This window comes from Lutra lutra, chromosome 18 (genome assembly GCF_902655055.1).
Source record: "Lutra lutra chromosome 18, mLutLut1.2, whole genome shotgun sequence".
NCBI classification, from domain to species: Eukaryota; Metazoa; Chordata; class Mammalia; order Carnivora; family Mustelidae; genus Lutra; species Lutra lutra.
Genome location: NC_062295.1, coordinates 35279570 through 35562129, shown reverse-complemented (window position 1 = coordinate 35562129; position 282560 = coordinate 35279570). Strand labels below are relative to the sequence as shown.

At 45.3% G+C, this 282560-nt stretch overlaps 9 protein-coding genes and 1 long non-coding RNA gene across 29 annotated transcripts in view; 4 read left to right on the top strand and 6 right to left on the bottom strand.

Moving 5' to 3' along the window:
• The window catches only part of CYTH3 (cytohesin 3), a 26657-nt gene extending 4107 nt beyond the window's left edge, over positions 1-22550 (top strand). Inside the window, exons 4-13 of one of the 2 annotated variants that reach the window (XM_047712781.1) lie at positions 6992-7110; positions 12887-12967; positions 13338-13450; positions 13535-13683; positions 13805-13916; positions 18907-18983; positions 19094-19165; positions 19241-19395; positions 19680-19772; positions 20702-22550. In XM_047712781.1, the coding sequence (XP_047568737.1) occupies positions 6992-7110; positions 12887-12967; positions 13338-13450; positions 13535-13683; positions 13805-13916; positions 18907-18983; positions 19094-19165; positions 19241-19395; positions 19680-19752 (951 nt within the window). In that variant the 3' untranslated portion in view covers positions 19753-19772; positions 20702-22550. Of the gene's footprint in view, positions 1-6991; positions 7111-12886; positions 12968-13337; positions 13451-13534; positions 13684-13804; positions 13917-15749; positions 16402-18906; positions 18984-19093; positions 19166-19240; positions 19396-19679 lie in introns of those variants that run through there. The other variant, XM_047712782.1, reaches the window with a different exon arrangement.
• A 216-nt stretch (positions 22551-22766) lies between these two features.
• On the bottom strand, positions 22767-96700 carry USP42 (ubiquitin specific peptidase 42). Of its 4 annotated transcripts, none has more exons than XM_047712779.1 (18): positions 96589-96700; positions 96345-96423; positions 70544-70793; positions 67226-67426; positions 43916-44026; positions 41022-41124; positions 40078-40145; positions 39327-39397; positions 38369-38451; positions 37171-37282; positions 36238-36378; positions 35735-35835; positions 34547-34700; positions 32058-32774; positions 31822-31916; positions 28523-30016; positions 27208-27509; positions 22767-23778 (listed from the first exon to the last, which is right to left on the bottom strand). In XM_047712779.1, the coding sequence occupies exons 3-18, from the start codon at positions 70782-70784 to the stop codon at positions 23738-23740; spliced, it is 4035 nt and encodes a 1344-aa protein (XP_047568735.1). In that variant the 5' UTR covers positions 70785-70793; positions 96345-96423; positions 96589-96700; the 3' UTR covers positions 22767-23737. The 4 variants fall into 4 exon arrangements, with proteins under 4 accessions (XP_047568735.1, XP_047568736.1, XP_047568733.1 ...); XM_047712780.1 differs by lacking the exons at positions 96345-96423; positions 96589-96700 and adding exons at positions 24943-24986; positions 75144-75292; XM_047712777.1 differs by lacking the exons at positions 96345-96423; positions 96589-96700 and adding an exon at positions 75144-75292.
• A 16787-nt stretch (positions 96701-113487) lies between these two features.
• Positions 113488-140446, top strand: EIF2AK1 (eukaryotic translation initiation factor 2 alpha kinase 1). 6 transcript variants are annotated; one of them, XM_047712965.1, is made up of 15 exons: positions 113488-113702; positions 119030-119188; positions 120325-120458; positions 121847-121884; positions 123256-123355; positions 123871-123951; positions 124628-124727; positions 125205-125262; positions 125545-125866; positions 127059-127197; positions 130682-130782; positions 136418-136532; positions 136816-136898; positions 137980-138213; positions 140167-140446. In XM_047712965.1, the coding sequence occupies exons 1-15, from the start codon at positions 113585-113587 to the stop codon at positions 140302-140304; spliced, it is 1920 nt and encodes a 639-aa protein (XP_047568921.1). In that variant the 5' UTR covers positions 113488-113584; the 3' UTR covers positions 140305-140446. The 6 variants fall into 6 exon arrangements, with proteins under 6 accessions (XP_047568921.1, XP_047568920.1, XP_047568923.1 ...); XM_047712964.1 differs by having other exon boundaries at positions 125202-125262; XM_047712967.1 differs by having other exon boundaries at positions 113489-113702; positions 127086-127197.
• Positions 131400-135435, bottom strand: ANKRD61 (ankyrin repeat domain 61). Of its 2 annotated transcripts, none has more exons than XM_047712971.1 (3): positions 134992-135435; positions 133746-133840; positions 131400-132595 (listed from the first exon to the last, which is right to left on the bottom strand). In XM_047712971.1, exons 1-3 carry the CDS (start codon positions 135205-135207, stop codon positions 131650-131652), a joined length of 1257 nt encoding a protein of 418 aa, XP_047568927.1. In that variant the 5' UTR covers positions 135208-135435; the 3' UTR covers positions 131400-131649. The 2 variants fall into 2 exon arrangements, with proteins under 2 accessions (XP_047568927.1, XP_047568926.1); XM_047712970.1 differs by having other exon boundaries at positions 131401-132595; positions 133746-133843; positions 134992-135431.
• Positions 140447-141064: 618 nt separating the features above from the next.
• Positions 141065-147783, bottom strand: AIMP2 (aminoacyl tRNA synthetase complex interacting multifunctional protein 2). Of its 3 annotated transcripts, none has more exons than XM_047712973.1 (4): positions 147631-147783; positions 143934-144140; positions 142084-142315; positions 141065-141583 (listed from the first exon to the last, which is right to left on the bottom strand). In XM_047712973.1, the coding sequence occupies exons 1-4, from the start codon at positions 147643-147645 to the stop codon at positions 141195-141197; spliced, it is 843 nt and encodes a 280-aa protein (XP_047568929.1). In that variant the 5' UTR covers positions 147646-147783; the 3' UTR covers positions 141065-141194. The 3 variants fall into 3 exon arrangements, with proteins under 3 accessions (XP_047568929.1, XP_047568928.1, XP_047568930.1); XM_047712972.1 differs by having other exon boundaries at positions 147511-147774; XM_047712974.1 differs by lacking the exon at positions 147631-147783 and adding an exon at positions 147272-147401.
• A 15-nt stretch (positions 147784-147798) lies between these two features.
• Positions 147799-175783, top strand: PMS2 (PMS1 homolog 2, mismatch repair system component). 3 transcript variants are annotated; one of them, XM_047712961.1, is made up of 15 exons: positions 147799-148011; positions 149877-150016; positions 151039-151125; positions 151311-151413; positions 152543-152726; positions 155264-155431; positions 156241-156338; positions 157778-157877; positions 159259-159343; positions 161515-161670; positions 164285-165110; positions 169641-169808; positions 172169-172269; positions 172474-172643; positions 175050-175783. In XM_047712961.1, the coding sequence occupies exons 1-15, from the start codon at positions 147989-147991 to the stop codon at positions 175191-175193; spliced, it is 2553 nt and encodes an 850-aa protein (XP_047568917.1). In that variant the 5' UTR covers positions 147799-147988; the 3' UTR covers positions 175194-175783. The 3 variants fall into 3 exon arrangements, with proteins under 3 accessions (XP_047568917.1, XP_047568919.1, XP_047568918.1); XM_047712963.1 differs by having other exon boundaries at positions 174976-175087; XM_047712962.1 differs by lacking the exon at positions 147799-148011 and adding an exon at positions 148553-148586 and having other exon boundaries at positions 149882-150016.
• Positions 175784-176728: 945 nt separating this feature from the next.
• LOC125090607 (radial spoke head 10 homolog B-like) lies at positions 176729-231672 on the top strand. Of its 3 annotated transcripts, none has more exons than XM_047713425.1 (20): positions 176729-176895; positions 178414-178727; positions 184982-185057; positions 188116-188184; positions 189679-189852; positions 191358-191443; positions 193140-193260; positions 200088-200264; positions 201322-201481; positions 201824-201945; positions 205401-205590; positions 207455-207569; positions 208776-208855; positions 208959-209107; positions 211416-211523; positions 214659-214799; positions 216754-216876; positions 217625-217718; positions 230136-230334; positions 231405-231672. In XM_047713425.1, the coding sequence occupies exons 2-20, from the start codon at positions 178474-178476 to the stop codon at positions 231577-231579; spliced, it is 2613 nt and encodes an 870-aa protein (XP_047569381.1). In that variant the 5' UTR covers positions 176729-176895; positions 178414-178473; the 3' UTR covers positions 231580-231672. The 3 variants fall into 3 exon arrangements, with proteins under 3 accessions (XP_047569381.1, XP_047569382.1, XP_047569383.1); XM_047713426.1 differs by having other exon boundaries at positions 176729-176911; XM_047713427.1 differs by lacking the exon at positions 176729-176895 and adding an exon at positions 177112-177141.
• Positions 224282-229845, bottom strand: LOC125090609 (uncharacterized). Its single transcript, XR_007124401.1, has 3 exons — positions 229529-229845; positions 229109-229283; positions 224282-226148 (listed from the first exon to the last, which is right to left on the bottom strand). It is a non-coding gene; the product is annotated as an uncharacterized LOC125090609 (long non-coding RNA).
• Positions 231673-231686: 14 nt separating the features above from the next.
• On the bottom strand, positions 231687-264240 carry CCZ1 (CCZ1 homolog, vacuolar protein trafficking and biogenesis associated). Of its 4 annotated transcripts, XM_047713428.1 has the most exons (17): positions 264036-264240; positions 262934-263031; positions 262741-262834; positions 262401-262478; positions 261983-262030; positions 260954-261037; positions 259641-259816; positions 251693-251774; positions 249604-249665; positions 249192-249303; positions 243545-243578; positions 242799-242916; positions 235767-235925; positions 235368-235495; positions 234325-234329; positions 232041-232104; positions 231687-231751 (listed from the first exon to the last, which is right to left on the bottom strand). In XM_047713428.1, exons 1-17 carry the CDS (start codon positions 264147-264149, stop codon positions 231708-231710), a joined length of 1500 nt encoding a protein of 499 aa, XP_047569384.1. In that variant the 5' UTR covers positions 264150-264240; the 3' UTR covers positions 231687-231707. The 4 variants fall into 4 exon arrangements, with proteins under 4 accessions (XP_047569384.1, XP_047569388.1, XP_047569387.1 ...); XM_047713432.1 differs by lacking the exons at positions 231687-231751; positions 232041-232104 and adding an exon at positions 233108-233150 and having other exon boundaries at positions 264036-264239; XM_047713431.1 differs by lacking the exons at positions 231687-231751; positions 232041-232104 and adding an exon at positions 233725-233763.
• Positions 264241-273134: 8894 nt separating this feature from the next.
• Positions 273135-277340, bottom strand: LOC125091037 (oncomodulin-like). The gene is given in 6 exon segments (XM_047714435.1): positions 273135-273390; positions 274826-274879; positions 274882-274934; positions 275616-275748; positions 276557-276624; positions 277249-277340. Coding segments are annotated over 5 exon segments (327 nt in total). The 5' UTR covers positions 276618-276624; positions 277249-277340; the 3' UTR covers positions 273135-273364.
• Between the last annotated feature and the right edge of the window lie 5220 nt (positions 277341-282560).

The following is a 282560-nucleotide window of genomic DNA, read 5'->3' as shown; positions in this document are numbered from 1 at the left end:
ATTGGTTCTACCCAACACTTTATTGGTAATTATTTACAAATTTAGCCTGCACATGGCCCTTTGCTGGGGAAAAATAATGAGAATTCCCTCGTCTTCTAGATGATGATGACACTTTGGCCGCTGTAACAAAATACCATAGACTGGTGGCTTAAGCACTAGACATTGACTTTTCGATCGTTCTGGAGGCTGGAAGTCCAAGCTCAGGCTGCCAGCATGGCTGGGTCCTGGGGAGCGCTCTCTTTCCAACTTACGGCCTCCTCCTCACAGAGTCCCCAACTGGCAGAGAAGAGGCAGGAGAGCGCCCCCTGGTGTCTCTTTTTAAAAGGGCCCTGGTTCCATGAGATCGCGGCCCCGCCCAAATGGCCCCGTCTGACCCTAACTGCCTCCCAGGGCCCAGCTTCTAACACCGTCACACTGGGGGTTAGAGCTTCAAGATAGAGATCTTTGGGAGACACATTCAGTCCAAAACAGCACGGGGCGTTCTCACGTGCGGTGTGAAACGGGCTCGCATCAGAGACTTTCAGGCCAGCAGGAAATATTTGAAGTCACAGAGTGGTGACATTCTGGGCGGGAGCTTCTGTTTCTGTAGGTACATGAGATACACAGGCAGCACTTGGGGGTATAAATGAGGAAGAGGAAAGGTTGATTCAGGGAAGCTGGAAACATCCTACAGCCTCTCTCTTTCATTCCCAGTTTCCTAGAAATGCCTTAAATATACGAATTTGTAACAAGCAGGACTTCACCCAGTTGACTAGAAATTGAGGGAACCCTGGAAGAGAAAAGATGAATGGTGGCCCAAAGGACACTCAGGAAAGATTTACTCTGGAAGGGACAGCCACGTCAGGGGCTCCGCTCCCTCGGGCAGCACGTGTGGGGCGTGGGACCGCAGAGGGGACATCCAGACTGTTTACCCTTGGCTGAGCTTGTGCCGAGCAGCTGTGTGTGCCCCCAGGTGGGAGACGCAGGTGTCTCTTCTCTGCTGGCCTCACTGAGGAGGAGGAAGAGAAACACCCGCTCCCAGAGACCGGCTTCTGAGCACCCCAGCTGGCCGCACCACCTGCTCCAGAAGCAAATGGGGTTCAGTTGGGCTACCAGAGAATCGGAAATACAAAGGTAATCACCCATCCAGGAATCACCAAATGTTTGAGCTGCTTGACCCTGTGAAAGAGACATGAAATGCCACAGAGCTAACACAGGAGGAATCATTGAAGGTATGTTTTGTATATTATAAAGCTCATCAGAGATGATGGGGTGGAGGCTTATCCTTGGTGCAGGGAAGGGGAGTTGTGGAAAAGACCCTCGGAAGCGAAGAGCCAGCTCCCTGTGAAAACCCACCGCACCAGCCTGGGATGGGCACACAGGGCAGGCTCTCCTGTTCTCCGTTGCTCTGCGGAGAACCATGAGACGGCGCACGGCAGGTCTGGCCACTGAGTTCATCGAACAAAAGCCCAGGAAGAGCGAATAGAAGACAGAGTGGAGGGTGAAATCCTGGAGTATTTCAGAGCTAGATGAAGACAAAATCCTCAAAATCAAAGGGTTCACCAAATGCCAACCAGGATAAAATTTTCAGACACTGATCCATAGAAATATCCAGGAAAATACCAGAAAACTTACGGATAAAGAGAAATTCACTGACTTTCCAGGGAGGAAAGAGAGATTACCTAAGAAGAAACCAGGATCACAACAGGAACACTGGATCAAAGACAAAGGGAACTGTTTTCCAAGGTCTCAGGAAACGTGATTTAAAACCTAGAGTTCTGGAGGGGCGCCTGGGTGGCTCAGTTGGTTAAGCAACTGCCTTCGGCTCAGGTCATGATCCCGGAGTCCTGGGATCGAGTCCCACATCGGGCTCCCAGCTCCATGGGGAGTCTGCTTCTCCCTCTGACTTCCCCTCTCATGCTCTCTCTCTGTCTCTCAAATAAATAAATTAAAAAAAAAAACAACCTAGAGTTCTGGAGAGGCTGGTGTAGATGTGCAAAAAACCAAATAAAATAATAAAAGCCAGCATTCTGAATCACAGCTGTCACCCGTGTGAGGAGGCAAGTGAGGACATTACAGATGTGCAGGGACTCACAGAAGGAGCTGCTGACAGGTTCCCTGAGCTCTAGAAATCGTGTTTGGAGCAGGGCATCTGTAAACAGGACAGGAATCCAGGATGTGGGATTAAACCACTGGAACGACGGTCAAGTCTAAAGGAGAGCTTGATTGTTGAAAGAATGTTTTAGAAATTAAAGTCCCAGAGGTGCCTGGGTGGCTCAGTCAGTTAAGCATCTGCCTTCGGCTCCCATCATGATCCTGAAGTGCCAAGATCAAGTCCGGCATCAGGCTCCCTGCGGAGCGTCTCCCTCTGGCCCTCCCCCTTCTTGTGTTGTCATTCTCTCTCAAATAAATAAATAAGATCTTTAAAAAAAATTAAAGTCCCAGATTACCTCAGTGCAGTTGACCCTGGAGCAGCGCTGGGTTTGAGCTGGAAGAGTCCACTTACCCATGGAATTTTTTTTTTTTTTCAGTACATACAGTACAGCACTGGAAATGTATTTTCTCTTCCTTAAATTTTCTTAGTAACGTTTTCTTTTCTCCAGCTGACTGTTGTAAGAATGTTACTGTAATATTGTGATACTATTATAAGAATACAGTATATAACATATGAAATGTGTTAATTGACTGCTCACGTAATGTGTCAGACTTCCGGTCAGTAGTGGGCTATTAGGTTTTGGGGGAGTCAAAAGTTAAATGCAGATTTTCGACGGGGGGCGGGTATGAGGACCTGTACCCCCATACCCCCTGCGTTGTTCAAGGGTCAGCTGTTTGTACGTAGCAAGGGATAAGGGAAGCAGGTAAAGGTTGGCTAAGGTTTTGTAGATATTCTTGGAAGAGTGTAACTTTAAATATTAAAATTTTATTTATTTTTTTAAAGACTTATTTATTTGTCAGAGAGAAAGTGAGCACAAGCAAGGGAACGATAAGCAGAGGGAGAAGCAGGCTCCCAGCTGAGCAGGGAGCTCAATGCAGGGCTCAGCCCCAGGACTCCGGGATCATGACCTGAGCCGAAGGCAGAGGCTTAACTGACCGAGCCGCCCAGGCGCCCCTAAGTGTTAAAATTTCATGAGCAACCACTAAAAATAGGGATAAGATAGGATTTCTAAATTACTAGGAAAAATTGCATAAAGAAAACTTAATTCGACAGAAGGCTGAAAAGACATGAGAAATACCTAGCATATGTGAAGGCTCGGAAAAGGAGTGGCGACAAACCGGTAATCGCCGTCAACTTGATTGGGCTCAGTTACCTTTTTTTTTTTTTTTTAAGATTTTATTTATTTATCTGACAGACAGAGATCACAGGCAGGCAGAGAGAGGAAGGGAAGCAGGCTCCCTGCTGAGCAGAGAGCCCGATGCGGGGCTCGATCCCAGGACCCTGGGATCATGACCTGAGCCGAAGGCAGAGGCTTTTTAACCCACTGAGCCACCCAGGCACCCCGGGCTCAGTTACCTTTTCAAAGCACCTTCATGTTAGGTTGAGAAAGCAGCGGTGAAATGTGGTTGTCTTCTGACTGAGACACACACACGGAACAGCCACGGAGCTTGAGAACAAGGAAGTAGGAAAAGATATACGAGGTGTAATGGGTTGAATGGTGCCCCCCTCCAGTAGATTCTACGTTTGCTTTTCTAAATGATATATTTTCAAAAGACTTTATTTATTTGAGAGAGTGAGCACAAGCAGGGAGAGCGGCAGAGGGAGAGGGAGAAGCAGACTCTGCCGAGCAGGGAGCCCGATGCAGGACTCGATCCAGGAGCCCGAGATCATGACCTGAGCCAAGGCAGATGCTTAACCGACTGAGCCACCCAGGCGCCCCCTCCAAGCGATATTTTAAAACGTGGACATTGTCTAATGATACTGGAACATTTCCTTTGTTTAATTAGCATTTAGCTAGCGTACTCGGGTCCCTGGGCTGCTGTAGTAAATGACCACACTCAGTGGCCTGAAACAACAGAGGTGTGTTGTCTCACAGGCCCCGGGGCCGGAAGCTCTGGCGGAGTGTGCTCCGGGCCTTCCTCCCAGCTGGCCATAGCCGCTGGCCATCCCTGGTGTTCCCCGGCCTGTGGACCCACCGTTCTGCTCGCAGCCTGTGCGTCACATGGATGGGGACGCACATCAGCGGCTTCCATGTCCTCCTCTGCTTCTGCCTCTTTGTCTTTCCTTCCCGACACAGTCCCATTCTCCTTCGTAACTGCTCTCTTTGACTCTGGCTTCTGGCTCCGTGTTCTCTTCCAGTCCCTGGCCTGGGCTCCCCCCACCGTGTTTTCTGGTACCTGTCGGAAAGGAAGCTGGAGCTTGACTTAGGGCTCCTCTGGCTGCATTCTGTAACCTTGAAGCACGGAAGAGGTGACCTTGGGCTAGGCCTACTTGGTCTTCTCAAATCCTGGTTTCTCAGGCTGTTGCATAACTTCCCCGGGGAGCTCCCGAGTGTTTGAATTTTAGAGCAGGTCGTGAGCAGCTCGGGAGAGCCTCATCCCCAGGCTCGTTCAGTTCCGGGCTGGACCTAGGCTGTCGGAGTGCCTGGGACCTTGTGACTGTGGAAATTGCCAGGCCTTGGGACTCTGGGGACCGCTGGGGAGGCTGGAAAGAGCACAGGGCAGGATGGATGCAAGCCTCTGTCAAAGCCCCCTACGCTGCCCCCCCCCCCCCCCGACCGTACACAGCAAAGTCCCATCAGCAGGCAGGAGGAGGCACCGGGGACTTGACCGCGGGACAGCCTGCTGCTGGGGTTCTCCACTGCTCGGCATTCCCCCGCCCCCTGCCGGCCAGTATGAGCCTAGGTGGGCGTGAAGGAACAGGCCGGGGAGATCACCCCAGTTGTCAGCCAGCCACCCATCCCCCAGGGAGCACCTGCTTCCACTGGGCCCTTGGCCCCAGGACCTTGGGCTGCTTTGGATGCTCTCTCTCCTGTCCTTTGCAGTTTGGTGGGGAGGGGTGGACAGCAGGGTCTACCGGTTCCACCTGCAACCGTTCTGTGAGTCCTTGGGATTCGGAGTCGAGAGAGGCAGACCAGGGCTGCTTTGGCCTCTGATCTCTTGGCCAGGGATGTTAGGTGAGACTGTAACTGTCTGCCCCCTGCCCAGAGCTCCCCTCCCGCACAGAGCCCTGCCTCACTCACCCTGAGAGCTGGGTGCCCACAGCACCTTGTTTCTGGGGCCTTGCTGGACAGGCGTGTCCTTGGGGTCGGAGTGCTTCCTTACAGTGCGTGCATGTCCTCTCACGAACAAGACGATCCCCGGGAGGCCCGGACTCACGTGCGCTCCCACCAGAAATAGAGAGTTAATTTAGGATCATCAGACATACTGATTTTTTTGGTAAACTTTTTGAAGAACAGCATATGGTGCGCAAACTTTGAATGCACAGCCTGACGAATTTTTACACATTAAAGTCCTTGCGTAACCCAGAGCAAGATGCGGTGTCGGCATCAGGAGTGTCTTTCTGGTGTCTCCACCTGGCGAACAGGTTCCACGCTGTCAGCATAGAGCAGTGTGGAATTGAGGTGCATTCCGTGCGGTCCTTCACGCCATGTCACGTCTGTCGGACGCGTCGATGTGCTGGTGCATTTATCCTCTCTCGTTGCTGCGTCGTGTTCCCTCGAGTGGAATCTGCTGGAATAGATTTCTCTCTTTTGTTGGTCAGATGTTGTTGGGTTGTTTTCCTGTTTGGGGAAATTCTAAATAAGGCTGCTGTGGACATTCACGTGTTTGAAAAAAAATAGCAAGGACTCTCGGAGGGACCCTGTGGTGTGAGGGAGCCCAGGTCCTGGGCACAGAGCGTGGTGGCTGGACAGTCTTCTCCGGAATTGGTAGAAACAGAGGCAGATGGAGGGCGGAACCCCCTTCCAGCTTTGCAGCCTGTGTTCGGAAGCCAGCTCACAGGCTGGGTCAGAGGTCCACGGTCGCCCTTCTTAGGGCTTCTCAGGAGAGGAGCACAGCTGATTCCGGCCAGGGAGGCGCCTCTGCAGCCTTTCATTTCGAAGTTGTCACCTGAGCCCTTGAGGGCCTTCGTGGGTGTGGATTTGCACGGCTTCAGCTCCGTGGCACAGACCCGTTACCATGCTCAGCCACAGCCCACAGATCTCATCAGTGCCGCTTCACAACGGACTATCTCCTCACACAGCAGACGTGGCCACAGGGTGTCCAGTGGCTCCCACGTGACAGGACCCTCCTCCCCTGTGCCCCCCCAGCCCTGTGTTCATCCGGGCCTTTCCCTCATCGACTGGCCGTGAGGGTTCCGGTCGTCATGTCTGCATTCCAGGCAGGAAGGAGGGAGAGGGAGCTGCTCACGAGTCCCTTTTGATCAAGAAAGTAATAGCTTCCCCGGGTCCTCTGTCCGGACTTCTTTCCGACCAGGAACATGATTATTTAGCAAGGAATGGCAAGGAAAAAGGGGAGTTTGGGAAGGGCGTGGTTGGCCAACCATATACAACATGTTCCTCTCACACACAAAGCAGATCATTCTCCCGAACTTGGGAAATCCGATATCATGAGTACCTCTGCCTTTATAATCTCTAATATCTTCTTTGTGATTTTTTTTTATAAGATTTTATTTGACAGATGCAGCAAGAGAGAGGGAACACAAGCAGGGGGAGGGGCAGAGGGAGAAGCAGGCTTCCTGCCAAGTAGGGAGCCCAGTGCAGGGCTCGATACCAAGACCCTGGGATCATTCCCTGAACTGAAGGCAGACGCTTAACAACTGAGCCACCCAGGCACCCCCTTTTGATGCTTTGTTCCGTAACCCCTTTGTCTTTTAGCCCATTGAATTGCCAGGAAGGAGTGAATGTGCTTTTCTCTGATGGACAAAATGTAGTCTGGGGTGTGAGAATGAGATTGTCCTGGTATTTTTGCCGTGTCCCAGCCAGTGAGATCATTACTCTAGATGTACTTGTGTCTTTGAAAGATGAGTCTGGGCGACCCTCCTAACCAGAGCTTCCTTTCTTATGTCCCTCTTCAGGGAATTCAGTTTCTAATAGAAAATGACCTGCTGCAGAACTCCCCAGAAGACGTAGCCCAGTTCCTGTATAAAGGAGAAGGCCTAAATAAGACCGTCATTGGGGACTATCTGGGAGAAAGGTAAGTTGAAGGAGAACCAGCAGCCCAACCAGTGCCCGCCCTCCACGTCAGGGTCTGTCAGTTACCTGTGGGCATTGGGGCGCACGTGCTGCTCCCCACTACTGCACTGGCCCAGTGCCGTCACAGCCTCTCCCTGCCTTTGTGGGGAGAGAGGTACGGGTGCTCTGGGGCCAGGCGGGGGCTGTGATCTCTGGAAGCCCTTACTCAGGGAACCATGGCAGCACTGAAACTGGGCTGCCCCTTCTCTATACCTCAGAAAGCGTCTTTTTTTTTTTTTTTTTTAAAGATTATTTGAGAGAGAGCATGAACATGTGTGTGTGAGCATGTGTGGGGGGCAGGGGGGGCAGAGGAAGTGAGACTCCCAAGCAGACTCCACCGAGCACAGAGCCTGACGCAGGGCTCGATCCCATGACTCCGTGATCATGACCTGAGCTGAAATTGAGTTGGATGCTCAACTAACTGAGCCCCCCCAGACACCCCCTCAGAAAGCATCTTAATCTTCTTTTATGATTTGCTCAGAAATAGACCAGATCTCTCTCATCTTAATCTTTTATGATTTGCTCAGAAATAGACCAGATTTGCTCAGAAATAGACCAGGGGTTTTCTTCCCCCTGTTGCTTGGGGTAGGAGTGAAGGTGTGAAGCTATTAATTTTTTAAATGGAGAGCTGCTGGTTGGGTTTATAGCCCCGGCCTTCTTTAATTAAGGGTCCATTGGCTGTGTGTAGCAGAGGTGGGGCGGGCATCTAAGGCAGCGCATCCCTGAGTCAAAAACCAAACAAAAGTGTTTTTAAACAGGAGCCCAAAAGTTGCTTACCTAGAGTGGTTTCTGTTTCTAGCTTTTTATTAAAAATAGTTGATCAAGGTGGAAAGCAGAACACTTCCTATCTCATTCTGCGTGGCCAGTAGTACTAGGGACCAAAACCAGAAATAGCACAAAAAAAAAACAAAAAAACAAAATGAAAGCCCTACAGAGCAGTATCTCTTATGACTACTGAAGCAAAACCCGTCCACTAACTCTCAGTAAATCTAGCAGTACAGACAAGTGGTTATACACCAATACGTTCATCGCATGCATGCCTTCGTTACCCCAGGAATGCAAGGTTGATTCAGCATACGCAAGTCAAGGTAATATTACAGGATCAGTAGACTAGAGAGCAAACCCACATGACCATCGCAATAGATGCTGGAGAGGCTTTTGGCAACATTCACTGCTTTAAGACAAAGGTGTTCAACAAACCAGGAAAAGAAGGGAACTTCCTCAGTATGATGCAGGCCCCTGTGAAACCCACAGGCTGACTTCATGCTTTCTCCTAAGAATGAGAACAAGATATGGTTGACTGCCCTTGCCACTTCTCTTCAATGTGGTACTGGCAATTCTAGTTAAGCAAGAAAATGAAATTAAAAGCATCTGGTTTGGAAAGGAAGAAATAAAACGTTGTTTACAGAAGACAGAACTGTGTCTGTAGAAAATCCTGAGGAATCATTAAAAGCATTAGAACTAAGAAACAAGTTTAGTAAGGCTGCAGGATACAAGATCAATATGTAAAATCCAGTTATAGTTCTAAATGGTAGCAATGAGCAAGCCTGGAAAAGATATTAAGAAAAACGGCTCCATTTTATAATAGCATTTTATAATAGCATTAAGAGAAATAAAATACTTGGGAATAAATTTAACAAAAGAGGTACAAAATATTTAGTCTAGAAAAAATATTTAGTACTAGAAAACTTTAAAAAAAAATGAAGACCTACGTAAATAGAAAGATATCCCATGTTCATGGATTGGAAATTTGAGCTAGAGATTTTACTCATTTCCTATTAAAATCCCAGCTAACTTCTTTGTAGAAGTTGACTTACTCATCTAAAATTAATGTAGAACCTCATGGAATTGCCACAACCTTGGAAAAGAAGAACAAAGTTGCAGAACTTAACATTTTCTGATTATAAGACAGACTAAAGCTACGGTAATGAAGATGGTGTGGTACTGGTATAAGGATACACTCCTAGGTCATGGAATAGAATTGAGAATTTAGAAATAAACCCTTAAATTTTTTTGTCACGTGATTTTTGACAAGGGTGTCAGGACAGTTCCATGGTGGAAAGAACAGTGTTTCAGCGAATGGTCTGGGACACCTGGATATCCACATGCAGAAGAGTACCATTGGACCGTTCAGGTTATGCAAAAATTAAACTGAATCAAAGAACTACATGTGAGAAGGAAAACGATAAAACACTTAGAAGAAAACATAGGGGTAGGTCTTTGTGACCTTGGATTAGGCACGAGTTTCTTTTTTTTTTTTTTTTTTTTAAAAGATTTTATTTATTTATTTGACAGAGATCACAATTAGGCAGAGAGGCAGGCAGAGAGAGAGAGAGAGAGAGAGAGGAGGAAGCAGGCTCCCTGCTGAGCAGAGAGCCCGATATGGGGCTCGATCCTAGGACCCCGGGATCACGACCTAAGCTGAAGGCAGAGGCTTTAACCCACTGAGCCACCCAGGTGCCCCTAGGCACGAGTTTCTTAGATGTGACACCAAAAACATAAATAGCAAAAGAAAAATGGGGGTAAATGGGACATCATCAAAATTGAAAATTTTTGTGTTGGAAAGGACATCATCGAGAAGGTGGAGAGGCAACCTACAGAATAGGAGAAATTTTTATAAGCCACGTATAAATCTGATAAGGACTTCTTTTTTTTAAAAGATTTTATTTATGTATTTATTTGAGAGAGAAAGAGAGCATGAAAGGGGAGAGGTCAGAGGAAGAAGCAGACTCCCCACTGAGCAGGGAGCCCGAGGTGGGACTTGATCCCAGGACTTCAGGATCATGACCTGGGCCAAAGGCAGTTGCTTAACCAACTGAGCCACCCAGGCGCCCCCTGATAAGGACTTCTATCTAGAATACATGAAGAACTCCTATGACTCAATAATATGGCAGCTTAATTATAAAATGAGCAAAGCATCTGAATGGACATGTCTCCAAAGAAGATACGTGACTACGTGATAAGGCCAGTCAGCACATGGCGGCATGTTCAGCATCCTCAGCCCCATCAGGGAGCTACCACTTCCCACCCACGAGGATGTCTGTAATAATAAGACACGCACCGCCTAGGATGTGGGAAAACCTGAGCCCTCACACGCTGCTGGTCCCATTCCCAGGGCCATGGGAAGCGGTTGGCGGTTCTTCAAAATACTCCCGTCTCCGTGTGACCTGCTCGTTCTGCTCCCAGGTGTTCAACCAAGAGAAGCAGAAACGTCCATCTGCCCAAACACGCACGAGTGCTTGTGGCTGTGTGGCTCTTGGTCAGCAGAAGCAGGAAGCGGTTCCGATGTCCATGAGCTCGGGTGTCCCTCGGCTGGTGGGTGGACGAGATGTGGCTCATCCGGGTGGTGGGCTGCTGCTGGGCAGCAGGGAGAGCAGCAGGGAGAGCAGCAGAGTGCGGGTGCTTGCTGCTGCGGGCCTGCGATTCCCTTTATGCAGAGCGCTCGGGGCAGGCGAACTTAGGGAGGGAGACAGCAGACTCGTGTTCGCCTGGGCCTGGCAGATGGGGCGATGGGCTTTTCTTTTAGGGGCAGCGAAACTGTTCAGAAATCGATCGTGGTGACAGTCGCACAGATCTGTAAATATATTAAAAGCCATTGAATGGTACGCTTGAAATAGGACAGTTGTATGGAATGTGGATTATGTTTGAACAAAGCTAAAAAAAAAAAAGAAAGAAAGAAAGAAAGAAAGAAAACCCACAAGAAACCCTGAGCAGCGGCCCAGGGCTGCAGCACCTACTCGTCTGTGCCACGAGGGCCAGCGTCTGAGGTCGCCATCACTGTGGCAGGTGCCTGAGACGAACGAGGACGGTTGTGGGATACGCTGGCTGGTGGCTCCTGCTGTTGGCGGGTAGTGCGTGCCTGCAGGTTTTGAGTTCCAGAAAATGCCAAGTTCTGAATCTGTGCCAGGCTCTATTTTAGGCACATGGGTTGTGTTGTTTTTTGGGAAAAAAAAAAAAAAGACGGACTCATCCACTTGTGAGCAATCTTCTGCTAGGACGATACAGGTGAAAAACACTTCTCCCGTCTGCTAGAAGGTGGTGGGGCCAAGGAGGAGCAGAAGCACCTAAGGGCATCGGGTGGGCTGCGGTTGGCAGTTAGGCCGGCTGGTCAGGCTTGTCCTGTTGAGAAGGTGACGTTTGTGCCAGGCCGTGAAGGGGACGGGGGGGTGTACTGCAGGCAGGTGTTGGGGGAGAGCAGGACAGGCAGAGGGTCAGCGTTCGGGGCCGTGTGGCTAGAGCAGAGGGAGAGGGAGGGTGGCAGAGGTTCTCAGGGTGATGACGGCCCCCTCTGCCCCTTGCTTGGGGTGGGGGGAGGTTCCCAGTCCAGGAAGGACGTGGTCTGATTCACAGCTCAAAGCTGTGGGGAATTAGGGGGGTGCATCCCGGTGTGTAGGTTCAGAGAAGGGCCCGGCAGGCAGGAACCCCAGAGTGGGAGGCTCGCAGGTACTGTTCGCTTCGCGGGGAGTGTGGCAATAAAGGACCCATGGACTGAGGACCGAGCCTCAGAGGCCACCCTCGAGGGAGGACCTGCTACAGCAAGAGTGGGGGCGCAGCCGCCCCTCAGATCACTTGGCCTCCCAGGTCCCGCCTTGGGGTCTTCACACCAGCCTGTGCACCTGAGCCCAAGGGGGGGCCAGCTCCTCCCCCAGGGACGTGCGGTCCCCCAGCTCTGTACCCCGCACTCAGCAGCGCTGGAGCTGGGACGGTGGGCACTCGCCTTCAACACCGACCCCCATGGCTCTGACTTGGTGGGCGCTGCCCTGCGTGGGCGCTCAGCCCAGTGGGGGCCCGCTCCCCGGTCTTCGCTGCTGCCTGCCTATGATGGGCAGGTGCTCGCTGCCCCCGGGGCCGGTCCCCCCCAGCAACCCCAAGGCCTCAGACAGCCGCTTGCCCCAGAGAAAGGAGGGGAACGTTGCCGCATGTGCTGTGCCGGGGCCCCTTCCTGAGGCCGTGGTCATCCTTGCAGCCCCACGGGCAGCTGGTCGGCGTCCCTTTGCAGGTGCCCCTGGGCCATGGCCATTTCTCACGGTTGACAGTGGTGGGCATGTGCCTGTGGGGCAGCAGCACCCTTGCCTTCAGCAAGGTCTGGTCTGCTCTGTGGTCCAGGGAAGACCGAGGGACCGCCGTTGCCTAGGGGAAGGGGAACTTTTGCGTCCTGGCCCGTACCTGTGGTGACAGCAGCGTTTCGCTGTCTCGGGCTGTCCTTACTGTCCCTTGTGGCCAGGACCTGGGGAAAGAGCATGGAGTGAAACCCCAGTGAAGCATGTTGTCCTCTTTCACGTGATGTAGAAGTCGAGGCCTTTGATGGTCTTCTCCTGTGTAGTTTGGTTTTAAAACTCTTGTGCGCTGCCGGGTTCTGCCCAGCACTGGGCTCCCGAGTCCCGCCTGCGAAGGGGGAGCGCTGTCAGTGGCCGCTGGTTGGGAGAGTGGAGGGAGAGCGTGCGCCCGGCGCTCAGGACCCTGTGGGACTGCGTGGCTCGTGCCCAGCCATGGTGGCCATCTGGAAGCTTCCGATGGCCCCTGTACCCTGATGGGCACCAACCGTGAAGTAAATTCCTAACATCCTACCGAGTCTCCTTTGTCCTAAGCCTGAAAACGAGCGTGCAGCGCAGTAGATCTTAATTTCTAGTTGTGCAAGACGAGAAACCAGACCCTTGGTCTACGTAGTAAAGGTATTTCTTTTGAAATGACGGCTGTTCTGCGCAGTGGCCTTGGACCGCACTTGCTTTCTTTTCCAGGGATGACTTTAATATTAAAGTTCTTCAAGCATTTGTCGAACTCCATGAGTTTGCTGATCTGAACCTCGTGCAAGCCTTAAGGTAAGTGTCGGAGCCCGGGCTGGCCACGGGAAGTGTGGGAGCAGGAGACAGGCCCTTCCCCCTCTGGGGTCCCCGGGCCGCCATCCCCTGGAGCTGCAGACAGGCCCAGAGAGGCGTTCGTGGACCGTGGGGCATATGTTGTTTCCCACCCAGGACTTGGCCCTTGGGTCTGGGCTGTCCTCCCGCTTCCGAGGCTGAGCCCCTCTCCCCTGCCTCTGGCCGCAGACGCCCCGGCGTGGGCCAGTGGACATGGGCACAGCCCACAGGCAGAGTCTGTCCCTGAGTCCCTGCCTTGTCCGGGGAAAGCCCGGTGTCCCCGCGCCCCGGGCCCCAGGGCCGCCCTCGCCCCCCGGTGCTCGTCTCTCCACAGGCAGTTCTTATGGAGCTTCCGGCTCCCCGGGGAGGCGCAGAAGATCGACCGCATGATGGAGGCGTTCGCGTCCCGCTACTGCCTGTGCAACCCCGGCGTCTTCCAGTCCACAGGTGGGAGAGGGCGGGGTGCTGAGAGCCTCTGCGCAGGCTGGCGGGCGGGTGGCTGACGGCCCCACACCCGCTGGCCTCCCGCAGACACCTGCTACGTGCTGTCCTTCGCCATCATCATGCTCAACACCAGCCTCCACAACCACAACGTGCGGGACAAGCCCACGGCCGAGCGCTTCGTCACCATGAACCGCGGCATCAACGAGGGGGGGGACCTCCCGGAAGAACTGCTGCGGGTGAGCCTCCCGGCCTTGGGGCCCGCCAGGCAGCTGCGGGGGCCCTCGGGGACGCGGAGCGGACGGGCCCTGTGGCCCCCGGCCGGGTCCCTGAGCACGCTGTCGCCTGTGCTGCTCGCAGAACCTGTATGAGAGCATCAAGAACGAGCCGTTCAAGATCCCCGAGGACGACGGCAACGACCTGACGCACACGTTCTTCAACCCCGACCGCGAGGGCTGGCTCCTGAAGCTGGGTGAGTGGCGGCCAGCGGGCGGGCCCCGCGCTCGGAGCCCCCAGCCCTCGGCAGCCAAGGCCCCCGACCAGAGGCAGAACCGCTAGAAGCGAAGGCCGTTGGGCCGCGTCTGCCCGCGGTAGCCGGCCGCACGCCCCCGACTTGATGGCTGCTGCTTTGAGCCCTGCCCTGTGCAAGCGAGGCCGTCCCGTCCGTGTCCACCGCAGAGAAGGACGCCCGGGCTGCACGAGCGTCCCAGAAAACTGCTCAGTTAGCGTCCTGATAGACCCAAGGCAGTTTTCTGTACCGGAGGCAGGTGCATTTACTGCGAGAACCTGCGTGCCTTTCTCTTGGTTTGGTGTGGCTGATTTTTGATGAGTGGTTTAAATGTGCCTTCTTGTTGTTTTCCTTCTGCCTGTGGCTCCCACCTTTCTGTTCTGTGACGGGCTGTCCCTGCTTGTTCTGCGTTAGGAGGTACGTACCCAGTGGCTTCCTGCCTCTCCCCCAGCTGCTCGTTCCTCTCTCGGTTTCTCTCCCCCGTTGGTCTGTGTGAAGCTCTGATTTGTGGCTGCCATTCATCCGACCCATGTGGCTTTGGACTTGCCGGGTTAGCTTCATGTAGGGCACAGTGAACGGGACACCCGCTCCCGCGGGGCCGGGCGAGGCGTGGCCGGGACGCCAGCCTCTCTGAGCCCAGAGCGCATGGGAATGCCATGTGGGAACGAGCTTGCCCTCCGTGTCCTCGGGCCCGAGCAGCCTTGGGACTGCTGGTCGCCTGCTCCATCCCCGTACATCACCGGTTGCCTCTCATACTAACCCAACAGCGCATGTCTGCTCCCCCGGACGGAGCGCGGGAACGTTCAGCGGGCTTCCTAACCACGGACAAGTGGAGTAGCGTTGGTATTTTTTGGGCAATTACAAGAATTGATAGGGTGTTTTTTTTTGTTTTGTTGTTTTTTTTTGTCTTATTGTGATCTGGGGGGCGGGGGATTTCTGCATTCCTGGGACATGAGAGCCTGTGAAATGGGACCATGTGTTCCAACCAGGTGTGGTCACTGTAGAACACACTGTAAGACACCGGGCCTGAGTGAGTCCCTACGGCTCTGTGTTCTTAATCAGGGGGAAGGTAAGAGGCAGGTGTGAAGACGTGTGCCAGGACTCAGCCGTTCTGATTTGGGGTCTTCCTCTGTTTTTTTTCTGGCTTAGCTGAGGTTTGGGAATGTTTTAGATCTTTGTCTAGAAACCCAGAGCCATAGCCGTGGAATTGGAGATGCATCTCTCAGGTCATCTCAGACCTGTGGCCCTGGGGTCAGGGCAGAGGGTGGACGTGTCTGACACTCCAGAAGCAGTACCTGGGCCCCTCCTGTCCTTGCATTGCCAAGGAGGGCACCTCGTGTGACAATGACTGTGTAGGCCTGCCTGTCAGCCGGTGTGGCCTTGGCTCCAGCTGGAGACACACCTTTTTTTTTTTTTTTTTTAAAGATTTTATTTAGTTATTTGACAGAGATCACAAGTAGACGGAGAGGCAGGCAGAGAGAGAGGAAGGGAAGCAGGTTCCCCGCTGAGCAGAGAGCCCGATGCAGGGCTCGATCCCAGGACCCTGAAACCATGACCCGAGCCGAAGGCAGAGGCTTAACCCACTGAGCCACCCAGGCGCCGACACACCTGCTTCTAAAGCGGGAATGAGATGAGGGAGACAAATGCCGAGTGGGCCTTGTGTTCCTCCACATGTAAGCCGTGCCCAGAGCACCCCGAGGAGTTACAGAGCTGGTGGGGTGCTGAGTGGGTGCCTGAGGGCCCCCAGCAGTCAGTCATGGCCTCAGCACAGTGGGCGGCCCAGGGTCAGCTCCTTCCATGCTCCGCTGCCACATGTACGGGTGTGAGAGGGCAAGTCGCCGTGCTGGCATTCCTGGTAGCTGTCACAAAGCTAGTGGTGATGGTGCCATTCAGACCTTGGGCCCACCAGCCAGCCAGGTGACTGCCCAGGCCGCCTCCGTACCTTCTCTGCACACAGCTGTGGCCATCCAGAGAGTGGGTTTCCAGCAGGCAGGTCCGCTCTCCACAGCTGCGGGCCTGGACACAGTCCTGCCCACAGGCAGCCTCCCAGGAGTCTTGACGCTGGCCTGGCCCCTAGGGACAGCTGGTTGGCGTCGGGCTCCGAGGGCCAAGAAGGCAGTAAATCTACTGGAAGCTGAAGCTAGAGATGTGTTAGCTTGGCCTGGGTTAGCTCCGGGCCCTTCTCTAGCACAGGGCAGACACAGGCCTGCACACGGAAGTGCTTGGCCAGGGGCCTACAACACAAGCGTAGGAGATGACGTGTGTTTTGCGCATGCACTTAAACAACGGAGGTCACCATGTGACCTTGCTTCCTCATGTTTCATCGTAAACTTAGTCTCGGGCCAGGTGGTGCTTCCAGAAGGCCTGGGTGCTTTGCGAGAGCACAGGAGTGTTCTGTTGCTTCGGGATCATCAAGAAGTGCCTTACAGCTGTTGCGCTTTGAGAGTGGGTCAGTTGTGCTAAGAACAGGCAGGCCCGTGGGTCAGAGTCGAGCTGTCCTGCAGGAGGAGGAGGGTGTCGCAGGGTGTGCGGGCACGGTGTGCCTGGGAGCAGCCATGGAACTAGCAGCAGGTTCAGAGTGGAGAAGCCAGGCTGCTTTCCACAGGCGTGAGTGCTGTGTGTGTGTGTGTCCGTATCTGTCCGTGTGTCCCTCCCTGGCTCATGAGGCTCAGCCAGGAGCCTGTGTAGGCAGAGCCCATCTGTTCCCCTGCAGCGAGACCTGTGGTGGCTCCAACACCAAAGGTGGGACCCCTGCTCCCCCCTTCTCCCCTGCTGGGCCTGGCCCCAAAGCTGGAAGGGTACCTCGGGCTGGGCTGGGAGGCCTTTGGCCATGACTACCAGCCCGGGGATTAGACTCCCCAAGATGCGCCACTGAACTCAGGAGCCCCCAGGGGCTAAACGCTGTGAAGCCTTCCTGGCTAACCCGCTTCTGGTGCGGGGCGGGGGCAGGGTCGGTGATGGGGCTGCGGGTGAGCAGAGCCTAGACTGTGGCCTCGCGACCCCGTGCGGGCTGCAGCCAGTGCGCGTGTGGGCTCCCGGGACGATTCTCTGAGAACCTGCCTGCGGGGCTGAGGGGGAGGGAAGGTGCTGGCAGGAGGGTCAACGCTCAGGCAGCGTGGTGGCAAGAAGGAAGGGCCAGGGCCGTGAGGGGAGCCCTGGGAAGGCCCTGGAGGCCACTGAGGGGTTGGGTCCTCGGCTGACGGTGTGAGCCTTTGCAAGCTTCGGGCATGGAGAGCCGGGATGAACTTACCTCTTCGAGGCTTGCCTGTGGCTGCTGTTCAGAGGAGAGTCGGGGGCAGGGAGGCTGGCATGGGGGGGGTGGTTGGCGGCCCAGCCCAGCACCAGTGCATCCTGAGATAGACCTGGTGGAGGGCGGTAGAGTGAACTGGCCATGAGGATGTACCTGGAGAGAATCTGTCTGTCCCATCACTGGAGGACTTGGGGACAAGGGTCTCCTGGGTCCCCTCCCCGTGAACGTGGGCTTCACCAGGATGCTGCAGCGGAGGTCCGGGCATGAGCAGGGCTCCTGATGCTCGGCCCTGTGCCGGGTCTTCCAAGGAACCAGTGAGGCCCTGTCCAGAGGGAGCGGACAGTTCCAGCGGGGGAGGCTGCATGGGGGTGGGGAGAGATGGGGGAGGGGGGGATGCCGCTCTGGGCCCAAAGACCCTGGGGGACGGATGTGTGGTCTGCGGGCCGCAGAGAGGGCAGCAGGAATCGGGGAGGCACACGGTCAGACCCCTAGGACAGGGACCAGAAGTGAGGTGCGTGGAGCCGGGGGTGTCTGTCAGGGAGGAGGGAGACGTAGCTGGACCTTCCTTCTCCGCACAGCTGAGGCCCCCTTCTTAGTGCCCGGCGTGCCTGCACACCAGCCTCTCCAGTAGCGTTGGGCTGGCCCAAGGCCACCCGAAGGGGGTCCGATGTGTGATCAGTGAGGCAGGGGTGAGGGGTCCCAGCGGGGTCTCCTGAGGACCTGGCCGGTGGCTCCGAATCCCAGTGGTCGTAACTCTCCCCCGGAAGTGGGATGTCTTCCTTGCCTGGATTTCTGCAGACTCCTGCTGGGTGGCCCTCTTACCTCAGTCCCAGGGGGGCATGGGACGCCGGCGAGCGTGCCTTTCTGTCCCTACGTGATCCCTGCCCCCCACGTGACCCCCACGACCTATCCTCCCACACCCTGGTCCCTCCGTGTCTTAGAGCCAGGCGGGTGAGCTCCGCCCAGAATGTCACGTCGGGGAGTGACAGAGCAGGGCCAGCTGCTGCTTGTGGCCACGGATTGCTTGATTCTGTTTTTTTTTTTTTTTAAACTTCACATCAGAAGCAAAGGCGGGAAGTTGAAGCCCGTTTGTGCTGAATAGCTAAGGGTAAAAGATTTCCTTTTCTGTAGTGAAAGGAGACGCAGATGAGCTGTGTGTGTGCATGTGTGTGTTTACATGTGTGTCCCTGATCTTATTAAGAGATTAATTCAATCGAGTAATTCCCGGACCCAGGAGTGATTGATGGTGACGGATCGCAGGGCCATGCGGAGCCCTGCGGTGACAGGATTAGGTGGCGGACAGGCCGGGGATCAGCACTGACTTCATCCTGTGGTCATTTCCATGGTGGGGGGGATTAAGTCCATTCATCACAACTAACATTTCCAGAAAGGTGGAATTCAGTAGGTGGCCTAGGTGGCCATGGCGGGGGCGCCGGTGCTGGCCCGGGTGGGGGTGCATGGGGGGGCCCCCTGGTAGCACCCTACGCCTGCTCGGGGCCAGGCGCCAGGCCCCAGGGCTCGGCGGGGACTTGGCTCAGCGTGGGCAGAATGTCCCACCTTTCCACGAGGAAGGGAGCTTAAGACTGAGCTTGGCTCCCAGTGACATTTCTGAAAATAGTCATTTCTGTCGGTCCCGGCCCCCCCTTCCGGGCCGCGGGTTCCCAGCGCATGCGGGCGCGGACTCATGAGCTCTTCTGCTTCCAGGAGGGCGGGTGAAGACCTGGAAGCGCCGCTGGTTCATCCTCACCGACAACTGCCTCTACTACTTCGAGTACACGACAGTAAGGGCCACGGGGCTGTGGGGGGCGCAGGGCCCCTGGGGGTTGGCGGGGGTGGGGGGGCCGGGGACTTTGGGCCCCAGCCCGGCTGGCCGTGCACTCCTCTCTCGCAGGACAAGGAGCCCAGGGGGATCATCCCCTTGGAGAACCTGAGCATCAGGGAGGTGGAGGACCCACGCAAACCGGTAAGCTGGCCCCTTCTCTCCGCCCCTGCCCTCCGGCGGCCGCTGCGCCCGGTGACAGCCGTCTGTCTCCGCCAGAACTGTTTCGAGCTTTATAACCCGAGCCACAAGGGCCAGGTCATCAAGGCCTGCAAAACAGAGGCGGACGGCCGGGTGGTGGAGGGGAACCACGTGGTGTACCGCATCTCCGCCCCGAGCCCCGAGGAGAAGGAGGAATGGATGAAGTCCATCAGGTGCGCCCCAGCCCCGGCTCGGAGCCCTGAGGGCCCCGGGGCCTCCCTGTGCGCGCGCGTGGGAGTGGGTGCCCCTGCGGGACTGCGTGCCCCTGCGGGAGGGCACATGCATGCGAGCGCGCACACCTGCATGTGGGGGAACGCGTGCACCCGACAGCACCTGAGCGCAGGCGCACTTCTGCGTGCGGGACCCGCCCCTGGCTGCGGAGACAGGCAGGCCCTAAGCTCTCTGCTTGGGGGCAATGCAGGTGCCGCCGGACCTCAGCCTTCTCCTCTCTCCGCAGAGCGAGCATCAGTAGGGATCCTTTCTATGACATGCTGGCCACGAGGAAGAGGAGGATTGCCAATAAGAAATAGATCTCTCCCGGCCTCAACAGGTGACAGTAGAAACCAAAACCCCACAGCAGAAAGTGACTGGGAGCCTCCCCGACACCCCGGGTCCCGCCTCGCTCTCCCGCCGCCTCCCCGAAGGAGGCAGTGCCTGCCCCGCCCTGGCCGCTTGGCGCCTTTGGGGGGTGGTCGCCGAGGCTCCGCCGCTGGTGTCCCAATGCCCTCTTCCCGGCTCGGGCCCGGCTGCACCTGCTGCCGTGGCCAAGGGGACCTCGGGCTCGTCATGCCACACGTGCTCACCAGGGGCTGCGTTCACCGTCCTAGAAACCGCTGTTTTCTATCAGAATGAGGAAGGAAAAGCTACCACTTTTTTATTCAGAGTTTTTTCTCATATATAGGATTATAGCTTTTATATGCCTTTTTATATTCTGAAATTATAATGAAAGATACTTTCTAACAGTAGTATTTTTAGAATGGCAGCTATAAATAACTCCCGGACACAAGTCTCTACTGTGCACTGAAGAAAAATTCTGTCTACAAGACACGCGCAGCACCAAATGGGGGCCGTGGGCGGCGCCAGTGGCAGGGGGTGCGGGTGTGCCGCAGAGTCCCCTGCTTCCCTGGGCAGGGCCGGGCTCCATGTGGCCAGGTCCCCTAGGGCTCCTCTTCAGCTCAGATAACTTTCTAAAAAGGCAGATTGTTAAAATACAAGCAACAGTTCTGGGTGTTTCTCTTGTACCTGTGGTCCTGGCACCGTCTGGGTGTGGAGCCCCATGAAACGGCTGCTGTTGGCCTGTGCGGACCCCAAGCGGCAGTTCCATGTGGTTCAGCGGAACCAGGCTTCCGACCAGTCCTCGCTCTTTCAAACCTGTTGGAAAACTAGTGTTTCTTTTGCTGACCTGATGGTAGTTGGACCCAATCTCTTGACGTAACGCATAGACCAGTAACTAGAACAAATCTCGTTCCATGTTTTCAGAGACTTACTCTCTCGCCGTGAGCAGGGAGCGCGCGCGCTGTGGGATGGAGGCGCCGGGCACTTAGGGTTTCCTGTAAATAGTGTAAAGCCCCGGATACGTGCAGGTGGTGGACCCTGAGACGATCCCCCACCGGGCGGCTGTCAGGTTGCTGTTGATCTAATAGTAGGTGCTCAGGACGTCTGCCGGAGGGAGGATGGCTCTCAGGGCAGCACAGGGCTGCCGCGGGCCGAGGCTGGGGTGCTGTGTGCTGGGTCGTTGCTGCTGGTTCTTCAGGATGGGCCCCGGGAACAGAGGCTGCCGGGACGGACCCCCTCTCCCACACTGCGTGGGCGCGCCCTGCCTCTGCGGCCTTTGTCGGTCATGGACTGCCCCCTGCAAGAGGAAAGTCCCAGAAAGCAGGCTTCAGAGCGTCGGCACCTGTGTGAAGATGTTGAGTACAAGTGACTGACAGTTCCTGTGAGTTGCCTTGGTGCTGGAACTGACCGGCTGCGGGCCCCTGGCCTCAGCACCGCTGACCTTGACGTAGCTTTAAGTCACGCTAGATGCAAAGGGGTCTGAGCCCAGGGCTCTCTACCTTGCATCAAACTGAGTTTTTGTTTCATTCCCGAGCTTTTAGGCTTTGTTACTGTACTGATACCTCAAAATCAAAACTTTAAGTTTTTGAGAAAGGCAAGTCGGCATTTGCCAAATGCCCGGCTGGTATATATGCAACTCTGGCCTTCAGTCTTCCACGAGCAGAGGGCGCCCAGAGTCCGCAGCCCAGCACTGCGCCCGAGCACCCCCGCAGCACCCGCCACGTCCGTGTCGCACACGGGGGGACCTTCTCTCTCCTTTGTCTGCCCCAGGTAGGCCCCTGGGGAGACGGGGCTTTTGGTCGTTGGGGTTTGGCCTCAGTGGGGTCGGGAGAAGCGAGCTTAGGGCAGGCCCCGCAGGAGTGGTTTCTGTGGGCGAAGGCGCCTCCCGTGCTGGCTATTTCCCTGGAGCGAGGCAGAGGCCGCGGTGCTTAGACTCTGTAACCTGCTGTCCGTGTTCTGTGAGATCCTCTAATTCCAGGTTTTGTTGTGACAGTATTAACACGACGGGCGCACGCGCTGTCCGTCACCCCCGCTCCACCTCAGGCCGGCCTGTCCGGGAGGCCCAGCCCCAGCAGGGGCTGTGAGGCCTGGCCCCCCCGCCTGGACCTCAACACGGCCATGTTCCTCCTCCCCCGACCCCCCGCCGCCCCATCTGCACTCAGTGTTTGAATTTAGTCCCAACTCTGGCCAAAGACAAGCTTTCCTCCGGAGGCCAACGGCAGGAGGCAACGGGAGGGCTGCATTGGGCGGGCGGCCCCGGCCCTGCCAGCCTCACTTAACACTTGAGGTTTAATTGGACGACCCTGGACCCAGGCAGGCAACAGTGTCTTCAGGATCACGGAGCAACTTTCAACAGCTTAATGTGGTACCAAACTGAATCAAGATAGGAGCTATTTATAGATGAAGCAGCATTTAATGCTTCATATAAAGCAATGCATATTTTTAAAAGTTAAAATGCATATTATCTACATAGATGTGCTTTGCTGAGAAGTTAGGTCTGTTGTAGACCCGAAACCACACGTGTGATTTCACATTTTCTTATTTTTTTCTTAGACATTTCTATTTACAGCAAATATAGTTAATATGTAAATAATGTACAAAGAGATTTCTGGAGTGTTTGTTATTCACTGTATATACTCCCATGAGCTGCATGAAGAAATACCCTATTATCTATTGATATTTTGTTAAAATGAATAGCAAAATTGGAAGGTGTATGGCCATCAAATTGCAAATAACTGTGTTCACAAAATAAAAAAATGCATTGTTCAAAGAAGATTGTCTAGGACTTGGTTCTTTAAAATAGATTGTTGTGTGCAGGAACTTGCTCCCTGTCCCTCCCCGGTCCCAGGATCAACCTCCGGGCCAAAGGGGAGCCTGTGGCTTGGGCTTCCGCAGATTCTAAGACGGTGAAGGCAGCAGGAGGAAGTTGGTGAGAAAGGTCTGGTAAGCAAAGGGGGAAAACCAGCAGTAAAGAATAAGACACAAAACATTTAATTTGCTGCCATTTATATACTATATAAATTTTACATGCTGTATATTTACAGTGGGGCAAGTGCTTTTTTAATCTTTAAAAAAACAAAGATCAAACTTTAGACATCTCTGAACAACACAAACTGTATAAACCATACAGATTATTCAGATACAAACTGTATTAAATACAGTTTTCCCCACTCCATCTCCTGATGCAGGACCAGTGAATTATAAGTGTATCACAGTTTGATAGCATATCCATATTAAAAATAAAATCACAGTATGATTTTGTCTGTAACTAGAAACTTTAAGGGACCAAGCTGACAACTCAGACTCCAATATCATAGTCAAGACAAGAGACACTGTATAAAAAAGTGTTAAGTAATAAAAACATACTGTAGGCTTTACAAATAATGTTTGGATTATACATTCATAATGTAAATACTCATCATAACTGGTAAATTGATTGGAATAGTTCCACAAAGTTCAAAAACAGAACTTGTCTATAAAATACATTTTCAAATCTTGAATACAACTAAAATATGAAGCAAATTAGTTTCTAGTATCAGACATTACAGAAAACAGACTGCTCTCAAGTCTAGTTGAGAGCTCGTGAATCTTTAAATAAGTCTTTAAATTAAATTATACATACTGTCAGTTTGTTTGTACTTTTAATAATTCCATGGTTTCCCGGCTGGTCTTGCACCGGATGTCTGCCGTGGAGGAGCTTCCCATGGAATGCGAGCGGTCCACCTGAGTCTGATTAAGCAGCATTTGAGATGTTCCAGTCCAGGGCGTCACTGTCCGTGGGATTTATATACACGGTGTTTTACAATGGTCAGCAGTTGTAGAAAGTGTTCGTCCATTTGGAATAAGGGTAATTAAGAAAAGGTAAAAACTAAAAAAAGGTTCTCCATGGTAAAATCTGTACAGTATTTACTAAAGAAGCACCACGCAGATTTGAACAAAGTTATTTTCTATATTTATAATTTAAGCTGGGTTGGGGATGGCTTCTGGTGAACACGGTGAATCTGAAAGACAAGAGGCAGCAAAGCAGCAGGCATTAGTACCTCCCGAGGCAGGCAAGTGGGCGCCGCTGGGCTGGGGGGCCCCAGGCGGGGCCTGGCCGTCCCTAACACCGACAAATCAGTCGTGGACTTCCTTCCGACACGGTTCCACCCGATCTCTGGGGGCAGCTCTTCTTCCTTCCAAAGGTCCCTTTGCGATGGCTCTGCCTTCCGGAAGGGCAGGAAAGGAAGGGGCTACTTGCTCCGCCAGGCGGGCCGCGTGTGCGGAGGGAGCCACCTGCTGGGCGCGGGCCGCCAGCTCAGCCGCCGCTGCTAATCGGCTCAATCCTTTAATTCCCCTTCGCTAGAGAATCTAAGTCCTTACTTAGGCTTAGGAGTTTTCCTTAAGACACACCGAGAAAGGTACGTTAGCTGCACGTTAATCTTCCGTAGACGATTCGGGGAAATCCATTTCAAATCCCCCCGGCTGCCTACAAGTCACACACTGGAACTGGACACAGGTCCCTTCAAGACCACGACGGCACACTCTCCTGTCCACCTCGGCAAACGCGGGCCCCAAACGTGAGGCACCAGCTCCAGGGCCAGGGGAGCAAATGCCAGCAGTAAGTCACCAGACTCCGTCAAAGTCGGGATCTGTCCTAAGGCACCCACACCTTATTCCAGGAAGGCCAAGTCCTTTCTGTCAGAAGTAGAAGTCGATGTGTTCTCTAGGGCTGCACAGGGACCCGGGGCTCCCGGCCTGGCCGCCGGGCCTGCAGGTGCGCCGGTCAGGCCTGGGCCACGTGAACCCCTTGTTCTCCCAGCGTGGGGACCCATGGCTGTGTGTGGGAATGGGGCTGCCGGGGGCTCCTCTCCTAGGCCAGTTGGGTAGGTCTGGGTGGAGGAAAGGGGCTTTTCCTTCTGTGCGAGTCCTGGCCTGCAGCTTTCCCTCCCCTTCTTATAAGGGGAGGAGAGGGGAGGAGGGAGCAGGGTGGCGGCGCCTGAAGTAAGGGCCACCATGTGCCCAAGCCAGAACGGAGGAGGCAGTCTGCCACCCTTGCCGGGGAGCCTCCCGCACCTGCTCCCCGCAGCACCGCCTGTCTCCCTGAGGCCCCAAACTCCTTCATCTGGGTCCCCTCGGTGCCTCTATGGACGAGTATGAAACATACAGATAGGAAAACTGCTTACCATAACTAGTGAATTTTTTGTTTTGAGGCCAAGTTTTCAATCACCTAGAAAGCAAACAATCAGGAAAGAAATTTTAATGATAGTTTTGCAGCATTTTTCATGCCTGTGCTGTGCATGGGCATCGCGTGATTACACTTTGGACCCGTTCTTGGCCGGATGCTCGCGGCCTGAAACCCGTCCCGCACAGACTGGGCACATGTAACCTGTCGCACGGCGATCGCTCCCAGCGTCTGACTGAAAACAAAACTTTATGCAATGCCTGCGACACAGCGAAAAGCCATAGCCTGCGGGAACAGTTCGCTCCTAGCCCATCAAACCGATCAGCATTTTAACAGCAGGACAGAAGAGAACTCAAGCCAAAGACACTGACGTGAGGGTTTCATGCAGCCGGAGGACAGGAGTCTCAGAGGTGAGTGGTCAAGGCGTCAGAAATAGGGGACATGTGGCAGGAAGGCAAAGGGGTCTGGCATCCTTAGCCAGAAGATAGGGGTGCTTAGCATGGAAGCCCAAGCAGGTGGCCCCTTGTCCTTGAGGACAGGAGGGTACAGACACACGGGTTCCTCAACCTGCTCCCGTCGGCAACGCCGGCTGCACACCGCTCCTCGAGCGCAATCGGACAGGACAGACAACGGCCACCGCTTGACCCAAAGCCTGACTGCGGCCCTTAGAGGCACGTGTCTGGGCCCCCACAGGCCAACTACCGAGGGTCACGGCAGCCTGCTTTCCCTCCAGAGCCGTGTTTGTGGGGGAGCTGCCCTCCACTGTGCTCTGGCGGCCTCCGAGGGTGCTCCTTATGGGACTGCAGCCGGGCGGGGAACATTCTAGCAACAGAGCAGAATCCCCTCAGACGCTGCCCACTGCTTCCTCCCAAGCACAAAGCAGAGGGAGAAGGGACTCGATCCGCACCAAGCCAAGCCCTTCCCTAAATCACCAAAATGCTCGTGGGAAACAGACCAAAGATTCACATGATTAATCTAAAAAACCCAGAGCAGACAACAGCCAATGTCACTTTCCAGCTGGTCACGGCCACCCTCGTCCTCTACCGTGTGCCACCCGGGCTCCCCAGAACACGTCACGCTGCACAGCCCCACCCGCTGGGACAGCGCCTCCCTCACAGCGTCTGCTCCTCTAATGCCTGCGCTCCGGGCCCGTCCGGCCCTCCTCCGTCCACAGCCGCGCTGACAGCGGGCCACGGGGCAGACTGGCCTGCCCCCAAGACACGTGCGTCTCCCCCAAGTTCACGACACAAAGGGCCTGTGGGCAACCAAGATGCCGTATCAAAGTCACAAAAGCGCCCCTCGGGCATCTAGGGCAGGGCTCAGCAAGTGCCTCGTACGAAAGGCCAGAGGACCACCCTGTCCCTCTCTGGGGCCATGCGGGCTCTCGGCACCGACTCGCCAGGGCAGCGCGGCGCCATGCAAGTGGGAAGGCTGGGCTCGCCCCGTGCACGGCTCTAGACATGGGCGAGTCTCATGGGCCGCAACATCTCCTTCGGGCTCCACCAGCCATTTGAAACCCACGAAGGCCTTGGCCTTCTTCACCGGCAGGCCCCGTGGAGACGGGCGACACCCGCGGGCTGCAGCAGGCTGACCCCACCGGGCAGAGAGGCCCCCGAGCTGGCCACCCCACTCCAGGCCCGCACTCTGCGACCTGGGCGAAGAGCAGACGGCGCCAAGGGGCTGCTTCAAGTGCAGTCAGAGCAGAAAGGGCTAAAAGGTGACATCGGAAGACAGTGGTGCCAAGTGAGTAAGAATCCAAGCCCCCCACGCCCCCAGCCTGGAGGGGTTCGCTCAGCGGGAGCCAAGGCCCCACAACACAGGTGCCCGCAAGGCCTCGGCCCGGCCAGGGGCTGACAGGGGACATCCCTCCCATGGAGCTTCAGCTTCCACTCAGAATGCCAGAGAACGACTCCGGAGGGAAAGCACACGCTGTGTAACTACTTCAATCAGAAATGGCTTAAGCATAAAAGCCCCCGTCCTTCAGGAGACTCACACACAGCCAGGGCCCCAGACCACAGGTCTCGCCACGGAGGCTCTGCCGAGCCCAGGTCCGAGTCCCTGCGGTTTCACACACGTGCTACGGGGTCGGCCTGCAGCGCCCCACCGGGCAGCTGAAGCCCGCGCCACACCTGGGAGCCGAGGCTGGAGCTGACGGGGCGCACGGGCTCCCGCGAACACGCACCCCCTTCGACGCCAAGTGAGGGTTTCTTCCCCGGTGTTAACAAGAATCATTTCTATAGTCTTAATTCCAAGTGTCTCCTCTTACCCTGGCCACACTCAGACAGAGGACCCCTGTCATCCCTGCTTCCCATCCTTAAGTGTTTTCTCTTCTCACGGAAAGGCCCAGCACCTTCCAGAGGCAGGCCGTCGGTGAGGGGGAAAGCGCCGTCCGTTCTCCGGAAACGGTCAACAGTCTCATGGCTGACGGCCTTGGGCAGGTGCGGCTCTGAGTCTTTAACAAAGTCCTCGGACTTCCTGGAGTGCCTCTTCTTTTTCTTCTTCTTTTTTTTGTGTCTGTGGAGATCAGCATCAGAGCATGCTACTGAAAGATCGGAGTCCTGCTGATGCCTGCGGAGAAGAAGCCAGAACTCAAACCACCAACAAACCAAACTCGCCTCCGAGCGGCCTGGTCCTCGGCTTCCACCCCCTGGCAGACACTCAGCTCGCACGCGCCGGAGAAGGCCCCACCTGGGCGCCAGTGCGCGTGCTCGCCAGAGGAGGTGCCTGGGTCCAGGGTGTGAGGTCACCCACTTGGACCCCCCCCCACCCCACTCCAGAGCTCGGGAGCGAAGACTGCTGGCCCCACGTCCAAAAGAAGGAAAACGAGGGGCTGAGGGACAGAATGCTTTCGCCAGGAGACTCAGGAACACGGGAGGGAAGGAGGTTCCCCCTCGGGTAACCGTGTCTGTGTCCCTTCGGCTTTTGTAACCATTCCCCAGGGTTTCCATCTCAAGACATGTCAGATGTCAGGCACCTCATCGTGGAGAAGTCATTTTCAAGATAATCGATTTCTGCCCAATTTAGCTTTTTAGAAATACAAAAACAAACTTCCCCACTAGATCTCAAACTGGGAAATGGAGCCAGAGGAACAGACAAGGCTGAGGCAACCCGTGGTCGTCTCGGACCCGCGCCACCAGCGGGCCGGCCAGCAGCACAGGGACGGCGGCCTCCCCGTGCCCGCGCGCCAGCGGGCCCTGAGGTGCGAGAAAACACAAACAGGCACGAAAACATAACCACATCTGACGAGCGAGAGGAAGAACACCAGTTCCACAGTCCAGAACTCCAGTCCTCAGTACGGGCCGTGGCACACGCGCTCCCAGAGATCCCGCAGCACGGGCCGCAGCGGCATCACCGTCCTGCAGCGCGGGGTCCTGCGGCGGCGCTCGCCGCTCTGCGGCACCGTGAAGAGCGCCGGAGCGGCGGCTCGGAGCTGCGGTTCGGAAATCGACCGCAGCGGCAGCTCACGCACCGCAGAGCGGGCCGCGAGAATCCAGCCGTCAGCGCCGCGGCCAGCCCCGCGCTGGGGTGGGGGTCCAGGCCCGGCTCCCGGGCACGGAACCGGAACTGGGCCTCACCCTCACCTGGAATCTCGGCCTCGGTGTTTGTCTTTGGATTTCTTTTTCTTCTTTGATTTTTTGTGCTTCTTCACTTTAGGCTCTTCCAAGAGATCCTTCTGGAAGCCCCTCCAGGCCTTTCTCTCGACGTGACCGTCACTGTTCTCCATGCTGCCGTATCTCCGTTTCCGGGACTTGGCGTTCTCGTGTTCGTGGAAGCGATCGGCGAGGTTACAATTGGTGTCTTCGGCTACAAGTGCAATTTTCTCGTGGGGGTACTTGTCGGGGTACGGGAGGAGGGCGTGCGGCGGGCCTGCCCGGGGGCTGCCGAAGCGGTGCCGGTCCTTCCCCTTGGCGAGCAGCTCGTGGCCCTTCCGCCCCCTGTAGTAGTCCTTGTAGGGCCGGCCGCTGGACGGGCCCGCCTTGGCGTACTCGCGGGCGCCGGGGAAGGGCCTCCACTCGCGCACCTCCCGGGCCGCGTACAGGGCGTACCTGTCGTGGTAATGCCTGCACTTGTCCCACCTCAGTCTGTCGGGGTAGTACTTCTCCCGGGCCCAGGAGTGCTCGCTTTCGGGGTGGTGGTACCTGCTCCACTCCTGGTCCGAGCCGCCTCTGCCGCGGGAGTGGTGGTGGCCGTACCTGCCCAGGGAGCGGTGCTCGCTGGGGCTGAGTCTCTCGCCGTGACAGGGGTGGTGCTGGCCCCCGCTGCTGTGCTCCATCCTGTAGCGGTCCTGCTTGGGGCCTCGCTCCCGCACAGACGAGTGCCGCTTTTTGTGGTAGCGCTCCTCGGTTTTGCTCCTGCTCTCCCGCGCACGCTCTCCGCTGGAGGAACGATCTCTTCGGTTACGATAATGTCCTCGATCAACTTTTCTGAGGATACTGATTTTTTCCTTAACTGGAGAATGATCTGGAACTTTTTGTCCAACCATGTTTTCTTCACATTTCTCCCCGCTACTTTGTTCGGGGCCTCCTTCTGAATGATTTTCTGTGATCTTGTCTGCTTGAGGAGAGGGCACGCCCTCGGCCACTGTGCCTGCGCTCCGAGGAGGGTCCTCCGAGTCCGAGCACGTGTCTCGACTGATGTAGACTAAGAGTTCGTGCTCACAGGCACCCTCGGAGTGTACCGGGGCACTCGGGCTGGAGCTCCCCACAGCCTCCACTGCGGCCGAGGCCCGGGGGCTCTCTAGTAACGCCCCCGATACGGCCTGGGGTGGTCTGCTCTGGTCATCTGTTAAGTCCCCGGGGCTACACAGTTTAGGGAGTGGATCATCGCCCACGGTATTCTTAGTGCTGCTGCAAAGGGTGTTGGCACTGGGCAAAGACTCCTCGGGTTTTGCTAAAATGTTTTCGGAGACTTCTTTGGTAGATATGACGCTGGGGTCTAAGGGTGGCAAAGCCTTCTTTAACTTGCTGCTAAGGCTCATGAGGGTCTCCGGTTTCTCATGGGACTCGGGAGAGGGACTGCCGGCCTCCAGCTCCGTGCCAGGATCCTCTGCAGGACCTTCCTCTGTTCCAGGAGCACTGCAGCCCCATCAAAACAAAGAAATCAATAAATCAGTCAGTGGCTTGATCGCATTATGGCTCACAAGGACAAAAACTTCAAAACATTCCTTTACTTTAAATAATCTGTGCCTTTAACATTTCTGGGTGGAGCTGAATACTGGGTTTATCATTTTTGGAAACTCTAACATTCTCTTTCCCTCATTAAACAAAAACATGAAATTCTCTATCAGGCTTAGTATCTACTATCCCATTTTCCAGCTACAATAATCCCGCAGTCATAGGCTCTTTCTGTTTTCAGATATACTTCTAATTCTTAATAACTGCGAATGATCAGAAAGGTCAGATTGGCGACCAGAGGTTCTAACTTTTCCTCCACGTTTCTCCCGAGCCTCCAACAGAATCACTGCCTCCAAACCCAGCCAACGGCCCCTCGGAATGTAGGAACCGGGAGGCTCTAGTAGGAACAGTGAGGCTTTAAAAAACCTTCCTGGAGGACATGAACTCTGCCCTTATCTGCTACAGGGTCCCCGAGGTCTGCTTGAGGTTAATGAAAACTGCCAGCCAACATTAACAACCCTCCAGGGGCCCCACTTTTTAGTGGGAAAATCCCTGGGGGAGAGAGCACAGATGAGATCAGTACAGACAAATCACCTCGGGCACGGCCGTGAGTCTCATGCCAGCATGTGAGAGCAACACCCACTGGGTCACGACACATGCGTGGTTCTGTCTACATAACCATCTATGGTCATCCTCACACATGTGACATGTGAGGATAAACTAAGCTAGACTGGGGAAGGGATAAAAGAAAGCCATTAAAAAGTGACTGGGGAGTCATGCCACCCCCTCTTGAAGGTAATCTGAAGGGAGTGTTCTTCACCTACAGATTGGCTCCACTCCATTTTAATAATTAAACCTTCCAGACCACTGTTCAATAAGGGCAGACCCCCTGTCAGGGGCCACTCTGAAATGTGGGGTGCATTCTGGTTGTCACAGAGATGGGGGAGCCCAGGGACAAGGCAGGCAGTGGCATGCAGGGAGTAAGGAAGGGTCCCACGTCCCACAAGCCAACGTCCATGTGGGTGAACACCCCGGCTATGAGATTATTGGCAATCTTCATGGACGTGACATTTTCCAGGGACACAACTACTGTGTAAACCCAGAGACAACCAGAATGTCACCAAAAGTTGTCCCTTATGAGGACATCACACCCCTGATGGTGAAATGTGCGCGTGGGACTGCGCTCAGGACACCAGGCCACGTCCCACATGGCAAGGCTCACAGCAAACCCACTTGGGGCGTCGTCGCGCACTCGTGGGCAAACCAAAACGCCACCAGCTGGTATATTCCTCCTGTCTTTCACTCCTGTTAAATTACACTCAGGAATTGTACTGATTTAAAAAAGCAAACAAAGCATTCAATGTGGAGATAGACTGTCTTATCTATGAATGAAATTTCAGGATTCTAGAAGGAGCAGAATATCTGTAACTTGATGGGAGTTGAGAAGCCCTGCCCTACAACCTTATCGAGTCTTCACGTTTGTCACTGGAAGGCTAGGTGTCAGACCCGGAAGCAGGCCGTAGGGTCCCTAAGCAAGAGACACGGGGCTAGGCTGAACAAAGCGTTAGCTCAAGGACATCGTTTTCACAGAAAAATGGCAATTCGTCCGATAAGTTTTTTCTTTCCTTTTCTAAGAGGCACAACAACTTCTCTAGCTCACGAATAGATTCACGGGACTCAAGAGGTTCACGATGAGACGTGCGCCGCTGACAGCGGCGCACGGCACACGGACACCATCGCGGTCTCCTCACTCGTCATCATCTTACCTGGTTTCTTCTGTTGAACCTTTCACCTTGTTGCTGAGTTTGAAGGTCTCTAAGATTTTGTCTTCTGGGAGAGGCGGCAGAGGAGCCGGCGTCAACTACGATAAAAAACAAAGCTCTTTCAACCCTTACTGCCACCGGCGCCTCCCGATCTCTGACCCGCAGCCAGTGAGTGGCTGGACGTGAGAATCGAAGCAAAGCCCCCCGCCCTACCCCACGGGTCACCCCAAGACGCTCACCTTTCCCGGCAAACCATTCGCCTTAGAGAAGGGATTTTCTGAGTGTAGAGTAGGCGGGACTTGGCAACTGGCACCATCACAAGGCAGACCGTTTTCCTTCAGGTCGCTGTCCATACTGTCAGCACCATTTAGAGCAAGGGGCTCTCGAAGCTCGAGTGGAGAGGCCTCGTCATCTTCTGCATCCTGCACAGAAGAGTTTGAGCTCTCGATCGTACCGAGACCGTTCTCCTTGCCTAGGCCCTTCGCCTCCTCGTCAGACTCTTCGGACGACTCGGCACCATAGGGCACCAGGACACTGGAGCTCAGCTTGGACTTGCCGTTCATCACGGGCTGAGAACAGGACTCGCTCGGGGTCATCTGCTTTGTGACTTTACTAGAAACCGCCGTCGTAGGCGCGCTCGAGGTAGGCTGTATTGCAGAAGAATTGGTAATGGTAGAAGAGGGAACAGGCTTGGTTGGGTTCTCCAAAGAACCACTGTGAAGGTTGGGCTGAGACTGGCCTTGGCGAACAGGTAACTTGTTGTGAATACTGATCGTGATTTTTTGTTTCTTGGGGTGTTCTGGAATCACTGATGGCCTGTTAACAGACCAGTTTTGAACAGAAGTCGAAGCATTAACAGAACCAGCCCGGCTGACACTGGAATTTCCACTGGGACTCGACATGGAACTGCTCGGTGCTTCCTTCAGTGGCCCGGTCCCATTTAAGTGAGGTGGATTCTGGAAGAAAGAAGACCCCAGGCGGTGAGAGCCCCAGGAAGGGTCACAAAGAATCCAGTCTGGCTAGAGGCCCTTCCCTTTCTGCTCTTCATCTTCTTTATTAGAATATCAAGTTTCCCACACCTAGAATCACCTCCTCCTCCTGTCCGCTTTGACCATAAACCTTCCATGGGTCCCTGTTTTCTGGTAAGTAATCAACAACTATTTCTGTCCAGAACAAACCCCAGCCCCAATTCTTTCTGCTCCAATCTGACAAAAATGAAGAAGCCCCCTTGGGCACAGAGTCATGCATGCTTCCCTTGGCTGGGTTTCCTGGAAGCCGGCTGCCATAGAGGCAGAAGGAAGTGCCAGCTAGCGGGGAGATGGGTGGCATGGGCAGACATAGAGAGCGGCTTGGGGCGCCGTCCCCTCCCTCCATGTCCCCTCTTGAGTCCTACTCTTGAGCTGTTCTGCTCCATACTCCCCCTATGCTGCTCTATCCTAGGGGGCAAACTGGTGGCCGTGGGTGAGACCGCAATTCAAGAGGTGTTCTGCGTGGCCTTCACAGAGTTTTGTCAAATACCTGAATTAGTTGCTATCTTAACATTTGAAGGTTTCACATGAAGGAAAACAAAAAACTTTGAAAAAAATCAGTATTCGCCACCCTTCCACCCAGCACACGTGCTTCTAGCTGACCAGGGTGCTGGTGTCACTATTAAGCAGAGCCAAGGCAGGAGCCCAGCCCCTGCCCAGCCCAGAGGCACTGGATTTGTGACTCCAGCTACAACCCAAACACTATCCAATGTCCATAAAATATAGTACACAACTAGACCATCTGCTGATTCAAACAAATCACACTCAAATGGAAAGGCTGTCACAGCACTATGGTATGGGGGGGGTTGCTTCCACACACAGACGGTGACCATAATCACTGCATCAGGCCTGCAAACGCCAGGCCTTCCCTCCTGAAGGTCTGTGTGTCACGTGATACACAGGCATTGACCACCAGGGGGTGCGTCTGAGCCGCTGGACGGCAGACAGGACACACCACACTCCTGAAAGGGCTACATGGATACACTGAAAATAAACTTTTTGTGAGTCGCTTTCCTGTTTCTAGCATTCATCAAGAATCCCCCAATACTGGGGCGTCTGGATGGCTCAGTCATTAAGCATCTGCCTTCAGCTCAGGTCATGATCCCAGGGTCCTGGGATTGAGCCCCACATCAGGCTCCCTGCTCAGCGGGGAGCCTGCTTCTCCCTCTCCCACTCCTGCTACTTGTATTCCCTCTCGCGCGCTCTCTCTGTCAAATAAATAAATAAAATCTTAAAAACAACAACAACAACAATAAAAGAATCCCCAAATATTAAGTCCACTCTGAATGAAAGTCCAAAGTGAGAGCTAAAATCTCTAGTGTTGGGGCGCCTGGGTGTCTCAGTCAGTTAAGCAGCCGCTTCAGCTCACATCATGATCCTGGGGTCCTCGGATCAAGGCCCACATCGGGCTCCCTGCTCAGCGGGGAATCTGCTTCTCTCTCTTCCTGTGCTCTTGTGCTCTCTCACTTATGCTCTTGCGTTTAAATATACACCCATACCCAGACCTTGTTCTTGTTTGTTATAGTCATACCCTGAGATACTCTGTATATTTGAAATATTTTATAATTAATGGCTTGTATAAACTTTTTTGACAAGGCACTCAGTTGTACGAAGACACGGTGGCTCCTGCTGTGCTAACCAGAGGCTATGAACAATACCCAAGTTACCACAGAGATTACATCCCACCTCTGGAATGTTACCTTTATCATGTGAGAGGGGAGCTGTGGTCCGATAAACCCTGACGCAGCCTGTTTGTTGTTGACAACGCGCTGACTGATCACAGGTCGGGGTGAGGACTGGCCGGGGCTGTGAGTGGAATGAGTGAGTTCACCTCCATTTTTTACATCGTGGGACCTGGGGACAGAGAGTGACAGCAGTTAAGGCTTCACAGGGCACGTCCTTAGAAGAGATTCATCTGGAGCCCCCCAGGGACCAGAACGAGAAGCTCCAGTGCATGGAGCTTCGCACAGGATCCCCTCTGGGTCAAGGTTAGTGGCAGGTGCCCCCACGGGGAGGCACAAAGGTAACCGTGCAAGTGGTATTTTTGATTGTGTGTTCCAGAGATGCCACTACCTGAAAGCAATTCTTTTCTGTTTACTTTTATTTTTCTAAATGTAAGTACATGCTCTTATAGAAAGTCTGTATCCAGAAGTTAAACACAAAAACACTATGGCTCATCGCACCCATGAGAAGCTTCTACTGTTCCGATTTACTGGAATAACCTCCAGGCTTTAGCCGGTACTGTTTTTTTCAATTCCACTGTGAAAGATTTCAAACTGCTTTTCCTCCATATATATAGAAGACTCTCTTGTATCATTTAGGGAAAAAAAAGGTCATCATAAAAATCATTTTTAACAGCTGTATAATAGTCCAACACATGGATATGCTACAAGGTACACACTCATTCTCCTTAATTTGTTCTTAATTTTCAGCTACTATAAATGAACACCTTAGAGCACACATCAGAGTTTTTCTAAGACCATGCATTTCCAGAAATGGAATTAGCGAGTCGGGAGTGCCCAGCCAGGCCCGGCCAGGAACGTGACTAGCTGCCTATGCTCAGCGGTTGAGAGGTAACTACACCCAGGTCCTCAGAGGCCCCTTCCACACCCTGCCTCCCCGGCCCCAGGCCCCCTACCATGTGCTGCTCTCAGCAGCCCACCTTCCTCCACCATCACTGGGCGCTTTCTCTGCGTGCTTCCCTGTCAGATGGCCACCCGGCTGGAAGCTAAATCCAACTCCTAATCCACACCCAAAAACTACCTCCCTTACTCTGCTGGCCACAGTAAGCTGATGTTTCAATAACTGAATACGGAATTTAAATATGCTGCTGAGATGAAGAGAAAGGACATAACAGAAAATGTGAAAATCCGTTTTCCCACTGGTACCTGATATAAAAGAGAACGTAAGCTTGCTGACTGAGTACCGATCTAATATCACTGGTAGATACGATGGAGTCATTCATTTGGTACCAGAGGCCATTGCTCGCCTGCAAGAGAAAGGCAACAAAGGAGGAATTAGATACGATCGGATGAAGACGGATCACCAAACAGGAAAGTAAGAAAAATGGGCCTTCGTATTTTCACTGGCAAAGCCCCACCTTGCCGCCCAAGAGCCAGTGCTACCTTAGAGGCTATTTTAAGACAGCAAAACCTGGGACGCCTGGGTGGCTCAGTTGGTTAAGCAGCTGCCTTCGGCTCAGGTCATGATCCCAGCGTCCTGGGATCGAGTCCCACATCAGGCTCCTTGCTCGGCGGGGAGCCTGCTTCTCCCTCTGCCTCTGCCTGCCATTCTGTCTGCCTGTGCTTGCTCTCTCTCCCTCTCTCTCTGATAAATAAATAAAAAATCTTTAAAAAAAAAAAAAAAAGACAGCAAAACCTGCACGGCTTACTTTGATGTAGCAGAAGTAGTGGCCGGCGTGGCAGTTAAAGCCCGTGTGCACCAGCACTGCGTACAGAACATAGATAATCGGTTCTCCATTCGGCTGAGACATGTACGGTCGGATATCAAGATATTCAGGATATTTCACATCCTACACAGAAATGGGGAGAGGATCAGGAAGGTCGCTTCTGAAGGCCCAGATCATTCCACATATCCCCACGGAGGCCCGCGCGCCACCGGGCTCTGTGCCCTCGGATGTCCCAGCAGAAACCTAACACGCTGAACCACACTTCGAAAGGCACAGTCAGCCTGGAGCCACCCTGAGCCCGCACGCCCTTTGTGCGCTCCCACCTTCCTGATTTCCCCGAAGCAGACAAGGCTCTGCACTAAGCAAACCCTCTGAATCGGCCACGGGCTGGAACGCTAATTCTGGACGTCAGTCGCACGTGGCTTTACTACTTTGGGAAGGGACTGTTTAGATCTCTTGCATACTACTGATTTCTGATACATCCAGTCTTCAGAAGTGGAAAGAAAATATGGAAATCCAGTGTGCTATCCTGAGAAAACCTCGACAGAGAGAGCCAACTCCGACAAAAGAGTGTGCGATCCAGCAGGGCCGCCCTCTTTGGGTTGCGAATGACACCGGCTCTCCCTGTGTCTCCCCGCTTTCCCTGTCCACGATGCCCAAGTGCAGACCACAGTTACCAATTCTGTCATCAGAAGAGTCCATCCAGCTAAAGGACAGAGAAACTGCACTCAGGAACGCACACGGCACACTACACCAGCTCAATGCTCGGACACGTTTCTCCCCACTAAGTACCAGAACAACCCAGGAAATCAAGGTAACAAACTGTTCAGTTAGGTCGCATATAACCCTTGATAGTTACTGACACATAAGCCTTGAGAAAGACCACGTAAAAGGTTATTAATAATATCTACCCACCTTAGCAATTTTTCCACCAGTAAAATTTGCAAAACGTTTCAGAGAAAGTGTAAGAACATTAGAGGATCTGTGTATAGTGAACCTCTTTGAAGCTGGAACCATCTTTTTACACCTTGAAATAAACAGAAACAAAGGATTAAGAAGATGTATGTAAGTATATATTTATTTTTAAAGTCTTTCCCTGGTTATTTTTCTGAAACATTTCCCACCAAACCAAAAGAAAGCTACTAGTAAAAAACACCACCCCTCCTCTCAACCAACAGTGAAAACACTAAAATTTGGGGCACCTGGGTGGCTCAGTGGGTTAAGCCTCTGCCTTCAGCTCAGGTCATGATCTCAGGGTCTTGGGATTGAGTCCTGCATCGGGCTCTCTGCTCAGCAGCGAGCCTGTTTCCCCCTCTCTCTCTGCCTGCCTCTATGCCTACTTGTGATCTCTGTCTGTCAAATAAATTTTTTTAAAAAATCTTTAAAAAACAAAAACAAAAACAAAAAAACCACTAAAATTTACGACAGGGGGAGAATGCTCAATTAGCATGAAAGAAAAAAGGAAGCTAGGACAGATTCTGAGAAGCCCCAGAGTCACTGATAATTTTAAAATTAGGTTAAATACAGAATTCTCTCAACTCAAACTGAACATCCATGGAACTTAGAATAGGAGAGGTGCCTGTGGCTGTGGGGAGCTTTTCCCCCAAGATATGAGTGTTTGGTAACGATCACCCCATAGTACCAGCTTCTAAAAAAATGAAAATCTACTGAAACATGTGAAACAGGACTTTCTTCAAATAGAGGCTCTCTTGACTTCACAGGGCAACACAGCAATGAATCATCAACACTGGACGTTTCCAGCAGTTACCACCCTGAATCCTGGGTGAGAAGCAGAGGACAGAGCAAGAGCCTTAACTGCTCTCAGAGAAGGCGAGCCCCACTCCATCGGCGCCTCTAACAAGGAGTCCACGAAAACGCCGCTCACCACAGACGCGTCAGCAGGGCCGCATCAGGCCGAGCAGCTACCGTGGACGGCCCCCCGCAAACCCGCCCAGTCATGGGGCACGGACCCTCCCAGGGGCAGAGGGTGCAGGCCGACACCGAGCGCTCCGGCCCTGAGAGCACGGAGACCCGACGTCCTCCCAGACAGCACGGAAGCTCACGGGGCTCCCCCATCCGCACCGCAAGCCGCCCCGCCGCCACACCCACGTACTTGCTGCACTTGTAAGAGTTTTCCCCGTCGAGCTGCTCCGGCTTCACAAACTGCTCCAATGCCTTGTTCACACTCTGAGCGGCCTGGGAAGAGAAGAACAGCATCAGCACACGGGACCTCTCACCGCCACTCGACAGAAGAAAGAAAAAACACGACTCAAAGGTCTAAAAGCCAATGTGAATTTTTATAAAGAAATTTCTCTTTTATTAGACACTGACTTTATACGTGTACCCATCCCATGACCTTCCCTTCGTTAAACGCCGCGCACATCAAAGCGAACGACGTGTAAAGAAGCTGCTAGCTGCAGCGTTATTCCAAAGAGCATAAAACGGGAAAAAAAAAAAAAACCCAACACACTCCAGCAAGGAAGAGGGCCTGTGCCTGGTGGTGCCCGTGCTCAGGGGGCCGCGGCACCCCCGAGGCACAAGCCCTCGAAGAGGCCGCCGAGCGGAAGTACGCGAAGGTGGCCAGTGGCTGAACAGGCCTAAGGTGTAATCACGTTGTTAGAGTCGGTAAATAATAGGTTCCGGGACAGTTCATATCAGATTGTTAAAGGTTCATCCTGAGGGACGGGACCCTCTACACATCTGCAACGTTCCTCATTCCCATCCTAAGCACGTATTACATTTGTAATCGGAAAAGCAAGAGCTTAACAGAAAATAGGAGCTTAGAGAACCAAGAAACAAGAGAGTTTCTAAACAGTGACAATCATCTAATTAAGCTAACGCAGGCAACAAATTCTGATTTTATCACAATTAAGTGAAAAGTCAAAGGGCAAGAAAAGTCCCTACGCTCCCTGCTACAAATCTTACATTATTTCCTCTAAATACAGTCTCGGCCTATGAACAGCTTCAATTCGTATTCTCTAGCAAGTGTAGTGAAGTTAGAAATGAACCACAGATAAAGTCACACAAAGTCTGTTTTTTTCTAACCTCACCACCACAATTAGCAAACGTACCTTTATCTCCAACGTTATATCGAGATATGGGTCGAACGTATCCGAGACACCTTTGCAATTTAAACACTTGACTGAAATGAAAATAAAATGCAAAGAATAAGCAAAGTGTAACCCTTATGGCGATACCAACTACTGACACAAAAGAACACAAAAATATTATTTTCAAATAAAAAACTTAAAGTACATTTTTCAGATTGCACAAGAGTGTTAATATGTCCCACAGTGCGAGCCAAGGTGTCGTGAGTGCGGCCCACGGGTGCTACCGGCCGGAATGTGAACAGGGATAGCCTCTTGGAAGAATGATCTGGAGTATCAGAATTTAAAATACACACACCACCCTTCAATGCAGAAATTCTAATAACTAAGAACTCATCCTACTTAGACACTTCTCCGTGAACAGAAAGGCATTGTAGAAGGATGTTCCATGAATGACTAATGGTAGTAACACCGAAGAATTACAAACAGCTTCAATATCCATTGTTAGGGGACTTAAATGAATGGAATTCTACTTCAGCCGTGAGAGACTGTGTTACCTGCACGTACCGAGATGTAAAAAGATTTCTCATGTTAAGAGAAAAAGGGAAGAGATCCATCTAACACACTCTTCAGTCTGCTCGTGCATAGGAAAGTACTGGAAGGCTATACTCTAAACTGGGGGAAGGGAGACACACTGTCCATTGCTAACCCTCTCCTACTGCACTTCTTTAACCACATGCATGTACCTCTTTATCAACCTTAAATAAAACTTTACCTCTCGATCTTAGGTATCCTCCAAATATCTGACAAACGAGGGTGGTAGCCTGGGTGTGTCTGTCTAATCTGAAAAATAAACGGTGACATGAGACAAGAGTTCTACAATAATTACAGATGCTGTGACATCTCTAAAAGAACAAGAATTCAAATAGGAAGCCACGAAATAAAAAGACACCAGTATGCTTGGCACCAGAGAGTCCTCTCACCTGGACCAAAGCACAGTGAGGGTTTGGGGAGAGGCAGAAAGAGACAGGACAGTACTGAGCAGGGAACGGACACTGAGGCAGGAATTTGGCCGGGAAGCGAGCAGCAAGGCTGTGACACTGGACGTGGGGACCAGCTGCTGAAGGCAGGGAGCGGGAGGCGTTCTCCTCTGCCCTGGGGTCTGTCATTCAAGTGAGCAGAGCCCAGCCAAGGGACAGCAACGGTGGGAGCCGAACAGGAGATCTACCAGGGGTGTTTGGGAAATGCAAGTGGATTAGGATTTGGTATCTAGTTGTACTTGCAATCTTCCTCTTGAGTCTACATTTAGATTTTAAGGAAGAAAATGTAAGAATTGGTAACTGACCAGAGTAAGAAAGATGCAGGGAACACACAAAGAGTTCAGAGGCTGGAGAGGAGCAGAAAACACGCTGGGCACAACCAGAAAGGAAAAGTGGATAGTTTTAGATCTGCAAAGGGATGCTGATGCTGAGAAACTGAGTAAGGGCAAAACCGACCCCCAATTCCTGACTCCCGTAATTAAATCCACATTGTTATAGTAAGCATACCCTTAGAATTTTTCCATCATTTTAAAATGATGGCAATCGCTTGAGGAAGAGGCAGTGCAAAGTCACAGGGAAGCAAACCCAGAGCTCGGCACATTCGCATAAAAGGCACAACTGAACTCTAGGAAGCCAGTGATGCCAAGGGCAGAAGTGGCCAACGCTCTGCTGTACTCACTTATTGCTGCCATTCAAGCACGCTTTTTGCATAGCATCCACGGTGTACTGAAGGAATTCGTGGGCATCTTCTTGGTTTCCAAAGCGGAAGTGCCTAGCTATACCTGTGAAGTTTCAGCAAAGACAAAGTTTTATCTTCACACAGGATACGCCCCAGCTATACCCCCCAGACATTCCACCTAATGGCCATCTGTCAGCTAGGAAGCAGGGGACTATTTTATGAGGACGCAGCACTCACACACACTTCCCTGAGAACAGCAAGGCCCACGCCCCGTAGACCATTTCGAGTCCACGTTGCCTAGAGCTGCTGAGAGCCCAGAGGCTCCAGGTCTGCAGCTAACAAAACTATACTTGAATAAATTCAACTTCAGCTGCACTGTCTCAAAACTTTGTTCAAAACGTTAACGTTTGAGACGAGATGTTGGTGCACACAATCTTAAATTCAGTGCCAGGTCTCCCTAAGAGACCCCACAGCAAACATAAATGTCTGAGTGCATCTTGGTTCTGTCTTAAAAACCCACAGAACACACTGTGTCCTCAGAATCTCTCCAGCCTTGTTTCTTTTTTTTTTTTTTTAAGAGATTTATTTATTTGAGACAGAGACAGAGACAGAAAGCACGAGAGGGGAGGAGGTCAGAGGGACAAGCAGACTCCCCATGAAGCTGGGAGCCCTATGCAGGACTTGATCCCAGGACTCTGGGATCATGACCTGAGCCCAAGGCAGTCGCTTAACCAGCTGAGCCACCCAGGTGCCCAGCAGCTTTGTTTCTAATGGACTAAATGACTACAAAACAAAATGAGAATAAAAAACAAGTGCCTAGACAATGTCACACTAAAACATGAATAGACCAATTTCTATACATGAATATACAGAAACATATATTAGCTTGAGCCATATGAAACTGCCAGTATTCTGCCAGTTCTGCCTACAAAAATGGCAATCTCGTGCTCCCGCCACGTGTGCAGGGGTTATGAGAGCTTGAGAATATACATGCACACAAACAGCAATGACCTTTTCTTAAAGGCTAGGTTTAAAAATAATTAATCATTCTTTATATATACAAAATTAAACAAACAAAATTTCCCCTGGCTGAAATTCTGCCAGGATCCAAAACTGTTTAAAAAAATGTTTGTGTTGAGGGGCGCCTGGGTGGCTCAGTGGGTTAAGCCTCTGCCTTCGGCTCAGGTCATGATCTCAGGGTCCTGGGATCGAGTCCCGCATCGGGCTCTCTGCCTGCCTCTCTGCCTACTTGTGATCTCTGTCAGATAAATAAATAAAATCTTAAAAAAAAAAAAAAATGTTTGCATTGGGAAGCCCGGGTGGCTCAGTCGGTTAGGAGTCTGCCTTCGGCTCAGATCATGATCCCAGGACCCTGGGATAGAGTTCCGCATCAGGCTTCCTGTTCAGCGGGGAGCCTGCTTCTCTCTCTGCCTGCTGCTCCCCCTGCTTGTGCTTGTTCTCTCTCCGACAAATAAATAAAATCTTAAAAAAAAAAAATGTGTGTGTTGTCTCCTCCGACCTGTTAATACTGCCGAGGGCCAATAGAACACCTCTTAAACTTCAGCAGCTTTTTAGGCAAAAGGATTATAGAGTGTTGTTGTATAATTATCCAGCCCTGTAATTACCCCGCTAGATTCCAGATAACAGTTAGGGTCTCTTTTTTATTTGCACACATTTTTTCCTTCTAACTCAATTAAGATGATGTAAAAGTTTATTACAAAAACACACAGAGAGTGCACTAAAGCAGTTCACATACCCTATCGGGGTCATTATAATGCAAAAGAAAATTTTCAAGTCATTTAAAAGTGAAATAGAAAAAGTGAAATTTATCCACAAATTTGCTGCTATGAGTTTAAATGTTGCTTTAAGAGTATAATTAATTTTAGTTTGATAATATCTGATGCTATACATAGCATAATACTCATTCACTGAATTAAAACCAATTTAAAACTATTTAAAGAAACCTGTGGGACACAGGGCGCCTGGTGGCTCAGTGGGTTAAGCCTCTGCCTTTGGCCCATGTCATGATATCGGGGTCCTGGGATCAAGCCCCACATCGGGCTCTCTGGTCAGCAGGGAGCCTGCTTCCCTTCATCTCTCGATGCCTGCCTCTCTGCCTACTTGTGATCTCTGTCTCTGTCAAATAGATAAAATCTTTAAAAAAAAAAAAAAAAGAAAAGAAACGAAACCTGTGGGACAATATTATAATATTACTCAGCATAGTAATCCAAATATCTGGGGGGTGGAAATCACTGTAAAACTTATCAATGATTTTATTAACAAAGTGAGTTTGTTTTTTTTTTAAGATTTTATTTATTTATTTGACAGAGAGAGATCACAAGTAGACGGAGAGGCAGGCAGAGAGAGAGAGAGAGAGAGAGGGAAGCAGGCACCCCACTGAGCAGAGAGCCCGATGCGGGACTCGATCCCAGGACCCCGAGATCATGACCTGAGCCGAAGGCAGCGGCTTAATCCACTGAGCCACCCAGGCGCCCCAAAAAAGTGAGTTTTTAAAATTTTTAAATTTGCGGGGCGCCTGGGTGCTCTGTCAGTTGAATGTTCTGACTCCTGATCTTGGCTCAGGTCTTGCTCTCACAGTTGTGAGTTTGAGCCCCATGTTGGGCTCCATGCTGGGCGTGGAGCCTACTTTAAAAAAAAATTAATTTGCTTATATTAAACCGAATACCTTATTACACTGTTATCTTTTGTGGTTTCAAAGTGTGTTTCTATACTAAATGTTTTACTAAAGACTTGTTACTAATTAAACCCATACCCAGGTATGATAAAACACGTTTGTTTTCCATAATATACCAGGAGCTCATCTTTTACCAGTTAGGCCATTAAGACCAATTACCTAATAAATACTAACATAAACTACTACAGATGATACTTACGCCGCATCTCATTAATGACGAACATCGGCTTAATAACATCCCCAGGATTACTGAGTGCCTGGGTGATATGTGCTTGCATTGTACACATCATACAAAATCCTTCTGCATGACCTGAAAGATAAGACCACAATCCACCAAATTAGCAAAATAGGACTCCATACAGATATCACAGAATATTTTAAATACGGGCCCCACGCCTGAAGTGAAGTAATAACAGCTACTGCAGGTCACGCCTTGAGCTACATACTTTCATTCATTCTCATTTAATTCTCTAACAAACCCAAGTGATAAGTATGTACTGGTTCAATTTTATAAGAGAATAAACTGAGGCTCAGAGAGTTAAAATTTTGCCCAATGTCAAATAGTACTAAGTGGAAGACACATCCTGGACTCAAATATTTCCTTCATATTCAATGCCTGTGCTCTTAACTACTCTTTATACTGGAAAAAGAAGTTTTCTCTTATACTAAAATTTGTCTCAAATGTTAAAAAAAAAAAAAAGTCACTCTACAATAGTCCGAAAGCCTCTCCATATATATTCTGGTCTTGTTGACCACATATGGGGGTCTCTGCTGCATATTCTTCTTCTTTTCTTCTTCCTTTTTACAACTTTAGAAAAATGTGAAAACCATTCTTAGCTCATGACTAACTGGTTCTACTGGTATCCTGTGAGCAGAGGCCACAAATGCCGCTAAACATCCTACAAGAAGCCCAGGCCAGCCCCCACAACAAAGCATTATCTGGCTCTGAACATCAATAGTGCTGAGATTGAGAAACTCTGCTTTAAAATAAAGGCCACTCAGAACCTGCCTAACAAAGCTTTAAAAGCATTGAAAGGCTCAAACCATTTCCAAATGATATAACTGTGTCCCAGAATAAAGCTCAAAAATATTTATAGGGATTAAAAAAAAACCTCCAGCACCCCAAAACATAAAGTTCTAATCAAAGACCACAAGGCATACAAAGATGCAGGAATAACCAACAACAAGGAGAAAATAAATAGAAACAGACCCAGAAATGGCACAAATAATAGAATCAAAAGACAATGACATTAAAAAAAGACATTGTACATATAATCAATCACATTTTTAAGGAGGTAGAAGAGAACAAGAGCATGTTAGGGAGAGTCATGGAAACAGAGTCAAACGTATTTTACAGGTGAAAAATAGAATCTCTGAGATGAAAAACACACCAGGCAAGATTAACAATAGATTAGACAGGAGGGGAGAAAAGATCAGTGAACTTGAAGACTTAGCAACAGAAATCTTCCATAATGAATCATACACACACAAACTCAAAACAACAACAACAACAACAACAACAGGTATGCTTATCAGTGAGCAGCGGGACTCCAAGTTAGTCCCTAAACACACACGTAATTGGAGTCTGAAGGGACAGAACAAATATCTCAGGAAATAACGACTGTGTACAGAGTGCACAAGGGAGACTTTTAGAGTGATTCTACAGTTTTTGTCCTGAGGAGGTGGTGATGTGCGTGAATCTAGACCTGTGTTAAAATTCATAGAACTATACACCAGAAAATGTTAATAATGGTGCTCCAGTTACAAACATAAAAGTTTTTTTAATGACTAGAAGCCACACAAATTTGAAACAGTATATTTACTGATTTAAGAACCTCAACAAATCCCAAACAGAAGACAAGCGACAACTACACAAAGAATCACGCAGTCAGACTGCTGAGAACAGTGATAAAGAGAGCATCATAAAACCAGTAAGTAAGGGTGCCTGGGTGGCTCAGTGGGTTAAGCCTCTGCCGTTGGCTCGGGTCATGATCTCAGGGTCCTGGGATCAAGTCCCACATTGGGCTCTCTGCTCGGCAGGGAGCCTGCTTCCTCCTCTCTCTCTCTCCCTCTCTCTCTCTGCCTGCCTGCCTCTCTGCCTGCTTGTGATCTGTCAAATAAATAAATAAAATCTTAAAAAAAAAAGCAGTAATAAAAACATATACATAGAAACAAAGGTAAAACTGACAACAGACTTCTTGTCAGAAACAACACAAGACAATGCAGTCACATCTTTGGGGTGTTAGAATAAAAATGTCAACACAGAGTTCCATACCCCATAAAAACATCTTTCAAAAACAAAGACAAGACTTTCACTTCTGGGAAGATGATGTAGAAGTTCCTTTCCTTATTCCTTCCACTAAGTAAAAAAGCCCTGGACACCATATATAAAGCAAACATAAGAACGCTGTGCAAGATAAAAGACAACCCAACAACTCTGGAACGCAAGGGATGACACTGTGGTGAATTCCCTGGCTTTTCTTTGCACCTCATATAGTCCAGAGCCAAAGAAGCCAGGAACCTGGAAACACCAAACAGAACAAAGCCCCAGTGAAAGCCTGCTCTCACTAGCCAAAAGACCAAGAAAAGGGAACACGGCGAGACAGAAAACTTTTAGATAGTAATGCTCTATACCACTGGCTATAAGCTTCAGAATAACCATGACCCACCCCCACCGACCCCTAGGTCAGCAAAGGCCAAGCGGGTAGCCTAAACTTCCACTTGCCAGGCTGTAATGAGGCATACCAAGCCACCCACTAGAGCAGTGTTAGGAAAGATGGATTAGGAGGTGGGACTTTCATCCACGCTGGGTGGTAACAAACCACACACCCCATCCCACAGTCAAGATCAAGTCAGGAGCCTGGACTTCTACCCCACCGCCTGGTAGTAAGGACGACTCCCCCCAAATCTCCACTGGGGTAATTTCAGAATCAAGACTCTCACCATCACCCTGTAGTACAAAGCCACTGCAGTGTCAGTGGAGACCAGATGGAGAGCAGGAATGAGGAGCCCCAATCCCCTGCCTCATCCATGAGTGTCAATGGAGACTGAGGAGGGAAGCTGGACTTCTACCTCAATCTAATACAATTTCCTCTGCCAGAGAGGTATCACAGAAAGCCAGCTGAAACAATCATTAGATAATATCCACATAAAATTTCTAACACTAAAATATCCAGGTTTCAACTGAAAATCACTCATCACACCAAGAATTTCTCAACTGGGTAAAAAAAGACAATAAATAAAGGGTAACAAAAGGGGTGCCTGGGTGGTTCAGTGGGTTAAGCCTCTGCGGTTGGCTCAGGTCATGATCTCGGGGTCCTGGGATCGAGCCCCACATCGGCCTCTCTGCTCAACGGGGAGCCTGCTTCCCCCCCCCCCTGCCTGCCTCTCTCCTTGTGATCTCTGTCAAATAAAATCTTTAAAAATATAGAGAGAGAGAGGCCAACACTAAGATGACAGACAGAGATGTTAGAATTATCTAACAAAGAATTTTTAAAAACCATGATAAAAATGGCTCAACAGATAGTTATGAACACACTAGAAACAAATGAAAAACATAGAGAGACTCAACAAAGAAACAGGAGATAAACAGAACCAAATGGGAACACTAGAAATAAAAAATACAATAATCAAAATAAGCTCAGTGCATAAGCTAGACAGAATAGAGATTACAGAAGAAAGGCGCAATAAACATGAAGACAGAACAACAGAAATTACGTACTCTGAACAACAGAGAGAAAACAGAGGGAAAATGAACAGGGCACCAGGGACCTATGGGACTCTAACAAAACATCTAGTACACCTGTCAGCAGAGTCCCAGAAGGAAAGGAGAGACTAAGCTAGGCTGAAAAAGTATTAGAAGATATGAAGAAAGTGAACGAAATAAAAGAAAAAATGAGAGATTTCAGATCAAAAACCATGGAGGCCAGAGGAAGTGGCAAAACAATTTTCAAGGTCTGAAAGAAAAAGACTGTTAAGCCAGAATCCTATACTCTTCAGGAATGAAAGCAAAATCAAGACCTTCTCAGATGAAGCAAAACTAGGAAAATTTGTCACCAGTAAACATACCCTAAAAGAATGACCAAGGGAAGTTCTCTCAACAAGAAGGAAATGATTTGTTTTAAAAAGAAACCTTAGGGGCACCTGGGTGGCTCAGTCAGTTAGGCATCTGCCTTCAGCTCAGGGCATGATCCCGGGGTCCTGGGATTGAACCCCGCCATCAGGCTCCCTGCTCGGCAGGAAGCCTGCTTCTCTCTCACACTCCCCTTGCTTGTGTTCCCTCTCTCACTGTCTGACTCTTTCAAATAAATAAATAAAATCTTTAAAAAAAAAAAAAGAAAGAAAGAAAAAAAAGAAAGAAACCCTAGAACACTGAAAAGGGAGAAAAGGGGCACCTGAGTGGCTCAATCAGTTGAGCATCACTCTTAGTTTTAGCTCAGGGTCATGGGATTGAGCCCCACATCAGGCTCCACACTAGTGTGGAGTCTGCTCACCCCTCTCCCTCTCCCCACTTGTACTCTATAAAGTAAGTAAATAAAATCTTAAAAAAAAAAAGAAAGAAAGAAAGAAAAGAAACCAGACTTAAGTCCTGATCTGCTGAATTTTCTAATACACCAATTAAAAACCCATATTAACAATGTAGATTGAAAACATGACTCAATCATATGATATCTACAAGAAACTCGTTGCAAATGTTAACAGTATAAGCAGGCTGAAAGAAGGATGAGAAAAGATATGTCATGCAAACATTAATTCAAAGAAAGTAAAAACAGCTCCACTAATAGCAGATAAAGCACACTTCAGAAGAAAGAAAGCTACAAGACATAGGAACATTATCAAAAATCCATATATAGATATTGATCGTTATCTTGCTGTATTCAAGGAATGAGGCAAGCCTAGGCCCCTCCTACTTGGTCACCATCTTCTCTCCTCTGATGTGTAATTATTTTTATATTTTGTTGAGTTTTATTTGTAATAATTATTAAGGGTTTTTACATATCCATGATGTACGTGCATGTGTGTGTGTGTGTGTGTGTGTAGCGATACTAAATGTGTTTGTACCAAACAACCAAGCTGCAATATACATAAACCAAATTCTAACAGAACTAAAAACAGACATAGAGAAATCCACAATTACAGCTGGGAACCTCAACGTCCTTCTGTCAATAAATGAAGAACTAGAAAATCAACAAGGGTATAGAACTGAGCAGTATCATCAGCCCATGGGATATGGGCAGTTTATAGAACACATCACACAACAGTGGAATACAAATTCATTTCAGACATTTGTGGAACATACACTAAGATAGACCATATCCTGGCCCACAAAACAAATGTCAGAAAATTTAAGAGAATTGAAATAATAAAAGGTGTGTTTTCTGCCACACTGGAATCATACTGGAGATTAGAGAGAGATAACAAGAAAAACAATAAACACCTGGAAACTAAGTAACATGCTTCTATATAATCCACAGATCAAAGAATAAGTCTCAAGGGAAATTAAAAAATGCACTGAACTGAATGAAAATGAAAAGACAACATATTAAAAATGTGAAGACACAGCTAAAAAAGTGCTGAAAGAGAAATTTACAGCAATTATCAATATCAGAAACAAAACCAAGGATAACAATACAGACCCTGCAGATACCAAAAATTGAATTTGTAATTTAAAAACTCACAAAAAAGAAATCTCTAGGCCAATATAGTTTCACTGATAAAGTCTACCAAATTTTTAAATAAGAATTTTCATCAATACTATACAATCTCTTCAAAAACACAGAAAAGGAATTAATATATCCCAAATTCATTTTGTAAAACTAGTATTACCCTGATACCAAACAAAAATGGTATAAAACCAGAAAATTATAGACAAACATCTTTTGTGGATATGCAAAAACCTTTAATAAATATTCAAATAAAACTCAACAAAATACAAAAATAATTACACATTAGAGGAGAGAAGAAAAGATGGCGGCCAAGCAGGAGGGGTCTAGGCTCACCTCGTTCCTTGAATACAAGAAGATAACTATCAAATCATCCTAAATATCCTAGAATCAATCTGAGGACTGGCAGAACAAATTCCACAACTGAAGGTACAAAAGAGGCCAAATGAAGGCAACAGGAAGTGCAGAGATACAGACTGGAAGAGAAAATGTGGCAACTGCAGTGGGGAGGGAGCTGCAGTCACAGAAAAGGGTGCAAGACAAACTAGCACACAGGCCAGCGCACAGGGAAGATGAATCCCCATAGCAACTGGCTTGGAAAGTGAAAGGGTCCAAGTTTCATGAGTTCTTACAATCAGGAATACTTAAAGCCTGAAGTTTTAAAGGTCGGAGAGTTTGGCTCTGGTAGAGCTCAGAAGACACTGGTGTTGCTCTTGGAAAAACCGCAGGGCAAACAGCCTCCAGACACACAGCATGGAAACAGCCATCTGAAGAGGAGCTAGGGCACACAGTGGGGAGGTTAGCTGCTCATCTCAAAGAGTGTTCCAGAGAAACAGCATTCACGGAGAGACCCCCCCCTGAGAAACAAAGGAACTGGCTGGTGCCATTTCCCTCTCCCAACCTCAGCATAAACACAGAGCTACCTGTGGGAACCAGCACAGCACCAACAACGCCAAGCTCCCCTGTGCTCTGGAACCACCATTCCCAGTCACACTTGCCTCAGTCTCGCTACAGCAGGTCCTTCTCCAAGAAGATTGGCCCCAAACCCCTGACAACACCTGTCTCCCCACAGGGCGTTCTGCGAGGCCTTGGTTCCATGCAGCAGCAGTAACAGGTCTCATTTTACTAGCAGACCAGAGCACAGCTAGTTGAAAGTCGCCACAATCCAGCCAGGACCAAACACTGCCCAACACAGGCAAAGAGAGCCTCTGCAGACAATTGGATGAAAAAAAAGGAACTAAAGTACAACAGCAGAGTGCACGTAGCACGCACTGGATACATCCCAGAAGCACCAGGCTTTGGGGACCAGAAGACAATACACTGCAGGGCACAGGCACAACAAGACCTCTTCTTCATAAAGCTTACCCTCTGGAACCGGGAGCCATAAGTGACTTTCCCAATACACAGAAACAGGCACAGAGACTTAGACAAATGAGAAGACAGAGGAATTTATATCATATGAAAGAAGAGGAAGGCCATAGGCCAGAGATCTAGGCAAAACAGTTCTAAGTAACATGGCTGATGGAGAATTTAAAGCAATGATCTTAAGGATACTCACTGGATTTTTAAAAAGAGTGGGGGACATCAGTGAGACCATTAACACAGAGATAAGGAATAAAAGCAGAGATAAAGGACTCAATAAATGAAATGAGAAACACACTCAATGGAATGAATAGCAGGCTAGAAGAAGCAGAGGAACAAATTAATGGCCTAGAAGACAGAGTAATGGAAAGTAATCAAGCTGAACAAAAGAGAGAAAAAAGAATTATCCAAAACAAGAATAGACTTGGAGAACTCAGTGACTCCATCAAACACAGTAACTTTCATATTTATAGGGATCCCAGAAGAAGGAGAGAGAGAAAAGGGGGCAGAGAATTTATATGAAGAAATAATAGCTGAACACTTCCCTAATCTGGGGAAGTAAACAGATAGAGAGATCTAGGAGGCACACAGAGCCCCCAACAAAACCCACAAAAGCAGATACACACCAAAACATATTATAATTAAAATGGCAAAATATAGTCATAAAAAACATTACAAGCAGCAAGACAAAAGAAGACAGTTACATACAAAGGAAACACCTTAAGGTTATCAGCAGATTTTTCAGCAGAAATTTTTCAAGCTGGAAAAGGGTAGCATAATATATTCAAAGCATTGAACGGGAAAAACCTGCGGCCAAGAATACTCTATTCAGCAAGGATATCATTCAGAATAGGAGAAACAAAGAGTTTCCCCAACAAAAACTAAAGGAGTTTGTGGCCACTAAACCAGTCCTGCAAGAAATATCGAAAGGGGACTTTTTGAGAGGAAAAGAAAGACCAAAAGTGACAATATGAAGTTAGGAAACATAAAAGCAGTAAAAATGAATATTTCTATAAAAAAAAAATCAGTCAAAGATCTAACAAAACAAAGGATGTAAAATATGACACCATACACCTAAAACGTGGGGAGGGATAAGAATGGGTTCAAACTTAAACAATCACCCACTTAATATAGAATGCTATATGTAGAAGACATTATATACAAACCTAAATGTAATCATAAATCAAAAACCACTAATAATTATGCAAAGAATAAAGAAAAAAAAATCCAAATATATCACTAAAGAAAACCAGAAAACTATGAAAGAAAGACAAGAAAGAATCAGGAAAAGTCTTCAGAAACAACAAGCAATAAAATTGACACACACCTATCAATAATTACTTTGAATGTAAAGGGACTAAACACTTGAATCAAAAAACAGAGGGTTGGGACGCCTGGGTGGCTCAGTTGGTTAAGCAGCTGCCTTCGGCTCAGGTCATGATCCCAGCGTCCTGGGATCGAGTCCCACATCGGGCTCCTTGCTTGGCAGTGAGCCTGCTTCTCCCTCTGCCTCTGCCTGCCACTCTGTCTGCCTGTGCTCACTCTCGCTTCTCTATGACAAATAAATAAATAAAATCTTAAAAAAAAAAAACAAAAAAAACAGAGGGTGACAAAATGGATAAAAAAAACAAGACTCATCTTATGCTGCCTACAAAAGACTACAAAAGCAAATGGATGTCAAAAGAAAGCCAGAGTAGCAATATTTATATCAGACAAAATGGATGTTAAAACAAGGACTGTAAAAAGAGACAAAGAAGCTATATATAAGCTACATAATAATAAAGCGGACAATCCAACAAGAAGATATAGTAATTATAAATATTTACACACCCAACATGGGCGCACCCAAATATATAAAACAGAATAATAAACATAAAGCAATAATAAACATAAAGCAGTAATTGTAGGAGACTTTAACACCCCACTTACATCAATGAACAGATCATTTAAACAGAACATCAACAAGGAAACAATGTCTTTGAATGACACACTGGAACAAATGGATTTAATAGATATATTCAGAACATTCCATCCTAAAACAAAATACATGAAACACATGAAAACACATGAAACACATGAAACACAAAATACACATGGAACACATGGAACAGATCACATCTTAGCCCACAAAATAAGCCTCAGCAAACTTAAATAGACCAAAGTTATATCATGTATCTTTTCTGACCACAACACTGTGAAACTAAAGTCAACCACAAGAAAAAATCTGAAAAGACCACAAATACATGGAGGGTAAATGATATGCTACTAAAAATGAATGGGTCATCGGGGCGCCTGGGTGGCTCAGTGGGTTAAAGCCTCTGCCTTTGGCTCAGGTCATGATCCCAGGGTCCTGGGATAGAGCCCCGCATCAGGGAGCCTACTTCCTCCTCTCTCTCTCTGCCTGCCTCTCTGCCTACTTGTGATCTCTGTCTGTCAAATAAATAATCTTTAAAAAAAAAAGAAAAGAAAAGAAAAAGATGAATGGGTCATCAAGGAAATAAAAGAAAAAGTTTAAAAATAACAGAAATGAATGAAAATGAAAAAAGATGGTTCAAGACCTCTGGGATCCAGCAAAAGCAGTTCTAAGAGGGAAAATTCTAGCAATAAAGACCTACTTCAAGCAAGAAAAATCTAAAATAAACAACCTATCCTTGCACTTATAGGAATTAGAAAAAGAACCACCACCAAAACCTAAAACCAGCAGAAGGAAGGAAAATAAAGATTAGAGCAGAAATACATTATATAAAAACTAAAACCAATAATAAAACAGATCGATGAAACCAGAAGCTGTTTCTTTGAAAAAAAAAAAAATCAATAAAACTGATAAACCTCTAAGCTAGACTTATCGAGAAGAAAAGGACCCAAATCAATAAAATCACAAATGACAGAGGAAAAACAATAAACAACACAGAAATATAAACAATCATAAGAGAACATTATGAAAAACTACTTGCCAATAAATTGGACAACCTAGAAGAACTGGATGTGTTCCTAGAAATAATAACCTCCCAAAACTGAATCAAGAAGAAACAGAAAGGCTGAACAGACTTATTACCAGTAAAGAAATTGAATCTACAATCGAAAAACTCCCAAACCAAAGTCCAGGACCAGATGGCTTCACAGGCAAATTCTACCCAACATTTAAAGAGTTAGTACCTATTCTTTTCAAATTATTCCAAAAACATAGAAAAAGAATGAAGTTGGAAGTTTTCCTTCCATGAAGCCAGCATTACCCTGATACCAAAACCAGATAAAGACACCACTAAGAGAGAGAATGGCAGGCCAGTATCTCTAATGAACACAGATGCAAAAATCCTCAAAAAAATACTAGCAAACCAAATCCAACAATACATCAAAAGACTCATTCACCACAGTCAGGTGGGATATATTCCTGGGTTGTAAGAGTGGCTCAATATTTGCAAATCAATGTGACCTATCACATCAATAAGAGAAAGGATGAGAACCACATGATCATTTCAATAGAGGCAGAAAAAGCCTATGACAAAGTACAACATCCATTCATGATAAGCACTTTGACAAAGTAGCTTTAAAGGGAACATAACTCAACATAATAAAGGCCACATATGAAAAACCACAGCTAATACCATCCTTAATGGGGAAAAACAGAGTTTCTCCTCTATGGTGAGGAATAAGCCAGGGATGTCCACTCTCAACACTGTCATTCAACATGGTACTAGAAGTGCTAGCCACAGCGACCAGACAACAAAAAGAATTTATAAAAGGCATCCAAATCAGTAAGGAAAAGGTAAAACATTCACTATTTGCAGATGACATGATACTGTATATAGAAAACCCAAAAGACTCCACCAAAAAACTGCTAGGACTGATACATGAATTCAGTAAAGCTGCAGGACATAAAGTCAATTTACAGGAACATGCTGCATTTCTACGCACCAATAATGAAGCAGCAGAAAGAGAAATTAAGAGAACAAACCCATTTACAACTGCACCAAAAACCACAAGATGCCTAGGAAAAAGACCTAACCAAAGAGGTGAAAGACCTGTACTCTGGGGCGCCTCTGGGGCTCAGTCGGTCAAGCATCTGTCTTCAGCTCAGGTCATGATCTCGGGGTCCTGGGAGCAAGCCCTGCATCGGGCTCCCTGCTCAGCGGGGAGCCTGCTTCTTCCTCTCCTGCTCCCCCTGCTTGTGCGCTCTGTCAAATTAATAAATAAAATCTTAAAAAAAAAAAAAAAGACCTGTACTCTTAAAACTATAAAACTCTGATGAAAGACACTGAAGAGGACAAAAAGAAATGGAAAGGCATTCCATGCTCATGGAATGGAAGAACAAATATGTTCAAATGTCTACACTGTCCAGAGCAATCTACATATTTAATGCAATCCCTATAAAAAAGGGGACCTGGGTGGCTTAGTGGGTTGAGCCACTGCCTTCTGCTCAGGTCATGATCTCAGGGTCCTGGGATGAGCCCCGCATCCAGGTCTCTGCTCAGCAGGGGGCCTGCTTCCCCCCCCCCCCCCGCATCACCCCCCCACCGCCTCTCTGATTACTTGTGATCTGATCTCTCTCATCCTGTCAGACAAATAAGTAAAATCTTTAAAAAAAAGACCTACAGCATTTTTCACAAATTTAGAATCAACAATCCTAAAATTTGTATGCAACCACAGAAGACACTGAATAGCCAAAGCAGTCTTGAAAAAGAAAAGCAAAGCTGGAAGCATCACAGTTCCAGGCTTCAAGTTACATTACAAAACTGTAATAATTAAAACAGTATGGTCCCAGCAAAAAACAGACACATAGATCCAATGGAATAGGAGAACCCGGAAATGGACCCTCAACTATATGGTCAATTAATCTTTGACAAAGCGGGAAAGAACGGAAAAAGATGGTCTCTTTAACAAATGGGTATTGGGAAAACATGACGGCAACAAGCAAAAGAATGAAACTGGACCACTTCCTTATACCGTATGTGATAATAAATCCAGAATGTATAAAGGACCTAAATATGAGTCCTGAAACCATAAAAATCCTAGAAGAGGACACAGGTAGTAATTTCTCTGACACTGGCTATAGCAACTTTTTTTCTAGACAGGTACCCTGAGGCAAGGGAAACAAAAGCAAAAACTAAGCCTTTGGGATTCCCTCAAAATAAAAAGCTTCTGTACAGTGAAGGAAACAATCAACAAAACTCAAAGCCAACCTACAGATGAGAGAAGATATTTGCAAATGACATATCCAAGAAGGGGCTAGAATCCAAAATCTATAAAGAACTTACAAAATTTGGGATGCTTGGGTGGCTCAGTCGGCTAAGCATCTACCTTTGGCTCGGGTCATGATCCCAGAGTCCTGGGATCGGGTCTCACATCAGGCTCCTTGCTCAGAGGGGAGCCTGCTTCTCTCTCTGCCTGCCTCTCCCCCTGCTTGTTCTTACTCTCTCTCTCTGACAAATAAATAAAGTCTTAAAAAAAAAAACCAAAAAACTTCTAAAACTCAACACCCAAGAAACAAATAATCCAATTAAAAGATGGGCAGAAGACATGAACAGACACTTCTCCAAAGAAGACATACAGATGGCCAACGGACACATGAAAAAATGCTCATCATCAGGGAAATGCAAATCAAAACTACAACGAGGTATCACCTCACACAAAATGGCTAAAATCAACACAAGGAACAAGGGTTGGCAAGGATGTGGAGAAAAAAGAACCCTCTTGCACTATTCATAGGAATGCAAACTAGCACAGTCACTCTGTAAGACAGTATGAAGGTTCTTCAAAAAGATAAAAATAGAACTACCTTACAATCCCACAATTGCACTACTGAGTATTCACCCACCAAAGAATACAAAAACACTAATTTAAAGGGATACATGCACCCCTATGTTTGTAGCAGCATTATTTACTATACCCAGGATATGGAAGCAATCCAAGTGTCCACTGGTTGATGAATGGATAAACAAGATGTGGTATATATACTGGAAATATTATTCAGCCATAAAAAAGGATGAAATCTTGCCATTTACAATAACATGGATGGACCTAGAGAGCATAATGCTAAGTGTAAAAAGTCAGTCAGATAAAGACAAACACCATATGATTTTACTCACATGTGTCATTTGAACAACCAAAGGGAAAAGAGAGACACAAATCAAGAAATACTGTTCAGGGGGCGCCTGGGTGGCTCAGTGGGTTAAAGCCTCTGCCTTCGGCTCAGGTCATGATCTCAGGGTCCTGGGATCAAGCCCCACATCGGGCTCTCTGCTGAGCAGGGAGCCTGTTTCCTCCTCTCTCTCTCTCTGCCTGCCTCTCTGCCTGCTTGTGATTTCTCTCTCTGTGTGTCAAATAAATAAAATCTTTAAAAAAAAAAAAAAAGAAATACTGTTCAGCTACAAACAACAAACTGATGGTTACTTGAGTGGAGCTGAGTGGGGCAATGTGAAACAGGTGATGGGGATTAAGGAATGCACCTGTTATGACGAGCACCAGATTAAAATAAAAACTTAAAATAACAATTACACATTATAACCAAATGGAATTTATTCCAGGGATACAAAGAGGACTTGGTACTGGAAACTATTGGTATAATCCATCATATTAACAGACTAAAGAAGAAATATCACATGATCATATCAATTTGATACTGAAAAGGCATTTAACAAAAATCAACACTCATTCATGACAGAAAGCAAAAATCAGAATAAAAGAAATAGAGGAAACTCTTTTAAATCTTTTAACTTAACTTATTAAGAGCATATACCGAAAAACCTACCACTAATATCAAACGAATGCTCCTCTTCCTAATACCAGAAATGAGGCAACAATGTCCACTCTCCTTAAAGTTCTAGCCAGTGAAATAAGAATAGGAAATAAGCATACCAAATCAGGAATAAGTAAAACTGTCCATACTTGCATATAACATGACTGTCTACTAGAAAAATCCTTAGATTTTATAAAAAAAAAAAAAAAAAAAAGGCCTTCAACTAATAACTGAGTTTGGTAAGCTTACAGGATATAAGATCAACATATGAAAATAAAATGTATCTTTACAACCCGCAACAAACATATGGACAGCAAAATCAAAAATATAATGCCACTTGCAATACCTCAAAAAACAAAACTACGTGTAAACCTAACAAAACAAGACAAAACGTCATGATATTACACAACAGGGATAAAAATAATGAAGATTTAAATAAATGGAGAGACATACCATGTTCACAGATTAAAAATGTCAACTTCAGTAAAGGCATCGATTCTCCCTCTCCAAACTGAAATTCAGGTTTCACACAACACAAAATCCCAGAAAGACTTTTTGTAGGTATTGATACTACTATTCTATGGTTTATATGGAAAGACAGACAAACAAGAATAACTCAAATAATTTTGAAAGACAGTAAGTGGCTGGAATCATTCTATCTGATATCAAGACTTATTACATAACTACCAACAGCAAGACTGTGTGGAGGGACAAACGCATACCTCAACAGAGTAGAACAGGAAACCCAGAAAGAGACGCGCACAAGAATGCCTAAGTGATTTTTTTAAAAATATTTTATTTATTTATTTGACAGAGAGAGATCACAAGTAGGCAGAGAAGCAGGCAGAGAGAGAGGAGGAAGCAGGCAGAGCAGAGCAGAGAGCCCAATGTGGGCTCCATCTCAGGACCCTGGGATCATGGCAGAGGCTTTAACCCACTGAGCCACTCAGATGCCCCCCAAATGATTTTTTTTTTTAATAAAAGTGTAAAAGCAATTCAATACAGGAAAGATAGCCTTCCCTTTTTTTTTTTTTTTGTTTTTTAAAGATTTTATTTATTTATTTGACACAGAGAGAGAGAGAGAGAGAGATCACAAATAGGCAGAGGCAGGCAGAAGGGGAGGGGAAGCAAGCCTCCCACTGAGCAGAGAGCCCAATGCGGGGCTCAATCCCAGGACCCTGGGATCATGACCTGAGCTGAAGGCAGAGGCTTAACCCACTGAGCCACCCAGGCGCCCCAGGAAAGATAGCCTTTTCAACAAATGATGCTGGAGCAAAAGGCATTTATAGACAAAAAACGGACTTCACCCAAATCTCAAACTATACAAAAAATTAAAATGGATCACAGACCTAAGTGTAAACTGTAAAACTATAAAACTTTCAGAAAACAATATGAGAGAATCTCCAAGATCAAGAGCTAGGCAAAGATCTTAAACTCGACACCAAAAGCACAATCCATAAAAGGAAAAGTCAGACTTCACCAAAATTAAAAACTTTGTTCTGTGAAAGACCTTGTTAAGGGAATGTAAAGACAAACCCCTGGGCACCTGGGTGGCTTAGTCGATTAAGCGTCTGCCTTCAACTCAGGTCATCATCCCAGGGTCCTGGGATCAGCCCCACATAAGGCTCCCTGCTCAGCGGGGAGTCTGCTTCTACCTCTACCTTTACCGCTCCCCCTATTGTGTTCTCTCTCACGCGTTCTCTTTCTAACAAAATCTTAAAAAATAATAATAATAATAATAATAAAAAGACAAGCTTCAGGGTGGGAGAGATTCTTCAGAGCCTACATATCCAACAAAGACCTTATCTAACTATATAAACAACTCTCAAAACTCAACTGCATAAAAACAAAGAATGCAATAGAGAATGAGCAAAAGAAAGCAAAGAGGTATTTCACCAAACGGGATATACAGATGGCAAATAAGCACATGGAAAGATGTTCTAGACCTCTAGGCATTAGGGAAATGCAAATTAAAACCACAACAAGGTATCATTATATACCTATCAGTATGGTTAAAAGGAAAAATAGTGACAACACCAAATGCTGGCAAACATGCAGAAAAACCAGAACTCCCATACCTTGATGGTAAGATTGTAAAATGGTCAGCCATACTGGAAAACTGACAGTTTCTTATAAAATCACCCATGCAACTACCATATGACCCAGTGATGGCAATCCTGGGCATTTACTTCAAAGCAATAAAGATATGTTCACACATATGTTGTACATGCTAATGCTTACAGTAGCTCTAATCAGAATATCCCCAAAGTGGACACAACCCAGATGTCCTTCTGCGGATGACTGGTTAAAAAAAAGTCATGGCACATCCCATCCATACCATGGAATACTACTCAACAATTAAAAAAAAAAAAAAAGCCCACAAATTATTAGTACACACAACCTAAATGAATCTTCAGAGAATTAATGCTCAGAGAATTATGCTGAATGAAAAAGCTAATCCCAAAACATTACACATTGCACAACTTAATATATATAAATAACATTCCTGAAATGACAAAATTATAGAAATGAAAAACAGATTAGTGGTTGCCAGGGGTTAAAGGAGGACATCAGGGCACAAAGAAAGTAGGCATGGCTATAAAAGGGGAACATGAGGGAGTCCGTAATGATGGAAAAGTTCTGAATCGGACTGTATTCATGTCAACAACCAGTCTTACCACTGGGGAAACTGGGTAAGGAACACAGGAGGTCTGTGTGTCATTCTTACAACCGCATATGAATCTACAATTACCTCAAAACAAAAATGTTAACTTTTATTTTTTATTTATTTTTTTTAAAGATTTTATTTATTTGATAGACAGAGATCACAAGTAGGCAGAGAGGCAGGCAGAGAAAGAGAGGGGAAGCAGGCTCCCCGCAGAGCAGAGAGCCCAATGCGGGGCTTGATCCCAGAACCCTAGGATCATGACCAGAGCCGAAGGCAGAGGCTTTAACCCACTAGCCACCCAGGCGCCCCAAAAATGTTAACTTTTCAAAAAGGCAAAACAAGGACATCTCAGACTGAGAATAAAACAAAACAAAAAGCAGAGTTCATCCCTAGCAAGCAAAGTTAAGGGAAGTCCTTTAGCCATCATGAAAAAGAGCACATGGAAATCTAAATCCGCTAAAGGAATTGAAAGCAGTGGAATAACTCAACAGGTAAATAACAAAGATTTTCAAACACACCTTAACTATTTAAAGCAAAACCTTTATAATTTGTTTAAGGCAAAAATAACACAATATATTGTGTGATTGTAACACAGGTAGATGATGACAATGGCACAAATAAATGCCAGGAGAGAGGAGATGAAAGTACACTGTCACCAAGTCCTTACAATACGATACACAAATGGAATATTACTTGAAGGCAAACTGATCATTTAAAGATGTAAGCCAGGGGCACCTGGGTGGCTTAGTCGAGAAGCATCTGCCTTCGGCTCAGGTCATGATCCCACGGTCCTGTGATCGAGCCCCGCAGTGGGCTCTCTGCTACGCGGGAAACTTGCTTCTCCTTCTCCCATTTCCCCCTGCTTATGTTCCCTCTCTCACTGTATCTCTCTCTGCCGAATAAATAAAATCTTAAAAAAAAAAAAAGATGTATGCCAAACCTTAAAGACACCATTAGAAAAGAGAAAACAAAGTTACAGAAAATATGCCAAAAGGATTAACTATCATAAAATTATTCACTTCAAAAGAAGGCAGAAGGGCGCTGGGTGGCTCAGTGGGTTAAGCCTCTGCCTTCGGCTCAGGTCATGATCTCAGGGTCCTGGGATCAAGTCCTGCATTAGGCTCTCTGCTGGGCAGGGAGCCTACTTCCTCTTCTCTCTCTCTGCCTGCCTCTCTGCTTACTTGTAATCTCTGTCAAATAAATAAATAAAATCTTAAAAAAAAAAAGGCAGAAAAAGATGAAAAAGTAAGGAATAAATGGGACAAAGAGAAAACAAACAGCAAGATGGTAAGTTTAAACCCAACCATATCAATTAATCAATCTCATTAAATACAAATGGGCTTACACCCCAAAATAAAACAGAGACTGTTAAAAAAAAAAAAAAGAAGAAGAAGAAGAAGAAAGAAAGAAAATTACATTATGGGCCATCTATACAAGAAATCCACTTTAAGTACAGACACAAATAGGTTAAAAGTAAAAAGATGGAAAAAGCTATACCATGCTAACATTAATCATAAGAAAACTGGGAAAAAAATCCTAAGAAAATTGGAGGGGCTCCATTTATATCAAAGTAGATTTCAGAACAAAGCATATTTGGGATAAAGAGGGTTATCTATCTCATCAATTATGAATAGGTCATTTCATAAGGTCATCACAATAGTCTTACGTGACAGAGTTTCAAAACACAAGGCAAAACTGATAAAGAAAAAACAAATTACAAATATATCTCAACAGATCGCTCTCAAAATTTGATAGGACAAGTGGACAGAAAAGCAGTAAGGACACAGAAGACAGCCTCAACGAAACGACAACTACCTGGGTAGTTAGTTACAGAATTAACCATGAAGAACCTGACTATCATCGGCATTTACAGCAACTCCAAACAACAGAGCAGACCACACATCCTTATGAAGTACACAAGGGACATTTACCAAACCAGCCCATGTTCTGGTGCATAACACAAGTCTCAAGTTTAAAAGGATTCAAACAATAAAAAATAGACTCTGACCACAAGAGAATTAAATTAGAAATCAGTAACAGGACAATTTCTGGAAAGCCCTCAGAACATTTGGCAACTAAACAACACACCTCTAAATAATCACAAGGGCAATTAGAAAGTATTTGGACCTGAATAAAAATGAGTATGTGAAATACTGAAAAGTCTGGAATACAAGTAAAGCAGCATTCCAAGGGAAATCTATGGCATTAAACAAAATGGAAAAGAAAATCTCAAATTAAATGACCTATACTTCCCATTTAAGAAACTAGAATAGGGCATGTTAAATCCAAAGTAGGCAGGAGAAAAAGAGTGGTAAAAAGAAGAAGAAACATCAGTAAAACAGAAAACAAAATAACAATGACACCAAGAGCTGATTTTCTGAGAAGATCAATGATAAGATGAATAAAAAGGGATAACAGAACATTATGAACAACTTTATGCTGGTACATTCGACATGGAAGACAAATTCCTTGAGAGACACAAACTACCAAAGTGCTCTGATGAAAAAATGGATAACCTGAAGAAGCCTAGATCTATTAAAGAAATTAAATATGTTAAAAAAAAAAAAAAAAAATATATATATATATATATATATATATATATATATATACCTATGGAAAAAAAAAAAAGAAATTCAATATGTAGTTAAAAACCTACCCATGAGAAAACTTCAAGGACCAGATGGCTTCACTGAAATCTACCAAACATTTAAGTAAAATAGAACACCAATTCTACAAAAAGTCTTCCAGGAAATAGAAGAAAATAATCCCAACATTGTTCCCACCATAGTTCATGATGACACCATGAACCCTGATACCAAAATCAGAAAAAGGCATAAGGAACCATGAACTAATATTCGTCATCAATGTAAAATTTTTAAAATTCTTAGCAAATCCAATGATACATGGAAATTATAATGCATCATAACCAGGCTGGGCTCATCTCTGGAATGCAAATTTGGCTTAGCATTCAAGTAAACACTCGGCAGGGTGAAAGGCACCTAGGAAAATTCTCCAGCTAACAATGTACGTAAAAGTGAAAGACTAGGGGAGCCTAGGTGGCTCAATGGGTTAAAGCCTCTGCCTTCGACTCAGGTCATGATCCCAGGGTCCTGGGATGGAGCCCCACGTTGGGCTCTCTGCTCAGCAGGGAGCCTGCTTTCCTTCCTCTCTCTCTCTGCCTGTCTCTCTGCCTAATTGTGATCTCTGTCTGTCAAATAAATAAATAAAATCTTTAAAAAAAAAAAAGTGAAAGACTAAAATGCCTTCCCCCTCAGGTGAAGAAGACGCAGCTGTCATATCTACTTCCACCGCATCCGTCCAACACTAGAATGGAGGTCCTGGCCAGTGTGTCACAGCAAGAAATAGCATGAAGACTGGAAATGAAGAAGTAAAACTGTCCTTATGTACAGATCACATGACTGACTCCATATAAAATCTTAAGAAATCTTCAAAATAAAAAAAAACAAAAAAACTACCAGAATTAATAAATTTACTAAGATTGCAGGATACAAGATCAATATCCAAAAATCAGTTGCATTTTTATAGCCCAGCAACAAACAATTAGAAATTCAAATTCAAAAATATTACCATTTATGATAGCTTCCAAAGACAGGAAATACTCAGAGATAAATCTGATAAAAAATGTGCACAATATGAGAACTTTGAGAATTAAGCAATACTACAAAGAAAAACTAAAGAGAACCTAAATAACTGGAGATGTGTACCTTGTTTGGGGGACAGAAAACAACACTTTAGATGTCAATCATCCCAAATTAATTCATAGATTCAACACTATACCAATCAAAATTCTAGCAAGCTTTTTTGTAGATGTTGACAAACTGAGTCCAACATTCACTTGGAAATGCCAAAGACCAAGAATGGCCAAAACAACTTTGAAAAAGGACAGAAACACTGGAGGACTTTCCTGATTTTAAAAACTTTTTAATGTATAGGAATCAAGACGCTGTGTTATGGTGTCAAGATAGACCATGGATCAGTGCAACAGAACAGAGCCCAGAAACAGATCCATATGATATGGTCAATTGATTTTTGACAAAGAAACAAAGTCAATTCAGTGGAGAAAGGACTATCTTTGAACAAATGGAGTGGGATCAACTGGATACCCATACTGAAAAATCTGACCTTCAATTCACTCTTCACACCACACATAAAAATGAACTCAAAATGGATCATGGACCAATATAAAAGCTACAACTATAAAACTTCTAAAAGAATATAGAGAAAATCTTCATGACTTCTGGTGAAGCAAAGATTTCTTTTTCTTTTCTTTTCTTTTTTTTCTTTTTTTGAAAGATTTTACCCATTCTTAGGGCGCCTGGGTGGCTGAGTGATTTAAGCCTCTGCCTTCAGCTCAGGTCATGATCTTAGGGTCCTGGGATTGAGCCCCACATCAGGCTCTCTGCTCAGGGGAGAGCCTGATTCTCCCTCTTACTCTGCCTACTGCTCCCCCGCTTGTGCTCTCTCTCCCCTCTTTCTGTGAAATAAATAAAAGCTTTTAAAAAAAAGTAATAACATGGAATTCTTCAAAACTAAAAACATGCTCTTCAAAAAACAGTGTGAAAAGAATATTCTTCCCAGACTGGAAGATAATATTTGCAAATTACATATCCAATAAAGGTCTTGTACCCAGAATATATAAAAACTCTCAAAACTAAACAACAAGAACACTACCCAATTTTAAATCAAGCAAAAGCTTTGAACAGGCACTTTAGCCAAGAGAGTATACAGATGGCAATTAACCACATGGAAAAATGTTCAACATCATTACTCATTAGGGAACTGCAAATTAAAACCACAGTGGGGTAGTACTTGCTATACCACACACCTACTAGAATGGCTAAGTTGGAAAGACTGACCACACCAAACATTATGGTGAGATACGGAACAAATGGAACTTTCAGTCACTTCTGCTGGGAATGTAAAATACCAGAATCCCTCTGCAAAACAGACTGGAAGTTTACCTTAAACTTTACACACATGTATTACAGGACCAAGCCATTCCACTCTTAAGTATTTACCCAAGAGAATACATGTCCTTACAAAGACCTGTTTATAAACATGTATATAAAAATGATCATAGTAGCTTCATCTATGATGGCCCCAAATGAGAAAAACCCAAATGTCCATCAATAGATGGGTGAATGGAGAAACAAAATGTGGTATATTCATACAATGGAATACTACTTAACAGTAAAAACTAACTATTGAGGGACACCTGAGTGGCTCAGTTGGTTAAGCCACTACCTTCAGCTCAGGTCATGATCCCAGGATCCTGGGATCGAATCCCGCATTGGGCTCCTTACTCGGCAGGGAGCCTGCTTCTCTCCGCCTCTGCCTGCTTGTGCGTGCTCGCGCACGCGCTCTCTCTCTCTCTCTCTCTGACAAATAAATAAATAAAATCTTAAAAAACAAAAACAAAAAACTACCTACTGATACATGCAACATGGAATAATGTTAAAATAAATGCACTAAGTCAAAGAAGCCAGGCAATATAAGAATATATGCCTGTATAATCCCACTATATGACATTCTAAAAAATACAAACTAATCTATAGTAGACAGAAAGCACACCAGTTGTTGTCTGGGGTGGAGGAGATGAAGGTCAAGAGGGGTAGAAGGAAGTGGTTTCAAAGGACCACTGGAAAACTTTGGGGGAGATGAATATATTCATTACCTTAATTGTGGTAGTAGTTTCATGGGAGTACACAAATGTCAAAATGCATCAAACATACATTTTAAGTATGTGCAATTTATTATGTATCAATTATACCTCAATAAAGCTAAGGGAAATATACCTGTTATGTACATATATAAAATCGCACATATAATAAAGAGACCTAACTTATATATAAATGATTATGCCTTGATATAGCTAAATGAAGGAAAAATAGAAAGTACAAAAGCCTCAAACAGCATAGAAGATAGATACCTAATTCTGGGCACCTGGAGCTTCTGAATTTTTGTGTTGGTCCCTTCTCTCACAGCCCAGGTGCCAGTACTGCGTTTTCACCCACACCCTACTTACATTAAGCACAAAAGGGATAGGAAGGCTTTCTGTGGGGAATGAATTATGAACTTAGGGAGGAAATGAAGGCAAACAAATGTTCATTCTATAATGTAAAAGCCCTTGGCATACCAAACACCTCAGACAGTGAGATTCTAGGTGATTTTCCTTTGGTTTCTTTAAATTTTTCTGTACTTTCCAAATTCTTTACAAGCATTATTTTGCTCTTTGGTGGGCAAGGGGGTACGGGACAGTTTTAAAAGATCCAGTTTAATTTCTCCATTAAGTAAAGAACTATTCAAGAAGAAGCCTAAGGAGTTTTCACCCTGATAATTAATGAAAAGCACCCAAACACACACACAACACCCACACACACACACACACACACACACACCCCTCAGTGTTACTGTAGATCAAAGAACAGGGAGATTTCATTTATAAGGATGAAGGATACTTACAATATATTTAGAAGCTCAAACCTCAAAAATTAGATGCATTCTGAATTTCACTAGTCAACCACTGAGCTGACTGTCACCTATTAAAGACATATTTTAACTGATTTCCTGGCCTTTAGGTTGAAAAGGGAGCTCACACACACTCAAAAGAAAGTCCTATATGAATTTTCAGGTCGGAGGCCATAACAAGAGGTTCCTCTCCACTAAGACTTATAAGCCTGCAAATGAATCAAGAGATGGAAGCAGGAGAGACAGGATTTCTTAACTTTGCTTGCCCCAAGCTGTTGGCGGCAGACACTTCTGTCACATTTTTTTAGCAAGTGTATAGAAAGCCAGCAGGGGGTTCAAAAATGCCAAATGCTGATAAAATATGTTTCTTTTTCAATAACTTCACAGGTCAAATGAGGTGCAAAATGATTTTTATGCAGCCCGAATACAAATCTTAAGAGCCTTCCTCCATCGTTTCTAAAAGAATAAAGCAATTTCCTAGTGATCATAGAATTCTTGGCTTCATTCTTCACCCTCATTGCAGAGAAAGAAAATGAGAGTAGGGTTAGCACAGAGCACACTACAGAAGTTAACGTAACGCAGAACACTTACATGTCTTGGAGTGTTCATGAGATAGCATGTAATTGGCAAGAGGCGGCGTGTAAGTCAAACACTGCAGTGCTGCGTTGGCAAAACACGTATTGCCCAAATTCTGGAGCCCAGCTCCAACTCTGTGAGTCTGCTGCCACTTGAGACAAATCTTCTCAGATGGGAAAAGAACTTTTTGTGGAGGAGCAATGCCATCACCTAGGGCTAGAAAAATAAACAAGAAATATTTAAAAACAAAGCTTTGCACGCTTCTCAAGCTCAATAAACAGCAACACATCAAACTGAATCTGGTCAAAATTAGGTTTTTAGCAGGTAATCAGAAATACAGGGAAGAGGGGCACCTGGGTGGCTCAGTGGGTTAAGCCGCTGCCTTCGGCTCAGGTCATGATCTCAGGGTCCTGGGATGGAGCCCCGCATCAGGCTCTCTGCTTAGAAGGGAGCCTACTTCCCCACCTCTCTCTGCCTGCCTCTCTGCCTGCTTGTGATCTCTGTCAAATAAATAAAATCTTTAAAAAAAAAAAAAAAAAAAAGAAAGAAAGAACTACAGGGAAGAAAGGGAAATTTTATTTTTTTTATTTTTTTTAAAGATTTTATTTATTTATTTGAGAGAGAGACAGTGAGAGAGAGCATGAGCAAGGAGAAGGTCAGAGGGAGAAGCAGACTCCCCGTGGAGCTGGGAGCCCGATGTGGGACTCGATCCCGGGATCCCGGGATCATGACCTGAGCCGAAGGCAGTCGTCCAACCAACTGAGCCACCCAGGCGTCCCAAGAAAGGGAAATTTTAAAGGACAGATCCTAGAATGTGGGAAATCGAAAAGATCTGGTTTCTTCAGTAAGTAAACTGCAATGACCAAAGGGGGTGTTCAAGGAAACTTAGAGACCCCCACCAAATGCAAAGTACAGACCTTATCTGAATGTTGACTGCAACAAAGCAACTGTTAAAAAAATTTTTTTTAACAAGTGGACAAATTTTAACATTGACTAGAATTTTAATATAAAGATGCTTAAATTTTTAGAAAAGAGTTTTTTTAGTTATACACACTAAAATATGTATAGAAGAAATAAAAAATCTTGGATTTACTTTACAATGATGGACAGGGGAGTCCCGGGTGAAGGCATAATCAGCTCTGAGTCGATAAAGCTCACTGATGACTACATGTGAGTTAATTCTAACTACTCTTTCATACCTACTTAAAACTTTTTCAACACAATCTACAGAAAATGCAGGCTGAGCCCACTCCCTAGAACATTTGCTGTGGATACTTCTACTCAGTACCACCACGCTCACCACCCTCTTCACTGGCACTGCATGTCTAGAGTCCTTATTAGCGGCCAGTCTCAGTCTAAGAGGTGGCAGAGACATGGTCCCCATTTTACCAGAAAGGAAACCGGCTCTGAACTCAGGATGCTGGGCACCACTATTCCATGTTCATAAGCATATTTCTATGTTGCCTAAAAAGATGTCTATTTTCAAGACTTATAAACAGATTATTAATGATAGCTATGCTAACAGAACTCAGGTGAAGCTCAAAAACAACTTAGGTAGGAAAGTTCAATCATCCATATGAAGACTATCTTTTCAAAAGTTTGCCAGTTCCTTGGTGCTGCTGAGATGAGAAACGCCTTAATGGATGGTTCTCTATTTTAACAGAGAAATTAATGGGTTTAAGTATGCAAAGGTAGGCTTCAGCTCTGTGGGAGCAGAAAGAAAAATTAGGAAAAAAGAAATGAGTGCGCAGAGAATGGGACAAGGGCTCCAAAAAGGGCACGGCAGGGTGATGTGAGTTAAGGCCTGGGAGAGAGAAAGGAACCCCAGCAAGTAACGGGGTGTTGGAGTCAGTGAAAAAGAAGTCCTGTGGGAAAGTCTTGGTGGTTAAGGTCTTTAAACTCCATGTGTAACATTCAATTAAATTGTTTATTTTGTGATATAACTTTCCTCCTACCCAAAACACCTTCAGCGAATCACACCACCTGCCACCACACCACAGTATCACATTTACTGTGAGGATGCAAAACAATATGAGGGCCAAACTATTCTAAGCCAAATGACGTTCTGAGTAGGAACTAATCTATTTTCTTTGCATTTCAAAGCTTTCAAACCCAAAAATCTCAGAAGTACCAACTAAAGTGTCAATGTTTCATTTAACCGGATGAGTTAACAAAATGTAACCACATTTACAAAGCTTTAACAAATGTAACATTTACATTATCTGCTGTCTTTCAAAGACCTTTATTACCACAGTTGATTTTTTTTTTTAAGATTTTATTTATTTATTTGACAGACAGAGATCACAAGCAGGCAGGGAGGTAGGCAGAGAGAGGAGGAAGCAGGCTCTCCGCAGAGCAGAGAGCCCGATGCGGGGCTCGATCCCAGGACACTGGGATCATGACCTGAGCCGAAGGCAGAGGCTTTAACCCACCGAGCCACCCAGGTGCCCCACCACAGTTGATTTTAACTGGCGTAAAACCAAAAACCTAAAAAAACAACCCACAGTTGGGTAGGGCCATTTGTCAAAAGGCCATCGTTTTTGTTTTTGTTTATATATATATAAATCAGAAATACAGGGAAGAGGGGCATATATATATATATATATATTATTTATTTATTGAGAGAGAAAATGAGAGAGAGAGAGAGAACATGAGATTGGGGAGGGTCAGAGGGAGAAGCAGACTCTCTGCCAAGCAGGGAGCCTGATGCGGGACTCGATCCCTAGTCTCCATGATTATGACCTGAGCTGAAGACAATTGCTTAACCCACTGAGCCACCCAGGTGCCCCGCAGGCAATCGTTTTTTAAAAACATCTTCAAGGGGCGCCTGGGTGGCTCAGTGGATTAAAGCAGCTGCCTTCAGCTCAGGTCATGATCTCGGGGTCCTGGGATCGAGCCCCGTCAGGCTCTCTGCTCAGCAGGGAGCCTGCTTCCTGCCTGCCTCTCTGCCTACTTGTGATCTCTCTATCAAATAAATACATGAAATACTAAAAAAAAATCTTCAAAATTTTCAAAGACAGACTTCTACTTAGGTAACTACAGTTAACTGACAAGTTAACAAAATGCCCATCTCAAATCTCACCAAGATGAAGTTCATCCCTCAAAAAATTAAGAATAAAAGAAACTACAAATATTTTAATAATCCACCCTGTTATAACACATGTTAATCATGACCAAGCAGCACAGGGAAATGAAGCCTGTAGGGCAATGTCACTGCTGGTCACTCGGGTGTCAACAGATCTCGCAAAAGACGACACCCTCCCAAAACTGCCAACCACTGACAGCATTTACACAAGAGTTTCTTGGAGTGATTCGAACTTTAAAAAGTAGTACCTTGGTCCTTTTGTGGTGATGGTTTTGATTTATCAGGTACAGATGAACTTGAATAAACTACAGCACCAGGTACTGGTCCTAAAGAAAGTGTGTGATTTGAAACATCATTTAGCGAAGACACAGCTCCCCAGCTGGCAGAACCTGCATCCATGTCTCCAGGTGAGACCGCCTCGGAGCTGCCAGGCTGATTCTGATAGGCTGATGGGTCTGAAGATTCAGAAGCTTTGTCAACTATGGTCATTGTTCAACTCTGCAAAAGACAAAACACATGCAGTTGTTTTATAAATTCAGAAAAGTAATCTATTTAATCTACCATTAGATGTTGGAAAATTATCCTACCCATATTTAATTACTATCAAAGAAGTTGCTGTAAAATAAAAACAACCATATTTTTTAACTTTGAAATCATTTCCTTGGAACATTTAGCACTGTGCTCACCTGACATGTCAACAATATTTAATTATAAAACTTTCAATTATAAAAATTTTTGACTGGATGCTGTCATTCTATTCCAAGCCCCCAAAAGTCTCATATTTCAGTTTATAATCAGGGACCTCAGTTTCCAATTCTATAACATTTACGAAGAACCCATATACTTTCTTCTCCCTATCACTTAAAATTAGAATATGAAATGCACTAATACATCTGACTCAATTTTCAATTCACACAGAATTCATCAGGGAAAAGTCTCAACTACATGAAGAGAAAAATCTAGCTTTAATTTTGAGCTTTAAGTCCAAAATGACTTGTTTGAAATAGATTGTTAAAAAAAAAAATAGGAAGTTTCACATTTGAAAAGTTTTTCTGAAGAGGCTCATTTATTTGGTATATATGATTTTTTAAATGAAGCCCATAAGACATTACTGATACCAAACTTGAACATAAATACGCGTTAAAAAAGTAATTATAATTTTCTCTCAGAATCCTATTTTTAAATCTTGGGGCTATCACTCTCTCTCAAATGCTTAATTATGAAAATTAAGCATTTTCTATATGCTGGGCACTGTGTTAATCACTGAACATAGATTAATTTACTTAATTTTCATAATAGACCTATGAGAAATTGCATAGAATCCACAGGGTCTATAAAATGGAGCAATTATAACCCAAACTAGTCAGCAACTGGAACCAGTCACCAGGCCCAATATTCCCAGCAAGAGTTCCTTCTGGCTGCTGACCTAGTCACTGGGGTTCCTTTAGGAACGTAAACTGCCCAGTGAAAACCAAAGCGAATGTGCCACTACTAATAGATAAGCTTTCCCTCAGGCATGCCCCGACTGCCCCCAGGACAACTTCTCAACACCCAGACTTGGCAGGGCCTGGCCCAGGAACCACTTCACACACTCCCCAGCTTCCATTCCTACCTGAGCTCTCTGGGCTCTTCACATGCTGTTCTTTTTCACCTCACACTCTTCCAGCCTTCCACCTCCAGCCAGTCACAATTATCACTTCTCAGTTTAGAATTCATTTCCTCTGGGACGCTTTCCTTGACAACATCCCTCCCCCAAGACCAGGTCAGAACCCATCCGCAGGCTCCCACAGCGCCCTGCCACCGATTTCTATGGTAGCGCTGGGGCACCTACTCCGCAGCCGGTTTCACTTGTTGCTCTCCAGCACACTTGTATTTCTACGCCCGGACCTGGCACACAGAGAGCTGGCCACACATGTGCTGAACAAATGAATGAATCCCGAAGACAGGAAGTAACCAGGGTTTGCTTTTAGCACTGGCTTGTGCTGAGTGATTTATATACAGTATCTCATTTGTATACAGTATCTCATTCCTACTTTGAAGTAGGAACAGCCTTTAAAACTTGCTTTAAAAAATATTCGATACAGGGGCGCCTGAGTGGCTCAGTGTTAGGCGACTGCCTTTGGCTCAGGTCATGATCCCAGGGTCCTGGGATGGAGCCCCACATCGGGCTCCCTGCTCAGCAGGAGGCCTGCTTCTCCCTCTCCCTCTACCCCTGCTTGTATTTCCTCTCTTGCTGTCTGTCTCTCTGTCAAATAGATAAATAAAATCTTAGAAAAATAAAAATAAAAAAATATTCAATACGGACAGGTAAGAGAATAAATACCAACATTCGTGTCACCTCAACAAATGTTGTGATAAAGTCTGCTCACAGTAAGGTTCTTTTAAAAGCCACAATTTTGTTGTAATTTTAAATTACAGCATGATTATAGCCCCCTGCCCTGAAAACACAACCTTGAGAATTTTGGGGGGGATCTTATGCAGAAATAAAAAAAAGATGACATTAGATCTTAATAAAATAGGAAAAATGAAACTATTTTAAGTCAATTTAAGATACAGGATCTTCATTCAAGAAGAAAGCTTGAGCTGTTTATCCAAATAAAGTCTGCACCATGAAACACAGGGGAGGTAAGCAAGAATAAGAAAACAAAAGAGAAGGAGGGAGAGAAGAAGGAGCAAAAGGAAGAAGCAAGCCAAAACAGAGACCCCAGGAAAAGTTAATTTGGCCTCATCTACAATAACATTTTAACAGCAAAAACCTCAATTTTCCTAGGATAAACATCTCTTCAGGACAATCATTAACAACCAACCAAATAAAACCATTTTAGTTGTTCCATTTGCCGGGGGGGGGGGGGGGGGTGTTGGGGCTTTTAAATGAAAAAAAAAAATTAAGGAAAGCATACAACTCAATCAATAGCCATATAATATTTATAATTCTAAGAAAACAAACCAAAACCATCCACTCATCTTCATTTGTATATTTGGCCAATGACTACTTATCCTAAAACCATTGAGGATCAAACTAAATTGCATTGGCTACAGAGATACCCTTTCTACAAGCCAAACATTATATAGGACCTTAGATTCTTAAGTTACATATTCTTTACTGTTAGTAAAGCTTCTAAACATCACAGTTATGATTATATTTGGCTTTTAATCAACTACTTCAATGAAAAGTTAAAATTTCTCTCAGCATCTTCTAATGATACACAAAAAGTTACAAAAACATGTTTGAAAAAAATGAGTACATGTATCAAGGCTGGAGGTGTGTGAGGAATGAGACTAATGGACTTCACAAATGTTTGCTTTAACTGCAATCTTTTATTCAGAAGTCTTACGATTTTTAGTCCCTTATAGTTCTATCAAATACCAGAATGCATTATTCTTTCTCATTTTAAAAATAAGCATATAGCTGTTTTAAACATTGTGGCACTGCACAGAAAGGTAATAGTATCAGTGACTGTAGAAAAGAAACTGATACACTCTGCTTCTTCATAAACAATGTAATCCACGTTCTTGCAACATTTGTTTAAGTGGAAAACACACAAGCGTTAAAAAGATACAGCCTTGATTTCAATTATTTTTAAGTAAATAAAACGACTAGCCTTAAACCTTTACAAACCAAACAGTGCGGACTTGATTCAATGATAGGAAAAGAAAGTGAAACTTAGATAAAAACAAATAAGTAAAACTGATTATTCATATCCCCTATGCACTTTGAATGAGCCAAGAGTGAAATTATCTTTAAAATTTAGCACTCTTAAAAAATTTTGAGACGCCACAAAAACATATGAGAACCTGTAATACTGTTGCTACCTTGAAAAAGAGGTGTTAACTGAACAGTTTCTCAACACGTTTTACTGTTATCTGAGTATATTTACTTTAAATAACTAACGTCTTTTCCCATAAACAAGTAAACGCTAAGGCCTCCCTGAATATAAAAGCGCTATTCAACAAAAGTAATCTCAACTGCATTCATTATAACAAGGTTAAAGTCCTAGATTGTAAAACTTCTGTCCCGTCAAATTTTCGTTTCAAACATCTGAAACTGATCACCCTCTCCCCCGACCCCCTCCAGGTAAGTTGGCTCTTCCTGCCCCGAAGATAAAGAACTGGACCGAGGCGCACACGCTTTTGGGGACGCGCCGCCGGGGCCGGCTGGCCCCTCCTCTCCCCCCCGAGGGTGCCCGCTCCGCCCCAGCGGCCGGCGTGGGGAACCCGGACACTCGGCGGAGGAGCCAGGTGGACCGCCCCGCGAGGGGGACCGGCGTGCCGCGGAGGGGCGGCGGGGTGGTAAAGTTTGTCTCTCTGGGGGGTGCGGTGGGGGTGGGGAGGCGAGCCCCGGGCTCCGAGGGCCGCTTGGGGACGGGAGGTGGCAGCCACGCGGGGGGCGGCGGGCGGGCCAGGGACGCCGGACTCCGCGGCCGGCGGCCGGCACACGCCCACCGCTGGCAGACCCGTGCGGGCCAGGCCGCCCCGGAGCCGCCCGCCCGGCCCGGCCCACGGGCCGAGGGGGCGGGCTGGGGCCGGGTGGGGGTGGGAGGGCAGTGTCCATGGCAACCAGGGGGGTCTGGCCTCCCCGCGCAGCCCGGCTCTCGGGGCGCCCTACCGCCCCGGCCGCCGCCCCCTCCCCAGCGGCCTGGCCCGGCCGGCGGTAGCGGCGCTGCCACCGGCGCCGCGGGGTCTCGGGCGGCCCGCGGCTGCGGAGGGGGCGGCGGGCGAGGGGCCGCGCCAGTCCCCCGCGGGCCGCGCCGGCTCAGGGGCGGTCCGGCCAGCTGCGGTCGAGGCGAGCGGGGCGCTCCGCGGGCCCCACGCCGGCCAGCGGCGGGCGGGAAGGAGGCGGGAGCTTACCTGACCCGGCTCGGCGCTCGCTCCATCCCCCTCGGCCGCCGCCGCCGCCGCCGCCGCACACAGCCCAGCCGCCCGGCGGGGGACAATGACGTGCCTCCATCCGGGCACCGCCGCCGCCGCCTCCGGGTCAGCGCCGCGCCCGCAGCGCCCCGCCGGGCCGCCAGGGGGCGCGCCAGGGCCGCGCCCGCACGCGCCGCCGCCCAGGGGCCGTCGCACAAGAGGCGCGGCACGCAGCTAACGGGCCGGGCGAGCGCGGGAGGGGCCGTCGTCAAAGCGCCGCGGGCGCAAGCTGGCGCGCGCGCGTCACTGGAGCGCCGGGGCGCCGCGGAAAGGCCGCGCTGATTGGCGGAGCCGAGCCGCGCGGCGCGGGCCGGGGCGGTCTTTCCTCCAGGCGGGCGGCGGGAGCGGACCTTACGGCGCGCGGCGGCCGCGGGGCCCCGAACCAAGCCCTCGCCGCCCTGGCCGCGCCGGACCGGCCTGCACCGGGACGCGGCGGAACCGGGTCCCTCAAACGGACACGACTCCGGGGAGAGCCTCCCTCGCGCGCTGCGGTACTGTGACTGCGGCGTTCGTCCCTTGGCCTAGCGACCCAGCCTTTAAGGACGCCGGAGCCATGGGGCGCCAACTCGCGCTCAGACTTAACAGACTGCGCGACGGGAAGGGGAGAATTTGAAACCTGGTGCCCGAGGAGGGCAGAGCGCTGCCCAACTCGTCATGATAGCACCTGAGATCCAAGCCTTCCACGGTCTTTGAGGGCAACTAGACCAGCTCTGGCTCCCCAGTGCTAGATCCACACGCCCAGCCACTTACTGGACGTCTCCGCAGCGAGACTGAGCCGAAAGCTAATAAGTTCATCGCTGCATTTCCCCTCCTCCGCGACCCTGCTCCTCTCTGATGGGTTCTCTGCTTTAAGGACAACGTACTCTGCGGCACTAACCTGAGCCCTTCCGGCCGTCTAATCCCTAACACCAAGTCACACCCGGCCCTCCCCGAGGCAATCTCCTCACCACATCCATTCCCTCCGTCTCTTTTCTGAGGCTCTCCTAATCTCAACTTCCGTTCCACCCTTTTCTGTGATCTCCCTGGTTTTCTTGATCTTTCAGTAACACAGGTCAAGCGTTGCTCCCCTCGGAGCCTTCAGCCTCTTAGTGGTCCACAGAATAGTCTAAACTCCTTCACCTGACATTGAAGCCTCAGTTCCCTTTCTTCTTCTTTGTATCCCCAGCCATAACGGGCTTTTTTTCGTACAAACACCCCAAAACATCTGCTTATAGAAGCCCTGCCCGTGCCTCTTCTTCATGGATACCTGCTTGAATCCCCCATCAGAATCTTACTACTCCCCCTACAAGACCGCATATCTTTATGGTGGCACTCATTTCACTATTGTTATGGGGAAAAAATCACCTGTGTGATTACAATATCAGTTGTGGGTTTGGAGCACAACGTTGAAGTACTCTGAGAGAACAAAGAGGGAAAAGGTGAATTCCAAACCTCCAAAATTCAGTGCTCACTTTGGGATTAACACAACTCACTTCCGGATGAAGAATGGTTATGGAATTTCACCTTTGTGGCCCTTAGAACACTAGTAAGAGATCTGCAAGATCAGCAGGGCCAGAGGGATGGACTCAGTAATTTACTTGCCTCTCCCCCAAATGACTTTGAGATGATTAGAAAATGAGAAGGAACTGAAGAGCCAGATTCTTAATATTCACCCGAGTCTTGCGGTTTTTCAGAATGCTTCCCTTGGAAGCCACACTAAATGTTTGCCTTCTAATTTCATTTTCCATTCAGTATTCTATTAACAAAGTACCCCCGCAGTCCGCCTCTTAATACAGCACCTGAGCAACTTACGTAGGAAGAGGGTTTGGGAGTTGTTCTGCTTTGTTTTGTTTTTTAACCATCCCTTAGCATTCTCCACCAGAACAGGCTCTTGGGGGCCGGATTACTCACCCCTCCACCCTACTCTGTGCCTTGAAAGCAAACAGAGGGGCTTTTCCTCTAAAGAATCTCAGTGTTGCTTATTTTAACAAACTGACAACATACGTGGAGAAATTACAAAGGATGTTAGGAAGTCCCCGACTTCAAACAGCTGGGGCTTTAGCTGAAGGGGTAAGCCAACTTGCCCCAGAAACTTCTTTTCTTCCAGACCGGCGCTTAATCCAAAGGGAATGCTGTTTGGAGATTTTAGTTTGCCTGTTCTTACACATTTTGTGACCTCCACAGATAACTTAGCCCATTGCCTTTATGCTGAAGGCAAACTCACCCCAGGGGTCCTACCTCCCAATACAGACCAAGAACAAAAAGTGTTAAGAGTGATGTTAGATTTTCTGAGAACCTCCACACTCTTATGGAGCCCCTAACGGATGCTATAAATGCCCTACCAGATCCCCTTTACTGGCTTGAGCCCCCATTCCCTTCCCAGCCGCTTTGAGTGTTAGCTGCTAATAACTCACAGCTGCCCCTTCTCCTGACAGCTGTTCTTGGCTGAAGGAAGGCTCAAGTTGCTTCACAGGGAGGCTAACCATGCCTACCACCTCCTTACAGCCTACACAAGTGACCCACAGACAAAGGGGTTCAGAAAGGCCTTGCCTCAACTTGTGACCAGCCTTGTGGTACAGCGAGGGCTCCAAAGTTCCAGTGGGATCAGAGAGAAGTTCATCTTCCATGATATCCTGGCTTGACGCCTTTCCCTGCCCTCTTCCTCCCTTCCCTTTCTCCCCAGAGCTCAGTGCATATATAGCATGGGCATCTGAATTCTGTTTCAAGCCCTGCTTCTAGGTAGCCTGGCTTAAGACAATGGGTATCAGAAAAGGTCGTAGGAAGCAGTCTTTAATGCTAAGATCCCAGGTGATGTGGGAGGCACTGGTCTCCATGCCACTTTATAAGACTCCCAGGGGAAAGTGGGATGGGAAATGAGTAGAAGGGCATCCTTTGGCTTATTCAATCTCTCTGGTACTTGTGAACACTGGGGAAAAGAGCCAAAAGAGTCACTCTTAGACAGAATGGCTGAGAATATTAGTGTTGTACCTTATGCTTATAAAAGGTGCAAGGCTATTGGTCTCCATCGCATCCCGATTTAATTCACCATTTCTGGCCCCTGAGAACACTGGATGGGTCAGAGAGGGTGACGATCAACTACTGTGAGCATAACCATCAAGGACTTCTCTAGCACCATCTTAATTCCACCACTGTCTGCCCTGTCCCTGAGAGTACAGCCACAACAGAGTAGTACTTAGAATCCCTCAGTCAATCCTTGCTCTAAGTAAGCCCCTCAGAACAAACAAAACCAGACCCTTTATCACTTACAGCTTTTACTCAGAATCACTGTGAACAAAGAAGAAATCACAGAAACACCAAAAAATGGATTAGTCATAAAGTATATTGGAAAGAAATGCTTACCATATTTTGCCACAAAACAAGAAGAAAGAAAGAGTACCAAAGGGAAAAAAAGGGAAAAGAAAAAGAGTACCTATCTTTCACTATTAAGAGTGCTCAGATGACACCATCAATAGACTTGTCCTGGCAGCCTGGGCTGAGACACAGTCGTCACAGAGTGCTGTTTGGAGACAGACACACTAGATATAAATCTGGTTTTTATTTATTAATTGCGTTCTTTGGTCTTGCTTTGGACTCTCGTGAAATGAAAGGTTTAATTTATCAAAGTCAACTTTATCCTAATGGATAATTAACACCCCCCCTTCTTCCCAATCCAACATGAGACATTAGAGCCCCAACGTTTTCAAGGAAAGATATATTTGATTTTTCTGAGGATCACTGTCTCCAATGAAGGAAATCCGAGACTATGGCTTACCAAATCTTAGACCTGGTTTATTTTTAGGTGACAGCTCCCAAGTCACTCCTTTATGTATTCCCAAAATATTAATTTAAAACCTAGAATAGGGGTGCCTCAGTGGTTAGGTTCTGCCTTCGGCTCAGGTCCTGATCCCAGGGTCTTGGGATTGAGCACTGAATCAGGCTCCCTGCTTCTCCCTCTCCCACTCCCCCTGCTTGTGTTCCCTCTCTCGCTGTCTCTGTCAAATAAATAAATAAAATCTTTAAATAAAATAAAAATAAAACCCAGAATAAACCATGCATTGGAGATACTGTATCTATTTTCCAGAGACCATTTTGATTAGAATAAAGAGTTATACACAATTAGTTACCCCACATCATGACAATGCTCCAAATCAAGAAGGTAAAGCTTGGGAGGCACTGGGAATAACCCTCCTAGTGGCTGATATTAAGGAAAAGTTTTATGAAGGTGGTGACACTTGTAATTGGTCTTTGAGGAGGGAGTAGAATTTTTTTTTTCTAGGCAAATAAAAGATAAGAAAAGGAAGCCAGGATTTCAGGAGCAAACGCTATTTGAAAGCAAGTAAACTTGTCACCCTTAGAACTCTATTGTCCTTGGAAATATGCAAAAATGAACACTGATAATACTGTTGATAGCAAGGAAAAAGTTCAGCATGTAACTTGATTCAGCAGGCTTGGGGTTTCAAAGGAGAAACTCTGAGACGTCTAACTGGCTGGTTGAGACTATAAGGAAAAATATCACTTCCTAGATTTATAATGGAAATCAATACCTGTCCAATTCATGAACATGAATGCATGCTACCCACACAATGATTAAACGTGGCTCTGGAAGTTTGCTCTCTCTGCCACCCCACCCCCTCAAAAACCGCTCAAGATAATTCTACCAAAATGGACAAAATTTATCTTCGTCTGTATACCTCAATTTGAAAAACGAAAATATGTGAGACCCATTAAGAGCTTTCAGGTAAGTGGCTGATTAAAACATGAATATAAAAAAGTCAACTGAATGTGAATTTATTTAATGCCATAGAACTATACACTGGAAAATGGTTAAAATAATTAGTCTTATATACATTTTATCACACACCAGTAAAGCCAATTGAGATCTATATGCTAGCAATATCTAACTAGAAAAATAACAATAACAAGAATTAAAACAAAACACAAGGAATAAGTAACAAATTTGGAAAATGTGCAGGGCCCAAAACTCATAACTAAGGGCCCTAAAAAGGACTTTCTTTTTTTTTTTTTTTAAGATTTTTCTGAATGAAGGATTATACTTCCTTTTTTTTTTTTTTTTTTTTAAGATTCAGGGCTCGATTCCAGGACCCTGAGATCATGAGCTGGGCTGAAGCCAGAAGCTTAACCCACTGGGCCACCCAGGCACCCCTGTACTTTGCTTTGTAAAGATTTTAAGTACACTATAACTGATCCCAAAGAAATTTTTTCCAGAACTCAATAAAATGCCTATAGTATGGAGATTAAAATAAATTTACAAATGCAATGCAGTTAGTCCTGAAAGGACTCCTGTGGCACTTAAGATGTTTGAATATTCCCCTGGGCAGTAAAGCCATTCGTTAATACTCTCCACGCTTAACCACACATAGCTCCTTTCTCTTGAAACAGTTCACACTTTCATAGAGCAAATACCCACCTAGCATCTACTCTGAAAGTCAAGGAGAGAAGTGATGTGTTAGTGCCTGCCTTCAGTGAGCTTTTAGGATGTTTACATGAAGCGGTTGAGCCCTGAGAGCCAATTTTGCAGGAAGGAAGTGTGGGAGAAAACAATATAATGGGAGGGGGCAGATCCATAGGAGGGGAAGTTCACAGACTGAGTAGCCGAAGCGCAAGGTGAAATTAGGAGGGTCCCCTCGGAGCTGAAGAAGCACAGAAACAGAGATGGGGAGAGCAAGTCAAGAGAGGAAAGGAGAACTCGATGTGTAATTCACCTTGGTGAATATCTGAATATCACCTTGGTGAGTATCTGAAGGAAACTTGATCAGAACTGTATCAGAAAAATTTCTCAGCACAGGGCAGAACACAGCAAAGGATGCCAAAGGAAGAGGCTACCTCAGTGCTCAGAGTTTCTCAGAGTGACAATCGATGTCTGATATTAGACTCAAGTCTCGACAGTTTTTAAGAATGTATTAGTGATTTTTTTTAAGATTTTATTTATTTGTTAGAGAGAGGGAGAGAGAGCACGAGCATAGGCAGGCAGAGTGGTAGGCAGAGGCAGAGGGAGAGGGAGAAGCAGGCTCCCCGCCGAGCAAGGAGCCCGATGTGGGACTCCATCCCAGGACGCTGGGATCATGACCTGAGCCAAAGGCAGCCGCTTAACCAACTGAGCCACCCAGGCATCCCTATATTAGTGATTGTTAACAGTTAGAGGTTATTATGGGCCAGACATTACTTGTAAAGATTTATACACGTTCTTGCAACAGTCTCAGGAGGTAGGCACTATAGGGCATTTCCATTTTACAGATGAGTTAACGGAGGCAAGGAGACGTTAACTAACCTGGGCAAGGTCATACCAGCTAGTAAGTGGCAGAACCCATATTCTTAAAGCTCTAAGTCAACACTGTCCTGGAGAACTTTCTGCAATGATGATAAAGTCCTGTGCTAACACAGTAGGCACGAGTCACACGCAGCTGTCTCCGCCTTGAAATGTGGCATGGTATGCCTGAAGAACTAGGTTTCAAATATAACTTTAACTAATTTGCATTCAAACGTCCACATGGGGCTACTGTACTGGACACAAAGCTCTAAGTTATTCTGATTAGAGAATGTTCACTGTAGAATTGTTTATAATATTGAAAGAAACAAATGGGAGAAAGCCTAAGACAAACTATGAAATATACACAACTCGAATGAGGGATATGGAGAAATCTGGTAAGAATTACAAAATCTGAACATCAGGGATGAGGGTCGGGACAATATGTGTTTCATATGATACAGACCCACAATGTCTGGGATCCCTGATATTTTTTCTGGTCTTCACCCAACTCTTGTAGGTCCTGAATAAGCAGTCTCTAGTAATATCATCTAATAAAAAGATAATGTAGGGGTGCCTGGGTGGCTCAGTGGGTTAAAGCCTCTGCCTTCGGCTCAGGTCATGATCCCAGGATCTTGGGATCGAGTTCCACATCCAGCTCTCTGCTCAGCAAGGAGCCTGCTTCCTCCTCTCTCTCTCTCTCTCTCTGCCTACTTGTGATCTCTGTCTGTCAAATAAATAAAATCTTTAAAAAAAAAGGTTTTTTGAAAGTGAGATAACTTTTAATAATATTCTGGATTTAATCTAACATACCCAAAATATTATAATTTAAACACATGGTACAAACCACACAGAAGGTCGCTCACTTGCCACTAGCCTATTGGATAATAAGGATCTGTAGAATACTAATCATCAGAGAAGAAACTATTCTATATCTGCTTGGGGGCAAAAGTTCCATAAAGTACATTATCGAGTGATAAAAGCCAGCAGCAGAACAGCACATTAAAAAAAAGGTGGGGGGGGACGCCTGGGTGGCTCAGTGGGTTGGGGTCTCTGTCTTTGGCTCGGGTCATGGTCCCAGAGTCCTGGGATCAAGCCCCGCATCAGGCTCTCTGCTCAGCAGGGAGCCTGCTTCCCCCTCTCTCTCTGCCTGCCTCTCTGCCTACTTGTGATCTCTGTCTGTCAAATAAATAAATAAAATCTTAAAAAAAAAAAACAAGAACAAACAAACAAAAAAACCCAAGGGCACCGGGTGGCTCAGTCAATTAAGTGTCCAGCCCTTGATTTCGGTTCAGGTCATGATCTCAGGGTCCTGGGATTGAGCCCCACATCAGGCTCAGGATTCTGCTACAGGATTCTCTCTCTCTCCTTCTGCCCCCCCCCCCCCCGCTCAATCTCTCTCCCCCAAATAAATGAATAAATCTTTTTTAAAAACTCAAAACTCTTTAAGCATGATATTTTGAGTTTCTATGATATTTAGTGACTTACATCACAGAAATTCCTTAGAGATCCTTCTACTGAAGATTATCATGGTCTTTATGGAACATATCTAACAATTTTTATCTCATTGCCTTTTAAGTGCAGTAAAACACAACATAAAATTTATTTTTGACCATTTTAAGCATTTTTAATTTTTTAAAATATATTTATTTATTTGACAGAGAGAGATCACAAGTAGGTGGAGAGGCAGGCAGAGAGAGAAAAAGGAGGAAGCAGGCTCCTTGCTGAGAAGAGAGCCCGATGCGAGGCTTGATCCCAGGACCCTGAGATCATGACCTGAGCCGAAGGCAGAGGCTTAACCCACTGAGCCACCCAGGTGCCCCAGCATTTTTAATTTTTACCCAACGTGGGTCTTGAACTCACAACCCCAAGATCAAGAGTAGCATACTCCTACTGACTGAGCCAGCCCAGTGCCGCTCAAAGTGTGCAATTTAGTAGCATTAAGTACATTCACAATCTTCTGCAACTATCAGCACTAACTAGTTCCAGAACTTTTTCACTACCCTATAGTGGAAATCTACCAGCCCACCAGCCCCTGGCAATAATTAATCTGGTTTCTCTATCTATGGACTCAATTATTCTAGGTATTTTATCTAAAAAGAATTACATAGGATGCCTGAGATCTCTGCTCAGCAGGGAGCCTGCTTTCCCCTCTTTCTGTAACTGCCTCTCTGCCTACTTGTGATCTCTGTCTGTCAAGTTAAAAAAATAAAAATAAATAAACAAAATAAAATAAAATAAATAAATAAAAGAATCGCATGCCATGAGGGGTCTTATGGTCTTATGTCTGGCTTTTTTTCACATAGCACGCTTTCAAGATCTATCCACATTGTAGGATAGATCGGTATTTCATTCCCTTTTATGGGTAATATTATGGTAATATTTTGCTGAACAGAGCAGCAGATGAACAGAGAAGCTATGAACATTTTGTACAAGTTTTAGTTTGAATACCTGTTTTCAGTTCTTGGAGGTAGGTACCTAGGAGTGGAATCGCTAGGTCATATGGTCAATGTGTGTTTAACTTAATTGAGCAACACTGTACTATTTTCCAGTGACTGCACCATTTTGCATTCCCACCATTTTGCATTCCCACCTGCAATGTTGAGGATCCCAATTTCTTCACATCCTTGCCAACATCTATTATTTCCTTTTTCCTTTTCCTGGTGAGTGTGAAGCGATATCTCATTGTGGTTTTATGTTTCCCTGATGACTAATGGTTTCGAGCATCTTTTCACACGCTCATTAGCCATTCACCTTTGGAGAAATGTCTATTCAACTAGTTTGCCAGTTTTTAAATTCCTTTTTTTTTTTTTTGGTCAGAGAGAGAAAGCACAGGCAGGCAGAGTGGCAGGCAGAGGGAGAAGCAGGTTCCCTGCGGAGCAAGGAGCCCGATGTGGGACTTGATCCCAGGACGCTGGAATCATGACCTGAGCCGAAGGCAGCTGCTTAACCGACTGAGCCACCCAGGCGTCCCAAGTTTGCCAGTTTTTATTTTATTTATTTTATTTATTTATTTATTTATTTGACAGAGAGAGATCACAAGTAGACAGAGAGGCAGGCAGAGAGAGAGAGAGAGAGGGAAGCAGGCTCCCTGCCGAGCAGAGAGCCCGATGTGGGACTCGATCCCAGGACCCTGAGATCATGACCTGAGCCGAAGGCAGCGGCTTAACCCACTGAGCCACCCAGGCACCCTTGCCAGTTTTTAAATTGTTTTTTTTTTTGCCTTTTTATTGTTGAGCTGTAAGAGTTCTTTATTTTTTTAATGATTTTAATTTATTTGGCAGAGAGAGAGCGATCACAAATAGGCAGAGAGGCAGGCAGAGAGAGAGGGGGAAGCAGGTTCCCCGCTGAGCAGAGAGCATGATGTGGGGCTCGATCCCAGGACCCTGAGACCATGACCTGAGCCGAGGCAGAGGCTTAACCCACAGAGCCACCCAGGTGCCCTGTAAGAGTTCTTTATACTGGTTACTAGACTCTTACCAGGTATTTGATGGAGAAATATTCTCTCTCATGGGGGTAGTTGTTTTACTTTCTTGATAGTGTCCTTTAATGCACCAAAGTTTTTAATTTTAATGAAGCCCAATTTATTTTTTCTTTTGTTGTGTTTCTGGTGTGGGTTTTTAATAAATTCCCTTTATAATATTAGGGAAGTTCCCTTCTATCACTAGTCTGTTGCATGTTTTCATCATGACAGAGTGTTAGAGTTTGTCAGACGTTTTTTCTATACGAATTAAGATGGTCAGGAGGTTGGGGGTTTTCCCCTTACTTCTATTAATGTGGTGTGTTGCACCAACTGATTTCCTGCTTCTTGACCTAGGCTTGCACTCCTGAGATAAATCCCATTTGTAATCATTGTAACATGCTTCTGGGCTCAGTTTACTAGCATTTTGTTGAGGATTTTTACATTTATATTCATAATGGCATAGTCTGCAGTTTTCATGCGATGTTTTTGTCTGGCTTTAGTATCAAGATAATATTGGCATCACAGAGTGAAATAAAAAGTATTTCCGGGGCGCCTGGGTGGCTCAGTGGGTTAAACCGCTGCCTTCGGCTCAGGTCATGATCCCAGGTCCTGGGTTCGAGCCCCACATCGGGCTTTCTGCTCAGCGGGGAACCTGCTTCCTCCTCTCTCTCTGCCTGCCTCTCTGCTTACTTGTGATTTCTCTCTGTCAAATAAATAAATAAAATCTTTAAAAAAAAAGTATTTCCTCCTTTTCTATTTTTTTTTGAAGAATTTGAGAAGTATTGGTGATAATTCTTCCATAAATATTTTGTAGAATTTAACAGTGAAGGCATCTTGTCCTGGATTTTCTTTGTTGGGAGGTTTTGGATTACTGACTCAATCTTCTTTTTTTTTTAAGATTTTATTTATTTATTTGACAGAGATCACAAGTAGGCAGAGAGATAGACAGAGAGAGAGAGGGGGAAGCAGGCTCCCCGCTGAGCAGAGTGCCTGATGTGGGGCTCGATCCCAGGACCCTGGGATCATGACCTGAGCCGAAGGCAGAGGCTTTAACCCACTGGGCCACCCAGGCGCCCCTTGACTCAATCTTCTAATTTGTTATACACATTAATAGAACGTGATCTCAGTTAATGTAGGAAAAGCCTTTGACAAAAAATCCAACACACGTGATAAAAAACAAAATTCAGATTTTTTATTTCTTTGGGAGTCAGTTTTGGGAGTTTGTATGTTTCTGGTGATCTGCTCATTTCATCTACATAATACAATTTATTGGTGTATAATTGTTCAAAGTTATTCCCTTATAACCCCCCCTTTTTTAGTAACATCAGTAGTAAAGTCCCCATCTTCATTTCTGATTTTATTTATGAGTTTTCACTCCTTTTTTCTTAGCCACTCTAGTGAAAGTTTTATCAATTTTATTAATCTTTTTACATAACCAAATTTGGTTTTATTGGTTTTCTCTATTGTTCTATTCACTATTTCATTTATTTTCACTATAACCTTTGTCTTTTCCTCCCTTTACTAACTTTGGACTTAGTTTGCTTTTCTTTTTCTAGATCCTTAAAGTATAAGCTAATTAACTTGAGACCTTCCTTTTTAAATATAGACATAATAGCTATAAATTTGTTTTCAATACATGTCGTAAGTTTTAATTATTATTTTTTAGTTTATCTCAAAATATTTTCTAATTTATTTTGTGATTTCTTCTATGAACAATTTGTTGTTTAAGAATGCGTTGTTCAGAGGCGCCTCGGTGGCTCAGTCATTAGGCGTCTGTCTTTGGTGGTCGTGATCCCAGCATCCTGGGATCAAGACGCATATCAGCATCCTGGGATCAAGACGCAAATCAGCTCAGCCAGGAGCCTGCATCTCCCTCTACAGCTCCCCTGTGCTTGTGTTCCCTTTTTTGCTACCTCTCCTCTGTCATAAATAAATACAATCTTTAAAAAAATGTATTGTTGGGGCACCTGGGTGGCTCAGTGGGTTAAGCCTCTGCCTTCAGCTCAGGTCATGATCTCAGGGTCCTGGGATCGAGCCCTGCATCGGGTTCTCTGCTCAGCGGGGGGCCTGCTTCCCCCTCTCTCTCTGCCTGCCTCTCTGCCTACTTGTGATCTCTCTGTCAAATAAATAAAATCTTTTAAAAAATGTATTATTTAGGGGTGCCTGGAGTGTTCAGTGGGTTAAACATTTGCCTGTGGCTCAGGTCATGATCTCAAAGTCCTGCGACTGAATCCCGTGTAGGGCTCCCCACTCACTGGAGAATCTGCTTCTCCCTCCACCTTTCCCTCCACTCATGCTCTTTCTTCTCGACCTCTCTCAAATAATTAAACAAAATCTTAAAAAAAGAGAGAATGTGTTGTTTACAAATAAAAAACATATACACACTTAAAAAAAAAGTTCGCCTGAGTGAAAAAAGTGAGCCCAAGAGGCTTAGTCAATTAAGCGTCTGCCTTCAGCTCAGGTCATGATCCCAGAATCCCAGGATCAGGCCCCACATTCAGGCTCCCTGCTCAGCAGGGCGTCGGCTTCTCCCTCTGCCTCTCACCTCTCATGCTCTCTCTCAACTCACTCTCAAATAAATAAATAAACCTTAAAAAAAGAATAAAGTCTACTTTATATGATATTAGCATAACACTCCAACTCTTTTGGCTACTATTAGTATGAAATATAATTTTCCATTTTTTTTTTTTAAATTTCAAACTTTGTGTGTGATAGAGCTTGGGGTTTTGTTTTTTGGCTTTTTTTTTTTAGTTTTTTTTTTAATTTAAATTTTAATTTTTAAAGATTTATTTATTTTTATTTGAGAGAGAGGGACAGAGCATGACCATATAGGGGTGGAAATGGGGGAAGGAGAAGAGAGAGAAAATCTTCAAGCAGACTCCCTGCTGAGTATGGAGCCTGACATGGGGCTTTTTTTTTTTTAATGTTCCAACCTGTTTTATTTATTTACTTACTTACTTACTTATTTATTTATCAGAGAGAGAGAGAGAGAAAGCACAAGCAGGCAGAGTGGCAGGCAGAGGCAGAGAGAGAAGCAGGCTACTGGCAGAGCAAGGAGCTGCACACAGGAGTCAGTCCCAGGACCTTAGCTAGGATCATGACCCAAGCCAAAGGCAGTGCCTTAACCCACTGAGCCACCCAGGTGTCCCCTGACACAGGGCTTGATCTCATCACTCAGGAGATCACAACCTGAGCCAAAACAAAGAGCTGCATGCCCAACTGACAGAGGAGCCATGCAGGCGCCCCTAGGTTTTGGTGTTTTAATCCATTCTGCCAATCTCTTTTTTTTTTTTTTTTTAAGATTTTATTTACTTATTTGAGAGAGAAACAGTGAGAGAGAGCATGAGCGAGGAGAAGGTCAGAGAGAGAAGTGGACTCCCCGCGGAGCCGGGAGCCCGACGTGGGACTCGATCCTGGGACTCCAGGATCATGACCTGAGCCGAAGGCAGTCGTCCAACCAACTGAGCCACCCAGGCATCCCTCTGCCAATCTCTTTTAATTGGAGAGTTTAACCCATTAAATTGAAAGTAAGGAAGAACTAATCTCTGCAAGTTTTCTTTATCTCTTCTGGATGTTATATCTTTGTTGCTCAGTTCCTCCATTCCTGCCTTCTTTTGTAGTTAATTAATTACAGTGTCCTGTTTTGATTCCTTTCTCATTTCTTGATCTATAGTTGTGCTCTTAATTACTTTGAAGACTACAATGAACATCTTAAACTTGTAACACCTTAGTTTGAATTAACACTAGCTTAGTTTTAATAGTATACAACAAATAGGTTCCTATAGATTGCCATTCCTTACCCTTTACAGTGCTACTGTCACAGATTATATCTGTGTACATACTTTTCACATTAACATAGACTTATGTTGTTCTATGCATTTATCTCTTAAATCACACAGGAAAATGGATGAGTTACACATAATAACAATAATCATGGCTTTTATATATTTGCCTACATATATAGTTACCACTGTTCTTTATTTATCAGTATTCTCTATTTCTTTGTATACCTTCAAGTTACTATCTAGTATCCTTTCATTTCAGTCTGTAGCAATCCCTTTAGCCTTTCTTGTAGAGAAGTCCTACTAGTAACAAACTCTGTCAGCTTTTGTTTCTTTGGGAATGTCTTAATGTCTCCTTCATTTTTTAAAAAATATTTTATTCATCTGAGAGAGAGAGCAGGCTTTATTTTTCATTTGAGAGAGAGAGAGAGAGTATGCGAGAGAGCACAGGTGAGGGGAAGGGCAGTGAAAGGGAGAAATAGATTCCATCTTAAGCAGAGAACCTGATGTGGGGGCTGCATCCCAGGATCCCAGGATCCCAGGATCATGACCTGAGCCAAAGGCAGATGCTTAACTGACCGAGCCACCCAGACACCCTGATTTCTCCTTCACTCTTGAAGGATAGTTTTGCCAGGTATAGAATTTTTGGTTGACAGGTGTCATTTTTCAGCACTTTAAATATGTCACCCTACTGTCTGCTGCCTCCCTGGCTTCTGATGAGAAATCTTTCGTTACTCTTACTGAAGATCCTTTGTATGTTACAAGTTGCTTCTCTCCTTGTTCTCAAGATTCTTTTTGTCCTTTTTGTCCCGTGTCTTGCTGTGTATCAATACATATTCATTCTACTTAAGGTCACAGAGTTTCTTGAATATGTATATTCATGTCTTTTATCAGATTTGGACATTTTTCAATAATTGTTTTTTTAAGTATTCTTCCTGCCCCTTTCCACTCTCTTTCCTCCTACTGGGACTCTCGATACATATATGTTAGTTCACTTGATGGTGTTCCACAGGTTACTTTGTCTCTGTTCATTTTTCTTCATTGTTTTCTCTTTCTGCTTCTCAGATTGGAATATTTCATCAGAACAGTTTTCACATTTGCTGATTCTTTTGTCTGATCAAATCTGCTGTTGAACACCTCTGCAAATGTCTTCATTTCAGCTGTTGTACTTTTAAGCTCTAAAATTTTGATTTGCTTCCTTTTTTTATAATGTCTGTCTCCTTATTGATATTCCCTATTTGTTAAGACATCATCCTTCTGGTTTTATTCAGCCTTTTTAAAAAAAGATTTTATTTATTTGAGAGAGGGTGAGCAAGAGAGAGAGGGAGGGAGAGAAAGCACCAGCCAAGGGAGGGGCAGAGAAGAAGACTCCCAGCTGAGCTGGGAGCCTGATGTGGGACTCAGTCCCAGGACTCTGGGATCATGACCTGAGCCGAAGGCAGATGCTTAACTACTGACTCACCAGGCACCCCAGCTTTTTTTGATAGTTTCCTTTAGTTCTTAGAGTATAGTTAAGAAAGTTGCTTTAATGTCTGCATTTTCTCAGGGACAGTTTCTGTTTGTGATATTTTGATTTATTAATTAAAAAATATTTAGTGTCTATCCCCATTCCTAGCAGAGGGCTCCTAAAATCCTTGTAAATTCCTAAGTGATAAGAGCAGTAGGAGCACCTTTTTTTTTTTTAAGATATTACTTATTTATTTGACAGAGATCGCAAGTAGGCAGAGAGGCAGGCAGAGAGAGGGGGGAAGTAGGCTCCCTGCTGAGCAGAGGAATTGACTCTGGGTGGAGTTCTAGAGGGCTCCTGGATGGGAGCTGGCCATCTGAAAAAGTAACCTTGGGAAGGGGCTGGAAGTGGAGTTAATAATTGATCATGCCTATATGAGGAAGGCTTATATGAGGAAGCTTCCATAAAATCCCAGCAGTGTGGGGCTCAGAGAGCTTTCAGGTTGGTGAACACATTTAAGAACCAGGAGAGTGATGTACCCCAACACCCTGGGTACAGATGTTCTTGTGCTCTGCACCTTCTCAGACTTTGCTATATGCATTTCTTCATCTGGCTGTTCATCTGTATCCCTTATCATATCCTTTAATAAACTTGTAAGTGTAAGTGAGTGTTTCCCTGAGTTCTGTGAGCTGTTCTAACAAATAATAGAATCCAAGATTGGGGGAGGTCACAAAAACCTCTGATTCATAGCCAAGTTGGGCAGAAGTCTTGGGTAACCTGGAGACCTACTAATTGCCATTGGTATCTCAAGTGGGAGGCAGCACCTGGGTGGCTCAGTCAGTTAAGCATATCACCATCTTTGGCTCGGGTCATGAACCCAGGGTCCTGGGATCTGACCCCATGTCAGGCTCCCTGCTCAGTGGGGAGCCTTCTTCTCCCTCTCCCTTTGTCCCCACCTCTGGCTTGTGTGCTCTCTTATCTCAAATGGATGAATGAAATCTTAAAACAAAAAATGAAGTAGGGAGGGGCAGTCTCATGAGAGTGAGCCCTTACTTGTGAGATCTAACACTACTGATATTGTCAGAATTGAGTTAAACTGTGGGACACTGAGGTAGTGTTGCAGAATTGCTAGGCATGGGAATAAATTCCACACATCTAGGGTCAGAAGTGTTGCGAGTGTAGTCATTGTGTGAGAATAAAGGAGAAACATAGTAAAGTAGTAGTGTAGATTTTGCCCTATTCACTGTTCATTTTTTGGTCCTGGGAATGGACCATACTTTCTTGTCTCTGCACACTTCATACTTTTTCACTAATAACTGGATGGATATTTTGAGTATTGTTAAGAAAGAAAGAAAGAAAGAAAGAGAGAGAGAGAGAGAGAGAGAGAAAGACTCCCTAGTTATTTGCAGATGGGCTTCTGTGTTGGTGCATTCCTTCAACAATTAGCCAGGCTATTTGCATCTCTGCCTTAGCCTTCACTTCCTGTTTATGTGGAGTCTTAAGACCAGACAGCACTGAAAACCTATAATCTTTCCCAAGTCTTTCCTGAACTTGCATCCTGCCCTGGCCATGCATATGGATTTCTAGGAAAAGCCATTTTCCCCAAAATTTCTCTCTCTCTAGCTTTTCCTCCCTACCTTTCAGTATGTCTATTATTTATCTCAACTGTTATTTCTTGCCCCAGACAGCGGTGGCCTGTCCATTTGTCTTTCTTTTTTTAAAATATTTTATTTATTTATTTGACAAAGAGAGATCACAAGTAGGCAGAGAGGCAGGCAAGAGAGAGAGGAGGAAGCAGGCTCCCCGCTGAGCAGAGAACCCGATGCAGGGCTCGATCCCAGGACCCTGAGATCATGATCTGAGCCAAAGGCAGAGGCTTAACCCCTTGAGCCACCCAGGTGCCCTGTCCATTTGTCTTTCATTCTTTGCCAGGAACATCCTCCCTGTAACCATGGCCATTTTTCCACCCTGAGAGAGTTCTGAATTAGGAAGAACAAAGGCAGGCCCCTTGTGTCAGTTCTTCAAGGAACCCATAGGCAAGTTAAAATAGACTGACAGAATTCCTTCAGATCAAGGTCTCCTGAAGTTCTGGACTAGCTGTGCACCCTGGGAATGGTGGCTGCCTTCAAGACTGCTCCTGCACCGGGAAAGGATGGGGTAAGTCTAAGTTAAAGGGCCAGAACCTCATCCCAGCCTGTTTTGGTGACCTTTTTCATGGTTAAGCCTTTGCTTAGTGGCTGCAAACCTTTGACTATCTTCCAGAGTTTTGATAAAGTTGATTCTGACAGTTTTGCCAGGATTTTCAGTGTTATGGGGAGAGACAGTCTCTGGAGATCCCTACTCTACCATTTTTGCTGACATCACTCTTAAGAATTTTTTAATGCCTTTTGGGGGGGGGCGTTGGGCATAATATGTAAGTGTTACACATGAAAAATATGAGAAATGTAGTCTCTGGGGATCTTCACAGAGCTTGAGGAGCACTAATCACCAGTCTCTTGGTTATTCTGATACTCCATTCCCCCCCACTTTATTGGGAAAATGGTGAAAACTATATACTGAGCTGACTTTGGATTATATTCTATGTTGAAATTGAGGGTGATCGTGCCAGTTGAAGAGGAGGATGGATAAAACAGAGTTGAGGACTGTAGCTTTCCTGGGAACATAAGGAGATGACAGGAAGTCAGAAGACAAAGCGGGTGCCTGGGTGGCTCAGTGGGTTAAAGCCTCTGCCTTCAGCTCAGGTCTTGATCCCAGGGTTCTGGGATCAAGCCCTGCATCAGGCTCTCTGCTCAGCAGGGAGCCTGCATCTCCCCCCCAACCCCACCCCCGCCAGACTCTCTGCCTACTTGTGATCTATCTGTCAAATAAATAAAATCTTAGGAAAAAAAAAAAAGAAGACAAAGGCAGAGAAAAGAACAATGATGTATAATGGTATGAGCTTTCAAATGAAGGGGAGGAAATATACAAAAGACCATAGAACATCTTAGATGTAAAATAACTTCTATCAGGAAGCAGCCCAGTGATGAGGGGATGTCACAAGGCCTGGTTTCCAGGATCTGCCCCAGAGCTGCTGGATGGAGAGCTGGACCTGCCTAACCGCCAGGGCCAAGAGCAACTGGGACGTGGAGACAATGCTATGCAAGAAAAGCCCCAACCTGAGCTTAGCAGCTTGGGGCCACGTTAGCAGCTTGGGGATGAGGAGAGGATGAGGAGACTTCCAGGAAACAGGCCGCTGAGTAGAACAAACAGCATTTGATCAGCAAGACCACAGCCAGGCTGGAGCGGGAGACTGAGGAGCTGCACCACCACCGGGGAAACCCAGAGGCGGGCAAGGTGATCCAGCAGGGCTGGCAGAGCAAGGGGCTGACTTAGAAGGACTTGGCGACGGAAATCAACAAAAAGCCACAGGTCACAGCAGACAACGAGAGGATAGGCCACTCCTAAAAAACAGGTTCTGGGCAGAATCAAGAGAGCCACTGGCCTCAAGTTCTGGGGGAAGGATATCACTAAGCTGACTGAGAAGGGGCCAAGGGTGATATGAATGCAGAACCTGGGAACCAGTGCGACCCGGCTGATCTCAGCTGGCTGGTTCCCCTGGACCACCAGCAACAGCGTGGGTCTCTTCACATGGAAGAGTGGAATACGGGGCATCAGCCCTGCCTAGGAAGCCTCTCTACCCATGCCTGCTGTCAAACAACCCAAACCTTGTGAAGTAATAAATAACTTCTATGTATTCAGGAACAAAACCATAATGTATGTTATTGCCATAATGATTACATATGGTTTTTGGTTTTTTGCACCAATGTAGAGACACAGGAATAAAAATAAGATGAGAGAGAATTAATATAATCACTAGGAACCCAACGAGAGTATGAAAGTTTGGCTGATTAAAAAAGACACATATGAGGCACCTGCATGGCTCAGTGGGTTAAAGCCTCTGATTTCAGCTCAGGTCATTGATCTCAGGGTCCCGGGATCAAGCCCCACATTGGGCTCTCTGCTCAGCAGGGAGCCTTCTTCCCTTCCTCTCTCTCTGCCTGCCTCTCTGCTTACTTGTGATCTCTGTCAAATAAATAAATAAAATCTTAAAAAAAAAAAAAGACACATATAGGGACGCCTGGGTGGTGCAGCCTATTAAGCGTCTGCCTTTGGCTCAGGTCATGATCCCAGGGTCCTGGGATCGAATTCCACATCGAGCTCCCTGCTTGGCGGGGAGCCTGCTTTTCCCCCTGCCTGCTTCTCCCTCTGCTTGTGTGTGTTCTCCCTGCCAACCGACAAACAAACAAATAAATAAATAAATTATAATCTTAAAAAAAAAAAGGACACATATATAAGTCAAATGATCTCCATGAATTAACAAGAACAACTTAGAACATGTTATGAGCAGTGACTCTCATGACAGTAGCAAGAACAAAACAGCAAATACTAAATAACAAACTGAAATAACTTAACAGTACTTAAATGAAGAGTGTGGTCAAACATAACCAAGGGAGACATGCCAAATGCCAGGACTAGAACTCCGTACTGAACCGTTATCATGTGTCCCCAAATTAGATTGTGACTGTGATAAAACTGATTGCAAAGGGATTCTTCCTGGAACATATTAAATTGCTTATAAACTAAATACATAATACCTTTTAATGAAGTTAGGAGTGTAATGTAATGAATCCCAAGAGGACTCTTCCTGGAAGTTAGTGGAAATGCTGTAAATGCTCTCTGGGCTATAAACATTAAGTTATAAGTACAGTTATACATACCAGCCATCTTCTCTTCCCAACCCCCAACAGTTCAAACTTTCATGCACTCATCAATTTTCCATCGAGTGTGTCCCTTGAACATACAAGTGTGTGCATGATCCAGAAAAAAATGAGGCGTCAGAGACATATTTGGGGAGGAAAGAAGTGAAACTGGCTTCAGAAAGTAACATCTAGGGGTGCCTGGGTGGTTCAGTGGATTAAGCCGCTGCCTTTGGCTCAGGTCATGATCTCAGGGTCTTGGGATTGAGCCCCACATAGGCTCTCTGCTCAGCAGGGAGCCTGCTTCCCCTTCTCTCCACCTGACTCTCTGCCTACTTGTGATCTCTTTCTGTCAAATAAATAAATAAAGTATTTAAAAAAAAAGAAGTAAGTAACATCTACAATAAAGTGCACTTAGGGCTCTGGGGGGTGATTATAAACACTATGGAAGTGTAGAGTGGGAGGCACTGACATAGGGGGACGAAGGGAGAGCTGTGAGGGGAGCATTCTGGGTTGAATTGTGTCCTCTCAAAATATGTTGGTGTCTTAACTCCCACTACCTGAAAATGGGGCCTTATTTGGAGACAAGGTCTTTATAGAAGTAATCAAGTTTTTAAAAAAATGAGGTAATTGAGGAGGGCCTTAATCAAACGACTGTGTCCTTATGAGAAGGGATTTGGACGCAGGGAGAACATCATGTGAAAATGAAGGTAGAGATCGGGGTGATGCTTCTGTAGGCCATGGACACACCAGTGATGACCAGCAAATCACTAGAAACTAGGAGAGAGGCATGGAACAGACCTTCCCTCATAGCCTCAGAGGGACTAACCCTATTCACGCTCTAATCTTGGACTTTCAGCATCCAGAACTCTAAGAAGATTCATTTCTCCTGTTTAAGGCTTCCAGTCTGTGGTAATTTGTTATGGCAGCCCCAGCAAACTAACAAAGGGAGGGAAGTAATATGTTATGTATAAATGCAATATGTCACATTCCATTACAGATCTGAGAGATAAGTAATAGGAAGTCAGGTCAAGTAGGGCTAGGGCAGGGGAATGTTCTGGGCAGAAGGAACCAGATTTTGCATTTATTAATCATGTTTTTTTAAATGGTCTATATCTTGTGATGTTTTGACATCTTAAAACGCTTGCTGGCCAGCTGAGACTGTCTCTCCCAGGGCTGGGCTAGCCAATTCTTAGAGCTAGCAAAGGGCTTGGACAACCCCTGCAAACCAACCAATCCCAAGTATACAGACCCAGCCACCTCCTTCTCTAATCACACACAAGCCAATATTTCCTCTGCCCTAAATCATCCCAGGACCAGGTACCAGGCAACTAGAGACCACCCCTATAGCCCAAAGCCTGCTGGAATTATTCCAATGAGCCAGTCCTAAATCGCTTACTCTCAGCAGAGAGGAAACCCCAGGACAGACTCAGGCTTATGCTTTCCCCATCACTCCTGGGTTCTCCCACCTGATCATCTGGTGCTTCCTCTGTGGCCCTGCATGGCATGTGGTGGACTCCACTCCCTCTCCCCCCACGGCTCCAGGACCTGTGAGTACAATACATTTCTTCCTTCCAAGCCTCATTTTCATTTCCTCCTGTGGCTGCACTAACTTTAGCATACCATCTCAAAAATTTATTTACTTGGGTTTCTAGGAGAGGTGCAGGGGTGGTGAGAGAACAGGAGAGAAGGGATGCATAATGTCTAACTCACCTTGATGAGTAATGAAGATACAAACTTATACACTTGCAGAAGAACTCTGTCTGCCCAGATTCTAATGGCAAAAGACCAATGAGGAGATGAGACCACCAGGGTCAGAGATCTGACCTGGCTGATGTCAGCCAGTGGTGGCAGGAAAGATCGGCCTCCTAGGAGCAAAGATGAAGAATCATCATTAGGAACAGTTATTAATACTCATGAACTGTGAAGAGGTTCCTCTGCCCCGGGCGCCTCTTCTATATGATTTAAATATGTTAACTCATTTACTTTGTACAACAAGACTATGAAGTAGGTATAATTAGTATTTCCATTTTACACATTAGAGGTTAATTACTTGGCTCATAATCTCACAATTAGTGTCAGAACATATATTCCTCAGCATCAAACTGTATGTGCACAGATTTACTGTAAGACTGGAAATGGGGGCTTGCGACAGGGGGATTTTCTAGGTAGACAGAACAGCATAAGCAAAGGCTGAAATAAAAGACAACAAGGGAAGGGGCCCCTGGGTGGCTCAGTGTGTTAAGCCTCTGCCTTCAGCTCAGGTCATGATCTCAGGGTCCTGGGATCGAGCCCCACATCGGGTTCTGTGCTCAGCAGGGATCCTGCTTCCCTTCTCTCTCTGGTCTGCCTCACTGCCTACATGTAATCTCTCTCTGTCAAATAAATAAATAGAATCTTAAAAAAAAAAAAGACAACGAAGGAAGAGAGCTCAGTGTGTAGATTATCTTATGGAGCTGTTGGAGGAAAATCCACAGCTCTCTCTGAAAAATATCTCAGCTTAGTACCATAAAGGAGAATCAAAGAAGTTTTGCTATTACCGGAGTGGTTTTTCTGGTCTCAATGTTGTCAGTCAGCGTCTGTGATGGGATGAAGTCTCCTAGAGAGAGTTGCTTACAGGGTAATAAGGTATTAAATACATTAGCACTCACAAAATAATATATTAATAGTTATCTGCTGGTGTGATACTACTGTATACCAGCTATGTCTTCTATATAATCTATACGAACCACACATGCTAACTCATTATCTTCAAAAACACTATGAGGAAGGGAGAATTAGATGTCCACTTTATAGGTACCCCCAAACGAAAAGGCAATGGCTTAAAAACAAAACCACGAAAGCTCCACCAAGCAAATGGAGCTAACGGGGTGGAGACATTGGCAATGGTAGTCAGAAAGGGGGCATCGTAGGTGATACAAATCCATCATTACTGGGAGATCTGAAAACATTCTTCAGCTGTGTCCAACTCTGTTATGGAAGCTCTGTACGTTAGTATTTAAAATGCAGGAGTAGGGTGCCTGGGTGGCTCAGTGGGTTAAAGCCTCTGCCTTCTGCTCAGGTCATGATCCCAGGGTCCTGGAATCGAGCCCCGCTTCGGGCTCCCTGCTCAAGTGGGGAACCTGCTTCCCCCTCTCTCTCTGCCTGCCTCTCTGCCTATTTGTGATCTCTGTCTGTCAAATAAATAAATAAAATCTTAAAAAAAATAAAATGCAGGAATAAAAAAAGTTGAGATCAAACATTGACTGAAAAAGCAAGTATTAACAACACATACAATTTGTAGTAAGAATCCCAAAACCTAAAATCCAAAATATTACATGCTTTCTATGGGAACATTTCTATGCATGTAAATGAAGAGAACAAGATTTGGGCAAATAGAAAATGAAAAGCACTTAATTCTCAAAAGGGAAAAGAAGATGGGAGAGAGTATAGTCAAATGGACCTTGACTCAAATGAAATGTTTTAAGTTTGCCAGAAGAGTTTACCTATTCCTTGTTTAGTGCTGTTAATAAAAATTTTGTGCCTAAGATCTGATTTGGTTTTGGCTTTTACTTTATTCATCCAAACTAACCTTGAGAAGGCAAATGTCTTGATTCCAGAAATCCATCCGTAAGGCACTGGTGAGCATAACAAAGAAAATGTTTTGAGATGATTATAAAAATAATATTTTAAAAAAAGATTTCAGCCGTGTAAAATTTTAGAGGTTCGTTCTAGGATTCCCGGCCAGCAAATTTGATGTGTTTGCTCCAGGAGGAGCTACAGCTACCGGGAATAGGTAGGTACTAAATAATATGAAGTCCCTTTTCAAAATGTGTCCTTATACTTTCATTTGAAGAACTTATTAAGAGGAGTCATTCCAAACATTAAAAATGTTTTAAGTGTTCATATGAGCAATAAACGCATTCATTTACACCATTTAACTGTAGGGTCTTCTTTATGAGTTTGCACACAAGTGAGAGAAAAAAGAGATGAATCAATTAGACATCAAGATTTCTTGCACTGTCAGGTGAGAAGGGGAGAGGGGTATTACGGAGAACTGAGAAAGGTGAGTAGCAAAGAACCAGGTGAAACGGACGCTGAATCAGGCACTGAGGAGCACTGGTGGAAAAACAGATGTGGGAGCCAGGCTTTGGAGAGTCTCACGGCTACCTCAGCTCAAAAAATATCCCAGAGTAAGGCTGGATAAAAAAGGAAGACCAAGGGAGAGAACGTTCCTCGGGCTCAGAGTTTCCCTGATCTGAGTGATGTCCTTTAATGTCTGGCAGATAGAATCAAACCTCCTATGGACAAAGTTGAAAACATCAGCTCTAACAAGGCAACATGCTAACAAGGACAAAAAGTTACTGAAAGATACAAAGGACCAAGTACCTCTTCCATGTGATTTATATCCCTTAACTCATGAGGACCTACAACCAGCTTGGGAGTTTGGTACCATTAATAATACCATTTTACAGTTGGAAAACTGAGGCAGGAGGTTAAAAGTAACCATGTTAACCCATCAGTACAAATCCACCTTTGCCAGAGATCCCAAATATTTTCTAGCCATTCCCCCAGCAACTCTGAATAAGTGGATTGAGACACACCATGAAACAAACTGGAAAAAAAAAAAAAAAAAAAGAAGAAGAAGAACAGACCTACTTTAAGGAGGAGGGTTCTTAAAGAGCCAGAAAAAAAAGCAAGTTGCAGCACAATATATAAAACTGCATCTTGTAAGGCAATAAAAACGCAAATCCTAAATAATGTGTGTTTCCTGTGGGGATATGTGTATGTATATATAAATATAAAACATATATATGTATATATACATATAAATATATTTATACATATATAGGAGGCGACTGGCTGGCTCAGTCGGTGAAGCATGTCACTCTGGATAATGGGCTCATGAGTTGGAGCCCCACGGTGGGTGTAGAGATTACTTAAAACTTAAAAAAAAAAAACTTAAAAAAATCTTTATGTATGTATATAGACTGGAGTTACATATATAGTATATACATAAATCTATTTATTGGGGGTTGTGTGTATATAAATACAGTCATTATGCAAATATGCACATAAAAGCATATGTATTTATATGTATAATAAAACTATATTTTATGTATTTATACATATGGGTATATATATATAGTTACATGTATCCACACATATGTCCTCACGTTATTACTTCGTGTGTTTTATCGTCTTAGGATATGGTATTTTGTATACTGATCCGTAACATATGTGCGTGTGCGTGTGTGTGTATGTGCTAATCAATATAAAATATAAAAATAAAAATCAGGACGCTCCACAGATAAAGTGCTTACTTCTGGGGAGGGGAGAAAGACTGAGATTGGGTGGAACGATCAGTCGAAGTTTTACACCATCTCGAAGACCACGGAGAGGGTAGGCCCGGGGCGCAGGCTGGGGTCCTTTGGGGCGTGGCGAGAGCCAGGGCCCACGCCCCGCGGGCCACCGCCCAAGGACCAGCCCACCAGGGCGCCTGCGCCGGGGGCGCGCCCGCGCCGGACCGGCTCTTCCTCTCCTCCTGGGAGAGAGAGAGGGCGGAGCCTGCGGTAGGGCCCGCCCCCTCCAGCGGCGCGCAGGAGGACGGGGCGGATGTTCCGCCTCGCGGGACGTTACTTCCGGATCCGGTGGCAAAAGGCGCGCGTTCGCGCGTTCGGAGTTAGAGCTGGGTTTGTAGGATGTGTGGGGTGTGGCCAGCGCGGTCGGAGTTGCTGGGAGGCGGTTGAGGGGCCCGGGAGCACGGGGCAGGGGGCGACGGGGCGAGAAACTCGGACCCCAGCCTTAATGCGAGGGGCCAGGTTGGATATCCCAGTAAAGAGAAGGGCTTGTGGACCAAGAGTAGGAGGTCGGAGGATGTGTACGGGGGTCACCTCGGTTAACCGTTGTCAAGACAAGCCACAACCGTCGGAAAATCTCAAAGCAGGAGAATATAACGGAAGTCAGAGGCAGACGCTCCCGCCAGGCTCAGAGTTACTCTGATTCGGAAGATCACGCTCAGCCCACGGCAGCTGGAATCCAGTCTCCCAGAAACCAAGACCAAAGGATCCCACCTAACCAAAGGAAATAACACTGGCCATAAATAGCGGGTTTAATCCTCCCCGCGATCCCGTAAGGTTCGGTGGTAGTAGAATCATAAGGGAGCTGCGCCATAGGTTAAGGACTGTTTAAAATCACAGCTAGTGGTGGCAGAAGTCCCTGTACACGTTAAACTGGATACAGAGGTGGTTTTTCAAGTTGTCTGTGACATTGACATGTTGGAGACGCTCAGTTCCCCTTCCGTTTGGGGAATGGCTGAGTTAAGTACGACATACTGTTGTACTAACATGGGAAGCTCCCCGGGGACGTATTTTGGGAGTGGAGAATAAAATGCAGATCGCGGAACAATACATATTTAGTCATTCTTTCAACAATACATATTCAGTCATTGCTTTCTGAGGGGCCAAAAACAGCCCCTCAGAACAATGCTGTTTCGTTGTGGTACATACTTATCTCTGTAAATGAAGAAAAACTGGAATAATGTATAGTAGACTGATAAGAGTGACTAGGGAGGGAAGAGGGACAGGGATTTATGGGTGTTATGTTCCATAGATAATAACTTCAGAATGACTAGAAATTACATTTTTGGGGACGCCTGGGTGGCTCAGTGGGTTAAGCTTCTGCCTTCGGCTCAGGTCGTGGTCTCCAGGTCCTGGGATCGACCCCCTCATCAGGCTCTGCTCAGCGGGGAGCCTGCTTCTCCCCTCTCTACCTGCCTCTCTGCCTACTTGTGATCTCTTTCTCTCTCACACATGAATAAATAAAATCTTTTTAAAAAAACTTTTAAAAATTACATTTTTATCCTTTTGAGCGTCCACTCTGTTATAAATGGCATTTGAATAGTTGGGGAGATACAATTCGCCATTAAGGGGTGAAGAATTGGGGGTTATGAGAATACGAACAAAGGTATTCTTGTGGAATTCCCAAAAGAACATTAAAAGAGATTTTGAACGAGCTCTATTTGTTTAGTCTCAAAGAGCTTAAAAAACTGCTTTCCTAAACCTGTTCTAGATCTACATTAGATGGCTCATTGGATGGAAACTGAAAGTCATTAAGTAATAATCATTTTTTCAAATTTGCATCCTGATAGTTTCAGTTGAAATATTTTATAGCCTAACTTTATAAAATAGGGATTTTTATTTACCAAGCTATTCATTTCAATGATACTATTCATGATTCACTAATATACTTGTTAATTTTGTAACCCTATATTAAAAACTATTAAAAACGAAAAGCATCTCTTGCCCATTGCTCTGCAGTTGAGGCCCCCAAACTGAAAGAAGTCAGTCCCAGGATTGACGGGGAAGTAACCCACCCAAATCGGCAGTAACCACTTGAAGTTGCCATTTAAAATATATCAGTGGATGTAAGGAATGTAAGAACCAATTTTGGCTTGAAGATCCCTGGGTTACTCAATTTGTTTGAGAAAGGAAAGCAGACATAGATGTGCTCACCCCTTTGCTCTGGGACTTCCTGGCAAGTGGTTGGCAATATCCCCATAAGTTAGGGTTCTAATCCTGATGACATCACAACTGTTGCTTGGTAGCCAGCCAGGTGAACAGAATTTTTATGAAGTGTTGGTTTAGGGCTTTCCTTACTCTGGTAAGATGCTGGAAGTCTAGCTTAGGATATGTGTTCATGATCGCTGTATAACAAATTACCCCCCCTCCCATACACATACAAAAGCATATGTTTTTCCTCACAGTTTCTAAGGGTCAGGAATCAGCAGTGTAGCTTGGTGGTTCTGACTCAGTCCATTGGGTTGCAGTCATCTGACATCTCAAGATGGCAGCTTCCCATCTACTGGGGTCCTCATCACATGGGCCTCACCATTAGGGCTGCTCACAAACATGGCAGCTTGTTTCTCCCCAGAGCCAGAGATGAGGGAGAAGGAGCAAGATGGAAGCCACAGTGCCTTTTAAACTAATCTTAGCAGGTTCATACCATCTATTCTCTGTATGTTAGTGATCATACAGACCAACGTTAGTACGATGTGAGAGGGAACATAAAAAGCATATGAAGATGAGGAAGCAGAGATCATTGGGGGCAATCTTGAAAGCCAGCTTCCACAGTGTGAGACCATTTCCTCAAACTCTCACTCTCATTGATAATTACCAGATACCTACAGGATGCCTAAAGCCGAAGTAGAAATAGAGGAATTAGGAACACTCTACAAACTGGAGAAGGTCAGCACTGATACAATTTCCTTAACATCAGATGGATGACAGGAAGAGGATAAAATATATACCACCACAGTTTTACACCCCATACTAAACTCATTATTAGTTACCTTGTTAATATTCTTAAATAACCATTTGTTTATCGATCCAACTGAGACAGTATCTCTTAATTATCCACTAGATAAAAAATCAAATTTCTTGGGGGCATCTGGGTGGCTCAGTCGGTTAAGTATCAGACTTCAGCTCAGGTCATGATCCCAAGATCCTGGGATTGACCCCTACATCAGGCTCCCCGCTCAACTGGGAGTCTGCTTCTCCCTCTGCCTACTGCTCTCTCTGGTTATGTTCTCTCCACTCTCTCTCTCTGACAAGTAAATAAAGTCTTTAAAAAAAATCAAATTTCTACCTCTTACCATCTTTTTTTTAAAATATTTTATCTATTTGACAGAGAGATCACAAGTAAGCAGAGAGGCAGGCAGAGAGAGGGGGAAGCAGGCTCTCTGTCGAGCAGAGAGCCCGACATGGGGCTCGATCCCAGGACCCCGGGCTCATGACCCGAGCCGAAGGCAGAGGTCCAACCCAGTGAATCACCCAGGCACCCCTACCTCTTTCCATCTTATTACTTACTTCCAAACATGTATGGAAATAACATTATACATTATATACATTATAATGTAGATATATTATATGCATTATACATTATAACATTATACTGTTAAGGTTTATAGAACTTACCTTCTGTTGGGTAGCCATAGTACATGACGTCATGATTAATAAGGGTAGCTAGTGGTGGCTTCCTCTGATTGATGTCCCCCCAGTTGAGAGAATTGACTTTGATGTCCATGTGGATACTGATGGGAGGTCTTCACTTTAGCGGGTTTGGTACTGGGCTTGGTAGAGGAGAGACCAGATTGGCAATTTGTGCACACACATAAACAGGTGTACAAATACAGACACACACATACACTGCCCAAATGAGGAAGCCATTCTCTGGAATGCCAGTGCTTTGTTCCAGAGTTTCTGGAGTTGGTGCTCTAATTTGGGCTAGACTGAAAGACGTTTGTAACTCTAGTAACAAAGAAAACACTGAGTCTGTGGCATGATGTGACAATAGAGACCTACAAAATATGACCATTATATTCTTCTAATCAATTTTGAGAATGCCCATCCTTGCCATGAAGAAGTTTCCATCTCTTTAGACAGTTTGACTTTGCTTTACTGTGAGGGAAAAGCGATACTGTACATGCAGTATAGGTGGAGAAGCTGGGGAAGGGTGGCATCTGAGCAGCCAAAGATCAACAATTGTTAAATCATTGAGATTTCTGTCCTACTTCTTGTGTGACTCTCTCCCTGCTCTAGAGGCTAAAACCACAAGAACAATTTCTGCCTGTGCTCTGACCTCTCTCATGAATGCTTATAATTCATGGGTCTTACTTTTCTGTTCATTCATCAGTGTAATCTCAGACTACCATGAGAGTGGCCTGAGCAGAGACTGGCAAGGAAGGCTGGAGTAGCTCTTGAAAGGCCACATAGGCCATGCAGGGAGTCTCAATTTTGTTCTAAATGCAGTAGAAGGGCTGACCCATCCCAAGACCCAACTGGCCCTCCTGCTTTCATCTTCAGATAACTACTTTCCTTTTTGAGAAATAGTTTTTGGCCGGGTACTGGGCCTTAGTAGATACCGAGTGCTTAACTATGGGCCACCAATTTACTATACAACTTGAGCTGCTTATCATGAACTGGGCATTATCTGCTCCACTAAGCCATAAAGTTGGGTGTGTGCAGAAGCACATCCATCATGGACATGGTATATGTGAGATCATGCCGAGGCAGGCCCTGATGCACAGATTCCATGGAGAAATGGCTCACGTGTCTGTGGCTCCCACTCCTGCTACAATACCTTCTCTCTGCAAGCCTGCCTGTATGGCTTCGTGGGGAGTTCTCTATGATCAGAGCTTATACAGAGGCAGGGAAGACTCAGGTCTTGTTTTCAGATGGTTCTGCACCAAAGACGGGCACCACTAGAAAGTGGACAGCTGCAGCATGATAGCCCTTTTCTGGGACATCCCTGAGGGACAATGGTGAAGGGAAATCCTCCCAAGGAACAGAACTTCCAGGCAATGTATCTGATTGTTCATTTTGCTTTGAAGGAGAAGCAAGATTATACGTGGCCAGATACGTGATTATATACTGATTCATGGGATGTGGCCAATGATTTGGCTGGATTATCAAGAACTTAGAAGGGATATGATTGGAAAATTGGTGACAAGGAAGTTTCGGGAAGGGGTATGGATAGATATGTCTTAGATGGGTGAAAAATGTGAAGGTATCTGTGCTCATTGTGAATGCTCCCCAAAGAGTAACCTCAGCAGAGGATTTTCCTAATCAAGTAATAAGATCACCCATCTATGGATACTAACTAGGCAGCCTCTTTCCTCAGCCACTCCTATCATCACCCAATGGGCTCATGAACAAAGAGGCCATGGTGCCTGAGATGGAGATCATAAATGAGCTCACCAACATGGACTTCCACTCACCGAGACAGTCCTGGCTAGAGCCACTGCTGAGTGCCCAGTCTTCCCGCTCCAGAGACCCACGCTGAATCCCCAATATGTTGTCATTCCCTGGAAGCAGGTCAATTGCATTAGACTTCTTCTCTCATGGGAGGAGCCATGTTTTGTTTTTACTAAAATAGATACTGTGGGTATAGATTTGCTTTCTCTGTGTGTAATTATTCTGCCAAAACTACCTTTGTGGACTTATGGAATATCTTATCCACTGTCATGGTATTCCACACAGCATTGCTTCTGATAAAGGAACCCATTTTCCAGCTAATGAAGTACGGTCATTGACCCATGCTCATGGAAATCTCTTTGGTTTATTTCCCACTTCCTGAAGCAACTGACTTGATGGAATGGCTGTTTGAAGACTCAGTTACAGTGCCGGTTAGGTGGCCACTCCTTGAAGGTTGGGGGTAAGGTTCTCCAGAGAGCTGTTTATGTTCTGAGTTGATGTCCAATAAATATATGGTGCTGTTTCTCCCTCATCCAGGACCTACAGGTCTGTGAATGAAGGACTTGAAATGGGAGCGGCACTACTGGGTATTACCCTCAAGTGAGTCTCTAGCAGTTTGGTTCCTGCCTCTGTGACGCTATGCTCTACTGGCTTAGAGGTGTTCATTCCAAAAGGAGTTCCAAAAGGTCCTATTTCTTCTACCAGCAGACATAGCAACGATTCTACTAACCTGCAAGTCAAGACTGTCACCTAGTTGCCTCAGGACCTCGGGCTCCTCATGACGCTAAACCAACAGGCAAACAAAGAAGTTACTCTTCTGGCTAGGGTGATTGATCCTATCTACCAAGGAGAAATTGGACTTACTTCCACAATGGAAGTAAGAAAGAATCTGGAATACAGGAGGTTGCTCACGGTGACTCTTAGTATTATCATGCTTTATGATTAAAGTCAATAGAAAACTACAACAACCCAATCTAGGCAGAACTACTAATGGCCCAGACTCTTCAAGAAAGGAAGTTCGGATTACCCCATCATAGTGAAGAACTATGGCCAGCTGAGGTGCTTGCTGAGGACAAGGGAATATGGAATGGGTAGTGGAAGAAGATAATTCTTTACAAATACCAGCTACAACCTTATGACCAATTACAGTAACAAGAACTGTAACTGTTGAGTAGTTGTTCCTTATTTTGTGATGATTGTGTTAGTGTAAGTGTGTGCATGCATATTATCTATCTACCGAATATCTTTATTTTCCTCATTCTCTTATCCACTTATCATGTGATGTAAGATGCATTGACTTTATATCATAATATTTAAGTACTGTTAAGTTTACATCATAGTTTTTAAGTTATAAGGTATCTGAGAAGAGTGAACACCACCCAAGGACGTTTCGTCCTCTTCTGAGGAAAGGCGTAGTGCACTTCTGGTTTTGGTCCTGATAGTTGTATCATGTCAGGCAGAAGTATGACCTTCTCACTGTCTTTGTTTGGAGACTAAATATGGGATAACAGGATGCATATGGACGACAAGGGATGGACTTGTGATATTTAATTTAATGTGTCAACTTGGTTGGGCCATGACCAGGTTTTTGATTAAACATTATTCCAGATGTCTCTGTGAGGGGATTTTTTAAAAAATGATTTTTTAAATTTATTTGACAGAGAGAGAGAAAGCACAAGGAGGCAGAGCAGTAGGCAGAGGGAGAGGAAGAAGTAGGCTCTCCGCTGAGCAGAGAGCCGGATGCAGGGCTCAATCTCAGAACCCTGAGATCATGACCTGAGTCGAAGGCAGAAGCTCAACCCACTGAGCCACCCAGGCACCCCTGTGAGGGGATTTTTGGTGAGATTGACACTTAAATCAGTGGATTTTGTGTTCAAGTGGATGGCCCTTCATAACCTGAGTGCACCTCATCCAATCAGTCAAAGGCCTTCCTAGAACCAAAAGTCTGACTTCCTCCGAGCAAGAAGGAATTCTGCCAGTAGATAGTCTTTGGACTTGACCTGCAACATCAGCCCTTCCCTGGCCCATCCTGCAGATTTTTAAAACTTATTCTTATATCTCCCCCCTTTTTAAAAAAAATATTTTATTTATTTATTCAACAGAGAGAGAGATCACAAATAGGCAGAGAGGCAGGCAGAGAGAGAGAGAGAGGAGGGGAAGCAGGCTTCCCGCTGAGCAGAGAGCCCGATGCGGGGCTCGATCCCAGGACCCTGGGATCATGACCTGAGCCGAAGGCAGAGGCTTAACCCACTGAGCCACCCAGGCGCCCCCCCACTTTTTTTTTAAGATTTTATTTAATCTGGGAGCCCAATGCCAGACTTGACCCCAGGACCCCAGGATCTTGACCTGAGCTGAAGGCAGGGGCTTAACTGACTGAGCCACCCAAGCACCCTCCCTTTGGACACTTTTATATGTGCCCAAGAATGCATATACATGTATATGTCCACATGTCTTATCACGAACATTGAACACAACACAGCTTACGTTGAAGGTTTTATGATAGTAATAATAATAAAATAGTAATTGCTAACATTCATTGAGCACCGTGTCAGCTCTACTAACTCATCCTGTTCTAAGTGCTTTCGCAAATACTCATTCAATCCTCATTACAAATTTACAGGCAAGGTATAGTAATTATCCTATTTTATAGTTAAGAACATAGAAGCAAAGCGAGATTTCCAAATAAATAGCTTGCCTGCCTCAGGTCACACAACCTGCTCTATTTGGGTGCAACCAAGATTTTTTTTTTCACATGTCATCTTTCATTGCCCTCTACTTTTTTTTTTAAATAGCAGCTTTATTGAGATAATTTATATACTACAAAACTCATTCTAAAATTCCGTTTGAAAGTATAAATGACTGGTTTTTACAATACTCGGAGTTGGGCCACCATCACAACTAACTGATTTTTTAAAAGATTTTATTTATTTATTTGACAGAGAGAGATCACAAGTAGGCAGGGAGGCAGGCAGGGTGGGGGGAGAGCAGGCTCCCCGCTGAGCAGAGAGCCCGATGCGGGGCTTAATTCCAGGACCCTGAGATCATGACCCGAGCCGAAGGCAGCAGCTTAACCCACTGAGCCACCCAGGCGCCCCGCCACTAACTAATTTTAAACACTTTTGCCACCCCAAAAAGAGATTCCTTTGGGGCTGGATTCCTATTGGACTCCCTTATACGTTCCATCAATAGGGAAATAAGCGAACATATTATATATGCAAATGAATACTATAGAACTGTTACAATGATTCAGTTAGATTCAAGGTGTTAAGTTAGTGTACTTCATGCAGTAGGTGGAGAAAAAAAAGATCACATGTGAACACATACACAGGCAATTTGGTCCTATATAGTATGATGCCTTGTATGTAAAATTTTTAAAATACACCCAAAAAATATTATTCTAGGACATATATTTATTGTAGAAATATTAAAATATGGATGGGGGCGGACGCCTGGGGTGGCTCAGTCCGTTAAGCGTCTGACTTCAACTCAGATCATGACCTCAGATTCCTGCAATTGAGCCCCATGTCAGGCTCCCTGCACAGCAGGGACTCTGCTTGTCTCTCTACCCACAGCTTGTGCTTTCTTTCTCTCAAATAAATAAATAAAATCTTTAAAAAAAAAAGTATGGATGGGAATGATATCTGACTTAATTTCTTTTTTAAATATTTTATTTATTTATTTATTTGACAGAGAGAGATACAGCGAAAGAGCGAACACAAGAAGGGGGAGTGGGAGAGGGAGAAGCAGGCTTCCCGCTGAGTGGGAAGCCCAATTCGATGCTGTGGGGTTCAGATCCCAGGACCCTGTGATCACGACCTGACCAAGGCAGACACTTAGCTGCTGAGCCACCCAGGCGCCCAATGATACCTGACTTTAAAAAGGAGATTACCTCTTAAGACAAAGGGAGGAGAGTGGGCCCAGAAAGGGCTCAAAATAGGAATTTAACTACATCTGTAGATTATTTTTTTAGGAGAAGCAATCCTTTATTTTTGTTTAGATTTTATTTATTTGACACAGAAAGAATGCGCGAGAGGGAGAGTACAAGCAGGGGGAGGGGCAGAGAGAGAGGGAGAAGCACGCAGGACTCAATCCCAGGACCTCAGGATCATGACCCCAGCCAAAGGCAGTTGCTTAACCAACTGAGCCACCCAAGTGCCTGAGAGAAGCAGTCCTTTTTTAATATTTTTTTTTACTTATTTATTTGAGAGAGAGAGCATGAGAAGGGAGAGGTCAGAGGGAGAAGCAGACTCCCTGCTGAGCAGGGAGCCGGATGTGGAACTCCATCCCAGGACTCTAGGATCATGATCTGAGCCAAAGGCAGATGCTTAACCAGCTGAGCCACCCAGGTGCCCCAGAAGCAGTTCTCTTAAGAGAAGCAATTCTAAAGCAAATACAGCTTAATGTCAACAGTTGTTAAATTTGGGTGTGGAGACATCAGTGTTTCCATTATTCTTTGTACCTTTTTATATGTTGGAGGATTTTCACATTTTTTATTCTTTTTCAAGAAAGCAAGTGTTTTAGGGTTCTCCAGAGAAATAAAAACCAGTATACAGAGACAGATTTGTTTTAAGGAATTGGCTCACACAGTTATGGGGGCAAGCGAATCTAACATCTGCAGGATTGGGGTGCCTGGGTGGCTCAGTTGGTTGGGCGTCTGCCTTCAGGGTCCTGAGATCAAGCCCTGTGTTGGGATCCCTGTTCAGCAGGGAGCCTGATTCTCCCTCTACCTCTTCCCCTCTCCCTGCTTGTGCATATGCGCTTTCTCTCTCAAATAAATAAATAAAATCTTTAAAAAAAGGGGGGACACCTGGGTGGCTCAGATGGTTAAATGTCTGACTTCAGCTCAAATTGTGATCCCAAGGTCCTGGGATTGAGCCCCAGGATTGGGCTCCCAGCTCAGCAGGGAGTTTGCTTTTCCCTCTGCCTCCTGCTCCCCTGCTCATGCTGTCTCTCTGTCTCTCTTAAATGAATAAATAAAATCTTTAAAACAAACAAACAAAAAACACAAAAAATTTTTTAAAAAGGTGTCCAAAGAGAACCTCAATGGGAATTAAGTTAGTGGATCTTGGGTATGCACCATTTAATTTTACTCAATATCACTAAGTAGTTCTTTAGTGACATATGATAGGTTCTTTTCCACCACATCCTCACCTACACTTGGTATGAAAGACTAACTTCGCAAATATAGTAGTTTGAGATAAGAGTTCACCGTTTAATTTGCACTTACCTGTACCTAGCGAAATTTGTGTATCTTCTCCTATGTTTATTGGCCATTTGGGTTCCTTTCCAGTTAATTACATGTTTATATACGATGTCATTCTATTTTCTAATTAATTTGTGGGCAGCCTGCATAAAGTGGGTACAGAATAAAGGTTGACTCATGTTTTAGGCATGGGCCGGTGGTTGGATTGAGTTGTACTCGAATGAAGAGAAGCAGCGGAAAACTAATTTTAGAAGGACTATCCCGAGTTTGCTTTCAGAAATTGGAAGTGCTTTTGAGTCATCCAAGAGAACAAGTCTGTGCTGCAGAGATACATTTGGGAGTTGTCAGTGTATATAGGGTATGCAAAGTGATAGCAATACATGTGGTTATCTCCTGAGAGAATTTGTAGTGGCGTGACAAGAGCCTACAGAATTATGTATGTGGCAAAGGAGAATCCAGAAAGGGATCCTGAGATGAAGGGTCAGTAAGATAGAGAAACACTAGAACTGTGTGATAATCATGGAAGCCAAGAGAGGAATGTGCACTTTCCCGGCCCCAACCCCCACCCCCATTTTTTGTAATGGCTCCATGGTGTATCCCCAACTGCTCTTCTATTTGGAAATTTGGATTTATCCCAGGGCTTTTCTATTATAAACTACACTTTGATGAACACTCATATAGATTTATCTTTCTTCACCACCCTGATTATTTCCTTTGTATATCCTCCTGTATGTAGATTAAAGAGTAAGCCTATTTAAATACTTAAAAAAAAGATTTTATTTATTTATTTGACAGAGAGAGAGAGAGAGAGAGAGAGATCACAAGTAGGCAGAGAAGCAGGCAGAGGAGGGGGGCAGGAAGCAGGCTACCCGCTGAGCAGTGAGCCCGATGTGGGGCTCAATCCCAGGACCCTGAGATCATGACCTGAGTTGAAGGCAGAGGCTTAACCCACTGATCCACCCAGGCACCTCTAAATATTTTTTTATTATAAGTTGAATATTATTTTCTAGAAATGTTGCCTTCATTTATATTCCCACCTGAATGGGTTTGCTGTTTTCTCCATTCTGGTAGTGATGGAAAGGGGCAAGAACTGGGCAAGAACATTTTTATTGGTTGCAAAGTGTGCCATTGTATGGATGTTTATAATTTACTCAATTATATTGTCTTCTTGTTTTTGAAATTATTACTAGTGTTGCAATTAATAGTTTTAGCTGAATCTTTCTGCTCATTCTTAACCCGCTCCTTGGAATAAATTGCTGGAAGTGGAATTGATGAGTCGAAAGTATTTGCATTTTTAAAGTTGTGAATGCATATAGATAAATCACCCTCCATAAAGGCTGTGTTCTTCCCATCAGCTGAGTGGAGAAAAAGGCATCCCTAACCTTTGGATGAACCACATCCAAATTGCTTCCCATCAGGCTGAATGCATTCCCTATGGTTTTATAAGGAGACTGTGCTCAAATAAAATTCTTTTTAAAAAAGACTTTATTTATTTATTTGACAGACAGAGATCACAAGTAGGCAGAGAGGCAGGTAGAGAGGGAGAGGGCGAAGCAGGCTCCCAGCTAAGCAGAGAGCCCAACGTGGGGCTTGATCCTAGGACCGGAGATCACTACCTACCCGAGCTGAAGGCAGAGGCTTAGCCAGCTGAGCCACTCAGGCGCCCCTCAAATAAAATTCTTAAGCAATACCGCTTTTACACATAGCGCTGGGGATGAGTCTCAAAGTCTGAACAGCTTTTTATTCCAGCTGCATTATCTGATCTGGAATCTAAGAATTATCTCCAACAGCATTGTGTCGGCCACCAAGTCCTCAGAGACATTCCCAGAGGGCAGAGGATTTCTGAAGCTAAGGGCTTCAAATCACAGACAATGTGGTGTACACGGCCATGGGGTCACTTGGAAAAGGTGGTCTCAGGTTTGAAATCACTTCCACGGGAAGTTCAGTCTTAAAAGCAGCGAATTTTTGTTAGGTTAGATTCACTTTGGAATCGAGGTTGTATTTCACATTTTGTTGTGTTTTAACGGGTGACCAAAATAGGTTCAGTTGTTGTTGAGGTAAATCTTGTCTTTTTTTTTCTTTGAAAAACAAAGGAGGAGTGGTGCCTGGGTGGCTCACTGGGTTAAGCCTCTGCCTTCTACCCAGGTCATGATCTCAGGGTCCTGGGATCATGGGGCTCTCTGCTCAGTGGGGAGCCTGCTTACCCCACCCCTCCCGCCCGCCTGCCTCTCTGCCTACTTGTGATCTCTCTCTCTGAAAAATAAAAGAAAAAAAAATTAAAAAAAAAAAGTAAAACAAATGACGAATAGTCACTGTTGTATCTGCAAAAAGTATGTATTCGGATTAGAAGCTCTGCAGACACAGGATTCTTATATTAGCATCCGAGTCTTGGCGTGAGATGTGAGCGCTCTGACTCGTGTGCGGGTACTAAGGTCTCAGGGGTGGCCCGGAGCACAGGCTGGGGTCCTTGCGGGCGTAGCAGGAACCGGGAGCACACACCGGCTACCGGCTATGGGCTACAACCAAAAGACCAGCCCACTAAGGCGCCTGCGCCGGGGTGCGCCCGCGCGGGAACCGCCCATCTTCTCCCCTTGGAGCAGGGGAGGGGCGGAGCTTGCTGCAGGACCAGCCCCCGCCAGCGGCGCGGGTCTTTTGCCTCGTGAGGAGCTACTTCCGGATCCGGTGGCAGGTTCCACTGGCTGGGAGTGAGGTGGTGCTGAGCTAGCTGGCGGGCGGACGGGCGGGCTGGGCTGCGGCCCGCGCGCGGCGGGCGATGCTGGGAGGCAGCTCCGGGACCCGGGAGCGCGAGGCGGAGGGCGACGGGGCGGGGGCTGTGCCTGCGCCGCCCGCCATCGAGTTCCCGGCCGACGGCTCGGACCCCAAGTATGATGGTGAGGAACCTGAAATGCCGCGGCGGCCGTCCCCTTGCACCCGTCCACCTTAATTCCCGGGGGGGCAGGGCGCAACGAGCATCGGCGCGGCTCCGGGGCGAATTCGGCTGGATCCGGGCTCGAACCGGCGGCCCAGCGGTGCAGCAAGAGGGGGCGGCGGGAGGGCGGTCTGCGTAAGGTAAACATTTATTGTAAGGAGTGTCGGCGACTTGCTAGTTTGTTGACGTTTCTGTTCCGTGGTTTCCTCTTTGCGGATTCGGCTCCGGACGTGCTAAGATTTCCCTCAGGCCGCTTTCCAGCTCCGAGCCCTGCGGTCTGTAAACTTCTAGAAGGGGGCTTTGCAGACCTTATACGCCTAACCGTTCGGGTTCCGTGTTTTAATTTGTAGCTTCTCTTGCTTTTTGCTTCACTGATGGGGGAGCTAAAGACTTCTCATGGTGGGTTGGTTTAAAGAAAAGAAATGCCCAAGTTTTTTAATCCTTTTTTTTTTTTTTTTTGAGGCTTTTGGTTACTAGGAAATAACGGCGTTAAGTCAGGCAAGTTATTCTGCATAAAGTGAAGGGTACTTAGAACATGAACTCCAGCCAGTTTAAAGTATCTAGTATTTTATTCAGATTTTATAGGGTCTTGCATTACTACCGGTTGCTTTGGCAGTTTTTAAAGCTAAATGGTGCTCTCAAGATTGAGTAATACTGATTCAGGGAGGTTTTTACTTTATGGTGCTTTGAAGAGGATGATTACAAGGAATACACGTTGAGTTGAAACATGAAACAAGTATTCACATACAGTGGATTTGCAGTTGGAAGCGGAGTTGAAAATGTTAATTTATTCCTTAAGTCCTCCGATCTTCACCCATAATACTGTCTATAATTCTTGACTCTAAAGGGGGTCAAACACAGACTGGTGGTAATTTGAGTACATTGACAGGACGGTTTTAAGAGAACTGTTTTTAAAAATTTTTTTTTCAAGATTTTATTTATTCATTCGACAGACAGGGATCACAAGTAGGCAGAGAGGCAGGCAGAGAGAGAGGGGGGGAAGCAGGCTCCCTGCTGAGCAGAGAGCCCGATGAGGGGCTCCATCCCAAGACCCCGAGATCATGACCTGAGCGGAAGGTAGAAGCTTAACCCACTGAGCCACCCAGGTGCCCCTAAGAGAACTGTTTTTTAATGAACTGATTTTTTTTCACACGTAACCTAGTGTACTATGGTAGCTCAGTAACACAGGAAGTGTTATGTCAAAGGAGAAGCCTCAGCTGTAAACATGCAAAAGTCTGTCTTTGCTGTCACATTGTGATAAGGTTGTCTGCAAAGGAAAGATTATTCTGGAAGGGAGTGATCATAGATAAGCTTTGAAAAATTTCTTTCTACTAGGTTATTAATAATACTCTTGTGTTTACATATAGGCTTTTCTTCCAAAGAGGCCCAGAATATCCAACGTAATTTATCTTTTTATGTGAAAAGTAAGGTCTATGAAAAAAACGTAGTTTCGTTTTTAGAAGACGTAGAATCAGAGCAGTTACGTGATTTCTCGAAGATCGCCCGTATGATGTGAGGAGGTCACTCTGCCAGGTTAGGGTAGAGTCAGAAAATTCAAAACCTAGATGTCACTCTAAAACCTGTGTTCTTTTGTCTATTATGTAGGGAGCAACTTTGATCAAAATTACTATGTAACCCCCCCCCCCCCGAATAGCATGCAGCAGGAAAGCAACAGTAAACCCATTGCCAGACTCTTTGTTTTTAATTTCTTTCATCTGACAGAAGTTTTTCAGAATTTTACTCAGATTAATCCTCCAGGTTTCTCTCTTACTTAATAATGGACCATTTATTTCAGATCATTATTTTCCTGAGGAGCCCAAAGTAGGTGATCCCTTTCCTGTTTTGTCTACTCCCTTCGTAGTTGGCAGAAGTCTAGAACTCTAATTCTAATTCTCATCTCATTTCTTCTTCTTTTGTAACAGGGCCTGACCTCGTCTTTCCTATTAGCCTCTTTACTCTTCCTCTACTACTTGATCAGGGGCGAAACGGGAAGTGCTCAGCTTTCGCCTTCATTTCCTTGCGGTTTTACTCCTTCCTGTGTTTGAGTATTTGTGTGCTGCTCTTTTTCAAAGTTGCCATTTTCTTGGTGTACTTGGTTCATTTGACTCTGATCATTCTTTTTTTTTTTTTCCCTTATTAAAAAGTAGGATTTTCAGGGGCGCCTGGGTGGCTCAGTGGGTTAAGTGTCTGCCTTCGGCTCAGATCATGATCTCAGGGTCCTGGGATCCAGCCCCTCATCAGGTTCCTTGCTCTGCAGGGGGTCTGCTTCTGCCTCTGCCTGCTGTTCGCCCTGCTTGTGCTCGCTCTCTTGCTCTCTCTCTGACAAATAAAATCTTAAAAAAAAAAAAAAAAAAAGGATTTTCTCATTGTAGAACACAGGAAAGTGAGAGCATAGAAGCAGAAAACCCTCCAAACCCTAATCTCATCACTGTGGACAATTCAGTGTATTAAAAAAAATTTTTTTTTCACATTACCGAGTATGTGGAAATTATAGAAAAGCCTAAAGAAGGAAATTTAAAAACCACGATCTTATCACCCAGAGATTACTGTTTATGTTTTAGCATAGCCAGTGAACATTTATTCACTGAGTTTTGCATTTAAAAGTCTTTGTCAAAGATACCACAAATGGATTAAAGATTTCTTTCTTTCTTTCTTTTTTTTTAAAAGATTTTATTTATTTGACAAAGAGAGACACTGAGAGAGAGGGAAAGGGAGAAGCAGGCTCCCCGCTGAGCAGAGAGCCCTATGGGGCTCCATCCCATGACTCTAGGATCATGACCTGAGCTGAAGGCAGATGCTTAATGACTGAGCCCCCCAAGCGCCCCTAGATTAAAGATTTCTGAGTTTGTCCAAATAAGGTAGAAATTTAGAGGAATCATTTGGAAAAATTTGAGGAAATAAAAAAGGGAAAAGTCACCTGTACTCATATTCCAGAGAACTGGCTGTTAACAGTTTGGTGTATTCATTTGCAAATATTAATATGAGCTGCTGTAAGCCAGGTAGATTCCTAGATACCAAGGATCAAACAGGCAGATTGAAAAACAGCATGCGCACTAGTGTCATTTCTTTTACAAATTCTGTGGGTATATAATTGGAAACAGAGGGGGCAGAGATTTTCTGTTTTGTTTTTTTTCTATTGCCTATATGTTTATATAGCTTTGAAATATACTTCTAAATTGTGAGGAGTATGACAAATCTTTTATGTTCTACTTCTTAAATATGATGTTATATTAACATTTTCTTGTGAGAAATTAGCCTTCAAAAACATGAAGACCACATATTTTGTATTATCATTTCAGTCTTTGCCCTGTTGTTGGAAAATAAGTTTCTCTTTTATCATTAGAAGTAATAGTTGGTTTGACACCCGTACATAAAAGTCTTTGTTGATATCTGATTATTTCCTCCGACTACATCTACAGAAGTAGGATTTGTTGGCTTAAAGAAATACATTTTAAAAAAAGTTTTTTTTTTTTTTAAGATTTTATTTATTTATAGGTCAGAGAGAGAGAGAGAGAGCAAGTGAGCCGGGGTGGGGGGAGTGGCAGGCTGAGAGAGAAGCAGGAGCCTGCTTCCCTGTTGAGCAAGGAGCCCCATGCAGTGCCATGATCTCAGGACCCTGGGATCATGACCCGGCTGAAAGCAGACACTTAGCCAAAGGAGCCACCCAGGCTCTCCCCCTTCCCCGCCCCAGAAGTTTTGATACATTTTGGTAAAATGATGACTGGAGAGGTGGTATTGGTTTGTATGAAACTATCTAGCCTCACCTGCATTAGTACTATCATTTTTTAATTTTTAAAATTTATTTTTTATTTTTTTTATTCATTTATTTGACAGAGGGAGAGACAGCAAGAGAGGGAACACAAGCAGGGCGAGTGGGAAAGGGAGAAGCAGGCTTCCCGCTGAGCAGGGCGCCTGATGATGTGGGGTTCGATCCCAGAACCCCCGATCATGACCTGAGCTAAAGGCAGACACTTAACCGGCTGAGCCACCCAGGTACCCTCATAATTATCTTTTTATACACCATCATTTCCAATAGGTGCCTAGTTTCCTATATGCATAGCTTATAGGAGCCTTCCAGTAGCTTAGCAGCCTTCCAGTATTCCAAACAGTATTATGCTGAACATCTTATAAACATACTTGTTGTGCTCTGTAAATATTTTCATAAAAACTTGAAGTGCTGAGTCAAGGCTTTGCCCATTTTGAATTCTGTGATACATGTATTGCTGAAGGTTACAAACACTTTTAACACCCTGTGATTAAAAAATGTCTCCTTTTCTGTGCCCATAATAATACCATGTATTCCAGGCTTGGAGTGGTTACCAACCTGACGGCAAGTTCTGGAACGACAGTTATTTTAGTATGTATGTCATTAGTTACAAGTTACGTTAAACCTAGTTGAGTTTTAATTATGCTTCATTTTATTGTCAGAGCTCTATATAAATTTTACGGCCGTTTCTTTCTCTTGTCATGTGTAGTGCAGATCTGTGTACTGGATCTGAATTTATGACTCACGAGCTTTACAAGGCTCTTGTTGCCTGTCCCCTGCCTCTTCCTGTCTACCTGTTCCATGTTTCCAGCACAGTTTTCTCAAACATTGTTCCTTCGTGCTGTTTGTGGTCGATTCAGTAACAAATGAAATAAACAGTAAGCTAGAGCTTATATCCTTCAGCCGGAAGCGCCAGCTTGTCCATCTGCCTGGTCTTGTCTGGTGGAAGGGGGATGGGCTTGGGTGTCGTGCCGATCTGTCTGCTTGCAGGTTCCTTACCCGCTGTGTGAGGTCAGGGTCCTCATCTGTAAAGCGAGAGCGGCATCACTTCCTTCCATTGGTCTGTGAAGATTTGAGGCTGTGCATGTGGACCGGTTGGCAGCACACGGGGCCCTAGATGGTTCCATGCTGCCTTCCTCTCCCCCCTTCGCGCTGCCAGACTTCCTTCGTTATGCCGGCACCTGGGCTGTCCTCTCCAAGAAAGGAAGCCATCCTGTTCCCTCTTGTTCGCTTGGATGTTTACTTACTCATTTATTTATTTCTACCTTGGCCCACACCATTCCTCCCTCAGCTCTCACCCTCCCCGCGATCGCATCCTTCTGCTAGTCTTCCAACTTCCAGAGTCCCACCTTGACACTCAGCTTAAAGTCTGTCCCGATTAACCCCACTCGGGTTAACTCCTATTCTGTTTTTTATTTCCTTAAATGGACATAGTTTGTGTTTTGTTAATTAGAAGATGCTGTTTTGTCATTATGAGATATGTTTCCCGTTTATTAACATTTTTCCCCTCTTTTAACTTTTAGAATCCGACGTCCCTGCAGAACTCCAGGTATTAAAAGGACCCCTGCAGCAGCCGACTTTCCCTTTTGCAGTTGCAAACCAACTCTTGCTTGTCTCTTTGTTGGACCACTTGAGCCATGTGCACGAGCCAGACCCGCTCCGTTCAAGACAGGTGTTTAAATGTTAGTAAGAAAAAAATCTTCTGTGGGGTGCCTGGGTGGCTTAGTGGGTTGGGCCTCTGCCTTCGGCTCAGGTCGTGATCTTGGGGTCCTGGGATCGAGTCCCGCATCGGGCTCTCTGCTCTGTGGGGAGCCTGCTTCCCCTTCTCTCTCTGCCTGCCTCTCTGCCTACTTATGATCTCTCTCTCTCTCTGTCAAATTAAAAAAAATAAAAACTTAAAAAAAAAAGAAAAAATCTTCTGAGTAAACCTTGTAAAAATACTATGTTGTGGGTCTAAGAAAGCAGCTGGTATATAAGTATTTGAAATAGGTATTAATATTTGAATTTCTTGAATGCATTTTTATATTTACTGTATTCCTTGAATAAGGAAAAGCCAAGCACTTCTGCAGAAACTTCTGCAGAAGAAGAGAAACTTCTTTTTCCGAGGAGCCTGGTGACTTCAGACTTAACTTTGCCCTAGTGTTTTGTTTGTGCATATCTTGTATGTGCTGTTTGTTGGTTAGAGATAATCAGTCCATCATCGAAAACAGTAACTCACTGTTGTTGTCAGTTCTAATCACGTTTTGCCTGTTGCCTTTGTTCTTACTTTGTTGCCTGTCAGCAGAAGGTGATGTATTTGAATGTCAGGAGACTAGTAAGTTTACATTTTTTCTTCCTTTTTAAAAACAGAGCTCCGTGCTTTACCAGCTGACCAGGCATGGTGAACAGATGACTGATCAGTATCCAGTAGCTAATTCTAGATATGTGCCTATCAGGCACAGTACCGATTGTTCCTTCTCTCTTAGAGGGTTAATCTCTAAGTTGTAATGTGTATAAATGTAACTTTTTTCTTACAGAGGTTTCTTTTTTTAAGATTTTATTTATTTGAGAGAGAGAGCATGGTGGGGGCCAAAGGGAGAGGGAGAAGCAGGCTCCCCGCTGAGCAGGGAGCTGACTAGGGACTCGATCCCAGGACCCTGGGATCATGACTTGAGCAGAAGGCAGATGCTTAACAGACTGAGCCCCCCACGTGCCCCAAGGTTGGTTGTTTTTTGTTTTTTGTTTTTTGAATAGAGGCTATTATTACTCTGTAGTCTCTTTAAAATTGTCATTTTATTGATGGCCTTTCTGATAATAGTTTTCCATTTTCTTCTTCTAGTGCTTTGCCAGACCTTTATCAAAATGGGGCTGCTGTCTTCTTTCACCTGTAGCGATGAGTTTAGCTCACTGAGACTACACCACAACAGAGCTATTACCCATTTAATGAGGTCTGCCAAAGAGAGAGTTCGTCAGGTAAGCGTTAAAATACAAACTTTGTGTATGACAGAAATATTTTAATTTCAGGAGAACTGTATTTTAAAGCATTGTGGAATCCTGGTTATAATACAGGTTTATAAAAAGTATTAATTTGTTTATTCAGTAAATATGTACAAATGACTACCCATGTGTTAGGCTTATAGGCGTTGGGATTCCAGCAGTGAGCAAAACAGATAAAAGACAAAACACCTGCCCTCATGGAGGCTTATGTTCTTTTCTTTTCTTTTTCTTTTTTTTTTTTTTTTTTTAAAGATTTTTTTTTACTCATTTATTTGACAGAGAGAGATCACAAGCAGGCAGAGAGGCAGGCAGAGAGAGAGGAGGAAGCAGGCTCCCTGCCGAGCAGAGAGCCCGATGCGGGGCTCGATCCCAGGACCCTGAGATCATGACCCGAGCCGAAGGCAGAGGCCCAACCCACTGAGCCACCCAGGCGCCCCTCTTTTCTTTTTTTTTTTAAGCTTATGTTCTGCTGAGGGGGCAGTCAGCAATAGAAACATAATAAAAATACATAAAAAGAAAGGGGTTGTTACATGGTGGTAAGCATTAATGGAGAAATCGAAAGCAGTGAAAGGGCTTAGAAAATGTGTGGGTTGTATACCGGGTGGCCAGTGACTGAGGTCGGGAGCTAGCTGCAGTTGAGAGCATGAGCCGTGCCCCTGCCTGGAGGAGGAATGTTCTGGGCAGAGGATCAGCCATCCCCAAGGCGGCAGTGTGCTCGGTGTTTTTGGGAAGCTGAGCAGCAGCCATATGGCCAGAGTAGCATAAGCAAGGGGGAGAGTATGGGAGAGGTAGAGCAAGGAGGGTCGGGAAGGGCAGTCAGACAGATGGGTGGAGGGGGATCCTGAAAGCATTTTAACATCTTTGGTTTTTTTTACTCAGAGCTTTATAGGATTCTGAGCTGAGGAGTGAGGTGATCTGACTTACATGTTAATGGGCCACCGCAGTTGCGATGTTAGGAATGGATGGAGGGAGGCAGAGGCAGAAGCAGGGGGACAGGTGATCAAACAGCCAGGAGGTGATGGTAGCTTGGAGGGGTAGTAGCAGTGGACATGTGAGAGGTGGGCCATTTCTGCTTCTGTTGTGAAGGTGAAGTCAGAATTATTTGCTGATAGAGCTCCTTGGTGAGTTCTCAGCCTTATCAGTGGATGGCAAGATTATAGCTTTTTTTAGTAGTGATCTTTGGTTAAGACAGACATGTTTTCAATTGTAAACGCCTCGGTGATATTGAAAAAGCCAGAATGTTTTTCTTTTTTTGAAATATTGTGTGAACATTTGGGACTATTAGTGTGACGTTGAATTTTGTTAGACTCCTCATTCCATGAAATTTGCCTAACATGCTTTTTAAAGTAATTTTCTGATTTTAGGATCCTTGTGAGGATAATTCTCATATCCAGAAGATCAGGTATGTGTCAGATACTTCTGTGATTGTGCGAAGAGTAAAATGTCCGAAAGAAATTAAGATTAGGAACTGATCCTGAATTCATTAGAAACTAATTTTGAAGTTAAAAATAATGTAGTTTGGGTAGTTTATCAAAATTAAAAGCTTTATTTTCAGAAATTAATGACTGCTCCAGGATTTGCTTTACTTCTCTTACCCCTTATGCTCTCCCTCCCCCATTCTGTGTGGATTCCATAAGCCCCACTGTTTTTTTGTTTTGTTTTGTTTTGTTTTTTGTTTTTTAATTTAATTTTTTCAATGTTCTAGGATTCATTCTTTATGCACCACACCCAGTGCTCCATGCAATACGTGCCCTCCTTAATACCCATCACCATGCTCACCTAACCGCTTAGCCCCCTCCCCTACAAAACCCTCAGTTCGTTTCTAGAATCCACAGTCTTTCATGGTTTGTCTCCAACTCCAATTTCCCCCAACTCCCTTTTCCTTTCCTTGACCCAATGTCCTCTGTGTTATTCCTTATGCTCCGCAAGTAAGTAAAACCATAAGATAATTGACTCTCTCTGCTTGACTTATTTCACTCAGTATAATCCCCAGTCCCGTCCATGTTGAAAAAGTTGGGTATTCATTATTTCTGGTGGAGGCATAACATTCCATTGTATATATGGACCATATCTTCTTTATCCATTTGTCTGTTGAAGGGCATCTTGGCTCTTCCCACAGTTTGGTGACTGTGGTCATTGCTGCTATGAACATTGGGGTACAGATGGCCCTTCTTTTCACTACTTCTGTATCTTTGGGGTAGATACCCAGTAGTGCAATTGCAGGGTCATAGGGTAGCTCTATTTTTAACTTCTTAAGGAATCACCACACTATTTTCCAAAGTAAGCCCCATCGTTAATTCAGAGCACTGATACATAGTCTTTGTCGGGGAAACAACATTGAGTTTTGGCTCTCTGTAGGAAATGCTAGTTTAAAATCTATAACTCATTAAGACGTTTTTCATTAAGAAAATTAAGTAAATTTATTGTTGAGCTCAGCTAATCAACTGTTGCCTGTTAGTCGTCCTTAGTATTCCTGCTTTAAAACACTGATAATTTCTAATTGGAATACTAATTACTGGTAACATACTTGATTAGCGATCCCTTTGCCATCTCTGGTTTTTCCCCTTGCTATCTCTATTACATGTTGATTTGCTTAGCAAATAATTTTCTTCCTAGAGCATGAGAAATTTTGTTTTGGCTTATCTTTTCAAATCATCGTAATTCAGTGATCAGTAAGGTTGGGCAGGTTAGTGATACAGCGAGTGTGAACTATGCTGGGCACCTGGTTCTTTCATGTTTTAATATTGATTGGTTGTTTGTATTTCACTTTTAGGTCCAGGGAAATAGCCTTTGAAGCCCAGACTTCACGTTACCTAAATGAATTTGAAGAGCTTGCCATCTTAGGAAAAGGTGGATACGGAAGAGTGTACAAGGTTGTTTTCCACAAATCCGTTTTGACCTCCTACTCTGAGCAAATGTATTTTGAGTTGTTCTCATGATTATTATTTAAAGTGCTCTAAGGGAAGTTCCTAGAAATCATGTGTGTGTACTTTTCACTAAGATTTGTCATCTCTAGGGAAGTGGGCAGGCTTTAACTTTTTCTAACCACATTGGTGGTTTAGGCAGATTCTGGAAACCGCATTAATTTACTTAAAAAGGTATCACGGAAGAAAGCTGTGCTTTTATATTTTGGGCCTCATGTGGTTCTTTTGCTAGCATTTCCATTTTTCAGACCTCAAGTCTCTAGGAGTCAAAGTCTCAGTGCAGTTTGGAAGCTTCTAGTCTAGCTGACTGTGGCCGACTTTCCTAAACATAGTAAAGACACTTGTCTTTTGCTTAAATTTATCTCTTGAGCTAGTTTGGATCCTAAGCTCAGGTTAGAATAACTTGCTTTATTCAATTGAATTTAATGGCACAAATATATTTTCTCTTTTCCTCTACTTTTTAGGTCAGGAATAAATTAGATGGTCAGCATTATGCAATTAAAAAAATCCTGATTAATGGTGCAACTAAAACAGATTGTATGAAGGTATGCTTTTTTTAAGTGTATTTATTTTGAATAATTGGGTATTTAGATCCTTTTGAAAGAGTTATGTGTGTGTGCATTTGGCAAATACTAGGTGTTGTGGATTGCTAAGTTCACTAAAAGTGGGTCACAGTAAAATTAACATGAAAACCAAATTTTTATTTGACTTAATTTTTAATTTTTAAAAAAATTTTTTTGAGAGAGCGAGTGTGTAAATGGTGGGGAGGCGAATAGGGAGAGAGAATCCCAAGCAGGCTCCATGCTGAGCATGGAGCCCAGTGCAGGGCTCGATCTCACAACCCTGAGATCATGACTTGAGCTGATACTAAGAATCGGACACTTAACTGACTGAGCCACCCAGGTGCCTCTCTCTAAGCCACCTGGGTCTCTTATCCTGGACACAGTGGTGACAGCAGGACTGGATTCATTAGGAGGAATGAAATGAGAGAATGAACATAAATGGGCTATGAAAAGTAGAAAACACTAGATATGTGTCAGTTAACTTGCTGCTGTAACAATTCCATTCCTCTCTCAGAAATATTCCGATTATTTTACCATAGTTTAGATTCCTTGGTTGGATGTGTTTTTATTGTTTCGCTCTGGAACAAGTAGTATTTGATGCCATGCACATTGAACAAGTTGTCAGTAAAAGCCCAATCTAAGTGCGTTTCCTCTTCAGGTACTTCGGGAGGTGAAGGTGCTGGCAGGCCTTCAGCATCCTAATATCGTAGGCTATCATACCGCTTGGATAGAGCATGTTCACATGGCCCAAACACGAGGTAAGCCATTGCAGATGGTGTAGCTGCGGGGTTGGCAGACTGCGGCCCCTGGGCCGAACCCGGCCTGCTCCTGTTTCAGTGCCTCCTTCGAGCTGAGAGTGTTTTCTTCCATGTTTAAGTCATTTAAAAGGGATCGGAAGAATACTTTGTGTGAAAGCTATATGAAATTCACATTTCATGTCAATGAATAAAGTGCGTTAGGACCCCAGGCTCATTCATTCGTGTGTTGTCTGTGGCTGATGTTGTACCGCCACCGCTGAACCGAGTAGTTGCACAGTCCTGGAAGGCCTGTAAATCCTACAACACTTACTCTTGGCCCTCTACAGAAAGTTTCCACCCCCACCCCAACCGGCTCAGGGCCCAGCATAGTTGTAGTAGTTGTGGAATGGCTGTTTTTATCGTTCCTAAAATGTACCAGGCATTTGAACGTACCCAGCTAGGATGCTTGAAGGTGGGTTTTTGTTTGTTCTTTTGCAGATAGAATTTCTGTTCCGCCGCCATCTCTGGAGGTGATCTCCGACGAAGAGGACGACGGGTATGTGGACCCGTGTAGTTTGACACGTTAGATGTAACCGTTCACCTGCCCTGGGTTTTCTTTGTCTTTTTGCTCGTTTTCATTACAAAGTGTTACATGGCTGCTGCTTCTCAGCTAGTTTGGCCATTGTGGTTAATAAATATTGTTGCTAGAGAGATCTGATGCCAGGGGCTTCCACAGTTTACCAGTGAGATTTATGTAGGCACGAAGGGACAGGTGAGTTACTCTTCATCTTTTTTTACATTGATTTTTATCTTTGCCATTTTTTTTTTCCCCCTCCAGAAGTCAGTATGTTCAAAATGATGAAAGTAACAGCTCATCCATTATCTTCGCCGAGTTCACCTCAGAAAAAGAAAAGCCCTTAGGAGGATCTGGCCTTGACAATCAGAATAACAGATTGGTGAACTACAGCACCAACTTAATCACAAGGGACGCCAGTGAACTCGAGTCATCCAGTTTGCTCCCAGGAAATGGTTTGGTGGACTTGCCTTCCAGATCGATTGTTGAACACCAGCTACCACTTAGGCATCATTCCGACTTGGAAGAGAATTTCACATCCACCGGGGAATCTTCTGAAAACTTAAATTTGTTGGGGCAGACAGAGGTAGATCACTTTCCCAGAATCTTCTGATGATTTGTTACTCACCCATGGTCGTAGTGTGGAGGACCCGTGACTAGATGTGGCCTCCCTTTCATCCCAGCTGACTGCGTGCCTCCCCGCTGCCGGCTTCCCTCTCTTACTTTTCATCTGTCTTTGTCACCTTTTCACCTCCCCAAGTCCCCCTAGCCTGTGGCCCTTGTGTTGGGTCTTCACTCCTTTGCTTAGTTAATGCCTGCTGATCATTTCCTGGGCACTTCTTTTCCTCCCAATTTTTGCCCCCTGGAGTTGGAAGCATTGTTCACACTGTTTCTGTCGTGTGTTCATATCATGCTATGCAGATATATTTATGCACAAAGGCCTTCTCTATTTTGGAATGTGACTTTAAGAGAGAGGAGAGGAGAGATCAGGTCTGTTTTTCAGAACACTCTCATTGAGGCTCACTCCTGTATGCTGGTGAGACTGCCACATACTCTCACCGGTGTGGAGTCTTCGTGTTAAAAAGGACTTTGAATGCTAACAAGCCTCTGTATACTCTGGCATGCTGGGATCACAGAACCGTGTGTGTCATCTGTGTATGCACGTGCAGAATTAATTCTTGTTGCCCAGGGTTATGTGGCTCTGTGCACGTGCTTTTTATGAGACACAGAACTTGGAACAGAGTCACCTGAATACACAGGACTTGAGTTTGAGGGACCATTCATCAGAGCCGTTCCATTTCTCCGCAGTACGTGTGGGAAACTTTCCTTGGTTCCTAAATGCATGCGCTATCTATCGTGAACTTACGTTGTGCTTGCCTTTTCTTTGGACAAGTTATTTAAGGACATAGCGAGCCTCCAGAACGCACGTCTACTCTGAGGTGCTCAGAGAACAGTCAGGTGGCACCCAGCCATTCTCTGGTTCTGTGTCTGAGCTTTAGACACCGTGTGTATGGTGAGCAGGCCCAATGCTTTCTGCACTAGGGCCTCAGTGTCCTCATCGGGAGCTCATCCCGCTCTGCAGCCAAGTCTCCTGCCCGCTCGTGTCCTAACACACTGTTTGAGGTATTCCTTTCTTCCTCTGTCTCCTTCACTTGACTTTGGGCTTCTTGGGCAGACGTGTGTCTGTCGTCTCTTTCCTGAGCACGCGGCCCCCTGCTTGGCCTGGCAGAGGCAAGTATCTGTTGACTGCATGCATAATGCGAGCAAGTCGTACCCAGGTGGGAGCCGGCCGTGTCGTCCCCCAGGTGCAGTACCACCTGATGCTGCACATCCAGATGCAGCTGTGTGAGCTCTCGTTGTGGGACTGGATCGTTGAGAGGAACCAGAGGAGCCGGGAGTGTGTGGACGAGTCTGCGTGTGAGTACCGGTGGGTCTGGGACAGTGGGCTGGGGGATGGGGCCACGGGCAGGCCTTCCGATGTAGGAACTACCTGCAGGGGCTTAACACCAGGGTAGGGGGAGTGGGCAGAATCATCTTTTTGAAACAAACCGTTGTGCTCTTTCACCGTTTTCAAGAACATCCAGGTATTTGGAAGTTAATTGTCTCTGAGATGAAGACATAGTTTGTGGATATCCAAGGAGTTATGTGCTAGAATTTAGGTTAATGATTTGGGTAGAAAAGGTCTTTTAGAATTTATTTATTTATGTGTTTATTTATTTGACAGAGATCACAAGTAGGCAGAGAGCCAGGCAGAGAGGGGGAAGCAGGCTGCCTGCCGAGCAGAGAGCCTGATGCGGGGCTCGATCCCAGGACCCTGAGATCATCACCTGAGCTGAAGGCAGAGGCTTAACCCACTGAGCCACCCAGGCACCCCTAGCACTTTTTTAAGGAAGAAATTTAAATATATATTTTTAAAAACTTGACAATGTGATACTCTTGCAAAGAGACACCTTTGAAGAAACTCTTAAAGAAGGGTAGGCAGTGAAAAGTTTGTCTCTTAAGATCCAGATCTCCTTCCTTCCCTTGCCGTTAGATATCCCCTAGAAATACTGTTAGGGTGATAATTTAAAAAATTATTTTAACACTGGCTCTCAGCTTGTGCCACACAATAGAATCCCCTGAGGAGCTTTAAAAAAGATGTCGATAAGACAGAGTAAGAGATAGCAGGCTGAGAAAGACGACCACCACGACTTTGGCCAAGGTGACTATGGCTGATGTTCAAGGTCAGCATCAGCAGTGAAAACCATTCCGTGTGTGACCTTGAGAAGGTGTGATGAGAAGGGCATTTTATCTTTGGGGTCTTTCTGAACCCGTAATGTCAGCCTAATTATAAGAAAGCGTCGGACAAATCCCAGCCTAGGCACATTCTATGAAATATCTGACCAGAACTTCTCAGAACTGTCCAGGGTCCTCATAAACAGGAAAAGTGAGAAACTGTCACTGAGGAGCCTCATGAGGCCTGACCACTAACTGTAATGCGGTATCCTGGATGGAGCCCTAGAGCAGAGAAAGGATGTTAGATAAAAACTGGGGAAGTCAGAATAAAGTATGGCCTTGCATCAGTCTTGGGGTATCGACTGTGACAAGGTGTACCGTACCAGTGCAGGTGTTAATAATGGGAAACCGGGTTGGGGGGGTAAATGAGGACTGTACTATGGTCTCAGTGTCTCTGCAGAGCTAAGATTGTTCCCAGAAGTAAAGTCTCTTTTTTTTTAAAAAGGGTTTTGTCATGACCGTACCAGCAATTTTTATATAATTATGAAATAGGGCTTGGCCTTTGATATATATATTTTTAATTTTCTTGTCAGTCCTAATGTGTAGCCAGAGTTGAAAATCACTGTATTCAGTGATCAAAACTGGGGATGCAGGTGACCTGATTTTAAGTAAAGACCCAGCTAAATATTAAGTATTAATCGTTTGCTGTTCACTCCTATATATTCTGACATTTTATTTGGTCTAAAATATAGGTCACTTAATACACCCAGAATCTTAGATTCGCTTCCAGGGGAGGTGGAAGCAGAATGCCTCCCTCAAGACTTGAGTCCCTCAAGACTCAGGCCTCTCCTCGACGCTCCCCATCTCTTTCCTGGACAGGACACGCCAGTCTTTGCTCAGTTCAGTCGTGGCAAGTAATAAGCCGGGGTAGTTTCAGTTCCCAGTAAAGTTATAGTCTCTGCTGCGTGAGCGTCATAGCGGTAGGTGCAGATGTCTCTATAAAAAGAAGAATGGTTTATTAAAGTCCTGTATCAGTTCATCTTTAACCTTCCATTTGGGAAGTAATGAGTCCTCATGATGTATTGGGGTAACTGATTTTCACCATCCAGGACAATGAGCCTTTGAAAACAGGGCAAGATACATAGGTTACTTGCTCACATGATGCATGTTTTTCTTCGAAAAGTATTTTTATTTTATTTATTTATTTTTTTTATTTGTCAGAGAGAGAGGGAGAGAGAGCAAGCACAGGCAGACAGAATGGCAGGCAGAGGCAGAGGGAGAAGCAGGCTCCTGCTGAGCAAGAGCCCGATGCGGGACTCGATCCCAGGACGCTGGGATCATGACCTGAGCCGAAGGCAGCTGCTTAACCAACTGAGCCACCCAGGCGTCCCGAAAAGTATTTTTAAAAGGTTTAACTTGGTCACGTTCCCCGCGGGTGCATACCTTCCTTCGACTATAGTTTTACGTCAGTCATCGCCAACAACCCATACGAGAACCAGGCTTGAATCCTGGCTCTCACACTCGCTGGTGGTGAGGTTTGAGGCAGGTCGGGTAACTGCTCTCCGCCTGTTTCCTCCGCCGTGAAATGTGGATCGTTGCATTTGATGGGGTGTGAGGATTGATGGGCTCAAGGCAGAGGATGCGTTGCTGAGGGAACGGAAGCTGCTCTTACCTGTTCAGGCCTGTGTACAAGGGCCCGCTGTTTGGCTGGGTTAGGTGGGTTAAAATGAGAACCTGCTACAGACCAAAGGAAGATAGTTGTTCTGAATGGCTGTGAGGGTCCCAAAGCCCTCTTTCATCTGTAGACTGGAGGCTGCCGCTCCAGCATGAGGGCCGTGATGGTGGCCGTGCTTGTAAGTGGGCCTGCTTCCCCCTCTCTCTCTGCCTGCCTCTCTGCCTACTTGTGATCTCTCTCTCTGTCAAATAAATAAACTCTTTTTTTTTTTTTAAAGATTTTATTTATTTATTTGACAGAGAGAGATCACAAGTAGACGGAGAGGAAGGCAGAGAGAGAGAGGGAAGCAAGCTTCTTGCTGAGCAGAGAGCCCGATGTGGGACTCGATCCCAGGACCCTGAGATCATGACCTGAGCTGAAGGCAGCGGCTTAACCCACTGAGCCACCCAGGCGCCCCAAATAAATAAACTCTTAAAAAAAAAAATAGATGAATTAAACCATTTACTTCCTCCCCCCCGCCCCCCCATACTTTCGTTTTCATTTGTCAGTCATTTTTGGAAAATGGAACATTTCAAATCTTCCGCATAATGGGAGCTCACTCCTTGAGTTAACATAGTTTATCTTTTTTCTGATTCCATAGTTTGTAACGACGTCTTTAATCCGCAGTAGGCTTAGGACACCAGATTTATTAGTGCTCAACCCTAGAGTGTCAGGGGTTGAGGGAGATTTAGACCCTGGTTTTATCTAGCCATCTTATGCCTGAGAGTGGTTTACAGGGTAATGAATACAGGGGCTCTGGGTGGAGTTAGTGACACCAAGTCCCTTCACGAGGGCACTAGTTTGTGATGGTTTCTTCGCAAGCTGAGGGGCCCTTCCTGCTGATTTTTAACCATTTTGGAGTGTTGACCTTGTTGAAAATCTGAATTATGGTAACGGATTTAGAACCATCTGACATTTAGATGTTAATGCAATGGGTAAAAAGAGAAATAAAACTTCCTTTTTTCCTTCAAGGTCCTTATGTCATGGCCAGTGTTGCAACAAAAATTTTTCAAGAATTGGTGGAAGGTGTATGTTACATACATAACATGGGAATTGTACACAGAGATCTGAAGGTAAGTGCTTCGTATCAGGGAGGATGTGGTGTTGGTTCATGAATTGAATGAAATTACCCTCTTTTCATTTACTTAGGGGGTATCATTGTTTTTATATAAATCATCATCCCGTGAGCCCAGAACTCTAGGTTCAATTTATTTTATTTTTTTAAGATTTTATTTATTTGTCAGAGAGAGAGCAGTGAGTGAGCTGCAGGCAGGGGAGAAGCAGACTCCCTGCTGAGCAGGGAGCCCTATGCGGGGCTCAATCCCGGGACCCTGGGATCATGACTTGAGCCGAAGGCAGATGCTTAACCAACTGAGCCACCCAGGCATCCCTAGGTTGAATTTAAAGGCAGCGATCTTTGGGCATTCAGAAGTTCTCTGTGGAGAATAGTAGTGTTTTTCGGGTAGTGAGTGTGCTTTGGGTGCTTATGTAATAGATGATGTTAAATGTATTTAATGCTGACGAAAATCGTCATATTATTGTAGCCTCAGAGGTAAAATGTGCTTCTACAGTTATGTAACGTAAAGGAAGTTTAACCTGGGCAAGTTTTTTCTGCTGTTTACAAAAATCTATGATTATTCCAGTTTTTATCCACAAAAGACTATCAAGGGACAGAAAATATATTTATTTCTTTGGCAGAAGAGTTTTAATTTGCTTACTTTCTGAACAAAGAAAGTAGATTGTGGAAAATGCCTTTAAAGGAATATTTGGGAACAAAAAGTTAATGTGCAAATCATTTTATTTTTTGAAAAAAAGTTTAAGAACCCGTTTGTACATCTGGGAGGTACACGGTGATGAGTTGAGTGTTTTCTGGGTACAAGTCTAGCCAGAGAATGGAGTGTGAGTTACTGAAATTCTGTGGCTGGTGAAACTTTGAGGTCCTATTTCAAGAGGTAAGCTAAGTCATAATAACCATATAGAGAGTTCCAGATCTTCACTGGGAGAAGTTGCTTAAAGTGTTGTTTGTATTTGTCACCGTAAATGTTTCTGATGTGTCTTTTACAGATGTCCTCTAGGGATAAGGGTTTTTGAGCTAACTTTATTAGGGTTTCCCTTAAGAGGCGGAATTCTGGTAGCATGATTCCTGCAGGTAGAATTCCTTGGTTATTGGTCAGTCTCAGAGGGTAGGAGCGGTAGAGGAGCCTGGCGAGGAGCCCTGTGTCCCTTATGTTGGAGCTGCGCTGGAGGTACATGTATATTGGAGACTCCCCGTTTCTCGTTAATATGTTAACGTTTGCTTCAAATTCGAGCAGGAGGTTGATGATGGCCTCTCTGCCTCCAAAGCATGCCTCATGGATAGCTGTTTGACCTTCGTGGTCCTGGGCATTTACTCTGGCTCCGTGAATTAGCAGCAGACGGATGCAGCCCACCCCCGCGGCCAGCAGCCTGCCTGCTTTGCTCGATGCGGTGCACACCGCCAGCTTGAGAGCCGTGCTCCCCGTGGAGGACACGGCGCAGTTCACGTGGGCGCCACAGGCGATCAGTGTCTCCATCATCTCCTTATTCAGTATGTCGGCAGCCATGTGCAGGGGTGTCATGCTGGATTCGTTAACAGCGTTGACATGGGCGCCATTTTGGGCTAAGATGGAGAGGACTGGGTAGGTCCCGTAGGTGATGGCCAGGTGCAGGGGTGAAGGTTTGTTGCTGTTGTCCACTCGAGCGTTCACCTGAGCTCCGTGTTCGCACAGAATGCGGAGACATATCACAGCATTGCTCTGAATGTCTGTCAGGATCCTTTGGATTCTGTTCCCTGGTTTTGTCCATGTGGTAGAAGTGATTGGCCAGTGCAGTAGCATCAGGTGAAGTGCGGTGAGGCCTCTTGTGTCCCTAGAATAGTGATTGATGGCAGATTACACTGTATTCACAGTGGAAACGATTCTACACAAAGCATTAGTACTTAAGGCAATGCTTGTTTAAAGTGATTCCCCTCGCCTGCTTCAAAGAAGTGTTTGTAAGTCTGCGTTCGTTTCTTGGGACATAACAGCATTTCAGGGGAGCTCAGGTGCCATGAGGGTTTTACAATGGCCATCATGTGCTCTACTGAAATCTCAGGGTTGCCTCCAGAATTCCTTTATTTTGGCAGAGAAAAGGCAAAGTTTGTTACAAACACCTGATTGCTTTGCTGAAGTTCGAAACTGATTTTTAGTTTACGTATATTTATTTAATGTAAGTCCCCATGCTAGGGAAATGATAAACAGCACGGAGTCCCTGCTTTTGTAGGGCTCAACCGTCCAGCATGACAGACCTGAAACGTATTGAAGTAACTAGGTCAGTATTGCAAATGGGCAAAGTTCTAAGAGGTAGGAACGCCCTAGAGAGTGTACTGAGGAGCCCCTGTAGGGGAGGGGGGTGTGTTGGTGACGTCCAGTCGCGGAGGACTGGGAGAGAGGGTCTGCAGAGCTGGGTAGGGCCATGCAGGGGTGAGGGTTCCAGCCAGACAGGCTGGCGGGCTCTTCTGGAATGTGCTGAGGATTTGAGGCTTTCCTTTCTGTTAATGTTACAGGGGCAAGAAGTCGTATAGTTTTCACACCATGTGATTCTTTGTTGGTACTTGGTGTCAGGCATTGGTTTAGGTGGTGAAGACTATTGGTGCATGAGAGAAACTCATCTTTGATGAAGTGTTCTTTCTAGTGGGGAGAATAACAAGAAAATGCATTGTCTGTTTCTGTTTACTTATTTTCCATACCTAACTGAGGGTTTTAGCTCCCCAAGGGCTGTGCCCCGCACTTCATGCATTTTCCGCAGCATCCCTGCTAAACGCTTGAAGTGGGCTGACTGGCTTGTGTTCCTGCATCACTGCCGGTTTTTCCCAGTACCTTGTCTAGTCAGTAAGGAGATTGATTCATTCAAGACATGGTCATAGTATTTTGGAGTCCATAACCCCCGAAGAATGGGTGAGTCCAGACATGACCGGGGAGAGGAACATGTAAATCATGCGTATCCTCATTTAGAACTGATCGCTGTTGAGTTCACTTACCTGACTTCCGGGTCAGCGCCATGTTCCAACAAACAGAGCAAACTTTGTGCCTTGCGGTGTTCGGCGGCCAGGTGAATGGGGAGGATGGACTGCGTCTGCTTTGGGGGAGAAAGCAGACCACTTTACAGGTAGGCCTGTGCAGGGAGAAGCAGTCGTCGTGTACGCTTGTTCTTCCAGAGGAAGTAAGTGTATTTAGTATCTCCAGGTCAATATTTTTCTGGTGTGTGATTGAAATTTTCTTTTTGAGTGTTTGAAAAGAGCCCAAACCAGTAAGATTCATATAAAATCTGTGTTTTACAGAAATCCATGTTTACCCGTGCAACAGAAATAAATCATGTAAAGCTTTGGAAGTTGATTCTCATGGAGAGCTCATAGTATAAAATTAATGGTGATTGCTACTAAGTCACTTAGTCCTTAAATTAACCCACAGGGTGATTGACAAGTAGGTTTTGTGTTTTTTAAGACTTTGCCAAAGTCGGGGCGCCTGGGTGGCTCAGTGGGTTAAAGCCTCTGCCTTTGGCTCAGGTCATGATCTCAGGGTCCTGGGATCGAGCCCTGCATGGGCTCTCTGCTCAGCAGGGAGCCTGCTTCCCCCTTTCTCTCTGCCTGCCTCTCTGCCTACTTGTGATCTCTGTCAAATAAATAAAATCTTTAAAAAAAAAAAAAAAAGAAGACTTTGCCAAAGTCATAGTATCAGTAGTAAAACCTGCATTTCCAGGGTTTCAAAGATAGCGTAGCAAGTCTTCCATGACTAGCAGGGCTGTTTATCCTGGCTCTTAAAATACATCCGTAATAAGTAGTGATTTTTATGGCATGACTGCAAGATACAGGAAGAAGGCGGGGTAAAGGAGACAGTGACTTTGGGGGAAAAAAAATTAAATCTAAAGGTAATAATCATTGTATGAAAACAGAAAAATGAAAAAGCCTATGTATAAAAAGGAGAAAAATAATTCCTTCATATAGATGTAATCACCACTGGTATATTTGAGAGAACGACATTAATGGTCCATCAGCCAAATGGATTCTCGTCTTTTCTCACATCAGTGTATGTGTGGCAATTGGAAGGGGGGTGCGCAGACTTGGAAGAGCCCTCCCTGGGCGCGGAGGGTGCTGGAGGCAAACAGTCCCACCGCCGACCGGCACGTGGGGGCCCTGGGAGGTTTAATGAGCTCACGGCAGCAAGGTTGTGGGCCTTATGAAGCGTGGTGTCTTTCCCCTGCAAGTGACAGAGCAGAGAGGAGGGTACCTGGTTCAGAAGCAGTCGGTGGCTGGTGGAGTTGGCCAGAATGGTCATGGGCTGGTTGACGGGGTGGCTTCTCAGAAGCACCTGGATTGCCGCGCAGTCCTCCCTCAGGATGGCCTCATGGAGTATGGTGTGGAGGGTGGCAGCCGGCCCTTCTTCCAGGGCCTTCCCACCGCCAGCGACCAGCTCCCTGCTGCCTCTCTTGGTTATGTTGCCCATGAGCAGAACTTAAGAGTGGGGACTCAGAAGTTCAGGGGACACACAGGATGGAATTGTTCCATTTCAGTCTCATTGTGATCCCTTCAGTTCCATTCTAGAACTGTTCTAGAACTGTCCAGAGTCAGATCTGTGAACACGATTCATTTTTATTTCAGACCCAACTTCTTCAAACTTTGTTTCCAGGTTATACAGTGCCAAAGAGAAGGAGTTTTTTGTTTGTTTGTTTAAGATTTTATTTATTTTTTAGAGAGAGAGTGAGAGCACCACCGGGGTGAGGGGCAGGCAGAGGGAGAAGTAGGCTCTCAGCTGAGCAGGGAGCTTGTGTGGTGCTCGATCCTGGGACCCCGGGATCATGACCTGAGCTGAAGGCAGATGCTTCAAAGAAGGAGCCACCCAGGCACCCCTTGAAGCAGTTTTTGGGACTTGACTCAATCACAAAAACTTACCCAAATTATCATCTTAGACATAGGGTTATTTCTGTGTTCTTTTCCATTTAGCTATTTTTAAAAAAAGAAAGCTAAAAGGGGAATTTCTACATGAAAATAAAAAAATTAAAATTACTACATTTAAAGTAAGAAAACCCAACTGTTAACGTAAATATATTTTTGTTTTGAGTGTAGACTCCTCCTCCTCCAATGTGGGTACCGGATTAGTTCCATTGGGAGAAGTTTGCGGTCTGCCCCAGTTGCTTAAATGGTGCTAAATGCATACCTTTCATAACATGACCTAGTTGCCCCCAACCCTGGCAAACATAAAAGAATCATCGAGGAGCTTTTAAAAAATACCAAAGTTTTCTCATTAAAAATTTGAAGAAAATCAGTCTTTGACTTGTTAGACAGGACAGTAGTTTCTAGAAGCTTCTCTGGGGATTTTGATGCCTAGTTAGGGCTGAGGAGCTCTTGTGTACAAGGTGTGCTCTGCGTTAGTCGTTCTCAAACTCGCAGTACCCTGGGGACTTTTACATAATATTGCTGCCTGTGTCCACCCACAAGAATTCTGATTGTATTGTTCTGTGGAATGGCTTGGATGTTGGGACTTTTTTTTTTTTTTTTAAAGCTCCCCTGGTGATTCTAATATGCCACTGAGTTTTAGAACCACTGCTCTGATTTTTAATTTTTGAGGGGCTACTTGCTCCTGAGTTGAAAACTTTTAACATCTACACATTTTTACTGTTTTAAGAATACCAAGGAGTTGTTCTGTTTGTTTACAGCCCCGAAATATTTTCCTTCATGGCTCTGATCAGCAAGTAAAAATAGGAGACTTTGGTCTGGCCTGCGCAGACATCATACAGAAGAACGCAGACTGGATCGCTAGGGATGGGAACAGTAAGTTTATTCAGGTTGCTTTCTTTTCTTTTCTTTCTTTTTTTCTTTTCTCTTCTTTTTTCTTCTCTTCTCTTTTCTTTCTTTCTTTCTTGCTTTGAGAAAAAAAGAAACACGACTGAACTCGTCAGTATTTAAAGAGACTCTTAGACTTAATGTAATCGCAAAAGTAAGGTAGAGACAAAAAGCACCCATCTTTCCCTACAGTGCCCTGCTCGAGTCCGTGCTCCTTAGTGTTGACAGTGGGAACTCTGCAGTGTTTAATATTTGGCTTTTCAAATTACAGGGACACCCACGCACACGTCCAGAGTGGGTACTTGCCTGTATGCTTCGCCTGAGCAGCTGGAAGGATCCGAGTATGATGCCAAGGTAGTATGTGCTGCTTTCCCCCATGGCTGGGCTTGCTCTGCTGGCCTAGTGACAAAAGCACCGTAAGCGCAGTGGAAGGTCTTGTGTTGAGGTGTGTTTGGAGGAAACAGAGTAGGATAGGTTGTCTGTTACATCAAACTGCCGCTAACAGGAAACCTCACTTTTTACCTGAATCTGACTGCACTTCCAAATCTTTGGGTGTCCTAAATTATTTTTGAAGTGGGCTTGTCTTTTAAAATGTCACAGTTCACGTCAGGAAGCCAGAATTCCCAGAAGCCTGTTTCTGCCTGTCTTTCTTCTGTTCCCACAAACACACGCTCACTGATGTAACAACAGGAAGTGTGGCGCTTGCCTCCCTTTGAAGCAGAATGAAGATACTGAAGAGTTTTAATCCATTTTGTTCCTTGAGGGAATGGTAAAGGAAATCCTTTTCTCAAAAGAACAGCCTAATAAGTTTTCTTCCTTTTGATGAATCGTTTAGTTTTTTTAGTGGCAGGGCGTGAACTGCCAGAAAAAGACCATGGCTCTTCCTCAAATCCTACCTGGTAAAGACCTTCCTCGAAAAACGATTTCAGGAAAAGTAACACAGATTTGATGCAGTGTCTTCAACTTTACCAGAATGATTAGCTGTGTGTGGAGGCAGAGGGGAGGGGAGCAGGCCTCGGGGACACTGACCCCTGCAGCTCTCCCCAGCACGTGTGAGCTCCCATCTCTCGGGCAGGCCGCTCCACACCGGGATGGTCAGGGAGTGTTGGGGGGTCACTGGTATGGTAGTGACTGGGAGCTGGGGTTCTCCCTGCCCCTCACCCGGCTGGCCTTTGTGCCTATGGATGCCCCTTCTTGGTATTGAAGAGATGGGGATTGTGACGGTACCAGTCAGCTGTCCCTCAGGGCCATGATTATAGGCAGCAGACACTTGGCTCTGCGAGGGTTAAGCTCACCCACTGTGTTCCCTGCACCGTAGGATCTGTAAATCGTCCTTAGAAATCTTCTTGTGTTTGAGAGGATGGTGCACTGAAATGGAGATGTTAGTCTCTCTTTGTGTTTCACCACTAAATTTTCTCTCCCCTGCTTTTTCCAGTCAGATATGTATAGCTTGGGTGTGATCCTGCTAGAGCTCTTTCAGCCGTTTGGAACAGAAATGGAGCGAGTACACGTTCTAACAGGTTTAAGAAGTGGTCAGATACCCGACTCCCTCAGTAAGAGGTGTCCCGTGCAAGCCAAGTATATCCAGCACTTAACGAGAAGGAACGCATCTCAGAGACCGTCTGCTGTTCAGCTGCTGCAGAGCGAACTTTTCCAAAATTCTGGAAATGTATGTACATACATTTTTCTTTTTCTTTTTTTTTTTAAGATTTTATTTATTTATTTGACAGAGAGAGATCACAAGTAGGCAGAGAGGCAGGCAGAGAGGGGTGGGGGAGCAGGCTCCCTGCTGAGCAGAGAACCCGATGCGGGGCTCCATCCCAGGACCTTGGGATCATGACCTGAGCCGAAGGCAGAGGCTTAACCCACTGAGCCACCCAGGCGCCCCTCTTTTTTTTTGTTTTTTGTTTTTTTTTTTGTATGGATTGTTTTTTTTTTTTTAAAGTAATTTTTATACCCAAACCCACAATCCTGAGATCAGGAGTCACATGCTCCGCCGACTGAGCCAGCCGGGAGCCCTGAGGAAAATACTGAGGTAAACATGAAGCTTGAATTAGAATTTAAATTGTGAATCCAGTTTCATGAAGAACAGTTGAGCTTAGAGTAAGGTTTATAGAATTAAATTCATTCTCATAGTTCCCAGAAGCACAGTCTTCATAGTCCGAGTAAGCGGGTGAGCACGGCCAACGTACCACATCAGAATCTGCGTTTCGTGAGATCCCCAAGTGATGTGCCTCCACAGTGTGTGAGCCACAGTGCGTTACATGCACTGGTCCTCAGATTGTAGTCTCCAGGCCACCAGCATAAAATCCTTGGGGACCTGATGGACTTCTCAGGCCCTCTCAGCTGCCCTGGCTTATTAAGGGAGAAGTCTGGGGGCAAAAGGGGCCATGACCCTGTGTAACAGACACCTGAAGTCATTCTGACGCACACTGGTCTGGGTGCTGTTTGTAGTAACTGTTCTGATTTATTTTCTGTTTAAGGCTAAGTTTCGGGTAAAACCGTGAATTTTACTAGCTTTAGTGGTAAACAGGAAGGTGTAGTGTCTTTGGAAACAGCAGATGTAGTGATTAAATTTATCTCCTGCTATGGGAGGGATTTTCTAACTCCCAGTTAAGTTAGTTATTAGAGACCGTAGTTATTTGGCGTTTATGGTGTTTCTCTCGTAGAATTTTTTATCAAACAGCCTCCACATGCCTATAGAGAGAAAACTTGTGTGGACAGGCGGTCTTTGGTTTGCGTGATCATTGATTACAGGACTGTGAAAATGACCACGCTGAGCTCAGACCACGCAAGGGGATCTTAGTAATCCACGGGAAGTTACGGCTGCCCTCTGACCTTCAAAAGTGTTTCTCAGAATATTAAAAACTGTCAGTTGTGGAGGTATGTGGAAGTGAAGCAAGTGGTAAAACTACTATTTATTTAGTGCCCTGTAATTAAGAATTGACATGCTCAAGAGTGGTTTGAACACTGCCTGCCCTCAGCTCGCCATAGAACCTAGGATACAGAGGGAGGGTCTTTTCTAGGCCTTGGTGAACTGTCCACTCCTTTCTAAGCTTGGAGCAGCGGCCCAGGTTTTATCCTTTGCACTTTCAAAGTTGTGAGAGACCTCTGAGAGTTCTTTCAATGTGAATTTTGCTGGTGTCAGTTTCTCTGGGACATTGTCATCCTTTCCCTCATTTCTGCTAAGTCCTCTTCACCCGGTCCTGGGGCTGCACACCCCGTGTGTCTGGCGGCAGGAGCAGTACTCCCTTGGCCAGCCGTTCCTTCTCTAACACCACACAGTGCAATTTGATGCCACCACCGGCCTCCTTGCTTTCCCTTAGCTTGCTGCTCTTCCATCTTTGTTGGCCAGTGCCACGTTGTCAGGACACATGGAGGCAACACAGCTACACATATGGCCTGGGTGTGTGCGGTGAGAAAGTGATGGCTGGCCCCTGGTGGCGACATGCGTCGTGGGCTGAGGCGCCGAGTTAGTAACGGAGCCTTGGGGACCCAATGCTGGTGCGGCTTCGCAAACTGCGGGGCCTGGAAATCAGGCGTACCGGGCAAAGGGAGGTAGGCCTGTGTATTTAAAATGGAAGAGGCCATTTTAATGGAACTTAAAATTTTCTCTTGACAGGTTAATCTCACTCTACAGATGAAAATACTGGAGCAAGAAAAAGAAATCGAAGAACTGAGGAAGCAGCTGAGTCTCCTTTCCCAGGAGAGAGGGGCCAAGGACGACATGAAAGACGGGGGTGTGCCTGACCTGCCTTAATTAGGCTCCATAAATGAGAATGTGGACTTCTCCTTCTCTGGTGAACTAGAATGTAAACTTGGTCAGTGTTAGAGGATAGATGGTGTAGTTCTATTTAGTGAGCCTGGATAAGACTTATTAAAGTTGTATAAGTTCTCCCAAACTGTGTCCTTAAGGAATTATTTTATGATCCAGCACTTTGAACAGAAACCTGCTCGAAACTAAACCTGTTTTGCTCTTTTCCTGCTCGTATCCCACAAACTCCTGGTTTTTAGTATCACCGTCCTCAACTCTTTCCCCTTTGAACGCTGCTCACTACCAGGTCGTCCTCTAGAACGTCCTTCCGCGCAGATCTGGGTTTGCGTCGCTACCCCGTCACCGCGCGCGCTCGCACCCCGGCCTGCACCGGCTGTGGCTGCCGCCCGTTGGTTACCAGGAAGACGTCCGAGGAGCTCACTGCCCGGCTCTCAGCAGCGCAGCGTACCTCCTCCAACCTTCCTGCTCTCTTCTGCCTGGCATCACTCCAGACGCATGCCCTTTCTAAGCTTTGTGTCTCTTGCCCCTGAATCTCTAAATCATCCCCAAGTAGCTCTGGCAGGAGTGTTCCTGTTTTCGCCCCTGCACCATTCCCAAGGCGTCCCCTTTACTCCGCACTCCCCACCGACCCACGTCCCTCCGAGGCCCCAATGGGATTCGTTCACTTTTGCATCTCAAAAAAATGTCTGCACGCTGGCACGTGCCCACGACGTGGCTGAATTTTAAATAAAGCGAAACCCACAAATCATAGGATGCCTTTATTGATTCTAGGCAACTGGCCGAGACACGCTGATTTTAGTACAGGTTCCTTCACCCACGACAGGCCTGAGGCAGCAGCACCGTTCTCGCAGTCAACCTTTTACCGTTAGGGAAACTCACTGGAGGAGCTTGAGGGCGGTGTTGAAGGGCGCCAGGTTTTCGCACGCCCTCATCCACTTCTGCACGTTGGCCGGCACCGTCCCTCCGCAGCCGCCCGTCTGCTGCAGCACCGACCACAGCACCACGTCGGCCACGGTGAGTTCATTCCCCACCAGCCAGGGGCTCTTCCCGAGAGCGGAGTTCATGGAGCGGAACACGGCGGCTTTCTCTTTACTGCTGCCTTCTTTCAGCTGAAAGATCGCGATATCCACCCAGCTGTCTATGAGGGTTAAATTTACGGCGTCCTGCTTCTGGCCAAACAGAGAGAACAGGAACCGTGCAATGTTCCCTTCTCCTTCGATGGGACACATCGTTTGGACGCTGAACTTCATCTGAGTCTTGGGCACTGAAAGGCAAGAAGCACACGGTGTCTGGTAACGGCTTCAATGACAAATGGGGAGAGGGCAGGTGCTGATGATGATTGGGAACCGGTGGCAAAGGAACGAATTTTCATGAAGATCACGTTTTGTCTGGTTTCCAAAACGTGTTTGATCAAGAAAGTTTGAACTTGGAACACAAGCTCTATGTTAAAAAAAAGTCACCATTTCTGGTATTTGATTATGACCATTTTCAAGCAAGAAGGGACTGCAGACCTATTTTCCAACCTGTGTGCCTCAGAACTTAGTTGCAGGATGAAGACTGGAAACCAGGAGTCCCTGTCTGCCCTCACAATGCTCCTTTTCCAGAACCAGCCCACACTTCCTAAACTTGCAAGGACTGTGACCCGACAGCAAGTAGCTGAAGAACGTCCTGGTCCTGGCCCTGGCCCCTTGCTGCCTCTTACTGAAGTCAGGGAGCCCCTCTCATTTCAGAGCCTACGAGCCCCGCCCCGCCCCCTCTGCTTACCATTCTTCCAGATCAGAGTAAAACCCAGCTGATACTCGTGCCGGGGCTGGTTTTTGGCCTGTTCACCAAAGCACCTGAGGAGGTTTTCTGGCACGCTCTGGACTGCGGAGTGCGTGTGCACGGTGGACAGGACCCTGTAGTGGTCGCACAGCAGCCTGTGCAGCACCAGCAGGGACAGGGGAGGGGAGGCCGGGTTTGCATTGATCACGATGTCTTTCAGTGCCCCGTAATCCTGCAGGGGAAGCCCAAACACAGCGCAGACCGTTAGCAGCCACCTCAGTGCCTGGAGTTGTCCCCGGCGCTGTTCTCGGGGCCTCCCCTGGGTTACTGAACTGAGTCCTCACCGCCCACTATCACCCCCACCTCCCAGCTGGGGCGGCTCGCCCTGGGGAGGCAATCTGCCAGCTCACGGGGCTCAGTACGAAGTGGAGCAGGGACGTGAGCCGACTTCAGCCCTGAACCCTGGCGCTGTGGGCCCCCGACAAAAGGCTGACTTCGCTGTGAAGTTAGTAAAACAACACGGGAAGAATGACACTGTTCCTAAGTTATTTAAAAATCAACAACATACATACAGCCACCCCATTTACCAAATCTTTCCGACACCTGACCACCCGACAGCATGGTTTCTACATGGGTTTGCCTGTGAGTCAATGAAGAGTTCCCTGAATAAGGACCTGGTTCCAAATGTCAATGGTGACGGCAAGCAGGCAAAGTCTGAAAAACTTGGCGTTAACTGAAGGACTAAAACATACTGCCTTTTTAGAAGCGGACTTTATTTTATGCATTTACTCTATAATAAACCCCTTAATACCACGGAGGCCAAATTCAAATTCCTTGGCTTTCTGTACACAGCCCGCCACGATCTAAGAGTCTTATCACTACTGACCTAAGCCCATCACGTCAACCTATTCATGAATGCTTTATAGTTCTCTGAACTCGATGCTATGCCTTCGGAGGTATCAAAATTCACCTTAAGCACCATGTGCCCGGGGAAGCCTTCCCAGCACCTGGGACACTGGCACAGCTCTGCGTGACCACTGATTTGTCAACTAGACTGGCTCCCTGGGGGCCTGGCAGGGTCTCTGGGTCCTCGGTGGAGGCAAACCTACCAGGTTATCAAAGAACCTGAGTGCAGAGGGTCAAGGTCACCCGGGAGACCCTGCAACCCCGCCTCCACCTGTTAGGTCTTCACGCAGTAGCACTTCTACCATCAACTCCAGAGGATTCTTGGGATTCTTTCATCTTTCGTACCCTCAGTAATGCCACTTGGAAATAAGATACTCTTTCTTGCCTATCAGACTGTCACCTAAATTAGCCAAAGCCCGCAGATTATCTTTAGAGGTGGCAGATGCAACTTAATTCTAAGATTGCAAACTGAATGTAGCAAAAGACACCTGACCCATGAGACGGCCTGGGCGGTCAACACTCGGATTCAGGCTGCTCTCAGAGTCATGATGGATTCACTGAACCTGAGCAGCACAGAGAAGACACAGGTCTGTTTGTCGGGGCTTGGAGGCTACTGGAGTGATGCCCATCTCTGGCCTGCATCACACGCTGCCTGGAATGGTGGGAGCTGAAACTCAACTCCTATCCCTGCCTAGGGATCCTCCCAGTTCTTCTCCACCGGGTCTGAGAAGTCAAGCGGCTTTAGAACTTGCTTTGGCTTCGCTCATAGCTCACAAATCTCTTCTGTGCAAAGGCACGATCATTTAGGGGAGGAAAAAAGAACATGCTCTCTGTACCACCTTTGAGAACTAGAAAACCAAAGCTTGAATCACATGAGCACAGTTTTCCAGCACTAACAACAACCTAGCTGCTGGCATTCTCTACAGATCTCCAGACAGACTCACCTTTCCGAGCACTGAATTTAAGTCCAATGTGCTGGCTGAGAAAGCAGTGGGCTCATCAGCTTGGATTATGTTGGTTACATCCATATCTGCATCTGGTGTCTGAATCATCTTGGAGAGGCCATCAACGGCAGCTTTCAGTTCGTAGAGACGTTTTAAAATGTCATCTTGGCGGGACTCAAGAGCTTGAAGAGAAGGGTCAGATTCTTCCTAAACAAACCAACATCAAAACGTTCATTTCCTCTAATATCACGGCAGTGTTGAAATTTGATCAGTTGTCTTCTACTGAATTCCATGAATTCATCAAACCCCCCCATCTCTGAAAAGATATTAAAACAAGGCAGCAGAATCATCTCGTTTTTCCCATAGACCAAGAGGTCCTGCAAAGGGATCCCAAATGCTTTAAAACAAAAACACGTGACTGAAAGCCATTTTGAAGTTGTAGGACTCGTATTTCAGGTAATTTAAGAAAAGAGCATGGAAAATGAACCCAAATCATTGTTCTTTATTCTTAATGTCAAATCAGTTCAAAATACTTTGCTTATTTAACAAATAGAAAAACATTGGGGGGGGGCAATGAGAATGTAACTTAGCAATTTATACCAATTGAAGGGAAAATGGACTACAGGGAGGCTGAACAAGATGTGTCATTTGACTTGGGAATGTAAGTCCATGGGGTCAGATGATCAATTTCCCCAAGTCATTCTCCACAGAATACTGGCAATCTTCTATCTTAGAATCATCCAGAACTTTTTCACTGCTGAAATGTAGAACTTCCGAAGTATGGAATGCTTACATCCTTTGTTCACTGAATCTTTGCATCTTTCTTGCCTGGTATAGTGACTGCTACAAAGTAACCAATAACATTTGCTGAGGAAAAAAAAAATCTCAGATCTTTATTATTATTTTTATTATTTTTTAAACATTTTATTTATTTGACAGAGAGAGAAATCACAAGTAGGCAGAGAGGCCAGCAGAGAGAGGGGGAAGCAGGCTCTCTGCTGAGCAGAGAGCCCGATGCAGGGCTCGATCCCAGGACCCTGAGATCATGACCTGAGCTGAAGGCAGAGGCTTAACCCAGTGAGCCACCCAGGAGCCCCTGGAATCCACTGGCTTCTAAGCTTGCCTCAGCTGTCACTGCCCAAGTTCAAGACACCACTTTCACCTGGCCTGCTTCCACTGGTCACCTCTCCAATCTACTCCTAAGATGGCAGCCAGAGAGATGAAAACAAATGTGGATCACATCACTGCTCTTTCTCGTTAACCTCATAGGCTCCTTGCCTGAAAAGCAAAGCCCTTAACTAGGGTTGAGAAATAGCCTGTGTGACCTGTCCTCTGGCCATCTGCTCTCCAAAATGCTCCCCCTGTGCTCTCCACTTGCTGTGCTGTCCTTTGGGTCCCTAAAACGCACCATGCCCCCATCTGCCACAGGGCTTTTATTCTGTTCTACCTGGGACACTCCTCCCTCTTCTCCTAATCTGCACTTTCTCACCTCCCCTAGACTGCCGCTCTTGTTTAAGACCAATAGCAAAGGAATTTAAGATGCTGACCTGTAGGGAGAGGAAAGAAGCATAAAGAGTTACTTCAGCATGCCAAGGAATTAATTAGGTGCTGACTGGAAAGAAGTCTGGGTGCAGGGTGCGACAGGTAGGGCTGCTAGTGTGTAGTATCTGTTCCTCGGTGATAGTCCTCGAGGAGCAGTCCAGTCCCTTTTAGCCGGTCTGATTTGTGCACTGTGTGTGCACAAGCTTGCTCAATTCTACAAACGGGAGTAGGATCCCTGATGAACCTGGACAAGGAAGTGCCTACTGGATTCCCCACCCCAGTCAGCACAGTAAATAATGCATGAAACAAATCCTGCATTTGTAACGTGGCCTGGGACTGGGAGCCCTGGACAGCTCGGTTTCACCCGTCCTGATGTGAGGAATGAGGAAATGCTCGACATCTGCTTTACCTGTACCCCTTCCCTTGTTTCCCTGCTCAGATTAGATCATGACTGGCCATACTGTGTTTATCCATTTCTTTTATACGATTTCAGAAACAGTTTATCCTTTGTGTTGCTCCTATCTGCCTGTGATATGCTTGATTTCTAATTATTTTTTTTAAAGATTTTATTTATTTATTAGAGAGAGAGAGATCACACGTAGGCAGAAAGGCAGGCAGAGAGAGAGGGGGGAGCCTGCTTCCCCCTCACTCTTTGCCTGCCTCTCTGCCTATTTGTGATCTCTGTCAAATAAATAAATAAAAATCTTTTAAAAAACCCAAACAGTTCTTAAAAAAAAAAAAAAAGGCCAAGGAAGTTAAGCTGCCCCCCCCCCCCCCAAAGGACTCGGTATCAAATGAGATGTGACACTTCCCACTCCTGGTCTGGGTTTTGTTTTCAGTTCCCTGAGGCGGTGAACTTGAATGGCTGTGGATTGTGGTGCTATTTCCGTCTTAGCTCCCTCATGAGACAACAACTGTGTCACTGTTTGCCAACTAACCCAACCACCAGCCTTCCAATCTAGGCAGAAGACGCAAGACAAAGTGAAGGAGGGGACCCCTGGGTGGTTCAGTCAGTACCTCAGCTCAGGTGGTGATCTAGAGTTGTGAGTTGTAGGCCTGGGTCTGCAGCCAACTTAAAGCGAAGGATAACACCCCAAGAGAAAACAGATTACAAAAATCACCTGTTCCCGCCTCTTCAGCTGGAACGGACCTAAGCTTGTAAACACAAGACGTGCAATTTGCAGCCAATGAAAACCTGAAAGGCTTGGGCAGACACTTTACAAAAGAGACCACCAAAATGACCAGCCAACGCGACAAGGCGCTCCAGTGATTGAGAAGTCTGGAAAACCTGAACTAAAAACTACATGGGGCTCCCACGGTGCACCCACCAGCGTTGGGGAGGTTGCAAGCACCAGGAATTCCGCGCCCACGGCCGAGGAGCACACAGACCTGCACACACGCCGCTCGGGGGAGCGTTTCACCCGGTCCAGGTGAACACAAACCCCGCACGCACCCCGTCCCCCGGCAGCCGGCAATCCCACCCCAGCCCCCGCTTCCGTGCACGCCCCTGGTCTACAGCACAGCTCGCCGCTCACGGAGGCTGACCCGTCCCCAGCGGCCCCGGGAGCCAGCTCGGCGGAATGCAGCCCAACACGGCGGGGCGCAGACTCAGGACACACGGACCACCGAGGCCGGGCACTCGGGGCGCTGACAACGTCCTGTTAACTTGGGTGACTATGGGGTTCGCTTTAGAATTCCTCAAAATAACGTGCTCCTCACTTTTCTGTAGCTACAATTTGGCAACAGAAAAGCTTTAGTAGCCATAAGCGGAAACAAACAGATACAAGAGAACTAACTCTTTAATAAACAGAACGCGCACACGGAGCTGACGCAAGCGTCGGGCCGGGGTACCGCCGCTAGGTCGGATCCCAGGTCCCCCACGTCCTCAACCCCACTGGCCGGGCCACGACGCCTGCGTACTCGGTGGAAGACGGGCGGATGAGACTAGGCGCCTGCGCACTGGACCGGGTGGTGGGAGGGGGGAAAAAAGTACGTTCAGAGCGGGTGGGGGCGGGGCGGGGCCGCGCTGTCCTACCTGCACGTGGCCTGCGTCCGGCGCCGGGCTGCCTGTCCTGCCGTGCACGTTGGGGAGCCGGTACATGCAGGTGGGAAGCTCTACACGGAGGGACGCGCTGCCACCGTGATAAGGCTTTACCTGGTACATCGGCATCCTGGGAGCCGAAGAACGGAAGGGGGCGGGTGAGGGACACGAACGCTCAGAAACCGTCGGACACCAAGAGAACCCGCAGCCACCTCCTTTCCGATCCGGCTGCGGCCTTTCGGGAAAGCGCAGTCCGTGAGGTCTAATTGGCCCGCGCCCTCTGGACGTCACAGCCTCGACTTTTTACACAACCAATCGGCAAGAAGTGGGTGTGGGAAGCGACGGAGGCCCCATCCGGAAGGGGCGGGGCACGGTGTCGGGAGCAGCCAATGGGCGGCAGGGAGGCGGAGCCTCCGTGGGAGCTGCAGCGGGAACTGTCTCGAGTCCGGGAGGCGGGTCGGGTTCTGGATCGATGGAGTTAGCGGAAGGGCAGAGGTGAGCGATGCGTGCGGTGTCCCCTCGCGGTCGCCATCCCCGATGCCCACGTCGTTCCAGACCCCTGGAAGGGAGGGAAGGAGACCGCGGCTCTGGGGGACCCCGCGGAGGCCCCGGAGCGGGCTCCTCGGCGCTCCCCGGACCCGCTGCCCTTTCGAGGGCGCTTTGAGGTCGGGGTCGGCGGGGAAATCCGGCCGGCTCCCAGGCAGTTTCTGCCTAGACGCCTGGACGTGTCTGGGGCCTGGCAGCGGGAGCACGACATCCCAGGAAACTGAACTCACTCCTTTTCTACCTGGTTTCTCTATCTCTTTTTGTTTGTTTGTTTGTTTGTTTTAAATTGAAATTATTTGGGGAGGCTTCAAGGCACATGCTAATTTGCATAGCTGCACAGGTTTCAAAAATGCAGAAGTTTGGCATCTCCTTGAATATATCATTGCTGGCTAGTAACCCAGTTCGGAGGGGCGAGTGTCCCGGCTAGTCTTGCAAATTCGCTGTCCCTGTTTAAATATTTCATCCCCCGTCCTCAAAATAAATATCAGAAGTGGACTTGTGACCTATGGTGTGTTGCCGAGTAAGTGTCAGAGACACTTCTTTCCATTTTGTGTTGTCATCTGCAGTTTCCACATTTAAGAGAAATCTGAGAGAAGTTTCTTGCAAGGTAGAACGAAGAGTAAAGATGTTTGTTGCTTGTTTTACAAGGGTTTATTGAGGGTCTGCTGTGTGTTAGCAGTTGTGGAGACTACCCAAAGATTTCTCTCGCAGGGAGGCTCCTGGGTTCTACCACATTGTCAATTAAGCCTCTTACAAAAAAATTGCTAAACTAATGAACATAAGGAATGTGTTCTTGGGATGAGCAGGAGTTTGCCAGGCAGAGGAGGAAGAGGGGAATGCTCTAGACAGACCTGTGTGGACAAGGAGAAGTGTCTAAAAGAGCTTGTGATATTCAGGAAGGTTTGTTATAACTAGAATATAGGGGAATTGGTGAATGGAGGATTGAAGAGAACGAGAGAAAAGTAGATTTGGGTCCAGTTTTTCATAGGACTAGATTTTCATATAACAGACAATGGGATGCTAGTAGATTTTTTTTTACCCCCTAAAGTTTATTTATTTTGAAAGTAATCTCTGCACCCAGTATGGGGCTCTAACCCAGGACCCCAAGATCAAGAGTCCCATGTCCTCCAAGTGATCCAGCCGGGCACCCCTATACTAGTAGATTTTTTTTAGGCAAAGAAGTTATTTGTCCAGATTTGTGATTTCTTAAATAACGGGTAGCATGGAGGGTGGGTTGGAATAGGGAGAGAGTAGAAACAGATTGGTTGTGAAACTCTTAAGGTAGGTACAGCAAGAACGTTGCGGGTTTTTGCTAAAGCAGCAGCTGTCAGGCTGGACTTGGAGGGGAGATTCAAAGGCCCCAATGGAAATAGTTATACAACAGGTACCCAGTTTCTAAGATGGTTTTGGTTTTCACATAAACACTGTGTATTTCCCAACATGCTGTTGGGTTTTCCACTGGTGGGAGAAGTGCTGCTTTCACTTTTCAGAAGAAGAACCCATTGTTGCCGAAGATTATTGACCCATTGGTGGAGGGGTACTTGTGTTTCCCCCATGTAGATCCCAGCATAAGTAAATTTCTAAATATCCATTGCATTGGAAGTATCTATTCAGAAGATCTTTTTTGATGAAAGTGTAAGAATTGTAGGACAACAGGTATATTTGTGAATGTAATCAATGGATATGTTAATATAATAAATGCACATGTTACATGCATTAGCTATTAGTAGAGGTGAATCATTTCCTGGATTTAAAACCAAGATGAAAATACATAAATGCATCCTCACTTTGGTTCTCATAACGTGTGTTTTTAGCACAGAACTTGCTAAGGCCATCAAACCTATCGATCGGAAGTCAGTCCATCAGATTTGTTCTGGACAAGTAGTACTGAGTTTAAGTACTGCTGTGAAGGAGTTGGTTGAAAATAGCGTGGATGCTGGAGCCACTACTATTGGTAAGTTCGGGAGAGTCTTAGCCACAGGGAACCATCAGTTTTTAGTCTTTTATTCAAGAAACACTTGTGATCGTAATAAGACTATCAAATGTTGGTAGACTCAGAAATTTTATTTAATTTTATTTTTTTAAAGATTTTATTTATGTATTTGACAGACAGAGATCACAAGTAGGCAGAGAGCCAGGCAGAGAGAGAGGAGGAAGCAGGCTCCCTGCTCCCAGGAGCCTGGGATCATGACCTGAGCTGAAGGCAGAGGCTTTAACCCACTGTGCCACCCAGGCGCCCCAGAATTTTTATTTCTTAAACTTTAATTGAGCATCTCTTAGGTGCCTCATACTTAGGTAGATAGTAGTAGTCATAAAAGCAGTTACCTTTTATTGTGTTCTTACTAATGTGCCACATGGCTTTTTTTAAGATGCAGAACAACAGGGGCGCCTGGGTGGCTCAGTGGGTTGGGCGGCTGCCTTCGGCTCAGGTCATGATCCCAGGTCCTGGGTTCGAGCCCCGCATCGGGCTTTCTGCTCAGCAGGGAGCCTGCTTCCTCCTCTCTCTCTGCCTGCCTCTCTGCCTACTTGTGATTTCTCTCTGTCAAATAAATAAATAAAATCTTAAAAAAAAAGATGCAGAACAACCTTATGAGATAAGAGTTACTATTATTGTAATTTTACCTGTTTTACAAATGAGAAAATGAAGGCACAGGAATTTACTGCTTTTGAGGTTCCACAGCTGGGATCATATGATTCTGGGAAGTTAGATTCCAGTGCCTCTTCTCTTTAATGACTATGTTAAAATTATCCTTTTGAAAGAAAGGTAGGAAGGAAAGGAAGAAAATGAAACTATTTTATCTGGGTTAATAATTTGCCAAGAGGGCCTTTAAAAAAATGGAATATACCAAATGACAATAGTACATTTAAATGAGTATAGTTATGACTCACCTTTGCATTAGGTAAGTTATAAATCACGTCACTATAAAGGCTTTTGATGGATGAGTTCTTTGAGAAATGAGTATGTTAACTTTTCAGATCTTAGGCTTAAAGACTATGGGGTGGCGCTCATTGAAGTTTCAGACAATGGATGCGGGGTAGAAGAGAACAACTTTGAAGGCTTAAGTAAGTTGAATTTTTCTCATCCTGTTTTAAAATATTTGGGCAAAATGGTTCAACAACTTTGAGTCACACTGTCTTCGGAAACACAAAAATGACTTTTAGAAACCAGTTACGTTAGCAGGTGTTGTGCATAGTCAGTGGTTTATCACTTGAGACGTCTTGGGTCTTACTGTATACCTCTCTTTCAGCTCTGAAACATCACACTTCTAAGATTCAAGACTTTGCTGACCTAACTCAGGTTGAAACTTTCGGCTTTCGGGGAGAAGCCCTGAGCTCACTTTGTGCACTGAGGTGATGGAATATTTTTGTCTACTAACTTGACTCCTTATAAAAGTTCTCTCTGAAAATGAAAATGTATGGATTAGAATCATTGCTTATTCTTTTCTATCCTGAATGCCTCAACTTCTAACTTCCACATTCTGTTTTATTTTACTGTCAATCTAAGTGGTTATACTTCCAAAATGTAAGCAACGAAATGAAGTAAATACTTTTGTAAAGAAAATTGTTGCCCTTCTCAGTGTCAAAACAGCACAGAGACTGTAAGTTGTAGACGTGTTGGTTTTGGTTTATTTAAACGTTCAGGAAAAAAAATTTTTTTTTTTTAAAGATTTTTTTAATTTATTTGACAGAGAGATCACAAGCAGGCAGAGAGGCAGGCAGAGAGAGAGGAGGAAGCAGGCTCCCCGCTGAGCAGAGAGCCCGATGCGGGGCTCGATCCCAGGACTCTGAGATCATGACCCGAGCCGAAGGCAGCGGCTTAACCCACTGAGCTACCCAGGCGCCCCGAAAAAAAATTTTTTTTAAAGATTTTATTTATTTGCTAGAGAGAGGGAGAGAGGGAACACAAGGAGGGGGAGTGGGAGAGGGAGAAGCAGGCTTCCTGATGAGCAGAGAGCCCAATGCGGGCTCAATCCCAGGACCCTGGGATCATGACCTGAGCCGAAGGCAGACCCTTCACGACTAAGCCATCCAAGCGCCCCTAGGAAAAAAATTTAACCAAAGTTCTTAATTATGTATAACAGATTCTAAATTTATATGAATTGTTATTTATACATTGGAACTATAATATTTTTTTGATCCTTGTTAAAAATTGTTAGAACAGTAGGACTAAAACTGAGAAATACATCTTTATTCATTAATAGGTAAGCTCTGAGATCTTTTATTTTGCAGCTTAATCAAAAAACAAATATCAAAGCTTTGATCAAAACAGAGCATTTACAGAACTCTGTGTCTCACTGTCTGCTAGGTACAAAGCCTTAGATGCTATGATGACCCCTCACTCATGGAAACTTTCTTGGATGGTCTCAGTGGATTCCACATTTTTCTGGAGGGGTTTTAGAGGACGAAAGTCAGAAAAATGAGCATGTGATTCGCAGCCCCTGTGAGTTTCTGACCCCGTGGCGCCTGCTCTCTCTCACAGCGATGTGACTATTTCTACCTGCCACACATCCGCGAAGGTCGGGACTCGACTGGTGTTTGATCACAATGGGAAGATCGTCCAGAAAACCCACCACCCACGCCCCAGAGGGACGACTGTCAGTGTGCAGCAGCTGTTTCACACGCTTCCTGTACGTCATAAGGAGTTTCAAAGGAATATTAAAAAGGTACCATCAGTCCAGAACCCTAGCTTCCCAGAGCCTCGGTGGTATAACATGCACGAAACTAAAGTTAACCCTTTGGTGAATTCTCTTCCCTGAATTTTTCTGTAAAGTGCTTGGTTTGCCTTTTCCCACGAAAGCCTGTACTTTAGGTTGATTTACCCCCCCCCCACCCCACTTTTTTTTTCTTGGAAAAAAAAAAAATCACCAAGGCATATTTATTAAGTGTTCTAACATGGGAATGAGTTCTTTAAGAAGTAAAATTTTTAAATTTTAACTATAGTTTTGTTTGTTTTTATTAAATATTTAGAGAGAAAGAGCATTTTACAGGAGCAGGGGGGACAGGGCAGAAGGAGAGGGAGAGAGAGACTCTCAGGTAGACTCTATGCTGAGTGCGGAGCGCGTTGTGGGGCTCGATCTCTCAACCCTGAGGTCACAGTGTGAGCTGAAATCAAGAGTTGGATGCCCAACTAACTGAGCCACCCAGGTGCCCCCTATCTGTGGTCTTAATAAGATGATTTTTCTTGGTTTCCTAAGAAATGAATTATTACAACTTTTATGTATTTGAATGAAAATGAAGTAACTAAATGTTATATAATTGTGTTTAAGAAAGAAGTTATAGGGGCACCTGGGTGGTTCATTCAGTGAAGCGTCTGCCTTCAGCTGGGGTCGAGTCCCACATCAGGTTCCCTGCTCAGTGGGGAGCCTGCTTCTCCCTCTGCCTGCTGCTCCCCCTGCTGGTGTTCTTTTTCTCTCTCTCTGATGAATAAAATAAAATATTTTTTAAAAAAGCAGTTAAAAACTGTGTATAAATGTATGTATACGTAATTATACTTCAGATGATTACAGTTTTATAAAAACAAAGCGACTGTCCTAAAATGCGTAGAAAGAAGGCTGGAAGTGAAGATGAGTGTCACCAGTGGTTATCCTGGGATGTGTGATCATGTGTGCTTTTTGCTGTCTTCTTGTGCTTTTCTGTTTTGTATATACATTTTTTCATAATCAAAAAGTTATATAAATATAGGCAGCTAAAAACTTTCTCGTAAAGCAATTTGTGCTGGTTGAACTATGACATTTCACAAAAATATATATTTGCTACAGGCAAAATTTAAACATTTTTCTTATTTATTTATTGAAGATTTTTTAATGTATTTGTCAGAAAGAGAGAGAGCAGCAGGCAGAGGGAGAAGTAGGCACCCTGCTGAGCAAGGAGCCCAGTGCAGGGCTCAATCCCAGGAACCTGAGATCATGACCTGAGCTGAAGGCAGGTGCTTAACCTACTGAGCCACCCAGGCGTCCCTTTCTTTATTTAAAAATAAAACATTTTTGGAGCGCCTGGGTGGCTCAGTGGATTAAAGCCTCTGCGTTTGGCTCAGGTCATGATTCCAGCGTCCTGGGATGGAGCCCCACATCGGGCTCTCTGCTCAGCGGGGAGTCTGCTTCCTCCTCTCTCTGCCTGCCTCTCTGCCTGCTTGTGATCTCTGTCAAATAAGTAAATAAGATCTTTACTAAAAAAAATTTTTTATATAGAAAAAACTTTTTTTGTATCTCCTCGTAAGAAAATCGGTGCTTCAGAAATTATAGGAATAAAGAACTCATCCTTGTCAGAGATGACCACTGTTGACAGATTGTTGTATGTCTCTCCAGACTCCTTTTAGTTTCGTGTCTTTATAAGTCTTGAAAAAAAAAATTGAGATGAATTAATTAATTAGTATAAAGAAATAAAGCAATACAGAATATGAAACATTTAAGTAATACAGAATTGTAGGTAGTAGAAAGTTGATGTTGTCTCAGCCGACCTCCCAGAGTTTGGTGTATGCCCAAACATGTATACAGATGTACAGAACCTTTATGCGTATGTTTTGATTTTTTTTTCTTAAAAATTAGGATCATATTATATATTGTAGGTACCTTTTTGGATGACTCATTACTTTATTCTTTATCATTTTGCCATGATATGGATGTCCCGTAATTAGCTCCTTGTTGATGGTTGTTTAGGTTAATTTTTCACAGTTAGGATTGTTCCAGTGAACATTTTTGTCATATATCTTTGATTGTGCCCGTCTTTCTATAAGAATAAATTGCTAGAGACAGGATTACAGGGTCGAAGGGAATGCACTTTTGGATTTTTATAGCAGCAGGCATGGGGGCCTTTGGGTGGCTCGTCAGTTGAGCATCTGACTCTTGATTTTGGCTCAGGTCATGACCTCAGGGTTGTGCGATGGAGCCCTGGTGTCAGGCTCCGTGCTCAGCAGGGAGTCTGCCTGAGATTCTCCCTCTCCCCCTGTGCTCCTCCCCCTCATCCCTCCCCACTCACGCTTTCTTTCTCTCTAAGAATAAAAACAAAATAAATAAAAATAAAAATAAATTTACAGCAGTGGGCATGGACGCTGTGGGCACAAGGGAAGTGTGGCTAGGAGCCGAAGCTGGTGAATTCTCTTTTACACCACGTACAGAGGCAGATGCACGTTTTAACTTGAATCATAGAATTCTTGTAGGATTAAAGTAACGCGGAGTCTGGCATTTGCGTTTTTTTCACCCAGGAGTACGCCAAAATGGTCCAGGTCTTGCATGCGTACTGTATCATTTCGGCGGGCGTCCGCATCAGTTGCAGCAATCAGGTGGGACACGGGAGGCGGCAGCCGGTGGTCTGCACCAGTGGGAGCTGCAGCATAAAGGAAAATATTGCCTCGGTGTTTGGGCAGAAACAGGTAGTGGTGACCAGTTATTTAAGAAACATTCTGTTGCTCCCGTAGTTAGGGCAGCTTTCCATTGTCCTTTCCAAAGAATAAAAAATAAAATCCAGTAATCAACTTTTCCTTTTTTAAAGATTTCTATTTCTAAGTAAGCTCTACGCCCAGCGTGGGGCTCGAACTTAACAACCCCGAGATCGAGATCGAGAGTCGCGCACGCTCCACGGACTGACCCCGCCGGGCGCCCCCAATGATTGATTTTTGTATTAGGTACTTATCACAGAAATGAATGTTGAGGCCTGATAGATTGTTTTACTTTATTCTTCCAGAGAAGAAAACCCTCCTATTACTCTCCATCTGAAACAAATATGTTATGGGCAATGTATTCATTATGGACAAGGATGAGCCCAAGCGGTTCATTTTTCTAATTAAAAAAATCACATTTGGGGACGCCTGGGTGGCTCAGTTGGTTAAGCGGCTGCCTTCGGCTCAGGTCATGATCCCAGCGTCCTGGGATTGAGTCCCACATCGGGCTCCTTGCTCGGCAGGGAGCCTGCTTCTCCCTCTGCTTCTGCCTGCCTCTTGGCCTACTTGTGATCTCTCTCTTTCTTTCTCTCTCTCTCTGACAAATAAATAAAATCTTAAAAAAAAAAAAAATCACATTTATTCTTACTGCCAGAAGCAGCAGTCGAAACTCTTTGTGCTCTTAATGTGAATGGCCTGTCCAGGGAAAGAAAACACCCAAAGCCCTCATTCTGTATCTTCCTTTCTGAAGTTGGGTTCCTCCTATTTTTGTTAGGAATTAACTGTGACTTGCTTTCTTTTAGCTGCAAAGCCTCATTCCCTTTGTTCAGCTGCCCCCTAGTGACTCCGTTTGTGAAGAGTTCGGGCTGAGCCAAGCTGATGCCCTCCGCACCCTCTTTCAGTGAGTAGATGGCTGCAGGGGGGAAAAGTGCGATCAAACGTTTTCTCTGGAGCTTTCGTTTTTAAAGATAGTGATTTTAATCTTAAAATCACGGTTTCTTTTTTTTTTTTTTTTTTTTAATTTTTTTATTTTTTCAGCATAACAGTATTCATTATTTTTGCACCACACCCAGTGCTCCATGCAATCTGTGCCCTCCACAATACCCACCACCTGGTGCCCCAACCTCCCACCCCCCACACCTTCAAAATTCCCAGATCGTTTTTCAGAGTCCATAGTCTCTCATGGTTCACCTCCCCTTCCAATTTCCCTCAACTCCCCTCTCCATCTCCCCTTGTCCTCCATGCTATTTGTTATGCTCCACAAATAAGTGAAACCATATGATAATTGACTCTCTCTGCTTGACTTATTTCACTCAGCATAATCTCTTCCAGTCCTCACGGTTTCTTTTTTAAAATTTTTATTATTTATTTATTTGTTTTTAAGATTATTTATTTATTTATTTGACAGAGATCACAAGCAGGCAGAGAGGCAGAGAGAGAGGCGGGGGGAAGCAGGCTCCCCGCCGAGCAAAGAGCCAGATGCGGGTCTCGATCCCAGGACCCCGAGATCATCACACTAGCTGAAGGCAGAGGCTTAACCCACTGAGCTACCCAGGCACCCCTGTTTCTTTTTTTTAAATATTAAAATTTATTTTGCTTTTTTTTTTTTTAGATTATTTATTTATTTGACAGACAGAGACACAAGTAGGCAGAGAGGCAGGCAGAGAGATGGGGGAAGCAGGCTCCCTGCTGAGCAGAGAGTCTGATGTGGGGCTCGATCCCAGGACCCTGAGATCATGACCCGAGCAGAAGGCAGAGGCTTTAACCCACTGAGCCACCCAGGCTTCCCAGGACTCCTTTCTTTATGCAGACATATTGTTCTTATGGAAGTGCGTATATCCTTGAGGTAGTTCACAAGGAGAGTAAGCACTTTCACAACACCTTAGTAGACAGGAGTTTGCTGATGGAGAGCATAGTTTTAAAGGGCAGGGAATATAGGCAGAAATAATGAATACAAGTAGTTGGACTCCCTGGATAGCCCCTGGGGTCATCTGGAAGGTTCCAGAATGAGAGTCTGAGGTGGAACTCACTCCTTGCATGAGGTCAAGAATTGAATAGGTCAAGTATGAGAGGAGAGCTGAAGCAATTACATTTTGAACCCACTGCATTGCCTGTGGTGAATTTGTTGACTACAGGAGCTGTAGAACATTCCAGAAGGTTTGTGTTCTTTTAATGATTTATCAGAATGGAACACAGACACACATTAACTGAAATGTTAATACTTAGCACATCACCAGGTATTCTATTTTTATTTTGTTTTTACTGTAAGAACGTGCCCTCTGATGTGTTACTAACCCTTTCATTCTGGAATCCTGCCCTTACTGTATGAACACTGAACAGCATCTCAGGCTTCATCTCTTACTGTGCTCATGGTGTTGGAAGAAGTTCAACAGACAGACAGTTTTTCTTCATCAATGGGCGGCCTTGTGACCCAGCAAAGGTATTTAAAAATTTTTTTGTGTGTTTGCTCTTTCTTTTGTCTTTAACTTTCACTTTTATTTATCATCTAAGAAAGGTCTCCTGACACACAGGAAATTTACATGAAACTTAGGGCTTTGACTCAGAAACATGGCTTTAAACTACCTTATTCAGCCATTTAAAGAAATGTACTATATGGCTATTTCATTTATGCATTTTTATATGTGTGTACACTTACCAATCGATAACCCACATATTTATTACTATAGAAGTTAACATATTTGTAGAAAGTAAACATCTAAGAACATTGACCGTCATGTGGATTTTTTTTTTAAAGATTTTATTTATTTATTTGACAGACAGAGATCACAAGTAGGCAGAGAGGCAGGCAGAGAGAGAGGAGGAAGCAGGCTCCCCGTTGAGCAGAGAGCCTGATGCGGGACTCGATCCCAGAACCCTGGGATCATGACCTGAGCCAAAGGCAGCAGGTTAATCCACTGAGCCACCCAGGCACCCCAGGTGTGGACTTTTTAGTCAAGACTGACACACGAGCATATGCTTCGTGTTTTCTCCTCTTCTGTCTCTTTTCCAGGAAAATAAGGGCCCTGATACCTTCTGCCTCACACTGAAGCTGGTCATTCTGATAGGGTTACATGGGTTTTAGTGGCTCAGTTTTGATTTTGCATCTTTAGTGGTTCGACCTGTGCATTTTCCACTGGATTGTAGATGGTGCGATTTTATAGTTTGACCCTATTTAATAATCACATTATAAAGTCATATAAATGCATTTCTGTGTACATTAACCTGTGTTTAATGAGCATTTATTTTTTAAGATTTTATTTATTTGAAAGAGAGAGACACAACGAGAGAGGGAACACAAACAGGGAGAGTGGGAGAGGGAGAAGCAGGCTTCTCGCTAAGTAGGGAGCCCAACGCAGGGCTCGATCCCAGGACCCTGGGATCATGAACTGAGCCAAAGGCAGATGCTTAATGACTGAGCCACCCAGGCACCCCTATGAGCATTTAAATTGCACCTGCAGCATTTTAACGACACCAGAGTTAAAATACCATAACCAATAGATAAATAAATAGGCTGCATCTCTATCTTCTGATATTTCTTCAAAAGCATGTTTGGATTGGAAAAAGATTCAGGTTTAGGGGTTGATAATTAAAAATATCCCTTTGAGGAGCACGAGGAGACTTTTCTGGGCAATGGCTGTACTGATGGTCTTGATTATAATCTTACTGACCTTGACTGTAAGCTTATCAAACTGTGTACTTTGAATATGTGTAGTTTATTGGAGGCCCCCTGTGCTTCAATAAAGCTGTTAAAATACATCCCTCTAGTTAGGACAGCATGTTGGGGAACAGATGTTCTTTTTTAATCTTTGTTTTGTGTGTAGGTCTCCAGGCTCGTGAACGAGGTCTATCACATGTATAATCGACATCAGTATCCATTTGTCGTTCTTAACATTTCTGTTGATTCAGGTAAGTTCCACTGAGCTCTCTGTCACATTGGTGACTTACCCTGAAAGGATTGAAATGAAATCATAAAGCCCTGATACGATCGGAAAGAGACTTTTGTAGCAATAGTTACTGACAACGTATTTTTCTTTCTTTTCTTTTCTTACGTACAGACCTTTAATGTTATAGACTTATTTTTTTATAGATTTTCCTGATTCTGCTTGAGACAGGGTTACTTGTATTATCAGACAAATGTGACTTTTTCCTGGCACCCAAGGGAGAAGGCAAGCTAAGTGTTCTCCCTGATTTTAAAAATGATGCATATTTTTCTTCCGATTGGGAAAATTCTGGTTTATTGTTACCTAATTTTTTTTTTTTAGTATTATTTTCTAAACACTTAGAGATATGGGGCACAACTTAAAAAAATAGGTAATGACGTATATATCTGCTCCTATCCTTTGCAGGGAGAAAATAATTTTGAGTAAGTTTGTATCAAGCTCTTTATTTTTAGACATGAATGTTTTCCTTTTTCCATGTCATTAAAAATTATTCAGAAACATGTTATTAGTAGCTGCGTTCATTCTATTCCATTGTATCTTAAACTTTTTGTTAAAGATACATTTATTTGAAAGAGGGAGAGCGCGCATGTGTGTGCACAAGCAGGGGATAGGGGCAGAAGGAGAGAATTCTAAGCAGACTCCCTGCTGAGCACAGAACCCGATATGGGGCTCGATCCCATGACCCTGAGACTGTGACCTAGGCAGAATCCAGGAGTCAGGACTCTTAACTGACTGAACCACCAAGGTGTCTAGTATCTTTTATTTTTTTTTTTTTAAAGATTTTATTTATTTATTTGACAGAGAGAAATCACAAGTAGGCAGAGAGGCAGGCAGAGAGAGAGGAGGAAGCAGGCTCCCTGCTGAGCAGAAAGCCCGATGTGGGGCTCGAACCCAGGACCTGGGATCATGACCTGAGCCGAAGGCAGAGGCTTTAACCCACTGAGCCACCGAGGCGCCCCCCCAAGGTGTCTAGTATCTTAAACTTTAAAATTTTTAGCCTTATTTAAGTTGTCTTCAGTTTTTAGAAATTTAAATACTATCCTTGTAATTATTATCTGTGAGTTTGATAATTTCCTTAAGATACATTTCTAGAGGGGCTCCTGGGTGGCTCAGTTGGTTAAGCCTCTGCCTTCGGCTCAGGTCATGATCTCAGGGCCCTAGGATGGAGCCCTGCATTGGGCTCTCTGCTCAGCGGGGAGTCTGCTCCCCCCACCCGCTGCCTGCCTCTCTGCCTACTTGTGATCTCTTTCTCTGTCAAATAAATAAATACAATCTTTAAAAAAGAAAAAAAGATACATTTCTGGAGCTAGAATTACTGTGTCCATGACTGTGCTGTATTAATTCACATAGCTACCAGAGGTGTACTGGGTAGAATCATTTTTAAACCAATCTCAGTGGGAGATGGAAGGACCTCATTTAGCTTATAGCTTCTGTAGTATGTTTTCATGTGTTTATTTGTCTTTTTTTTTTGCAAATTACCCATTTGAACACTTGCATATTCCATCCATTTAATAATGGTTCATCCTTTTCTTGTTTATTTGAAAGAATTAATTTTATGGTTTATGAATGTTAATCTGCACATTGCAATGTTTTTATTTTATTTATTTTTTTAATTTTTTAATTTTTTATTTTTTTTAAAGATTTTATTTATTTATTTGACAGATAGAAATCACAAGTAGGCAGAGAGGCAGGCAGAGAGAGAGGAGGAAGCAGGCTCCCCGCGGAGCAGAGAGCCCCATATGGGGCTCGATCCCAGAACCCTGGGACCATGACCTGAGCTGAAGGCAGAGGCTTTAACCCACTGAGCCACCCAGGCGCCCCTACATTGCAATGTTTTTAATGAGACGCCTGGGTGGCTTAGTTGGGTAAGCGTCTGTCTTCAGCTCAGGTCGTCATCCTAGGGTCCTGGGATCGAGTCTTGTGTTAGGCTCCCTGCTTAGCGGGGCGTCTGCTTCTCCCTCTCCCTCTGCCCCTTCCTCCACTCATTCTCTCTCTCTCTCAAATAAATAAAATCTTTAAAAAAAAAAAAGTAATTTTGTTAAGTGCAAGTGAAAAAAATTGTAGATGGGAAAAATTCCTGTTGTTAAAGGTGATTTTAAACAAAAGAAATATCTTTTTTCTTTTTTTTTGCCTTAGAATGTGTTGATATCAACGTCACTCCAGATAAAAGGCAAATTTTACTGCAAGAAGAGAAGCTTCTGTTGGCAGTTTTAAAGACGTCTTTGGTAGGAATGTTTGACAACGACGTCAACAAACTCAGTGTCTCTCAGCAGCCATTGTTGGATGTGGAAGGTGAGAGAAATGCGGGTTTCGGACAACTTGTAAAACTCACAGCTATTGAGGTACTTCTCCTTATTTGTTTTCAGAGGAATAGTTTTTTTTTTGACACGGAACACAATCTCCTCTTTTATTTTTTTAATTTATTATTTTTTAAAGATTTAATTTATTTATTTGACGACAGAGATCACAGGCAGGCAGAGAGGCAGGCAGAGGGGGGTGGGGAAGCAGGCTCCCTGCTGAGCAGAGAGCCCGATGCAGGGCTTGATCCCAGGACCCTGAGATCATGGCCTGGGGCCTTAGCAGAGGCCCAACCCACTGAGCCACCCAGGCACCCCAACAATCTCCTCTTTTAGAGGAGGCGTCACACTTGACAGTGTGAGCCGCAGACGTGAGGAAATCTGATGGATAAGAGAAATGGCGGCACGTGAGGCCAACCCAGGGATGATGCGGGCTTGCCAGGACTATACCATTTCTCTTTAATAAACATTCGTGTGCAGGGCGAGCCTTTTGTTCATTTCCAGAGTTCCAAAAAAAAGCCGATACTGACCACTTTTGCCCATTTTCTCATTTCTTCGTTGGAGTGGGGAGTGTCTGGGGCCCTCACTCTGCCATTTTCCCTCATGTCACCCCGTGCCTTCTTCACTGAGTGCCACGTTGGAATGAGTGTTGCCACAAAGCTCACCCAATGTCTGTAATAGTAACAGGCATGACTGTTATCTTACTGCCTGGTCATATGCGATCAGCCATCTGTTTAAGTTTGATTCTTTTTTATCCAAACCCCATGCAGCCAGGACATCTGGGAGGGGGACCAGAGTTGAGCCCCAGCTGCCCTCCTTGGCGGAGGGAAGAGTGGGCCATGACCTCCCCTGATGGCCACATCTGCTCCGTGGGGGGCATCCTGTCTTCTGCAGGCCGGCCTGCCCCAGTCTCCGTGTCCGCATGCGCAGAGCTGGAGGTCGTGGGTGCCCCACGTTGTATCCTTCGAATTGGGGGAAGACCAGAGCCGCGGAGGGGGCTGAAACTAGGGTTTGGTGGAAAGCTAAGGTGACAGATGAGTATGGCTCCCAGTGAGAGGAAATGGTTTGGGGATGAGGCTTTGAACATGGAAGATAAAGGAGTTGCTGTAAGTCAGGGGCTTAGGGGAGGGACAGGGATACAGAGCAGCTCTGTCCTCCATTCCCTAACACCCCAGGCATGGGAGAGGGTGATCTGGAAGACAGCGGGCAGGCTCTCATTTTGATAACCTGGGATCTCTCCCAAGGGCTGGGGTGGGGTAGGAGCACAGAAACTTGGACCGTCAAGTGGCGGAGCTTTGATTTGGACACTGGAGCCCCGTCCGCCCTGCTTGCTCTCGGTGTGGGGTGCTGCAGAAATGGGTGTGCGTGGAGGGGGGAGCGGACGATGGTCAATTGTATATGCATCTTTGTGGAACGGGCCAATGTGGCATCTCTGAGCCTGCTCACAGACACTCTGCCAGGGTCTCCCCTGTAAAGAGAATCTGCTAGAATATCAGAGCATCCTGAGCCACGATTGAACCAATGTCCTTTTTTAGCCATTTGACTGAATACAAAGACACGCATAAATGTGTGAGCCCTGAGGTCAAGAAATGGTACCCCTAGGGCGCCTGGGTGGCTCAGTGGGTTAAAGCCTCTGCCTTCAGCTCAGGTCATGATCCCAGGGTCCTGGGATCGAGGCCCGCATCAGGCTCTCTGCTCAGCGGGGAGCCTGCATCCTCCTCTCTCTCTGCCTGCCTCTCTGCCTACTTGTGATCTCTCTCTCTGTCAAATAAATAAATAAAATCTTTAAAAAAAAAAAGAAAAAAGAAATGGTACCCCTAAACCACCCTGGGACCCCTTTTCTTGCTCTGCACCCCCTCCCCCCAGTGCTGACCATTTTCCTGACTTCAGACACCACAGATTCGTTTTACCTGCTTTTTTTTTTTTAAGATTTTATTTATTTATTTGTCAGAAAGAGAGAGAGAGCACAGGCAGACAGAGCGGCAGGCAGAGGCAGAGGGAGAAGCAGGCTCCCCACATAATAAGGAGCCCGATGTGGGACTTGATCCCAGGACACCCACGTTGCGTGGGGCACCCGATGCGTTCCCTGTCTTTGCTGTGCAGCATTCCTTTGTAATTACACACCATGGTCCCTTTGTGGCTAGCTGGGTCATTTCCAGGATTGGGCTGTCATGACTCAAAGGGCCCAGAACACCCCCGTCTTTGGCTTCGGCCGGTGTGGGCACCATTTCTGACGGGGGCAGCGGGGCTGGCTCCCTTAGATTCAGGAGTGTGTTTGTTTTGTTTGTTCTTTTTAAAAGATTTTATTTATTTATTTGACAGACAGAGATCACAAGTAGGCAGAGAGGCAGGCAGAGAGAGAGGGGGGGAAGCAGGCTCCCTGCCGAGCAGAGAGCCGGATGCAGGGCTTGATCCCAGGACCCTGGGATCATGACCTGAGCCGAAGGCAGAAGCTTTAACCCACTGAGCCACCCAGGCACCCGATTGGGGAGTGTGTTTGATCGGCCATTTGGATTCCTGCTTTTCTGAAGGGCCTGTTCAAATGGAAACACCATCTGATCCCATTTCCATGCTGCCCCTGATTCTCTTCTTTGTTCGTAACTACTCAGGTCACTTAATAAAAACGCACTTGGCAGAAACAGACAAGCATCAGCCAGAAAAGCAGGATGGTGCCGCTTCGTTAAGAACCGGAGGAGAAGAGAAAAGGGCAGTGACCATTTCCAGACTGAGAGAGACCTTCTCTCTTCAGCACACAATGGAGAGCAGGCCTCAGGGCCCGAAGAGCCCTGAACTGCTGCGGATGTCCCCAAGACAGAAGAGACAGGAACGGCTTCCTGAAGCTTCGGACCCCCCCTGCACCCAGAGGCCCATCTCTGGCACAGACTCATGTGAACCCCAGGAGGAGGTGATGTGTTCAGATAAGGGCCCCTGTGACCGCAGGGACAGAGGGGACATGGAGCAGGACCCTGGGCACAGCTGCCTGCCAGCCGACCAGGAGGAAGGGCTTGGAGCCCCAGAAACAGGCCGTCACACCAGCAGGGAGTCCCCTGTGACTGACTGTCACTCTGCAGACCCCAAAGGCCATCTCGACCAAGAGGATGGTGATCGGACACGTAGAGTCTTGTCTGGACCCGCCGACCTGTCCTCCTCACACGCAAAGCGTTTTAAGAAAGACGGAATCCCTTCCGGTTCTGAAGCTCTCCAAGGGCCAGTGAAGACTCAGACCTCGTCAGCGGTTCAGGTTGACGTGGCGGTTAAAATCCACAAGAAAATCGTGCCCCTGGCCTTTTCTATGCGCTCTTTAGCTCATCGAATAAAGCGGTTACAGCAGCAAGAACAGCAGAGAGAAGCAGCACAGAAGTGTAGAAAGTTCAGGGCCAAGATTTGCCCCGGAGAAAACCAGGCCGCAGAGGATGAGCTGAGAAAGGAGATAAGGTAAAGTTCTTCCTTGGGAGGATTTGTACTCGTGTCTGCGAGCTGCAGTGAGGGGACAAGGCGGATACTTCCAGGCTCTGCTTTTGCTCCCCTGGCTGTCTTCTGCTCCGCCTGCCTCTCCTCTCCTGGTTTAGGGTGCAGCTATGGCCCCGCCTCGGTGCGAGGGTCTGGTCCTCTGGCTGCTGGACAGACAGACATACCTGGAGTCCTCCCCCGCACCACAGACCTGGCACATCCCCATGTCACACCTGCCCAAGCTCCTCCCTCTTCCTCTCCCGGCCCCCTTTCTCTCTGCCTTCTCAGTGCTCCTTCTCGAAGATTCTGATTTCGGAGTCCATCTCCACTGCACAGATTGGTCATTAATTAGCTTCACAGATGGGTCCTTGGTGCTGCTTTTTCCATTCACCACCTTCTTTTCATTGCCTCTCATGTGCAGCAATTTAATTTTCTTTAAAGAGCTCTTTCTCCGTGAAACCTTTCAAGAATTGTTTCCTTAGAATCTCTTAGCACATCCTTTCCATCAGCCCATATTAATCATTGCCTCCTTGACCCCGACCTCCTTCCTCTTGGTGAAGATTTCCCGCTCACAGCAACTGAATTCCTGGTGCTTTTTGGAGACATTGCTATTTCTTGTTACTGATTTATTTTTAAAAATTTTTAATCTTATTTATTTATTATTATTTTTAGAAAAGATTTTCTTTGTCAGAAAGAGCGGGCACGCACATGCGTGCACACAAACGGGGAGAGGCAGACAGAGGGAGAGGCAGGCTCTCCACTGAGCAGGGAGCCCAGTGCGGGACTTGATCCCAGGATCCTGGGATCATGACCTGAGCCAAAGGCAGACATTTAACTGACTGAGCCACCCAAGTGGCTGGTAATTTATTACCAGAAATTACAATGCATTATCAAACTTGTGATTTCCAGAAGATTGCCTCGGGTAAGGCTAAGTAATAAGGGGTCCGATTTAAAGAAAGCTGTTAATGCTGTTAATAGAAAATGCTGGTCACCACCATTTTGTTGAGAATAATCACCTAATCACCTAGTGGAGAAGTTGTGACTTCTAAAAATGAGGAATTTTCTTGAAATATGTAACTTTTACCTTTTTGAATGTTGTATATGTTTTGTCTGAGCGGGTACTGAAACGTGCTGTGTCTTGTACGTAGCGCATTGAAATTTTGTGGCACTTTTTGTCCAGACAACTAGGCTTGCCTCATTTTGACAGTCATTTCTTTTTTTTTTTTTTTAAGATTTTATTTATTTATTCGACACAGAGAGAGATCACAAGTAGGCAGAGAGGCAGGCAGAGAGAGAGGAGGAAGCAGGCTCCCCGCTATGCAGAGAGCCCAATGTGGGGCTCGATCCCAGGACCTGAGATCACGACCTGAGCCGAACGCAGAGGCTTAACCCACTGAGCCACCCAGGTGCCCCTTGACAGTCATTTCTAAAACAGCAACTATTATGTAATTCCCTTGATAGCCATAGTGTGTGATGGGTTTTCAGGAAATAGTTCCTTTAAAGTGCGTGTGATTAATGGAGGTGAACTTCTTTGGGTGGGTACTGGGTCCTGTGAACTCTGAGGAACCCATCAGTGAGCCAGGCTTCTTGCTCACGCACACGCACGATCATGGAACACGTGCTTTTTGGGGAAAGACCTGGAAGGTGCCCAAAGTGAAAACTGATTATACTTTCCCTTTGGATTCTCATCTTCTCAGTGAAATCAACAGTGATTTTTTAAAATAGTGGTATTTAAAAAGATTTCATTTGAGAGGGAGAGAGAGAGCATGAGCAGGGGAAAAGGAGAAGGAGAAGAGGAGAGGGAGAAGCTCCCTGCTCAGCAGGGGAGCCCAATACGGGTCTCGATCCCAGGATCCTGATATCATGACCCAAGCCAAAGGCAGATGCTTAACCAACTGAGCCACCCAGGTGCCCCTAAAAATAGTGATTTTAAATCAGCAAATACTCACTGATCACCTGTGGTCATGGTTCTGGAATTTGGGTACACATAACAATCACCGAGGAAGCTTGTATGAAAAGCAGAACCTGTGGCCAGCCTTGGGAGGTTCTGCTTAGTAGATCTCATGGGGCCCAGGAATATGCATTTTTGACACATAGTGCAGTTGGTCACTTGGAGAACCCTGATCCGTGGTGGGCCCAGCATTGGCTTCCGGCCTTTAGTGCACGGCTGCTGGATCAGCTCTTGGTTCTGAGCTGTGCTTCTGCTGATGGCTTTTTCCTGAGACACATTCCGAGTGAAAGATTAGGTAGTCATTGAAGGTACATTGAAGGTGGTCGTGTTTACCAGCTTTTGTGTTTGTATTTTGAGTTATAACTATATCAAGTTGTAAAATTTTACAGTGTTTTAGTTCGTGGTGGGAGATACACCGGCAAAGACAGATTGCCTGAGTTTTCGGGCTGGTTCAGGTTCTTCCCGTGGGGAATTTACCTGGTGAGCCAGGGAGTTGGCCTTCGTGCCACTTACCCCGTGTGTTGCCTCTCAGCTCAAATCCACTGTACTTTGCCTACTTTGCAACCCTGGCCGCTGGACCGCGTGAAGCCTTTCTCCTGGGGCATTGTCAGGCTTTGTCAATAGGGGGCGCTGGAGGGACACTGCAAGACACTGCCTGAGCCTGGCTTCTCTCCTTGCTTCTTGGTTGCCTTTGTCTTTTCCTCCTACAAGGCAGCCGCCAGCAGCAGACCCAGCGTTGCTCACTGGGTTGCTGCAGGAGACTTAGCAGACGTATTTTATCCAGTGGGGGGGCAGGTCCGAAACTCAGCCCTGGGGGGGAGGGTAGGGGTGCTCTTGCAGTTCCTTCTTCGGGTGCATCACTGGAGGTGGGAGCTGCTTCCTGCGTTTGCTACTCCTGTGTTACTCAGCTAAGTAGTTAACCTTACACTAGTTTCCAGTACCTTCTTATGAACTTTCCCTGTTCAAATCACAGGTGTAGTTTTTGTATCTTGATTGGACTCTGACATGGAATCATTACCAGGAATGGTCTCAGGAGACACACCCTGACAGGGTTTGGGGATTGGTTTGGTCCTGACCTTGGACTTGAGCTCCGTGCTCGGCTCTCCCTGTCAACCGGAAATGGGAGGTTGGTAACCCATGGCGCACGGAGGCGTCACTGCTAGACTCTCGCCCATGGTTGACTGGTGACACACCCACCCGAGCAGGCCCCACAGGTGCCCACGCGGCCACTGTGTTGTGGGAGGACTTCCTCATGGCACGGGAGCGCTTACAGAAAGGGGCTGGTTCAGGTCTCTGCTCCAGGCACCGTCTGTGAACCAGCGTGCTTCCGCGGCAGCTCTGACACTCTCGTGTCCTGCGGCCATTGGGCCACTGCTCATGAGTTGTGTGGGCTGGAGAATGGCGATGTCCGCGTTCCCTGTGAAGATCAGTGGTGCTGTGTGTCTCCCATCTGCCCTGACGCCCGTAGTCACTCACGGAGTCAGACTTTGAAGCCACCCACCCAACAACCCGCTGGTGGGCTTGGCAGGTGTCAGAAGGACTGACACCCAGGGGTGGTAAAAGGTATCTTCCGCACTGCTGGTGGGAGTGCACGCTTCTGTAGGTCTATCAAAATACAGAAAAATGTATGTCTGCACCTAGGGATTCATCGCACCGAGATACCCCCAGGATAGTGCGGATTTACATCCATGAACGTTTGTTCTAGCGTTTTTCCTATTACTTGAAATGGAAGCAGCTGAAGTGTCCTTTAGTAGAGACTTTGCCAGACAAATTGTGGTAACACCCACACAGTGAGCTCCTGTGCGCCCCCGAAGAGAATGAAGGAGCTCGATACGTGAGGGTCCAAGGACGTACCTGAGATACATTGTGAAGTGATGGGAGTAGAACGGCAGGAAGAATTAGGATCCCATATTTGTTTGTTTAAAACAACGTGTAGACAAAGGTCTGGGAGGAGGTACGCCAAAGGAACAGTCATAACTAAGCGTCTCTGGGGAGCTAGAGGAGTGAACCAACAGCTGATGTTTTCTTTAGAAAGTGGAATGACTAGGGGCACCTGGGGGGCTCAGTGGGTTAAGCCTCTGCCTTCTGCTCAGGTCATGATCTCAGGGTCCTGGGATTGAGGACTCTCTGCTCAGAGGGGAGTCTGCTTTTTCTCTCGTCCCGCCCCTCGCCCTGCTTGTGTGCTTGCTCGCTCGCTCGCGCTCTCTCTCAAAGAAATAAAATCTTCAAAAGAAAATGAAAATTTTTTATTTTTTAAGATTTTTTTTTATTTGACAGAGAGAGAGTGCACAAGTAGGCAGAGTGGCAGGCAGAGGGAGGGGGAAAAGCAGCCTCCCCACTGAGCAGAGATCCCGATGCGGGGCTTGATCCCAAGACCCTGGGATCATGACCTGAGCCAAAGGCAGCTGTTAAAGCGACTGAGCCACCCAGGCACCCGCAAGAAAGTGAAATTATTAGGGCCTTTCTTTGTTTGATGTTTTTGTACTGTTTGTTCTGTATTACAGTCTATGAAAAGTAATCTTTTAAAATGATAATGTCTCATAATGAACATTGTCTACACGCAGTAAAACGATGTTCGCCGAGATGGAGATCATTGGTCAGTTTAACCTGGGATTTATAATCACCAAACTGAACGCCGACATCTTCATAGTGGACCAGCATGCCACGGACGAGAAGTACAACTTTGAGATGCTACAGCAACACACTGCCCTCCAGGGTCAGAGGCTCATAGCGTGAGTTCATTTTCCTGTTCAGAATTCTCAGTGTCATCTTCAGCCCTAAAGTTTAAGACCTCAGGGCTTACGCGTGTGTCTCTGTCCTTTAGCCACAAGCATCCCTATGGCACAAACACAGCAGTTAGGTAACTTTCCCAAGTTCATACAGCTAATGTGCTATTTTTTTTTTTAAGATTTTATTTATTTCAGAGAGAATGAGAGCACGTGGTGGGGGCAGGGGGGGTGGGGGAGGGCAGAGGCTGAAGGAGAAGCAGGCTCCGGCTGAGTAGGAAGCCTGACTCGGGGCTCGATCCCAGGACCCTGGGATTATGACCTGAGCCAAAGGCAGAGGCTTAACTGACTGAACCACCCAGGTGCCCTGTTACGTGTTAAGTATCAAGTTTTTTACCTTTTCTGGTTGGCCAGAAAATCATCTTGATGAAGGGCAATTTATGATATGTCGTGTGTTCAGTAAGGTGGCATTGCTTGTGTGTCAGTCCTCAGCTAGACGAGGTCAGGTCCAGTGATAAGTCACTGCAGAATTTGGTATTTCTCTCTCCTTTGCCAAACTGCCTGTTTTACACTGACCACTTTACAGGGTCATGGGAGGGTGTATCAGGTAAACCAGAAGACCTGCCTTCAGCCAAGTTAGAAGAAGAGGTCCTGGATTTTTTTTTTTTTAAGATTTTATTTATTTGACAGAGAGGTCACAAGCAGGCAGAGAGAGCAGGACGGAGGTTCCCTGCTGAGCAGAGAGCCTGATGCGGGGCTCGATCCCAGGACCCTGAGATCATGACCTGAGCTGAAGGCAGAGGCTTAACCCACTGAGCCACCCAGGTTCCCTGAGGTCCTGGATTTTTATTTGGGGAATCCAACGACATAGAGAGATACACTTAGATCCCAATAGGAGGAGATCCTGGTGTGAAGAAAAGTTCAACTACAACAGTCACTCAGCAGGAAAAATACACCAAGTTTACAGAGTACTCTATTTCCTATGGAATGGGTGAATTCTGTTTATTTTCAGTAGGTCTAAATAGTAACACTAAAGACATTAAATAAGCTACTTTATCAGGGCACCTAGGTGGCATAGTTGGTTGAGCGTCTGACTGTTGGTTTTGGCTTGGGTTGTGGTCTCAGGGTCATAAGATCGAGCCCAGCATTGGGCTGGGGGCTCACCGGGAGTCTGCGTAAAGATTCTCTCCCTCTGCCCCTCCCCACCATGCTCTCTAAATAAATAAAGTCCTAAAAAAAAAAAACCAACATCAAGCTACTTAATCACACTGGATTATTCCTACCTTTTCCACAGAGATCTTTTAGTTTTCAGCCATCTTAGATAAATAACCTCCCGTTTATGGCATTTTAGGTTGGCTCAGGTAATCACAGGCCACTCGGGTTCCTAGGTGGGCCATATGTCAAGGATAAAGATCATAGGTCCATCCTTTTCTACCAGGCCCTGTGTGGTCTGGCCCTCCCTACGCCCTTACCTCCTCATTCTCCATTCTCAAGGCACAGTGGCCATCTTTCGTTTCCAAAACCTGGACAGGCCTGATAAATCTTCACATGGCCATCAAGAAGAACAAAGTGTCTTTGTGTGTGGCTCTGGGAACATCAGTGGTCCGTCCTTGGGCCTTTGCATAGACTTGTCCCTGCCTAGAATGCTTGTCCCTGCACTCGCCCCTCCATCCATTACCTGATAACTGCCGCTGCCCCTCCCCTCATCTCAGCTCAGAGGCCCCTTCCTCAGAGACACCTTCCCTGCCCCCTGCCTCCCGGTTGGTCTCCCTTGCTCTGTACTCTTATGGCCTGAGTGTCTCTTTCTCCTGATCGGCAGCTTGCTTTGTAATAATAGTTTAGTTTGTTTGACCGCTTGATCAATGGTGTTCTTCCCCACTGGTCTCTTATTCCGTGAGGGCAGAGACCGAGCCATTATCTGTCTCACTAAGCGCTCGGTGAATCCAGGAGCACCGGTAGACGGATTGCCCCTCGGACAGAAGGGGCAGGATAGCAAACAAATGCTTTTTATTCTGCTTTCAGATGCTGTAACGTAGCACGGGAGAGAAAGATGGCATCTTCGTGTTCTCCCGTTATCTTTAAGGAGCGGATTCGGAGAAGCTAGGCCGTGGGGATGGGGTGGGCGACTGAGGAAAGCCAGCTGCTTTTGTGGTCATTTTCACTTTAATAAAAGATTAAACAGGAATTCTCAGGCAGTTGCATGACAGGGAAGGCACGTAGCTCAAGAAAGTGTTGCTACTTAAAATCATTGCTTTTTGAAAGGAATTCGGAGACACGCGTACTGGTTTAGTTTCCCTTCTGCTTTGTAGCTAAAGGTCTGACTTCGAGATTGGGTTTGAATCTCTCTCTTTTCTCTGTTCTTTCAGACCGCAGACTCTCAACTTAACGGCTGTCAATGAAGCTGTTCTCATAGAAAACCTGGAAATATTCCGAAAGAACGGCTTTGATTTTGTCATCGACGAAGAGGGTGAGTTGTCAGGACTCCGAGGTGCATCCTGTTGGTGCCGGGGACAGTCTTTGAGGTTCTGTAGATCCGTGCATTTCATCAGAGATGGACACGGTTCCCCCAGAAAGCATGTTGCTGCTTTCCTCCCTTCCCATATCACAGGTAGCACTGGAGGGAAACATGCTCTTCAAATAACGGAGTCCTCTTCAATTTTTCTTCTTTTAGCTCCAGTCACTGAAAGGGCTAAATTGATTTCCTTGCCAATGAGTAAAAACTGGACCTTCGGACCCCAGGACATCGACGAACTGATCTTTATGCTGAGCGACAGCCCCGGAGTGATGTGCCGGCCTTCCCGAGTCAGGCAAATGTTTGCCTCCAGAGCCTGTCGGAAGTCTGTAAGTAAAGGGCGCTCGTCTGCCAGCACAGTGGTCGGGACTGCCCTGGATCGTCGTCTGGAACATAGCCATGTGCTTCTGTGAGCACATGTGCCCCAAAAGCTGCACGCACCTGTGTGGTCTCTGACCTCTGAGCTGTAATTACGAGCAGTATGCCCTGTTAGAGCTGTCACCCATCCTGGAGCGGTGAGCCGTCTAGGCCCGGGGTTTGTCTGTGGATGGGGAGTAACGTGGGCAGAGGGGCGTTGCTGCTGCTGGCCCTAAAGGCTACTGCACGGGGCTTTGTAAGTCCTTCCATCAGTGGGCACCTCATGGGGTGCCCTGTTCACCCACTGCCGCTTGGGCTGTCCCAGAGGTGGTGGCGGTGGGGGGTGATCTACCTGATGTCAAAGTAAATTAGGTGCATCTGGATCACCTGGTCCCTGGGAGCAGCCGGGACATCCTCCCTTCATCAGATACTCCCTGAGCCTGGGCCGTGTGGCCTGTCCTGTCCCCATGCCAGAGACACAGAGATGACAAGAAGGATGAGGTCCTCGCCCTTGTGGAGCTTATAGCTTAGTGGGGAGGAAAAGATATAAGCAAAAATCATGGCAACTTCCAACACTAATAGGTTCAGGAAAATTTAGAGCAGCGGGGGGCTGGGGAGTGGCCTTGGAAGCCTGGGTGAGCCGTCGAGGTGGTGACCAGGGCAGAGCTGTCTAAGGAGGGGGCATCAGAGCTGATGCCTGGAAGGGGACATGGAGCCCCTCGAGGACAAGCCCTCTGAACGGGAGTGAAGTGCAAAGACTGGGGGGTGGGGGCTTGACCCAAGCCCGAGGCTGCCTGAGTGACGGGAGCGGGGCCCCACTTGGGGCCTGACAATCCCGGGAGTCCGGGTCCAACTTCTAGCCACGGAGCTTTGTTTGATGAAGACCTGGAGCTGGTGTCCTGATCCTGGGATGAGTGGGAGGCAGCGCACATGCGCCTGTGCTAACAGCCAGGCCTCTCAGAATCTCATGTCACTGTGACTCTGAGCTCCCTGTGGCCACAGGCTGCCCTCCGGCCCGCTGCCCCCAAGCAAGCCCAGGCGCCTTGTGGCTCTGCTCTGCGGCACCCCAAGGGACCCTTCGCCCTGTCTGCTCGCTCAGCTCCAGCCACACGGGCCACCTTCCAGGTCCACGGCTGCTCTAACTTTCCTCCCACCTTAAGCGCTCCTTCATCTGCCCGGCTGACCTCCTGTCCTTGGGCTCCCCCGAGCTCCCCTCTGAAGCAGCCTCTTCCAGGCACTCAGGCCCAGCCCCCCGGGTGATACTTGCCTTGTTTCTCCCCAATGTGGCAGAGCCCTATGTCTGTTGTGCCTCCGGGGCGGTGCGTGACTTGTGGAAGAAGGAAGGGGATGCGTAGGCTCAGGCGTGTTTCTCAGGGGCTCAGTTTCTCCGTGTTTGCTGTGGACCCTGCTCATTGCCATGTGTATGTCCCATAGAGATATGTGCTATGGAGAAAAGCAGGGTGGGGGCCACAGAGGGACAGACAGGGAGTGCCCCTGAGAGGAGTCAGGGACAGAAGCCTGAAGTGGGGGTGTCAGTGAGACATGTTAAGTATCTGGGGATAAGTATCTGTCTCCTGGGCAGAGGGCATAGCCAGTGTCAGGGTCCTGGGGCAGGTGCTTGCACAGTCTATCCGTAGGAAATGGCCTGCTGGAGTGGGGACAGGGAGGAATGCATGCTTGCAGGTGCAGGCACTAAGGCCAGTGAGGGCCAAATCAGGTGATGCCTGTGGGCTCTTACCCGGGTGAGAGGCAAGCGCTGAGAAGGTGAGCCGCTATGTGATCTGACCTGCCTTTTTTCCCTTAAGATAGGGGCACCTGGGTGGCTCAGTCAGTTAAGCATCCACCTTTGGCTCCCATCATGATCCCAGGGTCCTGGAATGGAACCCCACGTCGGGCTCCCTGCTCAGCGGGGAGCCTGCTTCTTCTCTGCTGCTCCCCGTGTTTGTACTCTCAGTCTCGCACTCTCTCTCTCTCTCTCTGTTTTGCTCTCAAATAAGTAAAATCTTTAAAAAACATTTTTAAAAAACATAAAAAATTGCTGGCTGCTGAGTGGAGACCGGCCGGAAGGGGGCCACAGGGAGGTGACCGGTCAGGGCAGTGGGACGGAGGCGGTGGTGGGGACTGGCTGGATCCAGGGCAGGTGTGGTCAGCGTCTCTGGCCCAGGTGTGCGGCTATGTGGGAGGGCTGGATTTCCCAAAAAGGTGGGGGGGCCTGAGATGGTAGAGGGTAGGTAGGGTTCCTTGGAGGAGGATTTCTCTGGGAACACTGTTTTTGAGTTGTAATCTTGTCCATCTTTGTTTCAGAGGAAAATGCTACTGAAGAGTCGCTATTCTAACCAAAACCAGTACAACTTTAAATCACTGTGTCTCCTCTTCAGGTGATGATTGGAACTGCCCTTAGCACAAGTGAGATGAAGAAACTCATTACCCACATGGGCGAGATGGACCACCCCTGGAACTGTCCCCACGGAAGGCCAACCATGAGACACATTGCCAACCTGGATGTCCTTTCTCAAAGCTGACAATGCTTCCCATTTTATAGAACTATACATTTTATTGCAGATTTTTATGTTTCCAAATGCAGAGTTTTAACTAGCCATTTTTTGTTTGCAAACGAACCTACTCTTAAAAAAAAAAAAAAGACCAGATCCTTAGAAGCAATCTCGAGACTCTTCAAACCACATGGAGCATTGCTTGCGACGTTTTTTGTTAGCCACATTTTTTGTTCTGCGCTTGAATGTGTGTGCGTGTAGAAGCAAGGACATGTCACAGAAATAGGAAGAATGCCTCCCAAGTCACTCAGGCCTCTGCTGCCGTGGCCTGAGCTGTTGTAGTCTGCGGTGTTCAGCCCGTAATCTGATTAACTTCATAATGGTTTAATTTCATAAAATTATGGTCCTTTTGCGTTAGTTGTTCTCAATCCTAATGCACATTAAATTTAAATTAGAAAAAAGGAATCAAAACAAAACACAAGGGGGAGTCCCTGCCCAGCTGAAAGAAGACGGCCCAGGTGGGGCCTGGGGTCACTATTTTTTAAATGTTCCCCAGTGCAGCCCCGTTGACAAAGCAGTGTCTTAGGCAAGGGGAAATAAAAGATTGATTTTTCTGTAAACTTGCTGCTACGATTTCCTTTCCTTGTGGCGTGAATTGCAGGGTGTTCTCGTTACCGGTCCTGTGTGGTACTGGAGAGAGCAGAAGCTCTGTTGTCAAATGATTTTTCGTGGAATCTCGTCCTGTCTGAACCCAGCCAGAGACGGGGTTACAGTGCCCTCTGTGGACCCGGAGGGCTGTCTGTGTATGGTGACCAGTGTGGACAGGCCGTGCTGCCCCTCCCAGCTTCCATTTGCAAACTTAAAATTCAGATGTCATGAGACAATCAAGTAATCATTGTCTGTTGAACTCTATGCAGCTGTGTGCCCTCCAGCAGGCTCTCGTTTTATAATGGCAGGAACTCTGTGAACTGGGGTCTGGTAGGCGCTATCCCCATCCCCACTGCCAGGACTGCTGTGTCCTGATCCGAGAACTCTAAAATATGGGACCTAAATGGCCAGACGGGGCTCTCAAGAGGCGGTTGAGGGGAGGGGTCGTGAAATGAGGCAAGTATCCTGGATTGGCTGGGTCAGTTACCCCGCCCCATCTAGCCCCTGGACTTAAAAGTTGGGGAACCTCTCTCAGCTGATACCCAAGATGGAAGAAAGCCGCCTGTAGGAGCTGGAAAAGGCAAGGAAATAGGATTCTTCTCTGGAGCTGCCAGAAGGAACCAGCCCTGTTGGGCTCCTAACTTAGAATCCTAAAATAAATTTGCATTGCTTTAAGCAATTGGGGTTAATTTGTTCAGGTCACTAGAAAACCGCCTGAATCCTCGTGATATGGTGAAGGTAAAGGCTGCGAGGCCACGCGGCAGTTAGCAGAGCTGGGAGAACCCGGGTCCAGGTGCGTCCAGCTCCAGATTGCCACCCGGCCTTCCGGACCAGAGGCGCTGAGCCCTGATGCTCAGCGGCTGCGCAGCCGGCGGTCCCTTTAAGGGCGGGGCGGGCGGGGCGGGGCCCGCGGTTGCCTGGAGAACCGCCCGAGTCAGGACGCTCCGCGACCCGCGCCCGCGCGTCCCTCCGCCGAGGCCTGGCTGAGCGCCCCGCCGGCGGTCCTGCGTGCGCCACCGCAGACGTGACGGCCAGGTCCGGCTCTTCCTCGGCCAGGCGGTCGCGATCCCCAGGACCTGAGCAGGTGCGGTGGGCAGGAGGTGCGGGGGAACCCCAGGCTCAGGGCGCGCTCCTTTTGTGTTGCCTAATGAGTAAATCACGGTCATAAGACCTCACGCCCGGGGAGAACACAACGTCAAAGTTAGTGGGGGAAACACCCTGAGAAACGAGATTTGCCTTATTTGTAGGTCAGATTTTACCGACGGGACCAGAAGACGCCTATCTATGTAGCAAAGACTCACCTGGGGTTCGCGGGAGAGACAGTGATCGGGTGGGGGCTGGAAAGCGTTAGTGGGGCTTTGAAGGAAGAGAAAGACAGGGTCCTGTTGGTGCGAGCAAAGCTTAGGGGTGGGTTGAACTGGCAGGTGGGGTGTCCAAAGGGTGCCATCCAAGCTGTGGGGTGTGAGGAGGGACTAGACTTTGCTCTGCACCCCAGGACTCATCTGTGTACTGCTTGTTGGACTGAGATGCTTTCAGTGGGGCCAGTTTGGGGGCCATGAAAACTATGGCTTTGGGGACACCCCCCCCAGCTCTGTGACCTTGGGCACACATCACACCATTCCTTTTCTGGCATGGGAGACACTCCATCTGGCATAGGGTATATTCAGCCAATGATTTCAAGTTCAAAAACAGGTGACATGATAATCACCCCATCCTGGGTAGTGTGCTGTACTGTACTGAACCCCCATACTGTAGGGGGCTCTGTGCATTGTTTCCTGTAATTCTTAAAGTGAGACGAGGCACTGTTATTTCTGTTTGATATCTGAAGCAGAAAGAGATTCGAATGCTCAAGAACACACAGCTCTAAGGTGTCCTCAGGAGCCTGAATCCAGCTCTTGAGAACTTTGCCCTGCCAATGTACTGAGAGATGGGATTTTATTTTATTTTAAGATTTTATTTACTGGACAGAGCAGGAGTGCATAAGCAGGGGGCGCAGCAGAAGGAGAGGAAGAAGCAGGCTCCTGGCTGAACAGGAAGCCTGACACCGGGCTCAATCCCAGGACCCTGGGATCATGACCTGAGCTGAAGGCAGACCTGAGCCACCAGGTGCCCTGGGAGATGGGCTTTTAAAGTATTGACTGGGGCGCCTGGGTGGCTCAATGGGTTAAGCCTCTGCCTTTGGCTCAGGTCATGATCTCAGGGTCCTGGGATCGAGTCCCGCATCGGGCTCTCTGCCTGCCTCTCTGCCTACTTGTGATCTCTCTCTCTCTGTCAAAACCTTAAAAATAAAGAAATAAAAGGTTTAATGATTTAAAAAAAATATTGATAGCATGGAGAACCTTAGGGACTAAGCAGCCATTTCTCATGTATCAGATTACCTTCTTGCTGGGACAGTATTTAAAGAGAAATGCTTCTCGGTGGTTCCAGCTTTAAATAAATTTTAGGGACAACTGAGGAGCTCTTTCTAGAAATGGGTGATACTTGACAGTTGTAATTTTTCAAGCTTTTGGAGGAAAACAACCATGACATCAGGTTGCAAAGCTAAAATTTTAACTACAAGGGAAACCTGCAAGTGTTTAGAGAGAGAATTTTTATTTTTCAGGTGAAACTGATCAGCGCTTTGAAACAAACAGTAAAGTGAACTTGAGGACTTCTAAAGACAATGGTGAAGGAAAAGAAAAGAGCAGACAAAAGGGGGGATAAGTCTGCCCGCTCCCCTTCCTCTCTCTCTGATTATCCAGAATTAGCCAAACGAGATGGCAGTGCATCAGGGCAAGAGATGTCCCATGGCGCTGTCCCAGCAATGGAAAAGCAGCACATCGAATTGGGGCCCCGAAGAGCGTCCAAACAGAACCAGCAGAATGAAGACGCCACTCACTATGAAGAACCCATTCTCACCAAAATCATAGTTGAAAGGTGATTTTAATGGGCTACGTCTTCCACGTTCCCCTTTCTCTGCTCTCTGTTCTCTCTTTCTCTGCGTTTCTTCTTGTGGCTTTCCATGTTTCCCCCCACCCCCCTGCACCCCTGCCATGACTATAAAAATCTAGGTCCCTCTCCTGAGTTTGATGTTCAAATTTTTAACTCCCTACTGGACATCACCCATTGGACTTCAAGCCCCCCGGTGTCCCAAACCAAAGACTGCAGGACTTGAAACGAGATTGGGATCGGAATCTTAGCTCTGTGACAGCAGCTCCATCATTGAACTTTTCTGAGCCTCAGCTGCTGCTGCCTTTTTTTTTTTTTTTAAGATTTTATTTATTTTTGAGAGGGAGAGACTGCAAGAGAGCATAAGCGGGGAGAGAGGCAAAAAGAGAGGGAGAAGCAGACTCCCCCCGCCCCCCACTGAGTGGGGAACCCAATGTAGGGCTCAATCCCAGGACCCGGAGATCCTGGCCTGAAGGCAGATGCTTAACTGACTGAGCCACCCAGGTGCCCTGAGCCTGCGGTTCTTAACTGGGGAAATCACACCCCATAGAAGCTTCCATGTCGCTACTTGTCAAGCCATTGGCTTCTCCGTTGATCTCTAATTTCTGGATGGGTGCTACCATTTCCCTACCTCTCCAGGCTGTTCTCCCCCTTCCCTGTGATGTTGTATTTCTTTTTTTTCCTCTATGTGTCTCTCATTAGTCCTTTTCTCTAATGCTTGCTTTGCCTCTTCGTTATCTCTTCACTGAACTGTCGGCCTCATTTCGTAAAAAAAGATTTGAGATCTGCCTTCCTTCCTAACTGTTTCCATCACTCCCTGGATTGGTAATCTCTCCTTGTAACAGGTCACCCCAGAATGTGATCGTTAAGACAAATGTTACTGGACACAGTTTATGGGGATCAAGAATCGGGGAGCAGCTTAGCTGGATGGTATTGGGTTAGGATGTCTGGAGGTCCCGCTGAGATGGGAATCTGGACTGCCATCATCTGAAGGCTTGGCTGGCTGCTCGGTCTGCTTTCAGAGTGGCTCCCTGGGCAGCTGGCTTCCCCAGAGAGTAATCCAAGAGAGAGCAAGGGCAGAAGCTATGTGTCTTTTATGGCCAGCCTCAGATGTCACTCTCTGTCGTATCTGTAACATCCTGGTGGCCCCATGGGTCAGCCCTCTTCCGTGTGTGTGAGGCTTCCACAAGCGCGGGAGTGCTCGGAGGGGAGGCTCTCTGGGAGCCATTTGGAGGCTGGATCCCACACTCCTGGAAACTTTTGATTTCTTTCATTGTCTATAGCACAATGCTCCTTAGCCTGATGCTCTGACCTGACCACAGCCTGCCTCTCTCCTCTCAAACTCAAGAGCCCAGCGAGGCTTCTCACCACCATCCCATCGGTTTTACTTTTGCTTGCAAAGATAGCTTTGCTGGAGTGTTTGTCCTTTTGTTTCTAAATGACCAAATCCCACCTGCTCTTCTGGTCCAAACTTCTCCTCCCCTGCTTCCCAGTGGGAAGTAATTTTGCTCAAAACCTCTTTTATCATACTTCCCACTTTCTATTATGTGTCACTGTATATACATCGGACACAGCATCTTTTCCTTCCTGTTACGTACATATCTAGCATGTATGATCGCTATAATTTGTCTCCAGGTCTTACCCTCTCTGTCAGGTGGAATATTCTGTCCCAGCAGAAACACACCCAAGAATATAAAACACCAGACCTTACGCTTTGTGGGTGCTCAGTCAAGATTTATCATTTGAACGGTATCAATGGCCCCTTCTATTTTTATTTCTTAGTTGACACATAGTTATACAATGTTAGATGTGTTGCAAGTGTACGAAATCGTGAATCAGCCACCGTAGACACTATGCTGTGCTCCCCACAAGTGTAGCTATGCTCTGTCACCATACAGCATTATTGCAGCACTGTTGAGTTTATCCCCTGTGCTGAGCCTTTTATCCCCACGCCTTACTCATGCCATAACTGGAAGCCTGTATCTCCCTCTCCCATTCACCATTTTGCCCACTCCCCACCCCCCTTCTGCTCTGACAACCATCAGTTTTCTGCATCCATGGGTCTGTTTTTGCTTTTTGTTTGTTTTTTAGATTCCTCCTAAAAGTGAAATCAGGTTTGTCTTTCTCTGACTTCTCTCACTTATAATATGCTCTAGGTCCATCCATATGGTTGCAAAAGGTGAGATCTCCTTCCCTTTTACGGCTGAGTATATTTCATTGCATGCGTGCACTACCATCTTTTTCCGTTCACCTATGGATGGATGCTTGGGTTGCTTCCAAATCTTGGCTCTTATAAATAATGCTGCAGTCAACCTGGGGTGCATTTATCTTTTCGAATTTGTGTTTTCATTTTCCTTGGGCAAATATCCAGTGGTGGAATGACTGGATCATATGGTTTTTTATTTTTAATTTTTTGAGGAACCTCTGTACTGTTTTCCATAGTGTGTACCAATTTACATTCCCACCAGCAGTGCGCGAGGGTTCCCTTTCCTCCACATCCTCATGAACCCTTGTTTCTTTGAGTCTAACCATTCTGACAGGTGTAAGGTGACATCTCATTGTGGTTTAGATTTGCATTTCCCTGGTGGTGTGTGATTTTGAGCATCTTTTCATGTATCTGTTGGCCATCTGTACATCTTCTTTGGAAAAGTGTGTATTCAGGTCCTTTGCCTGTTTTTTAATGGGATCACTTTTTTCTGTAAAGATTTTATTTATTCATTTGTCAGGCAGAGATCACGAGTAGGCAGAGAGGCAAGCAGAGAGAGGGGAAGCAGGCTCCCCGCTGAGCAGAGAGCCCGATGCGGGGCTTGATTCCAGGACTCTGGGATCATTACCTGAGCTGAAGGCAGAGGCTTTAACCCACTGAGCCACCCAGGCACCCCAATGGGATCATTTGTATCTTTGGTGTTGAGTTATTTGAGTTCTTTATGTATCTTACACATTAACCCCTTATTGGATATATCATTTGCAAGGATCTTCTCCTAGTCAATAGGTTGCCTTGTTTTGTTGATGGTTTCCTTTGCTATGCAAAAGCTTTTTATTTTGAAGTAGTCCCTGTAATTTATTTTTGCCTTTGTTTCCCTTGCCCGAGGAATCATATCTAGAAAAATGTTGCTGTGGCTGATGTCAGAGAAATTTACTGCCTGTGCTCTCTCCTAGGAGGTTGATGGGTTCAGGTCTCACACTTAGATCTTTAATCCATTTTCAGTCTATTTTTATGTACTTTGTAAGAAAGTGGTCCAATTTCATTCTTTTGCAAATTGCCGTCCAGTTTTCCCAGCACCATTTGTTGAGAGACTGTCTTATCCCTATTGTATATTATTGCCTCCTTTGTTGTAGATTAATGGACCATATAACTGTGGGTTTACTGGGCTCTTCATTTTATTTCACTGATCTATGTGTCTACTTTTGTCCCTCTACCATACTGTTTTGATTACTACAGCTTTGTAGTATATCTTTTTTTTTTTTTAATTTTTTTTTTAAAGATTTTTTTTATTTATTCATTTGACAGAGAGAGATCACAAGTAGGTAGAGAGACAGGCAGAGAGAGAGGAGGAAGCAGGCTCCCCGATGAGCAGAGAGCCCGATGCGGGGCTCGATCCCAGGACCCTGGGATCATGACCTGAGCCGAAGGCAGAGGCTTTAACCCACTGAGCCACCCAGGTGCCCCTGTAGTATATCTTGAAATCTGGGATTGTGATACCTCTAGCTTTGTTCATCTATCTCATGATTGCTTGGGCTATCAAGGGCCTTTTGTGGTTCCATACAAATCTCAGTATTTTTCATTCTAGTTCTGTGCAAAACGCTGTTGGCATTTTGATTGGCATTGCATTGAATTGCAGGTTGCTCTGGGTAGTATGGCCATTTTAACAGTGTTGGTTCTTCCATGAGCATGAAATGTTTTCCCATTTGTATCACCTTCAATTTCTTTCACCTGTGTTCTATAGTTTTCAGAGAACAGGTCTCTCACCACTTCAGCTGAGTTCGTTTCTACATATTTTATTGTTTTTGGTGCAATTATAAATGGAATTGTTTTCTTTCTTTCTTTCTTTTTAAATTTATTTGACAGAGAGAGATCACAAGCAGGTGGTGGGGTGGAGCTGGGCGGGGAGGCTGCCTGCCGAGCAGAGAGCCTGATGCAGGGCTTGACCCCAGGACCCTGAGATCATGACCTGAGCTGAAGGCAGAGGCTTAACCAAATGAGCCACCCAGGTGCCCCATAAATGAAATTATTTTCTTAATTATTCTTTCTGCTATTACTGGTATATGGAAGTGCCATTGATTTCTGTCAGCAGCCATTTATTAATGAATTACCCATTCCAGCTCTGGATGAGCACTGCAGAAGGATATTAAGAGGCAGGAAATGCGGTCTGTGTAGTCAGTGTTTAATTATGTCCTATGTTGGGCTCTTCCTAGAGAAACTCAGCAGAGTTTCTCAGCAATGGCCACTGACTTAGTTCAGGGAAGATGAGCCTGGGGTTGCCCTGATGTGGGAATCAGAGGAGTAGAATATCCTGACATAGAGCAGGTCTGGATCCAGGCCAAGAGCGCCACGAAACACGTATGTGTCTTGGGAGCGAGGGGAGGTGTTGATACCACTGAATGGAGCTACTGTGACTTTAAAAAACTCTTTGACGGGCGCCTGGGTGGCTCAGTGGGTTAAAGCCTTTGCCTTTAGCTCTAGGTCTTGATCACAGAGTCCTGAGATCAAGCCCCGGGGCTCTCTGCTCAGCAGGGAGCCTACTTCCTCCTCTCTCTCTGCCTGTTTCTCTGCCTACTTGTGATCTCTGTCAAATAAATGAATAAAATCTTAAAAAAAAAACTTTGACATTTTCGTTATTCATTTTCATTACTGAAGGGCTATATACTCAGGACAAACAAAGTGATGAGTAATTGGTGGGAAGAGCAGGCCTCCTGTTCATGTTCCTGATTTTAAGGGAGTGGATTTTGGTATTTCACTCGCAAAAATCATAGATGCTGGCCCTTTTGCATAAACCGTCTCTTATGTTTAGGTAGTTTCCTTGCATCATTATAGAAATGATTGCTGAATTTCATCAAACGCCTTTCTGGCATCTTGATAGAAACCTATGGTCTTTCTCCTTTGATTTGTTGATGTCATGAGTTGTGTTTATAGACTTTCTACCGTCAAATCTTCCTTAGCTTCTTGGATGAAGCCCAGTTTGGTCACGGCTGGCACCTGTCCTTTTATTTTTCACCTCACTTACCCCAGAGTGTAGAGCTGAGTGAGGTCCCAAATCACACATTATCCACCCGGTTCTGAACTCAAAATCTGCATGCTGTCCTCGACGCCCTCTTCCCCAAAGCCAGCACATCAGCAAGGCTTTTTGGTCCCAGGTCTAGAATAGACCTTTAAAAGAAAAACTGTAAAATTGTCATAGTAAAATACACATAAACTAGGGAGCGCCTGGGTGGCTCAGTGGTGAAGTGTCCAACCCGTGATCTCCGCTCATATCTTGATCTCAGGGTCATGAGTTCAAGCCCCACACTGGGCTCCGTCCTGGGGGTGGAAACTGCTTTAAAAAAATACACATAAAATTTCCTTTTTTAACCATTTTAAGTGTACAATTCAGTGGCATTAAGTACACTCACCACTATCAATTTCCAGAACTTTTTCATCACCCCAGACAGAAACTGTCGGAATAAGCCATCAATTTCCATCTCTACCCTCTTTCACTCTTTCCTCCTCAATTGTTAGCTCTCTGCACAATCTCTTCATATAGGAGCCAGCCAGAGTGCTCTTTTTACGACCTAACTCTGACCTTGGCCAACTCCCCTCTTACAGCCTTCTCCAGGTTCTTCCTCGAGCTCTGGATTTTCCTGCAGCCCCTGAGCCTCTGTCTCCTCTCCTCTCCTCCCTCTGTCCTGTGCCCCAGCTGGGCCTCCTTCCCCTCTGCTGGCTGAACTTGAGCTGTCAGGCTCTTTCCTGCCCCAGGGCCTTTGTATTTGCTGTTCCCTCTTCCCAGGATTCTTCCCAAGGCTGTTGGTTTCATGCCCTGTGGGTCTCAGTACAGCTCCCAAGTCCTCTGAGAGGCCTCTGCCCTGACCGCTTGTTCATGACACCAGCCCAGTGCTTGGAAAGGGGTACAGTGGCACCTCAGGGAACATGTGTTAAGTGAATGAATGTGAGAGATCACTTGTACTTCTTCACCGATGTTAATTATGACTTTAACCCGCTGTCACTTAGGTTTGCTCACGCCACTCATTGCTGTATTTCTTTGTAGCTACGAGGGGGAAAAAGTCCGTGGACTATATGAGGGAGAAGGCTTTGCAGTCTTTCAAGGAGGTTGCACCTACCACGTGAGTGACACATTTCGGGAGCGGGCAGGGAGGAAGGTTAGAATGTTCGGTGAGAGTTTTAGATTTGTATCTTCAGGAAAGTCCACTGATTCTTCAGAAGAAGTTGGAGGTATTTAATGCTGATTTTACTTCGATTACCTATTCTAAGGTAAAAACATGGCTCTGTACAATTGAAGTCCTCATTTTTTAAAAGATTATATTTACTAGGGTGCCTGAGTGTCTCCGTGGGTTAAGCCTCTGCCTTCAGCTCGGGTCATGGTCTCCGGGTCCTGGGATCGAGCCCCGCATTGGGCTCTCTGCTCAGCAGGAAGCCTGCTTCTCTCTCTCTGCCTCTCTGTCCACTTGTGATCTTTTTCTCTGTCAAATAAATAAATAAAATCTTTAAAAAAAAGATTGTATTTATTTATTTTTAAAGATTTTATTTATTTGTCAGAAAGAGGGAGAGAGACCCAGGACCCCAGGATCATGACCTGAGCTAAAGGCAGACACCTAAACAACTGAGCCACCCAGCCATCCCAAGATTTTATTTATTTGAAAGAGAAAGTACAAAGCAGGGGGAGTGGCAGGCAAAGGGAGAGGGAGAAGCAGGCTTCCCGCTGAGCACAGAGCCCGATGCAGGACTGGATCCCAGGACCCTGGGATCATGACCTGAGCCCAAGGCAGATGCTTAATGACTGAGCCACCCGGATGCCCCTGAAGTTGTCATTTTAGGTTGTTTTCTATTCCTGATATTTATTGTACAAACAACATTAAGGTGACTAAAGTAAATACGGAAGAGGAAAATCCCAGGACCGTCCTCCTTTCCCAGTAAGTATTTTGAGTATGCCCTGTGTCCCTTTTATTCCTTGAATGGAAGTATCCGCATTCACGTGGGCCTGTAGAGTTTGCAGATAAGATCTTGAATCTTTTTTCACTTATGAATACTTTGCCGTATTGCTGCATGGATTTCATAACTTAAATATTTTGTGGTAAAACGTACCTAAAATTTACCATTGTAACCATTTTTAAGTGTACAGTTCAGTAGCATTAATGGCATTCCCGTCATGGTAGAACCCTCCCCACCATCCATCTCTAGAACTTTTCATGTTCCCAAACTGAAACTCTGTCCCCATTTTCTCCTCTATAAATATAAAATATATTTATTTATACTGTATTTTATTTATTTATTTATACTATGTTTTATTTATATTATATATTACCTAATTATAGAATATATAAATATATATTTAATTATATAGCATAGAAATATATATTTTATATATATTGCATGGTGTTCTGATTTACTCTTCAATACTGTACTATAATTATTAGATACTTTTGAGGTATTTTCATTTTTTTGCCATCCCTCATAGTGATTATATTAATGATAATAATAGTCATCTTTCAGATTATCAAAGAAACACGTGCTTATAATAAGAACAGATGGTTGAGGTTGGGGTCCTAGAGCGTGAGTTTCTGTGCCCTGATTTTTTTTTTCCCCTGCACTGAACATATAACACGTCCTTATTCCTGGGTCATAAAAGCTCCTAAAAAGGCCATTATTATGGCTGAATGATATTCACCAAGACAACTGTCCCATCTGGCCTTTTCCATCTTGGGAATAAGCAGCTGCATTCGTCCTTATCAGAATCTTCTTTGAGCGCCGTGGTGCCAAAGGCAGCCCTGCCATGTGAACACTTTAACACGACACCCAGGTCTGGATCATGTGGCACCAACCCACCCCAGGCCACTGAGGACGTGGCATCAGCTCTCACTACCCGTAGAGGTGCTTGGCTTAGTCACCCGTAGCTCAAGCCTGGCCTGCTGGCCTTGCCCTCCCCGTTCATGTGGGGACAGACCCCCTCCATTTCTAGAGCATCTCCTTTAAACTGTGAGAGAGGCCAACCCAGCAGAATGACTCCGTAGCCCCAGGCCCCACGTCATGAGACCATGGGTTTGCCACGGATGTAGATCATAATCCCCTAAAGATAGACGAAACCAAACATTTCGTGAAACCTTTGCCCTTAACACATAGAGGCAGCGTGATCCTTTCTAGTCTAGCTTGTTAAAACGCTGGTTGTTGTGACTCTAATCGATTCCATAATCACAAACGAGCCAGCTGAGGGTTGGAAAACTACTGGTGGCCCCACGTTTTCCTCAGTCCCCACCAGCCTGTCGTGAGCCACGTGAACCCGGGGCTGATGATACAACGTGTCTTCTTGCTAGTGAGTTAGGGCCACAGTTTTCTGGACAAGTGTGGTCTGGGGGACCAACAGCATTACCTGGAGATTTTTTTCAAAACGCAGACTCTTGGGCCCCATCCCAGACCTACTGATGAATCAGAATTTCAGGGGTGGGCCCAGCATTTGTGTGTGCACAATCCCCAGGTGACTCTGAAGCATGGTAGAGTCTGAGAACCACGGAGTTAGGGTGCTGGGTGCTGTTTATATAAGGTGCGTCCTCCCCTCCACACACCCTGCCTCTAACCTGGTGATCCCAGGGGAGAACTGGACGTGTTCTTATCCTTCTTTCCTCTGATAGCATTTAGACATCCAGGTGTGCTGAGTTGTTAGTGACTAGTTCCTATATGTTAACAGACACTAAGTGTAAATGGACGATATTGACGGCTGTAGATCATACACATACATGAATATGTCCATATACACGGACACACCCACACGGATAAATCCCAGTACAGGGAAATGGACAGGCATGAAATTTACAAATGGAGTAGTTGCTAATATCCGCATAATGGTTTTTACTAGGCCTATCTAGTTTCAATAATTAAAAAAAAAAAAATCCTTACACTGTGATGTGCACAACCCAAAGTGTATGAATTCTTTTGAATGCCAGCATTTTTCACTGCTTAATTAGGAGAGGAAGGTACAGTCTGAATTTACAGCTCACGTTTAACCATTGCATAGGGCTGATGTGTGTACGTTTTGGGGCATTTGGACCAGCACTTCATGCAGATGAAAGGGGGGGGGGGAAGCCTCCATCCTAAGAACTGAAGCCACAGTGGCAGGCATTATGTAGACTCAAAGGCCTGGTCCTAAGGCTTTGTCGTTCTCTTTTGAAGGGTATGTTTTCAGAAGGGCTCATGCACGGACAAGGGACTTACGTTTGGGCCGATGGACTAAAATATGAGGTAAAGCACGTAATACGTTATGGTGTTAAACTATAATTGATGAAACTTAAAGGTCACCTTCCCACAATGAAACATGCTACTTTCATAAAAGTAACTCAGCACGTGAATTAAAAAAAAGTGCGCAGACCCAGAGACTATAGGTAAAAAGTGACTCATTCCCACATGGGCTCCTGGTGATCATTACCCATTTCATCTGTACGTTCTAGAAGTCTCTGTGTATTCTCTGTGTGTACTTGTTTTCGGCCTCTCTCCCACTCTTTACAAACACAAGTAGTCCATTACACATTCTCTTCTGTACCTTTATTTTGGTGGAGGTCAAACCGTATCCATCCAGCCAGCTCAAGCTGTTTTTACTGGCTGCTTTTATTCCTCTGTTGTGGATCTCCCTCAAGCCATCTTGCTGGTTTAAAGGAATGTGCATTTTTTAATGAATGGCTAGAAGGCTCTTATAAACGTTGCGACCGCAAGGCTGCTCGTGATGGCATTTGTAAGGGGTAAAATGAAAATATTTAAAGCACGTGCCCATGATGCACATAGTCAAGTAGCAGCCAAGTGAGGGAAACTGAGGCAGGTTTGGGCCAGCTGGGCAGCTCACTGGGGCTGCACAGTGAGAGGTGAGTCACAGAGGCACAGGGGAGCCTGAAGATATGGCAGTTTGGGGCTACCCTTCCCAGGGAAGCTCTCCCCCTTCAACACCCTGCCTTCCAGCCTGTGCACCTTGGTTTACTTCTGGCAGCTCGCAGGCGGGAATCCCTCCTGTAGCACAGACCCTTCCAGGCCAGCCTAGATCGGAGGGTTTATGGGAAGGATTTGAGCTGTCACAGAAGTACCTTCAGGGAGGTCAGCTGGCCTCGTGGGACCCAGCCAGTGTTCAGGCCAGGCCGCCTTGTCCCCTTCTCCCCGCGGGCTGCCTGCCTCCTCTAGCAAGTTCTTGTTCCAGTGAGAGAATCCGGTGGCTCAGGGCTGACGTCCTGGCCCCGAGCAGCACAGATTCTCCAGAAAGCACCCACGGGGCAGGCGGTTGGCTGATGTGTCTGCAGAATATTTTGATGAACCATAAGTGGGAAGAAGGGTTTCCATCAGTTGATCCCCAAGCTGGGCTTGTCACCCAAGTCCTCTGGAGAGGACACTGGAAGTCAGGGCAGTAAGCCTCCTTCAAGCTGGGTGCCAAGACGTGCACGTGCCCAAGGCCAGGATCAGAAACCACATTTACTTGTCCCCTGTTTGTGTCTTGGAGCCTTGTCTACACACAGCTTCTGGCTGTTTTAATCTGCTGGGGCTTCCACCCAGGGGAGGGGAGGTGAGAGAGGAGGGTATGTGTAGAGAAGGAAGGAGGTGGGTGGAAACTGGGGTGGGAGGAGATACACCACTGTTTCCATGGAAGAGAGACGGGAATAGTTCCCAGTCATCAAGGAGGCCTCTCAAGCCTCCCACAGGAGTAGGGGTCTCTCTCTGCTTTCTCTCTCTCTCACTCTCTGGGCTGGTTTGTCCTAGGGGGAGTTTGTGAAGAACATCCCCATGAACCATGGCGTGTACACGTGGCCAGATGGCAGCACCTACGAAGGAGAAGTGATACACGGCGTGAGGGAAGGATTTGGTATGTTCAAATGTGGCACACACCCTGTGTCCTACATCGGCCACTGGTGTCACGGCAAGAGACACGGGAAGGTGGGTGAGGCAGCCCCGTGACTCCCGTCTACTGATAGGATGAACAAACACGGAGGGTGGGAGGTGGGGGGCTGTTGTGAAAGTAGATTCACTCTCTGTTGATTGACAAGAAATTCACACCACATGAAATGGACCGTTTTAGCCTCAGCAGTTTGGTGGCATTTCGGGCACTCCCAGTGTTGGGCGACTTCCACCTCTGTCCTCGGCACTTCAAAATAAAACCCTGTGCCCACTCAGCAGACACTCCCCACCCCGACCCTCCAGTGGCCCCCTATCTGGGTTCTGTCTCTAAGGCTTTACTTATTCTGGATGTTTCTTCTGGATGTTTCCTAGGAATGGAGCCCTACAGTATGGGACCGTCTGTGTCTGGCTTCTTTTACTCATCCCATATTTCTGAGATTCATCCATGGTGTAGGTACTTAATTCCTTTCCGTGGCTGAATGGTAGCCCAGTGAGTGGATGGACCACATTTCGTGTATCCTCTCATCCACTGATGGTCACTTGGGCTCTCTCCGTCTTCGGGCTTCTGTGAATAGTGCTGCTAGGAACGCGTGTGGAAGGGTTTCCGTGAGTACTTGCTCTCCGTTCTCTGGCAAATGAACCTGGGAGTGGACCATGGCAACTGGATGTTGAACATTCTGAGGAACCTCCAGACTGTTCCCCAGAGCGGCTGTTCCAACCAACCCTCTCGCCAGCGACGCACGTTACATTCACTTCTGAGCGAGGCTGCTGTTCCTGGCATTGCTGTCTTGCTTCTGTGTGGGATGAAAAAGTACTGTAACCTTGTTTTTGGAATATGTAAGAGAAGGAACAGTCTACCCTTACAATCATCAGTCTGCTCTGTTCTAGACTGTTCTGTCCATTGTGTTCTCTTTTTCCCTTCCCTTCCCTTCCTTTCCCTTCCCTTACTTTCCTGTCTCGTCCCGTCCCGTCCCGTCCCGTCCCGTCCCGTCTCTTTTTTTTCTTTTCATGTTCTCTTTTCTTCTCCTCCCCTCCAGGTTGTGGGATTGAGCCCGGTGCTAGGCTCCCGCTGGGTGTGGAACCTGCTTGGGCTTCTCTCCCTTTCCCCTCCTGCACTCCCCCCTGCTCGAGCAAGTGCTCTCTCTCTCTCAAAAAAAGAGGGGGGCGAGGACAGACCTTCACTTGTTCAGAAGGTGCTACTACTCACTTTAGGTAACAACAGAACAGGATTGATCAGGGACTTACTTGACTTAGAGTTACGGAATAGGACAGACTCAACATGATGGATGTCGTCATTCCGTGCCTTAATGCGACACTTCATTATTAGGGAGGAATTGATCTGTGACGTCTCGTTCTCATGTTGGGGGCTGCCTGCCCATCTTCTTGATTCCAAGACAGAAACATACGACAGATTAGGATCTTGCCACAAGGATGACATTGACTTCTGTGTGGTTAAGACTCCCGGAATTCATTTATCTTTAAATCTTTAATAAACATTCATTTTATGAAGCTTGATTTTTTAAAAATGATATTATTTATTTTAGGGCTCTATTTATTACAATCAAGAGGGTACCTCCTGGTACGAGGGGGACTGGGTATACAACATCAGAAACGGCTGGGGGATCAGATGGTAGGTATCGCCCCTGCCACACGCGGGGTGTGGGTGAAAAGTGCATGTGTGGGCCCAAATAATTTTTCTTCCTTTTTTTTTTTTTTAGATTTTATTTATTTATTTGACAGAGCGAGATCACAAGTAGGCAGGGAGGCAGGTAGAGACGGGGAAGCAGGCTCCCCGCCGAGCAGAGAGCCCAGTGCGGGGCTCAATTCCAGGACCCTGAGATCATGACCTGAGCTGCAGGCAGAGGCTTAACCCACTGAGCCACCCAGGTGTCCCTCAAATAATTTTCACTTCGGCAACTTAAAGATCAGGTGCAGAGGGGTGCCTGGGTGGCACAATCGATTGAGTGTCCCACTCTCGATTTCGGCCTGGGTCATGGTCTTAGGGTACTGGGATGAGGTCTCATGTCAGGCTCCACACTGGGCGTGGGGCCTGCTTAAGATTCTCTCTCTCCCTCTGCTTCTCCCCTGCCACTCATGCATGCTCTCTCTCTCTCTCAAATAAATAAATAAGATCTTAAAAAAAAAAGATATAGAAATTCCAGGGAACATATTTTCTATACAAGTAGGGTGGAATATTTTTTTTTAAATTTATTTGACAGAGATCACAAGTAGAGAGAGAGAGAGAGAGGAGGAAGCAGGCTCCCCGCGGAGCAGAGAGCCTGATGTGGGACTCGATCCCAGGACCCCGAGATCATGACCCGAGCTGAAGGCAGAGGCTCAACCCACTGAGCCACCCAGGCAGTCCCTAGGGTTATTTAAACTCACCCTGATGTAATGTCCATGGTGATGAAAATATTCTATGGAAAATTTAGAGAAACATTAAGTGAGGTTTAATAACAGTTTCACTTTATCACAGGTAGAAACTGTCTTTGTTTTCTATTAATCATGGATATCTATCACTGTATGCTTTTGGAAGACTCTTGACACATTTGCTTGATTGTATTTTTTTTAATAAAGATTTTATTTATTTGACAGAGTGAGAGAGCACAAGCAGGGGGAGTGGCAGAGGGAGAAGGAGAAGCAGGCTCCCTGCTAAGCAAGGAGCCCGTAGTGGGACTCCATCCCAGGACCCTGAGATCATGACCTGAGCCGGAGGCAGATGCTTAACTGACTGAGCCACCCCAGTGCCCCCATTTGCTTGATTTTAGATTGAGCTGATAAGAGTCAAATATTTTAAGAATTGGCCTATTTGGGGGAGAAATGTTAACTAATCATAATACCATAGGGAGTTAGTTTTAAAAGATTTAAAATTCCTGCAGTTATCCACTTTCTCACGTTATTAAATGACCGATGATTTAATAAAGTGGTTTATCCTACCCTGAAGACAATGATTTCTACTGACCACACGCCTATCCCTTGAACTTAAGAAGATCTTACAGGCACAAGGGTTGGATTTCCTCAAAGGTGTCGAAAGAAGACGCTTAAAAGGAAGTCTTTTTTTTTTTTTTTTTAAGATTTTTCATTCATTTATTTGGCAGAGATCGCAAGTAGGCAGAGAGGCAGGCAGAGAGAGATGGAGGAAGCAGGCTCCCCGCTGAGCAGAGAGCCCAATGCGGGGCTTGATCCCAGGACCCTGAGATCATGACCTGAGCTGAAGGCAGAGGCTTCACCCACTGAGCCACCCGGTGCCCCAAAAGAAAGTCTTCTTAAAGAGAAGTATGGTATTAAAAAATAACTGATTATTTTCAATTTTTTTTTTGTCCCAGTTACAAATCCGGAAACATATATGAAGGTCAGTGGGAAAACAACATGCGCCACGGGGAAGGCAGGATGAGGTGGCTGACGGCGAACGAGGAGTACACGGGTCAGTGGGAGAAGGGCATCCAGGTACAGCGCCCACTCGTGTGAACCCAACACACCCAGGAGGGGACCCTGCTGCTCCTTAGCACGTGGGTCTCTCCGTATATCATCCGATAACCTAAACCTAAGCTCTGCTAACTCTAGAACCCCAAAGTATGATTTACTGGTCCAAACCATCCTTTAAGTGTACTGTGTCATCATGTAGGTTTCTCTAAAGGTCTTACACGCAGGCGAGGTCCTGGCACGGACAAGTCTGTAATTCTCACTGCTGCTGTGCGGACCAAGACTGTTCTCTACATCTTCGAAGCTGTGTATTTCTTGCACAGAAAAAAAAGGCTTTATATGGTTAAGTGTATGTGGTTCACATAACTAGGATTTTCTCATAATATCTGCATAATCTAATAATATCTCCTTCATCTCTGTCACCTATTTCCCCCTCCCTCCAACCACCTTCCCTCTGGTGACCCGAAATTTGTTCTCCGTAGTTAAGAATCTGTTTCTTGCTTTGAAACTCTCTCTCTTTCCCTCTCATTTTCCCCCCTTTGCTTGTTTCTTCAGTTCTACATAGAAGTGAAATCATGGTATTTGTCGTCGTCTGTCTGACTTATTTTAGTTAGCATTTTGCTCTCTAGCTCTATCCGTGTCATTGCAAATGGCAAGATTTCATTCATTTTTTTTTAAAGATTTTATTTATTTATTTGACAAACAGGGATCACAAGCAGGCAGAGAGGCAGGCAGAGAGAGAGAAGGGAAAGCAGGCTCCCCGCTGAGCAGAGAGCCCGATGCGGGACTCGATCCCAAGACCCTGAGATCATGACCTGAGCTGAAGGCAGAAGCTTAATCCATTGAGCCGCCAAGGTGCCCCTAGAAGCTTTTTATTTTGATGAAGTCCAATACTTTATTTTTGCTTTTGTTTCCTTCGCTTCAGGAGACCTGTCCTCTAAGAAGTTATTATGGCTGATGTCAAAGAGGTTACTGCCCGTGTTCTCTTACAGGATTTTTATGGTTTCAGATCTCATACTTAGGTCTTAAATCCATTTCGAATTTATTTTTGTGTTGGTATAAGAAAGTGATCCAATTTCATTCTTTTGCCTGTGGCTGTCCCATTTTCCCAACACCATTTGTCGAAGAGGCTTTCCCCATTGGATGTTCTTTCCTGCTTTGAAGATTAGTTGACTGTATAGTTGTGGGTTTGTATCTGGATTTTCTATTCTGTTCCATTCATCGTGTTTCTTTTTGTGTTGGTACCCTACTGTGTTGATCACTGCAGCTTTGTATTAGAACTTCAAGTCCAGAATTGTGATGCCTCCAGCTTTGCTTTGTCTGTTCAAGATTGCTCTTTGGGGTCCTTTGTGGTTCCATACAAGTTTTAGGCTTGTTTGTTATAGCTGTGTGAAAAATGTGGTTGGTATTTTGTGGGTTTTTTGTTTGTTTGTTTGTTTGTTTAAAGATGTTATTTATTTATTTGACAGATCACAAGTAGGCAGAGAGGCAGGCAGAGAGAGAGGAGGAAGCAGGCTCCCTGCTGAGCAGAGAGCCCGATGCGGGGCTCGATCCCAGGACCCTGGGATCATGACCTGAGCCAAAGGCAGAGGCTTTAACCCACTGAGCCACCCAGGCGCCCCTGTGGTTGGTATTTTGATAGCGGTTATGTTAAACCTATAGACTGCTTTGGACAGTATAGACATTTTAACAATGTTCTTCCAATCCAGGAGCATGGGAAGTCTTTCCTTTTGTGTCCTCTTCAGTTTCTTTCATCCACATTCTGTAGTTTTCAGAGTACAGGTCTTCCACCTCTTTGGTTGGGCTGATTCCCAGGGATCTTATTATTTTTGTTCCAGTTTTAAATGTGTTTTCTGAATTTCTGCTGCTTCATTATTGGTGCGTAGAAATGCAGCATGTTCCTGTAGATTGATTTTGTGTCCTGCAGCTTTAATGAATTCATGTATCAGTCCTAGCAGTTTTTTGGTGGAGTCTTTTGGGTTTTCTATATACAGTATCATGTCATCTGCAAATAGTGAATGTTTTACCTTTTCCTTACTGATTTGGATGCCTTTTATAAATTCTTTTTGTTGTCTGGTCGCTGTGGCTAGCATTTCTAATACCATGTTGAATGACAGTGTTGAGAGTGGACATCCCTGGCTTATTCCTCACCATAGAGAAGAAACTCTGTTTTTCCCCATTAAGGATGATATTAACTGTGGGTTTTTCATATGTGGCCTTTATTATGTTGAGTTATGTTCCCTTTAAAGCTACTTTGTCAAAGTGCTTATCATGAATGGATGTTGTACTTTGTCAAATGCTTTTCCTACATCTATTGAAATGATCATGTGGTTCTCATCCTTTCTCCTATTGATGTGGTGGATCGCACCGATTGATTTGCAAATATCGATCCACCCTTACAACCCAGAAATGATCCCACTTGATTGTGGTGAATGACGTTTTTCATGTTAGTTTGTTTTTGTTACGTTGTTTCAGGAGAGAGAGCATGGTGTGTGAGTGGGGCACGGGGTGTTGGCAGAGGGAGAGAAAGAATCCTAAGCAGGCTCCACACTCAGTGTAGAGCCTTGATCTCATGACCCCAAGATCATGACCTGAGCCAAAATCAGGAGTCGGACGCTTAGCCAACTGAGCCACGCAGGCGCCCCTATCTGTATGTTCTTGAATAAGTTTTGGAAGTTTGTATTGTTGAAGAAACTTGTCCATTGCATAGAAATTTATTGGCACAAGGTTGTTCATAGTAGTCTCTCCTGGGGACGCCTGGGTGGCTCGGTAAGTCATACATTTGTCTTCAGCTTGGGTCATGATCCCAGAGTCCTGGGATCAAGTCTTGTGTGGGGCTCCCTGCTCAGTGGGGAGCCTGCTTCTCCCTCTGCCTGCCACTTCCTCTGCTTGTGCTCTCTCTCTCTGACAAATAAATGAAATAAATAAATGAATAAAATCTTTTAAAAAATTTTTTATAAACCTATAATGTATTATTAGTCCCAGGGGTACAGGTCTGTGAATCACCAGGTTTACACACTTCACAGCATTCACCATAGCACATACCCTCCCCAATGTCCATAACCCCACCACCCTCTTCCGACCCCCCTCCCCCCAGCAACCCTCAGTTTGTTTTGTGAGATTATGAGTCTCTTATGGTTTGTCTCCCTCCCAATCCCATCTTGTTTCATTTATTCTTTTCCTACCCCCCAAACTCCACACGTTGCATCTCCACTTCCTCATATCAGGGAGATCATATGATAGTTGTCTTTCTCCGATTGACTTATTTCGCTAAGCATGATACCCTCTAGTTCCATCCACGTCGTTGCAAATGGCAAGCTTTCATTTCTTTTGATGGCTGCATAGTATTCCATTGTATATATATACCACATCTTCTTTATCCATTCATCTGTTGATGGACATCTACGTTCTTTCTATAGTTTGTCTATTGTGGACATTGCTGCTATAAACATTTGGGTGCACGTGCCCCTTCAGATCACTACATTTGTATCTTTAAGGTAAATACCCTGTAGTGCAATTGCTGGGTCATAGGGTAGCTCTATTTTCAACTTTTTGAAGAACCTCCATGCTGTTTTCCAGAGTGGTTGCACCAGCTTGCATTCCCACCAACAGTGTAGGAAGGTTCCCCTTTCTCTCCATCCTTGCCAGCATCTGTCATTTCCTAACTTGTTAATTTTAGCCCTTCTGACTGGTGTTGGGTGGTATCTCATTGTGGTTTTGATTTGTTTTTCTCTGGTGCCAAGTGATGTGGAGCATTTTTTCATGTGTCTGTTGGCCATTTGGATGTCTTCTTTGCAGAAATGTCTGTTCATGTCCTCTGCCCTAAATGAATAAAATCTTTTAAAAAAAGAACTTGTTTTAAAAAAAAGTATCTTGTGATTCTTTTAATATATATTATGTGGGATCTATAGTGATGTTCCCTCTTTCTCCCAGTACCAGTGATTTGTGTTTTCTCTTTTGTCTTCAGTCTTGCTACAGGTGTGTCCATGTCATGAAAATTCTTTAAGAGCCAGTCTTGGTGTTATTTATTTTCTCTTGAGGTTTTTCAGTTTTTAATTTGATACCCACTCTTTGCTATTACCTTCTTTCTTCATGCTTTGGGTTTAATATGCTCTTCTTTCCCTTGCGTTGTAGGATGGAAGCTTTATTGATTTGAGACATTTCTTCTTTTCTAATATAAGCATTTAATACTAAAATTTTTCCTCTTAATGTTGCTTTCTCTGCATCCTTCTAATTCTGATATGTTTTAATTTTTGTTCAATTCAAAATATTTTCTGATGTCCCTGTGACTTCCTCTTTAACCTGTAAATTATTTAGATATATGTTGTTTAATTTCTAAATAGTTGGAGATTTTTCCAGCCATCTTTCTGTTGTTGATTTTTTATTTAATTCCACTGTGGTTAGAGAACATACTTTGTATGACTACGTTTCTTTTAAATATGTTGTGGTTTATTTTGTGGCCCAGAGTATGGTCTGTCTTGGTGAATGTTATGTTTTTTCTGCTTTTGTTGAATGGAGCGTTCTGTGGATACCAATTAGATCAAGTAGGTTGATAGTGTTGCTCAAGTCTTCGATATCACATTCCTCATTTTCTGTTTATTTTTTTCTACCCGTTTCTGAGAAAAGAGTGGTGAAGTGTCAAAGTGTAATTGTAGATTCATCTATTTCTTTCAAATCTATCAATTTTTGCTTTATAGATTTTTAAGTTCTATTAAGTGTGTACATGTTTAAGATTGTTTCATCTTCTTGGTGGATTGACCCTTTTTTATTTTTATTTTTAAAAAATTCTTAATTTATATATTTTACAGAGGGAAACAGCAAGAGAAGGAACACAAGCAGGGGGAGTGGGAGAGGGAGAAGCAGCCTTCCCTCCAAGCAGGGAGCCTGATGCGGGGCTCGATCCCAGGACCCTGGGATCATGACCTGAGCTGAAGGCAAATGCTTAACCAACTGAGCCACCCACGTGCCCCTAAATAAATAAATCTTAAAAAAAAATACAGTACAAGCCACATATATAATTTATCATCTTGTTTTGTCCCTCTTTAGCTCTGATAGTTTCTGTTCCTCTTAAGTCATTTTCTGACACAATATAACCATTCCATCTTTTTTTTTTTAAGATTTTATTTACTTATTTGACAGAGAGAGAGAGCAGAAGTAGGCAGAGAGGCAGGCAGAGAGAGAGGGGGAAGCAGGCTCCCCGCTGAGCAGAGAGCCCAACTCGGGGCTCGATCCCAGGATACTGAGATCATGACCCAAGCCGAAGGCAGAGGCTCAACCCACTGAGCCAACCAGGTGCCCCATAACCATTCCATCTTTTTAAAAAAAAAATTTTAATTGTGATAAAATACAGATAACAAAAAAATTTACCATCTTAATCACATGTAAGTGTCTAATTCAGGGGCATTAAGTACATTCCACTGTTGTGTGGCTGTCTCCACCATCTGTCTCCAGAACTCTTTCTTCTTTCCAAATGGAGATTCTGTCCCCATCAAACACTCACTCCCCATCTCTCTTCCCCCTTCCCCCACCCCTAGCACCCACCATCTACTTTCTGTCCCTATGAATCTGACTCATCTTGGTATCTCATATAAGTGGAATTATATAGTATCTGTCCTTTTGCAACTGTTTTTTTCACTTAGCATAATGTCTTCAAGGTTCATCCATCTTTTTTTTTTTTAAGATTTTTTATTTGTTCATTTGACAGAGAGAGATCACAAGTAGACAGAGAGGCAGGCAGAGAGAGAGAGAGGGAAGCAGGCTCCCTGCTGAGCAGAGAGCCCGATGCGGGACTCGATCCCAGGACCCTGAGATCATGACCTGAGCTGAAGGCAGCGGCTTAACCCACTGAGCCACCCAGGCACCCCTCATCCATCTTATAGTATGTAATTTCCTTCCTTCTTAAGGCTGAATAATACTCCATTGTATGTTTATACCATCCATTTGTTTATTCATTCATCCATCAATGGACACCTGGGTTGCTTCCACCTTCTGGTTATTGCAAATAATGCTGCCATGAACGTGAGTGCCCAAATATTTGTTTGAGTCCCTGTTTTCAATTCTTTTTAGCATATACCCAGAAGTTCTAGGAAGATCTATACAAAATCATCCCATTGTTGAAAAAATTGTGTATTTATATGTGTTATATGTACATATAATATGTTGATTTGGTACGTATAATTGAACATGCCTGGGGAAAATATGGATGAATATTCAGACTCTTAAATTGTCGTTACCTCTACAAAGTGGGATTGAAGAGGGCATTTGAAAAAAAATAAATTTGTATGTTAAAAATAAATAAAATTTAAGGTAATAGTTTATCAGTATCAGGCTAGGCACTTTTTATACACAGTCTTCAATCTTTACATCCAACCTGCAGGATAGATGTTATTTTCATTTTGTAGATGAAACCCAGAGGGCTTTAAATGATTTACCTTGGATCAAAATGTTGGTTTGTAAGTAGATGGCACAGAGGCTGAACCTAAGTCTGTATGACTCTAAAATCTGTGTTCTTTGTCCTTTCCAATGTGTCATTGTATTTGATCTATTGACTGGGTTTTATTCTAATTTTAGAAGATTTTATTTATTTATTTATTTATTTTTGAGACAGAGAGAGGGAGGGAGAAAACACAAGCAGGAGGAGGGAGAGGGACAAGCAGACTCCATGTGGAACACAAAGGCTGACACAGGGCTCCGTCTCAGGACCCCGCGATCACGACCTGAGCCAAAATCAAGAGTCAGAGGCTTGACACACTGAGCCACCCAGGTGCCCCTACTGACCAAATTTTAAATGGATTCAGGTAAAAAGAGGAAATATTTTGAGCATTTCTCATGGCAATTTCCTTTCTTTTCAGAATGGCTTTGGAACGTACTCCTGGTTTCTGAAGAGAATCCCCAACTCCCAATACCCTTTGAGAAATGAATACGTAGGAGAGTTTGTAGATGGATATCGTCATGGGCGTGGAAAGTTTTACTATGCCAGTGGAGCTGTTTATGAGGGAGAATGGGTCTCCAACAAAAAACATGGCATGGTGAGTGCAGATGTGTGAAGAACACATTTTATAGATTTTATAAAGCAACTGAAATGCCATTAAAAGGCATGTCATTCTCTGTCTGGTAAAGTGCATAATCCATTTTTGCATGAGATAACTTAGTGTTTTGTTAAGTTGATTACATGAATTTTAAAATAATTTCTGGGGCGCCTGGGTGGCTCAGTGGGTTAAAGCCTCTTCCTTCGGCTCGGGTCCTGATCCCAGGGTCCTGGGATCAAGCCCCAAGTTGGCCTGTCTGCTCAGCAGGGAGCCTGCTTCCGCCTCCCTCTGCCTGCTTCTCTGCCTCCTTGTGATCTCTGTCAAATAAATAAAGTCTTAAAAAATAAAATAAAATACTTTCCAACATATCATCCGTGTCCTGTATATTTAGAAGTTATTTACTTAGTTTATGTTATGTACATACATGCCTGTGTTAGGTGGTTTTGGTCACAAGGAATGGAAAAATCTAGCTTAATCAGACAAAACTGTTAAAGAATAAGTGGGTTTGATTCAGCAACTCCGTGATGTCAGGAGTTTTCTTCCATCTACCCAGGATGTCTCTTACCATGATGTCAGCTTCACCCCTCTGCTGCTCCTCCCTCATGACCACAAAATGGATGCTGTAGTTCCAGGCTTCACATCCACATACCACACTTAGTAGGAGGAGAGAAGAAACTCTTTCCTGAGAAGCTTTCCACAAATATCTTTAATTTGGCCGAGCTGACTTGGATCATCTCCTTAACCTTTCCATCAGACTGACTCTTGGCTTGTGTTGGACAAATTCCAAGAGAGCCCCTATTTGGTGATGGGCACTCTGCTGGTCACTGGTATAGTTTAACAAGGCACCTTCTGTTATCTGGGAGTAGCTGGGGAGAGGCTGTGGAGCAGATAAAGGAGGAGGAAGAAGAGAGAGGATTTAACACAGTGGCTGGAGACTCTAGGAGCCTAAGTGCTAAGTGCATGTCTTAAAAACAAACAAAAACCTCCAAACCCTTGAAAATGGTACAGATGTAGATTATCAGTGGATTTCCTGAACTGTGCATCTTTCTGTCTGCAGGGCCGATTAACTTTCAAGAATGGGCGTGTGTATAATGGCTTGTTTTCCAATGACCATATAGTGGAGCTTCCAAATCTTGAAGTTGAGTTCTTAAGTCACCTGGACCTGTCTTCAGACCTGTCCTTCAAAAGCTGGCACCCTGCTTCCTCCCTCAGTGCTGGTAAGGGGGTGGGCTCCTGGCAGGTGTATGCAAATTAACTTCTGTTATCAGTGGAATCTACTCATCAAAATACAAAGACTACTTCAGGAAACAGAATTTTCCTGGGGTGGGGGTGGGGGGGTGGAGGGGATTACTTTCTTAGGAGGTTTTTTGAATACTCTTATTTCCCACTTGGGTGGAAAATCATTTCCACATAACACTGAAAAAAAATTTTTTTTTCTTCCAAAAGCATTTTCTTTTCTTTTCTCCAAAGCACTTTAATTTACTAGTTGAAATGGTCACATTGATGACTTTTAACATTGCTTTTCACCACCATCCCTTCTGTTTGCCTTTATTTGCTAGAGATTATCAGAAAACTTGACGGCAGTGAAAGCAATTCTGTATTAGGGTCAAGCATTGAGCTAAATCTCAGTTTGTTGCTGAGTATGTATCCTGAGAAAGATCAAGCAGAGGAAAAGAAGCAGGTATAAACCTTTTTCATATTGTTATATGTTTGTATTTTAGGCTTGAATATTAACAGAGTCTCCCCAGGCTTGGGAAAATACAGCCAAGGGGGGCTGTCCTGTGTTGAATGTCTTCTATGAGCCCCATAGATGCTTTGCGTGCCATTTCATTTAATTTGCAAGGAAACCCTAGGGAACATGCTTTGTGAGAAAACAGAAGCCCAGATAGAGAGACTTGGTGAATTAATTACATGCAAGTTACCCTCACCCCCAGCTTGGTCTCAGGGCCAAGGCTGTGGCCACCCCAACCATAGGACCTTAATTCTGGTGTGCATTATTATGGGCTGCTGGGATTCCAAAGAACTTCAAATTCCTAGAAATCAGTACAAGTCTAGAAAACCTTAGAGACAGAGAAAATTATGCGTACCTGACTTCATCTGATTAACAAGTGGAAAATCACATCCACGAAATTACACGTTAGTATCGTGATCCCTGCTTTGACTGGGGCTTGGTAGGATTTTTCCGTGAAAGCATTGTTGATGGCGTGGCTTGCAACAGGAGAGCCGTGGGTACCTCGAAAGTGCAAGACAGGCGCCCCTTTGCTCTTCCTCTATCCTGTCTCCTCTGGCCCCAGTTCCTGTGGGTCTCAAAAGGGATGACTCTCCACCCCCCCATTCTCTCTTCTTCTTCTGGCCAACAATGTAATTCAGGCTCCTGAGGTGGCTCACTTGATCTGCTGCCAGATTCTTGTTAAAAATAAAATGAAACAAAACAAAACCTATTATGACTTTCTCTAGTTAAGAGAATAATGCACAATGCTTGTAGGAAATTTAGAAAATGCACATAAGAAAAAGTAGAAGAGAATCTCCACCCAGACAAAATCTGGTGACCATCTTTCCGGTTTTGTTTTGGGCAAATGTAATTAGAATTGGAGCATTCTGCTCATAAAATCTCTGTTTTTGTGTATTTAATCATAGCTGTTCAGTGCCATTAGGTACTTTCCTACAATATAATTTTTAGGAATAAATAAGCATGCATGGACTCACTCAAAAAGAAGGGATATTCTTAGTTTTCTTCCTCCTTCCCTCCCTCCCTGTTTACTTATGTATCATTCACTTTCCACTTTGCAGTTCTTTTCATGTCAAAACAGGTAGGTCTTCAAAAAAAAAACTATGAATTTAAAAATATATCTTGACTGTTTTATAATTACAAACATAGCACATGCTCTTTATTTATTTTTAAAGATTGTATTTATTTATTTGAGAGAGAGAGAGAGAGCATGAGATGGGAGAAGGTCAGAGGGAGAAGCAGACTCCCCATGGATCTGGGGAGCCTGATGTGGGACTCGATCCTGGAACTCCAGGATCATGACCTGAGCCAAAGGAGGTCGCTTAACCTGCTGAGCCACCCAGGCGCTCAGCGCATGCTCTTTAAAGAAAATTCAAGCATTGTAGAACTAGGATCTCGAAAGTCAAAAAAAGTCCTGTAACTTGACACTTTGGAAACACCTCTAAACGTGTTCCATGACTACCTGGTATTTCATAATATGGACAATATTACAATCTAGGTTGAGAAACTTCAATTTTTTTCTAACCTTTCGTGAGGACTTCAGACTCTAAGAAGAGCTTTTGGAGCCCGGGTTTGTCCCTGTCACAGGCTTCTCCGCACATGAGCATCTCCCATGGCCACAGAACAGGGCCCAAAGCCAAGCCTCGGGCCTTGCTGTCACCCTGAAACGAAGTCGTAGACTTTACTTGAATTTCACTTTTCCTCACAATGTCCCTTTTTGTGTCCCAAGATCCTACCTGGGACCCCACATTGCCTGTGGCAATCACATCTCTAACTTCCTCTGTCTGCGACAGAACCTCCACCTTCCATGGTCCTTCATGATCTCCAGGCTTTGGAAGGCTCTGGAAAGCTCTATTGGCCGTCTAGCTCCATCCTGTTCCATGCTGATGGTAGCTGTGTATGGTAGCTGTGTAGGTAGCTCCGAGGAGGGACAGCAACCTGTCTTGCCAACCTGCCCCTAGCAGTCCCCCTCTCCTTCCCATGCTCTCTCCTAGGATACTGGCCAGCACTTGAGCAGAAAGCCCTTTGCTCTTGGCATGTTTCCAAACGCCTTTATTTTGCTAAATCCTCCCAACAGCCTATGGGCAGAACTGTGATTGTCCCACTTTGCCCAGGAGGGAGATGGGGTGGAGCACAGGAACAGCCTTTATCCAGGGCAGGCTGCCCTCCTGGCATTCCTGGACACCTCAACCTCTCTGCCCTCCCCCCACCCCGTCCCAGCCCCCACTGGGAGGCCTGCTGACTGTGAAGTGATTTGTTCTGTGCTCCGAGGTGGAGTTCAAGTACAGTGTCCTCCAGAGAACTTCCTCCTTGGAACCCACCTATCCTTCCTCCACGGCTCTGTTCCATCAGTGGTATTTCCTTATGGTATCTTTACCAGGTTTAAAGCTTCATGAAGAAAATCCTGCATTCTACTCTAGAACAAGCCTTTAGATAAGGCAAATTTTACATGTTTATCCAACCAAATTGAATTTTAGAAGGTAGGAGTTAATGCTGGGAGGGACAGATGCCTGACGCAACTGTCCAGGGGGGACTTCTCCATCTCCTTGGGGACCCCAGACAGCGTAGGTCACATTTCCTGAATAATTCATTTGGGAGGGTGAGACACAGGGTAAGTGGTTTTGGAGAACAGGACACCGCATAGGCTGCAGGGTTGCACGTATGGGAAGGTCAAGGTAGCATCAGGGCAGTGAGGTTGGGGAGAATTATAGAAGGTGACTGGGGACGGAGAGGGAGGTTAGTTACGAGCGTGAGTATTGTCTGTTTCAGACTTTCAGCAGGAATTCTGATGTTAGTTGTATGTTTTTAAAATCAACCAAGCCCGGGCGTGTCAGTCAGTTGTGTCTGACTCTTGATCTCAGCTCTGGTCTTGATCTCACGGTTGTGAGTTCGAGCCCCACATTGGGCTCCACACTGGGCGTGGAGTCTATTAAACAAACAAACAACCAAGGCTGGTTGAACCAGCCTTGAAGTCCCAGGATAAGCCCCACTTGGTGTGGGCATAGAATTTTAGATATTGCTAGATTTCATATACTTCTATTTTGCTGAGGATTTTTATGCCTATCTTCATGAAAGATACTGATCTCTAGACAAGAGAATTTTATTGCTGCCCATTCAAATAGGATGCTATCACATAGCAGTATGAAAGCAATTTCATTGTACTGATAACAGCACTTTTTTTTTTTTTTTGTGGTAACAGCAAATTTTTCAGTGTTAATCAGAAACTGCATTTTATTGACCTGGGGTTGAGTGGGGGAGAATATGACATTTGTTGAGTTCATACAGCGATAAGAGGTAAATGTTATTATGTCACATGTGTTATCTCATTAAATTTACAAAACAGGTATTGTTTCTTTTACTTTTGTTCTTATTAGGCAAGACTAAGACGTGTGGTTTTCTCTTTGTAGGTAGAATATGCTGTCTTAAGAAATATTACAGAATTGAGAAGAATTTATAGCTTTTACAGCAGCCTAGGGTGTGATCGCTCTCTGGATAACACTTTTCTGATGACAAAGCTTCACTTCTGGAGGTTTCTAAAAGACTGCAAATTTCATCACCATAAGATAACTCTTGCTGATATGGACAGGGTACTAAGTAGTGAGTATTCTAGGTCCTTTGTGTCTTTTTGGTTATTATTTTTTAAAGATTTATTTATTTGAGAGAGAGAGAGAGAGAGAGCAAGAGAGTGTGCATGAGCAGGGGGGAGGAGCAGAAGGAATGGGAGAAGCAGACCCTGAGATCATGACCTGAGCCAAAGGCAGATACTTAACCGACTGAGCCACCCAGGTGCCCCAACATCTTTTGGTTCAAAGAATAGCACAATATCATGTCACTACAAAACCAGTCAAGAAATGGGGAGGGAGGGAGGGAGGCAAATGCTGGGAGAGTCATTCTAGAAATCAACACACGGTGGTCTTCTCAAGTTACTTAAAATGTATTTGAGACAATCTTGTGAAATAATGGCAGCAGTAAAAGACCAACTGCAGCAGGGCCTGTGGGCCGAATCCAGTCCCCTGTCTGTTCTTATAAATAAAGTTTTATTGGAACACAGCCATGCCCATTTTCTCATACACAGTCTGCGGCTGTTTTTGCCCTATGATACCAGAACTGAGGGGTTGTGACAGAGACTGTGTGGCCTACAAAAAGCCTAAAATACATGCTGCTGGCTCTCGACGGAGAAGTTTGCCTGCCCCTGGTCTATCAAACCTGCCAACACTGTGAGATCAGAAGCAGAGAGGATTGGGGAGGGCTTGGCGCAGCCCTGAAAACACTTGAGGTTGTCTTGGGCTTGGGCTTGATTTCAAAAGCTAAAGTTCATGCAATAAACTTAATAGTATTGAAGGTTTTACTTCTTTCAGGTAAATTCTGGGAAGCAGGCCTCGAAAACTTCAAATTATCTATTTGAACCACAGAATATTAGAACTAATACCTATTTCCCTGAAATTTAAATGTTTGACACAGACTTAGAATCCATTTAGAATTAGAATCATTAGTCAGATGAGGCTCAGACCACCTTGAAAAACACTGGCACAAGGGGCACCTGGGTGGCTCAGTGGGTTAAAGCCTCTGCCTTAGGCTCAGGTCATGGTCTCAGGGTCCTGGGATCGAACCCCGTATCGGGTTCTCTCTGCTCAGCAGGGAGCCTGCTTCCTCCTCTCTCTCTGCCTGCCTCTCTACTTGTGATCTCTCTCTGTCAAATAAATAAATAAAATCTTAAAAAAAAAAAAAAAGAAATACAAAAAGAAAAACACTGGCATAAGGTATCTTATAAGTTTCTTGAAAAGTGACCAGATCGCGATTTTTCGAGCAGTACTTAATGTTTTAGGTGGATGTGTATATGCTGTTCACAGTACTTACTAGGAAAAAAAGATACTCATACTCAGTTCTTTGAATTGTATACCAGGAGCAAATAAAATAGGTTTTAAAAAATATCAGGCATCAAGAATAAAATCTTGATCTGAAACTAGAAATACAGTCTATGTTAATTGAATTAAAAACTTTTTTTTTTTAGATTTTATGTATTTATTTGCCAGAGATCACAGGTAGGCAGAGAGGCAGGCAGAGAGAGAGAGGAGAAATCAGGCTCCCCGCAGAGCAGAGAGCCCGACGCGGGGCTGATCCCAGGACCCTGAGATCATGACCTGAGCCGAAGGCAGAGGATTAACCCACTGAGCCACCCAGGCACCCCTAATTTTTTTTTTTTTAAGAAGAATAAAATCATGGTATGTTCAAAACATGGTATTATATATGAATGTTTCTAAGAGGGTAAATCTTAAAAGTCCTCAAGAATTAACGAGGAATTTTTATAACTGTGTAGGTGAATGAGGTCAACAAGACTTATTGTGGTGGTCATTTTGTAACATAGAGTGCATCATACCGAACACCTGAAACTAATACAACATTATATGTCAATGATACCTCAATTAAAAAATACTAAGCATCCTTTCCAATTTTATTTCAGCCAATAATGACATTCCAGTGGAAGAAATCCATTCTCCATTTACAACAATACTTTTGAGAACATTTCTGAATTATCTCCTACAGTTGGCTTACCACATCCACCACAAAGAATACCAGTAAGTACTACTTCCGGAGCGCTGAGAGGGTGGCACAGAGTTCATCCGTGCTATAGCCACAGCAGTTAACTTTTCTGCTTTCCTTCAATGTGCGTTATCACTTTACATACTTCTGAAATGAAGGACCAGAAACAAAAGGGTTTCACAAATATTAACCACAAAACCATGAGATACCAGATTAAAATTTGGAAGACCCCCTCAGATATGAGTCATGTTTCCATCCTGAATACTGTTCTGAGAGTTTTAATCAGAAATGGTCAACACAAACTCTTCCTTTTTTTTTTTAAGATTTTATTTATTTATCTCACAGAGAGAGACACCAAGAGAGGAAACACAAGCAGGGGGAGTGAGAGAGGGAGAATCAGGCTTCCCGCTGAGCAGGAAGGGCTTCCTACTGAGCCCTGCTGCTCCATCCCAGGACCCTGGCATCATGACCTGAGCGGAAGGCAGATGCTTAATGACTGAGCCACCCAGGTGCCCCAATACCAACCCTTCCTTAGGGCAGAATTTCCTGTCTTTCTCAGAAAAATTGATACTAATCTTAAAAACTTTTAAATTTTGAAATAAATTTAGTTTTACAGAAGTGTTGCCATGTTAGTATGGTGATTCTTAGACACCTGTCATTCCGCTTCCTTAATAATCTTACACAACCATGGTGCACTTATCAAAGTGAAGAAATGAACGTTGGTATAATACTGTTAGCGAAATCATAGACTTCATTAGGGTTTCCCAAATTTTCCCACTGACGTCCCTTTTGTGTTCCATGTTCTTTGCCTTTTGTTGTCCCATCTCCTAAGTCCCTACAACCTGTGATAGTTTCTTGGATTTTGTTTTTTATGACCTTGACACTTTGGAAGACCGTCGGTCACTTATTTTATAAAATGTCCCTTGATTTTCGTCGGCTGGTGTGTTTTCATCATTGCGCTGAGGCTTGGGTTTTGGGGAAGAATACCATGGAGGTGAACTGCCCTTGGCATCACTTCCCATCAGGGGTACATGACATTGGACTGTCTTCTTGCCGGTGATCCCAACCCTGATCGCTCAGTTAAAGTGGCGGCAGCCAAAATTCTCCACCGTAAACACACTGTTTCTCCCTTTCCGTGCTCTCATCGTTTGAAGCAAACTGCTAAGTCCACTCCATACTCAGGGAGAGGACAGTTAGGTTCAACCTCCCAGACAGAGGGGTGACTAGCTCTGTCTCGACAGAAACAGAAGCCCATCGCTCTTTCTGTGTTTTACCAAACTGATGACTGAGAACATTCACCCGAATGCCTGCCGTGTAAAAGGTAAATACAAAATCAACAGTGTTATATTTATTTTCAAAATTTTTCCCCCAACATGTAGCTTTTAATCAGTTTTTGGTTGTTTATCTTTCCCTCATGTCTTTAGGCAGCTTATTCCGCGGGCAGCAGCGGACGCTCTATTCCATGACCTACATCGACAAGTGCTGGGAGATCTACACCTTTCACTGCAGACCACACGCTGCTCCTCCCCATGAGCCCTCCATGAAGATGCGACACTTCCTCTGGATGTTGAAAGTAACCACTTATGACTGAGACTGGTTTTATAGTAATAAGAATTTTGGCTTTTTTTTTCTGAGAGAGAGCACGTGCTCATGAGTTGGGAGGGGAGAAGCAGAGGGAGAGGGAGAGAACGAATCTCAGCAGATTCCTTGCTCAGGATGGAGCCTGACTCAAGGCTTGATCTTGTGACCCTGAGATCATGATCTGAGCTGAAATCAAGAGTCGGATGCTTAACTGACCGAGCCGCCCAGACGCCCTGGCATTTTGGTTTTCATTAAAGAGATATTCTGGCTCTGGTACACAAATGATGAGGTGAAGATCTGGGATGGATTCTCATAGCCACTGAATGTTTGTTGAGCCTCTTTGGGCAGAAGCGAGTCATTCCAGGATCTCTGACAGACCTGAGGCAGAGGGAGCACTGGGTCCATGTACTGCCCAGTGAGGGGGGGCATGGGCAGCCCCAGTGCCTTTGCGGATGCAGACCTTGCCATGTAAGAGAAGACAGGGTGGGGAGGGAAGGGAATGTCATCTAAAAAATCGTTGATCAAAAAGTAACTTAAAGAAGTTATTAGTTTATAAAATAGGACATCTAGTTCGTACAATATTCTTTTTTAAAAAAGATTTTTTTTGACAGAGAGCACAAGAGAGGGAACTCAAGCAGCAGGAGTGGGAGAGGGAGAAGCAGGCTTCCCACTGAGCAGGGAGCCCAAGGCAGGGCTCGATCCCAGGACCCTGGGATCATGACTTGAGCCTAAGGCAGACGCTTAACAACTGAACCACCCAGGCGTCCCTTCAAACAATATTCTTGTACTAACTATTGGTAGTTTTTGTTTTGGTTTACGCCTGTGGGTAGATAAATAAGAAAATGAGAAGAGTTGAATACTAATAGGGAATAGAGTGCTTTTAAAAAGCCTTAACAGTGTTGTATGTGTACGGAAAACAGACTGTCACCTAGTATCTACTATAGGAAAAGAGTTTGTTAGCAGTATGTGAGTTTTGTACAGCTGTTTATTTGTTCACTTCCCCCTTTTCTTCACAGCCTCTTATTGAAGAGATGAGGTCATCCGACCCCCTAGATGGGTCAGACTTCTGGTTTGAGCTGGCGGCTTCCTCCCAGAGTTCATTACCATGTTCTTCTTTCCCCCGTATCTCCACTAACATGGTACAGTTAGAGACTTGTTGGGATTCTGGGTTTCTTCCCCTGACAAAGACACAGGTGGTTCTGTGTAATTCCATTGCGTCACCTCAGGAATGTTCCCGGTTAGGGATGTTGAGATGGGCCAGTGGGTTCACGTGGAGTCGGCACGATCCTTACGTTAGAACACATAAGCCTGGTTCGCATGGTGCTTAGGAGAGAGCGGAGGGTGGGTCAGCTTGCAGCCAGCCCCTGGCCAGCCCTTGTTTTCAGCAGCACTAAAGTAGGGGAGACTGCGTGTCCTGGGCCAGATGCTCTCTAGTTCATGATCTCTGAGCACAAAGCTTCTGTTTGCAGCTCTGATGCGGACAGGGTCTTCTCAGCGAATGTTCCTGTGTTCAGCCCTCCCCAGAGTGTTACTTTCAAGGGGCCTCCTTCCTGAGTGTTGACAGCATCCTGACTTCCTGAGTCCCCCAGTCCAGTGTTTCCCCACCTGTGCAGCTGGGAGATATCTCACATCTGGATCACCCACTCTCCCAACCCCTCTGTCCTGTGTTTATGCCTCTAAAGGCACTTTTCTTTTTAGAGGGACTGGGGAAGGTCTAGAGAGGTAAATAGTATTGTTAATCTAGAATGTTTTTCAAAAGGATCAGTTTCAAAGACACCCATTTCTAGAACATCTATGTAAAGTGTTACATGGGTATAAATTAACATTAAAAATATGTAGCTATTGGGGCACCTGGGTGGCTCAACGGATTAAGCCTCTGCCTTCAGCTCAGGTCATGATCTCAGGGTCCTGGGATCAAGTCCCACGTCGTGCTCTCTGCTTAGCGGGGAGCCTGCTTTCCCCTCTCTCTCTGCCTGCCTCTCTGCCTACTTGTGATCTCTCTCTGTGTGTCAAATAAATAAATAAATAAAATCTTTTTAAAAACTATGTAGCTGTTTAGGTGCACCTGGGTGGCTCAGTCAGTTAAGCGTCTGCCTTCAGCTCAGGTAATGATCTCAGGGTCCTGGGATCAAGTCCCAAGTTGGGCTCCCTGCTCAGTGGGGAGCCTGCTTCTCCCGCTCCTGCTCCCCCTGTTTGTGCTCTCTCTCTCTCTCTCTAAAACAAATTTTAAAAAACCTTTTAAAAAATATAACGATTTGTAGTTATAGGCCATTTTGGTTTAATTGGTTATTTCTTTGCAGGATTTTAAAATGATAAATAAAGAATTAACAGCAACCAAGTTTGTGGAGGTCATCGCAGAGGATAATCCTTTCATACATGACGGTGTTGACAGCAACTTCGAACCTGAGGTTTGTAAATTGGTGTCACAAATAATGCAGATGCAATTTAGGCTGTTTTGCTTTGGGTACTAAGAACCAAGATTTGACGGAAAAGCCTTCTAACCCGAGTATGTAACTATGTGTACGCCTGTGTGCGTGTGTGTGTATACACACGTGCGTGTACCCGTGTGTCTATACGGCTCTATCTCCTTGATCGCATTAGAAAACTAGAGTTAACATAAAAAAGAATATTTCAGATGTCAGGAAATAATGAAGTCAAAGAATATAAAATGACAGTTGACCCTTGAACGACGCAAGGGTTAGGGATGCCGACACCCCCCCACAGTCAGAAGTTCAGGTATAACATTGACCTCCCACCCCCCAGTACTTCACTACTCATAGCCTGGTGTGGACCGAAAGCCCTGCCAATAACACGAACAGGCAATTAACACACACACATTTTGTATTTTATGGTGTGTTCTTGCAGCAAAGTGACCTAAAGAAAACATTAAGAACATCATAAGGAAAACACGCTTACAGCACTGTCCTGTACGTGTGGAATAAAACCTGTACATCAGGGGCCCCACACAGTTCACACCCGCCTTGTTCAAGGATCAAGTGTACGATGCTAGTTCTTGGATAATGGAGCAAGTTAATACATGCGTATGTTTCCCGGGCTGACCTGTCCTGCACCTGTCAGAGACACTAACTGATCTCCTCCAGTGAATGAGTCTAAGTGTCTTTGCTTTTCCGCACTCTTTGCCGAGGAGCTCTGGGCAAGTCGGCCACCCCAGGCTCAGTCTTTTCTTCTGTATGTGGAAGTGGGGTGACTAGTCGATCCCTGTTTTCAGGATGCGCCATCCCTCCCGATGTCCTCTCCCCCGGGCCCTGCTGCCAGGAGTCTACTCTTTGTCCCCATGCCCTTGCCTCTTCCGGACAGGTCCTAAAGATGGCTAAACGGCTAACACCGTTTGCATTCAGGTCCCCAGTGACCCCCGTGATGACACCCACCCAAGGGGCCCTGCCTTGGTGCCTGAAATGCTGTCCCTGCCACCTCAGACACGTTCTTCTCTCTGTGTCCCTGGTCTTCCATTTCCCTCACTGCCGGTGCCTTTCCGACTTCTTGCCACACCCATCCTGTCCAAGTGCCCTAGACTCACACTGGGGTCCCCTTCTCTAGCTGTGCTCACCCCTCATCTCATAATCTTAACTGCCACCATTCTGAGGACGAGGCCAGTGTTTGTGTCTCTATCCTGAATCACGCTCTCCAGCCCCTAGGACTTCTAGCAGCCCAGAATGTCCCACAGTTGTGACTTCTGTCCCCTGCCTGTGCACCGCAGCCCCCCGTGTGTGGAGTGGGGACAAAACCCCGGCCTTTGGTTGTCAGGCCCCGTCCCTGTCTCAGCGACTCCTCTCTCTCATACCCTACATTCAGATCTTCAGGAGATCCTGTTGGCTCCACCTCCAGAGCATTTCTAGAATGTGGTACCTCCCACCACTTGCACTACCTCTGCCCAGGCCGACTGTCACTTGGAAAGCTGCCCACTCAGGTTCCTAATGCACCCCTTATCCTCCTACCTCCCAGGACAGTGGCCGTGTCCCATCACTCCCCTGCCCACACCCCCAGGCTTCCCATCTCACTTGAGCACAGGCCCTCACGACACGGATGGTGCCACCTTTCTGAGTCCTTGTCTGACCACCAAGTCACACCTACCTCTACACTGTCCCTGAAACATACATGTCACGCTCCTATCTCAGATCATTTGGACTTGCTGTGGCTCACTCTGCCATTTTTGGGGGGAGCTTAAATAATCAAAATGTAGTGCCTGCTGTTCTGAAAGTCAGTGGTCAGAAATAAGGTAGAGCTGGTTTCTCCCGGGGCTGTGGGAAAGGCTGTGCTCCAGGCCTCTCCCTCTGGCTTGTAGGTGGCCATCTTCTCCCCGTGTGTCTACACATTGTCTTCCTCTGTGGGTCTGTCTCTGTGTCCTGATTTCCCTCCTATAGGGACAGCAACCATGTTGGATTAGGGCCCCCCCAATGATCTCATTTTAACTGACCTGTAAGGACATAATCATCCAATAAGGTCACATTCTGAGGTACTGGGGGTTAGGACCCCAATTCTTTTATGGGAGATACAATTCAGCCCATAACAGTCTTCCCTTCATGGCCTTCGTATGTGTAAAATATATTCAGCCCTTCCCAGCATCTCCCAAGGGCTTAGTCATTCTAGCGTCCACCCTAGGGGAGCTTCTCACCTGCCTCTGTGCTGCTCCCACCTCACGATGCTTAGGAGACCCCTTCTGCTCTTATCCCAGCTGTAAGAATAACTTCATCTTGAACAGAAATTTTAGGCTAATATTCTCAAGTTGACAGGCAAACTCACAAGGCAGGACACACACAGGAGGCTAGCGTTGCAAACATAAGGCACTGATTTTTATCTGCCTGACGCGGACAGAACCATCACGGTGGCAGGTGGGGTGGTGTGTCTTCAAAGTTTGCTCTCTGCGGGGAGAGGAAGAGTAGGAATGGCATGAGCAGAACGGCTAATAAGAAAACAAAATGCTTCTTGTTGTTGGTCATGCTTTCAAAGTGGATGTTTGGGGTCCCCTCAGGTGACAGTCGCTACCTTTGTAGGGGCAGGGATCCACTGACCTGTGCTAAATTTTATTTAAGATAACAGCTAAAAATCCCACCCACTATGGGGCACCTGGGTGGCTCAGTGGGTTAATCCTCTGCTTTCAGCTCAGGTCATGATCCCAAGGTCCTGGGATCGAGCCCCACATCGGGCTCTCTGCTCAGCGGGAAGCCTGCTTCCCCTCCCCTCTCTCTGCCTGCCTCTCTGCCTACTTGTGATCTCTGTCTGTCAAATAATAAAATTTTAAAAATCTTAAAGAAAAAAAAAACCCTTTTGAAAATGTCCTCAATTAACTAATATACAGTGTTTCCATCAAACTAGCAAAATGAGTTATAAACCTAATAACAGAACACCCATAATCTTTTAAATGTTGTAGTTTTTGTTTCAAATTGGTGTGTGCTCAGGACGCTTGAGCGCTGAATGAGGTGGTGGCGTTCTCTGGAGACAGAAACCAAGAGCCAGTCGAAGTGCTGGTCCACCTCAGGGTGTGTCAGAATAAATAAGACCCTTTATGTTTTCTTATGTTTCAGCTGGTTTTCCTGGAATTCTTTGAAGCTCTTTTAAGCTTCGCTCTCATCTCTGTCACTGAACAAATGACTAAAACCTATTTAAATTTGCCAAATGATGACCTGTCTGGAAACAAACATGGAAGTCCTCACACGACAAATCAGGTAAAGTTAGCTTAGAATTTACAGAGCAAGAAACGGTTTCATTCTGGAATGGTTCAACCAGATCAGAACTATCTTGGGCTTTTATGAACCCTTCGGGAAATAATTTCAGACTTCTTTTCACAATTTGAAAAGGTGTATTATTTTTTCCTTTAAGTTAGGTCCTTGGTCGTGATCAAGGGCGTTGACTCCGAGTCACAGTAGCAGAGGTATCCTAATGATGGTCAGAGTCCCGCCAACATGTTGGGTGGACCAGGAGGCTTAGAACATGAGATAATTTTTATGGAAATGTTTCATGACCCGATCTAGCGTTTACAAGACCGGAGAGCCCGTTCCAGAGTGGAGATCCTAAGAAACAGCTCCTGAGTGTACATGAGACGCTCGCTGGTTCTCTTAGGATGGGGCTGGCTCAGAGGACAGGCCTGCTGGACACGAGGTTTCGCCACAGGACCGTGGTGGAGCGGGGGCAGTGCCGGCCACCCTACTGAAGGATCCTGCTGCTGGAGCAAATTGATACAAGCTAGTTTTGGGTGGGGGCTTCAGGTTAAGTCGGCTTGGAGTTATTTTGGAGCCGCCATTGCATTTGCAGCCACAGGGAAAGTCTTGGGGGCCGATGGAACCTCGCAGCTGGGAAATTCTTCAGACCTGCCCATACAAGGTCACTGCTGTGTACAGAGTGACTCTTCCCACAAACCCCCTGATGTGTCTCAGGCTCAGAGCTTCATGTTCCACTTGGCCTCACAGTCTGCTCCGCCAACCAGATCTGCCTTGTCCGGGTGGAGGGTATGACTGATGGCCTCTCCAGGTCATCTGGGAGCCTTATCGTGGGCCACAGTCCGGGGCTTTGCTCTGAGGGAAATCCGTATCCCCCCGAATCCATCCATGACTTCATGGATGGCAGGACATGGACTCTCATAACTGAGTGTGAACACCGGCCTAGGGGTCATCCCCAGAAACCAACCGGTCATGTTCACTTCTGGCTTTTCATATGCTGTTCCAAATGTCCAACAAGGCAAATCATTCTATCCGTACAGTGTAGGATGACTCAGCAGGGAAATAACTCAACAAGGGTTATTTCACAAGGGTACAACAGGGATGAATCAAAAGAATTTTGCTGGTGAAAGAAGTCTGACAAGAAAAAGGTATAATTATAGGAAATTCTAGAAAGCACAAAATAATTGGTAGTGACAGAAAGCAGACCAGTGGTTGCCTAAGGATGAGGGAGGATTCCCGAAGGGCACAGGAAGCTTGGGGATGACGGACATGTTTGCAGTCTTGATTCAGGTGATCATTTCACAGGTACAGACATGTCAAAAGTCATCACACAGTATAATTTATGTGTAGCTTAATTATAAATTTTATTTCATTAAAATTGTGTGGAGGGTAGCCTGGGTGGCTCAGTTGCTTAAGTGTCTGACTTGGGCTTGGGTCATGATCTCAGGGTTCTGGGATCAAGCCCCCGTGTCAGGCTCCCTGCTCAGCAGGCGGTCTGCTTCTCTCTCTCTCTCTCTCTCTCTCTCTCTCTCTGCCCCTCTCCCTGCTCGTGCTCTGCACTTTCAAATAAATATCTTTAAAATTTTATTTATTTATTAAGATTTTATTTATTTATCTGACAGACAGAGATCACAAGTAGGCAGAGAGACAGGCAGAGAGAGAGGAAGACCCTGTAGAGCAGAGAGCCCGATGTGGGGCTCGATCCCAGGACCCTGGGATCATGACCTGAGCCGAAGGCAGAGGCTTTATCCCACTGAGCCACCCAGGTGCCCTAAAATTTTATTTATTTTTAAAGGTTTATCTATTTGAGAGAGAGAGACAGTGTAGGACACTTAAACAACTGAGTTGGACACTTAACCCACTGAGCCACCCAGGTGCCCCAGTAAATAAAATCTCAAAAAAACAAAAATCATGTGTGTTTCCACAGTAACCCAAATCCTCTTCTGTGTTTGTCGTTGCTCAGAACGTCCAGAACAGGAGTTCAAGTGTAGGAACAAGCCAGGAATCGGACCTGCAGGACGGCAGCACCAAGTCTTCCTCAAGCAGGCTAGGACTCATGCTTGATCTCAGCAAAATGAGATCCGAGGTTCGTATCGGGCTCCCTGCTTAGTGGGGAGTCTGCTTCTCTCTCTGACCCTCCCCTCCCTCTCTTACTCTCAAATAGATACACAAAATCTTTAAAAAATAATAATAATAAAAATCAGAAAGGGAGCTCCTGGAATGATGTGCGGGTTTGTTGAAGGCTGTGGAGCTTGAGATGGAAAGACATGGCCAAGATGATTCTAGGTCTTTTGGCTTGAATGACTGGGAGATACAGTTGTCACTTACTGTGAAGGGAAGCCTGGGGTGGGGGATGGGAGTTTGGGGGCAAAATTAGGGAGCTCCTTGTGGACACATTAGGCTTAGAGTGCCTGATCAGACATCCAGGTGTAGTACAGATGGAGACACAAGCCTGGGGTTCAAGGGCGAGATCTAGTCGGAGGCAAAAAATGTGGGTGTGAACAGCATATATCTGGTTAAAAATGCCATTAATATCAGAACGTACACACAGTTAACCGTATGTAGACTTTTTCCCAACCGACTCCGGGAAGACCCCGGGAAACCAAATCTTTGGTTTCTTGGGAGGAGCGTTTTAGTGGGTACAATAACTGTTATTCATTTCCTTAATTGTACAAATAACAAAATTTAAGCAGGTTAAAAATAGTCAAAGATAGTTTCTTAAAGAGAATGGTCTCATGAATAATTTTCTAATTATTTATAAGGTAGTAAATTGGTTTTAGTCCACAATGATGCAGAAGTCACATTTTGTTTTATGATTTCCTTTTCTGTAAAAGCCCAAGATCAAGAAGTCTCTAAGTGATGAAAGAATTTCCAAAATGAACTTTAAATCTCCGGGAAAAGGGCTAATCTTTTTTTTGTCTCAAAATGGTGAGTAATTTAATGACTGAACTCTAATGTTTGCATATCATTGCTTATAAATGATAGAAGGTTTATAAAATTGTACAACTATATTTAATAATGTAATTAGGCTGGCTGTGCTACTTCCAATCCTGGCACCTGCTTGATGGAGTACACTTTCAAGACATGATCTTGCGAGGTTGTTTTTGTCTTTGTTTTTGGATTTTTCCAGTTTTATTGAGATGTGAGTGACTTAAAGGCCAAGTCTCAGGCATATGGCATAATGATCTGATATACATATATCGTGAAATGATCACCACAGTATGCCTTGCTAACATCCATCATCTCATATAGATAACCAAAAAAATTTTTTTCCTTGTGATGAGAACTCTTAAGATCTACTCTTAAAAATTTTCATCTATATCATACGGCAGCGTCAACTGTAGTTGTCACACTGAAGATTGCATCCCTGTACTTATTTACTGGAAGTTTGTACCTTTTGACTACCTTTATCCAATCCCCCCTACCCCAGCCTTGGGTAACCACAATCTGGTCCCTTCCTTCCTTCCTTTCTCTTTCTTTCTCTCTTTCTCTCTCTCTCTCTCTCTTTCTTCCTTTCTCTTTCTTCCTTTCTTTTCTTTCTTTCTCTCTTTCTTCCTTTCTTTTCTCTTTTCTCTTTCCTCTCTTTCTCTCTCTTTCTTTCTTCTTTCTCTTTCTTTCTTTCTCTTTCTCTCTCTCTCTCTTTCTCTCTCTTTCTCTCTTTCTCTTTCTTTCTTTCTCTCTTTCTCTTTCTTTCTTTCTTTCTTTCTTTCTCTCTCTCTCTCCCTCCCTCCCTCCCTCCCTCCCTTCCTTCCTTCCTTCCTTCCTTCCTTCCTTCCTTCCTTCCTTTCTTTCTTTCTTATGTATTATTTGCTCCAGGGTGGTCTCCTTTTCTATGAGCATTTTGGTTTTTTAAATTCTACATATAAGATCACACAGTGTTTGTCTTTCTCTGGCTTATTTCACTTGGCGAAATGCCCTCAAGACCCATCCATGTTGTCACAAATGTCATGGTTTCCTCCTTTTTAGTAGATGAGTAAAGTTCCATTGTATATGGGCCACACCTTCTTTATCCATCTATCCGTTGGACACCTATGTTGTTTCCATGTCTTGGCTGTGGATGATGTTGCAATGAAACATGGGGGGGCCACACATCTCTTCCACAGTGTTTCTCTTTCCTTCCGGTATGTTCCCAGGAGTAGAACTGCTGGGTTATAGGATTCTTCTATTTGAATTTTCTGAGGAACCTCCATACTGTTTTCCAGAGGGAATGCACTAATTTACATTCCCTCCACCAGGGCACAAGGGCTCCCCCTTCTCCACATCCTCGCCAGCATTTGCTACCTCTTGTCTTCAGTGCTCACCGTTCTGACAGGTGTGAGTTCATCTCTCATTGTGGTTTCATTTGCATTTCCCTGATGATAAGTGATGCTGAGGATTTCTTTTTCATGTACCCATTGGCCACTTGTTTATCTTCTTTGGAAAAAATGTCTATTCGGATGGTTTGCCTACTTTTATTTTTTTTTTTTCTATTGAGTTGTAGGAGTTCTTTATATTTTGGATTTGAAGCCCTTATCGGATATATGGTTTGCAAAATACTTCTTCCTGTTCAACAGGTTGTCTTTTCATTTTGTTCATTTCTTTTGCTTAGTTTGGTGTCATCCTGCTTATCTATATCTGATCATGTTGCTTGTGCTTTAGGCATCATATCCAAAAAATCCTTACCAAGACCCATGTCAAGGAGCTTTATTTTTTTTTCCCCATTCTCTTCTAGCAGTTTTATGGTTTCTAATCTTACATTTAAAATTTAAACAATTTTGAGATAATTAATGTGAATGGTATAAGGCAGGGGTTTAGTTTCATTATTTTTTTATATGTGAATGTACAATTTCCCCAACACCGCTACTGACTTCCTTGTCAAGTACTTACTATACACATGGGTTTATTTCTGGGCTCTTGATTCTGTTCCATTGTCTCAGTGTCTGATTTTATGCCAGTACCATACTGTTACACTTTTTATACTGCGTAGCATAGCTTCAAGTCAGGAAATAAGATGCCTCCTGCTCAGTTCTGTCTCAGGATTGCTTTGGTTATTTGCGGTTTTCTGTGGTTCCATACAAAATTTAGAGCTGTTTTTTCTACCTGTTAAAAATGCCATTGGAATCTTATAGGGATTGCATCAAATCCATAAATGGTTCTTGGTAGTATTGACATCTTAACAATATTAAATTTTCCAATCTATGAATGTGGGTTACCTTTCCATTTATTTTTGTCATCTTCAATTTCCTTCCATTGCGTCTTGGAGTAGAGATCTTTTACCTCTTGGCTAAATTTATTCCTAAGTATTTTATTGTTTTGATGGTATTGTAAATGGGATCATTTTCTTTCCTTTCCTGATAATTCATTGTTAGTGTATAGAGACCATACTGATTTTTGTATGCTAATTTTATATCCTGCAACTTTCCTGGATTCATTGATTAGACCTATGAGTTTTTTGGTGTAGTATTCAGGATTTCCTACATATAAAATCATGTCATCTGTAAATAGAGACAATTCTACCTCTTCCTTCCAGTTATGATATTTTTAATTTCTTTTTCTTGCCTAATTGCTCTGGCTAGGATCTTCCAGTACTATGCTGAATAAAAGTGAGAGTGGATCCTTCTCTTGTTCCTGATCTTAGAGCAACATTTTTCAGTCTTTAACTGTTGAGTGTGATGTTAGCTGAGGACTTACAATATATAGCTTTAAAATAGAAAATATTTATTTATTTGAGAGAGCACAAGCAGGGGGAGGGGCAGAAGGAGAGGAAGAGTGATAAGCAGACTCCCTGCCAAGTGGGGAGCCCACTTGGGGTGCAAGGCTTGATCCCAGGACCCTGAGATCATGACCTGAGCTTAAGTCAGCCACCAGCCAACCTGGCCACCCAGGCACCCTATATATAGCCTTTACCATATTGAGGTATGTTCCTTCTATACCTAATTTGTTAAGATTTTTTTTTTAACATGAATGAATATTGAATTTTGTCAAATGTCTTTTCTGAGTTTACAGAGATTATCATATAATTTTTTCTTTGATTCTATTAATGTGATGTATCACATTGATTGATTTGCATATCTTGAACCATCTTTGCCTCCCAGAGATAAATGAATCCCAGTTGACCATAGTGAATGATCCCTTTAATATGCTGAACTTAGTGTACTAGTACTTTATCAAATATTGTTGCTCCTAAAGAATGTCCAATGGAAAAAAGACAGCCTCTTCAATAAATGGTGTTGGGAAAATTGGACAGCCACATGCAGAAAAATGAAATTGGATCATTTCCTTACACCACACACGAAAATAGACTCAAAATGGATGAAGGATCTCAATGTGAGAAAGGAATCCATCAAAATCCTTGAGGAGAACACAGGCAACAACCTCTTCGACCTCAGCCGCAGCAACATCTTCCTAGGAACATCGCCAAAAGCAAGGGAAGCAAGGGCAAAAATGAACTATTGGGATTTTATCAAGATCAAAAGTTTTTGCACAGCAAAGGAAACCGTTAACAAAACCAAAAGACAACTGACAGAATGGGAGAAGATATTTGCAAATGACATATCAGATAAAGGGCTAGTGTCCAAAATCTATAAAGAACTTAGCAAACTCAACACCCAAAGAACAAATAATCCAATCAAGAAATGGGTAGAGGACATGAACAGACATTTCTGCAAAGAAGACATCCAGATGGCCAACAGACACATGAAAAAGTGCTCCATATCACTCAGCATCAGAGAAATACAAATCAAAACCACAATGAGATATCACCTCACACCAGTCAGAATGGCTAAAATTAACAAGTCAGGAAATGACAGATGCTGGCGAGGATGCGGAGAAAGGGGAACCCTCCTACACTGTTGGTGGGAATGCAAGCTGGTGCAACCACTCTGGAAAACAGCATGGAGGTTCCTCAAAATGTTGAAAATAGAACTACCCTATGACCCAGCAATTGCACTGCTGGGTATTTACCCTAAAGATACAAACGTAGTGATCCGAAGGGGCATGTGCACCCGAATGTTTATAGCAGCAATGTCTACAATAGCCAAACTATGGAAAGAACCTAGATGTCCATCAACAGACGAATGGATAAAGAAGATGTGGTATATATACACAATGGAATACTATGCAGCCATCAAAAGAAATGAAATCTTGCCATTTGCAACAACATGGATGGAACTAGAGGGTATCATGCTTAGTGAAATAAGTCAATCGGAGAAAGATAACTATCATATGATCTCCCTGATATGAGGGATAGGAGATGCAACATGGGGGGTTAAGGGAGTAGGAGAAGAGTAAATGAAACAAGATGGAATTGGGAGGGAGACAAACCATAAGTGACTTTTAATCTCACAAAACAAACTGAGGGTTGATGGGGGGAGGGGGGTTGGGAGGGGGGTGGGATTATGGACACTGGGGAGGGTATGTGCTATGTTGAGTGCTGTGAAGTGTGTAAACCTGGTGATTCACAGACCTGTACCCCTGGGGATAAAAATATATGTTTATAAAAAATAAAATTAATAAATAAAAATAAAATAAATAAAAATAAAAAAAAAACATTGTTGCTCCTATATTCAAAAGGGATACTGACCTGTAGTTTTCTTTTCTGGTAGTGTCCTTTTCTGATTTTGGGAGAAGTATAATTCTGACCTCATAAAATGAGTTTGGGAGTGTTACCTCCTCTTCAGTTTTTGGGAAGAGAGAAGGATTTGCATTAACTTTTTTCCCAAATGTTTGCTTAAGTTCAACAGTGAAACTCTGGTCTTGGGCTTTTCTTTGCTGGGAGATTTTTGGCTACTAATTCAACCTTACTAATAATTGGTCTGTTCAGATTTTCTACTTCTTCTTGATTCAGTCTTGGTACATTGTATATTCCTAAGAATTTCTCCATTTCTTCTAGTTTATTCAGTTTGTTGGTGTATAATTGTTCCTAGTAGCCTCTTATAATCTTTATATTTCTGTGGTATTACTCATGTTTGTTTTGATTTATAATGTTGTTGATTTGGGTCCTCTCTGTTTTTTCCTTGGTTAGTCTAGCTAAAGGTGTCGATTTTTTTTTTCAAAGAATCAATTCTGAGTTTTGTTAATATTTTCTATTTTCCTGTTCTCTGTTTTGTGAATTTTTGCTCTCATCTTTATTATTTCCATCCTTCTGCAACTTTTGGATCTAGTTTCTTTTTCTAGTTCCCCATGGCAGAGTTAGGTTAGTTTATTTGAATTCTTTCTTCTTTTTTTTTTTTTAAGATTTTATTTATTTATTCGACAGATAGAGATCACAAGTAGGCAGAGAGAGAGAGAGGAGGAGGAAGCAGGCTCCCTGCTGAGCAGAGAGCCCGATGTGGGGCTCGATCCCAGGACCCTGGGATCATGAACGGAGCCAATAGCAGAGGCTTTAACCCACTGTGCCACCCAGGCACCCTTCTTTCTTGTTTCTTAATGTAGGTATTTATTGCTATGAACTTCTTTCTTAGAACCATGTTAGCTGCATCCTGTAAATTCTGGTATATTGCGTTCTATTTTCATTTGTCTCAAGATTTTTTTTTTTTTAAAGATTTTATTTATTTATTTGACAGAGATCACAAGTAGGCAGAAAGACAGGCAGAGAGAAGAGAAAGCAGGCTCCCCACCGAGCAGAGAGCCCGATGTGGGACTCGATTCCAGGACCCTGTGATCATGACCTGAGCTGAAGGCAGGGGCTTTAACCCACTGAGCCACCCAGGTGCCCCTCAAGATTTTTTTATTATGTTCAATTCCCCAACATATAGTACATCTTTAGTTTTTTATGTATTTCAGTGATTCATTAGTTGCATATAACACCCAGTGCTTATCACAATACATGCCCTCCTAAATACCCATCACCCAGTTACCGTGTCCCCTCATTCCCTCTCCCTTCTGTAACCCTCGGTTTATTTCCTGATACTTTTAAACTTCCCCTTTAATTTCTTCCTCGATCCATTCGTTGTTCAGGAAAGTGTTAATTTCCCCATGTTTGTGAATTTTTCAGTTTTCCTCTGGTTATCAATTTCTAGTTTTAAACCATGGTGGTCAGAGAAGATACTTAATTAGGACTTCAGTCTCGAATTTGCTAAGACTTGCTTTGTGGTCTAACGTATGGTCTATGCTAGAAAATGTTCCACTTGTGCTTGAAAAGAATGTGTATTCTGTTGTCAGAATGTTCTGTGTATGTCCGTTAAGTCCATTTGGTATATAGCATTGATCAAATCTGTTTCCTTATTATCTGTCTGGATGACCTATCCATTGTTGGGAGTGGGATATTAAAGCTTCCAACTATTATTATATTGTTTATTTCTCTTTTTTGCTGTTAGTTTTTGCTTTATTTAGGCACCCTGAAGTTAGCAGCGTAAATATAAATGTATCTTCTTGGTGGATTGACTGCTTCATCATTATATAATGGCCTTGTCTCTTTTTTCTATTTTTAAAGTCTGTGTTGTCTGGGGATGCCTGGATGGCTCAGTGAGTTAAGTGTCAGTCAGTTAAGTGTCAGCTCAGGTCACGATCTCAGGGTCCTGGGACTCGGTCCCGCATCAGGCTCCTTGCTCAGTGGAAAGTCTGATTGCTTGTCCCTCTTACTCTGCCCTTCCCCTGCTCGTTCTCTCAAAATCTTTAAGAAAAATAGTCTGTGTTGTCTTATTACCATTTGCTTGAAACATCTTTTCCACCCTTTCACGCTCAGTCTACGTGTGTCTTTAAGGTTAAGTGAGTCCTTGTAGGCCGCTTACTGTTGGATCTTGCCTTTTTATCCATTCAACTATTCTGTGCCTTTGACTGGAGAATTCAATCTTAATTAATGAGAGCTAAGGACTTACTACTGATCTTTTGTTAGTTGTTTTCTAATTGTTTCGTAGAGCTACTGAGGCTACAGGATAGGCTTCATGGTTGCCTAGGTATTCTGGTCAGGGTGGGTAGTACACTCAGCTGTAGATGAGGCTATGAATTAGCTTCCCTACTCTGGCAGGGCAGCAGGACAGGGCCCATGGCTTCCGGGCTTATTGTTTGGGTACCTGAATCAGGCAAGTGTGTGAAATGAATTCCCTGGCCGGACAGGTTGCTGGTTTTGCTCTGCAGACAAGGAAAGTCCTAGGCTGTGCTCTCTGTTCAAGTGCAGGGCTGTTGGGTGGGCTAAAGGCTGTATCCAGCAGTGAGGTGGGATGGTGGGGAGGAAGTAGTGTTATGAGGCAGTTTCCTTGGCTGAGTGGAGAGGGAAAACTGCTCCAAGGCTGATGATGCTCTTTGTTTGTGGTCTTGACCCCAGCCAACCCATGCTCCCACATTCCCTGGCTGAACAGGGCCACTGGCTTTTCTCTGCAGGCCGTCAGCTCTGCCTACCAGACTCTGCTGAAATGCTGCAGGGCTATGCAGCTTTGCAAATGTTCTGGCCAGGCTTTCTGCCTGAGCAGGGCTGGGAGCTTTACTTAGCGCTGGGTGGGGCTATGAGTCAGCTTGTCTGCTGGGACAAAGCAGTGGAAACCCCCCTACATGGAACCGGCTGCCAAACTTTCTGCCTGAGTGTTGATGGATTTTGCAGCTTGCAGGCGATCTTGCCTTTCTGCTAGGATGCTGTAAGCCAGGCTATGACTCGGCTCCCCTTCCCGGGCAGGGGAGCTGACCAGGCTCCAGTAATGGCACAGCTCTTCATCTGAGGACATTAGTCAGGCTGACCTGTATCCTGTGGAGTTTCCGGGTCAGATTTCACCACGAACTTGGTTCCGTAGGTGAGCAAAGACACCGTGTGGGGGCTGCCCCTTGGGTGCCGCAGGTAGGAACTCAGTCTGCCATGATCACAGTGTGGATTGTTTCAAGTCTCCTTCTGCCACTGTCAAATTCCCAGTGCTAGAGCCCCCAGATTCCCTAGCAATTCCCCTGGGGAAAGACTGGAGTGGGGACCCCCCAAGAAGAGACCCATAATACTGGGGAAGCTGGATGTGTACCCTGGATTCTTTTTCCACTGGAGGGACCACTGGCTCAGGGCAGGCCTCAGATTGGTGCTGTGCCCGCCTAGGGGAGGAGGGTAAATGTGAGCAGCATGTAGCTGTTCCTCTTACCCTTCCAGTGCTGTTTCATTCTCTGTGGTGAAGGGGGTGCTTCAGCCTCACCCCTGTATTCTAGGATTTTCTCAGTGGTGTCCTGTCCATGAAGAGTTGTTGGTTCTTTTGAAGGGGGAGTGAAATCAGGCAATAACCTATGTCACCATCTTGGTGATGTCACTTGTCCTGGAGTCGACTTTCAAAAGCATGATCTTACCAAGCTGAATCGGTCTGTTTGGACAGCTGTTCCTCCAGCGTGGGCCCCGCATGTCCATCTCTCGAACCTGATATTGTTGACTATATCTTTATACAACAGACTTGTATTTCTTAGGAGTTTGATTCGCTTAAAAAAAAAAAATCAAAGTATAATTAACATAGTGTTATATTAGTTTTAGGTGTATAAAAGGATTCAACAATTTTATACATTAGTCTATTAGTCAAGATAAGTGTGCTAAGTGTGTTGAACCCCTTTTAAAATTTCACCCATTCCCCCCCCCCCCATTCACATCTCTGGCTACCACCAGTCATCTGTATTTAAGAATTTGTCTCTCTTTTTCTTGGTTTATTCATTTGTTTTCTTAAATTCCACATATGAGTGAAATCATATGGTATTTGTCTGACTTCACTTAACATTATACACTTTAGGTCCATCCGTGTTGTTGCAAATGGCAAGATCTCATTATTTTTTTGTGGCTGAGTACCGTTCCTTTGTCTGCATGTAGGTGTATATACATGCGTGTGTGACAGACCATCATCTGTTCATCTATGGAGAGATACTCGGGTTGCTTCCAGATCTGGATCTTGTAAATAATGCTGCAATGGTGCATTTATATTTTCAAATTAGTGTTCTCATTTTCTTTGGATAAATACTCAGTAGTGGAACTACTGAATCATATGGTAATTTTAACTTTTGGAGGAACCTCCCTACCATTTCCTACAGTGGCTGCTCCAGTGTACATTCCCACAACAGTACACAAGAGTTCCTTTTCCTCCATGTCGTCACCAACCCTTGTTATTTCTTGTATTTTTGATTTGAGCCATTCTGAAGGTGTAGGTGGTATCTCACTGTGGTTTTGATTTGCATTTCTGATGATAAGTGAGCCTCTTTTCATGTATCTGTTGGCCATCTGTATGTCTTTGGGTAAATGTGTGTTCAGGTCTTCTTGTCCATTTATTAATAGGATTGTTTTTGGTGTTAAGGGATTAATATCCAATATATATAAAGAACTTATCAGACATATCATTCCCAAACATCTTTTCCCATTCTATATATTGCCTTTTTGTTCTGATGGTTTCCTTCACTGTGTAAAAGGCTTTTTATTCTAATGTAGTCCCAATAGTTAATTTTTGCCTTTGTTCACCTCAAGAGACACATCTAGAAAAATACTGTTAGGGCTGATGTCAGAGAAACAACTACCTGTGTTTTCTTCTAAGAATTTTCTGGTTAGGTCTTTAATCCATTTTACTTTTGCATTGGGGGTAAGATGGTTTTTAAAGGTGCTCAGTTAAAAACAACAAAACCCTTTTTCAGTGCCTCATATTTCTTCTAATGTTATCCCCTTTCCTGGTAAAATCCCTCTAGCATTCTGTCTGCTGCCTCCATTTCCCCAAGCCCCAGGTCATTACTCAGCCCTGTCCACATGGTGGCAGGGGTGGGGGTGGGGCGGTGGTGGCATAAAAACACCTGAGCAGGAAGAGCACTGCTGAATTCCCGGAGCCTGAACCATGCTAAGTTAATGAAACCTAAACAATACTAATTCAAAAGTTCCTGTCTTTTAATCCACAAACTTTCTTCTGCTTGATCTATTCTGTGGTTGATGCTCTCCTGCATTTTCATCTCACGCACTATATTCCTCGGCTCCACAATTTGTTTTTTTGTGATTTCCATCTCCTTTTGTTCATAACTTGTTTTCCTGATTTCACAGGATTGTCTTCTGTGTGTGCTTGTAGCTCCGGGTGCCCTTTAAATGGCTATTATGAATGCTCAGGTCAGTCGCAGACTTCGATGATACCTTTGGGCTGGTTACTGGGGGAATATTGTGCTCTTGTGGATGTGTCATGTTTCTTAGATGGTTTGTGTTCCTCGAAGTCTTATTTTGCTGTCTTTCCACCTGAAGTCTCTACTCTCTTGATCCTGTGATATACCAGGCTGAGTGCTGGCAGCCTCCCTTTTGCTTTCCCAGGGTGGGTGCTAAAACTCGAGTTTGTGGTCTCTCCTTGGCTCCTAGGCTGTGAGCGCTCACTCCCACCACTGTTATGTGGTGGGGTGCATCGGGGCTGTGGGCCAGCTGGCACCCATGACCTCTTTTCCTGCATTTCCTCTTCTTGGACATTTCATATAAATGGAATCCTCTTTATCTGTCTTCTTTCACTTGTAATTACTTTGGGATACATTCATGCTATCACATCTCTTAGTATTTTGTTCCTTTGCATAGGTGAGTCATGTTCCATTGTATGAAAAAACCACATTTTATCTCTTCATCAGTTGGGATGGACAGCTGGGCTCTTCCCACTTTGGACTATCACAAATAGTGAAAAGTGGTGTGCAAAGCATGGTGGACATAGTTTCACCTTTCTTGGATAGATATCTAGCAGTGGAATTGTCATGTGATATAAACAGCCAGGCTGTTTTCCTAATTGGCCAGACCATTCTATCTGCCATCAGTAATATATGAGAAGGTCTGGTCTTTCCATGTCCTCTCCAACACTTAATTGTGTGTTTAAAAAAAAAATTTTTTTTTAAGATTTCATTTATTTATATAACAGAGAGATCACAAATAGGCTATCACAAATAGCCCCGATGCGGGGCTCGATCCCAGGACCCTGAGATCATGACCTGAGCCGAAGGCAGAGGCTTTAACCCACTGAGCCACCCAGGCACCCCTAAAAAATTTTTTTAATGGGTTGTCTCATTGAATTATTCATGTAACCTGGATACAAGTCATTCTTCATCTGATACGTTTGGTGCATGACCTTTTGTTTTATAATTATTTGCTTTGGCAAGCATGGCTTGTGGGAAAACCGCTAGTGTATCACTGTTTACTGTTAAATCATCTAGCTTTCATACCACCTCTGTGAGGGGGACCCTCCATGGTTCCCTTTTGATGAGGAAACCAAGGCACAGATATTCAGTCGCAGGTTACACAGCTAGTCAGCGGCAGAGTTGAGCCTGGACTGGAACTTGTTTGGCTCCTGTCTGCTCTTAACTACCGCACTCTGCTACTTCTGAAGCAGAGGCTGGGCCTGCCTGTGACATGGTGCCCAGAGCCTGTTCATCCCCCTGAGTCGTTCTTCATCACTTACCTCCATGCACAACATTCTCCCAAGCCTAGCCCGCCATGGCTGACATGGATATTCTAGAACCTAGGAACTCCCGTGGGAAGTGCCGATGAAGGTCTCCCTCAGTCTTTGTGAATTCTGGCATTGGCCTCAAGTTTCTTCCTATTAGCGTTCCACTCTGTGCTCGCTCCAGTGGCTCCTGAGATGGGAAGGTGGACTGTTCGCAGCACCGAACCTTTCCATCATCCCCGTCCCCAGTCTCCTCACCCCTCCGACCCGCGTGCAGCAGAATGGCCCACACTAAAAACAGCCGCTGTCTTGAGAAATCCCTGAGCTTACGGACCTTACAGAACTATTCAAAGCATTATCTTCCCAGAATCAGCTACTTAAACACATTCCCATGTGGACATCAGTTGGCCCTCGTATAGATGGGAAGCAACTCACCAAAGCAGTAGTTTTACCTGCCTTCTTCTGCAATTAAGAGTTAAAAATCCTCTTTCACGGGGCACCGGGGTGGCTCAGTTTGATGAACGTCTGACTCCTGGTCTCGGCTCAGGTCACGACCTCAGAGCGGGAGATCGAGTCCCACATGGAGCTCTGCGATTGACTCTACGCTCGCTCAGTGCGGATTTGGCTTGGGACTCTCTCCCTCTCCCCTCGCCTGCACTCTCTAAATAGTAAAATATTAAAAAAAAAAAATGCTCTTTCATTATTTTCTTAATGCAAACGGCCTTTAAAGACAATGTGTGCCAAAACCAAAGGGCTTTTTCTTTTTTTTTCTCCCAGTGAGACATGCAAGGTGCACATTTTCTCTAGTTTTAATTTTAGAAAACCAAAATACCTACACCATTTAGAACACATCAGGAGACTCAAAGTGTTGGCAATCACAGGTCTGGTCCACTGACACTTGCCTTGTTTCAGGTGGTCAGGGAAGCCCTTTGTGATGACCTTCAGCCTCCCCGCGTCGTCCAGGGGCTGAAAATGCTCAGACAAGGCAGGAAGGGGCAGAACCGGGATTGTCTTCATGCTCCTTTTTTCAACTTTCTTCCAGAGAGAAAAGAAAACTCCAAGGACGAACAAAAGGAAACACTTGCTGTGTGGATCGCAAGTTTGTACATCTTTTTTGTGAATATCTTGTTCCCTGCACATAAACACGAAGAAATCCTCAAGCAGAAAATAAGGGAGAACAGGCTGCATCAGGCGGCCATGGCCCACCAGAGGAAACTGGAAAACGATGAGCTGGAAGCCAGGTAACTTACAGAACCTTTCAGCTCCTCTCCTCCAGCTTTCCTTCCCATTTCTGTGGCCAGGGACCAAAGGCTTTCATGGAAAGTGTACAACTTCCTCAGGGAGGCGGCTCCTTCGGTGGCACCGAGAACCTGGAACTGCCAGAAGAATCCTGCCTGGGACCACTGGTTCTCCCAGATGGTGGGAACACCTGGGCCCCACGGCGCCCACAGAGAAGCACCGAGAGGCCACAGAGCTAGGCTACTGGGTTCGGATCCCAGCCCCGCCCCTTGATACGTAGGTGACCCTGGGCAAGGTCCACTCAGTGCCCTGGTTTCCCCATCTGTACGTGCAGATAATCCATCCCCCACATCAGGCTATTGAGAGGATTCAGTGAGCGGATGTTGTGAAGTGTCTAAAACAGTGCCTGGCCCGTGCTGAGCACCCACTATCTGCCGCTCGCCTATCTTTCTAGAACCGTGGTAGAGAATTGTGCTGTCACATCTGGCCAGACTGCTAAAGCCTACTCTTTGCAAACACACATTGAGCCTGTTGGTCTGTTGAAGAAAGCATTAAACTATACATAGGGACAAAGACCATGAGTATTTTATTTTATTTTTTTTTAAAGATTTTATTTATTTATTTGACAGAGATCACAAGTAGGCAGAGAAGCAGGCAGAGAGAGAGAGAGGAAGGGAAGCAGGCTCCCGGCCGAGCAGAGAGCCCGATGTGGGGCTCGATCCCAGAACCCTGGGATCATGACCTGAGCCGAAAGCAGAAGCCTTAACCCACTGAGCCACCCAGGCGCCCCAAGACCATGAGTATTTTAAAAGGCTACTTACTAGCTGCTAAGTTGCTACAGAGGAAAATGATTCAAAAATCACTTTAGATACATGAAAATTTTATTCTGACTGTACAGACATGGCATCACTTTGTATATCAGGCAAAGTGAGGACAGTTTACAGTTCTGCTTACAGAAACTGTTGAAATCTAGGGATGGCCTACTTGGCATAAACAAAATAGAGCATAAAACTGGTTTTGAAATTGCAAAGAAAAATCAAAGGTACCTTCCTATGTTTGCTTCTTGTGTTAGGCTGAACAGCTTGAGAGAAGAAGAGGCCAAAAGACCAGAATGTGATGTGGACATCACTGTGCTCAAGGAACCAGTGGATGCCCCGTCCTCGAGTTTCACACCAAGCCCCCCTAAAGAGGACACGGCAGTGTCCCAATCCAGCAAGCCCGCTGCAAGTAAAAGAAAGAAAAAGTAGAGGTTACGAGCCCCAAGAACATGCAGATGTAAAAGGTGCTTACAATGGAAGCACAGTAACACATTTCCTGACCAATAAAATTGTGTCTTCCTTCTTGTCATAGTGTCTTTGAAATACCACTGCCCGGGTCACTGCATTTCATGTTTCTTATGTGCTAGAATCACAGAAATGCCTGCATTTTGAAAATGGAGCTGAATGATTAAAAGAAAAAAAAAAAAAAAAAAATATATATATATATATATATGGCAGATGCATTTAATACCCATGTGTGCTATAGTATATACTATGTAAAGTATTGTTTATATATATAAGTATATATATAAAAGTATAGTACAGGTGATAAAGTTTAGAATCTGATAAAACTCACCAGAAGACAGATTTATTTAAACATTTCTTCAGGGCCCCCTGCCAGAGCCTGGATCACCACCTTTGCCTGTCACCACCCCGTGTCCAAATCATACCTGTCCTCCCGTGCTGTCTCATAGCCTCTTCTCCCCAGCTCCAAGTTCCCCAGCACAGCAAACACTGCAGGGACAAGGTGGAAAGGCTGAGGGATAGGTGTGCAGTAAGGGAAGAGTGATGTCTGTGTTAGAAAATGTTATGTTAATCTGTGTTAAATTTAAGGATAACCACCCAAAGCATGAAATACAATCTGTGGCTTCCAAACTAGGGGAAGGAAGGAAATGTTCATCCAGCATGAAGCTGGGGAAAGGGAAAACGCAAAGAAAAAGGCTGGAAACCGAAATTACCAAAGCTGATGGGAAGCGTGCTGATATACCTCACCATTGTGAGCGGGTTCGACTCCCCTCTTCCTCTGCCCATGCCCCCAGATAATTAGACCGGGTTCAAAATCGAAACTCACTTCACTGTTCTTCTTTACAAGGGAAACTTCTTAAAACCAGACAGAAAGGATGAAAATAAAGATATGAAAAAAAGATGTACCAAGAAAATCTAATTGAAAGGACTGGAATCGTAAGCAATATTAGAAAAACAGAGTTTAGAGGCGCCAGGGTGGCTCAGTCAGTGAAGCATCGGACTCTTGGTTTTGGCTCAGGTCGTGATCTCAAGGGTCGTGAGATCGAGCCTGGTCTCAAGCTCCATTGTTGAGTGTGGAGCCTGCTTAAGATTCTCGCTTGCTCTCTCCCTCTGCCCCTCCACCCCCTGCCTTCTCTCTCTCTCTAAAAAAAAATTAGCGGTGCCTGGGTGGCTCAGTGGGTTAAAGGCTCTGCCTTCAGCTCAGGTCATGATCTCAGGGTCCTGGCATCGAGCCCCACATCAGGCTCTCTGCTCAGCAGGGAGCCTGCTTTCCCCCCCGACCCCCGCCTGTCTCTCTGCCTACTTGTGGTCTCTCTCTGTCAAATAAATCAATAAAATCTTTAAAAAAATAAAAATAAGGGGTGCCTGGGTGGCTCAGTGGGTTAAATCCTCTGCCTTCAGCTCAGGTCATGATCTCAGGGTCCTGGGATCGAGCCCCGCGTCGGGCTCTCTGCTCAGCGGGGAGCCTGCTTCCTCCTCTCTCTCTGCCTGCCTCTCTGCCTACTTGTGATCTCTGCCTGTCAAATAAATAAAATCTTAAAAAAAAAAATAATTTAAAAAGAACAAGATTAAAAGCAAACAACTGAATAGGGATAAAACCAGAAATAATGATAAAAGGACCAACCCCCGAAAGATGCATTATTCATAAACACCTTACATGATGGCCTCGCGAAAGCCGGCAGCATTACAAGGAGGAAACCAATCAAAAAGACAAACACGTGGTAAGGATAATTGAAGCAAGGAAACTGAGAAGTCTGAATACACAGAAACAAGACTGCAACACCGAATAAATATGGCCTGCATGTTCAGTTGAAAAGTACAAATTCAAAGCATACACCTGAGACCATGATCTAACTGTGCTGCAATTTCTAAGTCAGCAATGAAGACACGACACAGAACGCCTTCTATTGCCAGAAACACACACGGTCTCAGGTAACTTGTGGGTTAAGAGTGATTCATGATTTCATAATGGAAAGAGAAAATTACAGAAGACATGAGAGTGGCAACAAAAATTCCAGCCAGGCGACATCTCTGCTGTGAGGACGCAAGCAGTTGTGGCCACTCCGGGCTTCTACACGACAAATCAAGAATGCTTACATTTAGACCATACTGGGGCACTTCCGTTCAGTCCTCTATATTGTACGTGGTCTAGAAATCACATTAGTACTCAAGAGAAAAACCAAGTCTAGCCATCATTTTGGTCAAATGCTCCAGGTTCGCCACCGTAGCTCTACCGACTGGGAAGGGACCCGAACTCTGGGAAGCTGTAGCTGCTAGAGTATCCCCAAGGACTAGCCCAGGGCCGGTGGGATGGAGTGGCCCCCAAGCTAGCAATAGCTGAGAGACTCATAGCCAGACCAGAATTTTAAAAACCTTAACAATTTATTCGTCTTATTTTCCAGTAAAATATTCACATAATGTCAAAAGAATGGAATGAAAGAGATGTAGCCGACTACCTTTAATTATTTCCACATAAATATTTAAAATCTAAAAACCCCAGCGGATCATCAGACTGAGTAGAAATTTGATTCTTCAAAGCAAGTATTGCTTTACTATTGTCATTAATTCAGTCAGTAATATGACCGAGAACCTGCAGTGGTAAACAAAATGCCTGCTGAGTTGTTTTTTTGAAAAGATGTTCCGGCGAGCCATTATGGGTCAATCCAAGAAGAATATGTTATTGAACTGTGTTGCACAGAGTTTCTTTACCTCTTCTGCAAAAAAAGAAAAAAGAAAAAAGGAAAAAAACAGAAAACAGGGAGGTGAGAAACCGAGGTTTTCACTTAAATTAAGTGAAAATTAAAAGGTTAAAGGATATACATTAGTACTTTCAACTCTTCTGGAACACAGTTGGGAAGAAATGTCCCCATTTACTGACCTTTCCCCTCCAAGGCCTAGGTCAGAAGCGTTCATCAATCAAGAGAAAGGACAACAAAGCCCAGTGTGCCCCAAAGCCTCAGTGCTGTGGCACACAGCGTTCCTCCTCCGGGCCTGGGGAGGCGCAAACCCCTGACACACCCACGGGCTGAGGGACCTCTGAGCACTCTGAGGCAACCCTCCAGGGACCCGAGCTGCCACCCTGGGCCGGGGCTCCGGTGCTCCCCAGAGGGGGCGCCACCATGACTCCCAGTCCCCCCTGCGCCAGGTGACTGTTGCTAATGCACATGACTCTTGCTACAAGTACTAGGAAGAGAAAAATGTCCTGTGTCCTAGCAGATTTGTGCAGAAAGTGAAACCACACACCAACTCTTCTCCTATCTAGACCATTGCCCCAGCTGGCCCTCAGGATCAGAGCAGCCAGGGAGCCCCAGGCAGTGAAGGCGACACAACCCTCTTGGCCAGCTCAAGCAGCTGTCAGGATCAGCCACAATGCACGGACTGGCCTGGGACCAGACCGCAAGCGCTGGAAGGTGGGGGTGGGGACTTGACCTGCCTAGTGAACCTGATGGCTCCGCCTCCGGCTCTTTATCACCAGGAATAAAAGTGGACATTTTTATATACAATGAATAAAGCCATGGGATTCTTATTTCTTTTTAGTGTTATAGAAAATTTTCCTTCGGCCACTGCCAAATCTCCTGTAACACAGGGAATTCTTTCACACACTTTTTCAAGGAACTTTGCAACAGAACACAGAATGGATCAGATCACGGTTTAAGAGACGGGCATCTGCTCAACATCCACACCGTCGTGACTCGCTCCCTAGCAGGCTTCCAGGCACACCAAACAGCACGCAAGTACCAAAGCCTACTTACCGTTGACTTCAATCAGGTTTGCGTTTTTTTGATTCAGAATGACATACAGCTCCCGCTGGTCAGACTTCTTCCCGACAACCCAGTAATCGCTCATCGCCTTCACAATGACTTCTTCGTCCTCATCCACTCTGCAAGACACGAGTTCCAAAATACAAGTTTGTTACAGGGTTAGCTGGAGCAAAAAGACACATCTACTCTAAGACCAGAGACTGGAAACCAGTCACTTGGAAACTGTGGGGAGTCACATGCAAGTGACCAGTGACTCTCGGGCCTCCTGATCTCTTCGGAAGGGGGACCCTCTGAGGTAGCTCTGGGCCACTCCACTTTGAAGAGGATTCCTTCAGGGCTGCTTTTCTCCTTAGAAAGGGAACGCCCAAGTTGAGAAGTTGTCAGAATTACCTAGTAAAATCACTGTTGATGTCGCCCAGAATCTTCATTAAATCCGGATGCACAGATGTAAGTGATACACTAGGTGTTTTCCTCATGTGAATTGTACTCTTCTCGGCTAAATTCATATGGTTGAAGTAGATAAACTTAAACTGGGGTTCTTTTTCAGACCTGTGAAAACATGTCATTAAAATGGTAATATTTCTCAGAGAATAATTATCCAAACAATAGCACTATATTCTTAAAACCTTAAATCCATGTGGCTAAGGCCTTGTATTTTCGATGGCTGGGCCTTCAAATCAAGAATCTCAGTTAAGATGTAATAGGCTCCTCGTTCACTAGTAACTTATTTGATAACCATGAAGTATTCAATATGATGGAGTTTTCCAGAAAGCTCAAGTTTATCTTTTTGAAAAACCAGTATTATAACCATTTTTGTGATGATTTTCTCAATAATAATGCTTTAGAAATGGCAATCACTTGATTATGCTCTGCATTTTGAATTTTTAAAAACAAATGCAAACTATACACAGGCCACCTGTCTTCCAGCAGACAGGTCAGCAAACGACTAGTGGCCCTGGGGCGCAAAAGTGGCCATTCTTCTAAATAAAGCTTTAGCAGCCCATGGCCACACCCATGCCTTCACAGCCGGCTTGTGGCCACTTCCACGCTTCAAGAAGAGTGGAGCACTTGCAACACGTGCGCCCACAAAATCTGAAACGCGTGTTATGTGGCCCTTTGCAGAAGTTGTTTGCTGACCCGTTTCAGGAGAGTCATGGCTCCGTGATCCCGCGGGGCTGCGGAATGAACGCGCTCCCTGGATGTAAACAGAATCGAAGCTTACTCCGGTAACAAAGCTTTCACCACCCGAGAGGGAGAGACTGTTCTAAGGTTTATTAATTAGGCTTTTCCGCTCAAGCATAATGAATATTTTAATTGCAATAGATCTTCTATTATTTGAAAAGATTGGTCAAGGCTACCACATCACCTCCCAGGTCCAAGTCTGGACTCCTGAGGGAGCCGCTCCGACAGTGAGGCCACAGCTCCCGGGGCCTCCCGCCCTCCCTGCACCCTTACTTCAGTTATACTCTGGGGTGTGGTGACAGCCTAAGCAGCCCTGCCACTGGGAGGCTCAGAAGCTTCTCTGCTTACTTCAGGGTTAGCAGCCATGTTCTGGTGGGCTGAGGGTACCGGAAATCCGACCTCCGGAAAAGTGGGTTACTACTGTAATACTTTACATCTAGGCAAAGAAAGAATGTGGATGAAGAGAATTCTTAACAAAACCAGAATATGTTTTTAGTAAGCCCCTAAAACTAAGAAAAGCAAGTGTAACTATAAGAAACACTGTTTGGAAAGATGGAACATTTAAAAGACATCTGGAAAGAGTTGGGAATTTCGTTGTCCGGGCAAACTTCTACCCAGCCGCAATCAGGCTTACAGTCCTGGCTGTTCTGTGTCACACCAAAACACTTGCTGTGGCCTCCCTCTTTCCCTCATTTAGAGTATGTAAGATACTCTTCTAAGATTTAAATTATTTAAATTATTTCTTTTGTACCCCTGATGGAAATGTACATTTGGCAAATGCTATCCAGTAGTTAAGACAGGGACCAATGTGGCCTTTTTCCACTCTGCCTTCCACGAGGACATAAAAACAGGAATAGAAAAACTGCTACTTGCTTTTCCACTATTAACTTGTCCTCTTAATGAAAGAAAAAGGAGAGACCAGATCACAATAAAAACAGCAAGGATAATGTTCATCCTATAGGCTTACTGGTTCTATCAAAAGTAACATCTAACAAACAGGGTGCAAGTTTTGAAGGAGTAGCAGCCACATTCACCTGGTATCTTTTCCAAAGACTGGAAACCGATTCCTCTTAAACACCAAAGCATTTTTTTTCTCTAAACACAGAAATGCAAATTTCCTGCCTCCTTAAAAAAGAACATGCTAAATACAGTTAACTACGTCAATAGAAAATACACTGAACACAGGGAAATACAGAATCCTTGACAATCTGTTATGAAGTTTGGCTTAAAATATCCTAGCACAGTAACAATATCCTCAAAGAACACGGAAAGGTAGGCCTGTCTTAAGTGGTGGTTTTTGGAGGGGACTTTCTGTTTTCTGTCAGCTTCACATCCCTTTGCCTCTTCCTTCTACAATCGGCTGAAAACCCAAGTATCTGTGATTGGCAGAGTCACAAGGAGGGTCCCCATGAGGAAACAGCTTCGGTTTAACTGAGCTGCCGGAGACATGAGTTTTTAAGGACCAGGTATGTGAAAACCCACCCAAACTCCAAGAGCGTGCCAGGAAAGGCTTGGACCGGTGGAGGAAATCCGCGGTTCAGCAGGCGCTTGACTGCCTGTGGAGGCTCCCTGCGATGTCAATGGCTGGCTGGGAGCACCGAGACCATCTGGTGGCTTTACTTGTTCTGGGCCTTGCTCCAGACAGCTTAGGTTGCCACACACGTGGCTTCTAGGTGAGGATGGCTATTCCTCACTTAACAAACTGATCTAAAAAATAAGATTCTGAATTGACCAGCGTACAGACTGTACACAGTATAGCTCTTGCTCTTTCGCATGTCTAGGGTAATCAGGAAGTGGGGCACAGCTGAGCCCTTGGACTATGCACGTGAACTCCACCCTGGAAGGCAGGTTCCCCCGCTCCTGCTCTCCCTCTGCATGCCAGCCGGGCAAACCCATCCCTTCTTGCTTCCCTCCTGCCTGGCATCCCGTCCTGAGCCTCATCGTTACCAACCTCCGTCAGCGGGTGCGCTCCTTGCTAGAAATCCTAGCACCATCAACCTCCCAAGCAACTGGGCTGGTTTACGAATGTATTCAAAGTGACTGATAAAAAGGGATTACACAGGGGTGCCTGGGTAGCTCAGTGGGTTAAGCCTCTGCCTTCAGCTCAGGTCATGATCTCAGGGTCCTGGGATCCAGCCCCGCATCGGGCTCTCTGCTCAGTGGGGAGGCTGCTTCCCCCTCTCCCTCTGCCTGCCTCTCTGCCTACTTGTGATCTCTGTCTGTCAAATAAATAAAATTAAAAACAAAAAAGGATTACACAGATTGCTCACAGGAAAGAGTCTCCCTTTTCAGTAACTTTGTACTTCCTCCTCCTCCTCACACCTTTCCAAAATTCAGCATTCAAAGCGGCTTTGAGTGGGAATATGTAAAAGAAACAGAAACAAATGTCTCAGATTCAGAAAACTATTGATATAGGGGGAAAAGTCTTAAATTAGAGCTCATCCTCTAGCCCTTAAAAATTCCAGGTGAATTAGACTGAGACACAGAAGATAAAACCATAAAAGTACCACAGATGAAAATGGCATTTTAAAAATGATGTTGGGACAGAAAACTGTGCGTAGGCCAGTGAAAAGGGAAATCTAAAGGAGATGCCTAATGAAATGGACTACATATAAATCCCAGACAGGTTACCAAAAACAGTAAAACCAAACTCAAAAAAATACGTGGCATGACTGAAGAATGTGGACATAAAAGCAAAGATACAAAGCACTTGAGTGGGAAGAGCCAATGGACACAGGCAGTTCGTGGAAGAGACAGAAATGCCAACCTTGATGTCACTTGGCAGATTGTCAAGACACACCACAGAGAATGAGTGGCTCCTGTGGGAGGTGACCACATTGTCATTGCACATTCCCTTTGCCCTAGAACTCCATGCTAGGGACATCTCCTAAGAGGATGAGTACCCGTACGCACCAGATTGCTTAATACGGAGCTATTTTAAGTCTAATGGGTAGAACCAGACTTCCCAGCAAGTGCCACAATGATTCAACAAACAGAGCACATCTATCCAATTAAGTACAGTGAAGCCCTGAAAGAGGAGAGGCAGATCCATATTTATTGGTTTAAAATGATGTTCATGCCATGTATTTTTTTTCCTATAGATTTTACTTACTTATTTGACAAAGAGAGAGAGCAAGAGAAGGAACACAAGCAGGGGGAGTGGGAAAGGGAGAAGCAGGCTTCCCGTGGAGCAGGGAGCCCAGTTTGGGGCTTGATCCCAGGACTCTGGGATCATGACCTGAGCCGAAGGCAGACACTTAACGACTGAACCACCAGGCGCCCCTCTGCCATGTATTTTTTAAAAGGTACAGATTTACAGCACAATAGTTTAAGAAACCCATCCATAAAGAACACTGTGTATATGTCACTGTTTTCCTATGTGTACAAGTCTAAAAAGATACAAGCTAAATGAGAGAAGATTTCCAATATTTATATTTCTGACTTTAAAAACTAAGGTCATAGGAGCGCCTGGGTGGCTCAGTTAAGCATCTGCCTCTGGCTCAGTTCATGATCTCAGGGTCCTGGGATCAAGTCCCGCATTGGGCTCCCTGCTCAGAGGGGAGTCTGCTTCTCCCTCTCCCCCTGTTCCTGCTCTCTCTCTCTCTCTCAAATAAATAAAATGTTTAAAAAAAAATTAAGGACATAAATTACACTCAAAAAAAGAAAAAAATTTAAAATAATTGAATTGCAAAGTCCTTGAGTAGAAAAAATCAAGGTGTCACACACGTAATAGAAACGAAAGACCAACGAATCTACTTCATTCTTTAAAGGGGTGATCTCAACTTTCTAAGGAACAATTAAAAGAACTGCAGCTTAAGCATATGGATTCAACACTCAACTTTATGCCCTGAGTCAGCCCTACGGCTGGTTTCCACTGAGGGCTGAAGCTAACAGAACAGCTGGGCACCAGGATCCTGCCGCTGACCTCTGGGGTCAGGACGGGGATGGCTGCCTCGTACAGTACTCCTCACCCCTCAGCAATGCAGGCAGGAGCTGGGATGTGTCTTGGAGGTCCTAGGACTGGGGTATAAAATGGTTTGATCTGAGTCAGGATTTCCAGAAGAAAAGCACATTATCTTTTGTCTAAAGAACATTTTCCCCTGGTCAGCTGATACTTAACAGCTTGGCAAGCGAGAGCGCTATTACATATAAAATCTCAGATGCGTCGAGAGCACCTAAGGCCAACTTTCAAAGACAAAAACAACTATGCCTCTAGAGCCTCTGTTCTTGGCACTGCCCTAAGTTGTGTGTTCTACCATCAAGTTTTCCAGGTGTCCGTCTTTCAGGGGCCACAGATACTACACAGCAGTTGTTACCAGTAACTGTCCCCCGCGATGGAACTATGCTAGACCATACAGAGCTAAGAGTTAAGCACAGAATCTAAGGCGGGGGGGGGGGGGGGGTTGTGTGTGTGTTCACGGTGTCATTTTTTTCCACCTTCCTGTTTGCAAATTTCCATAATAAAATATCAGAGAGAAAACTTCTTCCTAGTGAAATTAGATTGTTAATGTCCATGGCCCTCTCCTTTCTTCAAACTATTGTTTTGGGGGGAAAAAAAATCTCAGAGCCCTTCCTCTAGCCCTTGAAAATCCCAGATGAATTAAAGATTGAAACACAGAAGATAAGACCCTAAAAGTACCAGAGATAAAAATGGCATAGTTTTATGATATCAGGGTAGAAAGCCATGTGTATGACACCAAAGGTAGAAATCTAGAAGAAGTGACTAATAAATGAACTATATAAATCCCAAACTTGTATATTATAAAAAACAATAAAACCAAAGTTAAAAAAACAAAAAATATGTGACATGACTTCTGTACAATCCTGAGGAGAGTTGACCTTTGCAGAATAGGAGGTCCCTGACAAGACTTCCTCAGATAGTCGCTGGTGAGCTCATGAAAATCCGTCATGTCCCCGGAAAGCACAGGCAGAACGGTTAACACGTCCAGCAATCTCCCAGGGATGGGGGGCAGGTTGGGAAAGCAGGGAACTTACTAGACTTTCTCTCTCTCCACTCAGCAGTTTATAACTTGCATGATACTAAACAGATCTGACTCACTTATGCTTCCTTCAGAAAAGAAAATCTGACAGTTTCACGGTGAAAAAAAATGAAACCTCGAGAGACAAACCGCAGAGATGCTGAAATCTAGAAAACAAACTGAGGGTTGCCGCAGGGAAGGTGGGTCGGGGGTAGGGTACCTGGGGGATGGGCATTAAGGAGGGCACTTGAAGGAGCACTGGGTGTTACGTGCAACTGATGAGTCGCTAAATTCTACCCTGAAACTAATAATACACTGTATGTTAATTAAATTGAATAAAAAAAATTAAACCTCAAGATGCAAAGTGGTCAGGCACGCTCAGTTCTTGGCTTAATCTTTTCTGATGCGAAGTAAGCTGTTGACAGTAACAATCCACATGCAGATACAAAACCTATACGTACTATCACCCAGACCCGGTGTGTGTCCTCTCTACAGGCTGGGGCTTCTGGAAGACCGTATACACACAGCATGGGGCCACTATGAATACTGGTTATACATAAATTCATACACGTTAGTAACTTCTCAAACATACAGGAAGTCCATATAAAGAGGGCTTTTGTTTCTCGAATGACTTCCCATGTGCTCGCTTAATCTTTATGGCATATGACTTTACGTTGGGAAGAGAGTAGAAAGAGGTTCAATGACTTCCCAGTGTTCTTAGAACCAAAATGAGTTTAACCGGAGTCTCCCGAAACACGCCTGGAGCTAGCGTCTTTCAAGGCACCAGATTCTGGCACAACGCCCTAATGGCCTACAGCACGGCCAACTCTCCACTACACATGTATGTACAACAGGCAAGGTACTTTCTGTCTACACAAGGCAAAGCCCTGCCGATCACCACGGCCAATGTGAATTTACAGTCTGGGCTGGTCCAGTGGGATGTGAGGTGGCCCTCACGGGGTCCAGCCCACAGGCACAGGTAGCACACCCCACCCCATTCCTGACACCACAGTCAGGGGGCGGGCTGAGGGAAGGTATTCACAGAAGACCCGGCCCCCACCAACATCTTGGAGCAGAAAAGCTCGGGAACGGTTCCCCAGTTCCCCAGGGAGCTTTTCAGATAGGACTGAGCTGCACGTTTGTTCTCCGGAGTCAGAGAAAACACAAATGATATTACCATCCATTTTCTTAAGTAAAAACTACCCTTCTTCTTCCCAAACCAGTTAAATGCTAGAAAGTAAACACGAAGCGAAGTACAAACCCAGACATTCTTTTGTTGATGTTAAACTGCTCACAAATGTCAGATGCCAGCACTGTGAGCTGGGGCCCAACAATGCTGTCCAGTCTTCGGCAAAAATCCAACGTGGGCTGTACAGAGGCTAACGAGTAATTTAAAAAATACCAGTAAGTTTTAGAATTCTTTGTGTTGAAAAGGTCAGTATTCATCTAACGGTCTTAATTACAGTATTCCAATGAAAACTTTACTGATCAGGAAAATAAAACAATTAAATGACAAGCTCTCCCTCCCCTCCCAAAGAGAAGAGAAACAGGAGAGTCAAAGTTAGTTATAGTTAAGGTGTGCAAGAGTCGAAGACTTATCTCACTGTGAATATCAATTTAAGCGCACCCCGTGGGGTGGTAAGTTGGCCGAGAAGGTTAAGTATCTAACACACACCACACAGTACTCAGGGGCCAGCAGCCCTCTGGTGCTTTACAAACATGACCCGATTTAATCCCCTAAGCCCCCTTTGAAAAAGGTACTTCTGTTATCACTTCACAGGGAGGGAGGCGAAGAAAGGTGCCCAGGGCCAGCTGCTAGGAAGCAGGTAGGCCAGGACTTTAAAAATATGAGACAGAGCTAGTTCTCTAGCAAAGCTCACAGAGGGGAGCCGTGCTTAATGGAGCCTCTATGACAACATGTTTACTGTTTAAGGACAGAGCACAGCAAAGTGTAAAGAGAGAAGGCTTATCTACGCGGGCTGAAGTCGGATACAGGTGTGTACCTACCATCAATCATAAAGCACACAGCTGCACTCATGGCCTGGGAAGAGAAAACAAACCAAGGATTACAAAACGGCATAAAAAAGAAATTCGATGACCCAGTGCAGTGGCTCTTCTTGAATTTTGACTTGAATCACTTGGTGAAGATATTTTTTAGTCAACTGGAGAGATCTGGATATGGACTAGAGAGCAGAGAACATTAAGGAAAGGGTTTCTCCTGCCAGGTGTGCTAATTACATGGTGGTTAGGTGAAAACACATGCCCTCATTAGAGATGCAAATTGAAGCCTCTGCAAGTGAAATGACAGGATCTAACATGTGCAAGCAAAAAACATAAAATAAAAACCACACAGGGAAAACAGATGAAAGATAAGCATATTGTTCATTAAATTAAGCTGTGTGATGGGACCCTGGGGATTCATTCTTCTTGTCTGTTTTTGTGTGTCTTCGAAAGTTTCCATGAACACAGTTAAAATGCCCCAGCAGATGAATGTCCTCCTGTCTCCCCTTTCATGATAGTGAATGTTGCACCGGTGACACTGGCTACAGCAACCATAAATCAAACAACCAGACATGGTTAAATGTATTACTGCATACACCACACAGTGGCAAAAAGTCACACAGAACATATGGCCTTCGGAGAAAAAGCCACAGAACTCCTCCTGAGGTCCGTCCCTGTGGGCAGCCACCGGAACAGTTTGAGAGACCTTGGCTCTACCACTGTGGCCTTCAGATGGCATCATGAATCCCTACTCACGTCCCAATAGTGGTGAAGTCCCTATTGGCCTTCCTTTTCCTCCCCGCTGCTTAGAGCCACTCCAGCTTCCCCACGGGTGACCCTACACCCCAAATGGCCCACTTCTCACACCACAGTCGCAGGGACAAGCTCCTGGATGGTTGCTTTTCATACGAGCACACTTATTCCTGTCCCCCATCCCTGCACTTCTCCCCACATCCCCCTCTCAGCCTCCGGCAGCCGTAACTGTTTTCGCACCAGCATACTCAAGCACACGTGAGCTATTCTGTAAGTGAATCATAACTCTCACCTGCTTATAAACAGGTCGCAACATTGGTGGCCCACAGGCCAGTTCCATTCAGTATGTGTCTCTTTCTCTGTAACTTTGACTTAGATGCCCACTAGTTTCCTACGGAGATTCCAACTTCCAGCCTCTGTTGATACATCAGGACATCTGAGACCACCAGCTCTGCTTTCCAAGGTGCTACCTTGTGGAGGTGAGTGGCCTCTGGCCTCCTTGTGACTTGAGCGATGCGGTGTTTCACAGCGCCACTCCACACAGAAGCCCCATCCCCGTCTGTCTATCATCTGGTTTCCTGCCAGCAGCTGCATGTGTGACTCCTTACAGGTTGTTTTTTTTAAATGTGCCTTTCGAGTCCCTGTTTAAAAACCTGAAGAATTTCCAATACATAGAAAAGCACACAAAATAGCGTAACGAACCCTGCAGGCCATCACTTCCCCGGTGACCGTCAGCGGACACACAGTCCTACTCTAGCCCCCTGCTCCCCTAACTGCGTGCTCATCTCAGACACCACATCACATCTCCAGGCACAGATCATGGGTTGTATACGGAGGACCAGGACCTGGGAGCCCATTCAAAATGGTGGTATGACGAGCTCTACAGAATCTTCCAACACCCTAACTGAAGAAAATTATAAAAAACAAAACTTTAGGGGCGCCTGGGTGACTCAGTGGGTTAAGTCTCTGCCTTCGGCTCAGGTCATGGTCTCAGGGTCCTGGGATCGAGCCCCACATCAGGCTCTCTGCTCGGCGGGGAGCCTGCTTCCCTTCCTCTCTCTCTCTCTGCCTGCATCTCTGCCTACTTGTGATTTCTGGCTGTCAAATAAATAAATAAAATCTTAAAAAAAAAAAAAAAAGAGGAGCCACCATTACTGTTTTACAGGGGGGGGAAGGATTTTAAGGCTGTAATACTCCGAAAAATTATATACAAACAACCGAAGAACAAGCAGAACAAATTCCCAGTAAGACACAAACAACTCAAACTCAAGAGACAAACAGTAAGACCTAGAACGAGGACAGACACTCTTTCATCATGGGAAGGTTTCCAACAAAGAAAAGCCCAGATGTAGGTGGCTTCACGGTGACCAATTATTCAAAGAATTAAAAGCAATCCTTCACAAACTCTTCCAAAACACAGGAGATGAGGAAACACTTCCCAACCCAGCCTGAGGCCGGTAGTAGCCTGATACCAAAACCAGACCATGACTTCAGAAGGAGAGAAAAACCACAGGCCAACATCCCTTCTGGCCCCAAGCCCGTGCGGCATCAGCAGAGTTCCAGAGAGCTGGCGACTAAGGCCAGGGACGCCGGCAATCAGCTGTGTCTGTACGGCCAAGGCCCAGTCAAAACTCTGGATGTCAAGACTCGAGAGAGCTGCCCTGGATGGTAAGACTCCACACATGTCACACGTCCCTACTGGGAGAAATAGGCCCCGTGCTGTCTGCACAGCTCCACCGGGAGGGGGCAAGCTCAGGCCTGGTGACTCCCAGGTCCTGCCCCGAGTGCCTCTTTCCTGGGCCATCTTTCATTTGCACTCCTTTGCTGTAGTAAACTATGAGCAGGAGCGGGCCAGCTTCTCTGAGTCCTGTGAGCACCTCTAGTGAACTCCTGGGTGGTCTTGGGGGCCCCTGAGCTAGCAGTGTGTGTCAGAAGCAAGAGTGGTCTTGAGGAGTCCTACAGTTTGCAGTGAAAAACCACTGAACTGAATACTTTAAGTGGGCTAATTATACAGTATGTGAACTCTATCTCAACAAAGCTGTTTTGGAAAAAAGCTAACTTTTAAAAATAACTGTGATGCCATCATCCCATTTAAAATTCTATTGATTGACTCTAAGATCAGAAATCCAATAAACAACAAAGAATTAACAGGATATTTCTTCCACTAGAGTTCGAAATCATTACCCTGAGTCATTCAGAGACTGATTTTCACTTGCTAGAGACATGGGCTTTTCCCTACCCCAGTTACGGTTCATTTTCAGACACATCTGTACATCTTCCCTGGGATTCTCTCCTCCTGGGCCATTCCTTAGAACACCCAACATTTAATCAAAGCTCACAGTCGTACTATTTTATGAATGCAACATCTTTTTGTTCTGGGGTCCCTGCAACCAGAACAGAGCCCCCATTTCTCTGTTCCACCGCAGAAGTCCCTGAGGTGCTAACCCCCACCACGGACTCAGAGCTCGATCACCACAAGCCGCCTTCTTCCTGTTCTCAAGTGTCCGGGCCCCGGGTGTGGATTCTGAGGTATTCTCGTTCTTGGTTTCCTCACTGATTCTGACATACAAACCCACGCAAACCCGAAGACCAGACACATGGGGTAACCTTCCCGAGACTTTCTGCCATTAACACACCTCTCTTCGATCTCACCTGCGATGGGACAGTTGGGCTCGGCAAAGAATTCTACACTGAAAATCCCTCTCTCTTGGAACTTTGAAAGTCTTCCTTCCCTTGTCACCTAGTATATGCTGTCCATAAAGAAAAGGCTGCTCATGCCGATTTTCTTTACAGATGACCTGATTTTCCTTCTGGAAGCTTCTGGGACCTTCTCTTTATATTTCTGAAACTGCCCACTGTGTGGACTGGAGTGGGTCTTTTTGATTCACTGTGTGAGACATTCAGTGGGCCTTTTCAATCTGGGAGATGTGTTCCTCTTCATCTAGATATGTCCTCATAATACACTCAACTAATTTCCTCTCGTTCAACTTTTCTGTGAATCAGATGTGGAGATCCCTCTCTCCCATCTTTTCTTTGTATTTTATTTATTTTAAAAATTTTTGCTTTTTAAAGGAATTATTATTTTTAAAATTTAAATTCAATTAGCCCACATACAGTACATCACTGGTTTTTGATGTAGTGTTCAATGATTTTCTCCATATTTTTATGTCTTGTCATGTTATCTTACATTCAAAGCAGGGCAACTTATCTTTAACCCTTCTAATGAAGTTCTCAGGTCAACCAGCGTATTTTCAGGGGACAGGGACAGAAGCGTTATTTTTAATGGGTACAGAATTTTGGGTGAAGATGAGTTCTGGAAACAGACAGTGGTAAGTTTGTCCAATACTGTTTATGTACTGAACCATACACTTAAAAATGGTTAAAATGGCAAATTTTATGCTATGTATATCTTGCCCCAATGAATAAAATTATGTTTTCAATTACCCTAAGTTTATTCTAGCCCTGACTCTCAGGTCGTCCTGTTCTGGTTTTATAGATACACCTCTCTAATCTCTGCGGATGCTAATTTTTAGACGTTCTCTCTGTTAGCAGAGAAATTTTTCTCTCAAGATCTAGTTTTGTCTTTCCATGCACATTAAAGGACAAGGGAATGCGTGGCTGACCAGGGAGGGAGGCCCTGCTCCAGGGCAGGACGAGGGCAGCAGTCACCGGACTCCTGCAATTGGCACTTACTCTCAGCTGCGCACACCCATGCTGGCCGCACTCTGGCTCCCCAGATTGTTTTCCTTTAAAATGACCCTTGAGGGACGCCTGGAAGGGTCTGCCTTTGGCTCAGGTCATAATCCCAGGGGAAAAAAAAAGAGCCTTGACTTTCACCCAGGAATAGGTGCTCGGTTGCCTGTGAGTATGTGAGGATGGGAAAAGGGGTGTCTGGCTGGTTTATATACAACACTCACTCCCTTTCCTTCCAAGCTCGCCTCCCACTCCGGACTCCTTAGGTGCTATCTCTAAGCTGGGAGCTTCTCTGGGCTTCTGTGGGGGCAGGCAGGCTCTTGCCTTAGTGCAACCCCCCTACTCCTCCTTGGCCAGACTTCATCCATCAGCACCCCACCTTTACCTCCTTCCTGCCTTCCAGGGAGACAAATCCCTCACACTGAGGTTCACCTCTCCCTGGTGCTCACACGCCACCATTTCTAGGTCTTTACAAACTCAAACATAATTGTACTCTCAGGTGGGGAAGAAGATAAACACACTTGCTTAGCCTTCCTTCTTGAACCAAAATCACCTTTACAAAAACCAAGCTAACAGCAGCGCCTGGGTGGCTCAGTGGGTTAAAGCCTCTGCCTTCCGCTCAGGTCATGATCCCAGAGTTCTGGGAGCGAGCCCCGCATCGGGCTCTCTGCTCAGTGGGGAGCCTGCTTCCTCCTCTTTCTCTCTCTACCTGCCTCTCTGCCTACTTGTGATCTGTCAAATAAATAAAATCTTAAAAAAAAAAAAAAAAAAGCTAACATATCTGAGCTATAACTGGACTATCGTAACAGAACCCCCAAGTCTGTGCTTTCCAATCCACGAAAGCAGAATTTACTGGAGTGTGGCCAGTCCCACACCGGAAGGCATCTAACGACAAAGCAACACCACCTTTGCTGGCCTCTGTGTGTGAGCACACAGGACTTCCGAATGCTTCTGAGTCACAGCCTCAGACAGTGTCAGACAGCGATTCTGTCACTAATAAGAAAAGCCCTGAAAAGGAGCTGAAAATAACCCTACTGTTCCAGAGGGCCACCCATTCCGAGTTTTCCAACAATGAGAACTTTCAACATCTGTTCTGAGAAATATTTCAGGGGCGTGTAGGCACACACACTCGTGTACACATGCAAGAAAGATTTACTTTCGCGTTAATCTGTTAATCCGTAATGCTGGAGGGAAAAACAGTTGTTACCTTATAGACAATTAAATGCAGTGCTTCGTAAGTGTCATCTGTGTTTACAAAAATTTTGGGGAATCTGCATTTTGCTTCTGGATCATTAAGGTTCAAGGGTCCCGTAAGAAATCTGAAAAGCAAGCACAGAAATGACTCAACTCAGTCAGGTAAGTGATAAACAGGAATACATAAAACAGGATATAGTCCCACTTAACGTAGATTCATTTTCTTTTGGGGAAGCCAGACGCTACTTGGAAAACACCAAATCAGAGTGTGATAAAGTTTTAATTCGCTGGAAACAACAGCATTTCCACTGCAGTAAACAACTGCCAGTAAATAGCACAAAGGTAATTTCAGAGTTGATGATTTTACCTTTACCAAAAAAAGACAATAAAATCCAATACTGTAGATCAAAGACCAGAAGTTTTACCTTCCATAATGTTGAAGATTTCCTGGCATCTCCGCCCTTATTGGAGAATCCCTTCCCGCCAACTGTAAACAAAGTCAACATTGAGAAATGACTTATTAGATTTTCTCCTTTTGAAGCTTTGAAAACCACATTTATACCTGCTAGTGGGCTCCATGCCATTTTCCTGTCTCATTTACGCACATTCCTCCCTACCAATAAAAGGGAAGGGGATTACAAGAGCTACATAAAGAATGCATTGATAGGAACCAGAACGATCAAAACTTCATTGTACCCTGAACTCCATCTAATGATTTAGTTCCTTTTTCAGCAATAACCGAAATTTCCCATGGCGTTAATGTATGCTAGGCAATGACCACCTCATAGGACCCTAGAGGCAGCACACTCTTCCTATTTTCTCATTGTGGAAACTCAAGTTAGTAGAAGTTCCCCCGCATATACAGCTCCTAATCAGCAGGGCCAGGCGTCAACCCCATGACTGTCTGACATCAAAGCTTTCAGCCAGGACATCACGCCTCCTCCCCGATTGGTATTTGTAGCACACGCCTAACACTCTTGCTGAAGATGTACTATCTCAATAGGCACAGGAAAGGGGGGAAAAATCCAAATCCAATAGTCATGTTACTGAAACCTCTCACTTTTCTAAAAAAAATTCTGATGTTCTTTTAGTCTATATAAAATTTTAGCATATAACCACAGAAAAAAGACTGAAAAACATTCTAAATCCAATAGTAAAAATGGATATCTGACTCTCACAGAGGCAGTCTGTACTGAAAAAGAAGGCCTCATGCGTCCACGCTCACACTGCCGTGTTGAATCCTGTGGTTTCCTACTTTCTAAGCCCGGCTCTTGGGGCAAATAAAGGACCAGAGTTTTCTGTTGGGGCAGCCGTACTGTCACATACAGAAAAGCCTCCTGAGGGCGTGGATGTAAGGAGATGCTTTAGCCTCAGGGAGATCCCGAGATCAAGTCCTGGCCCTGCCGCTTCCCGGCTAGGTGACCCCGGGTGTGCCATTTAAGCCCCTCCAGCCTGAGTGTCCTGTCTGTAAGGTGGGGGAGAAGTTATCCTACTCGGGTCGGTTGTCAGGATGCCAGGAGATAACGCATGTTTGCGGGGCACTCAGGACAGTGCTGGGTCACAGTACGTACTTAAGAAACATGAGCCACTGTACTCAGACTGCCTACAAAGGACCTATGTGCAGGACCAGGTCCTTCTTAAAACCTGGCTTTCAATTTCTTATCAAAGAGGTTTTTTTCTTGTTTCATGTCACAACCTTAAATAGAGGGAGGGAAGAGAACAAGCCAGTGCATGTATGCATCTAGGCCAAAATGATTCGTGGGCTATGGATATTTTTTATCTCCAACCTAGTGAGTGGCAGAAGGACACTCTGGGGAGAAGACTGCAGCATTACGTACAGGTCTCTGCAGAAAACTGGGGAAGTAAGTAACCCAGTGGAAAAGGCAGGCAGGCAAGAGACCATCCACTGAATGACATCTCCTGCTTGTACAAGAAAGGATTCACCTTTCTTCTGTCAAAGACCCCAGGTGTTTTCAAGTTCCCAGAACCCCGCCTAAAACCCATTTCTCCACTACTCAATGAATTGCTCCTCTTAAAAACAGACCCTTGGGGGCGCCTGGGTGGCTCAGTGGGTTAAAGCCTCTGCCTTCGGCTCAGGTCATGATCCCAGGGTCCTGGGATCGAGCCCCGCATCGGGCTCTCTGCTCAGTGGGCAGCCTGCTTCCTCCTCTCTCTCTCTCTCTCTGCCTGCCTCTCTGCCTACTTCTGTCAAATAGATAAATAAAATCTTTAAAAAAACAAAAAACAGACCCTTGCTATTGTATTGGAATGTAACGAAAGGAAGAAGAGCTGACATACGTGGTTTCTGTGCTAAGGGGTACACAACCACATACATGTCACACTAGCAATATAACATATAGATCAGAGCTGCCCCACCGACCACCGCGTTACTCCACCCTCTGCCCCCAAGCCCCCTCCTCCAGCCCAGGTGTGCGTACATACATAATACATACAACATACATACACACAGGCAGGGGTTGGCGGGGAGGGAGGGAGCCCAATGCCCGGCCATACCTCAGGCTCGATATGCCTTGGAAACAGAGATGTGGTGAGGTATTTGTATAAAATTCTCATGTCGTCTTGTTCTAACCCACTCCTGAAACATCAGAAATGCATGCTGTTAAAAGCCTGGAACTGGTCTTCTGTCTTCCTGTGGCTCAGGTCATAGTAACACTCCTCTTGTTTGCTTGTTTACCTTGTACCCAGAAGCCCTTTCCTGGACTGGGAAGTGCCAGAAGGGAATGAATTAAACTGGTCTGCCGCTAGCACTTTATCCTGAGCCGGCAAAGGCTACGTCTGTGTCATCTTGTATTCTATACGCCATTGTAAACAAACGGTCACTGGTCTGATTTGATCTGACTCGATTCCCTGCTTGAACCTCAGGTGGAATTCTTCAGGGAGCGTTAACAGCCACCATGCTCCACTCCAGGTAGCAGATTCTGCTTCGCTTTCTGGGCTCTACAGACATGCCACATGCTTCCACCCAGCCTCCCAGGGAACACTGGCGTGCTGCCGATGGGGCCTACGCTCCTGCTCGGTCTCGGAAACGGATATGGATTTTAAATCTATGACTTCCGTGTAGGGAGAGAGGAGGGAGAGAATGAAACACACTCTCAGGTCTACCTTTCAAGTCTAATCTGAAACGAGGCAAGGGTGAGTAGCACGTGGAAATAGGGCTGAGACACTAGCAGGCAGCAGACCCTATTTGAGATCAGTTTTCTAGGTAGGGATATAAACAGACCATGAGTCTGTGTCTGATTCTTTTTCTATTCAATGCAACCAAAAAAAAAAAAAAAAAAAATCCTATGATGAAATCCAACTTTATTATAAATCAAGCCTCTACACCATATTCCAGAGGCTGTCTCTTCTTTTCCCAGTGAAACCATCTGTTAGAAAAATTCGGCTTCCCCTGGCAAGTATGTGCTGCTCCCTTCCTGAGGTTCTTCCAGTGCTGTCTCACCTCCTCCTCTTCCTCTCCCGCCTCTCCCCCTTCCAGGTCAATTTTCATAAAGTCTCGTCCTCAACGGAAACCACCAGGGCTGGCAGGATCATTTAGTACGTCCTGTGGCAACTCTTAACTCTCAAAGTACCACGCAGCCAACTGGGCAAATGAAATCTCCCCATCAAACGCATGAAAAGTCACCTGTTTTGTTTTCTTTTACAGAAATAACTGACGTAAGAAGACAGAAAGAGGAGAACAAAACAGGTTCTGGATGTTATTTTCCTTTTAAGACCTGAGTAAGAAGTACCAGTGGAGAGGGCTGTCGATGATAGGTAGTAGAAGGCAGTACATAAACGACTATGGGCTGGGCAACGTCTTCTAGAGCTGCGGTTCCAGTAAGAGCAGCTACTGGGGGGCGCCTGGATGGCTCAGTCAGTTAAGTGTCTGCCTTCGGCTTGGGTCAGGATTCCAGGGTCCTGGGATCGGGCCCTGCGTCAGACTCCCTGCTCAGCAGAGAGCCTGCTTCTTCCTCTCCCTCCGCTGATGCTCTTTCTATCTCATTCTCGTTCTCTCTTGCTCGCTTTCCCTCTCTCAAAAATAAATAAATAAATAAATAAAGTCTTTAAAAAAAAAAAAAAAAAAAAAGAGCAGCTACTGGGCACATCTGGGCACCGAACACCTGAGATGTGGCTTGTTGAAATGAATGTAAAACTTACACTGGATTGTTAAGATTTAGCATGAAAAGAATAGCTCATTAATAATTTATGTTGTTGGGGTACCTGGGTAGCTCAGTGGGTTAAAGCCTCTGCCTTCGGCTTGGGTCATGATCTCAGGGTCCTGGGATTGAGCCCCAGCATCAAGCTCTCTGCTCAGCAGGGAGCCTGCTTTCCCCTCTCTCTCTGCCTCCCTCTCTGCTTTTGTGATCTCTCTGTCAAATAAATAAATAAAATCTTTTAATAAAAAAAATTTACGTTGCTAATACGTTGAAATAATAAATTTATAATAGCTCATGAATAATTTAAGCTTTTACATGTTGAAATAAATAATTTTAGATATATGGTGCCAAAATGTTAATTTCACTAGTTTCTTTTCATTTGAACATAGCTGCTAGGAAACTTAAAATTATGTATGTGGCTTGTATTGTATTCTTTTTTTTTAAAGCCTTATTTATTTAGGGGCACATGGTGGCTCAGTTGGTTAAGCATCTGCCTTTGGCTCAGGTCATGATCTCAGGTTCCTGGGATTGAGCCCCCACATAGGGCTCCCAGCTCAGCAGGGACTCTGCTTTTCCCTCTCCCTCTGCCCCTCCCTCTGCTTGTGCTCTCTTTCTCTCAAGCACGGTCTCTCTCAGGTAAATGATAGTCTTTTTTAAAAAAAGACTTTATTTGAGAGAGAGCAAGCCAGTGAACAGAGAGATGGGCAGAGGGAGAGAAAGAATCCCATGCAGACGACCTTCTGTGCGTGGAGCCCAATGTGGGGCTTGATCCCACAACCCTGAGTTCAAGAGCCACATGTTTAACTGACTAAGTACCCAGGAGCCCCTGCACTATTTTCTTACTGAACGCTGCTGTTCTAGACCATAGGACATGAAGTAGAAAAAACCCTGTAGGAGGAGATGGCAAACTACACTGCTGAATGGCTCACCACGTGTACTGGGACTGGCGCTGTGTTTTATGATTTCACTTCAGATTTAATGCCAGATGTTAAATACTTTGTATTGGTCATCTGGATAGAAAACGTAAAAAGAAAAATACTAAGTTGCAGCCAGGTGTTCAGAGCACAAAACCCCAAGTAGGCAATTCCCACTTTGCCTCCAGAGAGGCCTGCCCTAGTTGTAGGATCTCCATGAGCTCGGACCACAGCAGCCCTCTCTCCAGGGGCTGCCAGCCCCGACCCTACTTCAGCTCCCCTACAAAAAATAAATGAGCCAATGATGCATTATAATTATGGAAGATGCTACTATTGGGGGGAAGTTCTTATGAAAAACGTTAAAAAAATTAAAAGCCTCCTTCCTTAGTGCAAATAAACAGATAAATAAATACACAAGCAGAAAATTCCTGCACTGAAAGGAAATGGTTCAGGACTCCATCAAGGGTTCACATCAGACAGACAATAGCCTACCCGTGCTCAGAAGTACAGGTGTTCTCTCAAAGCCTCTCAAATATGGTTGTTCAATATGAATAGTTTTTTCTTATTTAAGCTTATTTTTTAAAATAATTTTTTCTTATTTATACAGTTTTTTCTTGGGAAAAAAAAAACAAAAAATCTTTTCCTCAGCTTTAATCTCAATTGATGCATTTGAATGCAATGCAGAATCTTTCAAATCAGGATCGGTTTTGTTTACAACACAGGTGTTACTGTCCTGTATTAAATATAAAATAACCTAGACAAGATCCAAGAATATGGTCAACTTTGATTAACTTAAGAAATATCTAAAGCACTTATTCATAAAAGTATTAACTCCTGGAAAGTAAATCAATTCACTAAAAAGAAAATTCTCCAAAAAACAGGCCAAGAGCTCTGGACAAGAAAGTTGACTGACATCCTCCTACCAAACAGCAGTTATGTCTAATCCTATCACGGCCACTGCAAAACCAAATCCATCCATTAAATGCAAACAGAATTAGAAGATTTTTCTACTAACCATCCACTTTGAGCTCACAACCATTTACCAATCATCTACAGTGTACCAGGTTCTGGCCATGTCCTGGGACAGACAGATGTTTCTACCCTCAGATAATTTCAAAACAATATAATAAGTAGCAAACCAATGCAACAATACATTAAAAGAAATCATTCAATATGATCAAGTGGGATTTATTCTCAAAATGCAGGGGTGGTACAATATTTGCAAAACAATCAATGTGATACATCACATCAATAAGAAAAAGGATAAAAACCATATGATCATCTTAGTAGGTCTAGAGGGAACATATTGCAACATAATAAAGGTCATATATGAAAAACCCACAGCCAACATCATATCCAATGAGGAAAAACTGCGAGCTTTCCCCTAAGGTCAGGAATAAGACAAAGCATGTCCACTCTCACCACTTTTATTCAACATAGTACTGAAGTCCTGGCCACAGTAAACAGACAACAAAGAAATAAAAAGGCATCCAGATTGGTAAGGGAGAAGTAAAACTCTCATTATTTGCAGATGACATGACACTATATATGGAAAACCCTAAAGACCACACACACAAAAAAAAAAACTATTAGAACTGATAAATGAATTCAGTAAATTCACAAAACTCAATGCACAGAAATCTTTTCCATTCCCATACACTAATAATGAAGCAGCAGAAAGTGAAATTAAGGGGCGCCTGGGTGGCTCAGTGGGTTAAAGCTTCTGCCTTCGGCTCAGGTCATGATCTCAAGGTCCTGGGATCGAGCCCCGCATAGGGCTCTCTGCTCAGTGGGGAGCCTGCTTCCCCCACCCCCGCCCCTGCCTGCCTCTCTGCCTACTTGTGATCTCTGTCAAATAAATAAATCTTAAAAAAAAAAGAAAAAGAAAAAGAAAGTGAAATTAAGAAAAGAATCCTATTTACAACTGTGCTGAAAATAAAATATCTAAAAATAAACTTAATCGAGGAGGTGAAAGAGTTGTACTCTGAAAACTATAAACCACTGATGAAAGAAATTCAAGACAACACAGAGACATTCCACACTCATGGACTGGAAGAACAAATATTGTTAATGTGTCTCTATGACCCAAAGCAATCTACACGTTTAACACGATCCCTATCAGAACACTGACAGCATTTTTCACAGAAATGGAGCAAACAGTCCTAGAATCTGTATGGAACCATAGAAGACCTCAAATAGCCAGAGCAGTCTTGAAAAAACAAAACTGGAGGCATCACAACTCTAGATTTCAAGTTATATTATAATGTAGTAATGATTAAAACAGTATGGTACTGGTATAAAAACAGGAGAGTGGAACAGAACATAAAATCCAGAAATAAACCCATAATTATATGGTCAATTAACCATCAACAAAGGAGAACTGGATATCCAATGGGGAAAAAAGAGTCTCTTTAACAAATGGTGTGTGGCAGCAGTATGCAAAAGAACGCAACTGCACTACTTTCTTACATTGTACACACAAGAAAAGCTCCAAATGGATTAAAGACCTAAATGTGAAACCTGAAACCATAAAAATCCTTGAAGAGAGCACAGGCAGTAATGTCTTTGATACCGGCTGTAGCAACATTTTTCAAGATAACGTCTCCCGAGACAAGGGAAATAAAATAAAAAATAACTACTTGGGACTACACCAAAATAAGAAGTTTCTGCAGAGTGAAGGAAACAATCAACAAAACTAAAAGACAACCTACAGAATGGGAGAAGGTACCCGCAAATCCAATGAAGGGTTAATATCTGAACTATACAAAGGACTGATACAACTCGATACCCAAAGAACAAATAATCCAATTTTAAAAATGGGCAGAAAACATGAACATTTCTCCAAAGAAGACATCCAGATGGCCAACACACACACGAAAAAATGCCCAACATCACTTATCATCATGGAAATACAAATCGAAATTACAATGAGGTACCACCTCATACCTCTCAGAATGGCGAAAATCAACAACACAAGAAACAACAGGTGTTGGTAAGTATGTGGAGAAAAAGGAACCCTCTTTCACTGTTGGAGGGAACGCAAGCTGGTGGTGACACAGCCACTGTGGAAAGCGGTATGGCGCTTCCTCAAAAAACTGAATATAGAACTACCCTACGATACAGCAACTGCACTCTTGAGTACTTACCTAAAACAGACAAAAACGCTAATTCAAAGGGACACATGCACCCGGACTCCCCATGTTTATGGCAGCATTATTTACAATAGCCAAACTATGGAAGCAGCCCAAGTGTCCGTAAATCAATAAATGGATAAAGAAGATGTGGTATATACGTACAATGGAATATTATTCAGCCATAAAAAAGAATGAAATCTTATCATTTGCAACAATAGGGATGGAGCTAGAGACTATAATGCTAGGTGAAATCAGTCAGTCAGAGAAAGACAAATACCGTATGACTTCACTCATATGTGGAATTTAAGCAACAAATGAGCAAAAGAAAAAAAAAGAGAGACAAACCAAGAAACAGACTCTTTATAGAAAACAAACAGATGGTGACTAGAGGGGAGATGGGTGGGGAGATGGGGGAAATAGGGGACGGGACTCAAGAATGCACTTATGATGAAAAAAATGAAAATGAGTGGGGAAAAACAACAACATTGGGCTCCACTTGACGAAACAGAGCATTCAAAACTAAATACACGGGCATACACACATACATAATAGCAAGCAATGAGAACAAATACATACTCTGTTCGTGAGATATAAAATACTTCACTGGTATTTAAACACATCAGCTTTGTAACTAACAGTTGCCTCCCACAATGTGTTATTTTTCTTGAAGCTCCTTCTTAGGATGACGGCCTGGGGCCAACCTTGCCCCATAGGCATACTGGGGTAGGACCCCCAAGCAGTCCTGTGCAGCCACCAGAGCTGGGCACTGCGTAACTCCAGGGAATGTCCTTCACAAAGACAAAGGTGCCCAGAGGATCCCCAGGAGTTGGGCAACAGGCAGCACTATGAGCTGAGACTTCCAGACCTCAACCCTGCTGGTCATGCTGGCTTCATGGCCTGTCAGTGGAGCTGCGGACTTTGAAGGGGACCCTTTTGCTCTAGGCCTGTATCCCTTCTCACCCCCAGAGTTCACACGTACATCAGGGGTTATGCTGTGTCAGGCAAATTGGAATCTGAGCTACTTTCCTCGGACGGGGCGCCAAGGCCATGGGCTGCTATGGAATTCTAGTCCATCCCTCTGTCTCCTTAATGGGTACAGCCTTCTCAGCACCTCCCTGGAATTTCTGCCTCTAGAGGACCGCTCCCTCCTCAGATGTGACACCCCCCAACTCCCGGTAACTTCCCTTCAACCTCTCAAGGCAGCCTTAAGAATTTCATTTTACTACCACGGTGTGAATATCATAAAAAGCAACCAGAACAGGGCCAGCTAATACAGCAGTTAAGTGTCCTGCTAAACAATGTGTTAAAAAAGGAGACGCCTTTCTATCTGAACTTCATGTTGTTTTTACAGGAGAAAACAAGTTCTACATGAAAAGTCATCAGTGTGTTTAATGAACAGATTCAAATTTCTTTTGATTAGCCTCCTTTTCTTCCTAAAATGATGCTCCAAGATCTCAGCAGGGACAGAATGGGTCTCCAGAAACCATGACTGCCCTTTCTGTTAGCTGAACTCAAGTTTTCAGGCTCAAACAGGGCCACAACCTGAAGGGCAGACAGTGGGATACAGTCCACATAAACGTGGAAACCGAAGATGGGTGAGCCCCTGGAAGAGCTCCTGAACCCCAGCAGTCCATCTCAGATCATCAGCCAGAGCCAGGCTTCCTTCAGAGCCACAGCCTCCATACGGTCACGGGCACCTGCACGTTCATATGGCTTTTCCAGAGTTACCTTAGATACCTGAGAGGATTTTTAGTCTATCTTTTCTTCTTGAGTATCAACACTTTCAGAGAAATTATGTTTTTGTTCTTACTATGGGATGTACCTTTGGTAGCTAGTGGGTAAGTTCCTGGTTTTATAGCACATTTAACTTCTCTGGATATTTTTAAAGACCCAATTTTAAAACAAAGTATGAAAAGTATGCTTTCCACATTTACTATACTGTTTCTTTATAAAGAGGTTTTTGGAAGAACACCGAAATAAAAATAGGATTCCTAAACTTAACTCGACAGGAACATTTTCTCCACCTTTCAGGGAACCAGTTTTAAACTCCCCTGCTTTATTATTTTAACCCAAATTACCCTACTTTTGGTTTAAATAATCACTGCTTTATTTTGACAGTTATCTACAAAGATACTTCTTACCCTGCCCCCTTGCTATTTATTCCAGTTTGACAACCTCCTATCAATCCGGTCTTTGCTGTTTTTATTAGCCTAAAAGAATTTCTTCTTTAATATGCCAAGCCTTAGAGTGTACATACCAGATTAGTTGATCGTTATAGAGAAAGGCAGTGTATTTGACTATACTCAGGCTTTCCTCCATTCTATTAATAAAGGACTGGATTTTCAAATAAGTCATTTTATCCAATGGGAAGAAGCTGATTCCACCAAAAATGTCAAGGAGATCACATGACTGCAAATGCAACGTTTGCAAGTACTGTAGGAAAAAATAAGGCATTAATCTTACTAAAAGTACACTGAACATAGCAGTCTGACAGCTGAGAATCATTAGTCAATTTATGGTATGATTACATATTAGCACACTGATAGGACCAGTAAGCAGGTGGGCTACAGCGAACATGATGTGAAAAAGGTACCAATTTCAAAATTTGAGGTTCAAACACAAGTTATTAATAATTATTCAGGATTGTCTTATCTCTTGGAGTTATTTAATTCCTTACATGAGTGCTCCTCAAATTGTATTAATCTCATTAGGGATCTATACAATCTATACAATGATATCATGGACATCTTCTACTAAAAGTGACATCTTCTACTAAAATAAAATGGAAAGGACAAGTGTTGTTGACAGGTAGGAGAGCAATGAAGAAGAGAACAGATATTAAGAGACAGCATGAGAGTAAAGAATTATGGTCATTAAAGTGCGGGAACAAACAGGAAACAAAAGTAATTCATAAAAATGAAATAATTCAAAAACAGATCAAAGCTAGTTGAGGGGAAAAAAAGAGAATTATTTCTCTAAAAGCTAGCCTGAATTCTACCAGAGGTAAGCTATATAAAATTGAACTTACAATATAACAGAGTGACAACTATATTAGCACATTCATTTATCAGCACATTCATTTATCATTTGGGAAAAAATCTCACTAGTAACCACTAATGTGATAAAATCTATCGTGGCAAAAAATTTTACCTTGCATCAATACAGATTAAACAATACTCTGTTTAATGAATCATCATCAATGCCTAAGAATGTAGGACTTAGGTAAAGAGTTTAAATTCAGCTAATTAACCAATCAGCATGTGCTAAGTTCGCTTTTGAGTAAGCCCACACAGACACAGGTAGAATAAGGATGAAGCTGAAAGGTGTTTCCAAGATGATGTAGGGGTGCACAAAAATGGCAGGATGCTTTGATCCAAAACAAAATGTTACAGAAAGATAAAAGAATGGAAAGAATTTTCTCCCTGTTCTGGTATCGCCACAGTGTAGCTCAGTTTCTTTGTCACTTTCAAGTCCCAAATTTTTTTGTAAATAAGAAACAAACTTCTGTGTATATTTTTAAAAACTTGTTTGAAGACTACTGAGATTATAAATAAAATTCAAAACACTTACCCGATGGAAGAATTTCTCTAATCTTTCTTTTAGGAGCTTGACACCTCCATCTTCCATGGCTCTCAGAAATGTACCATTAAAAAGCTAATGATGTAAAAGATTTTTAAAAGTCAATTTCTTACACCCTTCAATTTGCCAGCATTAACAAATTCCTCTTTTCCTTTTAGATTAACTAATTCAGTTTATTTAATCCCCTCTATTCCTTTTAAATGTAAAAAATATTTACATGAGAAAGCCTGAATTATAAAATGAATCACACAAAAATCAATACTTTGTTAACTGATATTTCTGTGTAATCACCTAATCCTTTGGGACATTGTTTTTCTAAGTAGGCTTCCAGATGATCGATCAGCCTAGAGACCAGCACTGGCCTTGAACTCATGACGCTGAGATCAAGAGTTGGACACTTAGGGAACTGAGCCACCCAGGTGCCCTGCATTATTATTATTTTTTTAAAATCTCAACTCACACCCAAGTTTCACTTTACATAAAAAATTATCGCCAGACTTCTTAAATCATACAATATCTGCAGTATGCCTTCTCCTCAAGGACAAGGACTCTCTTGTTTGCCCATGGGGATACATTCCTAGTACAAGGCTAGGAATAGAGAAAGACTCAATACTCAGTGAATAAGTGTAACATAAACCTCAGTGCTGTTTCAAAGGCCCCATTATTTTCTCCCCTAAAACAGATACATAGTCACCATACAGTCATCAAAAGAGTTAAGATTTTAGGTTTTTTTAAAAATTTATTTGACAGACAGAGATCATAAGCAAGCAGAGAGGGAGGCAGAGAGAGAAGAGGAAGCAGGCTCCCTGCCGAGCAGAGAGCCTGATGTGGGGCTCAAGCCCCGCATAGGGCTCTCTGCTCGGCAGGGAGCCTGCTTCCTCCTCTCTCTCTCTGCCTGCCTCTCTGCCTACTTGTGATTTCTGTCAAATAAATAAATAAAATCTTTAAAAAAAAATAAATAAATAAAAATAAACAGGGGGTAACTGGCTAGACTCAATTCAGAAAGAACGTCATGCTTACCTTGTACATGCTGTAGCACTGTTGTAGCACTGAACTATAAACCTTGTCCTGCAAACACAAAAACACAGATCTCAATTCAAGGGGAAAAAAGTCCATGGCATAGCAAATATACAGTAACTCTTGGCAACACAATATAATGCTTGTAAGCTTAGACCTGTGACAGTTATGTGTTGACAATCAAATGTATTTAAACGCAGTTATGATCCAGTTTTAGGAGAGCTTTCAACAGATGATTAGAAGGCATCAGTGACACAAGATATTTTTATACAATTGTGTAAATAGTGTAAATAGACATGAAACTTCACTATGCATATCCTGAGAATCTTCTGCAAAATGACATAGCTTAAATTTGGCCAAGTCACTCAACATATTCAGTAAAACATTTTCTAGAAATATGAAATGAAAAATGACACATTACCAACAACTCCTCCTCTTGGTATTCAACAATTGGTTTTCCATCTTTAGTTTGCTTTTCAATTATAGGATTCCGAACAACCTACACAATTTTGATAGAACGAAATTACACAATGACCCAATTATATAAGTTTTTAATTTTCCCTTAAATGAAAAAATTTGAACACGCCACAACACCAAGAGCCCAAGAATACACTACATAGGAATTAGATTTTAAAATTGCAACCACCTTTATTGTAATTCTACTTTGCAACAACTAGAGGACTTCCCTAAAGTCCTAACAGTAAAGCTCACCCATAACTTCACTACACAAGTTCAAAAAGATGTACTGTGTATGTAAATACCATGACCATCCAGAAATTCTCTTCTGGCTCATTGAAGAACTGTCTATTCTTCTGTGTATGTAAAGACTTCGCAGGTTTTGATGGGCTAAATGTCCTAAAAAGGTTAAAAAAGAATATGTTGGGGATGGTTCTCCAAGTCGAATGAGTTTTAAGGATTCACTGAGCTCTGCAAAAGCGCCTTTAAAGACGTTACCTTGTAAACTGTACAATTGCTTCACATAATCCAACATTTCTGATTTTCTCATTCTTTTCTACTTCATTTGGATGGTAAAACAAAATTTTATTTTCCTCCTGAAATATGAAGACACAGAATCACATTAATATAAGCTTTTTTTTTTTTTCCCCCTTCCCATCTCGGCTGTCGAAAATGCTGTTTAACGTCAACCTCTCACGTCGCACATGCTAGCGGCAAATCAAAACAAAAACCCTTCTCAGAAAAATCAAGAAGTATCTTCCCCTCGATATGTAAACAAGGGTCACCAGCCTGGAAGGCAATTGTGATATTCCGTAAGTCACATGTCATCAGGAAGCACACAAGACAATTATTCTGAAAACTCGATTTTACGGTTTCTTTCCTCGTGCTAATTTTGCAAAACATGAGCATTTGTAAGAAATAAGCGTGTGCGCGCGTGCGTACACGTACGCCTCCGGGCGAGTAAAACTCAGCAGGTTCACGCGCATTTGGACTGACAGCCTTTAAAAGGACCGTGATTTGCTGCCAACAAGAACCGGACATCCTTTGAGGAAGTCACCGTCCCCACCTATGAAACAAACAAAAACCCATCCCTGGAATTTATTTATCAGTTCGGAAAAAAACTTTCCTAGGGGCCTCCAAGCGTGCGTTATTTTAGGGTTACAGTCCCCCACTCTCCATCCACGTTTCTGGTCGGGGACTTCCAGGAACAAAAACAGAAGCTCAATCTCAGTCGCCCCGGATTGGCGCAAAAAGACTCAACCCGTGCGGAGAGATAATTAGCCTGCTGAGCCCTCGTTCAATACACAGGCTTTGATCCAGGACGAGAGAGAGAGAGAGAGAGAGAGAGAGAGACCGACCGACCCTGCCGGCGCTGTCTGGCCCCCACTTATTCCCCGCCCGGACGCACACCTGACACAAAACCTCCGCCCATGCCGCCCGAGGAAGGAAGTGATAGGTGCTGCGCGGTGACCCCTCCACCCCACCCGGGGGCGCGCCCCCAAGGTTCCCCGGGCCCGCCGCGGGCCGGCCCGGCCGCCCCCGCCCTCGGGTCCTCCTCCGACCGCCGGCTGCCACCCGCGCGCGGCCCCGTTCCGCGTACCTCGCCCTCGCGCGGCCCGAAGCGCGGGTTGTAGATGAAGAAACTCAGCAGCGCCGGCGGAAACTGCTTCTCCTGGGCCGTCCCGGCCCCAGCGCCGGCTGCCGCTGCCGCCATCCCGGCCCGGCCCCCGCCTCGGGAGCCTCTCTCTGCCCGCCCAGAGACAGCCGCCCTGAGGAGACCGCACTTCCGCCTCGCTCGCGGTCGCCCCGGAAGTGCTCGCCGCCGGCCCGGAATAAGAACCCGCCGCCCGGCGTCCCCTTCTGGCGAGCACCTGCGGGGGTTCCTTTCTTGTTTGTTTCTCTGGCAGGTGTTTCTTATTTGAGAGTGAAGGTGAAAGTGAAACTTTTTCGTTTGTTTGTTTGCTCCCAGATATATATATCCTGGCTGCAGCGAGGGCTGCGTATTTAAAGAAAATTAGAACGGGCATGGTTTGTGTCTTTTTTTTTTTTTTTGGAAGGGAGAGTAGAGTGGAGGCGCAAAGGAAGCCTCTGCGTGATGTGCGGTCAGCTGGGCGATTTGCCCCCTTCCATCATGTACAGGGTCCCTCTTGGCGTGTATGGATTTTCTTGATCCCAGTTGGAGAGACCTCAGGTGACTGCTGGATCAAACGAAGCCGATGGGGTTTGCGCCTTACCCCAACTCCAGTGGCTCCGGGGAGGAAGACGGAGCGCAGATGTGAAAGCACTGGGGTCGGGGAGGAGTGTGTGGACAAAGCGGGACCAGAGTGCGGCATTCCTAGCGGAGGGCCCAGTCCCGGACCTTGGCGAGCAGGGCATCGCCCTTTCTTAGTAGTTTTGAGGAGTCACTTGCTTTTGAGCTCTGTAGATTATGACATGGCTGGAACAGCTCGTGACTTCTGGCTTCTCGTATTGGGAGTTCAAACCCTTGCAGCCCACCGCTTGGCCGAACTCAAAACGACCTTGGTTTAGTTTGACTCATTTGTCACAGATCAAATTTAGAAACTGGACCTCTTATTCAAGCTGGCAGAATAGACCTTCATGTTTAGGGAGGAGATGCATTGAAATTTGGAGGTGAGATGGATCTGGATACTTCTCCTAGTCCTATCACTCACTCAACAAGGTGTGAAACCTTGCACCAATTACCTACCTTCAACCACCTCTAATTCGGATTTGTAAAATGACTAATAGTAAATGATTACCTAGTAGGAATAGTGCTTTAAGAATTAAATGGGATTATGAATTGCACATATAATGCCCAGCACTTCATCATTATTCAACAAATGGTTACCATTACTTGCTCTTGAAATACTTTCCCAAATAACTTGCTCTGGTGCATGAAATTCTCCACTAGATACAGTGTTTTGGTATTAAAGCAATTATTTTAAAATATTTTTTAAGATAGCAGAATCCCCTCTCCTCTCTTCTTCCTTTTATCCCTGAAAAGTCTGTGGGGAGTTCTAAGACATAAAATAGCTGCGGAGCTACCATCTATGATTTACTGGGGTCTAAGAGTACCTTTTGGCTTTTTCCAGGGGCTACCCATCATTCCCATCTCCCTTGGAAAGCCTAAAGCCCCTGCCTGGGACCTAGTGACTCCAAGGACATAGTTTGAAAACTCCAGGTTAAAGGAGTCTCTCCTTTGTCTCTGAGAAATTCTTCTCGAAAAGTAGAAGAGCCCAGGGTTGAGGTTGGAACACCTGAATTTTTAGTTCTGGTTTTGCCATTTACCAGTTGAATGAACTTTGACTAATCACTTACCTTCTTCAATCCCCGTTTCCTCCTTGGCAAAATAAGGTTAGTACCTACTTCGCAGGGTTATTGCACAATTACACCAGATGATCCAAATGAAAACACTTGGTAAAGTACAAAGTACCACAGAAATGTGGGGCAAGAGCCCTTCACAGCATTAGTCAAGCTTTCTCCCCGGCACACTTCTACTTCCTTGTATACTTTGCCTCCTCGGCATGCATTCAATCAATTTAATTAATTGCCACAGGAAAGAGATGATACAAAACTAAAATGAAACAAAACCCCAGAAATCAAAGTGCTTTTTAAGTTTCAAAAGCCAAGGAGGCAAGAAAGCTCAGACATTAATGCACCCGCCTCTCTCACAGTCTGCGGGGGTGCACGGATGTAGTGTGGGAGGAGTGGTGATGATAGACACTTAGATATTTTTGGAGACTTCAGAGCAGAGAGGATGTGTAGTTGCTTCCTTGTGTAACTGGGGGTGGTGATAGAGGAGGCTCCAGAACTTCCCTCCTCCCGCAAATACAACATACAGCTACGCATAGCGCAATTCCTTCTGAGAGAAATCCAGAGACAAGCTGAATGACTCCTACACATCAGTTGAATGAGGAAATACCCCAATCGAAATGGGCAGGAAAGGCTGATACATGGTCTCATCACAACCCCCCACCCAAGCACAGCATCACACAATGAGGAGGGAACCTTGGACTCCTAGCCTCTCTGTGGGTTTGGATTGTACATCTAGCTACCCCAACTTTTAAGGCTCCAACCCACGGCCCCATCTTCAAAACACCTAACTCTGAATGCCAGTGGGACTTGCATTTACTAGAACCACAGGACTATATAGCAAAGAAGGAGTTCTTAATGGTTATGTGAACCTTCACCATGGCGAACCCCTCAAAGCTCAGTACAGAGGGAGCAGGCAAGATGCCGGTCAATCTTTCCCTGGAAGGAATTTGACTGTATACTTTACAAGCTGCTGCCTGGGGGTCTGGCTTCTAATTTAGCACATATTTAGGGGCTGGCTGCTGTCCTTCCTGGAGCCCAAAATAGCTGGTTGGCACTACACCCAATTTCCCCCTCCGTTCACTTTGAAGAATAAAACCAAGTCCCCAGTATCTCCCTGGAAGAAGCTTGTCCACACATGTAGTGTGCCAACATTTACAGTCACCACCCAAGGATATGGGCCCCCAAATTACCTGGCTCTGATAGCCAGGACGCATTTGGGAGCCCTACCGCGCCATAGCAAAAAGCAGGTCTTAAATAGGACAGGAGCGCCCTCCAGTGGCCATGCACCTGGGCTCAGCACAGAGAGAGCCCTCCTCCCACCCGAATGTCAAGAAGGAAAACGTTGGGCTTACATCCCAAGTTAGACCAAATGGCCCCAACAAACATTCACAGAACATGCCATCCAATAGCAGCAGAATTCCCATTCTTCTCAAGCCCACACAAAAAATTGTCCATGATCACGTTAGAACACAAAAGAAGTCTTAACCAAAATTTAATAAGATTGAAATCCTATCAAGCATTTTTTTCTGACCACAAATGATAGGAAACTACATATCCGTGACCAGGGGAAAACTGGAAAATTCATAAATATGTGGAGATTAAACAAAATTCTCCTGAGGGACCTATAGGTCAAAGGAGAAATAAAAATGGAAACAAGGGGCACATGGGTGGCTTAACCCACTGAGCCACTCAGGCGCACCTGATAAATATCTATATTAAGAAAAAAAAAAAAAGTGGGGGTGCCTGGCTGGCTCAGTTGATTAAGCATCTGCCTTCAGCTCAGGTCATGATCCCAGGGTCCTGGGATCAAGCCCTGCATCTAGCAAGGAGTCTGGTTTTCCCGCTCCCCTTATCCCTCTCCCCCGTTCATGCACTCACTCATGCGCTCTCAAATAAATAAATAAATAATTTTTAAAAAGTTTAAGATCTCAAACAACCTAAGTTTATACCTCAAGGAATTAACGAAAGAAGAGCAGGGGCACCTGGGTGGCTCAGTGGGTTAGGCCTCTGCTTTCGGCTCAGGTCATGATCTCAGGGTCCTGGGATCAAGCCCTGCGTCGGGCTCTCTGCTCAGCAGGGGAGCCTGTTTCCTTCTCTCTCTCTCTGCCTGCCTCTCTGCCTACTTGTGATCTCTGTCTGTCAAATAAATACATAAATAAAATCTTAAAAAAAAAAAAAGAGAAGAGCAAACGAAGCCCAAAATTTGGTAGGAAAAAGGATGGGAAAACTAAGATCAGATGGGAATTAAAGGGAATAGAGACTAAAAGGACAACAGAAAAGTTCAAAGAAATGAGGAAGTAGGTTTTTGAGAAGATAAACAAGATTGACAAACCTTTAGCTAGACTAAGGAAAAAGAAGATGCGAAATCAGAGGTGAGACATGACAACTGGTAATACAGAAGTAGTAAGGGTCATAAGAAACTATTGTGAATAATTACACACCAACAAATTAGATAACATAGGAGAAATGGAGACGTTGTTAGAAACATAGAACTTACCAAGACTGAATAATAAAGAAATAGAAAATCTGAATAGACCAATTACAGAATTTAAAATGTATTTCAAAGTTTGTTTCAAATGATGTTACCAGGCAGTAATAATCAAAACACTACAGTACTGACATAAAACAGACACATAGATCAAATGGAACAGAATTGAGAGCCCAGACATAAACCCATTATATGTTGCTAATTAACTTACGACAAAGGAGCCAGGAATATACAACATGGAAAGGATGGTCTCTTCAATGAATGGTATTGGGAAAACAGGATAGCTCATGCAAAATAACTAAACGAGATCTCTATTTTACTCCACACACAAAAATCAACTCAATATGGATCAAATCCTTGGACAAAACTACAACTTTACTCGAACATAAAGACTGTAACAGTAAAACTCCTAGAAGAAAACCTGGGTCAGCTCTTTGACATTGACCTCAGCGATGATTTTTTTTTTTTTTAGATTTGACACCAAAAGCAAAAATAAGCAATTGGGAGTAAATCAAACTAAAAAGCTTCTGTGCCGCAAAGGCCATCAATGAAATGGAAAGTTGACCTATGGAATGGTAGAAAATATTTGCAAACCGCACATCTGATTAAAAAAAAAAAATCAAGGAACTCATGCAACTCAGTAGAAAAAAACCCAAGTAAGCCGATTTAAAAATGGGCAAAGGAGCCTAACAGACATTTGTCCAAAGAAAAAGGTCAATGGGTACATAAAAAGACACTAGACATCAATCATCATCAGGGAAATGCAAATCAAAACCACAATGAGGTATCACCTTATACCTGTAAGGTTAGTTTTCCGAAAAGATGAAAGAAAAGTGCTGGGCAAAACATGGAGAAGAGGGAACCCTCGTGCACTGATGGTGGAAATGTAAATTGGGGCAGCCACTATGGAAAACAGTGTGGAGGGTACTCAGAAAAATTAAAAATAGAACTGCCATATGACCCAGCAATCCCACTTCTGGCAATGTATCCAAGGGAAACGAAATCATTATCTAGAATTTCTATCTGCCCCTCCATCTTCACTGTAGCATTATTCTCAATAGACAAGGTATGGAAACAACCTGAGTGTCTATGGATGGGGGAATGAATAAACAAAATGTGTTTATATGTGTAGGACAGAGTATTATTCAACCATGAGAGAAAAGGAAATCCTGCCATTCAGGACAACATTGGAGGAACTGGCCAGGCATTACGCTAAGTGAAATAAACCAGACAAATAGTTCGTGGTATCACTTATATATGGAATCTTAGAAAACAAAACCAACCCTCATAGAAACAGAGTCAAATGGTGGTTGCCAGGGGTTAAGGGGTGGGGAAAATAAGGGAGAGGCTGGTAAAAGGGTACAACCTTTCAGTTATAAACAAGATCCATCCTGTCTCTGTCACCTCTCTCCCAAAAAACCAGCACTGAATGCTCTTTCCGTCCCCGCCTCCTTTCTGTGAAAGTGAAATCGACTTTGATTCGTTTCATTTGGTGACTAGGTACTAATGTAGGGGTTTTGTTTTGTTTTTTTTTTTGTTTTGTTTTAAGATTTTATATATTTATTTGACAGAGATCACAAGTGGGCAGAGAGGCAGGCGGGGGGGGGGGGGGGGCGCGGGGAGCAGGCTCCCTGCTGAGCAGAGAGTCCAATGTGGGGCTCGATCCCAGGACGCTGGGATCATGACCTGAGCTGAAGGCAGAGGCTTTAACCCACTGAGCCACCCAGGCGCCCCACTAATGTAGGTTTTTTTTTTGTAAAAGTGAAGTGACATAACTTGAACTTTTGAAAAGCAGGAGATACCCGTATGTATCTGTGTCTTCTACAGGTATTAGGTGCTAGTGAGAGACTTAGGCAGTCTCTGTGAGGCTGCTGCCTTCCTCCATGCTGAATTTGGTCTGCAGTCAGGAAGGGAAGAGAGACAGGAAGAAGGGGGGAGACTGAGGACAGACTGGAACGTACGTGAGTCTCTCCCAGCCTCCAGCCCCGATGACGGGGGCTCCTTCAGAATAAGCTGGTGTACTTTGTCATAGCAGGAAAGACACACCTGGAGCTGGGGGCTGAAGGAGGACCCCACACCAAGGCGGGGATCCAGCAGATACGTGACCACCCCGTGCTGAGTTCCGGAGCATAAATACAATGAATATTACTTCACTCTTACTCCCACCCCCCCAAATCTCAGACCCATCTAAGACTGGGGGCATTTAGGGGTTCCTGGGTGGCTCAGTTATTAAGCATCTGCCTTCAGCTCAGGTCATGATCCCAAGGGAGCTCAGGTCACAATCCCAAGGGGGCTCAAGTCATGATCCCAGAGTCCTGGGATCGAGCCCCCCCATGTCAGGCTCCCTGCTCAGCAGGAAGCCTGCTTCTCCCTCTCCCACTCCCCCTGCTTGTGTTCCCTCTCTTGCTGTGTCTCTCTCTCTCTGTCAAATAAATAAAATCTTAAAAAAAAAAAAAAAAAAGACTGGGACCTACAGCCCCAAGCCAGTTGATATATTACAAAGCTACCACACAAGAAGGGTCGAGATGTGTTAAAGTGAGGGGGTAAGGATGCAGGTGTTTTATGTTCTTGAAATATATTTTATCAATCAAAAATAACTCGAGGATGTGAATCCGTTTACCTTCATTGTAGAACTCCTAGGAAAACAATTTCAAAATCTACTCCTTACCTGAAAACGTTGACTTTTTGAAACCAGTTAAAAGCTCACGTAAATGAGTAGTCTTTCCAGTGAATAAGTTAACAGGCCAGGTGGAAATGAGCCTCATGATTCCAATTTCATCTGTCGTCTTAAGTGTTTGCAAAGTAATACCATCCCTTCACATTAGCAGGAGAGATAGAAGATAGGTTTTTGCTTGAAACTGGATTCCTGAGTACTCATTACACAAAATTAAACTGCATTGTTCCACAGAATTAATTATGCCGTTTGTCAACCTGAATGAATGGACAGAGCTCCGTATCTTCGGTGTTTTTCTATGCTTTGTTTCTGAGCTGGGAAAACCTTCGGTGGAAACCTATAGATTGAAAAAGCTAACTTCAATATTTCGTAATGTACAGATGCTGAACCAAAATACCTAATAATGTTGGAAGTACTTTAGTCATTCTTTGTTTTAGTCTCAACAATGAAGCACATTCAATAAACCAGCTTTCAGATCACATTCCATTAAATTATAAACTACTGAACTATAAGTCAAAATCACAATTAAGTAAAAATAGCTCAAATTAAAGCCACTGTCACAGCCCTATTTTATAAGCAAGTAGGAAAAACAAACTTCTGTAACCTGTCACGCACTCTACGTCGTCATGTCAAAGCCAAAAATACATCATTCCACTGCTGAGAACATCCCCTTCTTGAAGTAGGTTGATGGTCTTTGGCAAATTAGTTAAAAATCGAGAACTCAAGCACAAAAGTAAAATTGTTTACATGCTTGTCAATCCCTTTTCCCAACTGTTACAACTTCAGGATTTTTTTCCACTTTTGATTTGACTCTGGATATGTTCTATTTAAAATTTTTCCTCAGTATGTAAAAACATAAATGAGTCCAAAGAGATGAGTAAGAATTTCCAGAACGGAATAGTATGTAGGGCTTTCATTCATTTGAGTGTGGGATACATCTTTGGCATGAAAGTTTTTTTAAATCAAAATTGTTACTTTGGCTTAGTGACAAAAATTGGGTAAATTCTATATCTGTTTTTCATGTCCCGAGTTCCTGTGCTGTGTTTCTTCAAAGGCCTCAGTCTTATCTCACTGTCCTGTCATCCTTCCAGATGAAGATAACTGGTTTGAAATCTCTCATATTCCCCTTAGCCTCATTCTAACATGACGATATTGAAATTCCATGGTTGTGTTAGTTGAGTTTCTTCTGAATGCATATTAGATAAATACATAGTTATTAAAATAAAAACGTTGAATCCTGGAGGCCCCCTTGTTGTATACACCCCACATTTTGAGAAGCTGCCTTAACATGGCCCCCTAAATAGCTGGGGTTCAAAAATCCCTGAGCTACTTCAAGTGTGAAGGAGGCAATCTAGGAGAGCCCCAGGCCTCAGGAACCTGCGTGTGCAGTGAAAAGGGTGAGCCTTTCAGCGGGGTCCCAGGAAAATGCCTCAGTTCCTCCCCGGAGTCCTCAACTCTTGGGGTCAGCCAGAAATAACACCTTGAACCTGCCACCTGGACATCAACATCTCGAGAGTTTCCTGGCTTGACGGGGCCCCACCCTCACGAAAACTCTGTAACAGGACCCGGAGGCTCACCTCCAAAGTGAAGGCAATTCCTGGTATAATTGGCTCAGGTGATATTTCAAGGAGAGCCAGGAAAGTGAAGACTGAGAAAGAGAAGGGGGGTGGTGGCAGGAGGTAGGGTCAGAGCAGGCAGTCTCAGATGGCTTGTTTTTCTAAGGAAAAAAAATAACAAAAAAAGGCACCCCCCCAAAAAAAAAGAACCAAAAACAAGCTTGAAAATGGGTCTGTGCCCATCCGGTAGAGTGAGTCTCCTTAGTTTTGGAGCCATTACTGCCTCCCATTTTTTTTCTGTACTGTTGGCTTTTAAATCTCTCTTCTGGCCATCTAATGCATAAGCAAAGGTGCTTTTATGCTCTTTATAAATCTCTTCATGTCACTTTCGGACTCCGAGAACTGCCTGAGAAAATCCCAGCCTGACGGTACCATTTGCTTTTGACTATTTTCTCCCCCAACCCTGTTTTCTCTGTTTGCTGGCATACTCCAATATGGTTGGCTTAGTGCTCGAGAGGAACAGGAGTCTTTCTCAAAGCCCTCAGCCCCCAAAAGTGCTTTCATCCCTGCACCTTGCTATGAAGACACCACGATGAAAACAACACACCCACACATCAGTAGATGATGAGAAACGCCATCTTTATTGGTTGAATTTTAAAGGCATTGTCTGCCGAGGGCCTTGCAGGAGTCATCAGGTATACCAACCACCGACCACCGAAAATTCACAAATGACTGTCTTATTACCTTGCTAAAACAGGAAGTCAATTGCAGAAGCACTTCTGTGGGGGCTGGGGGGGTAATGAATAAATAAACTAGGGGGAGGAAGTGGGGTTTCCCATTCCTAGGGCTTTGGAGGTCTTCCGGCTGATTGTCTCTATCTCCACAGCCTGGAGCTTTTAAGAATGCACCATTTCCTGGAATTCTAGAACAGAAGAGGTGAGAAAGCATCAGTGGAAATGACTGGATATTTTTACCAACATGTCGTGGTGGCTGGTGGGAGTTTTGAAGAGGAAAGGAAGCAGATTGTCAGATGATGGGCTTGGCCCCCTCTAAGGGCACAAAAGGAGGGGGGAAATTGTGTCACTGGCTGCGGATGGAGCTGGTCTATAATGTCCCATCTTCCTGTGTAATCTAACAAACATCTTCTGCTTTGCAATAGAGCCCCTTGTATTAGAACCTGGGAGCCCAGGTATTTCTCTCTGACAGTGCACAGACTTGGTATAATACCCTGTCGCAATCTGGGATCACTCAGCTCTCTGGCTACTTTAAGACAGCAGAAGGGGGTTTCTTCCTCTTTTCAGAAGTTACATTGTACAGATGTAGGAAACAATTCATAGGGTGGGCTTCGGAACTCACTTTTCTTGAACTCTCACCTTACCCCCAAGAGTTTATGTTACTAAAAGGAGATGGTGATAGGGGTAAGGATAAAAATGAGCAGATGTGACTGATTGAAATTGAAAACTGGGGTTTTGCTTTATATTTATTGGTATACTTTGCCTACCTGGAATTTTTTTTTTCTGGTGGCTAGATTTAAACAAATCAATCTTCCCTTATCTCAGCTATTTTTCTGAGCTATAAATAGAAGCTACATGAACGCCTGTGTAGTAAGTTATAGTGGTATAATTTTGGATAGGTTTTTCAAGGGAGGATTTAATAGGAGTTTTTAATATCGAGTTAGTATCACCATAAAGAGCATGCATAAATTCTCCTGAGCTGGCATGCACAGTGTAGCTAAAAAGCATGTAAGCAACATAATTGAATAGGAAGAAAATAATTCTGCAGCCATGCAGCTATACTAAAATTTGAATATAGGGCTCTGCACACAAAAGACCCCATACCTCGTGTTTGATCTACTCTCTCATATTGTCCACTTGGTGGGCTAATGTCCAATAAAATGTGTTTGTTTAAACCCTTGAAAGCTAAGAGGCTTTCCTACTCAAGTCAATAGACATTTTGATATGAGACACACTTGAGAATGTCAATCCTTCCCTTATTCAGAAGAGCTCAAATCTCAGGGGTAGAAATTCCTTATGTCATTGCCATGATGCATTAGGGTGTCTTGCAAATCATTAGCCAGGCCATAGCTAGTCCCCCGGTTGGGTGAAGGGTATTTTCCGGGTCATAGACAGTAACTCACAGGACCAGGTTCAATGGTTCCTTCCCAGGCATCACACTAGTCTCTATATACATCATTGGTATCACACAGTAGGCCCATTTTACAGATGAGAAGGTTGAAGCTCAGCAAGGTTAAGAATGGGGGATTTTCACTAACCGTGTCTGTCTGATCTCACGACCCAAGTCTCCCAGATTGCTTCTAGAGCTAAATTCTTTTGTACTGGGTACAGGTGTGAACATACCATCGGCCCCAATTTTCCCATCTCCGTCATTATCTGCAGCCGCCATCAAGGACTGGTTTCTGACTCTGTCAGCTCTCTAGCACCACTCTCGAACTTCTGGAGAAAAAACCTGCAGGACAATCAAGATTGATGGGAATTTTCTGAAAGACCACATGTCCCTGCGCTTCCCCATTTCCTCTTGAAGCAAACCACCTGTTCTTTGACCATTGTGATATTCCGTCAAAGGTCTACACAAGCCAAACTTGCCTTCCTTGTAGAAACTACTGGTGGGAATTCTGTTTTTAAAAGTTTTTTTTTTTTGTTTTTTTTTTTTTTTTTCAGGGGGACACGTGGGTAGCTCTATCGGTTAAGTGACTGCCTTTGGCTCAGGTCATGATCCTGGGGTCCTGGGATGGAGTCCCGTGTTGGGGTCCTGGCTCTGTAGGGAGTCTGCTTCTCCCTCTCCCTCTGATCCTTCCTCTGCTCATGCTGTCTCTCTCTCATATGAATAAAATAGATAAATTTTTAAAAATTAAAGATTTTTTTCAGAGTTTTGTTGATAAGTCCATTTGCCAAAGAAAAAACCTACAATGAATATACTTCTGCACCTACTGTCTCCAGTGCCCATGTTTAGTGCTTCACAAGTATAGAAGCGTGGCCCACTGACCCACGGTCTTCCCTTGCATGAGGCTCTGTGGAACAACCAGCATCAACACTGACCATTGAAGAAATACTGACCAAACTGGCCTCCACGGCTCCCAACCCACCTAGCAATGTCAAGGGCAGCACACAGGCTCAGGACAAAACTCACTTAAGCTCTTCTTCATCCAGATATCCACTCTGGTCATTGTCTATGAACCGAAAAACATCCTTCACCTGGCTGGCCGACATCTTGGAGAGGCCTGACGTCTGGAAGAATTTTTGGGGTTCGAAAGTATCTGGGTCTGAAGGACAGAGAGAGGGTTATTCTGAGACTCATCGGGTCACATTCCATATTTGGGCCAAGGTGCTGAAAACATAGGTTTATCCAAACCCCTCCTCGTGATATTCTCGAGCTACAGGGATGCTCAGTTCTCACTTTAAAAAAAACAACAACAACAACAAAAAACGGGGCATCTAGGTGGCTCAGTCGGTTAAGCATCTGACCCTTGATTTCAGCTCAGGTTGTGATCTCAGGGTCATGAGATCAATCCTTGCATCAGGCTCTTTGCTGGGCATGGAACCTGCTTAGTATTCTTTCTCTCCCTCTCCCTCTGCCCCTGCCCTGCCCCCCCACCCCGCTCTCTCACTCTCTCTCAAAAATAAATAAAGACAGACAGACAGACAAAGAGGGCTGTGACTAGGGCAAGACTATGAGGCAGCCAAGACGGGGTGGTTTTGTGATAGCATCTCCTGTCTCCCTCCTTCCCTGTCCGTTTGCTTTTGTCTACCCTCCCTCCTCTGTGCCTCCCCCGCTTCCCTTTTTACAGCCTGTGTGTCCAAGACTCCAGCAGGGCTGGTCTCATCAGCTGGGTGAAATGAGGTCATTGCATTCAAACAGGCTACAAGGTACCCACATGTTTCTTTTTTCACATTTCGTTTCTTTCACTTTACAGCAATGGAATCATAGGCTCTATAACTAGTTATTTCATTGACAACAATTTTACTCTCTGATCCCACGGATTTTCAGCAAAGTCCATATTTAATCCTTGAGGCTTTGCTGGAGGTGTGAACAGCTAAGAAATAGTCACCCCTGCCCCCACTGCCCTTTACCTTGGCACTCCTGCAGGGCTGCTGCGATGTCATCAGCGCTAAGGACATCTGTGATGCTCATTTTCCACCTAGTCACACAGAATAAACAAGATGTGGTCAATGACAAGCAGGAAAATGCACGCCCAGGGGCGCTATGTGCGCCTGGGCCCACGGAAACTGTGTTTGTGGGAATTTTTAAATGCGATAAGCGTGATGTTATATTAAATGAAGGGACAGAAGAGCCACATACAAGCCATAAACTGAAAAGATTCCAGCCCCCTTTGTGTCTCTGCCTTCTCCTGAATGTTCTTCAAAGACAAATTTTAAAACTACAGCTTAGAGGATGACTTGATCCCATTTTTTTTTTATAAAAAGGATATTTGCACAATGGATCACTTACATAGTCATCTACAAAACTATGTTCATACACTGGAAATGCAATGTTTCCAATTCCATGTGGAGAGGATATAGCTTGGACTACTTGGATACCTTCTGTGGAAAAGATGCTCTCTATTCTGAAGGATGGGAATCAGACACATGGAAAGCCCATCTACCAGAGATCAAAGAGATTCCTTTCATGTGTCAAGTCCATAAGGAAAGGGAAATCTGAGCACAGCATGCACCAACCTCACATGAATCCATAGGAAAGAAGTAGGAAAGAAGGAAAGCAGGAAAGAAGAGTCTGGGGTCTTGTAGGTCCACCAGCTACTTACCTTTTCAGATCTTCCCCAAGAAGAATCAGGAAAAAGAGCTGAAGGAGCACAAAACAGATGTGCTTTTGCTACCTTACTGACCTACCTTATATAGGATTGAAAAAGTGATAGTAAGAACCTCTTAGATTTCCTTTTCAAGGATCAAGTAGACCATAGCTCGAATGTCTTGCCTTGCTAATTAAACCTCTTTTTTGTTCTATTTATATCACAAGGGAATGTGGGTGGGAACAGCCAATTTTTAAAAACAAACCTCAACAAACCTTAACTAAACCTTCAGTTCTTCAAATGAACCTGCTGGCAGTGTGGAGAAGAAACCAAAAAAGCTGGTTAAGAGGAGACAGTGGCCAAAATGAGGTGAACACAAATGGGACCTTCCGTTAAAAGGACCCCGGGTGTTAGTGGCTGCTGTTTGAAGCAGGCCTGCTGTTACCCTCTGAAGTCATGGACGTGAGAGGCCGACCTTGGTCCAGAGTTGACAGACTCAAAGTCAGTGTCAGATGGACCCATAGACTTGTCCATCAAAGGGGTGGCGCTGGTTGGATGACTGTCCAAAAAAGTCTTGAGTCGGATTTTCTCAGCGATATCTTGAATCGCGCACACTAAAAAGACAAAAAGGAGGCAAGCAACCAACCATTCCCAAACCCCATTATCTAAAATGTGTAAGAAAAACACGAGGCCAGGATTTAAGACCTCAAGGTTTTCTGCTTTTTGTTTGTTTGGGGCTTTCAGCAGATATTTGTTGAATCCTTGGGTAGCCAGCACTGTGCTAGACTTTTTTTTTTTTTTAATTGTGGTTAAAAAAGCATGCACACATAAATTTACTGTCTTAACCATTTTAATATACATGCAGTAGAGTAGTGTTATCTAGATGCACATGATTGTGTAAGAGATCTCCAGAACTTTCTCATCTTGCAAAACTGAACCTTATGCCCGTTGAAACAAGAGCCCCCACCTCCCCCAAATCCCCTTGGAGCCACCATTCTACTTTCCGTCTCTGGGAGTGAGACAACTTTAGACACCTCTTAAAGTGAACTCTTGCAGTATTTGTCTTTTGTGATGGGCCTATTTCACTTAGCATAAGAACCTCAAGGATCATCTATGTGGTGGTGTGTGACAGGATTTCCTTATGTTTTAAGGCTGCATTCACATTTTTTTAAAAGCCAAAAGCCAGTCCCTGCTGCAATCAAAATAGTCGGTGGCTTCAAAATAGACAGTTCATGATCTTTAGATCTTCCCTGGTAATATCATCAAGATCGTCATCTTCAGTTTGTCCCCAAAGATATCCCCCTACCCCCCCACCCACCCAGCAGCATACTTTCGCTGGTGTCCTCAGTGGGAAGTTTCTTTCACGAACACCCACGGCATTGCTTGGTTACCAAGTGTCAGACTGGCATCATTCCTGTCTTGCCCGCGTGACATGCCCCAAAGCCTGGCACAGTCCCCAACCTAGTTAGGTGCTCAGTAATTATTTGATGAACGGATAAAGAAAAATAGGGGTGCCTGGGTGGCTCAGTGGGTTAAGCCTCTTGCCTTTGGCTCAGGGTCATGATGATCCCAGGGTCCTGGATCGAGCCCCGCATCAGCCTCTCTGCTCAGCAGGGAGCCTGCTTCCTCCTCTCTCTCTGCCTGCCTCTCTGCCTACTTGTGATCTCTGTCTGTCAAATAAATAAGTAAAATTAAAAAAAAAAAAAAAGAAGGGAAAAACAGCAACAAGAATTTGAAAACAGGATTACCAACCCGCACCAACTTGCCCAGCCTTAAAAAGCAGTTTCTAGGGGTGCCTGGGTGGCTCAGATGGTTAAGCATCTACCTTCGGCTCAGGTCATGATCCCAGGGTCCTGGGATCAAGCCCAAATCGGGGTCCCTGCTCAGTGGGAATTCTGTTTCTTCCTCCCCCTCTACTGCTTCCCCTGCTAGTGCTCTCGCTCTCCATCAAATTAAAAAAAAAGCCGTTTCTGAAAACCAGTCGCAAGAAAGTAGGTTGCTAAGAATGTAGGTTGCTGACATTAAGTTGCCATAGAAACTCTGTTGAGGTCCTTTCTTTCTGTTACTGTTCAACGGGGGCAGAGGTTCAGTTTGAGAAGGTGAAAAGTGTTCTGAATGGTGGTGGTGGTTGTACAACAGGGCAAATGCACTTAAAGCCACAGAGTCGTACACTTAAAAATGGTTAAAATGGTAAGTTTTATGTAGTGTGTATTTTACTACAATAATAGGCACTGGCCAGCTTCAGCTTCTTTTGTCCTCTGGGCTGAATTATCACAGGGCTCTCAGGACTTCCAGCAGGTGAGCCCCACAATGCCTCCTGCATTCACAGCTAGGGCTGAGAAAGATGTTACAGGAGCTAAGAGGTGGCTGTGCCTTGTGACTGAGCGAACGACCTCACAGCTCAGGAAGAGAAGCCAGTCTGACCCCAAAGGGGATCAGACTCGGCCACCCCAAAATTTGCCATTTGGACTATCTTGAGCCAAAGGCAACTGAGAAACCAAAAAAATGCAAGAAGAGATCGCTGCTCTCTGCTTATCTGCCTAAAAGTAGAGCATATATTTCCCAAGAAAGTGCCTTCTCTGCACCAGGAAGAGAGAGCAACCCGTTGTTGTGGACAGAGTTGATGCTGGGAGGAGTCTGCATAAGCAGAACTTTCTTAAATACCTTATCCTCCATTAGTTCCCCCATGTATTTCCTAGTCACTTCCCCATGGTTTATCACCCCTAGGAGCCCAAATCCCCTTTCCTTGGTCTAGCCACTTCTCCTCAATTTGCCACTCTTTGTTAAATGGTATATAAGCCCCTACGTCTAGTTGTTCTTTTGAGTTTTGCTTCTTTTCTATGAATTCCATGCAGGTAAGATAAAATTGTACCTTTTCTCCTGTTACGCTGTCTCTTTTATTGGTTTAATTAACAGGTCTCAATAACTGAGCCTAAGAGATTGGAGAAAAATTTCTTCCTCCCCTTTGGCCCCATCACAAAGAAACCTTCTTGTCTGCCCCATCGATCTCGTCCCTCTGTATTTTTTTCTTCTAGAGCACTTACCACAATGTGAAATGATCTGTTTTTGTTTGTTTTTTGCTTGCTTGCTTATTGTTTATCTCCTCTCCCCAGATGGAAGCTCCTAGAAAGTAGGGACTTTGTATGTCATGTTCACCTTCGATCTCCAAGGTTTGTCATTTACTAGCACCAAAGGGTCCAGCAGTGGAGATAAGAGGGCTTACCTCACCTGAGAGGCAATGACTAGTCATAAGGTGGACCGGGTGAGAATCTGAAATCTTATTGAAACAATGGCCAGAATGGTTAAAAGCATTCCCCGTGCTTTGTTGTTCCGCATCTATTCCAGAAGAGTCTCAGGGGCACCTGGTTGGCTTTCTTGGAAGATCATGTGATTCTTGATCTTAGGGTTGTGAGTTCAAGCCCACATTGGGTGAAGAGATTGCTTAAAATAAAAATTTTTTTTCAGTTTCACAGGTTTTTTTTTTTTTTAAGATTTTATTTATTTATTTAACAGAGAGAGACACCGTGAGAGAGGGAACACAAGCACGGGGAGTGGGAGAGGGAGAAGCAGGCTCCCTGCTGAGCAGGGAGCCCGGCACGGGGCTCCATCCTAAGACCCTGGATCATGACCTGAGCCAAAGGCAGATGCCTAACAACTGAGCCACCCAGGTGACCCTTAAAAATAAAATCTTTAAAAAAATGTTTTTAAATTGCAAAAGACTCTGAAATGTCTTACAGGACTATAGCAAATTATTTGAGAACATTAAGAGTGGAGATTCTGAAATGTCAGTGATGAAAAAGCAAGGAGCATAGGAAAGCAACTCCTGACTGACAAGGTAGGAAACCCCCCCAAATCTGAATTTTAACATCTAGCTGATGCATCTGTACGATGATATGGGGAGACATCTAGAGTTACTGGGGTGTGTTTATTTATAAATGAGATGTTTCTCTAGTGAAGGATTTCCTTTCCCACTCAAAGAGACTTGGCAAAAATTTGTTAAATAAGGTTTCCGGTGGGAGCTCAGAACAAACTCATTAGTGAGGAGATATTGCTGTTTGCTAACTAAAAACTATACAAGGTCTTAGGGTTGAACAAAAAGGTCAGCTTGCAGGTTTCACAACAACATGAGTAACAAAGGCATGGCAGGACAGTCCGTGTCTCTGAGGATTTGACCTCCACTGGATTTAGAGTTTTTACAAAACCTTGGGTAGGATACATCCCTTGTGACCTCCTATGGGTATGGCCATGAAATAAGGTTCGGAACCAACACTGGCTACGTTATCTGTGAGAACAAGTGGAAAGTGCAAATGCAAGCTTCCTAGTTCACAAATTAAGAATTTCAATATGGCAGCTTCAGAGCATGAAATCAAGCATGGGACCCTTCCAAGTACAGATCGCACCCACAAAGCCGGCCCGGCTCATGATTTACATTTGTTCAACATTGCCTGGTTTACCAATGTTATGTCACAGCATTAGTCATTGCAACAATTCTCTGAAATATTATTATCCCTATGAGGAAAAGGGAGATTAAGAGATCCTACAAGTCCGTTAGCTGCTTAAGTGGCAGGACCTGAACTCATCTCAGAATTTTCCTTGGTGTCAACTGAAAAATTCCCAAGACAGCCAGCCAGGCTTCTGGGTTTCCACAAGCCCTTCTTCCCCTTGCAAAGGAAAAGGTTGGAGTTTGCTTTCAAGCCATCAGATAAAGCACAGTGGGTTCTCTGGCATAGGTAAGTCGTCACCCCCATCCACCCCCTTAACTCCGGCCCCGCTGGGGCAGGGTGGTCCTGAGCATCTCTTTGAGCTAGGGAGCTGGTGGTTGTTTGGGAAGTTGGGAAGTTGGGCGTATACCCACCTGTTCCCCTTGATGATTCCCTTCCGATTCAGGGTCATGCATGTGCTGAACCTGTTTCCTCGGTGGGGGTGGGGGGTGTCTAAGGGCAGAACAGGGGACCATACTTAAATAGGTTACCTTGACCTAAACAAAACATGTTATCTCAACCGCCATGTACACTTAGGATTGCAAACACTAACACGGTATGTGGTGAGGCAGGGACACATTCAGCAAATGAGTGAACAAGCCTGTTTTATATGCAGTCTTTCTCTCTCTTTTCCCATGTGTGTTTATGAGGGTTAAGTAAGTTTGAAAGTATTATTAAAAACATAATATCTGCTTTTTGTAGAAAACTACAGAGAAGCAAAGAAAAGAAAAGAGAAGAGAGATGATTGTAATTCACCACTGGAGGACAACAATGCTAATAGTTCAGAGATCCTTTAAGATATATTGATGTTTTAAAATATTTAAACATTGAAATGGAGCCATGACT

What these genes read in the sequence shown, in the direction of transcription:
- USP42 (XM_047712779.1), bottom strand. Translation starts at nt 70,784, where the DNA reads ATGACCATAGTTGACAAAGCTTCTGAATCTTCAGACCCATCAGCCTAT. An exon ending in AACTCTTACAAGTGCAGCAA is followed by an intron (nt 37,283 to 38,368) that starts GTACGTGGGTGT and finishes GTTTATTTCAAG; the next exon opens with GTGTAAAAAGATGGTTCCAG. An exon ending in GGTTCAACAGAAGAAACCAG is followed by an intron (nt 30,017 to 31,821) that starts GTAAGATGATGA and finishes ATGGGGCTGCAG; the next exon opens with TGCTCCTGGAACAGAGGAAG.
- EIF2AK1 (XM_047712964.1), top strand. Translation starts at nt 113,585, where the DNA reads ATGCTGGGAGGCAGCTCCGGGACCCGGGAGCGCGAGGCGGAGGGCGAC. An exon ending in CCAAAGAGAGAGTTCGTCAG is followed by an intron (nt 120,459 to 121,846) that starts GTAAGCGTTAAA and finishes TTCTGATTTTAG; the next exon opens with GATCCTTGTGAGGATAATTC. An exon ending in TTGTACACAGAGATCTGAAG is followed by an intron (nt 130,783 to 136,417) that starts GTAAGTGCTTCG and finishes GTTTGTTTACAG; the next exon opens with CCCCGAAATATTTTCCTTCA.
- ANKRD61 (XM_047712970.1), bottom strand. Translation starts at nt 135,207, where the DNA reads ATGGGCAACATAACCAAGAGAGGCAGCAGGGAGCTGGTCGCTGGCGGT. An exon ending in ACCGACTGCTTCTGAACCAG is followed by an intron (nt 133,844 to 134,991) that starts GTACCCTCCTCT and finishes TCTCCCCCAAAG; the next exon opens with CAGACGCAGTCCATCCTCCC. An exon ending in GGCGCTGACCCGGAAGTCAG is followed by an intron (nt 132,596 to 133,745) that starts GTAAGTGAACTC and finishes TCACTATTCTAG; the next exon opens with GGACACAAGAGGCCTCACCG.
- AIMP2 (XM_047712972.1), bottom strand. Translation starts at nt 147,645, where the DNA reads ATGCCGATGTACCAGGTAAAGCCTTATCACGGTGGCAGCGCGTCCCTC. An exon ending in TAAATTCAGTGCTCGGAAAG is followed by an intron (nt 142,316 to 143,933) that starts GTGAGTCTGTCT and finishes CTTCCCCTGCAG; the next exon opens with GATTACGGGGCACTGAAAGA. An exon ending in TACTCTGATCTGGAAGAATG is followed by an intron (nt 141,584 to 142,083) that starts GTAAGCAGAGGG and finishes CTTGCCTTTCAG; the next exon opens with TGCCCAAGACTCAGATGAAG.
- PMS2 (XM_047712961.1), top strand. Translation starts at nt 147,989, where the DNA reads ATGGAGTTAGCGGAAGGGCAGAG. An exon ending in TTCAAAGGAATATTAAAAAG is followed by an intron (nt 152,727 to 155,263) that starts GTACCATCAGTC and finishes TTTTTCACCCAG; the next exon opens with GAGTACGCCAAAATGGTCCA. An exon ending in GAGCTGAGAAAGGAGATAAG is followed by an intron (nt 165,111 to 169,640) that starts GTAAAGTTCTTC and finishes GTCTACACGCAG; the next exon opens with TAAAACGATGTTCGCCGAGA.
- LOC125090607 (XM_047713425.1), top strand. Translation starts at nt 178,474, where the DNA reads ATGGTGAAGGAAAAGAAAAGAGCAGACAAAAGGGGGGATAAGTCTGCC. An exon ending in ACGGCAAGAGACACGGGAAG is followed by an intron (nt 189,853 to 191,357) that starts GTGGGTGAGGCA and finishes TATTTATTTTAG; the next exon opens with GGCTCTATTTATTACAATCA. An exon ending in TGCTTCCTCCCTCAGTGCTG is followed by an intron (nt 201,482 to 201,823) that starts GTAAGGGGGTGG and finishes TTTATTTGCTAG; the next exon opens with AGATTATCAGAAAACTTGAC.
- CCZ1 (XM_047713428.1), bottom strand. Translation starts at nt 264,149, where the DNA reads ATGGCGGCAGCGGCAGCCGGCGCTGGGGCCGGGACGGCCCAGGAGAAG. An exon ending in TCGGGCCGCGCGAGGGCGAG is followed by an intron (nt 263,032 to 264,035) that starts GTACGCGGAACG and finishes TTCATATTTCAG; the next exon opens with GAGGAAAATAAAATTTTGTT. An exon ending in AGTGCTACAGCATGTACAAG is followed by an intron (nt 261,038 to 261,982) that starts GTAAGCATGACG and finishes TTACATCATTAG; the next exon opens with CTTTTTAATGGTACATTTCT.